The sequence below is a fragment of the Gymnoscopelus microlampas genome (assembly GCF_963454915.1).
Source record: "Gymnoscopelus microlampas genome assembly, chromosome: 9".
Lineage (NCBI taxonomy): Eukaryota > Metazoa > Chordata > Actinopteri > Myctophiformes > Myctophidae > Gymnoscopelus > Gymnoscopelus microlampas.
The window spans coordinates 26,906,992-27,195,349 of NC_139946.1; the positions used below are offsets into that span (position 1 = coordinate 26,906,992).

At 41.2% G+C, this 288,358-nt stretch overlaps 6 protein-coding genes and 1 long non-coding RNA gene across 8 annotated transcripts; 4 read left to right on the forward strand and 3 right to left on the reverse strand.

The window, feature by feature from the left end:
• Positions 1 to 7,862: 7,862 nt before the first annotated feature.
• Positions 7,863 to 63,669, reverse strand: gabra5 (gamma-aminobutyric acid type A receptor subunit alpha5; the record flags this gene model as incomplete). Its single annotated transcript, XM_084067851.1, has 9 exons — positions 7,863 to 8,147; positions 11,362 to 11,573; positions 12,251 to 12,403; positions 19,094 to 19,237; positions 51,734 to 51,816; positions 57,101 to 57,321; positions 58,294 to 58,361; positions 63,096 to 63,220; positions 63,587 to 63,669. The coding sequence occupies 9 exons, from the start codon at positions 63,667 to 63,669 to the stop codon at positions 7,863 to 7,865; spliced, it is 1,374 nt and encodes a 457-aa protein (XP_083923977.1).
• On the forward strand, positions 14,575 to 117,793 carry gabrb3 (gamma-aminobutyric acid type A receptor subunit beta3; the record flags this gene model as incomplete). The annotated part of the gene is made up of 10 exons (XM_084067848.1): positions 14,575 to 14,669; positions 66,932 to 66,979; positions 75,616 to 75,707; positions 76,108 to 76,175; positions 97,552 to 97,772; positions 100,216 to 100,298; positions 101,576 to 101,713; positions 104,960 to 105,112; positions 115,454 to 115,698; positions 117,449 to 117,793. 10 exons carry the CDS (start codon positions 14,575 to 14,577, stop codon positions 117,791 to 117,793), a joined length of 1,488 nt encoding a protein of 495 aa, XP_083923974.1.
• Positions 117,794 to 126,545: 8,752 nt separating this feature from the next.
• LOC311052004 lies at positions 126,546 to 127,657 on the forward strand. Its single transcript, XR_014601453.1, has 3 exons — positions 126,546 to 126,606; positions 126,692 to 126,760; positions 127,406 to 127,657. It is a non-coding gene; the product is annotated as an uncharacterized lncRNA (long non-coding RNA).
• A 16,953-nt stretch (positions 127,658 to 144,610) lies between these two features.
• On the reverse strand, positions 144,611 to 147,775 carry LOC311051490 (anion exchange protein 2-like; the record flags this gene model as incomplete). The annotated part of the gene is made up of 1 exon (XM_084066069.1): positions 144,611 to 147,775. One exon carries the CDS (start codon positions 147,773 to 147,775, stop codon positions 144,611 to 144,613), a length of 3,165 nt encoding a protein of 1,054 aa, XP_083922195.1.
• Positions 147,776 to 177,257: 29,482 nt separating this feature from the next.
• Positions 177,258 to 240,823, forward strand: atp10a (ATPase phospholipid transporting 10A). The gene is made up of 21 exons (XM_084066379.1): positions 177,258 to 177,966; positions 184,959 to 185,163; positions 187,406 to 187,491; positions 193,250 to 193,356; positions 193,903 to 194,034; positions 194,267 to 194,397; positions 195,922 to 196,174; positions 199,336 to 199,553; positions 200,366 to 200,560; positions 205,769 to 206,336; positions 211,639 to 211,742; positions 212,424 to 212,550; positions 212,798 to 212,982; positions 214,260 to 214,626; positions 227,415 to 227,491; positions 230,435 to 230,560; positions 232,172 to 232,372; positions 233,425 to 233,505; positions 233,670 to 233,774; positions 237,984 to 238,171; positions 239,191 to 240,823. The coding sequence occupies exons 1-21, from the start codon at positions 177,536 to 177,538 to the stop codon at positions 239,822 to 239,824; spliced, it is 4,521 nt and encodes a 1,506-aa protein (XP_083922505.1). The 5' UTR covers positions 177,258 to 177,535; the 3' UTR covers positions 239,825 to 240,823.
• Positions 240,824 to 257,036: 16,213 nt separating this feature from the next.
• On the forward strand, positions 257,037 to 268,758 carry ube3a (ubiquitin protein ligase E3A). Of its 2 annotated transcripts, none has more exons than XM_084066836.1 (11): positions 257,037 to 257,295; positions 260,023 to 260,219; positions 260,370 to 260,674; positions 260,762 to 261,915; positions 262,499 to 262,643; positions 262,736 to 262,941; positions 263,409 to 263,573; positions 265,597 to 265,752; positions 265,867 to 265,940; positions 266,074 to 266,217; positions 267,706 to 268,758. In XM_084066836.1, coding segments are annotated over exons 2-11 (2,472 nt in total). In that variant the 5' UTR covers positions 257,037 to 257,295; positions 260,023 to 260,217; the 3' UTR covers positions 267,827 to 268,758. The 2 variants fall into 2 exon arrangements, with proteins under 2 accessions (XP_083922962.1, XP_083922961.1); XM_084066835.1 differs by having other exon boundaries at positions 260,023 to 260,069.
• Positions 268,759 to 269,949: 1,191 nt separating this feature from the next.
• cnga3a (cyclic nucleotide gated channel subunit alpha 3a) lies at positions 269,950 to 273,831 on the reverse strand (the record flags this gene model as incomplete). Its single annotated transcript, XM_084065892.1, has 7 exons — positions 273,764 to 273,831; positions 273,475 to 273,648; positions 273,137 to 273,196; positions 272,317 to 272,505; positions 271,946 to 272,047; positions 271,745 to 271,851; positions 269,950 to 271,346 (listed from the first exon to the last, which is right to left on the reverse strand). The coding sequence occupies exons 1-7, from the start codon at positions 273,769 to 273,771 to the stop codon at positions 269,950 to 269,952; spliced, it is 2,037 nt and encodes a 678-aa protein (XP_083922018.1). The 5' UTR covers positions 273,772 to 273,831.
• Between the last annotated feature and the right edge of the window lie 14,527 nt (positions 273,832 to 288,358).

Genomic DNA, 288,358 nt, shown 5'->3' on the forward strand with positions numbered 1-288,358 from the left:
TATGAAAACAAGTCCAAAAGAAGCGACTGTCTGTAGGCCACTTGAGCACTTTAAATACATTGGCTATTTGATAGCAGATCTACAAAACTCACTATGCGTCACGATGCAACGTGTTGTGAGCTTAGATCTGCTATTTAAAAAATCTGGAAGAAAATGTGGGGGAAATTTGGAATATTTTTGACATATTTTCCACATTTTCAGATGGGGTTCCGCAGATAAATGCATATTAATTTGGGTGTCCTTGACATGTTTGAAATGTTTGAGAACCACTAGTTTAAACACAATTTAGGAAACAAGCCCACATAAGCAACTACACTTAAGAAACAAGCCCCCCCCCCCCCCCAAAAAAAAAACACAACCCACAACTACCAATATTTACAAGCAACTTTACAGAAAAAGCAGCCCAAAGTAGCTTATAATAAGCAGACATGGCAACCTGGTTATCTCGCAAGCTAATGCACGTTGTCAGACCTCGAGTCCTCGACACAACACCAGTATAAAAGGTAGATAGGCCTACTCATATTCTTTACTTAAGTAAAAGTATCAATACTGCAATATAGAAATACTCCATTACATGTGAAAGTCTGAAATTCTAAATTTACTTGAATAAAAGTACAAAAGTATTGGTATAGAAATGTACCAAAAGTAGAAATTACTCATTATGCAGAATGTCCCATTTTACAACTTTTCAAATGAATAAAAATCTTTTGGAAATAGTGGACGCATTGTGAGCTTTATCTATTTTCAAATGGCCGAAATGTAGGCTATAGGGCTGAAGTGGGTAATGAATGTTTTGTAATAATCATTCAAATCTACAAAGTAACTAGTAACTAAAGTTTTCAAATAATTGTAGTGGAGTAAAAGTACAATATTTGCCTCTGAGATGTAGTGGAGAAGAAGTAAAAGTAGCATACTGAGAATTGGAAATACTCTAAAGTAAAAAAATACCTCAAAATTGTACTTATAAGTGCAGTAGCCTACAGTAAATGTACTTGGTTACTTTACACCACTGCTTGACACATTCATCACAAACCCTCTCTAGAGGTTTAAGGCTGCGTCAAACCATGGGCTTGGTCCCCTATGCAATACTTTGCAGTTTCCGAAATTGGATGGAAAATATGAAGATTTTTTTTTTTAAGCAAAAGGTGTAAAAGGGCTCTATTTTTATTCCCCAACCATCATTCAAATTCTGATGCATTATTCTGTAAGGAAAGGACAAGTTTGCACTGCCCCATAGTATCTGAAGTGGCTGAATTGAGCCGGTTTCGGCCCTTGATAATTCAATTGCCCCTTGGGCCTCTCCCCTTTTGGCTTTCACTTTAAATCATTGCACAGTGGAAATGTTTGCTGAATCTCAAATGGTGCACTTTGGCACCCAAAGCGGCAAATCTGCATAATGCCACTGACACAAAGACTCTTGAAATGGTAAGGATTCCTGAAGTAGGAGCCTACTCTTATTTCACTCCCCAACTCTCACACCACTCTGTCCATCAACATAAAGCTTCATTTTCTTCCAATGGTAACATACTGTACAATTACAGGTGCTGTAAGTGATTTGTTGTTTTGTTAAACGTTTATAACTCTACTCTATTCTTATAGTAATCATTGTCATAGTGTTCGTTCAGAATGGGTCTCCCCGTCTCTCTTTAATATACAAGAATGTTTCAAGTGGGACATCAATTCCATCCAATAAGGAGACAGAATCCATTTATCAGTTTCACTTATTGTTCGAGTTCCCATTTTGTCTGCTCCTTTTTTTTCCATCACTTCCAATTTCACTTGTTTATCCTGAGATATCCTGAGATGCGTTCTATCAGAAAATGTGTTTTCTGTTTACCAAAGAGCCAGAGAGACAGTGAGACCCCTGTTACTGATCAAACACTCTATAGCAATGATTACTATTGGAATAGACTAGAGCTATTTAACACATTATGTTTAACCACAAAATATCACTCCCATGCAGCACCTTTAAATTACATTAAAGGTAGGGTAAGTGATATTTTTTGGTTAAAACAAAAAGTATTTTGTTAAAAGGTTAAAATACTATATTCTGATAGTAATCATTGCTATAGAGTGTTTTTTCAGTAACAGATGTCTCTCTGTCTCTCCAGCTCTTTAATAAACAGAAAATACATTTTTCGGTAGGTGTCAATATCTCAGCCAATCAGGTGAAAGTACCCATTTTAAGGTTAATTTGTATAGTGTTCCAGTTCCAATTTTGTCTGCTCATTTCTTAGTGTCATCACTTCCAATTTCACTTGTTTAATCTGTATCCTGATTGAATTCTCAGTCCTGATTGGATAAAATTGGAAATGAAACTGAAACTGAAACGAAAATGCATTTTCTGTTTAATAAAGAGGTGGAGAGACAAGGAGACTCCTAATACTGAACAAACACTCTATAGCAATGAGTACTATCAGAATATAGAGCTATTTAACAATTATTTTAACCAACGCAAATCACTTACCCTACCTTTAAACTTGTATGTTCTGCATGAAAAACCCATGTTCAACCGTCACACCGTGTCAGTCATTCCACAGATCAATCAATCAATCAATCAATCTGTGTATAACAAAGTCCTCAATCAATCAATCAGTCAATCAATCAAAAGAAATGGTGGAGCAGGTGTTTTAAAAATTGCGTTCATATAAAATTCAACCCACAATAAGAACACACACGCACGCACGCACGCACGCACGCACGCACGCACGCACACACACACACACACACACACACACACACACACACACACACACACACACACACACACACACACACACACACACACACACACACACACACACACACACACACACACACACACAATGCAAGTTAGCACATCCAACAGAGCACTTGAACTCACAGCTAACTTTGAAGGACTTCTACATTTCATGGCTATCCCAGCATGCAAGATCAGCCACAGCACAATGGTTTGTTGGTACTGTAGTCCACAGTAGTGTTGGTGTCATAGCCCTTACAGTCTATGGTCATTGGTCATGGCTGAATGTTATCATCCTCTAGTGGCTAAAATGCGAAATGCACACAGCAAAAACCTGACTCAACTGATCCCTGATAACACATATTCTATGTGAAGACAGATAATTATCACTATACAATATGTTCTTTATTCAATTAGTAGTTTAATTATATACCAACAGTTACATAGGGATTTTCCTCAGTCAAAATATAAAACTAGCACAATAAATATAGTAAATTTATTTTAACTTTATTATTTTTTAAACATTTTATCCCTCGATTTTGTAACCCTTTTTTCACCCGGTGCCAATTTGCTAAGTGATCCTGGGCACTACACTCCCCCCACCAGCCTAGGATGCCCAGGGCCGAGCTCATGCCTCCTTCAATGCATGAGAGCCAACTGACCTTATTGTCACCTGACAGGGGGGAGTTTCCCTAGTTGGACGTAGCGCGTGGAAGGAACACGTTATTCCAACCAGTTCCCTTCCCCTCCTTCAGGCGCCCCGGCTGACCAGGAGGAGGCAGTATAGTGACCAGGATTACTACATGTTTTTGTGAGGGTATTAACTACCCTAGGGGAGAACATGCAAACTCCACACAGAGTAGGCCCTTTTGCCAACCCCACCTTGGGTATGGGCGCTGATGACGCGGAGGAGAAGACACGCCCCCAGCGCCCAGAGCATCCCCGGCGGGAATCGAACCCAGGACCTTCTAGCTGTGAGGCAACAGCGCTACCGCGCCACCGTGCCCCCCTTATTTAAACTTTAGAGTAGCCAATAATATTTTACACCTTTTTCTCCCCAAATCTAGTCGTTATGCCAATTAATTCCTCCCCATTTCTGTGTTGTCACTGCTGTTGTATCCTACTGACTCACCTGCCAGTGAGGAGCCCCCACCGGACCCCAATGGAAACAAGACCACAAGGACTTTTTTGGACGGACCTTTTAGACAAAGTATTATAAATGTAATTGTGCTGTTTACATTTTTTGCCTAATAAAATATTCAATCAATCAATCAAAACCGGGAGGACGTACTCCTCCCACCCAACACTCCCTGCCGACAGGCGCCGGCCAGCCCGTAGGAGTACATGCAATGACCAATATCACCCTCCCCGCCCAGCTTTCCACCCCTGAACACGGGCCAATTGTGTTCGCATAGACGCCCGACAAACCCGGATGCACCACGGTGGATTCGAACCCTCAACCTCCATGGTGGTGGGCAGGGACTTTAGCACTTCCCCACCCGAGCGCCGATTTTTATTATCATTATTACTATTGTTGTTGTTATTTATATTATTATTATAATACAATTTCTTATCGGTTCTCATTGCTTCTGTTTTGCATTTATTTCACACAGCCTCAGTTTATGAAGTGAACATTATTATTTAAAATACTAAAAATGTCTATTAATTATTAATATTTGAAACATTAAGCAATTAAAAAAAAACTTTTGGTGGAGGTTGCAGAAAGATTATGGATGAAAATAAGAAGCCAGCAGGAGGGTTCCATCTTTAGGTGGATGAAGAGTGATACTACGGGTTATGGAGTGATACGCCATGGGGGGGGGGCTCTTTATACACAGTGTGACCTACATTGTACATTTAAAACAACTGCAGCTGTGAGTTCAGGACCAGATGAGTTGTGTATCATGCCGTAACCTAGGCTTTGACACTGGTTTCCGGTCAGTTAAATGAGTGTCATTCCTCAAGATACTGTGGCAGAGGGAAATGCTTCACAGCCACAGTAACAAGGCACAAGTGGTGATGCAACTTGTCATTCAGCTTTTTCAGTTTCTCTGGGCTATGTCGTGCTCAGTCTGCTCATCTGTACCACAAAGTATACTCTGTTATTTTTAATCACTTAAACCCGATATACTTTGTTGTGTGTTTGCCTATTATGACATGCCCAGAATAGGGTATTTAATTGGGCTGCATCTGGAGGTAAAGACCGACGGGCAAATATGTGTACAAAGGTCATGGGAGAGTAGCCTACACTGGAAGTGGTGTGATGATCATTCTGATGGTGGGATGTTAAGAGTACTGTCCATGTGTGGAGAGAACACGAGTTGCTCTGAGCTTCTCAGGGTGTATGGAAATACATGTACAATGTGATTGCAGTCAGCCCCTGCCATCAGTGACAGCTTAAATTGGAGCGGAGTATCGTCATGCCGAATGGAAAAAGCAACTTAAGTGGAGCTAAATCCTCCACAAACAGATGTGAGCCAGATGTCACAGCTACAGACCCCCACCGAATGTGTGTTTATAATCAAAGGAATAACTGCACATGGTGCCTGTTTTACAAATAGCAAGAGGTATTTATAGAAACACTATCTATCTATCTATCTATCTATCTATCTTTCCATCTATCCATCTATCTAAATCAAAAATGTAATTAACTATTAATAAAATTACAGTATGTCCCTTTTATTTGTCAATTAATAAAAGCCTTGATCATTGCCAATTTGTTTGTGACCCTCATAATGTGGAGAAACAAAGCTTGGTGCCCTCAGAAACCCCAGGAATGTTTTTAGACGACAGGTATGTGATGCTTTACCGTTACTCAGCAGTAGTCATTTGTAAAGACTGTGTATACACGCAATTTGAAAAATTCTTAAGCTCAGCTTTTTATATACAATGTCCCAGAATTGGTCTTCTGCAAAGGCCATTTCCAACAAGATCTATATACTGTATAATGAAAGATGAATATAAAAAATACAATAAGAAAGTGCTGTATTCCCAAGAGGAAGGGGCGGTGCATTTATTATATTCCAACCAATTACAAGTGAAATGTGTCACAGAATATAGGGCTAGATACAGAAAAAAATACTGGCAAAATATCAACTTATGGTAATAAACCCAGCTAAAAAAAAGACAAGAACTTGAGGGTGAAATTATAGGCTATCACAGATAGAAGTCATTATCTAGACCAGCATGTATTTATTGCTTCAGACATTTGCATTAAAGAACAGCTGTACTGTACATAAATTCCCTTGAATGTAATAATACAATTGAGGTGATCCATGACCTTATTAAGAGTCAACACTCACACACTAAAACAGACTGTAGACCATGTTTCAGTTTCATTCCAGCCCTGTTCTAAACGTCTAACCGATGTCCTCGCTGGGACAATACAATAGGATCTCACTGTTAAATTGTGTGAAACTTGTGCAAACTAACCCTTCTGTACGGTGTATTCTGCAAACCGTAACGAGGTCTTTGTGAAATGTATCATATAAAAAGCTGCACTTGTGTCCACACAGTAAAATCTTAAGGTCCTTACACATCACTAGCATTTTTCTTTTGTGCGATTAATTTGCAGAAATGTTCGCCAATGCTTTTCCGATCGTTTATTTGTCTCGCTCACAGTGTGTAAAGACCTTACATCTAACTCTGAGAGTGTACAAATGGCACTCTCTGAGTTACAAAGGGATACATAAACACTGAGGATCATTGAAGTTTTTATTCTAATTTCTAATGACTTTTGGATCTTGTTTTCGCCTGGAACATTTGAAAAATTAAAAATAACAAAAAGATGATGAGATTTCAATATAATGAAAACAATAATTTCCAAAATTCCCCAAAACAGCCTGGTCATTGTAGTTAAAAAAGAAAAAAGAAAAGAAAAAAACTCGATACCTCTTCATTTAGGTAGAGCTTCTTTTCAGTATGTTCACAGATACAACAGCAACTAACCTACTTCATAACAAAAAAGTTGTCTTGTTCAAAAGCATCAAAATGTTCATCAAGAATAATGTATCATCAAAGCTTATAAAAAACATAAACCGAGTTACTTAAAAAGCCAAAAATGTAGAGGAAAAAGCATATTCTGTGAAAACCGCTGAAGCTCAAGCTATTCTGCGTTATCTCTCTGTAACATCCAGTCACTTAAGCACTAGACTACAGTAACATGTTGCTTTTTCTGCATAACATAGAAGCTAATCTTACTTGCTTTATGGTGCTTATTTAAAAGCAGGGCATTATGTATACGAGAGTCCTAAACTGCAACCATACATACAGTACATACATACAGGATTCTCACAACCTGAAAACAAAAGCTGCCACTATCACAAAATGAAATTCTCTGCACATCACATTAAATGATATTCAATGACAATTCTAAACACTCGCTTTTGAAAAAGGTAATTGCGGGAGGTTTCAGTGCGTTCATAATGAGTTGTCACTCTGAAGGCAACACATTTCGCATGGCTATTCTTCTGCTTTTGACAAACAACAAGGTTCCGTGTGCCTGGGCTTGAGCCTCGCACATCAGAACGCATGACCCGTTTGTACAAAGCAAGAGTTTCCAAAGAAAAAAGCACACATATGCCTGATTTATACTTGGTTGTGTGCCACGTCGCACACTGAAAACAGCTAATCTACAAGCTCACAACATGTTGCATCGTGGCACGTTGTGAGTGTGTAGCTATTTTTGGCCAGAGACACTGACAACTATGGATAAATCAGGCTTTAGAGTAATAACACAGTAGAAATGTTTTGCATAGCATTTGGCCTTGCTGCACTTCTCAATGCCACCTGGACTACGGAAAAATATATAGATGCCAAATGCTAAATGTTTCTTTAGAATTAGTGGCAGAAACTAATCAGTGATTGGAATTCTACCATGAGACTGAAATAATTTAACTGGCTGTAAAGAAAGTAGTAGATTATCGTACAAGTAGAAAGGCAAGGCAAACATGGCAATATTTCTTTTTTTTCTAAAGCTATGAACATGCGATGTAATGCAATGAAATAGAAACTAAAAGAAAAAAACAAAATAAATCCACTAACCGATGGTAAGAATAAGGATTAGGTGCTTGGTATTGGTTTTGGATTTTGTTCCAGTTATTAAACACCTGAAGTAGGGCGTCAGAGGGATGGCTATGGAGGTTTACATGGCTCCTTTGATAACTGGCTCCCTGTTGAGATAAGTGGCCCAGTAGACCAGGTTGAACGTTCCAAAGAGAACCGGGAACACTATTCTGGACATCTTATCGATCTTGCTCACACTGTTGTAAGTCTTTTTGGGTTCTGGGGGCTTGGTTTCTGAGGGTTTGAGTTGAACGGATGTACTGTTTGAAATGGTGGAGATGGAAGAATCCTTGGAAAGGTTGGGTGCGTAATTCACTCCAGCTGAACAGGCGTTGTTTGGCTTCTTAGCCAGACGGTCCTTTTTCTGTGGTATAAGAGAAAGGCATTGATCAATTATGCAATTCAGATAAAAGCCCTGCTACCAGCTCCTACTGTAGAGGTAATTTTGGCCAAAGGGCTGCGCCAGAGGAAAGGCCATGGGGTCATAAACATCAGTAAGATTCATCCTGCATTCTGTCAATGTGATTATGAGTTATATTGTGTGCATGCAAAGTTGAAATTATGGCCTGAGGGAGGCGTTACAGGAAATGTTGTGGAGTAATTAACTCTTAGGGTTCATACTCCAGCCAGCATGAAGGTGCACAACACATTCCATGGCATTCCAGATGATAGCAAATGGTTGGATGAACCGACAGACAGACAGACAGACTGCATCTTGCAATAAACCAGGAGACAATTCTACGATGGCATTAGTTCACAATAAATTGTAGCTAGCTATCATTCAAATTGGTTCTTTATTCCACATGTGCATGAAAACATGCCTAGTTCAGTTGTGTGGGATTATCTGTCAAGTGAAACCTATGCCTTCCTTCTTATTTTGATGTAATCTCTATTCTGTTCTGGTGGTATGACTGGTAAAGTGGAAGTCGAGCCATTCTTCTGAAAATGAATCAAATACTGTGTCTCGGTGTGGATGCATTTGTCTTGCTATGAAATAACAAAGGCTCAACTTCACTTCTCCATCAGTGCTGGTACATAGACAGCTGAATTTATGCTTGTTCTAAAACGCAGAGCAAGTACGGAGTGTGAGTGAAGCTCTTACATAAATATTTTTGATTTATGAAGGCACCCTAGTAGGCAAAGGCCACTGATTAAACATTTTAATGACACCATTGGGAAAACATATAGCAAAATTGGACCAAATGAGCACATTCCAGAGCTGCAAGATAAGCAACTAGACCAAGGAACAAAAAATATGCAAAAGCCAGCTATTTCCTAGATAAACTATTTGCTTGCTACAGATAGCTTAGCCGATGTCACCCCATCACTTAATTGCCCAAAGGTGTATTAATGTATTTAAAGATGTGCTCATCTTTGCATACAACTTTAACACAAAAATGAAAATTTGGTAGTAGTGTTATCAAAGTAATAATGACTTTCTGTTATTGCTAGATAATAAAAAAGTATTTCAACATGGACAACACACGCACGCACGCACACACACGCACGCACACACACACACAAGCAAGCAAGATACACCCTGGCTACTGAATAACTAAGGTGAGCATTGATGCACATGGCCGATAATTAACTGGCAGAGTGTCGTGATGACGCTGGCAGGATGAATAGCTCCTCTATTGATCCAGCTCCATTTCGGTGCTTCAGCATACCTGATGTCTATCTCCATTTAGATCACGTATGGCCGTGAGTCTCACCAACTCCACCAGTTCAACAAAAACTTCAGGGACTTTTTTCTTCACTAAATTTAATAACTCTCTCCAACTTCAGAATTCATATTCTGGGGAGAACATTAGCTGTTAGCTATTTTTGTAAAATGTACACCAAAAGTACAGAGCCAACTCATGTCCAAGTCTAGAGGGTTTAAGTGGTTAAAAGTCCCAATCATCCTGTAATCAAATTACTGTTACTGTACATGCAAATGTATTTATCTGACAATAAAAGTGTTGCTGATTCAGTTCAACATGGAAGGTGACATTACTGAGTGAGGTTAAAATAATAGTAAAAAAAATAATAACCTAAGCTGGATTATCCATACAGTATATTGCATATATTATATACATTATATTGCATCAGTCCCCGGGGACAGCAGCCAATTTGCCGTGCTGGGAGGCACCAACGTAAATAGTTTTTGTCGTCAGAAAAAGCAGATAGATAATTTACAATATTTAGCTTTTATTTATCATTATTCTTATTAACTAGGTAACTAGGCTTAGTAACTAGGCTGATACCCATTGGGAACAATGCCCGTTGGGAACGATGTCCGTTAACGCGTGCCCCTCCAGTTATGCAATGCCCCCATGTTGTGCCCGTTGTCAGAGTACTTGCAGTTCCCATTATCATAGTACTTGGAGACCAGTCTACCATATGTCATATTGTCCATGGAGAGAGGTTTTCTGTTTTTCTTTTTCTGTGCAACATATAGCAGTAATCAATATCCATTTTGGGGCTCTGACTCAGCTGGAGCATGCTTGGCACAACTGATTACAGTTTATTGTTCATCAGATGCTCACATCATCATCATCATTATAGTTTTAATTATAGTTATCGTTCTTGGTATGGACAGCCCATAACACTATAGACAACAGATGTTTTTTTTGATGATATCTCGAAAAAAAGATGTATGTACTTTCATGTTCCCTGGAGGATGACCACTATTGATTCTGGTGAGCCCATGACCTTTCCTCTAGCGCCACTCTTAGGCCAACATTTCCAACCAAAACTTGAGTGACCCAATGACCCTTTTGCACACAACTAAATCTGGTAACAGATTGCAGGATGAAACCTACTGGTTTTGGTGACCACATACATGGCCTTTCCTCTAATGGCACGAGTAGGCTAAAACTTCCACTTGGACACAAGATATCCTAAAATCGAATGGATGGACTGCCATGAAACTACTGAGCACCGTTCAGGCTCCCCGGGGGCTGAACCCTAACCATTAGTGAGACACGATTTAGTGATTCTAGTGCCACCCTGTAGCAAAAATCTTAACTTTGCACACAAGATGTCTCATAATCTGATTGTAGATTGCAGGATGAATCCTGTTGGTTTTGGAGACACCATGGCCTTTGATGTTGTGCCAACCTTAGGCCATAATTTTGAGTTGCTGTCCGCTTTAAAGGCATTCTGGCGCTGATAGTCATTTTAAATGTTCCTTATTTTTTTTCCAGCCACAGTTGATTCAGACCACGTTGGTCCAGTTTGGTGTAAGGAGTAGAACGACCTCTAGGGGCCACAAGCTGAGCTTTTAGACGTATTTGCGGAGGAAAGGAGATTTGTCTTTTAAATATTTATTTGCTGCATTTTGTATGTGTTGGGAAATAATGTAAACATTAGAATGTCCATTTACAAATCAAACTCTTTAAGAAGAGAGAATGTAAGACGAAATATGTTCAAAACAATCACACATTGGGCTTTTAATTCTATCCCTACTCCTGGATCCTAAAGTCCTAGATCCTAAAGTAGCCCTTTGTAGTAGTGACAGCTACAACGATTGTCCCCACATGGGAGGGTACTTCTCATCTCTACTTGTGAAGACCATGTACACAGAAACACACCTTGGGTTGTTGGGCCTCCATTGCTTTTTTCCCATCCCAGGCCCAGCTCCGCTTGGTGAAGTAGTTGACCGTCGCAAACTCGATTAGAGCCGAGAAGACAAAGGCATAGCAGACAGCAATGAACCAGTCCATGGCGGTGGCGTAAGCCACTTTAGGCAAGGAGTTGCGAGCGCTGATGCTGAGCGTGGTCATAGTCAGCACTGTAGTCACACCTAGAGGAGGAAAGCGGTTTCAGCAGTTTCAGTACTCAGACTTTAATGAACAGCTGTTCATACTTCAGGAGGGGGGGGGGGTCACACTCTAGATTTAGCCGCTTCCTTGTATCAATATCATGCACTTTATACATGGCAATAAATGTTTTTAAGGCTGCAATCTGGACTCAATAGACTCCAACTTGCTTCCTGTCTCCTAAAAAGGCGTCCACCTACATCACGCAGAAACGGGAAATAAACCGGAGAATGCGACTCTTGCTATTTCCCTCTTGGGCTCCATGCCGTTGTGCTGTGTTAAGTTACACAAGTGACGTTGTTTGGGCGGATTTTCACAATAAAATGTTACCCATCTGCGTTTAGTTCAGTACCGCCTGTCCCCGTACCTGTGAACTTATAAAAGTATATTTTTCACCCGTTTTCACCCATCAAACGCGGGTACCCGTCGGGTATCCGCGGGTACCCCGCCCGTTGCAGGACTCTGCATGGTAGTAGTAGTAGGTACATGGGCACTGGTCCCTTGAGTGTCTTGAAAACCAGGACCATTGCAAATTGCTGTACTCACCCTATTATTAGTAACAGTATTACTGCACAGCAAAATCCTTGAGTGGTAATATAATTCAAGAGTTAAACATTTACGCTCAGGATTTTAATGTATAGCTAGTGTGATTAAAACTCACCAAAGACAGTTCGTGCCGGCACGGACTCCCGGTTGAGCCAAAAAGAAACTTGAGATAGGATCACGGTCATGAAGCAGGGCATGTACGTCTGGATCACAAAATATCCGATCTTCCTCTTCAGGTAGAAGTGACACATCATTACAGTGTACTGACCTGTGGGAACACATCATGCAGAGAGGTGAGGTGAGTGTGATGACATTTGGTGATCTACAAGCTTACAACACGATTACAATCATTACCAGGCAAAAATGCCCAGTAATATGTCAACCCTATCGCCAGAGGAAACGTTGTTTCTACAGAAACGTTCAATGACAACGTTTCTGGACCACAAAAACTTTACATTTTTAGGTACGTTGCATTTCAACGTTTAGGTATATGTTTAGGTTTAGGTGTTAAGATTAGGGTCAGGGTTTAGGGTTAGTATGACGCAGACCCCATGGCCTTACACCTGTGTCATACTCAAAATACCCACCATCTTGAACTGGATTTAAAGTCATAATACTATGGCCTTGAACATTCAACCAACTTACACATGATGCATTTGTTGAAGTCACAGTGTGACTCTCTCAACATGTTTGGGCATCCCTCCCATTACGATAAAACAGCTTCCCTAACAAACCTCCGCTTACACAGTTGACACAGTAGCTATGTTTACACATTCAGATCTGACTGTTATCTGTTGTTTACTATTACAATAAGAACATCTTAGCAGTGCTTCTAACCTCAGCAGTAGCATACATTTAGTTTCAACTAGGCCTGCATTACATATATAACTAGTGACAATACACACAACACAAACAATTAAAGCAAATCACAATAACATACCTTTAGTTTCAATAGCTCAGACTATATTTCATACACATCAGAATAGCTCTCAAACAAGCTGATGTAGAAATTAGCTGTCCGATAGAAGCCGATATAAACTAAAAACTACTTGGGAACAGGAGGGTGCATATATCTCGCTGGCGCTGCTTGCCGTCGACAACAGGGATGTTGTATATTCACCCCATACGAAAATGTCCTAGTACAATACATTACAATACAGCAGTACTCAAAGTTGTTTACTGTTAAGAATGGTATACTCAAAGCTCTTCAATATAACATTAGAGAAGGTTGCCATGTACTGATTTTAAACCAAGCCTCAAACAAACAGGCAGGCATCCATGTATGAGGACACAATTTTATCAAAGTTGCAGCTTGTTTCACATGTTCATACAAGCTAAATGAAAAATGAATTACATGAAAATCCAGAGTATTTAACTATAATTTCAAAAATGTAATTTGTGCCTGTTGATTGTGTGCTGGTGGTTGAGACATTCATTTAAGGGTGATTTATACTTAGTAGCTTGTAGATCCGCTATTTTTCGTGTGTGACACGGCGCACAACCAAGTACAACTCGGCCATTACAGTATCCCCGCTGGCTTAGAGATGAATCCTGACAGGCTCTTCCTCCTGTGCCTCCCTCTCAGCTGTCCTACTGTCCTACTGTCATGTAAATACAGAAAATTACAAATAAGATCTATCTAAATGATTTAACTAAGATCAAGAGATTAAATGTTAAATACTAAACCAATACATGACGAAATCAATTTATATTTCACAAAAGCGAAAAGTACACATAATGACAGTAGCTTATATGTGTCATCTTGAGCTAAATCGTTGAAAAAGAGAGAGGGAGTCTCTTTGTATCTGTATCCCATTGACCAACTGAAGATTGCATTTGATGCTTTGGAGAGAGAAAAAAAATCCTGTCGAGCCGTGGAGTCTGATAAACTATAGAAAATCCACGGATGACTGCTGCTTTCTCCTGGCAAAATCGGATTTTTGTGTCTCACTAATCCCTTGTCACAATCTGCATCGTGCAGCTCTCTCTCTCTCTCTCTCTCTGTCTCTGTCTCTCTCTCTCTCTCTTTCTCTCTCTCTCTCTGTCTCTCTCTCTCTCTCTCTCTCTCTGCAACACACACATACACACACACATACCATTCCATCCCACTCTTCCAGGGCTAGGTCACATTTGATTGGGGACATACATCCTTCCTCGGCTAGAACTACAAAACAAACAGCCTCTGACCCGCGGTGGGATCCCAGACAGGTGCACAGATGCCTGGCGTGGAGGGGGGCTGAGGGGGACCGGAGGGACAACTTTTTGGAAGGTTCTGTGTGATCCAGAGAGCCAGGGCATAATGTCTTCAGTGAAAGGGGCGCTTCAATGACTGGTACCCAGCGGGCCTCCACGGCTCTGGGACGACAGGAGGAGCCCTGCTCACGACGACTGACTGCCATCTATGCTTGGACCTGAATGGAATTCTGAGAAGGCGCGACAATGCGGTTTTGGTGGATTTTATTGCTCTATGTTTGGAGCGTTTACGGGGAGCTGCCGTTCATCGCGGAGAACAACGCAGCTATGTTGGTCAACTGGTGAGTAGAGTGGGAGAACTTCTGGGGTCATGCTTCCTTAGCTATTCAGGTATTACATTGTAGGGTTGCGTGAGCTGGCACTGCATGGCAGTTCTGGAATTACTCGAACAAGCCTCGGTTTATAGATTATATCTATATTGTTAAAGGTTCAGTTGTGGCCCGAGATTCCAAGCAGGCCCTGTGCCCATAAAATGTCACCGTTTGCTCCTCTCTCTCTTTTTTAATTGAGAATGTGTAACATTGTTGTCTATTATGTTCATTCTCATCAGCTTAACCTGTCAGGTTAAAGGCCGCTGTGAGCTCTTGGCTGAGCTATTCTGGACCCTGTAAAGAGGGTTTGCACCTCAGATTAGCAACGCTAATTGAGACCTCCGTGACTTCCCTCATAAGCCATGGGAAGGGGTTACGGTTACAGGTGGGCGTTTAGAATAAGATGGGAGACAGAATCATGGCCAATGTGTGTCTCAGGCTGACGCCAGATGGGAATTTTTATTGAGCGTAATGATGATGACTTCACCGTCATTCCAGAGCCGTGTTCATAGGGGAGGACCCTGCGAACACCTTTAGATCGACCGCAGCTGATTGCGTTTAAAAGGCACTGCGGACGACAGAGTGCTAATACGCCATCCCACGCCAACATCTTTGCTTGGCAGATATGGGTTAAAGTAACATATCAGCATTATACGCAAAAACCCCACCCTATAATAACCTCTCTTCTGACAGGCAGCAAAAGTGTATTATCATACCTCTTTACATAACAGTATTAAGCAGATGCTGCTCCCCCCTCCAAACAAACACACACACACACTCACACACACACACACACACACACACACACACACACACACACACACACACACACACACACACACACACACACACACACACACACACACACACACACACACACACACACATATACGGCTTCCCCCACGTGTCTCTTCCCACGGCAGCCAATCCTGCGGCAGGTGACGTCACTCGGTAAAAGCACAACTGATGGGCCTGCATAAGGATTAACCCTGCAGACCCATTGGCTCAGACCAGGGATAAGTGATTTCCCCCCCTTAACTCCCTCCCCCTCTACCTCCCCCCCCTCTCTCTCTCTCTCTCTTTCTCTCTTCCCTCAGCAGCCCTGGAGACAGCTGGCTGTGTGTGGGAGGCATTCTCAAATCCTTGCGATTCATTTGTTGTCTCCAGCTTGATTTGAAAACATTTTCTCCTCACACCAGCTTTAGGTGACACACAGCACAATAACAATGCAGCCAAGCTAAAGAATGGGGCTGGGGGCACACCGGGCCGCCTCTGAGGTGCTGATAGTCTGGGTTGCTGTATAGCAGGAGTGACCGCCTCTTTTTGATCTATCAGGTGATCAAAGTGGGCTAGTGAGGTGATCAGTTGAGTTGATCAAAAACAGACTTTATTAGCCATTATTGTGTGATGTACATAACACTTTTCACCCCGGATAGTCTGAATTTCATACCTGTATTATTCACTCATTCTTTGTTATTATCATTATTATTAACTCTTTCTGACTACCAGAAATAAAACATTGCTTGCTAAGCCAGGGGTTCCCAAAGTAGGGGTCTCCCGCGACCCACTTGGGGTCGCGGGAGACTGACGTGGGGTCGCGATTCAACAGAATGGATGAATTACAATCTAAAAATTATCACAAATGGTACATTTTACCATTTTAATACATTACAAATGCGCACCGAACGTGCAAGTTTATGTGCATAAATGACCTCCAGGTTTAGGTGGGGTCGCGAGTCAATTTCCGCATTATTTTGGGGTCGCGGGCTGAAAAGTTTGGGAACCCATGTGCTAAGCCACTGCCAGCGATTTTTGGTTTTCCTTACCTTTTCAACTAGTCACAGAATATTTATCTCCAGTATGATCGATCCCCCGATCGTTGCTAAACACGTAGGATTTCTCTGTGCTTCCGCAAAAAAAGAAATGTCATCGCGACCCCCCGTTCACTTGTTATTGGCCGTTGAATATAGTATGTCTCGTAAAAAATTGAGAGTAAATCCAGAGAGGCGAGAAAAAGGCGTTTTTCCAAATTGAATAACAAGGAAGTGAATGGTGGAGGAGGTCTTGCGATCACGTGATCTCCTGGATCTGTGTGACTGAGAATGAAATGGTCACTCATTTGTTAGCGAACAGCGCCATCTAGCGTAAAGCCACTGAAAACAAAATATATCATCATTCTCATTGGTAAAAATCACACCCTGTGTGAAGGTAGCGGCGCCTTTGAATACATTATGTCATCGATATGTGTTTATAATGTGTTTATAGCCATGTGTCATGTGAAGCTTGACCAATCACTTTGTTGACGGGTCTGACCAATCAGAGCGTCGACGACAGATAAAGTTAAATTGAGGATCTAACTTTAAATAACTTACCTAGAAGGAGACTTTAGCCAAATAAAAATATATACAAAAAAAAACATGAGGAAATAAAAAATAAACCTTGACATCATAGTGATGTCATGAATAGTCCCCTTGCCTGACAAATCACAACCTTGACGGGCCTGACCAATCAGAACCTTGACGGGCCTGACCAATCAGAACCTTGACGGGCCTGACCAATCAGAACCTTAACGGACTCTTGGATTCTCGATCGTCTCTATACCTAAAGGTATAGAGCGGCTAGCGCCGCTAAAAGCAAAATATAGCAAAATATGACGAGAAATCTCGTCATTGGCATTCAAAGAGTTAACAAGTAAAGCCCTATATGCTGTAGTTCGTCGTAGGAGGAACAGTGAAAATTGCTGATATACAACCAAACAAGCTTGTAGAGCAGGGGTGGGCAACTTTGATGATGGAGAGGGCCACACTATATATCCACACTCACTCCAGAGGGCCACATTGCATACTGTATGTCTAGCAGACACCTGGTATCTGCGAGGTGTCTTTTTTAACTTCGCCTATTCTATTCTATTTGTGACATTCTATGTCACAAAAGTAGCAAAAATAGCCAATCTATAAGCTCGTAGCTTGTAGATCTCCTATTTTTGATATTTTTTAATTGGAATCCTGAATTATTTTTTGATATTATTGAATTGGAATCCTGAAAAGTAACATTTTTGTTAATTTGTTAAATGTTAACTTTATGAACTTAAATACAAATACATTGGACATAAAAAAGACAATAGAAAATTAATACTAGTCAATAAGCTACTAATATAGACTGAAGTAATTAAGGCGGGTCATGTTTGCATGTTTGGAATTGTAACAGCTGAAATCAATATATCAGTATTCCGATATTAACCTGTGGGCCACATTAAGTGAAGGTGGGACCGCATGTGGCCCCCGGGCCGCCAGTTGCCCATGTATGTTGTAGAGATATTTTTTGAAATACTAGAGGTTTGGGCCACTACCTGAACACCGTTCTGTTGTTGTGGTCCGCCAGCCGGCCGGTGCCATATTTGGTCATGACTATCAACCCAAACACCATATGGTAGTGATTGTTCTAAAGCCAACAAATCAGTCAGCTCCATATATGGAGCTGACTGATTTGTTTGCACCTGATGCCATGAGAACACATTGAGGTTAGACAACACACTTCAATTTGGGCGTAGCTGCATTGGGAACTCCTCATAATGGTTATGGCTGAGTATGGCTAGTGACATGAGCGTGATGACGCGATCCCATTAGCCAATTTTAATACAGGATTTTGACATTTTTGCCAGACCCAGAGGGTCGGCCTACATGAGGCTTTGTCTGTTCCTCTTTCGTCGCTCTTTTGTCCCTCTTTTGTCCATATATGGGCATAAAAGGGACACAGACAGACACATACATAGATCTCTTTTGTCCCTCTTTCGTCCCTCTTTTGTCCCTCTTTTCTGTCCCTCTTTTCCTCTGCACACACGTCATGCGAAGTCCGGCCATTCAGATTTCAACCACTAGGGGTCTGGCAGTACCAGGTCTCCTGGTTCTAGTTTGCCTAATGACATGCCCAAAATAGGGATGTCAGGTTACAATTGGTTACATTATTGACTTAGTCTATGCTTGTATTATTCTAATTAGGAGCCTATGATAAGACTTCACTGTCTGGTACCGGGTGATCACGCCAGCCTTGGAAAAGGCTCCCCACCACTGCTGTATAGTTCTCTTGTAAGAGGTAATAACAGCACTGAGAACCTGACACGAGAGGAATGGACACCCTCTGTGGTTGGGCGTAACCTATGCTGTGCAACAACAGCTACTATAAGTCTCTAGAAAGTACTGCCCAAGGAAGTTACGTTGATGCTCCGCAGATCTGTGCACATTCCAAAGGCATGACAATCGTGTTGTGATTGGTCGAAGAAGACAGCTTCCAGGGGAAGTTCATACAATGGAAGTCCCACCCTATATACTTCTTTACCAGGTTTTTCTCCTCTTGAGATGACAAAAGGCTGGGAACGAGGTTAGGCATAACCGTACCTCGGCTGGTGTAGATGTCCTCCGTGCCGGCGGTCTGGCCAATCAGGTGGTACTGATTGAGTCGCGACCCCTCCTCTGCCACCACCACGGATTTGGCAGCTCCCTGAGTCCACGTGTAGACCACCTCTGACACTGGATAGGCATCTGAGAATACAGAGAGAGAGAGATAACGTGCACATGAGCGCTGAGCAGCACGTTTTTTTTTCTTTTAAACATCAGGAAATTACAGTCAGTGCGATCAGCGCCCTTAATGTGTATAACGCTATTATGATATTACGTCAGGGAATGCGCCCGCAGGCCTGCAATTACTCTGTTCCATTGAACTTGGATGTTAAAGCGCTGAGTGCTTTAGAAAGCGATTAGACAGCACAGACAGACAGACAGGGAGAGAGAGAGAGAGAGAGAGAGAGAGAGAGAGAGAGAGTGTTTATAAGGCAAAAATAGAGGCATCAGTGTGAAAGGGCGAGGGTTAAATAGAAAATAAGTGACATTGATTTGCTCTTTGCTGAAGAAGACACTGGTTTGTTGTGATGAAAACAGTATTTGTGACGTTTTCATTCATATTGGATTAAAGCTGCAATACGGCTTAGTCTATAAAAAGAAAGGTAGATCATCTATCTATCGATCTATCTATCTATCTATCTATCTAGTATATATATATATACATATTATATATATATATATATATATATATATATATATATATACACACACACACACACACACACACACACACACACACACACACACACACACACACACACACACACACACACACACACACACACACACACAGTATATTGTCGCTTTCGGGCAGAAACCAGCTAACTCCACTTTTCTGCTGCTTTTTTTCATAAATCAATGCTATTGAACACCCTTTAGGTCTATGTGTGGAATAAAAAAATATTGAACCAATGAAAAGTATTAAAAAGCGCTTCTGTCAAAACCAGCTAACTCCATTGGTTTGTCAAACTGTCGGCCAAACCAGCGAACTCCACCCACTCTCCCCTGCGTGGCACACAGAGCTGCTGCAGCCTCAGAGCGACCCCTGCCTCGTTAAACAAACTTTAACGATGCAGGGGTTTTCCCCCGTAGTCTGTTAAAAGTAACTATGCAGTGTACCTGTTTATCAATCTTAGCACTGACACTAATGTTATGAAAACAATTGGCAGCACTTGCTATGCATCCCATACCAATTTGGCAGCAATTATGAAGAATTATAACACATGATACTTATAAGTCATTATAAGAGGAAAGCAATGTGACAAGAAATTAGTTTCTCTCGCTAGTTCTACTGAAACTGCAACTCTGTGAACCCCTCTTTGCAGAAGTTATTGTAATATTTAAAGTCCTGCTTATTATTGTAGGCCTATATAAGCAATGTCATGAAGCATCAGGGCATTAATTCACGCGTTGTGATGCATTGTGAGCTTGGAGATCCATAGTCAGCTGTTCCCCTAATGATGGACAAAACCGCCAAACTCCACTTGAGTTGGATTTGGGTAAAGTGATATAATAACTAGAAAAAGCGCTCCTCGGAGCACAGGTATCGCCAGGTCAGGTAGGTTATTGTGGCCTCCTGGTGGCACTATAAATAGCCAATGTCAAAAGGGTGCCATTTCTTCTCAGGCCTTTCAAGGCAATTGGACACTGCCTTCATGATTTGAGGCGTTTTGTTCCAAAACTTTGTTTTTCTAAATTAGCCCTGCTGGTGGCGCTATAACAGGCCAATGTGAAAAAACAGCAGAGATATACAATATAGATGCATATATATATATATATATGCATTTGCATATGTACATATATATCCCTAACCCAATGGATTTTGTCTTTAGAGGCAGTATGGGCATAGTAAAAAAGAAAGTTCATGACATTATAATAATAAAATGACAAACCTAATTACAGAGTAGCCTACTGTAAATAAAATACTGGCACTTTGTATCTTATAACCAGGGTTATTGTGCCCAGAGTCATAAAGGTATAATACATAAGCACATTTATTGTTCACAAGTTTAAGAAGCCTTTGCTATTAAAAAATAGTACATGTGTCATATCTCTGATAATCTTTGATTATCTATGTCAATGGTCATTTTCAGAAGTTGTGAGTTAAAAGCGTGAGAACAATTCCTTTGCAGTCCATGGCACTAACATAAACAGCATACAATCCATACATTAATTACTACATCTCCAGTGTATCTTAAAGGTGCTATGAAATGGCCCGAAAATATCATATTTGATACTGTACGTCACGTGGTCTCTCTGAAAACAGGCTGAAACTAGAAAAAGTGCTCCTCTGAGCACAAGTCTCCGCCAGGTCAGGTACTGTAGGTTATTATGGCCTCCTGGTGGCGCTATAATAGGCCAATGTGAAAAGGGTGCCATTTCTTAATTGGCCTTTCACGGCAATTTGACGCTGCATTCATGATTTGAGGCATTTTGTTCCAAAAATGTGGTTTGCTAAATTAGATCTGCTGGTGGCGCTATAACAGGCCAATGTGAAAAGGGTGTCATTTCGTCCTCTGCCTAGTGGGAATGTGCATGCAAAATTTCATAGAAATCGCACACTGCGTTCATGATTTGAGGAATTTTGTTCAAAACAGACCTATTCTGCAAACTTTGGAAGCCAATGTTCGCCAAGTAGGATGGAATATGAAATATCGGACACATCCATCTTGATCACATGACTATAGAGATACTGTGTACCGATTCGCGTGATTTTTGGACAGAATCTGAAGGAGTAAGAGCAAAAAATTGTTTTACAAAAGTCAGCCTCTTGGTGGCGCTCTAAAAGGCATATGTGAAAAATGCAGGGCAAAGGTTTTTCCTTGGCCTCTAGGCAGTGTGCGAGCAAAGTTTCACGCAGATCGGTGCAGTTTTAGGTAGAAATGTTCTTGTTATAGCACCACCATGAGGCTGATTTGAAAGTTTGGCCAAGTGGCCAAGTTGGAATCTACATGGAAAATTTCACGGAAATCGCATGCTGCGTTCATGTTTTGAGGCATGCAATGACTGATATCACCCTCTCCGCTCCACCCTCTTCCCTCCCCGAACACGGGCCAGTTGTGTTCGTGTAGACGCTCGACAAAGCCGGATGCACCACAGTGAATTGGAACCCACAACCTCCGTGGTGGTGGGCAGTGACTTTACCACTGCACCACCCGAGCACCCGTAACTAAGAGATTTGAGGGGAAATATATATTTTATAGTATATTTACAAATAAAAGTCATTTTCATGTAAATTTACTTCCTGGTTTAGTGCAAGGAAGCTGGTGCGAGCGAGGGGAGACCGACCGACAGACCGAGAATATACAGTACAGGAATAAATATCCAATAAATACATTTCATTGGCTTACACCATTCCCAATGTTAATCACCAAAATATTAGCTAATTAGATTAGCTTGATTACCATTTTTTTGGATGTCATAACACCTTTAAAGACAACTAAAGGACCTCTTAAAGTGTTCCACTGGTGAGACCTTGTCCAGAAACAGCAGTTTGATTTGGCATTTGGATGTTGGTGATGTCTTTGCCCCAACTGGTACACAATATCCCATATCCTACTATAAAACGACGGCATGAAAAAAGCGTCAGGACCGAAGTGGCCTTGCCCCTAAAAATGATGAATTTCCAGATATGCTTTCTGTCCCTATGTCTGTCTTCATTCATTTTGTGGGTTGACCAGTTGATCTTGGCATAGATCATTGGCATTATGCAGGGAGTAAGGAAGATGATTTATCACTTTTCCCAAATTTAAGCTGTTTATTAGCGTTTTTGTCTGGTCTGCAGGTGTTTACAATTGTCTAATACTGCACTCCTCTTCATAAATTAGTAGCATGCTGTACTGCATCTGGGCTCACTGGCGATTTTATAGGAGGGGGCATTTGCGCCGCTCACGGCTGTACTCTCACACAAACGCCAGCAGAGTGAAAGAGAGAGAGCTGGCTCAGTGGTTGGTCCCAAGTCTGTACATAAATTGGATGCATGCATCCCCAGGTATGGACTAGTCTCCATGGATTGAAGGCCCTGACATCAATTTGCATGGGGGTATTACAATACAGCAGCCTTGAATCGTTTCTAACCAGGAATTGCTTTGAGACTGTGATCGTGATAGCCCACTTTAATCCACTGTCTTTGATCAAACACAGAGGTTATCCTGGTAGCGCTGCTTTTAAGGAAAACACTTGAAGTTGGATCTGATTGCATCATAAAAAGTGTGAATTAGTCACACTTTTTTGCGCTGTAGGCAGCAATTTATGAGTGGGGATTTGTAAGCTCAAGTCCCTAGAGTCCTACAGTTGTAGTCCTCAGGGTTCTGAGACACTAGTCTCGGTTGTGTTATTGTCTTCCCTAAAATAACATTTCCCTTTGAGTCATTCCGCTAGCTTTGATTGTATATGAAAGTTGGAGTTACAACATAGCAGTGCAATGTTGTTTACTGCTAATGAGTTAATTATACTGTAATATCCTGAGTGTATGGGTCCATGTTTACACTCAGGATGCTCAGAAAACACAGAGACCTCACATTTACTTTGTTCACTCAATCAGTCCTAACCTTAACCTCAAAATCCAAAAATCTAAATATTTTTCTCTATAATCTCTCAAGATATATATATATATATATATATATATATATATATATATATATATATATATATATATATATATATATATATATTTTTTTTTTAAACTGATAGATTCCCAGATTGTTACCCTATAACCTACCCGAGAACCTCACTCTCCACTATTACAGTAGCTCCAAGATGAGGTTCCACTGCGTCGAGCCCCGGAAGTCTGGACTGGAGGAGGTCCTGATTATTAGCTTTTTCAGCACTTTGTATCCAAAGAGTAAGGTAGTCCAGTAAGCAAACAGATGTCTGCAATATTGCTCGGAAAGTCAAATTTAAGAGACAGGTTGAAACAAATGTTTAAATTGTTTATTTAGTCAGCCTATGCCATGTTCTCATTGCAGGAAGTTGAAGTCGCATCGGCAGCACAACTGACACTTGCGGTCGGTTGTTGAATGAGAAAACATGGCACAGGCTGACTAAATAAGTCATTTAAACTTAGTGGACTATCTTTATTTTTTAATAATCGGACTCATCTTGGATTTAATACCGGAGAGTGTGGTTCCAAGCAGAGCTAGCCTTCACCCGGCCTCACCCTAAACCTGAACATAACCCTAACCCCATAATACCTTTTGACCATAAAAGTAAGCCTTATTCTCACGGGGACGAGAACAAGCAATATTAAGAGACAAACAAGCCTTGTAAAAAACATTGTCTCCCTTCCTTCCTCTCTCTCTCTCTCTGTGTCTTGTCACTTCAGCAAAGTATCCAATCTACCAGCACTGCATTAATCCTACATAACCGTGGTGTTAGATGACTTCACAGCAATTTAGATTGACCTCACTTGGGATTATGAGCCCAAAGACACCCTGCTTTGTCTCAGTCAAGTCCTCACGGAGCCACATGAAGGGCCCTGGGCAGGCTGTTCTTTCAGGGACTCTGTGGGACACAGACACTTTTAGATTAGTATGACCATAGTTACAACTCATGCAATGGCAATTTGTGAGGTGCAATGGTGTTGCCTTATTAGGGCCATGTGAATGTTTCACGAGTTTAACATTTTCAGCAGTAGAATCAGCCATTGAAATCTAACATACTGTACTACTCTTTTCACACATCTCTTTCTCACTATTCCATTTTATTCTACCTTGTATTTCTATGTATATTATTATGTTCCCTGGTCTAGTTTTCTTAGTTCATAGTTTGTTCATGTCTGCCCCAGCTGTATCTTGTTTGTAATCAGCCCCTGTATACTGTATACCAGTCTTGTGTCCCAGTCAGTTCTTGTTGGGTCATTGTCTTATCTTACATGTCTTAGCTTGTGTTCTTGTCTTTGTTCCTGTTTTACCTGAATCTTATATTAAAACTGGGTGGAGTGGGCGTCACAAATGTAACATCCAGATTTGGTTGGCCAACAAATGTCATAAACAGATTTTATTGGCCAAGCTCTACATGACCACTAGCTGATTGTCCTGCATTTGGGTCCTCACCACTCCAACATGCGACAAAGGTTAAAGTAGCTAAATGCAGTTGTTCCAGTTTGGCAGCCCACCATGTTTTTTGGGCTGACAAACTGAAAAACCACAAGACCCAACTATCAAAATTAAGCAAAATATCATAATAAATGATTAAAAGTTCTGTTAAACGATTAAACCGGGTGAAGGCAGGATGTGTGGCAGCTGGTTGGTGTCCGCTGGGTCTAGTTAGGTTGGGTCATTCTGTCAACATTAAAAACATGTCTAACAGACAACCAAAAGGAATTAATCTAAGAATTAACTTAACGCTGTTGATTTTACTGTGAGCAATGAAGCAACTGTTCCCATTTTAAAATGGGAGTGGGGAAACTTGTGCATTTGCTGATCACAAGGAAGGTGTTATTTTTAATGGGCTAATAAGACGTAGTGGGGCACAGGTTTTGGGAAAAAAAAAGTTTTATCTTTGGTATGTTAATGCAACAGCACCCAAGTGGCAGGTTCTGTTTGAAATCAGACAGAATTATGTCAGCAAAGGTTAGCAAAAAGTCCCCTGAACACATTGTGATGTGGCAGCTTCTTAAAGCTAAATATGTATGTCATTTCCAGAGTAATTTATTCCAATTATTCAGTGAATTTATATGCATATTTTTTAACCACTGAAGCAGGAATTTCATGGCGGCCACAACGGCCATGACTCTTGTTGCCCACTTGTTTGGCCGTGTGTGCCTCGAAACATTTGATACCCCACGGCCACAGTGGCCTTGATGCCCTGCCTGCACTGTCCCATGCTGATTTTACAGTTTTCTCCTCAGCGGCTATGTTCTGTCAATACGGGTCTTAGGCACCAGTTGTCTGTGGAAGAGATTCTAAATTCTTATTGGACAACATCAAGTGAAACATCGCTGCGCATATAACCAAGAGTAGGTTTGATTTCAAGGCTGATAGGACTCTTGCGCAACTTAAAATGCTGCGGAAGCCAATTGATGCTTTTGAGAGAGAGAGAGAGAGAGAGAGAGAGAGAGAGAGAGAGAGAGAGAGAGAGAGAGAGAGAGAGAGAGAGAGAGAGAGAGAGAGAGAGAGAGAGAGAGAGAGAGAGAGAGAGAGAGAGAGAGAGAGAGAGAGAGAGAGAGAGAGAGAGAGAGAGAGAGAGAGAGAGAGAGATGCTGTTTGTTTAATGTTACCAGCTTAAATGAAACAATTGTACTGAAAGTAAGCGACACTGGAATTTAGACTGTAGGCTACCTCTACCTGTACATGTGGGTGTCACGAGTCCATGAGAGTGACATTATGAGGGGGACGGAGTTACATAGCTCTGCTTTGCCAAACAACAATGCGATTTGTATCACTAGTAACTATCCACCAAAACGTCTGTCTAACAAGCCAAAAAAAAGGTGCAGCAAGAGTCCAAGACGTCAAATTGACAACTTATACTCCGCTACAAAAGTGTTGTTTACCCGACAACACAGCGTGTGTGTGTGTGTGTGTGTGTGTGTGTGTGTGTGTGTGTGTGTGTGTGTGTGTGTGTGTGTGTGTGTGTGTGTGTGTGTGTGTGTGTGTGTGTGTGTGTGTGTGTGTGTGTGTACACACGCGCGCGCGTGTGTGTGTGTGTGTGTGTGTGTGTGTGAGAGAGAGAGAGAGAGCGTGAGAGAGTAGAGAGAGAGCGTGAGAGAGAGTGGAGAGAGAGAGAGAGATTATGAAAAATGTATAAAAGATTGAATGACAGTTGATGATAACATTAATGTGTATCAGGCTAACCAAATGAATGACAAATAAAGTTCTTATATTATTATTGATTAAGAAATAATATATTTAAAATTGTGCAAAATCAACTCATTACTGCAAGTCCAATCACAATTCATCTTGAATGAAAATAACTTTTGTGGGGAAAATACAATAACATCTTTAAACTGTGAATGTTCATGTTATTCGTGTGACTACTACTTCAGTTAGTTAAAGGGTTAGTTCAGATTTTTTGAGTATTTTCTGTAGGAAATACTTACCATTAATGTAGTGGTTGCAAAGGTATTCATTTATTGCCCGAGTGCCGTGGTCAGAGTTATGGTCCGTTTCTGATAAATATGAATGTAGTTCCGGTAGATTAGTAGATTTGGTGGGGGCCGCTCATTAAAAATAAATACATTTAAAAAACTTGCGTCATTTGTATTTTTGTTTTTCAAAAAACAAGCCACATTCAAACGGATTTCTTTTCCCCGACATGTGGGTATTTATTTTCTGCTATGGTCAACATTTAAGAAGCCTATCGTAATAATAAAAGAATGTAATCCTGCATGCATTGACCAATTTGACAATATTGACAGACCAAATCTAAAGACATTACTCTGGACCACCTCTGGTTCTGTATTTCTTTATCATATTCTTTTGGTGTAGGTGTAGCCTTAGGGTGGAGATTTAAAACACATGCTGCACGACAACGGGCAACTAAATCCTTTTTAATGCATTTGACACAACAATTCATGGTCTAATAAATACTGTCTTAACTGACAAACAGTTAAATTACTGAATTGATCGTTCGCGTCTGTCATGATGCCGTCATCGCACTACAGCCCAAGACTATCAAAGTGCGGGTAGACCTTTTTACTCCCATACGGCTTTGCGCATACCCATAATGCAGTTCGGGATATCCAAAATGGCGGTATTCGCGAAACGGATTATGGATTGCTTAGACCAGGGATTCTAAAACTTTTTTATGGCACAACCCACAACGCACAACCCATTTTATGGTGGATTTTTTTTGGCGACCCCACACTTTATTTATAGCCTAGTGCCATTTCAAAGTGGAAATAAAGAATAAAATAAATAAAAGCAAACATTGTTGGCCTTATACAGTATGTGCATATTTCTTAGAAAATGAAATTAAAGCAGTGATTCCTGCAGATTTGTAAGCCTATCTTATCAATGAAATGACTAAATAATAGCCCCAAAACACCATAGCAAAACACTGCCGTGACTCGCCCCGTGCGAGATAGTTTGTCTGCTAAGAGGAGAACGGGGGTCGACATGGAAGTGTTAATTAATCACCTGAGTTTCTTAATGCAGCTCTCGAATAATTTTTTTAGGCTTAACAGGTTTGCCCACCGTGTTTTTCCTCCATCCCGGCCGGGCAGCGGTAGGCTACAGGTCGAGGTGTCTGTGAGAGCAGCAACTCCCCACACTACAATGCCACGTCGACGTCGCGATCCGTAAATTAAATGCAGTTTGTTGACTAAAATGCCAATTAGCTTATTTTCTTTGCTCGCACATACAACAGATAAAATGTACACAGGACCCCTCCAGTGCCAATTTACCGGTGTTAATTTAACTCCGAGAGGGTACAAATGGACCCTTATGGGTCCATTTGGTTCCATGCATTTTACCCACTTGGAGTAGCAAAAACACCCAAAACAACTTTTAAGAACCACCCGAACATAATTACAGCTAAATATCATTCATCAACAGTAAAATCAGTTCAAGGGCTTGTGTTGTGTGTGTGCGGTCTTTCCCATGTTGCTGGTTCCCTGTGTGGGTTGGAGTTGGATGAATCAAGGAGTCAAGTGGCCCTCTTTGACGTCTTTGCGTTGGTTGCGACACCCCCCCCTCCCCCGTTTCTTTATGTAAAAGAAAAAAGAAACAGTCGCCAATGCGCAACCCGAACGGCACCTTCCCACGACCCCACTTTGGGTCGCGACCTATAGTTTGAGACGGTAAGTTATCATGGTGCCATCAAGCACACTTACAGTAAACTACAGTAGGTTTATCCGCTATCCAAAAATAGCTAAATTAGCTGATCTACAAGCTCACAATGTTTTAGAAAGTCATTCTGAAAATGTATTTCACCAAAATCCTAATTAACAGGCTCCCACAGCAGATAAGAGCCTAATCCATGGCACAAATCAAATAACAAAAGCATAATCCACCAAACAATTTCAGCATTTTAGGCAAATTGTAAAGACAAACACACTACACACAAACACACTACTGAAGATAAGGTGAAGAATGTGCACTTTGGGTCGCGACCCATAGTTTCAGAACCGCTGGCTTAGATGAACCAATCTGGGAACCCATCGCCAAATAAAAAGTAAAAACAGCGCCTAAGCGCACGACCCGGACCCGTGCGCAGGGAAACTGGGGTTTTGGTCTGCCTTCAGCCGTTCACTTCCGGTGGTGCGACTATGTTTTCATTCCCACTAAAAATATTTCTCCACGGAACACTAACACCACTTCTCCCAAAGAACATGGATATTATAAGCCCACATGTTTCTATGATGAAAGAGCAATTTAAAATGTTACTAACTTGCCGTGGTTTTGTCGGCTTCGAGGACGCTATTGTTAAATGAGTTTTGGTTTGTTTCTAGGGGGAAAGAACGGCACACACGTAAATCCCACCCACTACATTTGATTGGGTAAAGCGCGGCCTGCTTCCTGATCTGATGGCACGCCCACTTGTAGCCAATGCGCACGGGTTGTCAACACAGCTACCGACAGATTCAAGCGCAGCGATGGATCTGTTCTTGAGAGATTAAGACAAAACTGACTGTGATTATGAAGGAGATGGTGATGAGTGACATTGACTATGATGAGTTACTGTCTCCATGATGAGAAAGAGTAATCTCCCTTCATTCCACCTGCACAATTGAATTAATGTTAAGGCCCGTTCATAGTCCCTAGATGTGTCTTAACGTGCGTCATGGGGGTGAGGCATTCCGTCCGTTCTTTACGGACACATACATGGTTAGCTCACGTGAGAGATTGCGTGTACCCAATGTTGCCATGTCTGCTTATTATAAGCGACTTTGGGCTTATTCTTCTGTATAGTTGCTTGTAAACAAACAAGCAATTTTTTATTGGTGGTTGCGGTTTTATTTGGTCTTGTTTCTAAAGTGTACTTGCTTATTTGGGCCAATTATTATTTAAACCAGTGATTCTCAAATATATATTGTAGATCTGCTATTTTCATATGCAGTGGTGTAAAGTAACTAAGTACATTTACTTAAGTACTGTACTTAAGTAAAATTTTGAGGTAATTGTACTTTACTTGAGTATTTCCAATTTCCAATACTTTTACTCCACTACATCTCAGAGGCAAATATTGTACTTTTACTCCACTACAATTATTTGAAAACTTTAGTTACTAGTTACTTTTCAGATATAAATGATGATATTATGAAACATACATTAACCACTTTAGCCCAATTTTATACATAGGCTATTTTCAAACATTTTTGTACTTTTACTTTTGGTACTTTAAGTACATTCTGATACCAATACTTTTGTACTTTTACTCAAGTACATTTTTCATTCCAACTCCATTTTTTTTACTTGTAACAGAGTACTTCTGCATTGGAGTAGTGATACTTTTACTTAAGTAAAACATTTGAGTACTTTTTCCACCACTGTTCATGTGTGGCCTAGTCGATTCTTTTGGGCTTGTTTTCATAGACCTGGTTACTTATTTCTCTCACAAAATCTGGCAACCGGTTGTGTCACGCTGCAATGTTATGAAACTAGCATTGTAGCCCAGTGGTACAACAGGCAAAACGTAGAGAACGTCCGTCGGGCTGACGGTGAACGTCAGCCCGACGGACGGAACAACTGGAGCCTTAAGTGACGGAGGGGGAGTAAAAAACGACAACGCAAGGAGCGCTGGCGCTCGTTACGTATCCTTACGTCCGACTATGAATGATACTTTAATCCTCAAATTCTTTGTCTAATTTGCATACTTACTATGTGTCATAGTTAATCCTTGAATTCCTTAGGCCTATGTCTAATTAGTTTGGGGTCTCTTTATGACATCTGGATTAAAAATTGTGAAATCAACCATAGGACTCTCATACAGGACAGGGTCTAACATGGCTGCCAAAGGAATGTTTTTGCACTGTTGACATGAAGAGTCTAAAGATGTGTCTCTTGTTAGTTAGTATACAAAGGAAGCTGATCATTTAAGACAACAGACCAGATACAGTAGCCTACTAGGCTAGTCTGCCTCCAAACCATATCTGTGATTGTCAACAAAACAGAAAGGAGGTAATGAGACATGCCTTGCTTTTTTGTTTTGTTTATTTGACAGAGACAGTGCACATTATTTAATAAACACTACTAATATGTTATGTAGTAGAGACTACAGTCTGGTGTGTGTGTGCAGACGGTGTGACGCCTGATGACACCACTTGGAGACTACACACCCTGAACATAAACAAGCCCCAGGATTTCCTCACAAAGAAATGAGCCTGACATAAAAAAGAGTGTAAAGGGGTTCCACCGTGCCTCAAGCAAAATTCAGGCTGGTCCGGTGCATCTCAGGAGCGGGACTGGTATGTGTGGAAGGAAGGCACTGGAGCAAACTCGGACAATTATAGCCTTTTTATTCACAGGGTGCAGGCAAACAGACAACGTTTCGATGTCAATACATCTTCGTCAGGTCATCAAGATGACCTGTCCGAGTTTGCTCCAGGCACAAGAGCAAACTCGAACAGGTCATCTTGATGAAAAAAAGTGTCTTGGAATTAGAAAAGTCCTTGAATTTACAATCACTAGACAGGTAGGTGCCCGTTGGGCACCGGCCTACTCGGGAACAATGCAAGTTGGGAACAATGCAAAAAGGGAATGCATGCCCCACCCTGTTATGTAATATACCGTTGTCAGAGCACCCGTTGTAACAGTCTGTCTGTGTCCCTTTTTTGCCCATATGGAGATCTCTGTATCTGTCTGTCTGCCTGTGTCCCTTTTATGCCCTTATATGGAGATTCCTGATGTTATCAGTAAATGGCCATATATGGGTATAACCATATATGGGTATATCGGGGGGCTCGGCGGTTCTGGAAAGTCCTTGCGCAGTGGTAAAAGTATGTCGAGAATGTGTGGAGAATGTCTGAAGAGTGCAAACTGACTGTGGAAAGTGGACTGACTAATTAATCAAATGACAGGTGTGGGTAATTTGCCAAATTAGGCTAAGGCTGGGGTTGCCATGACAAACAATTGGCTGATCATCAAAGGCCAGAGCCTTTTCTGATGGTTCTGGAAACCGCCTATCCGACTCGACGCCGGCACTGCACTCCCTCTATAAATATGATGCACAGTCTGAGGAAGCTAAGGCTTAATAAAACAAAGAGAACGATAGATTTAGGGAGAAGTTAACTTATATTAATGACATTAGTATACACAATAGTTGGAAGGTCTCTTTTGTAGAGATTCACAGAGTTCTAAAGACAAAGGTCTCTGAATTATGTGTTGGATCTCAAAAGGAGAGAAAGGCACATCTTCTAAATTTCTGATAACATTAACACATTTGTGTCTTTTTGTTTAGCATGCATATTCTTTATGAAACGCTATGGCGTTTCAGCTAAAACAGCCTTCTTCAGAAGAAGGGGTTTAATTTGCATTAATTTGTAGGATGTTCTGTCCTTTTGAGATATTGTACAATATACTGTATATACAGTAGACTACTTGCTTTTGGGCACTCCTCTGCCCAAACTGGTTCATTCTGTGGTGGATTATGCTTTTGTTATCTGATTTGTGCCATGGATTAGGCTCTTTTCTGCTGTGGGAGCCTGTTAATTAGGATTTTGGTGAAATACATTTTCAGAATGGCTTTCTAAAACATTGTGAGCTTGTATATCACCATGATACCTACTTAAAAACCTTTATGCGAATTTTGATGCATGACAAGGTTGTTATTATTATGCTGTTGGAATGTGGAACTGTGGGTTTTTGCACCCCCGTAGCTTCAGATTGGACCCCCCCCCCCAAGTCATTTAGAATAATACAATTATTTTTGATAATAAATCAGTAAAATCAGGCAAAAATAAGAATTAAATAACATTACCCTCACCTAACCCTAACCATAAATAAGTGATAGTTCATGGCAGCAATCTTGAATTTTGAAGTGCAGAGAATGGAAATGTGTATTTTTTAAATCTCTCATATCTCTACACTTAATATTCTGATTCCATTAGCCAAATTCACATTTATAGGGCCAGTGCAAACTTGATCAATAACACCATAATCATGTAAAGTAAGACTTCCTCTTTCTTTCTGTTTTCTTTCTGTTCATTTGAGAGTGTTCACGCCAGGCCTGGAATTTCGTCATTTTAGGGGCAAGGCCACTTGGCCTTTGGTGTTGTAAATTCTTTAAGGGCACAAAGGCCAAATGCTAGGGCAGGAATTGTAATACAGTACAAGAATAGTACAGTAACTATCTGTGAAATATAATTATTTATTTATAATATTTATTATATTTATTTCACAAAATAATGCATTGGTAAATTACCAATATTTGTACAAAGTCACATAGGTCTCAATATTTGTCACATTCAGCCCTGGACTTCACTGACTGTATAGGTAGGGGGCACATTAATCACATTAGATTCACAGATTAGAGATTTTATGTATTTTCCCCACAAGTTATTTTCATTCAAATGAAATGTGATTGAACTTGCACTAATTATGACTTTAGTTGATTTTCCACTATTTATTTTATAGTATTTTTTTATATTAATTATAGCTTGTAGATTGACTATTTTCACCATTTTAAATTGCTTTTAAAGAATGATTTAAAAAAATAAACAGTTGGACACAAAGTTTCCACCCGACAGCGACAATATGTAGCCTATATATGGTTCTTTATCAGTATATGAGTCAGTTTTTGCAGATTTTTCATTATAATTGGCTACTATGACTACCTATGAATTTCATGGGCCTGGGTAGGTCAACCTGTCCTGGCGGGGATCTGCCCTGCTGCACACAGCACACCAGGTGAAGGCAATTAACTTAACCCATTTTGGGCGGGAACCCCTATTTGTAACTATACCTTTCAGGACGGGAACCCCTTTTGGGGTTCCCGTCAAAAAGTGTCCTGCTATGTACAATATATAGCAACATACATATTTTGTAATTTTTTAATACATATTTGTTTTTTCAGAAAACTTACGTCAGGATTTAGAAGCCGTTTTTAGAATCGGCCTCGGCCTAAATAGGTTAAAGAGGAGCTGTGCACCAAAGACGGGCTCAAACAATGTCAAACTGTCACATTCTAGCTGCTGAAATAAACTTCCCATTTGGATCATTGTTGACAAATGAACAGAATATGGATGTTGTTTGCAAAAGGATTATTTATTTCTTGTCCATCAGAGCTGTGAGGTGCACGTCACAGCTTCTCTCTACTTTTGTTTGATATTGATACCTTAAACTTTGTATTTGTTTGCAGTTATTACTTTCTATTGCTTGCTGAATATCAAGACACACGTGGCTCTTTAGCCCTTCCCTTGTGGCTCCCTGTAGCTATAGAAAACATTATATGGAAATTAAAAAATGTTTTTTTTTTTTCACATTTAAAATTGTATTTATCGTTGCTGTAATATGAGACATAGATTCTTACGGGCTCCAATACTGTAAAGATGTGTAGTATAAATAATACGTTTCAACATTTCTGTCAAATTTGCGTCAAAGCCTGCAACACATTTATTGGCGCGGCACCGGCATTAGTGGGCTAAAATAGGTTTTGCAGCTTCAGGCAGATTTTGTTTTTATTTTTTGGTCCAAAATGGCTCTTTTGACTTTAAAGGTTGCAGACCCCTGTCCTAGTTCTTGTAAAATGATAGGTCCAACATTCTAAAAGACTAGTGTAGGGTACATTAATGATGATAAGAAAAACATCGGGGCACATCAGTCCATAATACGGAATTCTCTCTCTCTCTCTCTCTCTCTCTCTCTCTCTCTCTCTCTCTCTCTCTCTCTCTCTCGCAATTTTAAACCTGGAATATAGGCTCAAAATCTGCTGGTTGTGTGCAGGGAAATGGTGATCAGCGTGGGCAGTGCAGTCAGAGGGCATCAAGGCCACTGTGGCCGTAGGGCATGTCATTTTTCGAGGGGCACACAGCCAAAGAGAGGGGCAACGACAGCCATGGCTGTCGTGGCCGCCGTGAAATTCCTGCCCTGGTTCACACATTCAATTTTAGACGAGGAGGTGATGGAACTGTGCATTTAATGCTGGCCTGTGCACATGTGCAGCACACAAAGATAACAGTATCTAGATATGGATTATCTATATCAGTGCAAATTTGACAATGTCGACAAAACATTCAAATGCTCAACAAAACATGCGTAGTGCGTGCGTACATGCCATTGTGGAAAAGGCTGAGGAAGTATGTGTCTATGTATGTGTATGCTGTGATTTGCGGTACAGTAACTGTATGGGACTGCATGAGGAATTCTGTATACCGTGGTATGAGGTGCACAATTGGGATGCATCTGTATCTCATCACTTGAGGAATGGTTGGTTATCCTAAGTGGATTTGAGCAATATTACTGATTTGAACTTAGAGGAATATTTGGATTCTGAATTGAGTAGCATTCCCAAATTAAAAATCTAATGGGTTCAACACCTTTTTACTTTAAAAAGGGTGGGCTCTTTGCATTCAGTTTGAAGACCACCTATTTAGCCAACTAACTGCAGTACAGAACGTTGAAAGTTGAACGATGGAAGTTTTCAATTGTGTTTTTTTTTTATCTACAATGCTGGCAAAAAATGCCTCATCATGAAGTAACCAAAATGATTTACCTTGTAATTTCACACTCAGGAAGTGGGATAGGTTACAGATATCGCTTACAAAACATTTTAAAGCACAGCACAGAGATTAGCTGGCGTTAGAGCTGCTTTGGTGGTAAATCAGGCTGTTCTGTTGAGACTCGGCCTAATAGGATTATGCGTAGGTGTCAGATGGCCTTTACACATGCACTGTCAGTTCAAAGGTTAACCATAATAGACGCTTCTCTTAACTCAACCATTTATCATGACAAGTCTTGGGGCAGCGCAATAGAAAATTCAGGAGAGTTGTCCTAGAATACTCTCACATTGTTTAACCGCTTAACCCTAAATACTTTGTTGACTGGTGTGGTGTCCCCCAAGGGTCTGTCCATGGCCCCCTTCTCTTTTCCTCTACACCAAATCTTTCTGTGGAATATAGTGTACAACGTTGTGAAATTGCAGATTTTCACTCAATATTTGCCTATTATGACATGCCCAGAAAATTTCCACTAGAGTGCTTAATGCAATTTAAAATTTAGACAGGTCTAGGCTTGGGCATTATCAAGTGTTATACCTGGGTATTTAGAAATCCTGAAGGTACGATTTTCAATACTGTCAAGAATATTGCCACATATAACTTTACCTTGAGATAACTTCTTCCAACTACAAAAGCAGTGTATTAGACACATGAGTTTATTCAACTGCCCGTCCGTCACAATGCATTGTGTTACAATGCGTTGTGAGCTTGTAGATCGTCTATTCTCAGCAAAGAGATTTGGTGTGATAGGGAAAAAGGAGGGGGCCTAGTAAAGATCCCTGGGGGACTCCGGTCAGTTAAGTATATTGGGTTCCAGTATGCTGGGCAAAATCTTCAACTGAAAATGTCTAAGTGGTAATACAAGTAGTACCGTCCAAGGTTTATTATGATTATTTGAAAAAGACAGCTTCCGGGGCTAATTACATACAACAGAAGTCCCGCCCTATAGACATATCATGCTGTAGTTCTTTACCAGGCTTTTCTCCACGTGAGATGAGAAAACGCTGGGAATGAGGTTAGGGTTCAAGTGGTTAAACCCACACTAGGCTAGCTGCATAGTAGACAGGATGGACAATCCTATTACTGTATACATGAGACAAAAGTCCCAGCTTCCGTTAGAATTCAGTTCCCCTCCCATTGTTTTGGACTAAACACAACAACAACATGTCACTACAAGACAAGCCACAACGTGCGCGATTCATTCCTCACTGTATTGCCTATTTTAATGTTGTTTTATGCTTTTGCTTTTCTTTTTTTTCTTACTTTTTTGTTAAATTGGTTGTAACTGTAATTGTATTCTTGCTCTGTAAAGCACTTTGAGCTGCATTTCATGTCATGAAAGGTGCTATACAAATAAAGTTTATTATTATTATTATTACTATTTAGCGTGGGCACCGCCGAGCGAAACCGAAGCACCCCGAGCCAACACGACGCGGCCGCCATTAAATCTCTCCAGCTCCACAACAACAGACGCGAGCCCTTCGCTTCAACCCCCACTCTTGCTTACCTTTTTGTTTGCTCATGTCTCTATCCCACCACATTCACGCTAATATGTCCTTCATTTTCGTGCCATGCAAATCCTAATACTAATAATACATTATTAGTTACCCGCGCCAGTGGCTACGCGCCTCTAACAGTCACCCGAACCGACTCGCCAGTCAGTCAGGATGCCAGGTTGGAGAAAAACAAGCGCCAGAAACAAGCAAGCAGGTTCATGAAAAAACAAAAGCCACAGGAAGCAAGACGGTGGATCTATATGGGGTCTGAAGGGGTCCGCGATGTTTCGCGCGGCTCCCAAGACTCCCAGGGGATCCGAGAGGGGGTCCGCAGACCCCCAGGGGGCCCCCATGTATTTTTTTTCTCTTTTAAAAAAAAATCAGTTAATACATACAGAGAGAGAGACACGGAGGGACCAACAAGCACAAAGCCCCGCGCAGCGGATAGGGGGAAGGGGCACGCAGCGCCCCGACCCTCTAGTGTCATACATGCTACAATGACTTCTATCTGCGTATCTGCATGTGTGGCATTGCCAGATACTAGAGTATGAGTTAGCTGTTTGTGTGCTTGTGTGGGGGTTGTCATTAATGCTGTACCGTTTGACTCGGGAGCTGGGTTTTTACATGCTTTCTGTACGAGTCGGGGGGTCGGGTGGCCACTGTATATTTTTGGTACTTTGGTGTATTTCACTACTATTGTTGTATTTTCCACCTGAATCCTAGCGTCCTCATTCTATTCTGGGTATGTCATAATACGTGAACATGCATGTTTCTTTGTTTGTTTTACATAAATACTGTCATATAACCTATATACTCCGGTTGGTAACATGTCTGGAAGGCATGAAGGTATGAAACAAATGTACTGTACATTGCCAAAGCCTAGATTTTTACACCTTCAGATTTGAATGAACTCTCTGGGTTTTACAATGTAAGAAACATGTAGCTCTGAAATATTGTATAATGCAGTAAGTACCCCAAAAAGTTGACTTACTGACAACTTATTGCGCCAGTAACATCAAAAGCAAAAGCAAAGGCATGGTGTGACATGTTGTACAATGGACTATAATGGGTCACTGGTTAGAGAATTTCAGTTACAAAGACTGTTTGTAACTCAAAGGTCATACTGTACATTTCAATTAGGGCTGGGCAATTTATCGATACTATATCGATATTGTGAATCTCGCAACACATCACATCATGGTGCGTTGTGAGCTTGTAGATCTGTTATTTTTTTAATTGTTTTGAAAAGTAAAAAAACAAGGCCATTAAGACCTGAGGCCAATTCTACAGAGGCCTTCTAAATCAGTAGTTCTCACACTTACAAGATTTTTCAAAAATGTTAAAAAATAGCAGATGTACAGTACAAGCTTGCAGTGCGGCACGAAGTGACACGCTGTGAGCTTGTAGATCTGCTATTTTTTAATAGCCAACACAAAAATCTAAAATGACACAGTTTTAATGGGTTAAGGCCACAACAATGATGTTATCGTCATAATATCAATATCAATATAAAAAATACATTCATGTTTGTCCATATTTGTCCATTTCACCCAGCCTGAGGTGTCTTGTTGATGAGTCTGGATTGTCTGAAGGAAGCCGAACAAAAATAGGTTTTACGCTTATGTACCTGTACACAAGATATAACAATAGGCCCGGGTGGCTGACGTTGCCGTCTGGGCACCTAGGCTGGTAATCCAGCCTAACAGCGTGTCGCGGGTTCGATTCCAGATCCCGGCTACCTTTGCTGCGTGTCAACCCCCCATCTCTCGCCCCATTTCCTGTCAGACTACAGTAATCTATCAATAAAGGTAAAAAGCCACAAAAAATATATCTTCAAAAAACAAGATGTAACAATAAAGCTCAACCGTGAGCAAGGCACTGTTGGAGCATGTTGCAGCAGCATTGCATGCAGAGTGGAGTGTAATGAGTATAATATAATCGATTCCTGAGGCCAAAATATTGATATAAGGTGTGCACAGTTACAGGATTATGCAGACACAGTAAGTAACGCTACACGGTGACAATATTGCTTGTGGTGAAAATGAAAGGCATTTTAATAAACAAACAGTAGGAAGGAACACAGATAGTTCTATTGGATTTTGAGTAGGAGACCACTGTAGGTGTCTCAGTTTTTAATTAACCAGTCCCCCCCAGGCGAATGTTGTTTTGGAACAGATAGTTGCCTTTGTCAGCAGTTTCGCTCGCAATGTTAGCCATTCTGTCACTCGGCGGAGGGCAGCTGACAGCCCCGTGACCTGCTCAGCAGTGGGGGATGCCAGGTCACACATCACATTCACAAACTACACAAGATTGTGAACTCAACTTCACAACTTTACAACTTTTGAATGGTGTCGGTTATTGATGTATACAAATCAAATCAGTATTAGTTGTGAGATGCTGAGCCTCATTAAACAGGGGGAGTTCTGGCGCTGTTTTAGATGGCTGGTGTTTGGTGGCCACTGGATACAGTACATCAGCTGGTTCATATTTCAGAGTAAGGCGTTCGTGTGTGTGTGTGTGTGTGTGTGTGTGTGTGTGTGTGTGTGTGTGTGTGTGTGTGTGTGTGTGTGTGTGTGTGTGTGTGTGTGTGTGTGTGTGTGTGTGTGTGTGTGTGTGTGTGTGTGTGTGTGTGGGTGGGTGGGCGGGCGGGCGGGCGGGCGTGCGTGTGAATCCTTGCGTGTGTGTGCATGCTTGCTTCATTCTCCCAGTGAAATGATATAAATTCAGCTTATAATAGAGGCCAGCTTACTGTACAGTGTGGCTGTGGTAATATGTCCCTAAATCCATTGCTTCAACAGTGACTAACTGTGGCCAAGCCATTCTTGGAAAAGAGATTTTAATCTCAATGAGTTAAATAAAATATAATCCATGCAGAACATTTTAATTTCATCAACGTACAGTATGTAACTATTTAGATTTTCAAGACTTGGTGTATTTTCATTGTGCAATGCTATAGTGTGATCACCAAGTCGTCACATACAGTAAACCATTTCAACTCTACAGTACATACTTCGTTGACTGGCGTCCCCAGGGGACTATACTTGGCCCCCAACCTAAATCTCATTGGCAAAAATAGCCGATCCACAGTGAGCTTGTAGATCAGCTTACCGAATGTTCAACCTCTTCAACATCCGAATAGGTACATTAGGTCTGATGTGGTTAAATTCACGGGATAACTTCATCATCACATCATAGGTTATGAATATCTAAGATAGGGCCTCTACCTGCAAGTATGATACGGTACAGCACCGGTTTGACCCCCTGCTCATCCAGTCTATGTGTCGAATTGTCCCTGAGCAAGACAATTAACCCCTAACAGCCCCCTGTCGTCATTCCCCAACTCTCTCTACATATTTTCTCCCACCACTGTCACTTTCAAATAAAAGCTTAAAAATCAGTCAGAGTGCCCGTTCACAAATCTCGAAAACCGCCCGACTTCATACTCGGCGTGCGCGTTGTCCAGAACCACCAATCCGACCGATACACCTATATATGGATATTCGGTTGTCCCAAAGCGCTGATCTGACCGCTATGCCCATATATGGGCTTGCATGCCCATGTAGGGGACCGATCGACTTCACACTCGGCATGCCTATTGCCGGGGACCCGATGGAATGATACACCAAAAAGTGGGAAGTCGACAAAACCGCAAATAATCCCCATGGAGTACCCTGATGTCATCAATATGATGTCATAGTACTACCAATGTCATAGACTAGCCTGGACTCCACATTTGGGCATGCCTGATACGGAACTCCATATATGGGCATAAACGTGACACAGACAGACAGATACAGAAATTCCCATATATGGGCATAAGAGGGACACAGACACACGGGTACAACGGGTACTCTGATAACAGGTACAATGGTTTTGCGTAACCGGGTGGCCACTGGGCATGCATTTCCAACTTGCACCGTTCCCGACTTATATCATTCCCGAGTAGGCCGGTGCCTAGCTACAGCAGATCTCCTGAAATTATTGATAAACCTGTAAATCTCTGTAATACATACCCTGATGTCATCAATATGATGTCATAGTGCTACTGACGTCATAGACTTGCCTGGAAATCTCCATATATGGACATAAAAGGGACACAGACAGACCGACGGGTACAATGGGTATTGCATAATTGCATCCAACTTGCATCAACCCAATGGGCACCGGTTTATCAATCTAAAACATATTGATCTCCTAGATGGAATCATCTAGGAGATCAATATGTTTTAGATTGATAAACCGGTTCATGATTGGTCAGTAATAATTTGACACTACAATGTGAATGTGTTATTTTTAAACTGCCTCTCAATATACTGTACAGCAGTGGTTCTGAAAGTGGGGTCCGTGAACCCCCGGGTCTAGGGAGTCCCCAGCTAAATGAGTTAATACAGGTATAGCATCATCAAATCACTTAATCAGTGTACATAGGCTATTTGAAAATACAGTAGCCAATCTACAAGCTGAGCAATTTGGGATAAGTTTGAACCATTTTAACGACACAAATCAAGAATATTTTTCAGATGGGGGTCTGCAGCCAAATACATATTAATTTGGCATGAAAAAGTTTTGAGAACCTCTGCAGTACTGTACTTGACCTATTTCATTCAAATACTCCCACCAAGGCAGTAGTGTAATTGATGTTCCCTTTAGCTTTTTCTTAAAAATAACCTTGATGAGATCTGTGCTTGCTGGCTGGCTCCCACCCACGCCTTCTGATTCCAACCTGCCCTTAAAACCCATTGCTCTTATCAGTAGGATTAGGACATCCATTCTTCCCTGAGCCAGTCTAATACTCTAGCCTGCGTACCTTACAGTAAGCTCTTTTTAAATCAAATAAGGGTAAAATCAGTTACTGACACACAGCAGGGTTTCACATATGACTGTAATCTGCCTGATAATTCAATGCATGTAATGAATTACATTTGATGATGGTGGAACAATTTTGTTTCATTAAATCTTTCACCATTGCTATCTATTTTCTATTATATACCTCTTGCATGTTGGTCATGGTTGCATATACTCTTGCCTACAGTATGTATAGTCACTTCTACTGTATGCACTGCCACAAGCACATTACTGTAGGCCTGTATATCAGGGCAGACATAGAGTTCCTGATGACAAAAACAGAGATATACTTCTTTGTAACCATGGTTAAATCTATTGATGATAATAATATGATAATATAAGACGTAATGCTTCGTGCCATATGTGAACATTTGACAGGCAAGCTTGTGATGTCAAAGACTTAACCACATGAACCCTAGCATCCCTATTCTAGGCATGTCATAATAGTGTCATAATAGGTGAACATTCAGCAAAAACAGGCGAACATTCGCCAAATGTGACCTGCAATGTGATGCGTTTTGAGTTTATAGATTGTAGCCAGAAATACATTGATATTGAAAAGAAAATGTACTTTGTAATTTGTACTTTTGAATACTCCACTACTTTAACTCAAGTGCAAATTTGTCTGAGCAACTGGTAGAGGAGTAATATTTGACCAGGAGTATCTATACTTTGACTCAAGTACTGGAGTTGAGTACTTTGTCCACCAATGAAAATTACCCATAGAAATGCAGCTTCAATCATGCCTGTACCTGGGGTTAAGCAGCATGGGCGTGTCAGAAGGATCAGAAAACCTCTGATCCATTGTGTAGAAATCAGCTCAGTACAGGTTGGTTTACGAGACAAACACTCACATAATATTCCATGGGTCTCTTGACCTTATTTCAATTCATTCTCCTGTTGTGCTGTCTGCCTTTCAATTTCTCCCGTTAATCTCCCACAGGTTATTTCAGAGCAGATTTCAACAAATAGTCGAAGCCGTCTTTGTAACACTTTGTTTGGAACGGTGGGTTTGGTACAAAATTGTATTTCTACAACAGTTTTAGGTTAGTAACACACTTTTAAAAAAGCACAACAGGCACCAAAATGTGAGCTAAAAACCAAATGTGTCAGCTGGTTATATTGGCCAAATGAACTGTTTTTGTAACTATATCTTTCAGGACGGGAACCCCTTTTAGGGTTCCTGTTGCTATGCATAGTATATAACACCATACATTTTTGGTAATTTTTTAATAAATATTTGAAGTTTTTAGGAAGGTTTAGGTTTTTTTATTTGAAACTTAGGTCAGGATTTAGAAGCCGTTTTTAGAATCCGCCTCAGGTTTAGATGGGTTAAATGTTGCTTTCGATTTGTGTCTGTTGTGAGTGGATTAGATAGGGGCTCTTTGTGTTCATTTGTCATAAGCGACTACTGTAGACTGAACGAGAGCAGGTCATTGACAACGGAATGGGGCTGTGTTCAAATTCTAGATTTTCAGGATCAGTAGTGTCAAAATTGTATCGTACTAGAGGTGCGCCCGGCCCGCTAGGCACGCACGGGGGCGCAGGCAACTGGACAGTAATATATGGCGACGCATTGTGGGCTTGTAGATCTGCTCATTTCAAATGGCTGAAAAGTATATAGGCTGAAGTGGTTAATAATGTATATGTGTTGAAATAATAATCAAAATCTACAAAGTAGATATTGTAGCCCTACTATACATTAGTATAATGTACACGTTCATTGCAACAGGTATCTCTGTCTCTCTCTCTCTCTCTCTGTGTGGAGGGAGGGAGCATGGTCGAGTGAGCATGAGTTTGTATTGAGAGAGAGAGTGGACAATGTTGCCATGTCCATTAATTGTAAGCGACTTGTAAGCGACTTTGAGCGAGGAGGAATGGAGGCAAATGGAGGAAAATTCACAGAGCGGATTGCTTATTTCTCACGCGCAACCTGGCAACGTTGTTTCTCCGTGAATACTGTGGCGTTGTTGATAATGTTGTCTTTGGGATGTACATGGCACGTGAATGACGGACATATTACCGTGAGTGTGGTGTGATAGAGACATGACTAAAGTGAAAGCAACGGCGCGGGTTGAAGCGAAGTGGTCGCGTGTGTTGTTGTTGTGGGGAGATTTCAATGGCGGCTGCGTCGGTGGGCGGTGCTCACGCTAAAAGGAACAAAATGGTGTACCCGTGATGTTGTCCGGCTCGCGGTGTTTTGGTGTCGCTCGGCGGTGGTCGGCGGTGACGCTAGGGAACAACATGGTCGACCGTAATGTTGTGAGTTTGTGCTGGCCGCAATTAATTATGCTCCGAGGAGGCAAATATGTGGTGAGCCATGAAAAGTAGCCTACTGCACCCGTAAATGAATTGCGCGCCTTGTGGCTTGTGTTGTTAGTGACATGTGATATGGTTGTTGTTGTTGTGTTTACTGCGAAACAATGACATGGGGAAATTATGGCTTTTCATCTTTCCAATGTATTATAGGATTGTATTGCCATATATATTGTTTTACCACTTAAAACCCTTAGTTCAATGGTTCCCAAACTCCAAACTGGGGGTCAGGACCCACTACATATCTAGGGCGAAAATAACCAATCTACAAGCTCACCATGCGGCCTAGTGACACGTTGTGAGCTTCTCCCATTTTACTTTTTCCCTTTCCTTTTTCCCACTCCTTTTTCCCTTTCCACTACATATCTAGGGCGAAAATAACCAATCTACAAGCTCACCATGCGGCCTAGTGACACGTTGTGAGCTTCTCCCATTTTAGCCGAATGTTCACCCCAGAATAGGAACCCTAGGATTCATGTATTTAATAAAATGTCTTAGTTTGTATTGCACTAATTCCTACCCTACATACTGATAAATCCCTCTTCAGGGAGAAAAGTGAGAGTGGAGAGGTCATGAAAAATGGCAGTGAAACTAAAGCCAGCCCCTGCCATTCTCAAAGCCCATATGGAAGATTCCTTTGGCTTTATCTGGTGGCATTTTGGTCATGTGAGTCAGTACGTATCACATCATGACTCCTGTATCTGGATGCGTATCATAGTGAGATAACTGCCAATACCCAGCCCTAGTCTGAACTGAGGTTTGTTCATTCTATGAATTGGCATTCCGTTCTGATACTGTACGTCCCAAACATGAATATAACACAGATGTCCAGTTGACTGCTACAGTACTGTAGGTAAAGTAGGCTTATCACACTGTAAATCTGCCAGAGGTAGCCTAAATGATGTTGTTGCAGTCTTTAGCCTAATTTATACTTCATTGCGTCGCTTGACAGGAAAAAACTGTATTAGTGCTTATCTAATTTTAGATGTTAACCACATTAACCCTGGCATCCTAAATAAGGGCAGATTTTCCTTTTTTGAACATTTTCAAAAATAGCCGACCTACAAGCTCACAATGCAGCATTGTGAGCTTGTAGGTCGGCTATTTTAGCTATTTGTTGTACGGCAAAGTATATAGGGCTTAAGTGGCTAAAAGATAGTACCCTCCCTAAATCACAAACAAAATACCAGTCAGCTGTTTTTAAAATGCCATGGCGGATGAGAACAGATAATAACATAATGAGGAACAAGAAATCAAAGACATCAAACAACCAATCTGGTGCTGTCCTTCATTTCCCACACAAGTGAGAAACGAGCTGCCAAGGGCCAGAGAATGTGACAGCAGGAGGGCCCAGAAATGGAGCGACAGCAGAAACACAGAGGAAAGGAGAAAGAAAGAAAGGGACCGAGGCAGGGAGACAGAGAGAGAAAACAGAGGATATCAACAGAGGAGAGATTTAGAGAGATTAAATCGGGAGAGCCGAGGACAAAAGTAAAGCAACACAGCAGAGATGGACAAATTAGAAAGATAAAGATAGAAAGTCAGACAGAGAGCGAGATAAAAAGAAGTAGAATGGTTTGGGGGGGGGAATGGGGCCTCATATCTTCAGCACAACGGTTCAAAACATCAACACTATTATTATTTTTTGTTATTTCAACACATTGTTATAGAGTCTATCCAAAGAACACACTCAAGAACAACAACTATGAATTAAATGTAAACCTAAACATAAACTACAAGTGCAAAGGGAATATTTACAGTATCCAAACCTTGTTATCGCACTGACTTGAAAGTCTGGACAAATTATAACCATGTACAATATACAGTAGTAAAACAATTAAAACAGCACCATCCAGACAGTCATCAAACACTTATTCTCAATTACATTCTATCCTCATTGCTCCTAATCGAGTATGTGCAAATACAATGAGACCAAATTATCATTCTGTTGTGTTGTGCTGTGTTGTGTCGTGTGGCGTGGCGTGGCGTGGCGTGGCGTGGCGTGGCGCTGCATTGCGTTGCGCTGCGCTGCGCTGCGCTGCGCTGCGCTGCGTTGTGTTGCGTTGGCTTGTGTTGTGTTGTGTTGTGTTATGTTGTGTTCTATTGTGTTCTGTCCTACAGTATCGTATCATATCCTAATCTATCATGTCCTATACTATCCTATCCCAGTGGCTCAGGGGTAGAGTGGTTGGTAGAGAGGCCGGATGGAAACCGCGAGGTTCCCAGTTCTATCCCGGGCTCCCCCAGACTTAGTGTCAAAGTGTCCTTGAGCAAGACGCTGAACCCCTAATTGCTCCCGATGAGCATGTTGGTGCCTTGCATGGTTTCCTCCGCCATCGGCGTATGAATGTGTGTGTGAATGGGTGCATGTAATGCACAATCTATGTAAAGCGCTTTGAATAATAGCGCTATATAAATGCACCATTTACCATTTTACCATTTGCATAAGCCTGCAAGGTCGTCAAGGCAAGGGCAAGTCCTACGGGCTAATGTGGAGTCTGAAGAGGTGAGTCTTCAGATTACGGCAGAAGATTGGGAGTGAGTCTGCAGTTCTAACTGCAATGGGGAGTTCGTTCCACAGTTGGAGCCAGAAGGGGGAAGAGTCTGGGATGTGTGGAGCGTTGTCCCGGATGTTTTAGGGAAGGTTCGGACAGCTTCCCTGTGTTAACTGATCTGAGAGAGCGGGAGGGGTTGTAGGGTTGGATCAGGCTTTGTAGATATGGGGGTGCCATACCTTTGGTTGCTTTGAAGGCCAACATCAGTGTGTTGTACTCTGTGCGGTCAGTAACTGGGAGCCAATGGAGGGAGCGGAGAAGTGGGGAGACATGTGAAAATTGTGGCCGGTTGAAGACCGAGCGTGCTGCGGCATTCTGGATAATTTGGAGGGGCTTAAGTGCACATGCCGGGAGGCCAGATAAGAATAGACGAGACGAGACAAGATGAGATGAGAAAAGATAGACCTTTATACTTTGGGCAAAGTCTGGTACTGTAGCAGCAACAGCAGTAAGTATGTAACACAGAATAGATAGTAAGAATAGAGAGGTAAGGATAAGAGTTCAAATAGTGTACCTATCAATATAGTGTAAACTAGTCCATACCCGGTGAAGTGTGCAGGCGAAAATAGTTGGGGTTATCCCACGTCCCGTCGCACCACCTCACCACCTCACCACCCTCACAGAGATTTGTAGAATTATAGGAAGATGTGCATTCTATCACCAGTGAATATATTCATGAATATACATCTATCACCAAAGAATGAATACCGGTATACTGTACATTATGTACAGACTATCAATTAAATGATTGAATTTGAATTTAAAGGTAAGGTAAGTGATTTCCTTTGGTTAAAATACATGTTAAATATCTCTATATTCTGATACTCATTGCTATAGAGTGTTTGTTCAGTAACAGGAGTCTCCTCATCTTTCAAGCTCTTTACTAAACAGAAAATGCATTTTCAGGTCCGGATACCAATTTTATCCAATCAGGATAGAGAACTCAGTCAGGATACAGATTAAACAAGTGAAATTGGAAGTGATGACACAAAGAAATGAGCAGACAAAATTGGAACTGGAACACTATAAAAATGCAGCTGATAAATGGGTACTACTCTCTCCTGTTTATTGAAGAGCTGAAGAGATGGGGAGACTCCTGTTACTGAACAAGCACTCTATAGCAATGATTACTATTAGAAAATATTTTTTTTTAACAAAAAACATACCCTACCTTTAAAGGAGAATTCCAGACTAGCCCTTTTCCTAGCTTTATATGATGTTATTATATCCTAGGACGAGTGGTACAGTAGAACAGTTTTTTTTGTGATATCTGACGTTCATAATGAACAAAATGAATAACCTTGCCACAGTTTTTGTCCCAAATGAGCCGCCGTGGTGTTTACAAGCGGACTTGGATGAAATCACGGGTGAAATCTCGTCTTGCGAGACTTCCGGAGGGGCGCATCTAACACAAACACTGTGGAGAGTTTTCTGTCAATATGAACGTCAGATATCACCCAATTAATGTTTTGGAGCAATAAAAATACATCCGCTCACGGTTTTTAGCTGATGGAGTTATGAAAATGTTCTATTGTACCACTCGTCCTAGGATATAATAACATCATATAAAGGTAAGAAAAAGGCTAGTCCGGAATTCTCCTTTAAGGAATATCTTGCACTTCAGCCCCTACCCAAACAGAGGTTGTGCTCTCAGAAACAACTCATGGACATCATGAGTAAATACATGATATGAACAGTGAAACAGGCATCTGTCATGGTTCTGTAGTGAACATCCCAGTAATCCCAGTGCAAAAGTGCCAGAGTCAGGCAGGAGTAAATATAGCAACCTATTTAACCAATTCAATCCTATATACTGTGTTGACTGGGGTCCCCCAGGGGTCTACACCAAATCTCTATCTCTTGCCAAAAACAGCCGATCTACAATGCTGAATGTTTGCCTCTTTTCGCCGAATGTTTGCCTCTTTTCGCTATCATGACCTGCCCAGACTAGGGACACTAGGGTTCATGTGGTTATTCATATATTGGCGCTATGGTTCCAGAAATGCTACAGAGACACAGATGGCGATGAAAGCACAGCAGAGTTGGAAAACGACACTTGCCTCACAGTGCAGAGCAGTGATTAACACGCAGCAGCAGCATGGGCCAGCCCAGGTCTAGCTTTGAAAGCCATGAGCTCAGGGGTGAGTGCTGTCCATTAGGTCAAAGGATTAGCTAGGGTTAATGGAGTTGGAGAGGCCAGGATATACAGTACTGTACCAGAGCAACTTCTACAGCTTACCCACGCATGACTACACATACACACACACACACACACACACACACACACACACACACACACACACACACACGCGTGGAAACACGCAGTGTTTCCACGTAAGTGTGTCACATTCACAACTGACTTTCAAGTGATTTCACATTCAGGGAGGAACTTTATATTGTCACTGTCGGGCAGAAAACCTTGTATCTCCGTAGTTCAAGGTCTTCCCCTGGCAGTAGTGTTGATTTTGACAGCAAACTTTGATTTAGTTCTAGTCATAGTCTTTTGGATAAAATTCCATTCAGTTTTGTCATATTTTAGTCACCTGAAAAGTTTTAGTTTTTGACTAGTTTTAGTCGACTAAATATCGTAAAAATTATAGTCCACTAAATCTACAGTTGATTTAGAAGACTATAATGTATTTTGGCTGTGCCTTGATGACGTCGTAATGGCTGATTTTACACTTGGTTGCATGCTGAAAATAGCCGATCTACAAGCTTACAACGCGTCGCAGCGCGACGCGTTGCAAGCTTGTAGATCTTTCAGTGCCCGAGCGCAAACAAACATAAAATGACTTGTCTTTTAGTTCTACTGGATTTCTTCTCCACTCGTCCCTCCCTAACATTTTAGTCTAGTTTTAATTTGTTGACGAAATTGTCAATATATCTAGTCTTAGTTTTAGTCATCGTAGCTTAGTTTTTATTTCGTTTTATAAAAAATGTAGTCAACGAGCATTTTTCGTCATAGTTTTAGTCGACGAAATCAACACTGCCTGGCAGTATACTGTATGTATAGTATACTGTACATACAGATGGAATCTCACAGTATTTCAAGTATTTCAAGTTGTGCAGCAGTAATTTACTGCTGCTACCTCTGGTGCTAAAGACATCTAATAATAGAACTTCTCCCACAGTCGATGGGGTGAACATAAGGACACAGATCCCAAAACAGATGAGCTGCAGTATAGCTACAGTAAATCAATGTACACGAGGGGAACTGAAACACAGCAAGCAGTTATTTTATGATGTAGAGCTCAACATCTTCATGGTGTCGGTTAAACTCACTCAACTCAGAGGTCTACACCAAGAAATACTACCTGCATAACCATAGTGAAACACCACCTTCATACAATGAGACTTTCTACTATAACCATAGTCAGTGCTGTAAAGTAACTAAGTACATGTACTCAAGTACAGTACAATTTTGAGGTATTTTTACTTTCTTCAGTATTTACAATTTTCAACACTTTTACTTCTACTCCACTCCACTCCACAAACGCATGCACGCACGCACGCACGTGTGCACGCGCGCGCGCACACACACACACACACACACACACACACACACACACACACACACACACACACACACACACACACACACACACACACACACACACACACACACACACACACACTATATTGATGCATCCCTATCTACAGTATATGGTACTGTATGAGTGATCACATTATGGTTTAATGTGCATCCAAAAACATCCATTCCAAACGTAAACTATATTCCACCAATCCACCACCAGTAGACACCACCAGTAGATTCAGGTGCTTAACATGGTGGTGGAACACAAATCATGAAAGATGATTGTACATGAAAAAGGTCAAATCTTTGCAATATGCTGCATACTGGTGCTGATTTACCACACATTCTGATGTTATTGAGCTGTTTAGGCTAGGGCATAACATGCAGACACTGGATGAATGCTGTGTTGTAGTTCTGGTACAATTATGTAAAAGACTTCCGAGCTTCATAGTTGATGCCTTAGCTGCTGACTGCCAGTAACGTGCACTCAAACCACATGAGCTAATGTGGTCTCAGCTAGTAGCCTTAGCTCTCTGCTGCTTATTCCTGGCTGGGGTTGAAATCAATCTAAAAGCTGGCCTGGGAGTGGCTGCCTCTGAGCGAAGCAGGCCTGAGATAACCCTCCCGATGGCGGTGGCAGGGAAGACCTCAAGTGCTAATCCTCTGCTTCCTGATATAGTCTTGTATGAGAGAGGCATCCTAACCAACTCACCAAGCATGCAGTGATCTGGCCAGTGGTCCCCAGCCACTAGCATCGGGTTGGCCTATGCGTGAGGTGTACCTGTCACAGTGTCGGATTATTGTCACGTTGCCTTGGTGTTTAGATCTAGAAGCGTGCGTGAGGGTTGGCGACTATGTCTGGCTTTCCATGCTTAAGTAAAATCCCTATATTTATGTCTGAGGAGGAAGTGAAGGATGCGGTTGTAGCTTTGACATTTTGATTAATGACTTCATCACGCTCATGCGCATCAACGTCTGTACACAGTCATCTGTGGTCCTGCCTCACCAATAGGTTCCCACCTGAGGGACAGGGGCTGTCAGATTTACAAGTACATCTGTCCTTGCCACCAGCGAACGGACACAGATACAGAAGCTGATAGCACATTGACGACGGGCACCAATTTCCTGAGTAATGACCTCATGAGTCATGAGATAAGTTTGCTGTGGCGGTAAAGCTTTTAGTGCTTAAGATAAATCACTGATGTCTAGGTTATGGACATAACCGCACATGTTCCTGTGCTATTGAAGGTTATTCTATGCTCTCTGTGCATTCGTTTAGAATAGGCGTTTACTCACAGCTTCCAAACTTGAGCGGACAAGCATGGGCGTCCATTGGGAAATCTTCCAGTTGCATGGGGCATTCTGCTGCTATAGTTAGTCTAGGAGGAGGAGGAAAAAGAAAAATCAAGCATTTTATTGCTATATCCAAAATCAGGTGCATCATTATCATCATTATCGTCATCATCAATTCCACTAATTACAATTGACAGTTATTAATCAATTGTGTGTTATTGTGGTCATATTCAATCTCAAACCTATGAAAGTCATAACAATGTTTAAAACGGGAAGGTCATTAAATCTAATTAAGTTTTACATTTTTTCAGATAGTTAACGGTGGAGTCGAAAGTGATTTTCATAGCAAGGTCCAGTAAGCATCCAACCCAAGCCATAATGATACCTATTAACAAAATAGAATGCATTCATGTGTGTACAAATGGGATTCAGAATTATTTTAGAGTAGAGCAAGGCTGCCCTCCAGTGGGGCGATCACAACGGAGCACAATTCCCAGAACAGAGAGAAGATAAACCAAAACTGTTTACATACGTTTAACCTGCTTTTTCTATATACGGTACAATCACATATCTGTCTGTCTGTCTGTCTGTCTGTCTGTCTTTCTCTCACTCTCTGTATTCACTCTCTTCTTCCCTCTCGCTCTCTTCCTTCATCTGTCTGTACGGATGAATTCTTAATAGAATTATTATTGTAATGAGAATTTGGAGGTGGAAAAAATAACACTCTTGAAGACCCAATGTAACAGCATACTCTTGTGCACAGCTATGGCTTTATATAGTCTTCTCTAGACTAGACAGACAGACAACCACACAACTCGGTGACATGCTGCCCTCTAGTGGGTATATCATTTATAGCCATTGTTGTCATCACCCACTTATTTCATAAACATTGTCTGACAGATCATAGGCTTTCCATGTATGAATGCCACACTGGCCAAATGGATTTGGAGTGTGTGGCAACATGAAATAAATATGTATTTTAGATTGTTTCAACTATTTAGATGAAGATGCAGCTATACATTGATGTATAGTCTACAAGATAAAGAGAAATTAGCCAAACATGAAAAAATATACAGTAAAGTGAACTTGAATAGGATATAGCACTTGTTCTCAACATGGGGTGCAGGGACCGCCAGGGGTCCTTGAGGGGGTTCTAGAGGGTCACTTGCTAAATTATTGATATTTAAGAACCAAATGGACAATTGAGGGTCTGTAACTCAGAGAGTGTACATTCTCAGAGTTAAATAAACACAGAGGATTTTACAGTGTAGATTGGGGTCCCAAAAATAGTAATTGTATCAAATGGGGGGGTCTGTGGTCTAATGCATATGAAACTGGGGGTCCGTGAAATCAACAAGGTTGAGAATCACATGGATATAGGATTATGGAGAATGTGGAATGTGTTGCATTATATTGTTTAAAACTGGCCACTGCTTTGTATGATGTCCAACATCACCCCCTAGTGGACTACTTACCAAGGTTAAATTGTGGATTTGATTGTACTGTATGTGTGTGTACTGTAGTAGCAGCGGCGGTAGTAGTAGTAGTAGTAATAGAACTGGTACAATAAGTAGTAGTAGTAGTAGCCACTATATGAAAAGCCTCTAATGTCATCATAAACTAAGGTTAAGATTGCTTGCTCTGCACAGTTATTCCGTGTCAAAACAAAAGCGAAACCAAATAAATCAGCACATCCCCTCAATTTCTATCTCATAAATTAATGTCTCGTATGCCTTGATTACGTGTTCCCGCTTGGTCAGAACACCAGCCGTTACAATCTGCCACTGCTAATTACACTGTTGATGCCGTCAGTACCAGAGTTGAGAGTGTCCTTTTAACATTTATCTGAGATCAATTACTGGCCAAGATATATGTGTTCATTAGCAAGGTGCTGAACGACATCATCTATACGTAGATGATCAATGTGGGGGTCTGGACTCACATGGATACGCAAATAACATGTATGCAAAACGGGACTCTGTGGTAAATAAATTCCGCTGAACAGGTACAGTATCCTTGCTCCTGTCACCTGGATACATTGAAATCTGGCAGATGAAACATCATGTCAGCCTTGACTAGTATTGACTTGTATATCACATACTGCTAAACTGTAGCTCTCAACTGGTTTCACTCAAGACTCAAGTATTACCTTCCCCAAGAAGTCACATCTCAATATACTAGATAATACAAGAATGTTCTCCTATCAAAGTTGTTCTTGTCTACGAGAGCCCTGTGAGAATGTCTCACCAACCACTGCTCTGATTCTTGTTTGAGAATAACCATCTAGTCATAGATTGGAATAGATGATATCTGTTAATCATAGAGTAGTGCCTTTTGTGCAAATAATTTGGTTCCAACATGCATTATTGCAAGAGCGATTAACCAATAAACCCTATATTCTTTGTTGACCGGGGTCCCACTGGGGTCTATTCTTGACCCCTTATATTTTTGCCTCTAGTCTACACCATATCTCTTCACCAAAATGATCCAATCTACACACGACACATTGTGAGCTTGTAGATCAGCTGTTTTCGCAGAATGTTTGCCTATTATCTCTGACATACCCAGAATAGGGATGCTAGGGTTCATGTGGTTAAAGTACAAGTACAGTATAAGACTTGTGGATACTCAAATCAAAACCCTGTCCTTGCTATGAGAGACATTTCATGGTCCAGTAGCTAGGGCACTACACTTGTTATCGGAACAGCCACTGGAGAAGAGCAAGGCATGCATAAAATGTCTCTCTAATAACCCTGTTCCCAGAACAGAAATGCATCGAGTCCACTGTGAAACCATTCTAATGGCTTGCAGCATTACCAAATGTAGATTAGTAGCAGTTTTAAAGTCAGTGGATCAATAGTAATTTTTGACTTTCTCCCACATCCATTTCCTTCCACTTCCTTTTTAATATTTGATTTGGGGTTTATAGTCCAATTAAACCAATGACGCACCATTACAATGAAAGCCATGACAGCATGTAAATGAGATGTTTCTATTCACGGTGGCATTATGGACTTTGATTTATGATCCATCTAATACAAGCATTGTACTATGTACTGTAGCATGAAAGCTCAAAAGGCATTCTGCAGACATTAGGAATCTAATAACTAATAATAAAGCATGGCTCTGGGTGCTTTAGGTTGCCACTCACTAATCTATCTGTCAATGCTATTACATAACACATTGTCACAAACGTCAACATCAGCTTACTGTACAACAGTGCACGTGGTTCCCAAACGGTGTGCCGAGAGACAAGTCAATTTTGTGACAATTAACCACACATTATTATTGTATTGCAATACAGTATACAACTATTTAATTTTTTAATTTAATGAAATTTACAACTATTATATCAGCACTTTGTGTGCACTTATTTCCCAATACAAAGGACATTTCTATACCCTGAAAATATATATTTTAACCACTTTCAACCTGGCGTCCCTATTTTGGGCAAACTTTTAGGCAAAAATGTCATAACATTTTTATATTATTTCTTTTTATGTTTTCACAAATTTCCGGGGAAAAAAATAAAAATACCAGATTTACAAGCTCTCAACACTTCATGATGTGAGCCGTTGTGAGCTTATTCTCTATTTTTAAATATAAATGTAGCAACATTGTGTTTGTTACTTTCCTAGTCCCAGTATGTTGTATACCTACTGACCCCTTTGTTGTACCTTTTTGCATCTTTTATCATTACTATTCGTTTCTAACTGGTGTACTGCCTTTGGCAACTGAAATTTACCCAATCAATAAAGGTCTATCTATAAAATAGGTTGACCAATAGATCTCAAATTTCACACAGGCATTGACCATTGGCATAATGCAGGAAGTGAGAAAGCCAATTCTTAACTTTTCTGAAATTTAACCTGTTTATTAGCTCACATTATCTCACTCAATTGCTGTGGGTGGAGAGTGACTCAGAGAGAAGTGCCAGCTAGGGGTAATTGGATCGGCAGGTGTTTCCAATTGTCTAATTGCGATCCACTCTTTATAGTACCTGCTGTACCTGGGCTCAGTGGACCAGTGGTTCCCATTCCCAAACTGGGGCAGTGCGAGGCGTTGTGAGCTTATAGTTCGGGTATTTTCACAATATTTATCTGTGGAACTGAGTCAAACTCAATGTAATGCCTACAATTTAAAGTGCTTGTCAGGGTGGGGGGTCCCCAGTTCAAATATGATTATTTTGGGGGGTCGCTGCCTGAAAAGTTTGGGAACCCTTGCAGTAGACACACAACATCAGAGAGAATGCCAGCAGAGAGAGCTGGCTCAATGGTGCAAAGTTATAAAGGACTTTGATTTTAATGCATAGCAAGCAGCAGACGCAGCAAGGCTGTGCTACACATAGACTATATAGACTTGGTGCACCGATATTTACTGTGTGTGGTCAATAAAGAGCAGCTTTAATAGACAAAACGGTCTCATCAATTGTGTCGGCAACTACCCACAGCAGCACTCAGTGTGCCACAGTGACAGTTATGTGACCGTTCTCATGCATTTTTCTCCTCAGTGGTATAGAATGAAGGTTTTTTTTTTTTTTTTTTTTTTTTCCCCGAATTAAATTGTTGATTAGCATTTCTGCTACAGGATCTGTAGTCCCAGTTGCAGTCCCAGTTTGAAATCTGCACATAGTCAATTGGGTGCATGCGTCCCTGGGTATGGACTTACCCTGGGTATGGACTTACCGAGTGATAAGATTGAGAACGCATGTTATAGAGGCTATTTTGGATATGAATACACAGGCATGCCTTGAGATATTTACTTGCCCTTTGGTGTGCCCTGGACAGAAAAGGTTGATGTAGGTCTATTACCTAGCACCTACCACAACTATTTGTATGTTCATACACCAGGATCTCAGTACTTGAAATACGTGTGGTTGACAGCAGTAGCAACAACAAAAAAACAGCATCATCACAATTCCATGTTCACTTTTTACCCTGCCTGCAATAATGAGTAGCAGGGTATTGTAGGGGTATTGTAATCGATCCTGCGTGCGTGCGTGCGTGCGTGCGTGCGTGCGTGTGTGTGTGAGAATAAGAGAATGATCAGTAGCATGCCCCCAAGCGATTATTAACCTTTGGCTTGAAAAGGTCAAAGGTCAAGGTTAAAATCAAGGTCAAAATAAATAATGGATAGGTGTCTTTTCATGAAATTTGGCGGGAACCGTCAGTAAAACTAACATTTTGGGTCGCAATTGGTCAAAGGTCCAGGTGTGTTGTTTTTTTATTAATTACTGCATGGAAATAACGATACGATGGGAACTATGCACGAAAACGAATTTCACCCACTTTTTTACTTCTGTAAACCTGTGATATGACAATAAAGCTGACAAGAGGCGATAGTTAAAAGGCCTACTGTTAGAAAGCTCACCTCATGGTGTAAAGAAGTGTCCCGTCATCTTTAAGCCGCAGCAGCTTGTTAGGTGTCGTCATATTGTGAGCGATGGATTTCTTCCCGTTGAGAAAGAAGGTGTCAGGAGTCCAGATGTTACTGGCCAGAAGATTGTTCAGGGGCAGCATCTCCATCGGCCCCTTAAAGCAAAGCCTCTCATCTTTCCAACTCTGACGAAAGAACACGTCAATGGTGTATTCCTAAGAGAGAGAGAAAAGAAATGAATCATAGATCTCAGGATAGACGTGGGAATGACGTGGCACAGATGTAGATCTCTGACTGATGTGACCAGTCTGACATCATTCGTCTATGACACCAGTTGTCTATGACATATCTACAGTATGATGTTTGACTCCAAAAAGGTTTTTGCCCGAACAGAGACCCATTGACTTCTATTATAAAATTATAGTTAAATATTTCAAAAAGTGTAAAACATGTGGACAATGAAAATTTGTGGAGGTACTTCGCTCCGCTGGCAGTGTGCACAAGCAATTTGCCACTGAGACACACAGACAGACACACACACACAGACAGGAAAAACACACCATCTTATAGATGGCTAGGGTCCTGCAGAGCCACGCTGTGACAAAACAAATCTAACCAATATTTATGTTTAACGTAAATTCAAAAAATAACGCAGATGACCTAACCCTATAACAAAAACAGTTCACTCCATAGTCTTGGGACTATTATGAAAATAGACGATGTACAAGTTCACAACACATCACTTTGTAGATCAACTATTTTCAGCATGTGACGTCTTACGATGAAATATAAATCAAGCTCCATACCGTAATTTCAGTGTGTCTATGGATTCGTACTCATTAGGTGAAATGACAAGAGTCTAGTGTTCAGACTGTCCATTTTAATTTTCAAGCATATTGAACAGGCACTTAAAGAAAAACCATTACAGTGCAGCGTGGGGTATTTCTAATGGAATAGAAAGAAAACGGCATTATGCCTCAAAAGAAATGCTCTGTCTGTCTCAAAGCAATTAGTGGTTTAATGAAAATGTTGTAAAAACCAGCCTCAACCGCTTTCAGCTATTAGTGAACCCATTGACACACTGGCATCATAAGAAGCTTTTTCTTCTTTTTGTGTGAGCTATGAAATAATATGCTTTTAATTAGTACGTATTGAAAAAGGTAAGATGAACACAAAGAAAGTCTTACCATTTCAGTGTCAGAGACTGGGCCAAAACTTGTGACGAAGATGTTAGTCTTGATCTCTGTTACCTTTTCTGCAAGGATGAAGAGTGGAGTGTGAGTCTTAATCATTTATACCTACTGTATCAACTACTGTAAATCCGGGATTCTAATGCTGACGATATACTCTCATGCTGACCATACTATATACTCTATCCAGGAACATTAGCATTCATGCTGACTATGGTCAGCATGAATACTAATGTTCCTGGATAGAGTATATTACACTCAGGAACATTAGCATTCCAAGGGTCCAAGTATTACATCATCTGGTCAGAGGTTTAATGGAGCCCGTGGGCAGGACTATTTGCTAGCAACGCATTTGCTGATTACACGGTTGATGCTAGCTAACTAAATTGATTTTGACATGAATTCTGTATCCTGGTCCACTGCGGATGAGCAAATGTGGGCTGCCTTGAAAACCACACAGACCCAAAAACCCATGGGAATAGATTCCTGACCGGAGGCAGAGCCACCGTGCAGGAGAACATTTGAAGAGCAGGACATCCATATGTCACCACCATGTCAACATACCCTTGTCGTTCATGACATGGAGTGTTAAGCACATGAGCAGGGCCGCATTAAGACCCCTCAGGGCCGTGGAACACCACAAAATCAAAGGCCCCCCCAGTGGCGTAATTTCACGCACATGCGCACAAACATTTTCGGGTCTAATTCGGTTCTATTTGACCAATATAAATCAACTTTTTTTCTTTAAATACACAAAAATTAAATGCACAATTCTCACAGGGCCCTGCAGGCTGCGGGCCGTGGAACACAAGTTCCACTAAGTTCCACGGTTAATGCGGCCCTGCACATGAGTGGTGTCACATCATCATGACGTCTAAAAATATACTAGAAAGATATACATACTGTACAGTACGTCACAAGGATGTGTGTGTGCGTGTGTGTGTGTGTGTGTGTGTGTGTGTGTGTGTGTGTGTGTGTGTGTGTGTGTGTGTGCGTGCGTGCGTTTGTGGAGTGGAGTAGAAGTAAAAGTGCTGAAAATTGTAAATACTGAAGAAAGTAAAAATACCTCACAATTGTACTGTACTTGAGTACATGTACTTAGTTACTTTACGTGTGTGTAATAGAAATTGTGTCTGTTCACAGGAACACTGCAATACTGTACAAGCCATCTAGTTGGATTGAAAGACAGCTATACAGTAGTCTCTCATACATTATTGCATCATATAGCCATCAAGCTAATCATTAATAATTAATACTTTTATAATATACAGTATAATGTATGTGGACTATGCTGTTGTTTAGGTAAAAGAGGCTATTATTAGCAATCTCTCTTTCTGCCGCCACCCCATTGGCACAGCGGTGATAAACATTTAGCCTTTAATGATATTCATGTACTGTACCCAGCACACTGTGTGTTTCACAAAGCAAATGCTGTAGATGGAAAAAAAATACTGGTGGTGCTCATCTAAAGGCTCACAAAATATGAACTTTTGAACAGAATGATATAAATCAATGTCCTCACAGTACTGTACATCTTGGCTTCCTGGCTAGTTTTCAATAGAGACAGCAATGGAGCAAGTTCCCCCCTACTTTGTTGTAAGGCAAGGCAAACTTATTTGTTAAGCACATTTCCTACACAAAAGCAATTCAAGGTGTTACATAAACCGTGAAAAGCAATGTAAAATAACCTAAAAGCATAAAAGGCATTTAAGGACAGTGTAACTGCTGTCATCGTTTATAAGTGAATAATTTGTTTTATTTCTCTAAGTCCAAGTTCATAATTAAGAAGTTATTCAAGTCACATTTGTGTACATTATTTCATGGTTATTTGAGTCAAGTTATTGCAATGCTTTTATTTTGAAGTGTCAAAGTCCTATTCTGTGTCTCGTTTGGTCTGCTCTCACGTGAAATGGGGTTCACACAGGACTTTTGCATTAACTAATTAAGCAGCAGCAAGCAGCAAGGTGCAGAAGCTCTGTGTCATGCTGGGCACGAGAGACTGTCTAAAGTCATAAGAAAGGGTTATAAGCAAGGACCTGAAGACTGAAGAGTACTCCCTTTTTGTGTAGCATGCAGCCAACGAGGTATTTTTTTGTTTGTACTGTCTGTATTTTACTCTGGTAAATGTCTATTTTACATGCTGTGCATGACGCCATCTTATGTTAATGTAACATGCTTATTTTATGTTTATTGTTTATAGTTTTCACGGTGGATTGGAGGGATTTGAAGTCACCTTCAATAAATCAGTAGCAAGGAAACCACTTGTGTCTGTCTGTGCTTGGAGGGAGTTACAGAGTAAATGATAATAAATACAATTTGAGAAATAAAATAAAATAGCATCAAAAGTATAAAAGTCATATTAGAGCATTTACTGTATCCTTCTTCTGTTCAGCCACCACATGTACAAATCACCATTAGTGGTTTTGTGTTTACGTGACAGTGATAATATTTATTTGCATCTACTGTACCAAAATGTTATAGCGTTCCCCTGGACACTTTATATGAAACCCGAACATAATGATGGTTCCCAACCGCCTTTTCTCTTAACTCTTTCTGTGTGCAATTTTGACTTTTATTTATTTTATCCCATCAGTAATAAACAATTCCCAAATTCACAGTTTTGCATTAAAAGGGTTGATTAACTCTTAATAATCAGTATTTAAATAGGCTGAAAAATATATAATCATGAACATTGCCTGGTTTTAATAGTATTCAGAGTTGACACAAGTCTCAGATCCTCTGGAAACTATTTTTCGAAAGTATGTGTGGCACGACAACCAACCACTGCTTCACCATGTTTCATTTTAATTCTGGGAACAGTTAGTAGAGTGGCCCTGGATTACCTGAGATGTCTGGAAGATACATGTTGTAGACAGAGAGATGTATTTTGGCCCTAAACCAGCAAAGGATTTCAAGACGAGAAGCAATATTTAAAAATCTATTCTATGACTCACTGGAATCCAATGCCGATATGTGTGATTTGGAGTGATGTCTTCAGGTTCCTTAGTCCTTGTTTTAACTCCAGCAGCTTCTGAATGAACTGCAGCTATCTAATAGTTCTTTGAGACCTGAAAGACCATTACAGTAGTCTAATTTGAACTCGAAAGTCAGAGGTTGAATTTGAGGTTGGTGAGATTTCCTTAGTAAAGAGTGCACTAGTATTCTCCTTTTAACAGTATTTGATCTAATTTGGATGTCAGGAGTAAAAGATGTGTCAAAGAGAAAACTGACATGATCAGATTAGGCAAGGTCAATCATAACAACCTCTGAAATATTGAGACCCCTGGTGATAATCACATCCAATGACTATGGGTTGGCCCTTAATCCGTCTCACATGCTGAGACAGTCTAAAAGTGTCAGGAATGACTAAAGGTTCTTTGGCATTAGTGTATACATGTATATTAATATTAACCACTTGTGACGCGTTACTACGCATTGTGAGCTTGTAGATCGGCAATTTTTGAAAATATATTTAGTGTAGAGTGAAAACAGGAGGGGGCCTAGTATAGAGCCCCTGTGGGACTCAGGTCAACTAAGTACTAGGGTTTAAGTGGTTGAAGTCATCAGTTAATCAAAGTCATTGGGAATAATGGAGAGTAGTTCTGCAAAGTAGTCAATAAAGAGTATTTAGGCGGCTTGTAAATAGTTAAGAGTAAAACTCGTGAACATTTCTATATAGTATGTTGGTATTCAAAAGATGTAACATGAGTAATGATAGAGCTTTCACTGGAATACATCATTACCTATGTTTTATACTTTACATGTTACATTTCTACTTTTATTTTATTAAGCTTACTCTTACATGTATCTATCCTGTGTTTCATGCCTACTGTGGTGCTGTGATGACCCCTGAATTTCACAAGAGGGATCAATAAACACATCTATTTAAAGAAATCTATCTAAATTAAACAGATACTCTACCTCTTATCAGCGTCAATGATGAAGTTGAGGGCGCTGACTCAATGCTAATTTTAGGAAGGGTCCGCTACTATTTCCCTCTACACCAATCTCTTCGCAGAAAATAACCGATCTACAAGCTCACACAACGAGGCATTGTGAGCTTGTAGATCTGCTATTTTCACCAAATGTTCACGCTCAGAATAGGGACACTAGGTTTCATGTGGCTAATTAAAAAGGATTTGTTTGCTAGAGATGTAACAGCAAAGTTTTACAGTACTACTGACAGAGCCTGAGACAGATTGCGGCTGACACGGAACAGATATCACATTTTGATAAAGGCTAAATTTGCAGTGCACACCTTGTTTAGTCTATTTCTAGTCAGAACAGGAATGGTTCTATCCAATGAGAACAATAGATGCTTTTTTTATTAAAGGAACAACTGCCTTGCCAAGGTCACAGCAGCACTGTGATGTCTAATTTATGCTCCGTCGTACGATGGTGTGTAAATCGGGCTTCAAGAGGCTGAGATTCAACGTGTGTTCACACAGCCATTGATTTATGCTTAAGGAAGAGCCGGGCCATTACAGCGATCACATCTCTTTGTCAGATACTTCATGCAAGCTTTATGAACACAGGCTGGCACGCTTTTTTTCCCTGCTAGGAATGAATAGACGCCTGACATTGCAGTGCGGGGCATTGTTCTCTGCACGAGAGGGGGAGCTGGCTATGTAATCATTCACTTATAGGGTCTACTGACACAAAGGTTGGACAGGGGTGAAAACATAAATTTAGTCTCGCGCCTGCACCCAAGCAACCTCTGAACTGTATTATATCTGCAGCGTGAAAGTGAATTTCAACAAAAATGTGTACAGTTTTGGGCAGTCGGTACAGTACTATACCTCCCAGTCCAGGGCGGAGTCTGTTGTCGTAGCCATCAAGCAGTCCGTCCAGGATACGCGTGAATATGGTGATGTTGTCATTTAGTTCTGCCTCTTTGGGTTTGCTGGTAGCAATCTGGGAGAGGCTGTGCATGGGAATAAGTCAAAGTCATTCTCAGTCAGTTTACATGCAAATGCTTTGAACACCAACAAACAATAGAATACAAATGTACAACAGAAAAAATAAATAAACAAGGATTTAAGTTGTTTTTTTCCTCCTTCTCTCCCTTGATCTACTGCAGCCAATGTTCTATCCTGAAGAACATTGGCTGCACACAGTACAATCTAACTCTGAGAGAGTACAAATGGAACCAAATGGACCTGTAAAGGTCCATTTGGTTCCATAAAAGGGTTCATGTGGTTCCATTTGTACTCTCTCAGAGTTAAATTAACCCTCGGCATTGTACAGTGTGCCAAATTGCTGTCGTGACAAAGTTAGGCTAGTGTCTTACCTCAGACGGCAGGTGATGCTCAATAGCAAGGCACAGACCCACAGACTTCTCATTGCAATGATGTAGTACATTCCATCGCCCATTCCTAAAACATGACATCCAAGTCTTATTCCACTTATTCTTAAATATATAGGCTATATAATAATTACATTGTGTTGCAATATTTTTGTACAAAGTGGTTGCAAATGTATAAAGAGAACAGTAGGCTATTAAATTGCATTGTGTGTTTTGAGAATAATTTCCTTTAATATACAATAAGCTTCCATTTTCAGCATTTACTTATGAAAAAAAGTAACACATCATTAAAATAAAAAAAGTTCATAATAGAAACATGACAATTGAACAGTGTATGCTATACATTTTATTACAGGTTATATTATTTGCTAATGGGAGGCTTGAATTGTATGCGTTTAGGCATTCAGCAAACTAATAAGGCTCAAAGTGGATGCTGTCATTCAATAAGCGCCGGTTACATGCGCTGACATTAACTGAATGTTGCCTGTGCATTCCTGCATTAATTAAATTAAATATCACAAAAAGATGAGTAAAATGATCATCTTCTCTTTGAAATCGATTTTACTTGTCTATTGAGGATGTATAGTCCAAGAAGAATGCTGATAAGTATGCTATCAAATGATCATAATCATCAGATCTCCAATATAGACCCAAATAGTGCGCCCTTTCTTTGTTGAAGCCCCACTCAGTTACAACAAAACAAAATGCATTACAATAGCTTTTGTTCTGATACTGTAGCTCCCTGAGTTGATGACTTAGAAGAACATAACATAAGTTACGCATTTACCACCAACAACCAATAGCCTCCAGACATCCATTAACTACAGTATGGCTATAAAGTATGTGTCTTTAAAACGGTAACAGGATAGGTGGGCACTATAGGGACATCTGGGTACCTCGATGTAAAATGGGCTATTTTGTCCAAAATGCTAAAATATATATATATATATTTGGAAAATGTTTATAAGTAAAAACAGTATACATGATTAGAACATGCTTAAACATTCGACATATTAAGGTCTAATATTTCTGCAATTGCTACAAACCCTGTATATCAAGTCATTTTGGGGCATAAACAAGAAGTTGAAGGATACAATTAAGTCTGATAATGATGTAGGCTACCGTGCATGTTCACATCATGTATACTTTACATTACTTAAGACCTTTAAAAGAGTCACCAAACACCAAACATATTCATTTGTTCTGCGAATCCCGCAATATTGTCTGCACCACCACCACAGCTGGACAGTTAGGCTACAGCTCTTCTTCACAGATAGCTGCTCTTCCTCTGGCACTACATAGGCTGGCTACGCACCTGCATTGTGTTCTGTTCGCACACTGACCAAAGCACAAAGATAAGCCCACCCTAAACATTGCATATGAATCTATAGTCCTATAATACCTCTCCCCGGCGATCATCACCACCACCCGCCGAACTGAAGCCTTTCCCAGTCGGTCCTTATAGAAAGCAGTCCTCGAGTCGACAAACTACCGTTTCATTCTCGTCCACTGCTCACGTCCCACTACATCTGATCTGATCTGATCTTACTGTAAAGTCAGCCACTGTAAAGCCTGGCTGCAACGCAACGGTTTAACCCTATCTATACATTGGCTATTTGAAAATAGCCGATCTACAAGCTCACAATGCCACCCATTGTGAGCTTGTAGATCTGCTATTTTCAAAATAAACTCGGGGGGGAAATGCTGGAATATTTTAACAATAATTGCTGCACAGACAGTTAGATCCGTGCAAAGCAAGCAGCAGAGCGCAGTTTGCCGAGCTTCTTACCACACAAGATGATGCGCAGTCAAACTTCACTCCGCCGTCCGTCCCTCCGTAATTTAAATCTGACACTTTGATTTGCAAATATGGAAATACCTACAGGAGCAAAGTTGAAGGACGTCACCTCCGTTCGTACACCATAATTGCCCCTCAGAAGATTTTTTTTTTCTTTTCTTTTTTAAGGCAGGAGAGCGAGGAAAAAGCGTGGCTTGAGTATCAGTGTCAGCGAGGTTTATTTGCCCCAGAGCGATTAAAGCGGTGGCAGCGAATAGAAGAGGGTTTCCCAACAATTGTGCTGACCGAGCATCCTTTACTTTGCCATTAGTGTGAGCGCCAGTGCACACAGAGTACTGACACACACATACACAGCGCACAGCGGTGATTGGAAATTGCTTGAAAATGTGATAGTAGATCCAAAAAAAAGGAGGAAAAAAAGCAAAAGTAAGGTGCCCGATACTTTGGTTAGAATTTGATGAGAGATGTACAATAACGCCCCTAGAGTTGGATGCAGTGCGTCGGCATGCAGGCTCTCCCAATGATAGGATTATTGCTACCTACAAGCATATAGGATGTGGCTCATTGGATTGTGTGCTGCTGTGTTAAGTATTAAGGAGGCGGGGGGGGGGCTGGAGGGTCAGCCTACAGTAGTTACAAAAACAGCCATAAGAGGGATCTCTAATTCTATTTTCCAAATGCTATAGGTCTAATTCATCCATTTTACAGTTTACATGACCAATAATGGGGTGAGTGGGATTAATTGATATGATGTTGAGAACATATTTTCTTTTACTTGGGAGTTAGTGTGCTAATTCACAGTTTGTTACATTTCATCTTGTGAATATATTTGCAACTTTGGTCTTTTGATTGTCAAATTTCAGTTTTGTGCATGCAAGGACAACTGCATGCATACATAGCTTAAAACATCAAAGATGCCTTCAATTAATTTACTTTAACTACATGGTAGACGTCTGTCTGTCGTTTTATGAAGTCTGTCTTTTTGTGAAATAGTAGTGCTGTGTGGTTTCATATATTTTGCCTATATGAAGAGTTAATAAAGATATAAATGTTTAGTGTGCCACTCTGTGCCCTGTGGAGTACATTAAATAAAAGGTTGTGCATAGTGCCTGTCTATAAGGGCTCCCCAGTAGGGACAAGCAGAGGGAAAGTAGCAATATAGGTGCTGATTAGCCCTTTTTAAATTTAGCACAGAGGAACCCCATGGCTACGAGGGCACTGAAGCCAAAGGGGAGAGACATAAGAAAAAACAAAAATGTATACTTTGTCACACAACCGTGTTGCTCAATGAAAACGTAACTGGTCTTCAACAGAAAAAAATATTGCTTCAACTAAGATTCTTTTCCATCACTTATCAGCATTAATTACATTTTCAGAGTGTAAAAATAGCCTGTGACAGGTCCTCTGAGGGTCTTTTCACCCTCAGAGTTAAACTTACGTGCATAATTGTATTGCACCCATTCTGTTTTCATAGATGAGGCACTGCTCATTATCCACTGGAAAATGAAGTTTTTTCCTGTCTGTCTTTACAGGAACGCTGTGGACGGGAACAAGAAACTCTACGCCATCTATGACACAAGGTAAGATTGGCTCCCTAAATCATATCTTATGTTTTAAGCAGTCTGAATTGGGCTGCCTTGTTGAAATCGGCTGTACAAATAAACTTACCTTACCTTGCCTTGCCTTTGTTTGAGAGGTAAATGTTTAAAATCGGTTAATCTGGGAACCATCATACACGTTTGTAGAGTATTTCATATTAATACAACCTGCCAGTTGGCTTGCTGCATCATTTGTTTGACTTTGACTGAATACGTTTTGAATATTAAAGCCAAACAAAAGGAAATCTACAACATAGATAAGTGATTGAAACGTACAATTGAAGACAGTTACAAAAGGAGAATCTGTGTAATGAAAACAAAAAGTCTAAGAGAAACACGAAAAATAAATCAATATCAGGACGTTTTTTTGTTTGTTTTTGTTTTGCTGTGGAGGTGGCCGTGGAACTCAGCTGAAACATATTGTAGCGGGGTACACTAGTAAGTTTGAGAATCACTGCAGAACAAAAGATTCCATCCATTTTGAATAAAAGGAAGTGAAATATGGCTGGGTGAGGAGTCAGGTTGCACCATGATCACATTCAGTGCACTGATACGGAGCTATACTGTATACGTCCCCTGGAGCAGATTAGAAAGGCATTTTGCAGCAGGCCAGGTGCAGCACTTATGTACATTGTAGCGAAGAGATCCAAGCATCCTATGACTACATGCAAATCTTTACCACTGACGAAACACAAATATGTCTTCAAACACACAGTAAAATACAGAGTTATAATTGAACACAAAATTGACCCGTACAGGCCCCAAGAGTTAAGCTAAAACTCAGGGTTTGGCTGTGTGCAATGGAATGAAACTTAACAGCAAAAAGTCCTGTATATTGCTGTAGCGCACACTGCTGAGTTTGCAAATACATACATACAAGGATGATGCTCCTCTGTGTAAGGACTTATTATTCATATTCTTACAGTATATCTGAGGACATTTCAAATCCATCTTTGGGAACATGAGCAACCTTTACTGAAAACCAGAAAGCAATAGCTCAGTAATTCAAACTTGATGTGTTCAGGTGCAGACTTTTTTGGGGGGAACCATAGCGTGTTAGGATTTGTACCCTCGCTATCAGCCGGGCTCTAAGGACGGCAAATGGTTTATTTGTATAGTGCCTTTCTCCAAAGCATTTTACAAAGTGCATTACATTCACACACAGACAGCAGAGGCAACCATGCAAGGTACCAACTAAGGCAGTGGGAATATATAGATATTATATCGATTAGATATCGTCTGGGATTTTGGATATCGTAATATACCATAAGTGATATGGTATACGTATGTGTTGTTTGTTGCTTAAGCCATATTTTATACTTTGCTATGCTAAAATAGACAATCTACAAGGTCACAACGCATCGTATCTTGATATACAGTTCACAGGCGGCAGTGGCCCGTATATATCGGTCAGCCGGTCCATCCATCCGCCCATCCAACACTTTGGTCCCAAACAACATACAGTATAACAGACTACTGGCTGGATTGAATTCGCATTGCATCCTCATGCTCTGAAGATGAACCCTACTGATGTTGGCGACCGACATGGCTTTTCCTCTAGATCTGGGTCCATTTGGCAGTTATATAATAAATAATATTTCTTTCCCGAGTCCTTGGGTTTTTTGGTCACTTATTTGCACATGCGTGATTACCCATTCTAGGAGCAGTGAGCAGCTGTTGGTTGTAGCGCTCAGGGAGCTGTTAGGGGTTAAGAGTCTTGCTCAGGAACACTTCGACACAATACTGAGGCCTGGAATCGAACCTGGGACCTCTGGCTTCTCAGACGGGCTCTCTAACCATTCAGCTTTGGCCTCCAGAAGTCCATAATGACTTTGATAAAATGAGCAAAGGGCCACACATTGAACAATTGAGTCTTGAAACACATACTCAACTCACATAGTGCTGAATTATGTTGGAACTCCATGAATTTGGTAGACATGACAGATTGCTTTACAATAAGCTATTTGCCAGACCAGAAGGCCTGTATCCTTGCTTCACAACATAACATTTCATGATTTTTTTTCTACAGCTGTACACTGAACGCAGACACTGTATGTACTCAAATGGTAAATATTAATTACCATGAATTGGATTTGAGTTAAATCAATTTGCCTCAACACCATTAACATAATGACTGCCTTTTATTGTTCAGATTTTTTGAGGGGTCGTTTCTTTGTTCTTGGAGGACATCGTGGGCTGGATTGAGATGGTCAACAGTCCGGTTCTGGCCCTCGTTGCCCATGTGTGCTATAGCGCCACTATTCGGCCAATTCACTAACAACATGTTGAGCACATTCATGCTATCTGACACCCCAGTCATTCCTCTAGAGCCACCTGTGGAATAATGTTTTATCATATTAACTATATTTCTATAAAAGTTAACAAATAAAGATTTGAGCGGTGCAACTGTATACTGATAGAACTGTGAGTGTAATCAGATTTTACAGTTGTAGATAGAAATGCTTGTGCAATCATTTTTGTGCAGGCCACATCCTGTGGCATGTGGCATTCAGAGGACATTTAGTTAATAAAATAAGTGAAAAAAGGACTTTACTGTCTGTCTTTTAGAACAGAAAAGAACACCTCTCTTTCATAGAATACGAGCTTACCATACCTTTTTCCTTTCATCATTATTGAAATTCTTTAAAATGTGAAAAGAAGAAAGAAAATAGCAAAAATAGCAGATCTACAAGCTCACATTTGGTGCAGTTTGACACGTGTAGTATTAACAAGACAAGAGTCTAAAAGCCCCATTGGCAGCTCCTAAATAAACTTTTCCATATCTAAAATAGTACAAGACTCTTGTCTTGTTAATACTACACCATTTTAACAGAATTGTTGGAACCAATACAATTCCGATATTAGATATTAGTTAGCAAAAATGACTTTGTCTGCTTTGTCTGCAGATTATTTTCTGTTCATAATGTTGAAATGGATAATACATCTTTTCCTGTATGGGCTGTGCCGACATATCTCATTTATATATTTTTAATTCAACCAAGAATCACGGCTGATCTTGTTACTGTATATATATATGGAGTACGGACTGTACGCAACACAGTTACACAAAGAGCAGATAAAGAAGATAGTCCAATAAATAATAAATCAATGTGGCCCGGATAGCTGGCGTAGCGGTCCGGGCACCTAGGCTGCTAATGCAGCCTGACAGCGTGTCGCGGGTTCGAATCCCGATCCCGACGACCTTTGCTGCGTGTCACTCCCCATCTCTCTCCCCCCATTTTCTGTCAGTCTACTGTATACTATCAATAAAGGCAGAAAAAGACAAAATAAAAATCTTTAAAAAATAATCAATCAATATGATATAATGTATACCTGCCAAATCAGTAAATAGATTGAAAGGTTAGTAAGATTCCAAGGACCCTGGGGTTACTAAAGCCCTAAACTATATGTCATGGTTTATAGATTTTTCTTTCTTAATAAATACTGGGTGGTCAGTGTGATGTGTTGTCATCATAACGGCCATCCTTTCCCACTCACTTTGTTTTCCAAAGCTGAGCTTGCAGATCTACTATTTTCAGTGGACGACACCTCCATAACAGAGCATAAATGATAGAGATTACTCTAGTTGTCAGACTTTGAGGCAGTCCATTTTCAACTTCAAGTTCAACTTTGTTGTCTTCGCCAGGCCAGGAGGCGAAGACTATGTTTTCGCCCCTGTGAGCCTGTCTCTGTGACTTTGTCTGTCTGTGAGCAGCTAATCTTGGGCACTGCTGCGCCGATCGATGTGAAACTTTGCACACACACTCCCAATAGACCAAAGAAGAATCTCCATTCAAAATGTGTCACATCTGCCTCATGGTGGCGCAGTAACAGGCCGCTTCATGTTTTGGCCTATAACTTGAACCGTAGGTCGTACAATCAATTTATTTCCCCCTGGATTACGTGGATCATGGTGCAATTTACCATAACTGCCCATTTCCGTCTGACAAGATTTTACACCATTTCGCATTGTACTGCCCCTACAGATTTTGTGCCAAACTCACACAAATCTGTACACATGCTCTCTGGAATCATGTGATCAATATGTATTTGTCAGATTAGTCATATTCCATTACGATTGACTATGATTAGCATCAAAATGTTGCAGGAGTGACCTGCTTGGCAAACAACGCCACAAATCATGAACACAGCATCCGTTCTGCCCCAATGTTTTATCACATAATTGAGGGGCCTCTAAACAATGGAGCACCAAAAGCGATTTCACTTAACATAGGGGCGCCACAAAGGCTACAAATGTCAGTGTGTTGCATCCTCCTACAGTATAATTTGACAAACCTCTGTAAACCTCTGTAACTCTGTAACTCTGTCTGTCATGGTGAAGCTGCCCGGTTCTCCTCAGCGGCTGGAGCAATTGCTCTGATTTTGCACACAGCCATTGACCATTACCATCTGAACTTAACTGCGAAGCCCGTTTTTCAATTTGATCAAATCTCAGCTTCTTATTAGCGTTTATGTGTCAAACAATGGGAGATAACGTTGCCAGGTTTCGCACGAGAAACAAGCAGCAAGGTCTATGAAAACAAGGCCAAACGAAACAAGCCCTACAAGCAACAAGGTCTATGAAACGGTTGCCCGTGGGGAGGGGTGACCGCGGGGGGGTGCCGCGGCGGGACCCGCGGGGGGGAGGAGGGGGGGGCGGCACGCCGGGACGCGCGGGGGGAGAAACCGCGCGACAGGACGTGCAATAACCCCAAGTTTGCAACTACTTTTGCCTGCGCCCTTCACCGGGTATGGTCTAGTTAAGGATAAATGGCCTAGTGAGTCATAATACAATGACAGTGAAACAGTATTTTCTATCAACCCTATGAAGCTTTGAATTCATGGAGATTTTTTTTTGTTTTTGTCGTATTCCTGAGCCAATAATTTTAATGACGGTCATCGGTCAGAGACTCAGTAGGAGACTCTTTGAGTCCCTACCGAAGACTCCGCTGGTCATCAAATTATTGGCTTATTGGCTTAGGAATGCTGAATTAAAGGCTTCATGGGGAGTCATTTTTTGGGTGAACTAAACCTTCCAATTTATTTTTTGCGCAAGCTGACCACGAAATGTCATTACATTTCAAACTAGAAAAAGTGCTCCTCGGAGCACAGGTCTCCGCCAGGTCAGGTAGGTTAGTGGGCCAGCAATATTCGGAATTCGCAGGCACGCAGGAATGTGAAAAATCGGACGGATCGGACAGATCCGTATTGACAAATCGCAGCAGATATAAAATATGGAATGGGAGTGTATTTACAGTCATATATATTAAATTGGTTGGTTGAGGGTGTATGAGTGTGAATGCATAGGGATATCCTATACTTTTTCTTGCGTGGAAGCTCAAAAATAAGACAGGCTACCTCTATGAAACTTAAAACGGTTGTTTTAAGTCCATAGACATTTCAGGTATCCGTAACACAACCCGCCTGAGTAAATAATAACTCACTTTATGGTGATAATATAACAATCTTAAAGACAGCTGCTTTGGATATTTCCGAGCTGCCATTGTTTCCTTACAGCATTACACTCAGATCCGTACTGCTGCTGTGCAGTTCTGGGAATCCAACTCTACCCTCTTCAGAATCAGCATGCGAGCACATTAGATTAAAGCAGTGCTACGCATCCCATCCCACCACATCCCATGCAACTATAAAAGTGTAGCCTAGGCCATAGTGATGTTTAACTGCACTGTCCCTCCCTTCCTTGACATGCAATTCTGCAGAGTGACAAATGATCAAGTACTACATGCTGCAAGAAGGATACATTGTTAAAGATTTGCAGTGATGGAAAAAGTACTCACATTTTTTACTTAAGTAAAAGTATCAATACTGCAAAGTAGAAATACTCTGTTACAAGTCCGGAATTCAAAATGTACTTAAAGTACCAAAAGTAGAAAGTATGCAAAATGCAGAATGTCCAATTTCACAAGTTTTGAAACTAAAGTTTTCATATAATCAAATCAAATCAAATCAAATCAAACTTTATTTATATAGCACATTTACAACAGCCCAAAGCCGACCAAAGTGCTGAACATGGTTAAAATAAACAAATTATATATACACAGGACCAAAAACAAGAGAAAAACAAAAGAGAAACAAAACAATGCAGGGTTAGGACAGAACAGGATGGCTAAATGCGACTAAAAGTAAGAGAGAATAAGTGAGTTTTAAGTACTGTACGTTTTTTAAAATCAATCAATCAACTGGGCAGATCTAATGGGGAGGGGCAACAAATTCCAGAGCCTGGGGCCCGCAGCCGCAAAAGCACGGTCACCCCTACTCCTCAAATTGGTTGTATGATTGGTTGTATGTATATAATGGTTGTATGCTTGTATGTATATAATAGTGTAGTGGAGTAAAAGTATAATATTTGTCTCTGAGATGTAAAAGTACTGAAAATTGGAAATACTCCAGTAAAGTAAAAACACCTCAACAGTTTACTTACGGTAGGGTAAGTGATATGTTTTGGTTAAAACAAAAAGCTTATGTTAAAAGGTTAAAGCACTATATTCTGATAATCTTTGCTATAGAGTGTTTGTTCAGTAACAGGGGTCTCCCTGTCTCTCCAGAGTCCAGCTCTTTAATAAACAGAAAATACATTTTCAGGTAGGTGACAACATTTCAGCCAATCAGGAGAGAGCACCCATTTATCAGATTAATTTTGATAGTGATCCAGTTCCAATTTTGTCTGCTCATTTATCTGTGTCATCACTTCCAATTTCACTCTGTATGCTGACTGAGTTCTCTATCCTGATTGGATAAAATTGGTATCCCGACCTGAATATGCATTTTCTGTTTAATAAAGAGCTGGAGAGACATGGAGACTCCTGTCTCAACACTCTATAGCAATGAGCAGTACTATCAGAATATAGAGCTATTTAACACTTATTTAAGCCAAATAAAATCACTTTACCTACCTTTAAATACAGTACTTGAGTAAATGTAGTTGTACTTAGTTACTTTACACCACTGAAGATGTTGGATCGAACATAAATGTAACATATGGACAAGGTATGTTTAATACAGTGAGGCCACGGTGCTGATCAAATTGATCATTTCATCTGCTAGCCTATAGGGCCCAGCGCCCAATTGAGAAGGCAGTTCCCTCTACAAACGAAGGTGTTACCAATTAGTAAGCAGCACTTCACTTACCTCCCTCAGTGAATCGGAGAACACGGATTTTATGCGAATGAATAAATGTAAACATAATTGCAAGTCAAAGTGCAATCATCCTCTTTAGCCAAATCCCTGAGCGCATTGTATTGCAGAGAAGGGCATTATAAAGTGTTGTCCATTATAAATAATTGTTGCAGAGCTCTTTGGGTCAACTCTCTCTCCAATCAGGTAAATCACTTCAAAAAACAGCTTGTATACAGACTATGATGTCACGTGGTGCTTGATTACTGGCAGTATACCCGTCATGTAGAGCAGTGGTTCTCAACCTTTTCAGCCCATGACCCCCCAAAATAATCATTTGAACAGGGAACCCCCCCCCAAACTAATCATATTTGAACTGTGGGACCCCCCCACCCTGACAAGCATGAATGTAGGAATTGGGGCATTCAATTTAGTTTTGACTCGGTTCCACAGATAAATATTGTGAAAATAGATTAATAAATAAAATCTATAAGCTCAGCACCAGGCGTTGTGAGCTTGTAGATTGGCTATTTTCACAAATGTAGCCTCTTTCTTATATTATTTGACGATTTGGCCAATGTATGACCAGTTTTTGTCGTAGCCTATAGTTTGTTGACTACTTTTGATGTAGTCATTTCTTTTTTTATGTATTAAAAAGGACTTAAAAGTCCTTACATTTTCACTTTGCTGTCATCTGGGGACCCCCCCAAAATCATGTGGGGATCCCCCTGGGGGTCCCGACCCACAGGTTGAGAACCACTGATATAGAGGGTTGAGGTGCTTTTTCAAACTCAGCACCAACTAGCCTACTATATGAATTGGATATGCAATGCAAGAGCGTATGACCAGGACATGATAAAGAATGGCAGGCAAACCTCAATAACAATCTGGCGACAGTAGGCTATTATATATTTTTTTTGCATGAGCAAAATAACCTGTGGTGGACCTGCTGCTGTCACCTAGAATCGTGGATAAATTGTTGCGCGTTTATGCAAAAACGCCTTTTACGCACAAACATCATAATGATGGAGAGGCGGCAGTTTGGACGACTTCTCTGCCAAAGAAGAAGCTATGGTAAAATATCTGAGACCCAGTAAAAGGTCTGCAGACTGCAGCTGATTAATCACTGGTAATATGGTCTACGCCATAGGTAGACAGGATCGCGAATGAACCCTCACCTGATCAGAGGACCTCAGTGAGGACGGTAGGCAGTGGCTCGCTCCTCATGGAGAAACCCATCAGTTGTCATCCTGTCATTTGTTGAACGCCGGTGAAACCAACACCCATTCAGAGATCACAAGGAATGTGGGGATTGCGGAAAACAGGGCCATTTGACGTCCTTTCATTGCCGCTCATTGTGGCAGTAATGTGCTGCTGTGCCCAGAGGTAAGTGCTTTACAAGGAGACAGACGGTAGACGAAGAGATGCGCGTTGCTTCTGATCTGAGGTCTCAACCGTGATCCTCTTTCTCTTGTGCTTCTCAGCGTCAACGAGCCGGGGAACATGTCTTTCGTGAAAGAGACTGTGGATAAACTGCTGAAAGGATATGATATTCGCCTTCGTCCAGACTTTGGAGGTATGTATGCATCGGGTTTAATATGCCACATGTAGCCCTATAGTTTGTGCTGTAGCCCAGTGGTTCTTTCTCAACCTTTTCAGGCTGGGACCCAGCATTTTGTTTGACTCAGTTCCACAGATGAATATTGTGAAAATAGCAGATCTACAAACTCACAACAACTCCTCGCAACACGAGGTTTGTAGGTTTGTAGATCGGCTATTTTCACAATTGTTGCCTCTTTCTTATATTATTTGACAATTTGGCCAATGTTTGACCAGTTTTTATAGTATCATTTGTTGATTATTTTTTATGCATATATTAAAAAGTCCTTACATTGTCACTGCACAGGTTGAGAACCACTGCTGTAGCCTATGTGTTGTTTTCTAATATCATGTCATGATTAACTTATATCTTTAAGGTGCACCGGTTGCTGTTGGCATGAGTATAGACGTGGCAAGTATAGACATGGTGTCAGAAGTTAACATGGTAAGTTGTACACATACATGATTTATTTATGATATAATAATGAATTAGCAATAATAATAGAAATAATGAATGAATGAACTAATGAATTACTTGAATTAATTTGACCATTAAGCATTATTGCTCAATAGTGGGATGTTAATCCAACTGACTTGAGGAGGGGGAATGCATGTTAAAGAATGAATGCTTATTGTACATTGAAGCTTATTGCTCTGGCCAGTTGGGAACAATATGCAAATGAAAGAGTATTTCATTGTATTATGTGCTGAGGTCTGGTTGCCTGTACAGCCTTACAGGTTCCAACAGTATTGCTGGCCCATTGGGTCAAAGCACAAAATGTTTTGTTTCCTTTCTTTTTATATCTGTCTTGAATGTATTTCTTTTTAAACAATTCAAAATGATTTTTGGCATATGATTATGCAGGTGTATGTGTGTGTGTGTGTGTGTGTGTGTGTGTGTGTGTGTGTGTGTGTGTGTGTGTGTGGCTGCGTGCGTGCGTGCGTGCGTGCGTGTGTGTGTGCGTGCGTGCGTGCATGTGTGCGTGCGTGAGTGGCTGTGTGCACACACACACACACACACGCTCATGGGCAGGTGTATTTACTGTGAAGACACAGCATGGGCCTGGAGCTTTCTTATCTATTTGTCATCTATCTTTAGTCAAAATTGCTGACAGCGCTTGGCGCTTGCGTCACATGTTACCAGGAGGACACTGATGTGTGTATTAAATAATACCCATGACACATAAAGGAGTAATAACTGCAATAACCGCACAAGACATGAACATGGCCCGCCAGGAGTCATAGAGTCTGATATACTGCAAAATCCAGAGTGTTCTTTTAACTCTTGACATCGTACGGTCCATTTGTAGACTCTCAGTGTTACATTAACTCTCAGGATTTTGTATTGTACTCTCTTAAAGGTTAGACCTAATAAATAAAACAGATTGTCTCTGTTGGGTGGAAACCTCATATGTCCAAAACTGTTACTTTTCAGGATTCAAATTCAAAAATAGCAGATCTACAAGCTCAAAACGGGTTGCTTGGCGCCACGTTTCGAGCATGCAGCTCTGCTATTTTTGTGTGACACTGTAGTATGATCAAGTACGGCGTATTTACGAAAAAACACAAAAAGTTAAAATATGGAGATAAGAGGTTTCTGCCCGACAGCAACGAGATAGGAGAGGCAGCAATAGTGTGGATGCATTGCTAAACATCACAGTTTGGTTTTATGAACAAAAGTACAGGTCTGATTTATCATACTATTGGAGAATATATTCTGTGCCCTCAAAAAAGAAGAAAAAGATTCACAGTGCATGGATAAGTGTTTCTTTGAAAACTACCTTTAAGTAATCACATACCAATGCATTGCTCTAGCCAATTTATCAGGGCCAATAAGAGATTTTATGATGTGTAAAATTAGCAATTGCTTCGACTAAGTTTTGATTATGTTCCATAAATTGCAGCCTGGGCAAAATGTTAAAGTTAGATAAGCAAAGCTATAGACAGAGGATTTTAAATGAAGTTATGTTTTTTGGGAGAAAGAGCGAGATACTCTGTGGTTGTTCATCTTTGTGAATTACATGCTTCCTTCGTCGTCTAAATCACAGTTTTCAAAACACAGTATCACAGTGTTGAATTATCCATTTGGAACTCATGGAATATACAAATGTCACCAAATGGACCCTTAATGAACCCTTACAGGTCCATCTTACATTAATTTTGTACACACTCAGAATTAACTGAACAACAGGAGTTTACTGTGAACACCCAAGTAAAGCCAAACAACTGCAATTATCTGTCTTTCTTTTCCTTTCTTTCTTTCTTTTTTTTTCTGAATCATAGGTTTTTACTAGAGCAGACCACACATGCTCACTTCTTGAGGTTTCCTGTTGTGAAACGATCAGAATCTGAACCAGAATCAGTTCTATTTGTCACATCACAGTTTTGTAGGTGTAAAGCAGTGGGTGAAATTATTTTTGTTGTGCGCGCTCCATCATTTTATATTAATTCCGTTAGAAGAGAGAGAATAGAGATAGAGTGAGAGCAAAGGGAAAGAGATAGAAAACAGGTTAAAATAGAACAAATGGAGATATGTACATATACAGATAGCATATGTGGAAGCAGATATATACATGATGCTTCAGGCCTGCAGATAAGGTGGAGGAAATGCACCTCATCTGGTCTGAACAATCGGATAAATCTAAAAACTAGACCATTCCAGTCGGTGGCCATTGAGCCCATGTGTGTGCACGAGTTGACACTGGCAAATGATTAGCTTATTAAGTGATTGGACACCTTTATTCTGTAACTGAGGTATTATACAGTTATAAAACCCAACAGCCCAACTATTACTCTAAAAATGAGGTGGGCATTTTGACTTTATAGTTACTTTTTTACTGTATGAATTTCTGCTCCACTCAGATTGAGTCAAAGTATAGATACTCCTGCTCAAATATTACTCCTCTACAAGTGAGTTGCTCAGTCAAATTTGTACTTGAGTTAAATTACACGAGTACTTGCTTTTAAGTACATGCTTTTAAAAATACTTAAAGGTAGGGTAAGTGATTTGCTTTGGTTAAAACAAGTGTTAAATAGCTCTATATTCTGATTACTCATTGCTATAGAGTGTTTGTTCAGTAACAGGAGTCTCCTTGTCTCTCCACCTCTTTATTAAACAGATAATGCATTTTCGTTTCAGTTTCAGTTTCATTTCCGATTGTATCCAATCAGGACGGAGAACTCAATCAGGATACAGATTAAACAAGTGAAATTGGAAGTGATGACACTAAGAAATGAGCAGACACAATTGGAACTGGAACACTATACAAATTAAGCTTAAAAATGGGTACTTTCTCCTGATTGGCTGAGATTTTGACACCTACCGGAAAATGTATTTTCTGTTTATTAAAGAGCTGGAGAGACAGGGAGACATCTGTTACTGAAAAAACACTCTATAGCAATGATTACTATCAGAATATAGTGTTTTAACCTTTTAACAAAATACTTTTTGTTTTAACCAAAATATATCACTTACCCTACCTTTAAGTATTTAAGAGTACAAATTAAAAGGCAATAGTTTTTTATACCAATGCATCACAGTTCAAAGATCTTCCAGACATTTTCAACAAATATTCTATCTGATATTTTCAATATATTTGAAATACGGCTTAAGGCTACGGCCACACCTGCACACTGGTTGAAGGCTGATAAATGCAGGTTGTGCGCAGCCGCCTGTTTTAACGGAGTAGCTTGCAGCACCTTCTGTCTTGTCTGTCGGGAGACGGTCCGCCCTCGACTCATTCGATTGGACAGAGGGGGAAAAGCACTAAGCAGCAACGGTCTCAAGCATTTATCTGCTTCAAATAGACTATTTCTCTACTTGAGGCGCCCTGGTGCATAGAGCGCATAGAGCTCATAAACACAAGGTGTGCACAACACACGGAAAGCTGCGCAATGCCAACAAAACGTTTCCCATTGAAACCCATTGCAAAAAGACGGCCACATAGACAGACACAAAGTAGCCTAGTTACTTTTTCCCTTCCTAGTAATGTAGTGGAGTCAAAAGAACAATACTTGTCTTAGAAATGTAGTGGAGTGAAAGTCATACGTATCCAAAAATACAAATACTTATAAAATGGACTTAAGTACTCGAGTAAATGTACTTGGTTACTGTCCGCCACAGAAATTAGATATGTATATTTGATTAGATGGAATGACTGTATGCCTGGGTGGGCATAGTGCTGTAGGTTTCTTGGTGTTCTTGCTCAGCTCAAAAAATGGTTCGCATTCCAAGGTTCTTATGGAAATATAATGCCACTAATATGAACACTGTTCACTGATCAGGTTGCATGAACTATGCAACCTGAACTATGCGATCAGTTTATGCCAGCGGAAGTGCGTGCCCTTGAACCAGATCGTTTATCCTCATTGTATTCTAAGCAACCAAGTACACACTGTAAGCTATCCATGGTCCTGAAATTACAGTACACTCTTCCTTTTTCAGTCAGAGGAGCAAAAACAAAGTTACCACTTAAGCCCTATTTCAGAAACAGTGAAAATAGCTGATCTACAAGCTCACAACGCGTCACGATGTGTCACGTTGTGTCACGTTGTGAGCTTGTAGATCTGCTATTTTCACTATTTTTAAAAAAAGTTTTAAAATGTTCGCCCAAAACGTGCCCAAAATAGGGGTGCTAGGTTGAAAGCGGTTAATGAATGTATGGTTATAGACAAGAAAACGTGTCTATAATGTGTGTCACATGTACAGTATGGACTGGCGTGGAATGAGATGCACTCAGCGAGTCAGCGCCAATCTAAAATCAGATTAATCAACAAAGATGTCTGAGAAATTATGCATAAAATAACTGAGTTTGAGGTTAAATGCGAACGCTAGGGGGTGGCAATTGTCATCCCCTAAATGATGCCCCTGTTTTCAGTTCAGATACAATAAATATCTGTATGCCTTTAGCACAGCTATGAGATCAGAGCTGTCAAGCTAACGTTATGAAAAAAATACCCATTTGTTGTTTCTGTCATGGTCAGGGGGCATGAAAATCTCCAAATGTCTCTATCCTGCACAATGAGAACCGCTGGGCAGATAGAGACAGTGCAGGGATGGTACAGCATTCAAACAGAATGACATAAAGAGACACAAACCATGGGGAAATCTTAACAAGACAGGTTTATGCCTGTGGACTGGGTCCAACACGTTTTGTAGAGTGCTGAAGATAGGCATTCAATGGATAGCAAGGTTTTGGGGGAATTGTGGTATTTCTTCTACTTACCAAGACAGACAAACTCACGGAAACAGTTTTTTGTGTCTGCTTGCAGTTTGAAGGTATGTTGAGCTTAGCCGAGTTAAGCTCATTTCCTAGATCTTTATGGCATCAATTAGCAGCTTCTCAAAAGAATAGGGAATAAGTTCTCCAAAGCTGTGGGTTTAATGCTTTCTACTCATTAGCGTAGCCTTGTGTTTTTTTTAATAAATGTTTTCACACAGTATTTACAAAATCCCAACAATTACATTATAGCTTGGAACCTCTCCAAAATGCACATAAAAAGACACATTATTTTGTTACATTTGACTACTGTTCTTGTTGTAAACCAAAAGTGAGAGCAGCTGTTGAGAGCAGATGTTTTAATGTTTCAGATTGATTCATGAAATCATTACTGGGATGAATTTATCTAAAATCAAAGGTTAAAGGTACTGTAAGTTATATTAGTTTTTTTTGCTTGTTTTTTTGTTTGTTACAATAAGTGTTAAATAGTTGATGTATCTATTCCCATAGTAATCATTGCTATGGATTAGGTGTTTGTTCAGTACCTGAGGTCTCCAAGTCTCTCCAGCTCTGAAAATACATTTTCAGGTCAGGATACCAATTTCATCCAATCAAGCGAGAGAACTCATACAGGATACAGGACAAACAAATAGATCTGGAAATGAAGAAACAAAAAATGAACAAACAAAATTGGAACTGGAACACAACAAATTTTAAGCTGAAATTGGTGTCCAACCTGAAAATGTATTTTATGATTATTAAAGAGCTAGAGAGACGCAGAGATCCCTGTTACTGAATAAACACTCCATAGCAATGATTAATGTCAGAATATATAGCTTGACAAAAAACAAAAAAAGTTTTGTTTTAACCAAAAAATGTCACTAACAGCACCTTTAACATTGACCCCAGATCAGAGCTCACACTAAGGAATTATGTCATAATATTTTGTGATAATTATACGATTCAAATTAAATGTAGATGGAGTAAATTCTCCATTATTCATTTGTTGGGTCAAGTATTAACTAAATATGACTTCAAATCATAGATCAAATATTTCATTTGAGCTTATAAAGTGTGAAAATCATTGTCAAAACTTTGAGCCCTTTTCTCAGAATTAGAGTTGTACTTTGAAAACTGTCGGGTCAGTCAAAGCAAGTGATTCATCATTCTGTAGCTCTGAGCCCCCCAAAAAACTGCAAAGATTTGAGATAGTTGGTGCATTTGGTCTGTTTGATGTAATCTAATGTCTTTGTTAATTTGTGAAATTAGCGACATTATAACTATGTACTGTACATTTCATTTTGCTAGACTACCCATCCATTATAAGGTGTAATTCCCTACTTTTGAGAGGAGCAGGGAAATTACAAATGAATATACGTGTGTGTGTGTGTGTGTGTGTGTGTGTGTGTGTGTGTGTGTGTGTGTGTGTGTGTGTGTGTGTGTGTGTGTGTGTGTGTGTGTGTGTGTGTGTGTGGGCGCCAAGATCAAGCCAACAATAACATGTACTATGTTATCACACTAGTTTATTTTGATAGGCCCTGCCCTATCAAAATATTAATTTAATTTCATAGTCATTCATTTGTAAAAGACAGACATAATTAATGGCATGAGCACATTACTACAAGTACTACACCTTTTTGTACCTTTTTGGTTAATAATAAAATACTGCTGTATTATAGGATTCATATCCATTCACTGCAATAACAACAGACAAAAAGTTGTTTTATTTTATAAGTTAGGCTACATTATGTTTACAATCTACTTAAGCATTTTGGTATGAAAGCAAGGATTCTTCATGTATCATACAATCCAAACCGTGTGTAAATCGGTTGAGAACTCAGCCACTTTTCATGCCTCAATAAGCTTTGTTTATACTTCGACAAACGACGGTATCGTGCGTCGAAAATCCTCGATCTACAAACGCACATCAAATCACCTCTGCAACGTGTTGTGGGCTTGTACATCGATGATACCGTCGTGCGTCGAAGCATAACTCAGCATAGAGCACCGAAGTCTGACGTCACTGCCACTAGAGGGCGCTGTTTCACGGGTTTGTGGCTTTATTTTTTGTGTTGAAATCCCCATTTGGGAATCTTAGATCACGTCATATAAGAACTGTGTTCCAAACATAAACACACCACCCTGGCGTTTTTGTCAGGGGGGTGGCTCTGCATCGTTTATGATATTCATTAATATTTGATACAGCCTGTTTCTGGCGAAAATTGAATTAATTCTGCCTTAAAAGTCTTAAGAACTACTACTTTCGGGTCTGAAATCACTGTCCCTACAGCAGCCGCGTTCATGGGAAATGTAGTCTTTGGGTTGTTTGACTCGTTTCTAGTGTTTATATTGTGTTACTCTTTGGGTAAATGTGTACATTTACACCTTCAGTCGATACTTCATATCCATATGAGTAAAATCGCCAGGGTGGTTTGTTTATTTTTGGAACACAGTTCTTATATGAAGCGATCTAAGATTCCCCAATGAGGATATCAACACAAAAAGTAAAGCCACGAACCCGCTCTAGGCATAGAATAGAAAGTGAAGCTCACCAGTTGGAATGAGCAGCAGTCAGTACAGTTCTATGTGTATAGATATCTATGTGTTGTGCGCTGCAAGCCAGCGCACACGGAAGCCCTGTTCACTTGCATTGAAGAACTGCATTGAACTATACGCATGCGTGAACTAACATTGCGAGTCAATGGTAAAGATGTTTGCGCACACAGCATTAAGTTTGGCACAGTAAAAGGTTTTTTATCTACATTTTATGGTAGATTATACATTTCACTCACTAGTCATTAACTACATAATATTTACCTTGTTGGTTTGATCATTTAAGATATATATAGAATATATTTTAAAGTCATATTTATTCAAGGAAGATCTAGGTGGTGCGGCGCACTAGTGCCCTCTATTGACGGGCCGCCACTGGTCAAATAAATGATAGGGCCAGAGAGCTACGCCCAAATGCTTAGAGTCCGGTTGGAGGACTTACTTCCTCTATTTAGTTACACACCTTTAAGGAAACAATCAATCATTTAGCTGGGGACCCCGTGAAACCCCCTCAAGGACCCCACTTTCAGAACCACTGTTCTATACAATAGACCATTTATTGGTTTGTATTGTTTTGGTAGAAAAAGAACTAAACCACTTAAACCCTATCTATATTTTTAGTCCAAACTCAGTTTGGATATTCTTTGATATGTTGATCCTAGCCAAACAGTTCCAGAGTTGTGTAATTGTGTGAAACATCATACTAAGATTATTGTAAAGTCTCTCTTCTTAATTATTGTTTAGCAGATAATGAGGGTTTGTTCAACCGTGTTGATGAATTACTGTGTGGTGAGTTCTATTACATATCATTAGTGTCAGACATTGGCTTAGGAACTTTGTAGATTTGAGTCTTGACAAGATTTAGTGCAGTATTTTGGTCAAAGTATTTTGTCTAGTACCGTTTATTAGAGTACTTAGTGCAGTATCCGTTGTCAAAGTACTTGGGAGCCAGTCTAGGTCATCTATGATGCACCAACTTGGTAGAGTTCGGGGATCTCATTATTTGGGCATGAAGGGACACAGACAGACACACAGTAACACAGTAACACAGGCACAAAGACAGACACACACATGCACACACGCACGCACGCACTCACGCACGCACGCACGCACGCACCACAGTAACACAGACAGAGATTCTTGGATTTATAGATAGAAGAATAGATACGTAAATAGAAAATGATGAGGGAATTCAGGAAGGAATTTCATCTGTTGCACAAAGTGGGGATAGTGCGGCCATTCATATTGACATTAGAATAGCCACTAATAAGGCCAGTGAATCATGATTTAAGTGGCTTTTGTGATTGTTTGCTTTTAGTGAACTCCCTCTCTCTCTATCTCTCTCTCCCTCTGGTTCTTTCTTTGTCTCTCGCTCTCTTGCTCTTCAAGTATAGTGAAAAGGCATAATAATTATGTGTTGGCTGCAATCTTTGAAACAGCCGGAGTCACACAAGGTATCGGCCCATACCCTGTGTGGGCGAGTTGCAGAGAGCCCGTTGTCAAGGAGATGAGATTATTAATATATTTCTTCTTTTCCTTGCTTCGCTCTTGTATTTTGAGCTTAAAAAAATTACGATGACTCCCTCCCGGTAAAATCTTCCAATATGTTGTTGTTATTCTTAAACGATGCTACTTATAAACAGGTACATATGTTTCACAAGTGCACTCCAAAAATAGGCTAAATGCACAGTAAAATCCACAGTGTTCATTTCCTGTAACACTGAATTAACTACTTAGGTTACAGTCACACCTGCACACTGGTTGCAGGATGATAAATGCAGGTTGTGCACGGCCGCCTGTTTTGTGCAGCCAGCACAGCCTAAAAAACGGAGTAGCTCGCAACGCCTTCTGTCTTGACGTTGCCTTGCGGTCCATCTTCGACTTATCCGATTGGACGGAGGGGTAAAAGCAGCAACGGTTCTCAAGCAATTCTCTGCTTCAAATAGACTTTTTCTCTAATGAAGGCGCCCTGGCGCATAGAGCGCATAAACGCAAGGTGTCCGCTCTGAACCCTATTGAAAACCATTGCAAAAAGACGGCCACATAGGCAGAATCAAAGTTAGGTGTGACCGTACCCTCCCTTAAGCCCTATTTAATAGTGAAAATAGCCAAATGTTTAATTCTTTTATTTAGGGATTTTTGGGGAAGAGTTTTGACAATCTTTTGTAATAATTGTATTACGACCCAAAATGGGTCCTGACCGACCCAGTGTTTGGGAAGTGAGTGTACACAGTAAAATCAGTGTGAATTTATCCCTTTTTAACTCTGGGAGTTTTTTCTTCTACTATGTTGTCCAGATCCAGCCAGTGTTATAGCTGTGTGTATGTTGTTATTGTGCTCAGTAGCTATGAGTCAGAGAGAAGGAAACAAATAAATCTAACCCTTTCATTTTACTATCCACCTCTGTGTCTGGAGGAAGTGTTGCTGTTTAGAGATTCAGGGTGCAGACAGTCTTGTAGGTTTTTATAGAAAAGGCTTAGTTGATAAGTCAGCCACATAACACCAGTGGTGGAAAAAGTACTCAGATTTTTTTGAAGTAAAAGTAGCAATACCACAATATAAAAATACTCTCTCTGACAAGTAAAAGTCCTGTATTAAAACTTTTACTTGAGTGAAAGTCAAAAAGTATTGGTGGCATGAAAATGTACTTAAAGTACCACAATAAAAGTACTCAAATTATGTTTGTAAACTTTTTTGAAGCTTTTGAGTTAATAAACATAACATCAACTGATGGTGGACACATCATCAGTGTTGTTACCTGGAGTCACTGGGTGTTTCGGGTCTTGCAACAGACACTCTCCTCCAGGCGACCCGACCGAGGCTGATCAGACCCCGGACTGTCCAAGTGGCATACTTCTGCCCCCACTGTCTCTTGGGGTAGTTAGAGACTAATTGGGGGTTAGGGTTAGCCTGGCACTAGCCAGACCGACAACGTGGATCCACTCACACATGGCATATGTGATCAGTCCAGCCGATGCCAGGCCAGGTTAGTTGAGATGTTGCAGCTGGTGTTGGCGACACTAGGAGGCTGTAGGCACTGTGGGCCTGGCTCCTCCTTCATCTAACCAGAAGTAGGGGCTTTTCTGTGCGTTGCGTCGACATCATTGCTGCCGGGCACAAACATCTCACTCTGCCTTGATGGATTAAACCCTCCCTGAAGGTTTCACCGCAGCATATACTGTATGTCACCACAAATTTTCGAATAGCCAAAGTATAAAGTAGCGTTGAGTGGTTAATGTATAATGTTTTTTAATAATATTTGCAAAGTAACTAACTATTAGTTGTGCGATAATTGTAGTGGAGTAAAAAGTACAATATTTGCATCTGAGATGTAATGGAGTAAAAATATAAAGTGTAGAACAATTTAAATACTCAAGTAAAGTAAAATGACTTCAAAATTGTACTTAAGTACTGTAACTTGAGTAATTGTACTTAGTTACTTTCCACTACTGCATAACACAGCCAGAAACCCGCCAAGGTCCAGCCTCGGCAGGTAGGCAAAGCAGCACAGATTTATACTTACATCGAACATAGCAGATCTACAAGCCCACAATGCATCACCATGACACGCTGTGGAATTGTACATCTGTTCAGCGATCAACACCGTCGCAGGATGAAGCATAAAGTAGGCATTAGACTGAATCCTCAGTGTTAATTTAGCTCTGAGAGTGTAAAAACGGAGCCCTTGCGTGCGTGAGGTTTTTCCTTCTGTAGATGTGTAGCAGAGTAATGTTGCCGTCAGCGTGATACAGTAGCGTGATATTACACCAGATAAGGTAATTGCACTCTTGACTCCAACTGTGCACTCTAAATAAAAAATGGTGCTCTAAGACCTGCTTACTGTGGGGATTCACCTGAGAGTTTCCAAGGAAAAGAGGCGAGGTTGAATAACCATTGATTTAACTGTTCTTTGGAAGGCAGCGACCATTGTTTTCCATAAGTTGAGGCATTGTAAGGTTGGGTAAAATGTGAAAATGCCTTATTGTCTTACTGTATATAAGCTCCTTGAGTTGAGGTTATTTATTTTGCAGTGCTGCATTTGACTATTTAGCAGGTGTTAAAAGCATAATACCAGTGGTTTGGACATATGGGTCTATGGTCATGTAGGTGTACTGTTGGTCTTATTTAATAGGAAACTCATGTTTTGTATTATTGATATGATTAGCTGCTATTTTGTACTGATCCTTGTTGTAGGCTTCTGGTGTGTCTCGAAATGAAGCATTGAGATTCCTTACCTGCTATGTACAATTATGCTAAAGAAAGAGTGTGGGTGTATTTACAGTATGGTGATTAGAAAGGTTTGGAAGTTTGCCATTGTTGCACGCCATTTGCTGTAGTTCGAAATAAGATGCAAGCTTCTTTATGTTCATGCCTTTGTGCATACAGTATAACTACGGTATATGCCATCTGACAATCTGATCACGTGATTTGACATTCTCCTAAGTTCTTCAAATGGTTTGCATTTCTATCGCACCTTTATGCAAAGCGCTTTACAATGTGTGTTACGTTCACACATTCACACACCATGCAATCCACCAACCTGCTCATCTGGAGCAGTTATCGGTTCAGTCTAGGTCAAGGACACTTCGCCATGAAGACAGGAGGAGCCAGGAATTGAACCATCCGATTCCCTGATGGCTACAGGTGGTGCCAATGCTGCCAGTTTCTATCCAGAGTCACTACTTTTTAAATGATTCTTACCCCATATTTCCTTGCTTCTTATCTTTACTACTAAGTCATTCTAGATGGAATGGGTTTTTGAATACTCAGATACTTTCAAGTGCTATAATATTTTCAAGAATAAATGTAACTATTTTTTCTTTAAACAGAAGTTCCACTGCAAAGCATTCGAATTATTGACCAGATCGAAGCATAATTGATTGCTGTAAATCATAAACCTTCATATTGGCACTTGCATACATCTTAATGCCACGTACCCTCACTTAATTTTGTATTATTTTACCAGCCGATAAACCAAAACAAAATGATTTATGTGGATTATTGTCTTTTGATCAGACACATGTCCCTTATTACCTTGGTTGTAGTCATTTTGTACAGCAACAAGCTTGGGGATGCTCACTAGGTTAGGACTGATGATATTCATAGAGCTCATTTAACTGTGTAGGCAAGCCACCTTTCTACACAAGAGAAACCCAGAGCTGCAACTTCCTTTATCCACAAATCGGATCATTAAAATGTTTATGTTCACTTCTATAGAGAAACATAAGATTTATACTTAGTTGTATGCCATTTTCATGCACCGAAAACTGGCCTATCTATGTAATTCTTACAGTGAATCATGAAACCATAAACTGATCCTCAGTTCATTCCATTTGAAACCCTGTTCTGGCTGCATCTTGAATTTCATCAACAAAAATAGGTCCTACCTAGATCCCCACCGCCCACAATATCCGTTCCTTTTTCATGAGAATACTCCAAAAACATCACATCGGTTTCAAGTATAGCACCTTTTCTTTCCAAGCCTGGCAGAGGATCATGGCTGTCAAGAATGCAAGATTCAGTGAATGTGATACAACACGTATTGTGAGCCCTGTTGGGAGCACTTAGGAACCTTAAGTAGTGCTGGCAAGCCCCCCCCCCACTGCTCACATGGAGACAAGTGTCTTTGACTGCTATTCCTGTACTCCCAGCAGACTCGCTAGTGTTACTGTTAAGCTGACATAAACGATGTTTGACTGGCACACAGTAAGCATGTCTACATATGAGAGCATGAGCTGAAGATGGCACAACTGGGACTCATTTAGTCACCAGTGCTGAAAACTGTCTGTCTAAAAAAAAACTATTTTTCAGTTCAGTTATTGCTAAAAAAAAATGTCCTACTAAAAAGCAGCATCACCTAAAGTGATGGTATGTATCTATGCTGAATATTCTATGATTGGACCAGTGGTTGATTGTGAGGTTGATTGTGACTAACAGTGGTGGACAGTAACAAAGTACATTACTTTAGTACTGTACTTGAGTATTTGTATTTTTGAGTAGAAAATTATTGTAGTTTTGATGCCACTTCATTTCTAGGAAGGGAAAAAGTACATTATGAGTGTACTCAAGTACTGGGGTTGAGTACTTTGTCACCATTGCTGACTAACACCGGTTATCACATTGCCATCTGGATATAATTTGAAAGTATTGGTGTTTTCAGACATCTACGAGGGTAATGTGATGTCCATATGCCGGAGACACATTTATTTATACCTGTCAGCGGCTGGTTATGTTATGGTATGCCTAGGCCTGTCACAATTATAAACTTTTCTTGTCATTGCTCAGTCCAAATTGGCCTTCATTTGGGTAGAGAGAATGAAACTTCATACAGGGTTTCAGGATCAGCATTCTGCGCCCAAGGACAAGCTCATTGTAGGTCCTGATGCTTTTCTGAAAATAGAAAAAAGATTGTCAGCTGTTCTGCCTCCATGTGCGGTTCAGTTTGAACGAAACGGCATACCCCTGTATGACATCAACTACATTTGACGTCATTCATCTCTACCTGAGATTTTCCTTTGTACTGTATTTCGATTTGTGGAATGTGGTGATTTCATAGCTTCATGGTTGATGAAGGATGAGAGATAATCTTGGTATAACACTATTTTGTTATGTTTTTGTGGTGTCTATCGTGTGACAATTTATTAAGTAATTAATCTGATATTTAGACTTATGTTAAACACATTCCCCACCATTGACGGAGATCTCCGTCATTTCACACAGAACCAGGAGATAACGTGATCCAAAGATTTACTGCTCCATTCACTTCCTGGTTAAAGTATTTGGGAAATATTCTGTATCTCGGCTCCTGTGTTTTACTATGTATTTTTGGCGAAACATGCTATTTTCAATGCCGTATAACAAGCGAAGAGGAGGTCTCTGTGACATTTATTTTCACAGAAGCATATAGTGAAACCCTCCGTGATTAGCAACCATCATGGGATCGATCATACTGGAGATAAATATTCTGTGGTTCTTGAAAGATTAGTCAGAATGCTTAAAAATGCTGGGAGAAGCTACAGCCTGTTTTAGAAAACCCCTGGCAGTGAATGTGTTAAGGAACTGGTTAACTATCAACGCTGTAGATCCATACATGCAAAATCACATGTCACATGCCCAGGTGGGTTCTATCTCTGTAATGTGAGGGCAAACTGGTAGAACCGCTACAGCCAACCCCCAGCCTTACTGCTCATGGCATGTGACCCAATGAGAAGCATAATGCATCACGTCTTGGCGGGGGAACACAGGGAGTTTTTTGCCAGAGAGAAGGTGAAAAAGAACGCTGGCAAAAGTTGTCACAGAGCCAGAGCCTTAAACCAGACACATCTCTTCTCATTATCTGATGCTCAGCCTCCAATCCCTGCGGAACCAACTTTCACCTTCACAACATTTCTTAGAATTATTTTTAGAATTTCAGTCAGATCTAAAAGATTTTGATCTGTTAGGAAACTGGACATACAGTACAGGTGCTTTCTGTATTTAGCAAAGGGTCAGTATTGCCACACGTAGAGGCAGTCCCTAAACTAAACTATGTATAACTAGAGTTTCGGGGGGCTACGCCCCCCTCAACCCCAGCCGCGCACGGGGCCCAGCGTGGCCGCGTGTATATTGGGGATGGAGGCGAGTGTTAGGCGTGCAACAGGCGGGGGGGGAGGTAGCAGTGTGTGCTGTGGAGGCTGTTGCTAACTTGCTATGAGGCAGAGAGGGAGGTAAAGAGTAGACAGCGTGGCGACGTGCACAGGGGAGCGGATAGTGTGGCTGTAAGTACAGGAAGAAGTAGAGGCAGCGTGTGTAGACATTGTAGTGACCTGAATGGAGCGTGGTGGTGGAGAAGAGACGCAGCAATGCAGAACTGTTGTTGCGCGTTGGCGACGTGTTGGTGAGCGTTGGCGGCGTAGAAGCATGTGTGTGTGTGAGTGTGTGTGCTGTGTGTGTGTGGAGAAGGGACCTTGTGCCGACTGTATGCAGTGGCGTGGTGGTGAGGAAGAGGGGGTGGAGGGAGGGGTGTTGGTGTTGCCAGGTGAGCGTGTTGTAAGCGCGGCGGGCGCGAGTTTCAGCGAGGTGTAAGTGAGGCATGTAGGGAGAGAATGTAATAGTTATGCAGGGGGTCCGCGGTCAGCCCGCTGGTGGCCGGACCCCCTGTAAGTGTAGGGGCGCGTGGGGACCCCCGTAGAAGAGGGCGGGGCCCTTGGGATGGGTGTTGTTTGTTTGATGTAGGTGGTTGCTTCTTTCTGGCGCTGGCTGTGCAAACCTGGCAACCCAGCGCATGCTGGCGGTGGCGTTACACCAGAAATGGTTCCTGGAGAAAATGGTGACCAAAAAAACATTTTGGAAAAAAAGGAAAAAACCCCGCACCGGCTGCCTGCTGTTGTGGTGATTAGGTCGTGCGCACGGTAAACGGTACGAAGCTGCCTCCCCTTCCGTTTTGTCCGACATTTGGTGAGTAGAATTAATTATGTTGCGCGGTGGAAAAGGTGTAGTGAGCAATGAGATGTCCCCTACGCGACGCGTAAATTCAGCGCGGCCGCCGTGGCGAGTCAGTTGGCGACATGTGGTCTGGCGGTGCGTTGTTTATTCGATAACAGAGCTGTGGGGTGTCCGCACCGAGGGTGCGGAAGTCGGTCGCCATTTATATAGTTAGATGTACAATATATTTCATACGTACGTGTTCTTTATACCATTCCTTCCTTCATCTTTCCAACATTAACTGCACACCAGTCCACTAGATCTGACTGTCACCTCCTGCCGGTACAACGACTCATCATTGTGGGATATATCCGCCCCACTACTACTGTGTCGTCTGCACATTTCTGAAAACTTTAAACCCTATACATCGGCTATTTGAAATTAGCTGATCTACAAGCTCACAGCGCGATGTGCTGTGTTGTGAGCTTGTAGATGTGCTAATAATGTAAAAAAAAATCTTGAGCAAATATTTTCAGATGATGGTTTGCGGTCAAATACTTATTAATTGAGAGGTCCTTGAAAAAGTTTGAGAACCACTGCTATAGGAAACAACTTGTTTGAGCAGAGGCTAAATAATGTTTCTATTTAGTTGCAATACCACTTGTCAACATGTAGTGGTCCTACAGAGGATATACATTTCTCAGTTTTTCTTCTGTATAAATGACAGTATAGTATACAGTAAATGTATGGATTGCAGCTTTAAGTTACACTTTATTATCCCCTTGGGGAAATGTGTCCTCTGCATTTTACCCATTCCTAACTACTTGAGCGCAATGAGCAGCCACAGTGAGTGTATCCCCAAGGACCAACTCCAGTTGTAATGCCAGTACCTTGGTTAAGGGCAATGGCTGAAGTGTGCGCCTAGCATGCATGTCTTTTGGTATGGAAGGAAATCGAAGTACCCAGAGGAAATACAGGAAGAACATGCAAACTCCACAAAGAAAGACCCCTCTTTTGCCTCATTTCATATGCATTCTGCACCAAGGAAACATACATCAAATGCACAAGTGCACTGGCCTGGAAATACAGTGTGCTTGTCATTCTGAAGCACACCTTGCTTATAATTCAATCGCAATATGCGCATTTAAGGGAAGATTGCACACATAATGGGAGTAGGTACAGTATGCATATGCATTTAAGGGAGGATCACACAAATAATGGGAGGAGATAATGTAGGCCTAGCCTATATATTCTATAGTATAGTATCTATAGGCTAGATTAAGGAGTAACGCAAGAAGTCAAAGATGACCTTGAACCTCCCTGGCACAACACCAGCAAATAGTCAAACCCCTTGCAACTCAAGCCTACACTACCTGTCATCTGAATCATTTTAATTTGTAATCGGCACTGCAGCAGGAATATCACATCACTTGTTTTGACATTCAATGCGCTGAACCTTTTTTTCACTGTATGAACACATTACAGAAACAGAAAACACAATGTTCAAGTCATCTGTAATACAAGTCATTGTCTTGCTATCTGTTCAATAGCTCATTTTATGACTCCTAAAGCCGTTATTTTATGAACAATAGTCACCCAAATTCAATTTCTCTCAGTTGCAATGCGCCCTCCACAATGTTTGTGTAATTAATCAATTCATTAATCAGTATTGAATTTAGCTTTTACTTTCATTAATGAGCTGGTTGAGGGCTCTGTCTTGCATGCATTCAATTTACCAAGGGGGCGGCCATAGCTGAGTGGTTAGTGAGCCCACCTAGGGAGCCAGAGGCCCTGGTTACCCCAGGTTCGATTCCAGGCCAGGCCAGCATATGTGTCGATGAAATGAAATTTGTCCCTGAGCAAGACTCTTAACCCCTATTTGCTCACAGGTTCTCATTGGAAACAAGACCGTAAGGACTTTCATGAACGACCTGTTAAAAGGAATTATCCTTATCCTTTTACCTTTTAAAAGGTACACCTTTATTAATCCTGCAGAGGACATTCAATTTCAGCTTCAGCCAGCTGATGACTGCTCGGTCATGAAGATCACTCAGGGGGGAGCTGTTAGGGAATAAATGTCTTGCTCAGGTACTGTGGCATGGTTGAACTGGTGACCTCCTGATTACCAGTTGGCCTCTCTACCGACTAAGCCAGGGGTTCCCAAAGTTTGGGTCACTCACGACCCCACCCCACTTGGGGTCGCGGGACACTGACGGTGGGGTTGTAAACGACAGGGTACTGTAAATGTGATTGATTGAATTCTATATTAACAACATTATTAACAGTAGCTACAAGTAGTAGGCCTACAGTCAAAAGTCATACTAAAATGCATTACAATTGCGCACCGAACGTGCAATTTTATGTGCATAAATTACCTCCAGGTTAGGTGAGGTCGCGAGTCAATGGCCGCATTATTTTGGGGTCGCGGGCTGAAAAGTTTGGGAACCCATGGATTAAGCTATGGCTGCCTGTAACCGCTGTTTCACATACAAATATGGAACAAGGAGGCGGTCCCATTCACAGATAGCGTAATTAGCTGCTAGCCTAGTAAATCAGACGTTCTGTTCATGCAGATTGCCAGCACAATTTGCCCTGAACCTTACGTGTACATAAATCTGGTCCTCAATGATTGAGTGGAGGTAGAGGCTATGAGATTATCTGAGGCGATATGTGTTGTTTGACTTTGACCAGTCAAATCAGCCTGCCCTATAGCCAACTTGCTGTCCCCATGCATGACGCATTGGCCCCTGGGGGCCAGTCTCCGACAACACAAACTTCTGTATGTGATTTAATGATGGCTTGAAATTAACACCTGCCAAATGCAGGTCAAAATGAACTGGTGGGTAACACTGTCAAGTTACTAGCGAACTTGGCAGGTGATGACTCAACTTCCAAATAAGCAGAATGGATGGAGTCATAATTCTCCTAGCACTAATCTTATCTTTCCCATGAATGCAGTGTTGTGACATGTAATACAACCAATGTTGTAAATTTGACTGAACAAGTTGACAAACTATGACCGATATGCTTGTCTCACACAAACAAATGAGGCTGGTGATACAGTGGGCTTGCTTTTGACCAATATTGTTGGTCTACACATGTGGTTGGGTTATACTATTATAAACTAGAAAAAACATTTCTTAGACATTTTAAGTGTGACTGCAGCTCGCCAAGTCTGGACCCAAAATATTGTCACTACAAAGTACCACCAATCTACTCCAAATGGCCTGCAACGTGCTCATAATTGACCATTTTTGGGTGGTCAATTTTGTCAGGGTAAAAAAAAGAACCAGAAAAAAATGAATGAAAAAAATTAATAAAAAATTCACCGAACCCTAAAACAAAAAAAGAAAGTACCCCAAAAATGTAAGCAAAAAAGGAGCATCTAAAAAATAATAATAATAATTCAAAACAATTCATCTTAATGGTTTGAAATGCTTGTTTCACCTACTTCCGGTGGTCTGAGCCAAAAACAGAGGCCAATGTTTTCATTGGCAGACTCCCACTTAGGGGGATTAGGTGAAGTTTCGGAGCGTTTTGGGCACTTTTTTTTTAACATGGGTTTCAATGGGGGACTAAAAGGGGGCGTGGTTACGTAGTTATGCGTATTACGTCGCCGTGGTAACGTGTAACGGCAAGAAAAGTAATAGCCAGCTTGTCCCGGTCATTCTGCACGTTTTGATGTATACATTGCCGAGGCCGTGTCAACCATGTGCACTTAGGCCACCTCGTGCGGCCAAAATTCTTATTTTTTTGCGAATTACGTCAGAATGGTAAGGCGTAACGGAAAGAAACTTTCAAGCACACTGTTCCCGGCCAAGCCGCACGTTTTGTAAACCGAGTGGTCAATCAATAAATATCAATATATATATAAATAAATATTATTATTAAGTATGGCGGAATACAATAAGTGTTTTGCCATTACATGGCAGGCACACTTAACTACTGTATAATACTATATTTTGTGATTTTTCTTTCAATAAAAACAAAAATATGTTCTGAGTGGCTAGTAACTAACATCCAATAGCCAGATTGGCTGATTCAAATAAAAAGTACATTTCAAGCCCTGCTAACCCTTCAAGGAAGTTTCTTCAAAATCAGGCCAGTGGGTTCAGAGCTACCATGAGATATCCCGAGACCCACAGCACCCAATTATGGCCTATTAACCACTTTAAGCTCTATTTTATACTTAATCTTACGGTGGTGTCACACCGCGTCACCCTGCAACACGTTGTGAGCTTATAGATCTGCTATTTAGACTATTTATGAAAATGTGGCGTGCCAGGTTGAAAGATGTAGTTAAACCAGTGTTGAGGACAAATAGAGATATGGGAGTTGTATTCAAAGGAAAAGTGAGGCACTTAAACACTTGTCATGAGTGTGCTACTGTGCCAGTGGATTCAAATGCAGGCATTCTCAGCATCGCCAACTTTGTGTTTATTTCCTGAGTCCTGCTTATTTATTTAAGAGAGCATTAGTCAGCAGAACAAAGCCAAGTGGGCTAGTAAAGAGCTCCATTAAAGCCCCAGGAAAAAGCTTTTCTGTTTGATGGCTCCACCTGTGGAACCGGTTGGAAATCAGAATGTCCTCTGAATTATTGACAGGCTTATTTCACAGCATGCATGGTGTGTAACTGTACCATGTCAAAGCTACTGTATCTGCTTTGTCTCTCTGTCTGTCCGTTCCTCTGTCCAATTTTAGGTTATTTTCCTGATATATCCAAATCCAAACCTAATTGTAAAACAATAAAGCACAGGCATGCACACATGTCACACAAACAGTAATATTATTATCTATATAACTCTCTCAAACTCACACACAGACACATACAAACACAAACACACACACACACACACGTTGATCAAGGTCCCCCAGGGTTCTGTACTTGACTCCCCCTCCGAAAATAGCCGATCTACAAGCTCACCACTGACCACGTTGCAACGCTGTGTGAGCTTGTAGATCTGCTATTTTTGCCAAATGTTTTCCATTTTTGTCTGTTCATCGATTATGATTTTCCCTGAATAATAATGCCTGGAACGCTAGGATTCATGTTGTTGAATTATTTAGATTGGGTATTCTGGTATAATTATCATGCCACTGTGCTGTGTGCTCCAGTTTTGGGTTGTTGTTGGGTTAATCAGGCAGATCCAGTTGGCAGCAGTGTTTGGGCATGGCGAGAGTAGTGGTCAGCCTTCAGAGCTGAGCCATGGTATCGATGCTGTGGCTGCAGAAATGGAAATCTATAATCTGAGGGCTAGTGCCACAATTCTGAGCAGAAGGGCTGAGGAGGGTTTCTTCTCTAGACAGCTCTTGAAAAATGGCCGCCCGGGGCCGGTTGTTGAGAATCAGAGTTGTTTGACAATTCTATAAATATCACCTTGACTACAGAAAATCCATCCTGAGCTCTGGGGCTGCAGACACGTAGCAATGACCTAGGTGGTAGCCTTAACTCACTGTGAGTAAGTGAACCCTGAACTCACAGTTATGACGGCGTACGCTAACATTACCCCAGAGAGAGTCCCACAGATCTGGGACACAATACTGCATTATTTATACTGTACAGTATCTGCCATGTAATAGCATCAATTTGATGTGTCTGTGTCTGTGATGTGCACTAAATGACCTGTGTTCTCCTTTGGTCCATAGGATTACACGCTGACTATGTACTTCCAGCAGTACTGGAGAGATAAGAGGTTAGCCTACGCTGGGATCCCTCTCAACCTGACGCTAGACAACAGGGTGGCAGACCAGCTCTGGGTCCCTGACACCTACTTCCTCAACGACAAGAAGTCCTTTGTGCATGGTGTTACAGTTAAGAACCGCATGATTCGACTCCACCCGGACGGTACCGTTCTCTACGGACTAAGGTGAGTACAAACGCTGCAGCTAGACTCCCACGGATGCTCTCCCGTTGAAACCACCATATTTTGATTGTTGTGATTTTCCTTCTGGGCATTTTCTGAGACAAAACCTGTCCCTTGTATGGCTATGAGTAATCTGAGTTCCCAGAAGTTTTCGCCAGCTCTCGCATACAAACGGGAGTGGCGAGGAACTTCTGGGCCAGAGCCCTGGTATTTGTGGGCGGAATGTAACTTACGCTCAGAATCTGAGCGGACACGCCTCTTACCGGTCTGAGAGCTGTGCAACTCGTCTAAAAAGTCCGACGAGAGGCAAACAGCAGTACACAACAATGGCGGCCGCAATTTCTCAAGGGGAAATTGCTTCCCGTCGCTCCTATTTACATGCAACACCCACTGCATGTGGATCCCGCCCCCTTTTCTTCATTGGCTGTTGATTTGAATCAGAACGCAGTGGCCGCGCCCCTGTTGTTCAGGCTTTGAGCCGAAGCCTCCCAGACTAGGGCGGCTATGAGTAACCTCACTGGACAGGAAATGGAACGGTATGTAATCCAATACAGTGAATGTACCAGTATGTTTTGGGCAAGTTACATTATAGCTGCATTTTAATGCAATTCAAAGCACAGATTTATTTAAAAAGTTTAAAATGGTCCCGGGTGAACTGACCCAGACCGCTGGCCTAGAGGTCCGGGCACCTAGGCTGCAATGCAGATTGACGACCTGCTGTGTTCACTCCCCGTCTCTCTCTCCCCATGTCCTGTCAATATACTGTATACTATCAATAAAAGCAGAAAAAGCCCCAAAAAATCTAAAAAGGAAGCTATTGAAAGTACAGTGGTCTATATTTATATGCAATATGGCCAATGCTGTGAATGGAAGATGACATGCATTGATGCCGGTATAATTTGTTCACGTTCTGAACATGCATGTTCCCTGTTCTAGGGTTGAGTGTCTCTCCAATGTTGTCTGCCAGTTACTTTTACCACTGTCTGCCTTAAAACAAAAACATGATTGCACTGGACCGCCCATGCTCCTTTCAAAATGAATAGTCAGGGTCAGAAACAATCCTTATGATGCAGGAATGATATTTCTGCTGCCGCAGTACCTCTGAAAGAACAGCAACACTTGTATCAAATTATATTGTGTGTATATCATATTAACCACAAGTACCGCAGTGCAATAACGTATAGAAGAAACAACAGAGATATCGAGGCAGATTTTATCAATCGATTGAAAAAATATAGTGTTTTATTTGCTTCTTTTTTAGAGGCATTAAGGACGTAATTCTCATGATTTTATGGTAATGTACTGCGGCTCAGCCATGTGTGTGTAGAAACTACCGCTTGGCTTCTCAGTACAACAAGCCCTCAAACCCAATTAAGTTTAATTTGCAGACAATCTGCTTTTCAATCTTAAATGCCACTGCATTGCCAAAATGTGCATTTAAAAGTACAATGCGTAGCAGAGAATACAATGAAGTAATAGTAATGTGTTAATACAATTATGTGCATTTAGTAATTATGTTAGTTCACTATAATCTGTGGATGGCTGTGCTCTAAGATGATGATCAAGCAGTCTTGAGAACTGTTAAGCTATAACAGAATCACTTAAAATCTACTATGCAGATAAAAGGATAGACATTGGGTCAATAACGCTTTCATCTCCTACTGTAGATAGCATTTCTCACTCTCAGACTATAGTACTGTAAACCAAGAGTTAGCTTAGTTTATTTTTTATTATTTATTTATTTTTCAACAATAGAACATAGAAGCCCAGTGATAAAAATACATTAACCATAGAAACATTACAATGCGTTGGAGAGATTAGTGTAGGCCTTATAAAAACAAGGATAGCTTTAATTATGCTAAGGACACAATTGCTGTGAGATCATTGGTTTACTATAGGCTGTTAATGCAGCCCTAATCACAGTGACGCCTACTCTAGGTAAGCCTGAAGTGAAGGGGCAGGTGGATGTGTTGGACATTCAATATGGGTGTTAGGGCTGGGCAATTAAAGGTAGGGTAAGCAATATGTTTTGGTTAAAAAGGTTAAATCTCTAAATTATGATAGTAAACACTGCTATAGAGTGTTTGTTCAGTAGCAGGGGTTTCTGCGTCTCTCCACAAGAAAATACATTTCCAAGTAGGTGGCCAATCGTGTGTGTATATATATATATATATATATATATATATATATATATATATATATATATATATATATATATGTAAATAATCAACAAATCGACACAAAAAAAACTTCTTATAGATTTTTATTTAATTTATTTCTGTCTTTCTCAATGTTGTGTAGGTTAAAAGAAGCACATTTCTGTGCTGATATATTCCCTTTTCATTTTACAGGGGGTTGTTCCCGCAGTATGATGTAAATCAAATCGTAAAGCAATAATTTCCTCCAGATGATGTGTACTTCTCTCTTGGGTTTGTCTATAATTCAGAATCACAACCACAGCAGCCTGCATGATGGATCTGAGGAGATACCCACTGGATGAGCAGAACTGCACTTTGGAAATCGAGAGCTGTAAGTTAAAAGCCCAGTTTATGACTCAAACTAAAATAAAATAAATAAATAAATAAAAATTATGATATACTTTGCCATGGGTGAAGGGAGTGATAAAAGGATATTGGACATTGAGGTTGATTAATGTTATCAGCCCTTGGGGTGATACGGCAGTAGTTGACCAGTCAGTGCCAGCCAAAGTGCCACCGTCTGCTGAACTGTCACCTTGAGTGACCTCACTGCAGAAGGAACTCAGCATGTCAAACATCGCCGCCACAGTATACTGCATTGCTCAAATGCTATTTTCTCATTGTACTGTATGTGTGACTAAATACGTTTGTGATGAACAAAATATCACCTGGCCATTCATTGTCACCCTCTGTGACGATGAAAGTACAGGTCATCATAGCAATGACAAATGCCTAGGGGCAACGGCAAATGCCTGGGTGATAATCTACAGTATAAACTGTGGCTGTTTTGTACAGAGGACAATGCAGACATTACAGCTATTGTGCCAATGAAGAGTGATTTTAGTTAGACAGTAAGCACCAACACACAAGGACGGAGTCACTGGTCTGGGTTTTATGATTTTTAATAACTTCTTTGGCCATCCTTGTTCTCAACACACTTGCCCTCATAAAGCTGTCGATGGTCATGGAATCCTCGAAAGTGGTGTTTGTCAGATTGTGTGCCAACAAGGTCAGACACACCCTCAATTTGTCGCTGTCGGGTGGAAACCTTGTATGTCCAACACTATTTTCAGGAAATGGAAAAAATAACTTGTGTTCCAATGAAGTTATTTAGTCACAAGCTCTTGTTAGTACTTTTCATTGGTTAAATATTTGACTTAACCATATTCAACTTACAAAATGTTACAATAAAAAAATATATATTAAAAAACTAAAATAGCCAAGCAAAACATTGTCCCGCAGTATGTGTCACATCAAAACGTATAGTGGGCTTGTAGATCCGATATTTTTTGCTACTTCCACACGACACTGTCATAAAACAAAGTATAAAAGATGCCATTCATTTATGATAAAACATGAAAATAATGTGGAGATACAAGGTTTCTGCATGACAGTGACGATTTACATGTCACATGTACCCAGCCTTTGTGATTCATGGGACTTAATCACATGTGACACATTAGGACATGAAATGTCACTCCAGCATTGGTGTGAATGACAACACATTAGTCATGTTATCTTCTTGCTAACAAAGTGACAGGGCAGTGCTTACCCTCTAAACGTGAGTCATGTCTTTGACTGGGATGTGTGCATCACCCTCACCCACAGACGGCTACACGACGGATGACATTGAGTTCTACTGGAAAGGAGGGGACAACGCGGTGACGGGGGTGACCCGCATCGAGCTCCCACAGTTCTCCATTGTGGACTACAAGCTGGTCTCCAAGAACGTGGTCTTCTCAACTGGTATGTTCAATGAAGAGAGACGCTAATTAATTAGCTGTATGAATTCAATTGTTTAAAGCTGAAATCCTTTTTCAGTGAATACAAGTTTACGGCCGAGTAGCCAATGTTACTACAATAATAACAATAATAATAACACAACTTTTACAGTTTTAGTTGGTCTACATGCTCTTATATTGACACATTTAGATAGATAGTTATAGATACATAGAAAGATAGATAGATAGATAGATACCGGTAGATAGATAGATACCAGTAGATAGATACCGGTAGATAGATAGATAGATTTTTTTTACAATATTCATTGTCGATTGAGAGGGGGGTGGGTCGAATTATCCCTGAACTGCATGTTGAGTCTAATGACATTCAACTCTGCTGTGGAACCTCCACACTCCCAACAGTTGCACGCGAGGGAGGTGCTCGAATGTAATGAGTTTTGCCAAAGTTCGCTGTGAAGGCCATGATCATATAGCTGTCCTCAGCTTTGCCTGTGTTCCCATGAGGGCCTTCTTATAATTTATTTCAAAAGGCTCATCTCATTACAAAATTTGCATCCTCCACCAGCCTCTCACTGCAACACTAGAACTGGGAATATGAATGGAGAGGCAATTACCCGTCTGTTTATTCAAGCTGTTGGAAGAAAAGGAGGTAGTGGTAGCAGGGGGATTGGGTGTACTTGATAAAGGATATATTATATTCATATGGGAGAAGAGCAGAAGCATAAATGATTCCCTTGTGATGCTTGTGATGCGCGACTCAGAGGCATCACAATAATGATTATTCCCACTGCTGGACTAATGATGTATGGAAAATGGATTTTGGGCTTGAACGCGATGTCGTGCTCAAGTGACCTGAGAGAGCAGTGTTGGTTCGTTTTACCACCAGAGGTTCAAAGGAGGAGACTTTCAAATGCCTTGACTTTGTGTTTCTGAGGTGTCAATAGACACAGAGGTGGGTGTGTGTGTACTCAGTCACATTATAGAAGCTTGCCAGGATTGGACCTCTAAAGCCAAGACATCAACTTGTTTTTAAGATTCATGAAAAGGACAGCTTTAACCAATTTTAGCTTTAAAGGGGGGAGCTTTAAGATTTTGCACTGTAATAAAGTTGGGGCATTAGACTTTTTGAAAAAAAAATCTTAAAACTAGAATGCACTGGCAAAGTATGATGACTGTAAGTCTGAATGGACTATATCATATTTTAGCAAAAGATCTCACAGATTGACACCATTCATTTTTTTAGTCTAATTAAAAAGGGGACATTATATTCTTTGCATTGAAAAAAGCCAGGGGGGGTTGCTTTACCTTTTTCAGCATGAAAAACATGGTTTTCTCTATCCCTGCTTGCCTCATCTACCTCAACATAATAAGTCAACATAATGCCACCCCGGGCATAGAACCCCCGGTGCAACGTTGGTGTTTATATTACAGTCAACAACAACAACCCTTACTTCTTGGTGTTGTAGTTCTACAACTGCAGTTATATAATAATACACTTTATTTATATAGCACAGTTCTTAACAAGGTTATACAGAGTGCTTCACAGAAGAAAAGAAAATAACAGCACAAATAAAAGCAAAACAGATGAAATAAAGCACACAAATGAAACAAATAAAAACCAACACAGGGAATAGCAGATTAAAATTAAACAAATAGAAACATTAAACAATAAAAGCTGGGATATAGAAATAACTAGCTGAGCTGGTTAGCCGATCACAGTCAATAAATACTTTATGTAATTTCGAGTGAGGCCATTTAAAGCTTTAAAGGCGATCAGTATAATTTTGAAATCAATACGAAATAATGCTGGCAGGCAGCCAGTGTAAGTTGGCTAAAGCAGGATTAATGTGTTTGTATTTCTTTGTGCCTGTTCAAATTCGGGCTGCAGCATTCTGCACTAGTTGGAGTTGGTGAAGGAAGCTCTGACTGTGCATTAAGTGCATTACAGCTAGTCCAGGTGGGAAAAAATAAAAGCATGATTGACTTTATGCAAATCAGTAGGACGCAAGAATGATCTAATTTTATAAATGTCCTTTAGCTGAAGGAAGCACTGGACAACGTTCTTAATGTATCAGCATCAAAAATGTAGAGTAGTCACCTCACTTCTATATATCAGTAGGTCATTAGAGAGCTTCATGTCTCTGTGCTGTGGCGAGCTAAAAAAAAATCTTGTGCATGTTAAATTTCATACAGTATGGTTTGTGTCTCTTGATGCAATGTGCTTTTAGTGCCAACTCTTACCTCACGTCGCATGGGCAATACCAATGACCAGTGAGTGAGTGAGTGAGTGATGCATGGTCATTAGTCCAGGGGCCAAGACATATTTTGGTACCACCTAAGGTGACCGTAAAGTTTTTGTATTTTTGTCTTCCTACATGTCTCTAGTTTATATTTTGGTATGATAACCCTTCCAATCTTGTAGCTTAATGGCAGTTATCACTACCTACCGGCTAATGTATCCGGTAGGAGACACAAAGTAGAATCTTTGTGTCTCCTACCCCCGGCATCAAATTATTGCGACAAAAAATATATATATCCATGTATTCAAGGCTTCATGGGGTGTGCAATTGATAACTTCTCAGATTTTTGGTGTTTGCAAAAAGACTGCTTTCCATAAGCTTGTAAAAGTTGACCCTCCTTCGGTCTGGGGTGGTCATAGCTGAATGGGTAGAGAGTCCCCCTGAAAAACTTAAAGGAGGAGTTCACCCAAAAAAATATTTATTTTCTATCAATTGCACACCCCATGAAGCCTTGAATACATGGATATATTTGTTTTTTGTCGCAATAATTTGATGCCCGGGGTAGGAGACACAAAGATTCTACTTTGTGTCTCCTACCGGATACATTAGCCGGTAGGTAGTGATAACTGCCATTAAGCTACAAGATTGGAAGGGTTATCATACCAAAATATAAACTAGAGACATGTAGGAAGACAAAAATACAAAAACTTTACGGTCACCTTAGGTGGTACCAATTTGTGTTGAATATCAGTGCTGGCCCCTGGACTACATGTGGGGCTGCTCTTGTCAGCTTCACATTGTGTACTCTGAGACATTTTCTATACTTGTTGTCATCGCTCCCTCAAGGCTAAGTTATTGCAATTTGGACCCCACTTACTTGTTTCCATGGCAATGAAGCCAGTTCACGTGGCCATTGCCCTAGGAGCTGAAGAAAAATGCAAGATATAGCTGTGTTTCTCTCAAAGTAAAAAGGGATGTTTCCTCTTGTCTCTCTCCTTGCTTCTCCACAGGTTCCTATCCACGATTGTCTCTGAGCTTCAAGCTGAAGAGAAACATAGGATACTTCATCCTCCAGACCTACATGCCATCTATCCTGATCACCATCCTCTCCTGGGTATCCTTCTGGATCAACTATGATGCCTCTGCTGCCAGGGTGGCATTAGGTATGATATGGACCAGTGCTTTGCATAGGGTGACCATATTTTCAAACACCCAAACCCCTTAAATGAACGCAAATAGTCATGCATGTCATGCATGATCGTGCACACAAATTAATTTACCTGCACGTTCATGCATGTGTGTACACCATAGGTTTTTTCATCAGGATGGGGGACAATTAATTGCTTTAACCACTTAAACCCTACAGCATATACTTAGTTGACCGGAGTAGAATATATAGAATATATATCTAACTGTTCCTCATTTTTATCGGGACCTCCTGGACCTCTTTGGTCCCCGGACCCCACTTTAAGAACCACTGACTTAAAGGATAAGCTTGTTTTGATCGTCTCGATTGATTATAATCAAAACGTTGTCACTTATTGTATAGATTTAAATACAGTAATCAAATTACTTTTCAGCCATGCAGCTGTCCACTACGAGGTTATATTTAATGATAATTTAATTATGTATTAACACATTGCCTGCCAGAGTTTTTTCAGATTTTTAGCTGTTGCCTGCCAGGGTTTTGCCATGTTTTTGGTACCTGTTCGCGTAGCCACAGATTTTTTTCCTCCAGTATGATTGATCCCCAGATGGTTTCTAATCACAGATGAGATTCAGGTGTGGTTTCACAAATGTCAACGAGGTCATTTTGACCTCGTTGACATGTTTGGTTGATGTTTCAATATAGCTCAAAAGCAGTAGTTTTAAACCAAAAAACAAAGTGAATTGTTTGTCCGTTTGAATTTTAACATTGAAGTGAATGGAGCAGCAAATCTTCGAACATTTTTAGCTCCTAATCTGTTCATAATTCGACAAGGGTTGAAATTATAAAAAAATAAAAAAAAATAAAAAAAAATTTTTTTTGAAAAAAATTTTTTTTTTTTTCCTTTTTTCCAAAGACGTATATATACGTCTTTGGCAGACAACAGCTGATAATTAAAAGACGTATATATACGTCTTTGGCAGCTAATGTGTTAAAAACAAATTAAAAAATTAAAATAAAAAACAGTGATTTTCTTTTACAATATATCAAGCTGTCAAACTATTGTTACATCGAAAAATTGCTTTACATGATGTGTATCTTTTTTTATTTTTTTTTATTTTTACTTTTATTTTTAGCGTGTTGTCAAGGCTCTGTGTGGGTCCTTGGCACTAGGGGCTCCTTCTTCAACTGCACAGATAGAGGCAGCGTTCTGACTGAGACAGAGCTACTGTACTACTGTGACACACTAGCACACTGGTTTTCAACCCTTTTCATATCAAGGTCCATTATTTATTCGGCATTTGAGCCACGGATTCACCATTTGATGAGATTTTGCCTCTCAGACCCAAAACGTAAAATACTTTGTTGTCCACAATTCCACAATTATGTCCACAATTCCATGTTGTATTGATGTTGGTACCATTTGGTTTCATTTTACGCTCTCAAAATCTGAATGTTTTGCCAATTATTTGGGGGCCCACTTGAGGATCCTCACGGCCCACCGGTGGCCACAGGTTGAGAATCGCTGCCCCAAGCCAACTCCATTGATCTCGGCTGGAACGGTGACCTTAATGAAAACCCCCATGCAATGTCTTTGCACTATCATGAGCGCCGTCGCTTTCAATTGCAGTGTTCCTTAACCCATTCAATTCAGGAACGCATCTGTGTCATTTCAGATGTCTTTGACTATTCAAAAATAGCAGATCTTCAAGCTCATAGCGAGCGAGCTTGTAGATCGGCTATTTCTTTGAAAAATCGTGAAAAGTTGTGCAAATCTTTGAATGTTTTTTAAAGCGAACATTTTCAACTCAAATCATGGCTTCTGGGAAATGTTCTACAAATGTCTTCTAAATCCTACATTTTCTAAACTTATGCTGCTATATATCAGTGGTTCTCAAACCTTTTTCATGTCAAGGACCACCCAAAATTATATGTATTTGTCCGTGGACAATTTATATATAATATATTAAAAGATTTGCACACATTTTCACGATTTCTTAGCAGATCTATAAACTCACAGCACGGTGCCGCGCTATGAGCTTGTAGATCTGCTATTTTTCTATAGCCAAAGAAATCTAGTGACACAGATGCGTTCCCGGATAGGATGGGTTAAAAGCTCAGGTGCGTGTCCCTGGTGCATCAACGATGGATGTAGTACATTTAGAGAGATCTAGTTAGAAGATAGGGAGGCCCCTCCACAAGTCCACACAAGTCCTCTCTGGGGGGGACAGGCATGCGGTGGACTCTGATTTACAAGCTCTAATGTATCACCACTCGCTGAGACACACAGAGAGATCAATGCAGTTAGAATGCAATTCCACTTACTGTACTCTCCAAATTTAATCACAGGGGAGGCTATTCCTCAATTGCTCTACTGCCCCCTCTGCATTTGGTTACCTACTATTCCCTAGGTCTATGCTCTACCGCAGGGGTTCCCAAACCTTTTAGAGTCCCAAAAAGATCAATTTGGTGTCTCTCCACGACCCAAACTTACAAAAATACATGAATTTTACTTAGATTTATTTAGTAATTTTAATTTAATTTCTTTGAATAAAATATATCAGGAAATGTAAAAAGGGGATATTTACTTATGACCCATAAAAATGGGTCCACGACCCAAAAAATCTGGGGTAAACTGCTCTACTGTCTGCTGTCTCTATGATGGTATGAGAGTCACAGCCAGGTAAAGCTGAAATTACAGGAATCCCCATAAAGTTGCATGTCCAAGCAATGTGTGATTATACTTCAGGTGGGGTATTCAATCAGTTAGAATTCAGGAAAATTGTGCTTCATTTGATTCACTACAGAATCAACCTCAAATACACTTGATAGCCTTTAGACAGATCAAATCTTTCAGAAACATGTCCTATATACTGTATCTTGTAATGTATTACCGTATCAATGTTTTATGTGAGAGTTGTCCCTATATGTGTAGATCTCTTTACAGAAATTGCTTATCACTGACAACATTTGTTTTTCCTTCTTTCTTTTTTTTGACATAGTCCAGTGAGTCTGTTTTGGGGTTTGATGAGTAACCCATTTATCCTCTTAACGCCGAAAGAGCTCTTGGTTTTGTTTTGGAGAAATCAATGCCACGTAGAGTACAGTACTCCTGTGCTCTTCACACCCACACACATGCAGTGCAACACTTTAGGTTTATGTAAGTGAGAATGGACAGAAATAAACAGGCTGTGAGCCATGATGGAGCCAGGTAAATACAGTTTGTGTTGATGCTACATGTTATTAGGGGCCAAGCACGGAAGATGCATGCTGTAGGCACCACCTATTGTAATTGTAGTTCTTCATACTAAGTATGGTTCTACGCATGACAATGTCCATCTGTCCCAATGTCCTCCACTTTGCGCCCAAATATCATCCTAACTCTTGTATGGATTGTCATGGAATTTGCTGTGCACCTTCATGCTCCCGGCAGACTACTGGTTTTAGTGACCCCACAGCTTTTCTTTTAGCGCCACCCTTAGGCCAAAAAAAATATTTTTGTATCTCAAAATTGAATGGTGGATGGTCATTTTAATAGCTGACCACCTTCATTCTCCCAGGGGGATGAATCCTACTGATTCTGGGAACTCCATGTCCAGTTAAGTGCCCTAGTGGTGAGAGTGTCCACCCTGGGCCTGGCATTCATTCCCCGGCTGAATCATACAAAGACTATAGAGATCGTTCCCAATGCCTCCCTGTGACATAATGTTACTAGAGTCATGTCCAGGAGCCCATAGACAGAGAGGGCCCGCCAACAATATGCTGGGTTAAGAACGGCCCGTTTCGAGTGATTCAGAAAAAGTAGAACTTGTGTTAAATTATACATTAAATTGGTGTCATTTGTTATACTATGCCCTCCAAAAGACAAACCCATATCCGTCATGTTTTTTTTTCTGTAATACAAAATGATATACTTATACAGTACTTACATTTGTGTAATATATGCAATGACGATTGCTGGGTAATATGTACTGTATGTTGTGAGAAGATGAAACGATATAGCTAGTTTAGGCGCAAAATGTGAACATCAAGACTGACATGCTGCCTTTCAAACATAAAAGCAGCAGTAAGACCAGACAAGAAAGAATAGAACAGGAGGAGAAAGTAGCAAAGCTCCCTAAATTGGATTCCTTTTTTTTATAGCAGCAATGCAGTAGTTCAGCTGGCATCAGCATTACTGCCCTCAGTTATGTGGCACCAACCATACAGCAGGTAACTTTAGGATAGCAAGCTAGACAGAACATCATGATGGATGCATTTTGTCACTGTCGGGCAGAAGCCTTGTATCTCCATTTTTCAACTTTGCATGTTTTGTTTTTGGAAATTACTACCCTGCTTTGCTGTAAGACAGTGGAACGCAAAAACTAGCGAAAATAGACGATCTGCGCTTGTAGATAGGCAATTTCTGCTAGTTTTGGAAAATGTTGAAAGTAAGAGTGAAAGTGGTTACTGAAAGGGTGTCTGTGGGTTTTTATAAATATTGAACCAATGAAAAGTATTTACAAGAGCTTGTGAGTAAATTATAACTACATTAGATCCATTGGAACACAGGTTATTACCAGCTTGCGAGCTGGTCTAAGAAGAGACTGATCAACTACTCAACACTTTCTAGCGACCTTTTCCTCATTGGCTGTCCTTTACTCCTTTAAGCCAATGGGGATACTTTCCCATACTCTGAACGGGCGGTCTCGTCCTCCCAAGCTATGGCGGTCTAGCAGTATTGCCAGATTGTGCAAGAGAAATAAGTGTGTGTGCATGCATGTGTGTGTTTGAGTGCGTGTGCGTGTGCGCATGCATGTGTCGTGTGCAATTAACTAGTGTGCACTAGGGCCCATCATAATAGCATGCATTGGGGCCTGTTGTAACTAGTTTACGCCACTGAATCTGTTTGGCTTATGACAAGGTGGAGGAATGCAAGTTTTGCATCACTTAACAAAAAAAAACGAAAGATTAAAACAATGTTACCAATAAGAAGTCCCTGCGTAAAATACAATGGCCACCATTTATTTTGTTTTTATGATTTTCACAAAAATTGTTGTGTGGCAGCTAAGGGGGGCCCTCTTTATACGTTACCCACATACAGTATTTTGGTCATACCCCACGGCTGAATATGGGAAATATGTGGTAAACAGTTAGTGATACACCAATCATTAATGTTTCTCTGATTTGTGTTATTTTATACACGTGATTGTCTTATAATCCATTTTTTAATGCTGTTGGCTACTGAACGGATGCACTGGAGCAGCTGGGGTTGAGGGGCCCTGCCTTGCTCACGGGCATCACTCAATTTTAATAGATTTATTTGAAATCAACAAAACAGCAATGTGTATCAGAAACAACCTTATTGTCACATCGATAACAGGTGTAAAAGAGTGGGTGCAATTATATTTTGTCTAAGCTCTCAATATTGCAGTTATAGGAAGAGTTATAATATGGAAGAATAGAGTCAGAATAGGGGCATAGCATTGCGACGCATTGTGAGCTATGACAAAGTATACAATACATAGGCCAATAATTTATGAAAACACAAAAAGATCAAATATGGAGATACAAGGTTTCTGCCCGCCAGCGGCGATATATCCTTGCAGTTGATGAAAGCAGCCCATGGTTTGGCCTTGGATATTGAAGTGCGGTGTTCTCTACTAATGAGGCGAGGGAATTCAAAAGGAGATGACTCCATATTAGAGACAGGGTCTTTGCCAAACCGTTCTATGCCTGCAATGTTATACCAATTGCTTTTTAATTAAAGTTGCAATTAAAGAGACACGTTTTGTTTAGCCCAGCAAGATAGATCTCCGCTACACATTCTAGCATGGAGGAATGTGACCTCTCATTTCACCCAATCATATTCACTCCACGCTTGAGTGGTGTGACTCATTGGCTGGTAAATAATTTGAATTCAAACCTCGGGACGTGACACACAGCAAAATCCTCAGTGTTCATTTAACTCTGAGACTCTGAGAGTTAAATTAAGATTTAGATTTGATTGTGCAGCCAACCTTATGCATGGAGTTACATATCAACAGAGAGACCCATGATTTACTCAAGGTTCAACATGGTCTGATCCTCTGCCCCTTCTGGCCATGTTCTTTAGCCCTGGACATGTACTGTGTGGGAGCCAAGTTCGAATATTGTGTTTATTATATTAATAACTGCTTATTTTGTGATTTGTATTTTTGCCTAAGCGGTTCATGTTTATCAAAGTTTATGATTGTTAAATAAGCTAAGTTAAAAAGGGTTAAATAAGTTTAATTTGTTTAATTCATGATGCTTCTGTAGGTTAAAAACAATGCTGTTACTGTAGTTTTAAGAAGAGAGCTCATGTTGTGTAACTGAGAAGTTAATTGACAATTGCTAACACCTGAGTGTGCCCAGGGCAGTGCTGATTGACATTTGCTAACACCTGAGTGTGCCCAGGGCAGTGCTGATTAGGATTTATATCACCTGTGTGTGTTTTGTAGTGCTGTGCAGATTCAGTTGAGGAGGAGTTCACCCAAAAAAATACTAATTTTCTATCAATTACACACCCCATGAAGCCTTGATTTCATGGATTTATTTTTGTTTTTGTGGCATTCTTAAAGGGTTAGTTCAGATTTTTTTAGTATTTTATGTAGGAAATACTTACCATTAATGTAGTGGTTGCAAAGGTATTAATTGATTGCCCGAGTCCCGTGGTCAGAGTTATGGTCCGTTTCTGATAAATATGAAGTAGTTCCGGTAGATTAGTAGATTTGGTGGGGGCCGCTCATTAAAAATAAATAAATAAGAAAAAATAGCGTAATTTGTATTGTTGACCCATTTCTACCATATAGAGCAGGTTTCGTTCAATTTCGACCCCTCTGTCACATGGTACTAATGTTTGTGTCAAGAATCACTGCGCCGCGGCAGCCTACTCACGCACAAAATATATGACACAAAAAATAGTACCATGTGACAGAGGGGTCGAAATTGAACGAAACTTGCTCTATATGGTAGAAATAGGTCAACAATACAAATGACGCTAGTTTTTTAAATTTATTTATTTTTAATGAGCGGCCCCCACCAAATCTACTAATCTACCGGAACTACATTCATATTTATCAGAAACGGACCATAACTCTGACCACGGGACTCGGGCAATCGATTAATACCTTTGCAACCACTACATTAATGGTAAGTATTTCCTACAGAAAATACTCAAAAAATCTGAACTAACCCTTTAAGACACTAATTTGATGGCCGTGTGTATTTCCGGTAGGAGACACAAATAATCTACTTTGTGTCTCCTACCGGATACATTAGCCGGTAGGAGACGGGAATCAAATTATTAGCTTAGGAATGCGACAAAAACAAAAAAGAATCCATGGATTCAAGGCTTCATAGGGTGTGCAATTGATAGAAAATAAGTCATTTTTTGGGTGAACTCCTCCTTTAAAGGAGGTCAGAGCGACTAACACCTGAGTGTGCCCAGGGCAGTGCTGATTGACATTTGCTAACACCTGAGTGTGCCCAGGGCAGTGCTGATTAGGATTTATATCACCTGTGTGTGTTTTGTAGCGCTGTGCAGATTCAGTTGATGCTTAAAGGAGGTCAGAGCGACACAGTTTTTTGACCGTAGTATATCTTTTTGTTTGAGAACTTGCTTTTAGATGACTTTGTAACCAGGGAACACTTTTTGGTTTTGGAATAAATCTTTTGGTGATTATTTTTACTACGGAGTCGTGTGACGTTTTTCTCTCAAGGAATATACACGAGTATAGAAACGTGCCTCTGAATTTCAACCACTCACATATTGCTTTCTCTAAGTTTCGGCTATGGTCTTTGGACATTTAGTTGCGTCCTCTGTTCTTGTTCCTTGTTTGGTTTGTCTTTAGTCTTGTTTCCTTGGGTGTTTTTGTATTGTACAGTATTTTATGCCTTCGGTATTTCTATGTTCAGTCTAGGTCTCTGTTAGTTTCTGTTAGAGTTTCTTCTCCAGGTGTCTTATTTTTAAATGTCTTTCCTGTCTTCCCAAGTAGCTGTTGCCTGTCTTGTCTCACCTGTCCTTTGTTAATTACCCTTTGTGTTTAGCCTGGAATCCAGACTAATTTGCTATGTTTGTTTTTTTCTCACTTCGCTACTCAGTCTTAGCCTGGTAAACCCTCCCTCCGGAAATCTCATTTCAATTCGATTTCAGAAAGGAGTCTGGTCTGAAACGCCTTTCTCCAATAATCGCTCTGCTCGCCGAGCCGACGAGCCTATCAGCGTCGTCGCTCATTGTTCTGTGATTGACAGCGACAGTTGGCCAATCAGGTGGCGAGTTCGAGTGAGCCCGAATGAACCCGAGTGCAGCCTGAGAGCCGCCGAAAAAAGACGAACGGCAGCCATTGTTGTTTGTGCGAGTGCCTTATGAGTGCCTTCACTTCTTACTTTCAGTTTTATAACGCTTTCAAACTTCTTTTTTGAGGCACGGAATTTACTTATAAGATATCGTTTGGATAGAATTTAGTTGTTTAACTTCATATATGTGGTCAATTAATCATGACAGAGCCTATTTAAAAATATAAATTTAGAGAACCGGCAGGGGCGGGGAGTGACACGCATGTATCCCAATAAGGCAACCTATTTTCGGCATGGCCGTCCCAAAAGTCCCGTTGCGTCACATAGTCTGGAGCTCGTCAAATTGAACTGCTCATTGGCTGAAGGGGAAAAACGATCATTGGTTGAAGGGGTTGTCAGTCAACGGTATTACTCCCGCCCAACTCCAGCCCACAGCGATTATTGCAGAAAGGCGTTTCAGACCAGACTCCTTTCTGAAATCGAATTGAAATGAGATTTCCGGAGGGAGGGTTTACCAGGCTAACTCAGTCTGGCCAGGGTCCTATTTGACTCGTATTTACAAACGTCACCAATTACGTAGGCAAGTCAAGAAATGACTTGAGTTTTGGAAAACACTAAATGCCATCTTTTGTTACGTTTTTATTACACAATACTTACCTTTTCAATCCTACACCTGACAAATTATTATGTTATTATATGAAAAAAGTATGAAAAAACTAAAACTAACCCTAAAACTAATAAAAACAAACTAAAACTATTAGCATTTTCAAAAATAAAAACGAATAAAAACTAGCTAATCCGCTCTAAAAACGAATTAAAACTAACTGAATTCGATTTTTTTTCCCAAAGCTAACTAAAAGTAAAACTAAAATGAAAAATCCCAAACTATTATAACCGTGGTCTCCTAGCCCATCCCTGTTTCTAGTTATGTCAATTATACTCCCCTGTGTGTTCAAGTTCTTTGACAGTTCGTAAATGTTGTTACTGTGTTCAGTTTGCTCTTAGTGTATTTCCAGAACTTTATTCTCCTCGTATATTCCTAGAACGTTAAACTCTTAGTATTCCTTGTAACATTCCTTGTCATGTTTTGTCATTTTGGCTCCTAGTTTTTTCTGTTTTTTGGTAATAAAACCCCTTGCATTTAACCTGCTCTGCCTCTTGTCCTGCGATTGGGTCCTATACACCTCCTGTCTTGCACGTTCCGTGACACAACGTTGCATAATTTGTCTCTTAGGGCACAGGTTTTCAAAGTGGGGACAACCAGGGGGTGTCAGGAGGGTCAAGTGGAAAGGAGAGGAAAATAACAAATAAAATAACGTACATTCTTTTCAATTCAAATTCAATAGATTGTTGTGCCACTTTAACCACTTTCAACCTGGAAAGAAATTATAATAATGACATGGCCAAAACTGGCATGCTATTATTGTTAAAATGTTTCCAGAAATGTCAAAAACATTTTCAAACATTTTTGAAAATAGCAAAAATAGCTGATCTACAAGCTCACAACCCATCGCAACGCGTCGTGAGCTGCTAGATTGGCTATTTTCGCAGCCAGACACTATGGCTATTTGGGGGTCCTTGGCATGGATACGTTTGTGAACCCCTGCCTTAGGGAAACATGTCTTGGACATACTGGCTGCCACATAAAACCACAAGGAGAGGATGTGACATCTAGAGCCAGAGATCTATAGTATGTACCAGGTGGTATCACTTCTAGTTTACTTCTGTGGCCAGTTTCATGCATGGGAGAGTTTTAATTGTGTCCTTCTACAACAATCAAAGTAAATATTGTCTCGGGTGGCGTATAGGGTTTAATGAGAACAGACCGTCACTTCAAACCCTATAAAAGGGGATGTTAACTTCAAGCTGTGACATTTATTCTTCATGAGAAATGTGTTAATTAGAGAGGTGTCGGTGAACAGATGAATATTTGGCTTGCACTGAAAGCAATGCAACTTACCACCATGCATCAAATGAACACACTTTTTAAGAAGGTTACACGTTCCGCGCTGTAAAATCCTTCTAGTGACACTTTACGTTGTGCTGTTGTTTCTTTCAGGGATCACCACCGTGCTCACGATGACCACCATTAACACTCATCTGAGAGAGACCCTTCCAAAGATCCCCTACGTCAAAGCTATAGACATGTACCTGATGGGCTGCTTTGTCTTTGTCTTCTTGGCACTGCTGGAGTATGCGTTCGTCAACTATATCTTCTTTGGAAGAGGCCCGCAGATGCAGAAGAAACTCGCTGAGAAGGCTCTCAAAGTAAACAGTGAACGGGACAAATTTGACGGGCCCAGGGTAAGAATTATAGTCACGGTCAAACAAGTTATTTTTGCAGCTGCTAGCAGTGACCATGTTTTGCTGTAAATGGAGTTTAGCTATACTTTTGTCTAAAGAACAATTGAATCTCAGCTAGCGTCTATTAGCAGATCACATGTAATAATGTCTTATTCATTATAGCTTCATTATAAAAGTCTAACCAGATTTGCAGGCCTCAGCTTCAGCACAGAACTAGTATGTGGTTGAAGTCATTCTTCACAATCAGCTATGATGATTGTCTGCCTCCTGATGCTGTTGGCCTTGTTGCGACTGAAGTTCAGATGAAGGGCTTTGTGTTTGTGTCTCTCCTGGCTAGTCTGTTCTGGATGGAGGCAATTGCAAGGCTTCGTCTGTTAGACATTCCAATCAGGTACACAGGCGTCATCACTCACCTGCCGCATCTGTGAACTTCCTGAAACTCTTGAAACTTTGCTGCCACACAAAGTTTCGCCTCCCTGTTGAGCAAAGAAACCTGTTAGGTTGCTGTGTATCAACATGTCATACATTCTATACATTTTTGTCACAACACCCCATCACATACATTAAGCATGTGTCTTCCATTATATTGACTCTCCATTGATTGTTTCTCACTGTTCACTGTTTCAATACTTTAGTGGCTTTCCAATAGTGTCCCTTGAGTCATGACCTCTAAGTTCTTTTCCAATAATAGCAAGTTCAAAGTAAACAATTCTCAAACAGGGACTCATTTCTTGGATGTTGGAATATCTGTATGGATATTGCTGCAGCAGCACAAGATACCTTGAATTATTTATCAAGGCTGCACAATACGAAAAATTATGTTAGGATTTTTATTGCTGAATAGGCTATATCTGAGGCAATATGAATTGTGATTCACTGGGACATGATTTTTCTACCTATTTTCTTATAGCTGTCAAAAATGTCAACATCAATTGTTGGTAGGAAATGAGATGTTAAACTGTTTGAAAATAATGAAATACCTTTCTCCAATGTGCCGTTTGATGTGCCATTGAGAATCCTGCATCGAATCAAAACATCATGTTTCAGACACTCTCAGAACGCTTGTCTCTCTGATAAGAAACTGAGGCTTCTCCATATCTGGACATTGCAGTAGGTCAGGATATTGCGATTTTTAGATTTTTCCAATGTTGTGCAGACTCACAGGATCTTAGATAAGATTAAGAGAGGTACTGTAAGTACAGTATGTCCCATGGAACATGTCAGTGCATTTTTTTCTGATTTAGATTTACTTAAGTTACGGGGGTTTAGTGATGATATCTTCAACAATTTCAGCAAGAGCAATACTCACACTGATCACAGAATACTGATATTAACTCATATATTATCAAATAAGAGCAGCTGTTATCAGATGCTTTCCTCATACATGCCCCTTCAGCTTGACATCGCTATCATGTCTTGTAAGTTATCTTTAGTTTTTTCCCATACACCACCTTGACAAAATGATTTATATGCATTTTGTCTGAGACATTGGAGCTGCCATGAATAATGGAACCATTCAATCCAACCAGGGCTGATTTGTTAGAACTGGTTTCGTTTTGGGCCAGGAGGCCTGTTCTTGAAGGCCACTCTCTATTTGCCCAAGATTTAATCTGTCAGATCTGTGGAAGATGCTTGGCCAGTCCTGATGTATGTTGTATGTGTCCCTGTCATTACTCACTGAACGCCCCACCGCCAGCTATATGCCGGGTCGTCTTTAACACCACTATCTGTCTCTTCCGCTCAGGTCCAGGTCGACTCCCAGGGGAACATTCTGCTGACGACCTTGGAGATCCATAACGAGGTGGCAGGAAATGAAATCACGACCAGTCTGAGCGAGTCGCGCAACTCCTCCATGCAGTTCGATCACTCGGGGGTCCAGTACAGGAAACCGAGCGTGCCGGTTGGGGCGAGCCGGCAAAGCCTGGACAGGGCCCCGCCTCTTAAGAAGACACGTCTGCGTAGACGATCCTCACAGCTCAAAATCAAAATCCCGGACCTGACCGACGTAAACGCCATCGACAGATGGTCACGGATAATATTTCCTTTTGCTTTCTCCCTCTTCAACTTAATCTACTGGCTTTATTACGTGAATTAACGTTGACTCATGGCTAACATTCGGTTTTTCTACCCCTTCACAACCCCCATCGTTTCTCATTCGTTTGTGAATGAGAACGTACAACTTCTTTATCAGAAGGGCATGGCACGGTGAAATCCTTACTGACATTTCTTTTGTTTGTTTTTTAAAGTAAAAAGAGCACAGACTTTGGCACAAGGACAACACACACCCAGTAGTGTGCAGATGTGCATGTACGCTAATAAGGATGACGCCTACCTTACAGAGACAGTCATGTAAATGACTGTCCTCTGCTCTGTTCTAATGAAGGTCCATGGACATTTTCACTCATGGATTTAAAAACCCAGCGTATTCAGAAGATCCTTTGTTTAACAATGGTATACAGTGTTGTATATCAAAAAGATTATTTACAGTGCTTTATACCATATATTACATTTATATCCATAATTCCAATAAAAACTGGGATCATAGTGATACAAGTTATCGCTATAGGTTTTCACAAAGGAACAAAAAAAATGCAGATTCATGTCTTTTTAAGTTATAATGTTTATTTAGGTCCAGTATCCATGTTTTTAGATCCTCTGTGTTCATTTAAGTATCACTCATGAGCTAAATTAACACTGAGGATTTTACTGAGCATATTCAAGCAAATGAATCATACCCATTGATTATGTCCTTGAAAAGATTTCAGGGACAGGAAAAATCATTTAATTTGCCTTGGGGTTGATGCCACAAGCGATACACTGGTTCTTTCAAAGTGCTTAATTACTGTGATGTCTTTCTTACAGTTCACAGGTTCAGTTTAATGCTGTGTTAACGCCTCAAGAAATAACGTTGGTCTGACATAATCCGTACTGGTTTTGACTCCTAGACAGACACTGAATCCATACCAGCATTTTATACAACCCTTTGTATTGTAGTAATACATTTCTCACTTTCAATTTGCATGAATTTGGACAGGACAATTCAAATGTTCCTGTCAAATTGACTTTGTTCACTACAAATGCTGAGTTGATTTAATTTTCGTACAGTACGTCAATTGACATGTATGTACAGTAGGGATGCATGATGTTGAAATTTTGGTCGATAATTCCATGGTCATATGGGCCAATATTGATTGCGATCTTGCAACACTAGTTTCCACCAGTAGGGTTTGGCGTACACCTGTTATACTGTAACTGTGATGCTGGATACAGATTTCTAAAAACGACTTTGTTATGACCTGATGTATTAGGCCTACTGATCTGTCCAATACCGATAATTAGCAGCCGATAAGGATATGATGGCCTCAAATACACAAATTATTTGATGACCGATATATTGTGCATTCCTAACGTAGGGCCTACAGTGCGTTCGAACTATCTCTTAATATCGTTGTACTTTCAGGACTGCTATCACATTGGAGCCTGAATATTTGTATTGAATCTTTCACACTCGTACAGCACATGTACACGATGTGTCCTCATTTAACTTGGATTGGATTGTCCCTGCATGGTGTAAGTGGTGAGTGGGTGAGCCATTTCTGCACACCTCCTGTGTCAGGTCTGCATTGAAGCCCTCAAATGGAGATTTCTGTGATTGTTTTGAAATGTTATGTACATACTGTTAACACTGCACACTGTCAGCTCTGCCATACTTATACACTTTACATAAGTATGCTGTGAACAATGTTTTTGCTTGATTGAATGCTTGGTTGGTGTTTTTGTTTTTGTTTTAGCCTCTTACATGACATTATGTTTGGTCATCTTACTTCCCATATGTGTTGTAAATATAATACACAATATCAGAACGTGACCATTTTCATTCTTCTTTCTTTAATGGGTTGACAATACGAGCGCATGAAATACCACGAGAGAGCAAGGATTAGAGAGTATAGGACGTGCGAAAGCGACAACTGGGGCCTCAGCTCACACCGCACCATCTGCACTGCTCGCTTGAGGGACTTGTATCGCGTAGGAGTGACACCACCTGTCAGACGACCACGCAGCATGGCAGACATTTTTTCCCAGATTGACGTTGCTCGGTATACCATAACAAATGCACTGGCCCCTAGAGAATGGATTGCATTGCATAAAACTAAAGTCTTTGTTCAAAGAGCTGAGGTTTTCAATGAGGGTTGTGAATGGAACCCTCTTGTCAGCACTCTCTCCCTGATGCTTTCAAGAGGGAAATGTTTACATGTAATAGGTGCATAGAATTGTGATATCAGCACGTTTTTAAAAGATTTGGCTCCGAATTAGTAGTTACAATATGCATATGAGTTAGATTAGATACAATGAAAACATGCCTTTGTAATTTTTGCATTCATACAGACTTTTTTTTGGTTGCTGCTGCAATTCCCCTATGTTTGTATGGTCCCTGCCACTGACAACCCCTAAGGGTGGTCTGGGGAGAGTGTAGACAACCATGTGTCTCCTCCGATAAACATGAAGTCGCCAGTTGCTTCTTTTCACCTGACAGTGAGCAGTTTCACAGGGAGGACATAACGCGTGCGGAGAAACATGCTATCCCTCCTTTCCTCTCCCCGCTGAACACGCGCTCGGACGAGAAATCTCCAGTGCAGCAACAGAAAACACCCTTCCCTGCCAGCTTACCCCCCGCAAACATTTTGTTCGTTGGCACAGCGGAAGAATCAATTTTTTGAATGTCTATTTTTTTTGTTGCAGGTTTGCTTAATTAGGACAGGACAGTGTAGTAGAGAGATGGAGCCAAGGACAGAGAGAGGACAAGAACAACAGCCAGAATCAAACCAGGGACGTTGTGATCACATCAATCATATTAATGAGCCTACAGGTAAACGCACTCACATCAGGGAGCTGCCCAAGGCAACCACTGTCATCACAGTTAAGCCTGATTTATACTTAGTTGTGCGCTGCGATGCGTTGTGAGCTTGTAGATCTGCTATTTCTGGTGTGCGACACAATGCGCGTCCAAGTATGAATCAGGCCTTAGCATTGAGTATTGTCGCTCCAGTGGTACAGTTGGGTTAAGTGCCTTGCTCAAGGCCACCTTGACCGATGTTTGATGTTTGGGCTAGTGACCTTGATTACAGCATCATTCTCTTACTTTTAGGACACCATTACCATTTTCCTATCCTTTAGGTAATATTGCTCGTATACCATTTCAACACGTTCAGTTTTTGTTACATTTGCACATGAAGTGCTTGCAGTCCTGAGATCATCTTTCTTAATTCATTAATCATCATCTGCAAATTTTACGAGAAAAGTTAGCCCCCCTGCCCCATGTTGTTTGTTTTTATGCTGTTTTGATATTAAAAGCGTGAAATCATAAATGCTTTGCTTGCATCAACATGCAAACAGTTATTATAATAACCCACACCTCGCAAGGTCGACACCATCCAATGTGTTCTTAATCATCTGTGAGTCATCGTCTGCAATCTTCCTTTATTTCTACAATTCCTTTTCCTGTTGTATCACATTGCAACAAAGGTTAGTCATCGTAATGTAATATATGTGTCATCATGCCGGGCTATTGTTGTTTTTCTTCTCATTACCTTGCTTCAGTTAATGTGTTGGCTTTTTGTGTAGCGTGGGTTGACGAGACTCCGTTGTGGGGTCTGCTCCGACAGAGCTCTGGTTCTGCCACCATCATTCACTTCAGAAATTACAGCTTATTTATAATCATTATACACTTCAGATAAATGAACAGCAGGTGTGTTCTGCTCGGTATGCCGTATATCATCATGATGTGAGCGCTAGCTACCTTCTACCTTTTTGTTCCTCTGTCTTTGTCTCTTTTGTCATTTTGTTTAAACTTTGACACTTTGGCACAAGCAAATGGTGGCTTGGATCAGCCATTCTCTAACACCAGAGGATCAGCTCTAGCTCGATCCTCGAGAGGACAACATGCACTCCAGTGATAGGTAACCACTGAACCACCCCTAATAGGAATATTGCAGACAGAGCAATCCCCTTCTTTCACTTCCAGAGATCCAGGTGCTAATACTACTGTACTAGATATCTGCTCTTTGATTCTTTTAAAAGATTATAGGAAAACAGCAGCTTCTCAACCAGATAAAGATGACATTATGTGTGGCACAGTCAGCTAGTGCCCATGCCACTGTAAAATCTCACATCCTGTCTTATGCTATTATTTTATATATTATGCACTTACAGTTCACCAAAGAAATTACTTATTTTCTATCAATTACACACCCCAGATTTTTTAGTCTTTGTCGCATTCCTAAGCCAATAATTTGATGACCGGTGGAAAGATGCTAATGTCTCCGGTAGGAGACTCAAAGTTGACGCTTTGTGCCTCTTACCGGAGCCGCCGCCGGTCATCAAATTATTGGCTTAGGAATGCGACAAAAATCTCCATGAATTCAAGTCTCCATGGGGTGTGTAATCGATAGAAAAAAAGTCATTTTGGGGGTGAACGATCCTTTTAAGCCTGATTTATACTTCATCGCAGTATAAATGCACGAAAATAACGCCGAAAATAACCGGTCTACAAGCTCACAACGCATTGTGACACGTTGCGCTTTGAGCTTGAAGATATGTATCTTTGCCGTGTGCCACTGCCTGCCACCATTGTACAACAATATAATTAAGCAATACATATCCCTCTTTCCTGTGACACAGCCCAGGGAGTATGATATTCATGACACTTTGGCAATATACTGTATGTTCAAATACAAAATGGCACATGGGTGACAAAAATAGTAACCAGCCCACTATTATGAACATTTATTTTATTTTTCCCAGTGTAAAGTAATGTAATCGGTCCCGTGTGTTTGTTCCTCAGATCAACTTCACACTTTACTGGTGTTTGCAAAGCACCCAAGGAACCGGCCCGCTCCGTATGGCCATGCGTTCCTAATGGTGACCACTCCCTGAATACTAGCTAAGCACAACAAACACTCTATACGACTCACATACATTATCACCTGGTTGACTGGCTGAGAGGGCAGAGGGGCGAAAATGAAGTGCCATTCCAGCCCTTGCTCAATTTATGAATGTGTGGTGTATTACTATTTTACAAATGTTTAATGAGGTAAGAAGTCCTTTGCGAAATATTATCGGGTGTAAGCGAAATTCTGCATGTAAACATAACCATGTTTGTTTATGTTGAATATTTCAAGTCAGGTAGACTTCAATCTAAATCCAACATGCAAACATAATCCATAACAAAAGAAACTGCTGGATGCACAAGATGTGTGTCAGCAAGCACTGTAGTGTCATTTGTGTGTATTGGTGTGTGGGGAGGGAGGGGGGGCTTGATAAAAGGCAAACCAATTAAATGAACAAGTCCACTGCAACCACTGGCACTCCATCTAAATACTCTCTGCTACTCAATGTGCAAGTGTTTCTGACTGAGCATATAATGTACAGTGTATCAGCTGGTGCATGAAGGGACAGGATGATAAGACTTTGATGAATAAAAGGAGAAGCCAGCTTTTATAAAAGCTACATCTTCCCTTCTCACTGAATCCTCTTGAGGGGAAATAACTTTCTGTCACAAAACCAAATAAACCCTTGGGGAATGGCAGACTGCACACCTTCCTCAGGAAAAGTGCTTTTGTGTTTTGACTGTATAATGAGGTTATTTAGAGACAAATTATCACATGAGTGGGTGAGGAAAATATCACTTATGAAACAAGGCGATTGAAAATGCAGACACAGGAAGACTTAAAAAGAATACCAGTGTCACAAAACATCTCTCTCTCTCTCTCTCTTTATATATCCCAGGATGCGAGCCAATAAAACATATGAAGAAACAAAATCAGCCATTTGATTGGGCCTCTTCCAGAAAATAAGCTTGCGAGGGAGATAATTAGAGAAAAGCAATAAGGCGTTCTTCAACCTAATGAGACAAGCTGTTTGAGTTTCACGCAGTATAATTAATCTGAACGGGTCATATTACGTAAATGTGGGGGCGGGGGTGGCATTGTGTCTAACGCAGCAGAGAAGGAGACGGACCAATAAGCAAGACTTGTGCCTAATTTATGCTCGTCGTACAATGTTGCCACGCATTGGAAATAGCATACTGTAGTCTACAAGCTCACAATGCGTCACATCTGCAATGCCTTGTACAACAAAGTATAACGCCTTGAGTCGTTTCCACTCCACTCTGTGTGATGTCCATAATCTTCATTAATATACGCAATAATCCCCCTAGTGTTCAGGTAGGGTGGCCATAGAGTTAAAAATAATAGAGAGGGCACCGCATATCCCCTCCCATCCACTTGCATTGAATTGCTCACCCAGCGCATGGGCCGAAATCGCGAGCAGCGTATTACTCTACTGTTGAAGCAAGGGGGCGAGGGGTGCGGGTGTACCCGGAAGTTGAGACGCACTGTGATTGGCCAGTAGTCACTTTGAGTGGCAGTTGGGGCAAACGCAGTCAGTGGGGCAAACGCAGTCCCCACCAAAAATATTTACGATTCTGTCCCTATCGGTACATAACTCGGACGGCGCTTAGTCGACTAGCAGACCATCGGCTGGTCGTTGCGGGCACTCGCGCCTGGAGGCGCTCGGGCGCAACTCCTCAGCCTCAAGGTCTGCTGAGTCGGCGCGCCTCCGTCATGGTCCAAAACTATACTTTATCGGCGAAAAAAAGAAGTCCGCGGATGACTGAAAAAGTTTCACCCCAAGCGGGAGTCAACACAGCCTACCAGTGGTAGTGGGCTGGGAGTCTAGTGATTAGCGAGGTGCGCCACTGAGGCCGGTGCCGAAATTGGGTATTTTGGTTGTATTAGAATGTGACGTCCTAACTCTTCTATTGTAGAGGAAAGAGGGCGGGGGCGCCTCGCCCCTTTGGGGCGAGGCTCCCGCCCCCTTGCTTGGACAGTAGAGTAATACGCTGTTCGCGCCGAAATCACCCCTTCTTCCGGGTTGGAAATGTGATGGGCGAGGCCTATTTGGGGCTTCTGCGCGTCACTTCTGTGACGCGTTTTGCGTCACAGAGGTGCGCAGCCCCGTGCGCAAGCTCTTGCGCAAGCTTGTGAGTCGAGCCCATTGGTCGAAACCGTTTTCGCTCGTTCATGTACAGTGGCCCCAGCTGCAGTACCTATGAATGGCCAGCATGTCCAATGCGCTTCAATGCAACCACTGGGTTCTGGGGGCTTGAGGTTGGCACGTTACAATCTGGCATAGAAAATGTCACGTTCGTGGACGTCTCATGCATACGGCCGCCTGCCTCAAGAGTTGAATTGTGTTCAACCTTTTTCTACGTGACGCATAAACGCATCTAATCACACAAGGACTGAGTGTGACCCCTGGGCGTAGTGTTTGTGGAGAGTGTGAAAAGGCCTTAAATCGGGAATGACTCTTTAGGTTCAAGCAGCTGCTGATCACAATTAGAAAACATGAGAATTAAACAAATTGGGCTCATTGTGTTTAAAAAGGAATAAAGAAAAATGGATCATTTAGTTCAAATTGATTATTTTTTTATAATTGATTCAATCGATTAGTCTATGAATTGTTGCACCCCTGTGCGTGTGTGCATGCGTTCTAGCATGCATGTGCATCTCTGCTTAATCTCTGCTTATAATAATACAAGATCAGCAGACCTCTGACTGCCATTGTAAATGGAAGCCACAGAGCCTAAAGCCACATATTACTACTTTTAAATCATCAAGCATAAAGCCAAGTGGTGCTGTTGTATGTTTTTTTTTTCTTCAGCTGAATTGAGTAGGAATTATGAAAAATGCTTTGGTTGCTCAAAATCCAAACATCAAAATGTAATTTATAAATATCAATATTTTTCACTCACTTACATATTGGCTACAAGGCGTTGTGAGTGACTGCATTTTCCTCTAAACAAATTGGTTTAACACTTGACTACAGTCAGCAGTTAATTTTTTTTTTTTAAGTTTCCGGACTTTGCCAGTTTACTAAGAGGAAAGGAATTAAGCTGGCTCACCTATGGAAGTGAAATGGTTCTAGGTAACCTTTCCAAAAATGACTTATGATTGAACGTTTATTGACTGCTTACTATATGATTTATTACAGGGTTTGATTAGTATAAACAGGAGGGGGGGTGGGCATTTTCTTAACCATTATACTCTACTGTACCTCTTCATATGACAAGCTGAGTGACAACATGTCAGGATGCAACATGCTGTGAGCTTGTAGATCAGCAATGTTTTACTATTTTTGAAATAACCAGTGCCAATTGCCTATGCTGTAATCTGTCATTGCAAAAGGAAATGCATGTATTTAATTCAGTCTGACCAGAAGCAAGGATAATCAAAGGCATTATATGGGAGAGCAAAAGCAAAGGAAACAAATCACCCCTCAGTCCCAGCAAATCGAACCCTGATTGTTTGTCCAAGAGTGCAGTCTGCACGATGTCAATAATTGGCTATTGTGTTGGCATCTAAATGCAGCCTTGTAGATACAACATTCAGTCCGTTTTAATAAATGTACTGTGGGAACCCAGGTGAATGGTGCACCCACTGCACCTGACTTAGTCACATGACCAGGAAGTATAAAAGCCTAGCTCCTCCCAGTAGAGAGCCATTTGTCTCTGCTGTAGGCTGCATGGTTCATGCAGGGAGAAGGAGAACATGGTAAGCCAAAAACTGAACCTTGTAGATAGGCTTCTTTGTGCGACCCTTTTGTTTGTTGCAGCTAGTGCTAATGTTAGCTTATTGTTTGAGCACATGTGACTGCTGGCTTTTGTTTGTTTGGTTGCCTATTTTCTGTTGAGCACATGGAGGCTTCCCATGCTTTTTAACACTTTAATTTAGCCAACATCATTGTGTTTTATTAGCTATCTTATTTTAATGCATTTATTTATTATTTCAGTTTTACAAATGAAGTGACCTCCTGTGGTGTCTGTTCTGTCTGCCCTACCTGGAGACACGGGTAAAGCAGTATACATTTTATGCATTGCCTCTTTGTGTATTTTAATGTATTTTAGTTTGTAACATCACTGTCTTCTTTTATACAGCAGCTCTGGTGTTGAGGTTGCCCCCCTCGCCTTGGCCTTGCATTGTGTGCACAGTTACTGCAACACAAAGTAGGTTTTAAGCTGTTCTTTTAATGATTTGAATATAGTGTTTTATTTAGTGTGATGATACTAGGGCTGGCAACTAATGCGTTTTGTTTGTTTCCTTAAAGGGACCACACCGGCCACTGTTTCCCACTGTTAATTTACTCTTTTTGTTTATTTGAGCCATCCAAGGTACACTGTAGGCATAGGGCATCGCAGTTGCGGCCACTTCCGGGTTCCACTGCAAAATACTCAATGCATTTTTCCCATTGACTTTTCCAAAAATATTTATATCAATTAATTTAAGCCTAGAATCAAGCAATCCAGGATCCTGGTGAATCATGACCATAAAACGTTTGATTCTGTGATTTATTTTATTTTATATTTAATCATATGATATACTATATTTAATAAATACCCTTTGTTTTGCTGTTTAAAAAAAATAATCACAGAATCAAACGTTTTATGGTCATGATTCACCAGGATCCTGGATGGCTTGATTCTAGGCTTAAATTAATTGATATAAATATTTTTGGAAAAGTCAATGGGAAAAATGCGTTGAGTATTTTGCAGTGGCACCAGGAAGTGGGCGGGAACTGCGATGCCCTATAGTTTTTAACATTTATCCATATTGGCATATTTTAACTGTTTCTCTCCTCTGTTCTGTTACAGTTTAATTCGTGTAACCCTGTTCAAGGCCGGGTCCGCCCTGCTGCACACGGCTTTCCTCTCAGCTTGGGACTGCACTGGGGACCCCTTTGGTTTTTATTGGTGTGTATTGATATAACCTGGCACTGCATGTTTTGTATTCGAATTTTGTATTTATATTGCATGATTTCTTTGAGGCCAGGCCTGTCCCCTTTTCTTTTCCCCTAGTTATTTTGGTCTTCACTGTGTGCACGGGCCGACCCGCCCTTCCTTAGACTGCGAGAGGTAACTGTTAGATTGCCATTGTAATACTAAATACCTTGCCTTAAGGACCTTAATTATCGTGCTAGTTTGTAATAGACAACAGTGATGTGTTTTGTAATTTCATGGTAATAAAGTTGTTATATTTTTCCACAAACTGCCTCTAGTAAAGTAATTGTTCCTGTTTAAGGGAAGTTGAACAGTGTAAGGTTTAGGGGTTCCTCCTGCCCCCTCCACAAGCGGGAGGTGGCGTAGTCAGGCATATTACAGTATTACTACTCAGTTGCTACAGTACTTAATCAATTTTTTTGAAGTGAGGAAACATTTCAGTGTCTCATAGATCAAAGTGATGATAGCATTGGACCGATGACATTGTCTTCTTGAACTTCACTTCACTGCTACTTAGTAGCGACATGCAAACAAACGTCCCTGCATTGTCTTCCCTGAGAAGAATTTCCCCCCGGCTATGTTTGTGAAAGAAATAGACTCAAAGGAGGCTTTGAGTGTCTAATGGTCAGTCAATGAAAATAATGCAAGGGAGCTTTTTGTTTAAACCGCATTAACCCTGGCGTCCCTATTTTTGGTCAAATTTTCAGAAATTGTTAAATTACTTTTTTGAAAAATAGTGAAAATAGCACATCTACATGCTCACAGTGGGTCACAATGCAACACATGAGCTTGTAGATTGGCTATTTTCACCATTTGTTATGTAGGGATAACACATCACACATCTACTGAATACTAATACTGTGCCAGTAGAATACAACAGCAGTGACAACACACATGTTACTGAATAGAGCAACAATACAGATGTTAACTTTGGAACTCATGTGGCTATATCAATTTGGTACGTCACACTATTATTTGCACATTGTGCAAATGCAAATAAAAAGTTTCATCGATTCCCAATAAACATTTTATTTGCATTTGAAGACAGTGTGCAGGAGTCTTGCTTCTAAAGTGGATGGTCCTTGCTCTGTGCTGATGCGCCTGTTGTTCTGTAAGAGCTTGTTTAAGTGAATAGAATTTCAAGCAAAGGCAGAGTAATCTAAAAAGTAGCTCTTGCTCATAATTTAAAGAGTTGCTGTTATGGAAATACAAAGTTTTCACCCAAAAGCTGTGCCAAGATATGATTGTCACTCAACTGATATTGAGATAGTATACTATTGCTCTTGAATTAGACGTCCCACTTCTGAAGCATTCACAATAATGTCAAAAATAAAGGCCACTGCTATGTTTGTGTTTTGTAGATATCACCCAAGTAGGGCATTGTGGACAGATGTTTAATATCGATCCTCTACACTTGTCTATCTTACACTTATCCACACTTTTTCTAATGGGTAAGCATTTTCCTGACAGGGAACCAAGTGAAACCCTCAACTCTTCACACCGTTGCCCTTTCATGCGTTGATCTATTGACAAGGGTGCTGCAATGAGGATATGGTGTACTGTACAGAGTTGCTCACAGACATGAGCGCTGCACTAATATTTTATTTTTATAGCACTGGGACTCTAAGGATGGCATTCAATGATTCAGTTGCTCAGTCCGCCCGTCAAACATTTCGGTCCCAAACACGATATCTTGAAAATGCCTTTCATATTGCGTTCATGTTCCCTGGAAGATGCAACCTACTGATTTTGGTGACCTCATGACTTTTCCTCTTGTGCCACCCTTAGGCAGTTCCCACGCATACAAGTCACTTCATGATCTACTGGTCATTCTAGGATGAACCGTATACCATACACATTGAGGTAAACCAAATGTTTTTCCTATATCATCTACCTTTGGACAATTTCCATTTGGGTGTGAGAAGCAGCGCGGCTTTTAGGGGCTGCTGCAGGGCTTTTCGTCTTGTTTTAATTCACACTTTATCATATTTTAGGCTCTACAATGAGCTCTTTGCTCGTAGTGCTATATTCATACCTGTGTGAATAGTGTTGTTATAATCCAATGAACCTTTTGAATTACTGGTTTGTACACTTCATTTTCTAACTTTGTAGTTTGAAATAGGAAATCAAATGAGCACAAACTAGTATAATTTCATGAATGTATAATGCATTGTACAAATTATTTCCTTGGATTATCTGTACTGTATAACCACCTCAAATCCAAAACATCTACCACTCATCCAAAGTGTAACCCCTACTGGCCAGAGGAGATAATTTAGGGTGAAGAAAGACTAGCATGCAATTCTAAATGAAAGCAGTAATATCGCAAAAACGTAACGCGCTAAATAATTTAGACTCCTTGTAAACACAGAAAGCTGTTATGGTGGTCTTGCAAGAGCAAATCCCATTCTTTCTGTCTTTGGCACACAACTGTTCAGTAGGTATCTTGGTCTCCTGCCAAAGATATCTTCCAACTGTGATGTTGACTCAGCTGTTCAGGTCCTGCTTAAAAAGAAGGAAAAAAGCAATGGAAATGTAGTGATGGGCTGGTGAATAACAAGGATTGCACTGCATTGCATCAAACACAAGAGAAAACAAATCACACCCAATCATGTAATTCTTTCAATAATACTGCGAGTCAATCTATGAATTTGTTATATATTCCCGTCCAAATGATTCAGCCCAAAGAGCGGTACAGAACTACTCATAACATCAGAAGATTCCACAGATGTATAACAAGATGACAAACGATATCCTGCTCAATAGGAGCAGGGTTTGTGATACGACGTGTTGTGAGTTTATACTGTAGATCTGCTATTTTCGGCTTGGGACACTGGTGTCTTTTTCGTTGTCTTTTCCCTCTCATTGGTATGGGTGATTGATGTGGTGCTGATTGAGTACCAGCTGGTGTGTGAGTGGTGACTGATTGTGGTGGTTGACTACTAGGTGGAGCTAGCTGGTGATTGGCTCCTGTGATGCAGGGACGTGCACAGATAGACTCTAGGTGGTGCTAGAGCTCCTGCCCTTTGCCCTCTTGACCAGAAGTGCCCTTTTGAAAAAAAGAAAAGAAAAAGTTATTTTTTTTCCAGTTTACAGCAGGGGTCTTCAACAGAGGGTCCGGGACCCCTAGGGGGTCCTCAGAGTTACTACAGGGGGTCCGCCAAATCTTTATGTGATATGATTTTTCTTTTTACCATAACCACTCGAAACCTAGCATCCCTTTTCTGAGGAGAACTTTTGCCAAAAATAGCCGATCTACAAGCCCACAACGCCTCGCGCTGCGAGGCGTTGTGGGCTTGTAGATCTGCTATTTTTGGCAAAGAGGTATAGGTGTAGAGGGAAAAAAGAGCAGACCAAGTAAAGAAAAAAAAGTATAATTTACTTGAGCACCTGCTCCTCAAAATGTCTGTGCACGCCACTGCTGTGACGATGGGCTCAACTATAAAGCTGGCTGTCACCTAATGTTTAGGCTGCCTTAGCGCGTCTGATATCTGGTCTAGAGGGGCGGGTTCAAAATCTCCGGAGAGAGAATCCGCCAGATTCCATTGATTCACCGATCTGTACTCCCGCCCCCGTGCCCCTCCTCCTCCCCAATGTGCAGCATTGAGAGCCCTGACGTCACAACATTTGGAGCGATGCCCACTGCACTCTGGTTGGTTGGGGAAATCACCCACTTCCTATGCTAGGAACGTCAGCAGGCTCGTCCAGGCTCTTATTTTTGAGCAAAACGCGAAGGAAAACAAAGGCCTGGAGATCGAGGCTACATAACATTTGACGTCATCCTCCTGACCAGCCTCCAACTAAACCAGTGTTTCTTGACATATAATCAATTAACCATTTCATGCTTTGTCGCACAACGTGTAGTGCAGAAATAGTGAAAATAGCTGATCTACAAGCTCACTTGAATTTGAAATGTTTGAAACATTTCTCCTCTAACATAATAAAAGTAGGTATAGATTTTTTATTGATTATACTATATTAAAATTGGCTAATGGGAGGGCCGTGCAATTGGCCGGCGGGCGGGCAAACCTCTGATGCCACTCTGACTCAGCCATAACCATATAAGGAGTTTCCAATGCAGGGACAAAGACTGACAGATACAGAGATCCGGTTGTCCAGTGCCACAGATCCGACCACTATGCCCATATATGGTCATGTGCATGTATGGGGCCGACCATCGAGTAGTTCGGATATCCAGTTGTCTGGAACCGCCGATCCAACCAATATGCCCATATATGGACATCCCAATATATGGCCATATAGTGATGACATCGGTGATCATAAAAGGGGTACGACTGACAGATACATATATCTCCATATATGGGCATAAAAGGGACACAGGTAAACAGACATCTCTATATATAGGCACAAAAGGGACACAGACAGACGGGTGCAACTCTGACAAAGCCCCCAACACTCGGATATATTGGTCGGATTGGCAGTGCGACATAGGTGTGAGGGCCGTGTAGCAGCCCGAACTCTAGATGTGAGGGCCGCGTAGCAGCAGTTATATTAAATTATCGATTGTTGCAATTTCTTTTAGAATTCTAAAAAAAAATATAGCTGCAAGCAGCAATTAGCGGTTTCGAGAATAATGGCAGACTGGCAGACTGTGACAAGAGTGGCAGACTGGCAGACTGGCAGACTTTGACAGAGTGGCAGACTGGCAGACTGGCAGACTGGCAGACTTTGACAGAGTGGCAGACTGGCAGACTGTGACAGAGTGGCAGACTGGCAGACTGTGACAGACTGTGGCAGACTGGCAGACAGACAGACTGTGGCAGACTGGCAGACTGGCAGACAGACAGACAGACAGTGACAGAGTGGCAGACTGTGACAGAGTGAGAGAGAGAGAGAGAGAGAGAGAGAGAGAGAGAGAGAGAGAGAGAGAGAGAGAGAGAGAGAGAGAGAGAGAGAGAGAGAGAGAGAGAGAGAGAGAGAGAGAGAGAGAGAGAGAGAGAGAGCAAAGTGCACATGTCTGAATTAACAGGGTCATGTTTTGCATAATGCAATTTAAATATAAACTGTGACAAGTGGGGTTTGAGCCGTGGACCTTTGGCACATGAGACTAACACTGTATTGATCAAGCTATTCAATCCACAGCCTTGGTCAGTGAGAAGGGAGAATCCAACAAAACAAAACAAAACAAAAGAGGGAATGAAGTACATCATACATTGAAAACAAGTACTCTCAATAAGCGTTTCATTTAACAATTGCATGTTTATTCATTGATACAGTCATGTTGTGTGTAATGCAATTGAGTTGAGGTCTGCATGAGGGGAGATTTGAACCGGCGACGCTCTGGTATCAAGGCAGATGATTAAGCCATTGGGCCAACAGACCCGAACTGATGAAAAGGGAGTTCACACACATGACACACTTTCACGCAAATTGCTCAGAAATACTGGATTTAAATGTTTTTCAAACTGCTCAAAATTGCAGACAATCTAAGGGCGGAGTTTACTGGTTAACAATTGCACATGCATTCATTGATACAGTCATGTTGTGTGCAATGCAATTATAATGAATTCTACATGACGTGGGATTCGAACCAGGAACCCTGTGGTTTCAAGGCAGATGATTAAGCCATTGGGCCAACAGACCTGTACTAGTGAAAAGGGAGTTCACACACATGACACACTTTCACGCAAATTGCTCAGAAATCCTTGGTTTAAATGTTTTTCAAACTGCTCAATATATTTCGGAATGGAAACTAGTGGAAAATAGTCGATCTACAAGCTCACAACGCGTTGCTATCTAAAAAGGTGTGAGATTGTAGATCGGCTATTTTCACAAGAAAGTATGTCATACATAAAAAAAAACTACTCTCAAAAGCATTTTGTGTTATTGTCTAAACATTGCACTTGTCTGAATTAACAGGGTCATGTTTTGTACAATGCAATTTAAATGTGAACCGTAATAAGTGGGATTCGAACCAGGGACCTCCGGCACATGAGACTCACACTCTACTGGTGGAGCTATCCAATACACAGCCTTAGACAGTGAAAAGGGAGAATCCAACAAAACAAAACAAAAGCGCGAATGAAGTACGTCATACATTGAAAAGAACTACTTTCAAGTATGCATTTCTCGTCATCTTTAACAATTGCACATGTATTCATTGGTATAGTCATGTTGTGTGCAATGCAATTATAATTAAGTCTACCTGAGGTGGGATTCGAACCGGCTACCCTATGGTTTCAAGGCAGATGATTAAGCGATCAAGCTATTGAACCAACACACCTGAACCTGTGAAAAAGGGCCTCAAACATGTATTTGACACAGTTTCATGCAAATTGCTCAGAAATCCTGGATTTAAATGTTTTTCAAACTGCTCAAAATTGCAGACAATCTAAGGGCAGAGCTTACTGGTCAAAGTGATACATGTGTTCCTCATGAGTCAAGGCACATGTGTAAGCAGGTTTAACGGCTGTCGGCCAAACGAGGCATGACTTTTGCCTGTTTAAAGTTTGCATTTTCAAAAAATTGCTATAGCGCCCCCCTTTGACCAATTGGAGTAAGATTGGTTTCAGTGATACTTGGAAGGACCCTCTACAATATTGCAAAGTGTCAAACAAATGTGAGTCTGCGTGTATGTGTTAGGGGCAGATGAATAATTAAAAAAAAGCTGCAATTTTCATTGGCTTATAAAAGCTTAACGTTTTCACTTATGGAAAATCCGCTAAGTTACGTTTGTCGGCATTGGTCCAAAGTTCATGTGTATACAGTTTCGTACAGATTGCTCATGAATCCCAGGAGAAGTGATTTTTTTACTGCTTTTTACTGCTTTTCATAGAATTCGAAATGGTGGGAGATCTAAAGGTCAGAGGTCAAAAGTCAAACAGTGAAAGTTGTTAGGCATGAGGAGACGCATGTGTGCATCGAAGTTTCATGGCTGTGGGTCAAACAGGGCATGAGTTGTACCTGTTCAAAGTTGGCATATTTCAATTGAGTGCTACAGCGCCACCCTTTGGCCAATGGTTGTGAGTTTCGGGTTTTCGCCGTTTGGCATAGCCCTCTACCATATTGCCGAATTTCATAAAAAGTGACCACGCGGTTAGGCCAGAACTGGCAAAACCGGCGGAAGAATAATAATGAAAGTGTAGAGATGTAATAGGGTTCGAAGCCTGATAGGCTCTCGAAACCTAATGATTTGTTTGTTGCACCCCTAATATACACGCACAGATTATGTGATTGTTTATTCATGTGGTCATTGTCAGAATCACTCATATTCTCTCTGATTTACTGTGTATTTATTTATAGGTTTTCCACTCAAGCAAACGTTCACCTCCTGCAATGTGTACATCAGCATGCTGTGCAAAACATGCTTATCATCCTGGAAAACTAAAGTGAGTGAAATGGTGTGGAATGAAAAGCTAATGTGCAATGCAGCAAAGATTTTTTTGCGGAGTTGGTGTTTGTGAGCACTCAGAGCACAAAAATGTGTTGTGTGTTTTGTTTTTTTGTCTTTTTTTTCAAGTTCCAGTCAACTTCGAACATTGTCGAGTTGGGAAAGGCTGGCTAAGCAGTAAAGCACGCTCCAGGAAGCTTGCCATTAGTTCAAGGTCAATAACTAGCATAGGATTTGCACTGTATTGGTAGATTTTGTTTTACTATTTTCGCTCTGAATTTCACACACAATTAAACAGCAGTGATAGTGCTGGTGTTTCGAGATGTATAGACTTGAGGTTGTGCTCCATGCTGGGCTAACTGGGGGGGTCCTCATTCGGCCTGAACCAGTGGTTCTCAAACATATTCATGTCAAGGACCGCTAAATTTATATTTATTTGACCACAGACCCACATTTGAAAAGATATTGTGCCAGGGATCTCCATAAGAGAAGATTTGTCAACATTCTATATAAATAGCAGGGTTATTTTTGAATAGCCACGTTTTGTTTTAGGGCTTAAGTGTTTAAACTGTTGGCCTAAAGCACCGCCATGCACCACATGGAGATTTTAGAACCACCCAGGGTCATGATTTCCTGCATGGGGGGATCCATGTCTCTGTTTTTGATGTCTTTTATTTACAAATCAAACCCTGGAACCACCACAAACAGACACCGGCTAACCCTAAAGGGTTCTGTGCCTTTGATCTAGCTGCACTTCTCATATTCGCCTGTGAGCTCTCAACACTGGCAGCCTGCGGATCCAACTCTGATAGAAATGCCCCACAGCATTGTACAGTACGTATAATCAGTTCCACGTGGATGACTTCAGATATTGGCATTCATGGTGATTGGTCCTAATGTAATGTCATTTGTTTTAGCGAGGTGAGCACATCGCTCATGTGGAACTTGAAGTAATGCCAGCAAGGCGTCATATGATTTGCAATACTTAAAGTAGCCTATACTTGACACCAGCACCCCCCCACCCCCCCCCCCCCCCCCCCCCGCACGCACGCACACACACACACACACACACACACACACACACACACACACACACACACACACACACACACACACACACACACACACACACACACACACACACACACACACACACACACACACACACACACACACATATACACACACACACACACACACACATATACACACACACGCTCACACACTCACTCACTACCAACACCCTCGTGATTTATTTGTTCCCCTGCTTTTCTTTGTAATTGATTGGATGTCCCTCTGTGGAACTTTCTGAGACCGTATTATGCATTCTGAGCAGAACACGATGCATCAGCTTCTCACTGCATCCATTACAGTCCCAGACACCACTAATGATGCAATCATTATTAACAATAGCCAATAATAATGCGCAGGTCTCCCAGATTGAGGGCCTTTTTTGGCAAGACACTCTGGGTGCTACCTGCAGTATGTGTGTTTGTGTGTCTGTGTTTGCACTTATTTTACTATACTTTTTAGGGCCAAATGTCCCCACAAGTATGGTAGAATTTGACACATAGACATTGCGGACAATGTTCCTGTTCTCACAAGAGAAATGGTTATTCAATGGTTAAAAGTTCAAAACGAGTAAACTAAATTAATATCGTTATAGCCGGTGCAGCAAAAAATAACCACAAAATATTCAATTTAAATTTACTATCTATTTACTATCTCATCTAAGCAGTAGCAGTGATGTTAGGTTTTTAATGTAGTTAGTTGGGTGGTAAAAACGTTTCCCCATTCAGACAGTATGCCATACTGTCTGAATGAAAGGCATACAATGTTTCCATACTGAGTATGGCAACATTGTATGCCTTTCATTGTTTTCAAGGCGAAAAACAAACCATGTCACTCTCTGCCTCTCAAGAATATTCAAGGCAAAAAAGTACCATATGTCACTGCTATGTGCTAAATGTTAGCCAAAACTCTGGTGGAATTGATAGTTTTAAACTCTCTAAAGGGATCTAAATGTTATGCTTGCATTGACAACAAGTGTTGTCCCTATCTACTTCAATGGACTACTTCTACTAGGCTTCTGCTTCCAACCCTAAAAAATTCTTTGAAACTTTCTCCTCTCTCCTGCAACCACCACCCCCTCCTCCCTCCTCGTCCCTCCTCCCTGATGACTTCGCCAACTTCTTTGACAAGAAGGTGAACAATATCCGATACTCCTTCCCTCCTCCCCCGGCTGGTGTCTTGCGCACTACCCACACCCATCTGCCTTCCACCCTAACCTCGGTCCCAGCCTCACTCATCTGCGAAAAGAAGAGCCTGGTCACGACCTAAAGCAGCGAGTGTCTAGGAAGTCCTGAGTGGACAGATTTCCGTTTCCCCCGGAAACGATATTCTTTGACCAATCACAACACTCGTTTCATTCACGGAGAATGTTAACAGATTTGTAAAGCATCAACGTCATTTCCTTGGGCGGTACTTCCGCCAAATTCAACCATTTCCGGTTGTCAACTTCCTAGACAACCAACATCGCAGGTCTTGCCCAGGGTGCTTCCACCCCCATCTGCCTTCCACCCCTCCCTCTCTACCTTCATCTACTCCTCTTCCCTCCCCCTCCCCCTCCCCCTCTCTATCTCACTTTTCTCCCCTCTCCCCTAACAAGGTCCTTCTCCTTGTTACCTCTAGTCGCCCCACCTCATGCTCCCTGGACCCGGTCCCATCCACTCTGCTGCAGTCCACTGCACCTGAACATCTTCCCTTCTTAACCCACCTTATTAACACCTCTCTGACGTCTGGCTACTTTCCCTCTGCTTTCAAGACTGCCAGAGTCACCCCCCTCCTGAAGAAACCGACACTTGACCCCTCTGAGATCAAGAACTACAGACCGGTTTCACTTCTATCCTTCCTATCTAAAACTCTCGAACGTGCTGTCTTCAAACAACTGTCCTCGTACCGCTACCAGAACAACCTCCTGGACTCCCACCAGTCTGGGTTCAAAGTGGGTCACTCGACCGAGACTGCCCTCCTGGCAGTGACGGAGTCGCTCCATGCCGCTAGAGCGAACTCTCTCTCCTCCGTCCTGATTCTCCTGGACCTGTCTGCAGCGTTCGACACAGTGAACCATCAGATCTTCCTCTCCACCCTTGAGGGGATGGGTGTCTCAGGCTCTGCACTCTCCCTGTTTGCATCCTACCTGACGGGTCACTCCTACCAGGTGATGCTGAGAGGGTCTGTGTCAGAACCACACAGGCTCGCTACTGGGGTTCCCCAAGGCTCGGTTCTGGGTCCTCTTCTTTTCTCTCTCTACACTACATCTCTTGGTGCTGTCATCCACTCCCATCGCTTTTCCTACCACTGCTATGCCGATGACACCCAGCTGATCCTCTCATTCCCCCCTCTGACACACAAGTGGAGGCACGCATTGCTGCTTGTCTGGCTGACATCTCGGAGTGGATGTCGACGCACCACCTGAAGCTCAACCTGGACAAGACCGAGCTGATGTTCCTCCCGGGAAAGGGCTGTCCTCACCGAGACATGGCCATCACCATTGATAATGCTGTGGTGACGTCAACTCGGACTGCGAAGAATCTGGGTGTGACCCTGGACGATCAACTGTCGTTCTCGGGAAACATCGCATCGGTGACACGGTACTGCAGATTCCGCCTCTACAACATCAGGAGGATTCGCCCCTTCCTCACGGAGAAGGCAGCCCAGGTGCTCATCCAGGCTCTTGTCATCTCTCGCCTGGACTACTCCCTCCTTGCTGGTGCTCCGGCATCTGCCATCAGACCTCTGGAGCTTGTTCAAAAAGCTGCGGCTCGTCTGGTGTTCAACCGCCCCAAGTTCTCCCACACAACTATCCTTCTCCGTTCTCTACACTGACTCCCCGTAGCGGCTCGCATCCAGTTTAAAACCCTGGTGCTAGCCTATAGGGCAGTGAAAGGAACAGCTCCTTCTTACCTCCGGGCTATGGTCTATGCCTACACCCCTGCCCGACCACTTCGGTCTGCCACCTCGGGGCGACTGATTGCCTCGTCACTCAAGGGTCCTTCTGGCCGATCCACACGGTCACAACTTGTTTCTGTTCTGGCCCCACAGTGGTGGAATGAACTTCCCACTGATGTCAGGACAGCAGAGTCACTGCCCATCTTTTGCCGTAGGCTGAAAACCCACCTCTTCAGGAAACACTACCCTTCCTCTTTGCCTGGCCTACTTGTTGTTAACTAGTTGTACGAACGCTTGTTTTATTGTTGTATTGTTTTATTGGATCTTGTTTAGTCGATACACTTATTTGTTTTAGCTCTTGCTCATTTGATTTTGCTATTTTGTCTCATCTGTTTAAGGAGCTGATATATTGCACTTTTACCTTAGCGCTAGGTATACTCTTACGTCTTGGGCATGACGCTAAACTGCATCCGACGGTGGGGGCCTGGACCTAGGGGACAGAATGAGGGTACCCCTAACCACTGTTACCTCCGGGCGGCCTTTGGCAAAGGCTCAGTACTTGACAGCCCCCAAACCAGGGTTACGGTGAAGTTCTGGGCAGGTGGGGCTCAGAAACCTGGGAGGGCAACCCGCCTAGGAGAAGGGAAACTCCAAAATGAAACCTCCACTGCCTTGTGGCAATACCCTACATACAGGATGGGCTTCGGGAGTCAACCCCAAGGACAAATCAGGAGCTGGAGTCCCTATAGGTGGTCCGCTGCTATCTTAAGCAACGTTCCGGCAACTCCTGCGATGACGTTGGTGCCAAGCTGTATTGGCTTCTGCTTCTCCTTTGGATCCCACCAGCAGAGTGGAGAGGGGGGACCTGCTTAGTGGGTTATAGCTGGTCTCCCATACCTTGAAACCCAGGCTTGCGCACTGGAGAGGACACTCCAGCGTCGCTTCACCGCAGCGGCACAACACGGGGAGCAGCAGTCTACCGGTGATAAGCCTCGCTTGATTGGCGTAAATGCGAGGCGCCATGCAGGGGTTGTCTCTCGAGACTGACGGCTGCTACTAGGTATACTCTTGGTTGCTTGTTTTTGCAGAAAATGCACTTAAGACTTCTGGTGATTAGTACATTTACTCCGTTACTGGCAACCTCTGGTGATTTATACTAAGGGTTAGGGTTCAGTTGCGCGCTAGTGTCACGCACCGAAAAGAGACTATCTACAAGCTTACTGCGTGTTGCAGCTCGATGGGCGACACTGACACGCAACTGAATATAACTCAGGCTTTAGGATTAGGGTTAAAAATTGCAAAACAAAAAGCTAAACTAGAAAAAGTGCTCCTCGGGTGCCATTTTTTCTTAGGCCGTTCAATCGGACACTGTATTCATGATGTGAGGTATTTTGTTCCAAAAATGTGTTTTGCTAAATTAGACCTGCTGGTGGCACTATAACAGGCCAATGTAAAAAAGGTAGCATTACTATCTCGGCCTAGTGGGAATGTGTGTGCAAAATTTCACGGAAATTGCACGCTGCGTTCATGTTTTGAGGCATTTTGTTCAAAACGGACCTCTCTGCAAACTTTGAAGCCAATGTTAGCCAATTAAGTTAGAATATGAACAACCGGACAGATCTGTGTTGATCATATGACTATAGAGATACTGTGTACCGATTTGCGTGATTTTTGGACAGAATCTGTATATTCCACATATATATTCCACAAATGTATTTTGCATAAATCGGCCTACTGGGGGCGCTATAACAGGCCAACCTGAAAAATTCGGGGCAGAGGTTTGGCTTTGGCATCCAGCGAGTGTGTTTGCACAGTTTCGCAGCAGCCGGGCCAACGGTGCCGCAGATTAGGAGGGACGGAGGGACACACACACACACACACACACACACACACACACACATGGAGACACACACACACACACACACACACACACACACACACACACACACACACACACACACACACACACACACACACACGGACGGAGGGACAGACGGACAGACATTTGCAAAACATACTCTTGCCATGCCTTTTGGCCTGGCGGAGACAAGAATCATAAAATTGCCCTTCTAAAATTTTGATCTGACAAGTATTCTGTGTGTGTGCGTGTGTGTGTGCGTGCGTGTTTGTGGTCGAGCATGTGTGTGCGTGCATGTGTGAGCGAGTGCATGCAGCATGATGTAGCAGGAGGTAAGATGGATGCGATTAGTGAAGCACTTCAGAATGACCAATATTGTGCAGATGGGAATTCAGAGTTTTTCCACACCCACACCTGTCCTGCCCACTCGCCTACACTGTTACATGGATTCCAATTACTCACAGTGTGCTCACCAACCGTCCACTGCAGTTAGATTGGGCTTCACTCACATTACACAATAAATAATGTATGAAGCGGTGAAGAACTTAAAACTAGCCTCTTGCAACAGATGTGCCAAATATCTACTGTATAACGAGTGACCCTGTTGACTTGATGGCAGATGGATTTCAAAGAGAAAAACACTTGTGCACAAGATGCAACCTCTGATTTTATAGATTTCCTTTTTTTAACAACTCATTCGAACCCTTTTAACCAACTCATGAACCCTAGCATCTCTTTTCTGGGCATGTCATAATAGGTGAAGTGAAAAAAGTAGGGGGCCCGGGCCAAGGATAGAGATTCATGGATAGATAGATAGATAGCTTTATTGAGCCCGCTGGAGAAACTCAGGAGCCAGAGATAATAGACCCAAGGGGTCTGTAGCCTTGTAAACCCCTCCCTCTGGATTTTTTTGTATCTGTATTTGATTTCAGCAGTGAGTCTGGCCCACGCGAGCTATGTGAGTGCACGGTGGTTGGGGGCCGGAAGTTGAGAGTTGGGGAAGTCCCGGCAAAGACGCGCTGTGATTGGCCAGTAGTCACTTTGAGTGGCAGTTGGGGCAAACGCAGTCCCCACAACATCATTTACGATTCTGTGCCTATCGGTACATAACTCGGACGGGGCTGAGTAGGCTCAAAGCGAACTTCACAACGTTCGGCACGGCAACTTGCGCGCTTTAGCGCGCTCGGTGGTGCCTCTTATGGCTCAAGTTCACTTGAGACTGCGCCCCTCCGTCGCGGTCCGCAGCCAGACAGTAGTCCACGGTTGTTTGAAAAAGTAATGGCCCAAGTGGGAGTCAAACCCAGACTCCCAGTGAGTTGAGAGTGTAATGATTAGCGAGGTGCGATACTGAGGCTGGTGCTTAGATTGGGTAATCGAGCTGTGTTAGAATGTGCCGTTCCCAACTCTTCTAATGTAGAGGAAAGAAGCCCCGCCCAGGCGCCCGCCCAATAAGCCCTATTGGGCTTCCCCTATTGGACAAGCAGCGGCCCAAGCAACCACCGTGCACTAACATAGTACCCGTTAGGTACTCAATGTTGATCGATTTGCAGAACAAGAAGGCCTCCTCAAACACAAGCAGCGGCCCAAGCAACCACCGTGCACTAACATAGTTAGCCTGGCCTACAGGCCTGTCTGGGCATTTCTCCGGAGTTCATAACATGAACTCTCCTATCAGCGTCCTCGCTCATTGTTCTGTGATTGACAGCAAAGGTTGGCCAATCAGGTGGCGAGTTCGAGTGAAACCAAATGGAACCAAGTGCAGCCGACGAAAATGTAACGGGCGGACATTTTTTCTGTCTGCTGTTTTTGGTTTCGGTTTTAAAACTTGAAAACGCTCTCAAACTTCTTTTTTGAGGCACGGAATTTACTTTTAAGATATTGTTTGGATAGAATTTAGATATATGTGGTCAATTAACCATGACAGAGCCTATTTAAAAATAAAAATTCAGAGAACCGTCAGGGGCGGGCAGTAACACGTATGTATCCGAATAAAGCAACCTATTTTCGGCATAGCCCCTTCAAAAGTCCCCTTGTGTCATATAGGCCAGGGCATAGCAGTGGCGGCCATTTTCTGTTTCCACTTCAAAATAGTCAATGCATTTTTCCCTTTGACATTTCCAAAAATACTTATATCAATTCATTTAAGCCTAGAATCAAGCCATCCAGGGTCCTGGTGAATCATGACCATAAAACGTTTGATTCTGTGAAAAAACTTTTTTGAAAACGGCAAAACAAAGGGTATTTATTAAACATAGTATATCATATAATTAAATATAAAATAAAATAAAATCACAGAAATAAATGTTTAATGGTCATGATTCGCCAGGACCCTGGATGGCTTGATTCTAGGCTTAAATGAATTGATATGAATATTTTTGGAAATGTCAATGGGAAAAATGCATTGACTATTTTGAAGTGGAACCAGAAAATGGCCACCACTGCTATGCCCTATTGGCTGGTGGTGGGGAAAACCAGCTGCTGATTGGCTGAAGGGGAACAAACTGCTGATTGGCTGAAGGGGTTGTCAGTCAACGGTACTAATCCAGCCCATCTCCCAAATTGCCCATACAGGCCTGTAGGCCAGACTGACTGCTGAAATCAAATGCAAATGAGTTTTCCGGAGGGAGGGGGTTTACCAGGCTATAACCCCTGGGCAACCTCTGTCAACAAAGTATATAGGGTTTAAGTGGTTAATTTTCTCCCCAATTTAGTCATTGCCAATTCAGTCGCTGTCTCTGCCAACCCTCACAGTTGGCCTAGGGAGGGTGTAGTCACCAGCCACTTCTCTCTCACCTAACAGTGAAGAGCTTCACTGGGACAGCATAGGCGTGCAGTGGTTCATGCTATCTCCCCAAGAACTGGAGTTGCTAATGCAGCAATAAAGACACAATGCCACCCGCAAAGAAATTATTACTGTTCTTGTCCATGGAGATGGTGAACAGACGACTAGGGTTGGGCCGGTGTAAAAAATTCAAAACCAGTTTGAATTTCAGGTGTAAACGAGATTGAACTGGTAATAACTTATTTCCTGAAGTTTAACATAATAATAATAAACACCCACCTGAGGATGCCACCCCCCCAACATCTCAAAGGCTGTGCGCAGAGCCTTAAAAAAAAACAGATTCATTGATTATTCGATTATGAGGGGACAGCCCTAGCCTGGTAAACCCCTCCCTCCGGAAATCTCATTTCCATTTGATTTCAGGAAGGTGTCTGGCCTGAGCGCCTGTCTGGGCGTTTCTGTGGAGTTCATAAGATGAACTCTCCTATCAGCGTCCTCGCTCATTGTTCTATGATTGACAGCGCATGTGGCCAATTAGGTGGAACCCGAGTGAACCCGAATGGAGCCGAGTGCAGCCAAGCTAAATGAAACATTAAATAAAGGAAAATATCAATACAATGAGGCCGTTAAAAGCAGCAGATATAATAACAATGTGACAGTGCCAGTGCAGCAGCAACAGTGCACATCTGCAGTCTATATATACACAGAAAAACTATCCTGTGTGGCGGCCTGTGTCGTCAGGGAGGCCTGGCAACAGGCAGACTCAGTGCTTGTTCAACGGCCTGATGGTAACCAGGTGGTAACTAGGTGGAAATCTTGTGGCATGCTCTTTGATACATCAGTTGTGTTTTACCTAGCCGTGGCTGCAGGTCCTGTTTGATTCATATTGTAATATAATCTAAGATCTAAGATTATCATCATACTAATTCTCCCACTTAAAAATGGCAGATCACTGTGGACCGTGCCTATGTTCATGTGCAGAGATGGATGAGCAGGGCTGAGAGGACACAGTGATAAGAATACAAATTACACTGAGAACGCCTACAGTTCCGAGGCATCCCGCCCTGCATTGGTTAATTAGTGACTGACAGGTTTGTGTGTCTACTAAGAGTATAGTGAACGAGGGCTTATTGTACTTTACTCAGGCAAGTGCAGATCTGTGTGCTCTTCATGCCCCTCCATCTCGTCATAGTTTGGCGCTGTGTCTTCTGCATCCAAAGATGCCAACTCTCCCGCAGTGAAAATGCGAGGGAGGAGGAACATCCTAACAGGAACTGTGAGGATGAGGAAGAAGGGGAAGGCCAGTGATGCCTGGGTAGACATAACAGCCCACAGCACTGCCAAACACACCACCTGGATGATTGTGAACATGTGCATCCGCTGCGTACGCACCTTGCGGACGTAGGTGTGGTCAGGGTGATACTTGGGAGGCATGAGCATCAACGCCATACGCTCCGCCATCTGGTTGCCGTTGAGGGACATCACACCCATGTAGAGGAAGATGCCAAACAGCACCGCAACAGGGATCAGACTCAACAGGTCACCTATCACAACAGACAGGCCAACCAAAATGGTAACCAGCAGCCCTGTGACCCTCTGCTCTTTCACTTCCTGGATACGCGGCTTGTCGCCGGGGGCAACGGCCCTACTCATGATGGTGAGGGAATTGACGTGGGTCACGGAGCGGACCGTGGTGGCAGCCATCCAAGGCAGACCAAACAGGGCAGAGGTTCCCCCCAACACCACAATGAGCAGAAGATCTAGATGAAAACCTGAACCCTTCACCAGCATTCTCTCCTTCTTACTCACTATTAGCGTGGTGATCTGGGTCTCCATGAAGATGAGAATGAACACCAGTAAAGCAGGCAGCACAGAACCAAACATCATCCAGATGGGGAACTCTTCATCAGACCCCACTGGACTGATCAGCCAGCCACGTTTATCCGGGCTGGTCAGAGAGAGGCCACTAGGAACGTTCAGTTTTGTTGTGAAGGTGTCTTTTATGTTATAGTCTACCGTCACCATGATGAGTATGGCAATAGGTGCACCAAAATCACCTATCATCCTACGGAACCTTCCGGGGAAGAAGGCGCTGTCCTTGAACTTGCGTAGGTAGAAGGCGATGAAGAATGTCCCAGCCATGAGCAGCAAGGAGAGCAGAGCGGTGTTGGGCTGCCCGCTGCCCTGAGTGATGGGCACATTGCTGTTGCTTAGTAATGCTATGTTCTTCATCATGGAATTCCCATCAGTGCTGTTGACAAGAGGAGGGCGCACCAGCGGGTGCTCATTGAAGATACTGACCAGCTTGATGAAGGTCTCCCAGATGAAGATAAGGGAGATGAGGAAGGAGAAGATCTCCTGGGTGAAGGACGAGATGAAGCACACAAGAAAACTGCCCTCAAAGGCCACCGTGATGACCACAATGATGATGAGCCAGAAGCCGATCCACACGCGACCCGTTAGGTACTCAATGTTGTTCGATTTGCAGAACAAGAAGAAGGCCTCCTCAAACACAAGCAGCGGCCCAGAGATTCCCACAACGAGCAGCGGCTGGGCTCCCAGTAGGCAGAAGACCATGCCCTGCATGGCAGTCGACATGATCATCTCAGACACACCAATGAGCCCCCCCGTCTTCTCATCCAGCAGGCCTCCGAATGTGATGGATGGGGAAAGTGAGGCAAAGTAGATAAAGATGAAAGCAGCCATGCACTGGCCATTAAGGGCGTCCTTGAAGTCACTGACATACTTAGGGTATCGGCGGCGAATATCTCTGATGAGTCCTCCGAAGGGGCGTCCAGTCCTCTTCAGGGGGTCATCTGTTTTTTTCGAAGGCTCAATAACAGCCTCCTCTGCCAGTAGTTTTGCGTGCTCCTCTTCCCTCTTGAGGCGCATTTCCCTCTGGAAGCGAGTCACCGACCGGAGGAGCTCGTCCCCTCCCATCTCAGAGGGTGGGAGTACGACGCTGCAGTCCAAGAAGCCGTTGATGGCATTGAGTAGATCCTGTCTTTTGTCTGCCATGTAGGCTGCCTCGTGGAAGTGCTTGTCAGACATGAGCGTGGAGATGGTGCGTCCGATCTGGTGGTAGTCCATGCTAGTGTCGGGGGGTCCCAGTAGGACAAAAAGGAACCTGACGGGCACGGGGACCTCCAGGACATAGTCCAGCTGCACTGGTTCTTGTAGTCGGACGAATGCCATGGTGGGCTTCTCCAGGAAGTCAACAGAGCCCACAAGGACAAGTGTGGACTCGGCATTTTCCGGGATCTTCTCCAGTAGTTTCAGCTTATGTTTAGATATGCCCGCACCCAGTGATGGAATAAACTTATGGGGTTTATGATTCTCGATATCGACGTGTACATCGGTGTCAATCGTTATGATGTCGGAGTCTTTCGTATCGCTTGGGTGACTGTGTTTAAGCAGCAGCGCCTTCACAAAGTTGTCACGGTCCTCAGCCTTGATCTGGTCGGAGATGATCATCTGCTCCACAACTTGGTTGGCGATACCAGGCAGGCTCTGCTGGTCCAAGTCCAACAGCACCGCCCCATGTGAGATGGTCTTGCGGAGTTCCAGCAGGCTGCGGAAGGACAGTGAGGCCACGTGGGGCTTACCCCAACGGTCTGTCTCCTCTTCCACATCCTCCTCAAACTTGATCCAGCGAGCTGTCTCCTTCCACTGCAACTCCTTGTTCTTGTCCATGATCAACTCATTCAGCTCCACGAACACCTCATTTGGGATGAGGTCCTGCTTGCGACTGCTGGGCTCTTTGTGGTGTCTTCCGGAGTGGACCACTTGGCCCTTGCTACTCCTCCTGACCAGGTGTCTCCGCACACCAGGAACATCTTCAAAACGATGGCTCTTGATTCCGTCCAGGTCGGCTGAGGCCAGGGTCTGCGCCTCACTCTCGTCAGTTGGGATGCGTTGATACTTGGCCTGCTCTGTCTCTTCCTCTTCCTCCTCTCCCTCCTCTATGGGGTCCCCGCTGTGAACTAGGTTGTCTTTTTTTCTCTTCTTGCCATTCTTCTTTCTTCGTCCCTCAGAGGGCAGTTTGGACAGGGGCTGGTGGGTGTGATGAGAGGAGTGACGATTGTACTCAATGTCCTCCTCATGGTAGTTGTGGTCGTCAGGGATGACAGCGGCAGGGGTGAGGATCTGTTGGAAGCGCTGGACCCCCAAGGTTTTGTTCAGGTCCTCATTGTCCTCCTCGTCTGACCGTGGCATCCCCCGCAAGGATGAGGCAGCAGGAACCTCTGGACTGTGGATAACTGATGCATCGGTGGCCAGGTTGGGAGAGCTAGGCTCGCTCATGGCTCGCACTGCTGGAGTTCAGAAACTGATTGTTTGGAAGAGGTGTGTATTAAGCCTTCTCTTCCAACTGAAACTCTTTTGGGGAACAGCATAGCTTTTGCGTGCTTGCTGCTGAAGAAGCACCGATGATATGGCAGGAACTCTAAATGCTGATGAGGAGCGAAGGGCTTTCTCTCAGGACAGGCTATATAAACACTGGCGTACTGTACATCAAGCGGTAGGTGATGTCGACACAACAATAAATGGTTTCACCTGGGTGACGTCATGCCTGTAATGTGACGTCTGCGACGTGACATGACAACGCCTCAAGTTTCATTAGAAGTTTTCTGTTAAATGTTTTGCTGCAATAGCAGCAGTAACATAAACTAGCATAGTATTTGTATAAAGGAATGCATTTTGAGATTGTATTATGGGAATTCATGTGTGATTCACGATTCAGCTGTAAATAAAAATCACACCCTGTGTGAAGAGAGTGGTGCCTTTGATGAGCCCCGTATTGATCCCCGTATTGATGTTGTCATCAATGTTTGTTTATTGGACAGACATACATATATACATACGGACACACGGACAAAGTCATGTATAGGAGTGGTTGGCACCACTCAAAAATCACACCCTGTGTGAAGAGAGTGGTGCCTTTGATGAGCCCCGTATTGATGTTGTCATCAATGTTTGTTTATTGGACAGACATACATACATACGGACACACGGACAAAGCCAGATATAGGAGTGGTTGGCACCACTCAAAAAGAGTTGTTTGTTAAAGCCATTGTCATGGATACTTCAAGTAAGCAAACCGGTCATTACATTGGTGTCAGAAGTCAGATGGCCGGCCAGGCTGGAAGTCACAGAAGAATCCCCTGTGCTGCTTGAGGAAAAGACCAGGACAGGATGGAAAGGACACCGCTGTGGGGGAACCCGTTGACGGGCAAAGGCTCCCTCTACGATGGAGTGGGAGCTGTACCAAAAATGCTACGTAGTCAGCACCATAGTCAGCTATGTAGCTATGTAGCTGACTAAGGTGATGACTATGGTGCTGACTATGTAGCTGACTATGGTGCCTAAATAGTCAGCACCATGGTCAGCACCCTAGTCGGCTATGTAGCTATGTGCAGAAACAATGTATGTCCAAAACCGTTACTTTTTACTCACAAGCTCTTGTTAAAACTTTTCAACCTGCCATCCCTATTTGTTGAAAATAGCAAGTGGCTATGCAAGTAGTCTCGCATAGCCAGTAGCGTCGCATAGCCAGACAATCGGATATCTCCTCCGTAGGCGGAGATCTCTGAAAGTCTGGCTACACAAGACTACAGTACATCACGAGATTCAAAGGTTCCTGCCCAACAGCGACGATGTTGAGCTTTTGTCATCTAACAAGAAAACACTTGGTCTGCTTGTTTGTATGTCTGCTAAATGAACCTTGTATTTGGGTTGTGAAGGGCTGCTATACAAGAGGACGTACATAGGGATCAGACTGTGTGTATACTTCATTATTTTAAAGTGTTTGTGGGCATTTTTCCAGATCCAATAGTGCATGCTGAAACTCTGAAGCGTCATGGAACTAATGCTATTTAGACATATTGCTATGGTTCACTGTGTATTACATGCAGGGTTCAGGGACATTCCTTTGTGGGTGGTCATTTGTCATTAAAATGCACCTTCAAACTCACTGTAAAACCAAAGCCTTTGTGTGATTAAACTGGGGGACAAACAGACTAACAACATTGTTCTTTTTCAGTGGTGGAAAGTAACTAAGTACATACTCAAGCTCTGTACTTAAGTACAATTCTGAGGTATTTTTACTCTACTATTTCCAATTTTCAATACTTTTACTTCTTCTCCACTACATCTCAGAGGTAAATATTGTACATTTTACTCCACTACAATTATTTGAAATCTTGAGTTACTAGTTAATCTGTTGATTTGGATTATTAGAAAACAAACCTTACCACTTCAGCCTTATGCTTTGGCTATATGAAAATAGACGATCTACAAGCTCACAACGTCTCGCGATGCGGTGCGTTGTGAGCTTGTAGATCGGCCATTTTCTAAACATTTTTATACATTTGGAAATGGGATATTCTGCGTAATGAGTACTTTTACTTTTTGCACTTGAAGTATGTTTTGATGCCATTACTTTTGTACTTTTACTCAAGTACATTCTGAATACCAGACTTTTACTTGTGACAAGGTATTTCTACATGGTGGAATAGATACTTTTTTAAAACACTGTAGGTGCTTTACTCGTGAAGGTTAGCAGAACAATATCAACATTACGGCACAGCCAGGACACCTAGGGAGATCACATAACTCTTAAAGAAACACTTTTCAACCTTATCTTAAAATAATTGGTCCGACTCCTCACAAATGCTCATTATAAGATGGTACCATTTCTGTCTACTTGCTCTGTGTCTCAGAGGTGGGCTCACTGGGCTGTGGACCATTTGTTTTTGTTTTCTTTTTTTCTTCAAGAACAATATCTTCTATTTCAGCATGCTAACTTTCCAGGAAGAGAAAGGCTTTCATTTCTATTGTGGAATCCCCATGGATGATGTCATTAGTAGGCAATCATCCGTTCAGGATGATTGCCTACTAATCTCGCTGCCTCGACACTATCCTGTTTTCAAACTCAATTTCAAAGTCTTTTCTTAAAATAAAACGCCAAACTACACATGGTAATAGAATCAAAAGCAACTTGCTTCCTTCTAAAGGCCAGCCACACCAATGATTCGCAACGCAACTCCTTGCAACTACTTGCAACCATTATCTCAAATGTCAGTTGCAAGGAGTTGCATTGGTGTGGACTGGCCGTAAAATGGTTTTGTTGCAAGGAGTTGCAAGGAGTTGCATTGGTGTGGACTGGCCTTAAGATTACTGCACTTAAGCGCTGTACAAATGAATTCATTATCATTATCATGAAAGGACTGTGGCACGTAGCCTGTCACCAGAGACAGGGCGTCTTTAAGTAGTCTAGTTGGGACTGGATCTAAGAGACATTGGTTGGTTTGGAAGATGTAATCATCAAAGTGAATTCAGAGAGCTCGATTGGAGAGAAGCAGTCCAAGTATACATTAGGTCGCAAAGCCATGTATGAGGATACAACATCTGAGGACAGTCCAGTAGAAGCTGAGAGTAGTAGGTTATCAATATTGATTTTACCATTAAAAACTCAAACTCATGAAATCATTGCTACTGAGAGCTATAGGAATACGCGGATCAGTAGAGTCATGACTTTTTGTCAGCTTGGCTAAAGTGTCAAAAAGGAACCTAGGGTTGTTTTTGTTTTCCTCTATTAAGGATGAATAATTAGTGGCTCTGGCATTTCAGAGGGCCTTCCTATATATTCTAACCCTGCCAGACTTTACAGGATTCTTTCTGGTTGGTGGAACACCATATCTTTTCAAGTTTACGTGACGTTCGCTTGAGGTTTCTAGTTTCAGTTATACCATGGGGCTAGCCTCTGTTGCTTTATTACCTTCTTTCTTAAAGGAGCAACAGAGTCAAGTGTCGTTTGAAGCGAGCCTGTGACACTATCAATAAGGTGATTAAAAAAAGGGACTATAAGTATACATATCTTCTATATTGTTGAAATATACTGAGTTGATGGCTGATGATATTGTTTCCTTGAATGTATTTATAGCAATCTGATAGACTTCTACCAAGGACATTTTTTGTCCAATGGCGAGTAATCAACTACTGTAAAAAGTCATCTGAATAGATGAGATCTCAGCTGATTCAAAAATTCTTGGGATTACACCAGCAGTAATCTTGCCAAACACTGTTTGTGCCACTCTACATAGTGAACCATCATGTACAAAGGATAAACTCTGTATCATCAAATCATTAAGCACCATAGTTTCAAATTCCTCCCAAGAGTGAACCATGCTCATGTTGCATGGTATCCTCGGGCTAAAGCAGACTATAGAGCGCCAAAGTCCTGACGTACCTGCCAGTAGAGGGCGCTTTTCCGCAGGTTTGTGGCTTTACTTTTTGTGTTGATATCCTCATTGGGGAATCTTAGATCACTTCATATAAGAACTGTTTTCCAAAAATAAACGCACCACCCTGGCGATTTTACTCATACTGTAGATATGAAGCATCGACTGAAGGTGTAAATGTACACATTTACCCAAAGAGTAACACAATATAAACACTAGAAACAAGTCAAACAACCCAAAGACTACATTTCCCATGAACGCGGCTGCTGTAGGGACAGTGATTTCAGACCCGGAAGTAGTAGTTCTTAAGACTTTTAAGGCATAAACGATGCAGAGCCACCCACCTGATAAAAACGCCAGGGTGGTGTGTTTATGTTTGGAACACAGTTCTTATATGATGTGATCTAAGATTCCAGACTTCGGTGTCAGACCGAAGTCAGACTTTGGTGCTCTATTAGGCAGACATTTTATTTTTTATTTATAATTACCTTTCCCAAAAGTGAACAACTACAACATCTTCTATATGAATCAAATACGGACATTGTATTCTTAACAGAGATTTGGCTACACGAAAACTACCCTTTAGATATATTAAATGTAGGCGGCTACAATTTGCACAGATGGTCAGGGCGGGCGGGTGCTGTTTTATGGCAAGGACATAACCCTAACCCTATGAATTGGAAGCAAATGCAATGGTTGTGTTACTTGTGTGACACAACCACTTGTGTGACTTGGAATGCATTGGTTTTAAATGAACCCTTTAACCACAAATGTAAATTCACTATGATTGGTATTTAATGATCATCACTAATCCTGTATCTGTCTATCCACATTTGAAGCCCTCTAGCCAGGGGTGTAGTGCTATTCAAGAATTGGAGCGCACCTATGATGCTGGCATATGAGTGCTCGTGCACAGTTAAATTGTGACTCATTTCGAAGGGTATGTAACCTCCGTTCCTACGGTGGCAAATTTACATACAAGTCAACTATAACTGACCACACAATGAAACGTTAGACTACCCTAATGAATAGTTTCATCATGTTGAGTCTCAACATGATATGAATATGAAAACATATTCAGAGACAGCTCACCTTGTCAAATATGAAAACATTATTGATGACAGCAAACCTTGACAAGACAACATTAATTGGTCACGGCTGTTATGACCCTAGGGTCTCATGTGTATTTTCCTGTGTGGTGTTCCCTCATAGGTATGTGTTATTGAGTGGCTGATTGACTACTGATGGTTGAGTGGTGACTGATTGGTGTCTGAATGTAAGTGGCTAACTACTAGGTGGAGCCTGCTGGTGATTGGCTCCTGTGTTGGTGGACTGCACTATAAAGCTGCCTGTCTCCAATACAGCAGAGGTTACCAGAATATCGAATATATGAGTTATCGTGTCAGGCCTTATGAGAGAGCACCACGAAGATGCTATTGCTTTCAACAATACGGGCACGTAGCGGCTGTATGTAGGGGTAACAAAAGATGTGGTTGGTGTGGTAAAGATAACTGCAAAGAAGACTGTAAAGTACAAGCAAAGTGTATGCATTGTGGAGGAGAGCATTATGCAGGCCCTAGGAAAATCAAGGAGGTAAAGGTACACAGGATGAGAACAGAAAGGCGAATGTCGTATGCAGAAGCTGTAAGGAGAGCGGAGGGGCACAAAGATAATATGGTGGTAGAACGAAGAGAACAGGAGGAAAAGGGGAATGTACATAATAATATCTGTATGAACAAGACACGATTCCTAGCTTTCATAGCGATGGTAATCAATTATGCGGTGGAAATAACAAGGAAGTCTGAGAGAATAAAGATGGTACTGGAAGCAGCAAGAGATTCTTAAATGTTGTGGACGTCACTGGGGAAGATCTGTATAGTGTGCGGAAGGAAGAATTCACTCCAACTCAGGGTCTGGGTCTGGGTGATTGAATGGACAATGTATAGGGGATGGGATCACTATGGATGGACACTGTATATAGTTTGCACAGAGAAGCATCAAATCGGGACAATGGACTAGGGGCCCTATCCTGGGCGAAGCCTTACACGTTAGCCTTACCCGCTACCCGTGAATTACGCACAAGGCAGCTGGCACTGCCCCAAGATACCCACGGTATCGTACGGCCACACTACCCACTATTCATTATGCCGACTCCGTTATTTGCGCCTGGAGGTGTGCCCGTGGTTGTGTTGTTGCACTTTCCTTAAAATTGCTATCATGTAGGCAGTAGACCTATAGGAAAATACTGCCCATTTCGGATGCTGTCAATGCACTGAATGGGACATCACGTTTAATCAGACTATTTATTGGTAGGTGAGATACTGACCTACCCACGTTTAATCAGACTAACACCTACCGAGTAGGTGTTTTGTATAAAGTACAGTTTTGGACCGTGTCGGAGGCGCGCCGTCTCAAGCGAACTGGAGCCGCGAGAGGCACCACCGAGTAAGCTAAAGCGAGTTGCCATGCCGAACGTTGCAACTGTAGAAACGTTCCAAAGAGATGCACAGCTAGCCTCTGGACATTGAATTGATTATGCACACGTCTAACTAAAGTCAACCCAGTTACCCCTCACAGTAGTAGCTATACAGGTAAAGTCACTACACACATTAAACAACACAGTGTAAACAAAAACCTTTCACTGGTAATGACTGGAGGTCAGTCTTAAATGGTTTGTAGTTCTAATGACCACAGGGCCCCTCCTGCTGGTTCGTATGAGATGTGTCCAAACCAAACCCCTCTATGTTTCAACAGAGCGTTTCTCCTATGAGGCTGGCTGTGTGATGCCTGGGAGGCGGAGCCCAAACAGAACTCCCTTATGGGGTGCTGTGTGGACACAGGGGACTGCTGCTGGTTTTGTTTTGTTTATCCAAAGCTGGTTCACTTCTACCACTGACTCACACCTCTCACATAAAGGACTTCCAGAACTCTGCATCAACCTGAGGCGAAGACCCGGCCTCCGACGAGTTGTGATTGTGAGCAAGTAGATTTTTGGCACGCGACACCGCCATTCTACGAAGTATAAATCAGGCTATACTAATTTGGCTCTGAGGGTTCAGGTCTCTCCTCACTTCACTACTGATATCCTCATCAATCCATCCATGCTTTGATCTGTACAAACAGACTACGGTTGGTACACTGCAAACTATACACAAGGAACTGGATTTCTCTGCTATAAATGCACCAAAACAAATTCATTTCTCTTTCCTCTCCTCTCCTCCATCACCATCTGCTTCTTGGAAAGTAGCTTGATATAAATAGGGGAAGAGAAAGAGAAGAATTAGGACATGGTACGCACTTCAGCTCATAGACAACACATACGTTTATGACTTCAGTTCATGTCATACATGTCCTACACATGGCCTTTTGTCTCTACATAAAGTTCCAATTCTGAGGATATTCCACAGAGGCATGTGATCATATGGTGAGTGGGAGGGAGGGGGGGAGGGGGGGAGAAAACAAAATGTTCATTTTGTCTTTCATTTTGGACACTTGGCGCAGATTCATAAGCATCACAGAATTCATCCAAAAACACAGTGGAAAATCCCACCAGCTTGCAAAGTCCACTTACATTATAATTACACCACACACAGTGAGACTGACTGGGCGTAATTCAAAATGATCTGTAACAGATCAATTGTTGATTGATGACCACCTCCTCAGTTATGTCTGGATGTATCTTTGCTGTTCAGTGTGTTAGTGATGAAGAGTGGCTGTGTTCCCGTTTTCTATACCCTTTGGGTCAGATGATGAGCTAGTGCTGGACTTGTATGGATGAAATGCCTCTCGATGTCTCTTAGAATTAGCCTGGAATAAGAATGTCGGTACACAATTGCATGCTTGCAATTTACCCTCACTCTCACACCCAGTCATAGAAAAGCTTTGGTCAACATACAGTAGCAGCAAAAATCATTTTTAATGATTTATGTGCAATAACTCTTCCTCTGAGTCTATAGGATCAATACCTATGTGGGCACATAGGTGAGGTTGATTTGGAATTAAATATTAATTTGGGTCATTTATAACAATGTGGGGAAATCAATTCCCCTCCCAAACAGTTCTTACATTAATTTTAAAACAGAAAAACTGTTTTTTGCAGCCTACTGTTCCTGGAAAGCCAGGGCATTCATTCAAGTGCATTTAGCTGGAAACTCAGTGACTGTTATTACCTGTGGGCAATATGCATTTTTACATCAGTTGTTATTTAGGATGCTATGTATGGCACTCAATGTTGTCTGTTGTCACAGTCAAACATGCATGGGTCAGGTCACACAGGTCATGTGCAGTGCCGGATTATCCATGGAATTTAGGGGTGCTTGCTTAAGCCCCACGGCCCGCAGCCTGCAGGGCCCTGTGTGAATAAAAAATAAAGCAAATGTATACATTCAGTTATACACTTTTAAACAACAGTTTATACATTCGTTGCTCATATGTACCATATGCTATAGGTAAATAAAGGGACAATGAGATGATTAGTCATATTGTCTGGTTGTTTATTTACAGTCCAAAAGACCTTAGTCTTTTCTTAATTCAGTGACGTCATGACGCATAGAGGGTTGTTAACTTGTTGCACCTCAACAGCGCGCATTCATTCGCTGGGCGAGCGAACCCACCCGATATTGTCCGATTAATGTTAAGGGAGGCCTTTTAATTTGATGTAGCCCCACGGCCCTGAGGGGCATTGATCCGTGCCTGGTCATGTGAGTGAGGTGAGTTTGACGAGACTACATTTAAGGTAAACAGTCAACATCCTCAGTGTTAATTTACTCATTGGTAACTCAAAGTGTGAATGAATGTAACCAAAAGGACACTGATGGGTCCATTTGGTTACATTTGTAAGGATTTTACTCTGTACACAGCTAAATCTGTCACACTCATGGTTGTGATCAGTCTCTCTCCATCTTCGGTTCTCTCCCTTCCTTTTGCTGCATGTCTTTCATTCCAACACTCCATCTGTTGCTCTCAGAATGGTAAAGATGAAGACAAATGCCTTTTGCGGATGATTATTATTATTACCGTTAGTATTTTTTTACTCTTAAAATAGAAGTGTGGAGTGGATGTTCTTTCTATTCGTTCTTTCTGTTCGTTTTTTTCCTTTTAATCATTATTTGCTTGAAAGGAGGTGTCTTCATTTAGCTCATGCTCATCTGACCAGCGTGTAGCTGGCATGTATCCACCACTGAATCATTGATTAAAGGGTCATATAATGGCTCTAGATTCCTGTGTGGTGTAATTAAAAGTGACTTACCCTCTGGCAGAACGTGTCAATTGTTTTTGCGAGATATTTCTCCAAATGATTCCCCTGAGTAACCCACGGCTGCAAACTTCTGCAGATTTAGCAAAAACGTCTCCATTTGAGGAGAAACTGTATCAAATCAATTATTGAGTTAATTACATTGATTTATTTGGGCTTCTGCCCAGAGAACTTCTAAATGCATCATACTTTCAGGATGCAGTCAGCTGAATCCTTTGATAAGCAGATCATGCACAGCTGAGAGAATGACTGTTGTTTATCAAGTGCTACGGATCAACAGTAATAACAAAACACAAGCATTGTGAATAAATAAACAGAAAGGGGTTTATTCACAAAACAAACTAGACTGGGTCCAGTAACTGCATGGCTTAATGCCATGGTCACCTCGGACTTCATGTGGCCAGTCGTCTGTCGCCAGACGTCTGACATATGTTTTGATTGATTGATTGATTAATTGATTGAATACATTGAGTGTGTATGTGTGTGTATGTTTGAATTCCTTCACTGTGTGTGTGTGTGTGTGTGTGTGTGTGTGTGTGTGTGTGTGTGTGTGTGTGTGTGTGTGTGTGTGTGTGTGTGTGTGTGTGTGTGTGTGTGTCTTTTTTGGTATCATGGACTACCCCTATTGGATTACCCCCATTGCCATTCAGATTGAGGTTGAATACTTTTACAAACAACATATTCCATTCCATTCCTATTCCAAAAAAAAAACAAAAAAAAACATGTTGTGGTGTAAACTAATTACTAGTATTTCGCTAAAAGTTGTGAATTGAAAATAGAAAAATATGAATAATAATTGTTATCCAGCGGCTTAGGGGCTGAGCCTCCCTAAGGGTCTGATCCTAGAATCCCCCCTGCACAAGTCCTAGCTAAGAGAGATGCTAATTTTAAACACATCTTATCTAAATGGCTAGATGGTTCTTTAATTAAGCAGAGCAGTATCCACTTCATAAACTCTCGGGAGAAATGCTCACTTGGTGGGCTTTCTCATTAATATGTACCAGTCACAGTGCAAGTATACTTGCTTCTCTGCACTGGTGGAAAGTAACTAAGTATATTTACTCAAGTACGGTACTTAAAAGTACAATTTTGAGGTACTTTTACTTTACTTTGTCTTCTGTAAATTTTCCACTACATCTCGGAGGCTAAATTTAAGTTTTTACCCCAACCCAATTTATTTGAAAACTTTATTTACAAGTCTGTAGGTTTAGATTCACCACTGCTGGCTTCTGTGTAGGGAAGAACATAACAGCAATCCGCAATAAAGGCTGTTGCACTTTATAAATGATCTGACCTCTCAGCAGTACCCTTCAGTTTCCATCGGGTTCATGCCAGGCTATTCATCAAGAACCTCTGTGCTGCCATTTCCAATAAATCAGTGCATGTTCTTGGCGTGTGTTCCCATGACATGCCGTCTGTGGCTCCTTCTGAATCGGCCTGTGGCTTTGGAATAACCTGTTTTAGGAGGTAGCACAATGAACATTTAATTTGAAATCAATCTTAAGGGGGGGAGGGGGGGGTTATGATTTAGCTCATGTTCATGTTTTGTAATACTGAAACTATATCCCTGATTTTAATTGTGTTGTTTAACCCATTAAAGGGGAATTTTGGACCACGGTTTTCTTACCTTTTCTATGATGTTATGATATCCTAGGATGAATGGTACAGTAGAAAAATGTCATAACTCCATGCCGGGTCCGCCACAGCTAAAAACGCGTGCCAATATAGATCGCATATTTTGATAGTTTTTCTGTTGTTGTTCTTTTGGTGAGATCTGACGTTCATAGTGACAGAACACTATGCAATGTGATTGTCTTGAATGCGCCCCACCGGAAGTCTCGCTAGACAAGATTGAAATCCCGGGACCGCCATCTGAAAATGTTTTGTGCCAGGGACCCCCAGGAGAGACTATTTGTGTTAAAAAAATCCAAGTTACAAAAAATCTTTCAAGACTTTCAAGATTGTTTAAAGTGACGCGCTGTGAGCTTGTAGATCTGCTATTTTTGAATAGCCAATGCTAAAATCTGAATAGCCAACGCTAAAATCTAAAATGACACAGATGCTTTCTCGATTTTAATGGGTTAATGAACAGTTTTTCCCATAACAATTTACATCAAATCTACATTTTGCCCTGTAGTGCCAAATTCCACAAGTCTTTGATGAAGATGCTAGTGTCAGACGGTGGCATTTTCATAGCTTGATGGATGGTTTCATTCAAATGTGTTTATTATTTGTGGACCAACATGGTACCCATAGGCCTAGAGGAGGCTGGCCCCATCTCTATGGTGTGTCCAACAGGCATCTGTGTCCTAATTTGATTGTCACTATTTCCCTTGGGACTGGCATCTCTAATATGGATTTTATAACTATAACGCAGAGGCTAGAATTCAATCAACCCAAGAAAATTATTTTATAGGTTGTGAATAATTCCACTTCTCACCCATGGCTTACAATAAAGCTAATATAGTATCTGACCTGTATTACTCACCTTGCCTTTATACAACAGCTTACCATCTACACAGTTGAATTAAATTAAATTAAATGTGTAAATGTGTTCATTTACAGTACACTATAAGATCAAGAGTCAGTGGACACCCTTTCTAATTAGAATGGGCCGATCCCTGGTTTGCATATCGCCTCCATGCATGCAGGGTGGCCTACACAGGGCTGTGTAAGTTAGGGTTAAAGTTAGAGTTTATATGACATATGGTTCAACTTGTTGTCTCCGCCAGGCGCACAATTACAGTATTGTCTAGATAGAATGTCATTGTTGTAGCATTAAGCTTCCATTTCCTGGAGCAAAGGATACAATCAGAAACACTATTTAGACAGGGTGTCCACTGATTTTTGTGACATGACTTTAGTTTATCTGTGTGACGTGAGTATAAAAATGTAGGGTACTTACCGTGATATGTACTGTTTGCTGGGTTTGCTCCCTGGTTTTATTCCAAGCTGGCTGGACCATTTGCACGTGTTTTCATACTGATATCAATATGGGGTCTAATAACAGTGTGGCTTCCCTATGAATCTCTGATATCTTATTTATTTGTTTATTTGTTTATTTGTTTATTTGTTTGTTTATTTGTTTATTTATTTATTTTGTTGTTGCATTGGGCCATTACACTCAACCTTACGAAATATTACTTCTGTCTGTATTTCTTTCTGGGTAAAAAAAACAAGGTTGCATACAGTAGCCTACTCATGGATATTTAATATTTCAATATATTTTTTCACGGTATGTAATCGAACTGCATTATTTCCCCTGGTTGGGAAAACCCATCCTTGTGCTTGGCAGGAGGGATCATCTTTGCATCAGCGAAGCTCACCCACTGCAGCACCTGAGCTGCAGCCTGCTTGGGGAGTGGCCCCGCACAGAAGCAATGCTGTTATTCTCAAACAGTGGTGAAAGTAGTCCGATATTTTACTCAAAGTAGCAATATCACAGTAATAAAAGAACTGTATTCAAAATTGTACTTGAGTAAAAGTACGAAAGTTTTGGCATCAAAATATGCGTGAAGTACCTAAAGTAAAAGTACTGTACTCATCATGCAGAATGTCCCATTTGACAATTTTCCCAGAAGCTCACAACGTGTCACGATGCGACGCGTTGTGAGCTTGTAGTATAAGAGATATATAGTGAAGTAGAAGTATAAAGTATTGAAAATTGAAATAGGTCCTACTCAAGTAAAGTAAAAGTACCTCCAAGTTGTTCTTAAGTGCAGTACTTGAGTAAATGTACAGTTACTTTCCACCACTGCTCTCAAACAGACAGAAGCTGTCATCTCCCTGGTAAGCAGGGACCTTGCCCAGGGGGAAGTTGTTCAGGAAGGCAGGGGTATGGTTCATCTGCCCAAAGGGGAAGGCAGGGGGGTTGCTGGCGACCTTGAGGCAAGCACCGCTATACTGGACTGCGATCTAAGCTTTGAAGTCCTGCCAGTTGTCTACTGTGAGTGTGCGTACGTGCTTGCCCCTTAGGTACTATGCCATGAAAACTTCATGCCCGGGGCGCCCCGGTGGCAGAGAACATAAATAAGGATTATAGTCACTGCAGCTGGCCCAGGTTTCAATCTGACCTGAGACTCTGCATCCCCTTTCTCTCTCCTTTGATGTCTTTCAGAAATAAAACAGGAATGCAGTATAATACAGTATTTTTTTTCTCTAAATGTAATATCTTTAATGGCCCAACTTTCTTAGAGAAACAAATCTTACTCCCTTTTCCTTTTTGTTGAGAAAACCCTGTTAAAGCTCACCTTTTCTGATAAGAAAAGAAAGAAAGAAAAGGTGAAAGTCCCCCTTTTCACAAAGGGATATGCATCTATATTGAGAACGAGTAGTGAATAGTGAATAGCACAAACTGTGTGTGCTAGTAGCTGTATGGACAGGCTAACATAGAACAAGAATGACACCTCAATCTAAAGGGTGTTTCCGGCGGAATGTGACCATAGATTTCCTCTCAGGGTCAGTGTGTGACAAACACTGGCCATAAATCAGAATGCAATCCATCTAGATTACTGTGACACCTAGTGGAACGCACTCAATACCACTGATAACACAGATAACCCGTCATGCTTATTTCTGTATTAAGAAAGGTCAGGAAATTGTGAATCTCGAAGGCTTTTACGTCTAGCTGAGAGGCGTGTTAAGGGAGAGCGAGGTAATGTGGTCTCCAGAACGTTCTATCAGATAATCAGAGAGTGAGAAAGCAGACACGTTTCACTGTCTACTATACAATGAATTCTGAGGTATTGATTTCCTCCTTTTGACCATATAGCTTTGCAACGTGGCCTTGATTTAATATTGCCTTTAGTAGATGTGGCTGATAATGCTTCTGCCTTTTAGGCTTTGATCAGCTGATGTCTGGACCATGCTGCAGTCAGGTTTTGCCCTCTATGTTCTAAAATGTACAGGTATTTGTACACCAGCCTTGCTGAAAATACTGAGGACATGTAACTCCCCAATGAGGTGGGGTTGTTATTTATTTCTATTTTTCATTCAACTAATGGACATGGGCATTAATATCAATGGTGTTTTTACCCACTTTGTCCAAAGCATGGAATGGCTTGTATGGCATTAAATAGACTGGTGGTGTTTGCATTATGTCTCAGGGGTGTGTAGACGTCAGGGCAGAAGTATGAGCCTGCAAGCTGTCACGCACACACATCTGTCCTGATATAGATCATTAAAGTCAAAGTGATTTTTAAAAAAAAGGACAAGACCACCAGTGGTCCCTAATGGCAGTCCTTACATCAACCTAAATTAAGTTGTTGTTGACAGTGTAAAAAGTAGTATAGTATATTCACTACGGTCAGTACGGTTTATCCGCCTATTCTTGACATATTGTGTGTGCAACCAACTGACATATGCCACCCTTAGATCATCTGATTCAAGCAGTATGATGTATTTCCCCAATCAACCTGCAGTCCGATACTGAAACAATCAAGCAATCAACTGTTTAGGGCAGATAGGAACAATAAGAGGAATCTAATTTGGGAGTGCTCTGAGGAGGTATCTGTGCTACTGGAGTGAGTCAATGACCCAGATCTGCCGCTTGTCTAAAACCCTCTGGTATTGCCCCCTCCTTTGTTCCATCACTATACCTTCTGGTGAATTTCTCTTCCTTGCTAGAAATCAGTGTTTGTTTCAGGTGCCCTGATTAACTTAAAGGGATAGTTCACCCCCAAAATGACTTTTTTTCCTATAGATTACACACCCCATAGAGACTTTAATTCATGATTTTGTTTTTGTTTTTGTCGCATTCCTAAGCCAATAATTTGATGACCAGCAGCGGCTTCGGTAGGAGACTCAAATCGTCAACTTTGAGTCTCCTACCGGAGACATTAGCATCTTTCCACCGGTCATCAAATGATTAGCTTAGGAATACGACAAAAACTTAAAAATCTCCATGAATTCAAGGTTTCATGGGGTGTGTAATTGATAGAAAATAAGTAATTTTTTGGGTGAACTATCCCTTTAAGCCCCAAATTAATCAGGTTGGGTTGTCCACCTCTTTCTCTCTCTCTCTCTCTCTCTCTCTCTCTCTCTCTCTCTCTCTCTCTCTGACTCTCCCTAAAACATCTTGTCATGTTCCATTTGCTGCCATTTTCTCTTGTGTCTTGTCTCTGTGACTCATATTTTCAACTGGGAGAAAGAAAGAACAAACAAATTGTTTTTTCAGTTGAGAATACGTTCTTTTGCACACCTACTGTATCTGTACCCAGTTGGAGATTCTGATTGTTCTATTTTTTGCCTTATTTGTTGTGAGCTGGGCGCTTGTCTGCTATTGCTCCATGTTTCTGCTGTATTGATTGTTCCTTCTATTGTTGGGTTATCTATGTCCTACAGTATCACTGGCTGCTGAAACAACCCAATTTCCCACCTCCATAAATCTCATTTCTAGGCCATGGGTTTTCAAACATTTTCATGTGAAGGACCCCTAGATTGATGTGGTATTTGGCCACGGACCCCCATCTGAAAATATTTTGTGCCAGGGACCCCCATAAGAGAAGATTTGTTTTGTTAAACAATTTCATAGTTATTCGATTTTTTTCTAGATTGTTCAAAATAGCAGATCTACAAGACGCGTTGTGAGCTTGTGGATCGGCTATTTTAGAATACCGACAAATAAAACATGGCTTAAGTGATTAACTGTTTCTCATTTTAGTGGGGGACCCCCTGGAACCCCCTCAAAGACCTGTGGTGGTCCCCAGACCCCACTTTGAGAACCACTGGTCTAGGGAATGTTTTATTCCCATCAGTTGGCCTGAATAAGCAGACTAAACATGAACAAATGTGATTATATGTATGGATTATACAGTTAAGGCTTTTGAAAGTCTTAAACCAGCATGTGTTTGGCCTCTACGGAGAAATAAACTCATCTTTCACTTGGGTTTTCTTACTTACATACAGTAATTATAAACACAGCATTGTTCAAAGTCACAATCCACTTATTCCCCAGCCTGTTTTTGAGAATGCACTACCTCTGTATCTGTTCCATACCTCTACAGCTATTCTCACCAACCTAATAATATTTCTCAATTTGCTTTCACCTGTGGGAGCATCACACCTATAGAGTTCCATCTGTGCGGTAAAGTGAGATTAACTATTAGGCTAGAAGTCAACCATGGTATATTGCAACCATCTGCCTCCACCATAAGGTACCAACATGATATGGTCGCTAATTTCTGGGGGACTAAAGTTCTTGACATTATTTCTCTCATTTATGGGTCTTGTTTCCATAAAGTACATGTGCAGATCATTATTAACACTAATTACTAACACTTATTAATTATTGCAGTGGAGCTTTTCAGGTTAAGACTTTCAAATACCGTATGTAGGCCTACCTGGTGCATCTAAGTGACAAATAAACTGAATCTGAATCTGAATCACTACAGTGCCTCCCTCTAATTATAAAAAGGTGCATGGGAAGTATATTCAAAACCGTATATCACTGGTTCTCAATGTCAGGTCGGGGGACCACCAACGGGTCTGAGTTAAATTAACACTAACAATTTTACAGTGTAGATTTGCGTCCTAGAGATAGCAAATTGTATCAAATGGGAGTTTGTGGCCTAATGAAAATCACTGCCTTAAAACAAAAGCATTGCTGTCATCGTGCATTTGCACGTACAACACCTTGAAACAGACTTGAGCGTGGTAATGGAGGACTCGTCGCATCACACACTGTCTGAAGGCGTTTAACAGCCGAGAGCTCTTTATTACAACACTGCAGTGCTTTGCCGGGGTCCTGAATGCCATCTGCAGTAACTGATTAGATGTCTGTCGCTTTGTTACGATGGTCTTGAGATGCCGTTCATCATTCCAGCAGATTGATCTGCGACTTCAACAGAATCAGCAGGTTTACTCCCGGCCCGCCACAGAGATCCGTGGAGTCGGCAGTCATCCCTTATCTGTCTGACAAAGATAATATCCATCCCTCGGATTCATTATGAGCAGGGTGGGAATAAGGTGCAGAGCAGTCATTGAGAGGGATGCTAATTCACCCTCTTTTACCCTTGTGCCTGTTTTTTAACAATCCTTACTGTGATTTGGTTTAGCCGGTAAAAGTTGGGCTTTCCTGAGTTTTTAGAATTGGCAGCACACTAAAATGGCAAAGCAGCACCGGACACTGCCGACTATCTTTGAGAAATTAAAGGGATGTGTGCTACACGCTTGCTACTGTCCCTGCCTGACCTGGTCTACATAGTTACAGGTCAAGGTCCAGCAAGGATGTTGTTCTGAGGCTATTGATAAAACAGGGGTCTATTTATTCTAGACCTACTTTGTGGTACAGCCTCTAGCCTATTCCTTTGAAAGGACAGTGAGAAGCTCACTCCCCTTTGTATGTTCTGTATGTATTTATATTCAAGTTTTAGACAGCAGAGAAGGAGACAATTAGGGGAAGCAGAACTTTAGAAGAGGAAGACACTGGTAGATCCTGGATAGACCAACAGTCAAAACTGTCAAAAATGTCTCTCAACATACACGCACTGATTCAGTAAAAGGAAGCGGAGAGAATTGTGGAAATTAATTTTACAAAAAGAACAGGGCCAAAGCTGAAGGTACACCCTTATATGTCGACACATTTTGACATCCCAAACTAAGTGAAGTGTCGACTGCACATGCACGAGTTCTGTCTTTCGCTTTCAGATTTATGGATTTCCTTTTCCAGCGTTTCTTAGCACCTGCCTGGATCACTTCAGAGGTGCCAAACGCATCTTACACAGTCTCCAGGCAACGGGAACATTCTCAGTTTAATAGACTGATTTCCAGTCTCGGCAGTTGGATAACTCAGTTCTGAATCTCTTAATTTGTCAAAGCCAAACGTTCCGTGAATGAAAAACTGTGAATGACCTCTGAGGTAAGACGGCGGTGGTGGGTGGGTGGGAGGAAATGCCGCCGTGTGAAAGCCTGTTGTGGCCTGAATACTCCGATGCAACATCTTCACATTCACTCCTCAACTCAGACTGACAGAAAAGTCAGTAGGTCCTCTGATTCAATTCTATTGAGGTTTAACATAATATGCTCCGGGGGTGAAGAAATCTCACAGTAACACAGAGCATAGAAGAGGTTGTCAGTGATGGAGGAGGTTATGCCTGCAATACAAACATTAGTGCTCACACACCTAAAGCCTGGGTTATATTTAGTTGAGCGCGGGTGTCGCACACTAACATATCAGATTTACAAGCTGCAAAGCATTGTGAACTTGTAGATCTGATACTTTCAGTGTGCGACACCGGCACACATCTAAGTATAAATAAGTGTTAACAGGCATTCTTGCGATACCACTCTGCACCCAGACACACACACACACACACACACACACACACACACACACACACACACACACACACACACACACACACACACACACACACACACACACACACACACACACACACACACACACACACACACACACACACACACACACACACACACACACACACACAAATTGGGTGGATTCAGCTTTACAGATAGTTTAGACATTGCAAGTGGATTGGATATGTCAGGAGTAGCTACATACTGGTTTGAGTCTCATGCCCTCTTCTGGCAGTTTGCATGCTGTCTATGAAAAGAACCAAAGTGGATCTGTCTTCATGTCAACACTTCAAATGTGCAAAAAAGTTAAATACAATTTTAACTCCTGGAGAGAGAAATTCTAACTTCTGTGACCAACAATTATGCAAATAATGCATGCATAAAAATAAAAACAAAACCTGTCATTGTTAGGGCAGTCGACCACTGCCTGATTAGAAATCTGTTGAAATTCACTCAGATCCATTGGACACAACAAGATCGTCTTATTATTTATAAAATGAAGCCTATTTTATGACAACCTGTAGCAAAGCCACTATGGGACTTGTTGAAATATATTGTTGGATTGTTGGTTATAGGGTGTGCCGTTTCTGTATACCAGCAGATTGCAGAATCTTACAAACCCGAAGAACCACTTTAGAAATGATCATACATTTGTTAAGACAAAAAAGTAAAACTTATCTGGAATGTTTGCCTGAAAACACAGTTAGAAGATGTGCCTTCCACATGAGACATTTTGGTTTTGCTACCCTGTACCCACTTCTGTATTGGAGCACAACACAGGTCACCTGTATGGTGCAACCTTGTCCTGCAAACCAGGGACACACATGGCTCTGAGGCTTAGAAGCTGAGGGACAAGCAGCAACAACAGCTGCTGCTGCATCACACGTGTTGTTGATAATGGCCATTCTACTGGACCCAGTGGTGTAGGGATGGGAGGATTTAAGAATTGATCTTTTTTTCCCAAGAAAAACACTCAAGATAATTTTATCATAGTTAATTTCCATCATAGGGATAATTGTCACATGATTGTGAATATTCTCAAAAGAGACTTGAAAAGGCTGTCTATCTCACTACCTCACCAGTCACCACTGTTCATTCCGTGAAAGTGGTCACATTCTCACACCTCTACGAGCACAACTTAACTAGGCAGAAAAAGTGAGTATGCTGACATTTCTGCACGTCCATCTGTTTGTCTGTCTGTCTGTCTGTCTGTCTGTCTGTCTGTCTGTCTGTCTGTCTGCCTGCCTGCCTGCCTGCCTGCCTGCCTGCCTGCCTGCCTATCCTTAAGATGGTTTTGTTTTATTTTATTTATTTATTTTCATGTTGTTTTCGCCCCTGTCCGTCCGTCTGGACCGATCAGCGTAAAACTGTGGCCTGTTATCCACAAGTTTCCTAGGCTGTGTGGGCATCACTTCCTGCATTGCATTGGATTTCATTGGATTTCATTGGATCAAATCGACAGGAAGTGATGCCCACACAGCCTAGGAAACTTGTCGATAGTGTCACCAGGAGGCCGATTTTTGTTAAACCCATTTTTTGACATTACTCCTACAGATTTTGTCCAAACCTCACGCAGCATTATCTCTGTAGTCATGTGATCTTCATGTTTTGGCCTACAGTATAGCTCTAGGTAAGGTAACCGTAGGTTGTACAATCAACGTCTTTTTTACCTGGATTCCTTGGATCATGACGCAACTTTTAGGCCCTGTTTGAGACAGATAAAAAATCTGCCATAGGGTGTTTTCTAAAAAAAAAAAACGTTTTTCTAAATCAGTACAGGGGTACAAGGGTACATTTTTCAGATTCCATTCCAAGTGGCTATGACCAAAGTTTGCGGGCCATGGGTAGGCAACCTGGCGGGGGCCTCTGCTCCGCTGTACCTCACAATTATTTTGGCCAGGATAATCGTGACGTGAAGTGTTCATTCCATGCCTATGTGGCTGAGAATGGTAGACAGCAGGGTTAGATTGTTTATAAGACCAGTGGGCCCTGATCTTTGTCCCCCTCATCTTGTCTTGGTGTTGAATTACTCATTTTTTTAGCTGTTAAAGAAAAACACCGCAGGAGGGGATGTATTGATAAAAAGTGGTGTCAATAAAAACAAATAAAGAAATTGCCTTTATTGACATACACATATCGGTGTTCTATTATGATCACATTATTTGGCCATCTCTTTTTAAGTGAGACCAATGTCTTTCTAACTCCAATATTGGTACACATTAAGTCTTGTCTTGGTCTTAAAGGACCATCCATACCAGTGGTCTGGCATGTTTAGTCCACTGTCTGACTATGATTCACAGTATGCTAGACTAGACGCTGCTAAAATTTTCCAGGGCATAATGTGGTTCGATTTTCGAGGAAACCACTGATTTCCATTCATTTCAGTATAGTATGAACTTGCTTGAGATGGGTACTCCAACACACTGGAGAAAAGATACATTTCACAAACAAAATTCGAATGGCCATGACTCAGTTATTCCGAAGTTCTGTAATGTTTTAACAACTTTGAAGAAAACGTGTGACAAATGTGAAATCTAAAAATCAGAAAAAGATTTTTTTTATGTATGATATGGCATATTAATAGACAATCACATCTTGTCTACAACACTGGTAGAATATACTGTCAGAAGGGACAGAGCAGGCTGTTCTCCCTGAGGAGGCCCAGGTTGATGTATGCACTGAGCAGCAGGCTATTGAAGATGTTCTACCAGTCTGTTCTTTGCTATGGTGTGCAGCAAGGCTGGTGAGCTGCACAAGCTCAACAAGTGAGGCAGGCCAGTGCTGCTGTTGGTCCAGAGCCGGACAGTCTGGAGGTTGTGGAAGAGAGGAGGACGAAGGACAAAATCAAGACCATTAATTCTAGGACACCCCCTTCCTCCAGCCCTTTCTATGATGTGCTGTAGCAGATAGAGGCGGAGCACCTCCAGCCTGAGGCTCATTCTCCCCAGGTGAAAAACAGCGGCTGAGGCGTTCCTTTGTGCCCAGTAACAGCCATTTGAATTTACAATGGTCCCTGAGGCCTTTTTTAACCCCCCTCCTCCAAAATCATGGACTGTTGTTTCCCCCCTCAAATGGACTGTTTTGCAAACAAACCTGTGTGTGTGTGTGTGTGTGTGTGTGTGTGTGTGTGTGTGTGTGTGTGTGTGTGTGTGTGTGTGTGTGTGTGTGTGTGTGTGTGTGTGTGTGTGTGTGTGTGTGTGTGTGTGTGTGTGTGTGTGTGTGTGTGTGTGTGTGTGTGTGTGTGTAGTTAGTACACATGTGTTGGTGGTTGTGTTGGTAGTTCAGTGATACAGGAAACAGGGCGTGAGAGATTAAGGTGAGTGATATGCAGCAAACGGTCCGGCCGGCCTGGGAATCAATCCAGGGACCCGCCGTCAGGCATCAGAGCCCATGTGGTATGCACCCCAACCAATCAGCTATCGGGCACCCCGTGAGTGTAGTTTATTGTTGTACTCTTATTGTGGCTGTGTTTGCAAGTGAGTAGTAGCTATTCGTGTGTCTTTGTGAATGAGTATAGTTTATTGCTCTATTCTATCTCTATTGCTTTTGATCCTTGCTGCTGTTACACCCTGAATTCGCCCCCTGGGGGATTAATAAAGTGTTATCGTATGTTCCACACATTCCACAACATTTCTTTGCCTCCCGACCATTCTGTGTTATACCAGGTCAGTGACATTGTGGTTAGGGTTAGGGTTAGGGTTTGTCCTGAGACTAGGAGGTTGGGGGTTCAATCACCAGTCAAGTTATACTAAAGAAGACTATAAAAGTGGTACTCAATGCCTCCCTGCTTGGCACTAAGCATCAAGTGCTGGACTGGGGGTAAGCCCTTGCAACATTCTAGGGTCATGTCCAGGGGGGGCACTTGTACATCAAGCTGCCTCACGCTACAGAAACAGGAGATAGGCTCGTGACCTATGGGCCACATGGCTCAGGAACCATTGGTTCCCAATGCTACTTAATTATCCTGTGCTGCCACTCAGCTCTCCATCAGAAGAGGAACGCATCTGTTTCCTACAGTGCGACAACCAGGGGACCATCTCCTGTGTACAGCATTTGGGATGGTAAGAACCTTGAGGATACTCAAAAGTCACTAGAAAGCAAACTGAACCGAACTCGCTACGTGATGTCAACTGATTTATGTGCCCAATAGCCACCCTCGGCGTTGCAGGCTCTCAGAAGGTGGGGGGATGGACTTTCGGTGGACGTATGCACGCACTGCCACATTTTTCGGTTCAGGGCGGATTTTGATACTTTTTTTTCTGTTTTTGGCTACTTTATTTCGGTTTTAGGGTTAGGGTTTGGTTAGGGTTATGTTATTTAATTCTTATTTTTGCCCTTTTTCCCCTGACTGCAACTTGCAGTGCCACCCATCTTTGCAGGTGCCATTGCACACGTTGTACTCCTGGTAATAGCTTGTGAAAATAAGTGTGGCAACAACATTCCCCCGACCAAATTGTGGATTGTAAGATAACTGCAGAAAATGCCATCCCTAGTAAGGGCTGGCCTGCTTGTAACTGCACTGACAGGAGAGCAGCTCTAGCCGAGACACTGACAGGTGACGGGTGAAAGTGCTTTTCTGACAGCAGAGGAACTGAACAGGTCACTGGAGCTGCCCACAGCTTTTGCAGGATGAAAATTATCCTCCTACCCAATGGTAGTATAATAACTGGTGTACAACAGTGATCAAATATTTCATAGCATAGAACAATGTCTGCTGATTTAATTGACCTGGAACCATTATCAATCTGTCGGAAGATATAAAGAGCTGATTTTTGGATTGCGGGGTTCCATCTTAAAGTACAAGTTGGCTTTAGGGAGGCATTACTGACCTGTGTCATTCTAGATCATAGTTAACGTTTTGTTGATATACGATACGATACGATACGATAATACTTTATTGTCAGTTCACACTGAAATTTGTCTTGCGACCCAGCAGCCATGTATGCAACAATAAACAGTTCACACATTTGACATGACACAAGAAAAACAAAACACAATACAAAATACATACATAAAGACATACAAAGACAAGAGCAATGTCCACCTCTCAGCCTACCCTTGGCCTATAAATCCTGATTAAGCCTCAGTGTCGTCTGATGGACAAAGGACCTCTTCAGTTTGACCTTATTGTATGTAGGAACACCGTATCTCCTTCCTGAAGGCAGCAACCTATATTCTCCATACAAAGCATGGCTAGTGTTTGAAGTGATATTCCTTGCCAACCTTATCATACTATCATTATACAGTACGTAGTTGTATAGAGCCTCTGAAGTGGCTGTCCAACAATCTTTGAACAAATGTTCAGTTGCTGCAGCAGTTGTGACTTTAAGGCTACAGACAGACATCCATACCAGGTGGTACTACAGTACTGAAGAACACTCATTATAACAGAAGTGAAAAACAAAAGAAGAATCTGTCTACTAGCACCAAAAGATCTCAAACGGCGAAGGAAATAGACTCTTTGCTTTGTCTTCTTACCCACTGATTCAATCTGTTCTTTCCATGACAGAAGGTGGTCAATTACTACTCCTAGGTATATATACGAACATACCTGGTTGATATAAATGCTTTACCATACAATATGGATAATATTTATTGTTAACACTGCCTCTAGTGGTCAGGAAAATAAACTACAATCTTCATTATAATGTAGAGATAGGGCTATACAAGCAATTACATTGGTTAGAATAGATTTACACAGGCTCTGGTTACTTGTTAGGAACACGCAGATTACTATATGTTAGCATTACAAAGCCGTTCATTTTGTACCATTCAGACTGTTGGAACATCAACTTCAAAATTGTAAATGCAAATTTGCCCGAAATGCCCCCTATACCCGCATATCTGTCTAAATACCTCCAAAAAGTTAGTAACACCCACAGTCACGAAACTAGAGGGAGTGTTAACAACAATCTGGTACCACCCACCCATAAAACAAACATGGGCAAATTCTCCTTCTACAGCACTGCCACCAAGGTTTGGAATAGTCTAACCCCAGCCCTCAAAAAATGCCGTTCGCTGCATGGGTTCATTTAAAACGGCCTTAAAAACTCACCTTTCTGGAGGCAAAAAGAGGAGGTAGTACCATTTTTCCGTTAGACAGACGACCCCCCCCCCCCACATTTTTTTGTACATATGTTTTTATTTTTTTATTTTTTATGCATCTTTGTTTTGTTTGTACATATAGTGTTATTTTCTCTGTATTTTGTGTTGATATTTGAACTGTTTGGTTAGTTAGAAGAGGACATTTAGCTCAGTTTGACTTGTTGTTCAACCAGTGCCAAAGTGTTATGTCTTCCCAAAGATGATGATTAATAGGCAAATTCTATCTCTGATCATGCCTGAGCAGGGACCTACCAGTTATTAACAACATATATATTTGTAGAAATAAATAAATCATGTGGCCAGTCTATGACACCATTCGAAATGAAGAATCTCTGACCTATGACTCCATTTGGGAAAGGTTTCAGTCAGATTTGACCCCCATTTACTTCCTTTTAGACGGCTTGGCTCTCAAAGAGTCTAGACAATTATGTTGTTATCCGTTCCCAGATTTGGACAATCCGAGCCCCACTGACTTCCATTATAAAAATGGTGATGGCTAAATATTTCAAAATGTATGGAACACATCATTGCTGTCAGTCAGAAACCTTGTATCTCCATATAGTTTCTTTTTGCAAATGAATGCCTTAACTTCGTGGTATAAGAGTGTCGCTCGCACTAAAGTGGCAAAAATAGTTGAAGTGTTGCATAGGTCTGTTACCGTTCTTATATTTTTACACAGCAGAGGAAATAGATCAAATCAAATCAAATCAAACTTTATTTATAAAGCACACTTTATTTACAAAAAACGACCGTAATGGACCGAAGTGCTGCACAGGTCAAAAAACAATACAACAAAATAATACAATCAAATGCAGTCGAACAAACAATCAAACAGGATGTGATCAAATTAAAATTAAGCTTGGCTGTGATTAAAGGCCAAGTCGAAAAAGTGAGTCTTAAGCGAGGACTTAAAAACCTTGATGGACTGGACGGATCTAATGTGAAGGGGATGGTCATTCCAGAGCCACGTCAAGGTCACATTCAGGGTCAATGTCAGAAATACATTTCTGACATTATTATTATATTTCTGACATTATTTCTTAATACATATCCTTTGTCGTCAATAACATCATACTAACATCATAAATTACAATTTCTGTCTGTGAGAAAAATAGGACAAGAATGGATGGGCTAATTTTCATGAAGGATAATGGGACTTATAAGTCCCATGCCTTGAGGGGATTATTCACTTTTGAGCTGACAAGGTCAAAGGTCAAGGTTACAATCAAGGTCAAGGTCTAGATTACATGACCGGCCATATCTCAGGAAAGTGGAGACATGGAACAAGACACACTGGCGTGGACAGGGTTTGTATCTCCAGGTGCATTTCTTTTTTTTTAAAAGATATTACCTATAATTTTGGTACAAAGACACAATATTACAAATTATCCAGAATTAATCATTTGGTCATCATGGGAGATAATGAGGTATGAACAACATCATTAACAAGGAGGACCACAGAGTGATGGGTGGTCAGGAGAGGAACATGATCATGATCTGTCTGAAGGACACTTCTTTCTATTTTCAACTAAAGGTCATGAAGGGGCACTTTGAAACCAGCTCAGATCAGATCTTTGTATACTGTGTGCAGCCCTGTGCTGAAATAATCAGAGTAATGTGACTGGGGCGTATTCAACAGTGTTATTTCTTCTTAGGGATTTTATGTATGCTGGGCATGCCATAATAGCATTCGACAAAAATAGCAGGTCTTAGTGCTGACAACACATCACAATACAAAGTTGTGAGCTTGCAGATTAGCTATTTTCTGTCACTGCCACAGATGACAGTGATGTGACAATTTAAGGACTTTTAAAAAAATGGAATTAAAAAAGACCATTGCTGTATTTAACATTGGCCAAATTGTCAAATTATAAAATAAAGTGGCAAAATTTGTGAAAATAGCCAATCTACAAGCTCATATGACCTTGTAGATTATCTATTTTCACAATATTTATCTGTGGAACACAGTCAAACTAAATGTAATGCCTCAACTCCTACAATTCCAAGTGCTTGTCAGGGTGGGGGGCCCCTGTTCAAATATGATTATTTTGGGGGGGTTGCGGCCTGAAAAGGTTGAGAACCATTGGCTTACAGTGTTCAATAAGGACAGTCGTATGCAGCCTACAGTGCTGTAATTTTTAACCTGAACTGGAAAACAAACTTCAAAATCATCCCAGAGTTTCATCTCCCTTTATAGTGGTAAAACTTTAAGCTTTGAGCAGTAGAAAAGCGCATCACTTCCTCACTGACTTTCATGAGCTCAGTAGTATCGTCACAGACATGAACACAGGACTTGCAATTCTGACATTTCAGTAAGTGCTTGTCAGGGTGGGGGGTCACCTGTTCAAATATGATTATTTTGGGGGGGGTTGCGGCCTGAAAAGGTTGAGAACCATTGGCTTACAGTGTTCAATAAGCACAGTCGTATGCAACCTACAGTGCTGTAATTTTTAACCTGAACTGCAAAACAAACTTCAAAATCATCCCAGAGTTTCATCTCCCTTTATAGTGGTAAAACTTTAAGCCTTGAGCAGTAGAAAAGCGCATCACTTCCTCACTGACTTTCATGAGCTCAGTAGTATCGTCACAGACATGAACACAGGACTTGCAATTCTGACATTTCAGCACTTCCAGAGAAAGACTGGCCACTTAGCCAACAGCGGCCCTCAAGAAGATAAATCAAAGACCTATCCCGCGGACATCCACAGCAATTTGCTACAGGACCATCCAGCTGTTGGGCTAAAAACTAATGGTTGATTGTACTCTGTGGCATCTTGGCGTAGGGAACAATTCAATTTTCCCGTGATGAATTGCCCAAGTGAGCTGGATGTGAGACAAGAGGCTGAATATGCCCTCAAAAAGCCAGCAACAGCACTGAGTAGACTAAAAACAATAAGGCAAAACACAAAGCACAGCCATTAATTCTTAATAGCTAATAAGATTCTGCCTCTGCAGACAAATACAGTAATTGATCACACTTTTAACATTTTTGGTGTTCTCCTGCAAAGCAAAGTTGTTTTGTGATTTAGCTCATGTCTTTTCAAATGGCCAACATTTCATATTAATATTTTATATAAGTATTACAGTCTTCTCCACCGGGGTTAACACTGTTTGTTATCGCCTAAACAGGCTAAACTGTAAACTAGACTTAGTATACACCATACAGTGCAATACTGTGCTGTGCTGTCCTGCCCAGGCCTGTTAGCAGCAAACAATATCCATGACATTTAGGAAAGATACATGGGAGAATACAGAAGATAAGACAAAGTTCATGTTTGTATTAGATAAACAAAAAGTATCAATATTTAAGTGTTGTGGCACAATGTAGGCCTATCTTCTTCCAAGTCGACATGTTTATATAAATACATCAGCTGTGTCATAATCAGTGGTGGTAAAAGTACTTAAATAAAAGTATCAATACTGCAATGTAGAAATAGCCTGTTACAAGTAAATGTCCAGAATTCTAAATGTACTTGAGTAAAAGCAAAAGTATTGGCATCAAAATATACTTAAAGTACTAAAAGTAAAAGTACCCATTATGCACAGTGTCCCATTTCACAGGTTGTGAAATGTATAAAACTCTTTTGAAAATAGCCGATCTACAGGCTCACAACGCAGCAGCGTTGTGGGCTTGTAGATCTGCTATAAAGTTTAAATATGGCTGAAGTTAATGTATGTTTTGTAATAATAATCTACAAAGTAACTAGTAACTAAAGTTACAAAAAGCAAAAGTTGCATAAAAAGTACAATATTTGACTGTCAGATGTAGTGGAGTAAGAGCAAAATTATAAAAAATGGGAAATAAATACAATAAAATTGTACTCAAATACAGCGCTTGAGTTGAGAACATGTACCGATCTACAAGCTCACAACGCATAGCAGTGTGACGCATTGTGAGCTTGTAGATCGGCTATTGTCAAATAGCCAAAGTTTAAATAGGGTGTTTTGTAATAATAATCTACAACTCAACAAGTGACTAAAGTTTTCAAATAATTGTAGTGGAGTAAAAAGTGACTATTTGACTTTTAGTAAAAATAAAAATACTGCAGAAAAGTAAAAGCACCTGAAAATTGCACTTAAAGTACAGTAGCCTACTTGAGTACATGATGTACTTAGTTACTTTCCACCACTGGGTCATAATGCTGAACTTTTGACATAAGGGACATGGTGAACTCCACTGATAGTACCGCGTGGCACTTGGAGACACAAAAAACACACAGGTTGGGATAGAGGAGGGAGGGGGCGGGGCCCCAGTGCCTTAGATTCCTCCCCCACGTTCACGAACGTCCTCATTGTGCTGGAAACTGCGCAGAATCGCAGCTCTACACGGGAAAAAGTTTACACGACACCAGTAGACAAGCAGCGTTGCCAAGTCTGCTTATTATAAGCGACTTTGGGCTTGTTTTTGTGTAAAGTAAAGTTGCTTGTAAATTTGGTTGGTTGCGTTTTTTGGGGCTTGTTTCTTAAGTGTAGTTGGTTATTTGGGCTTGTTTCTTAATGTTGTTTAAAACAGTGGTTCTTATACATTTTCATGTCAAGGACCCCCAAATCAATATGTATTTGTCCACACGAAGGCCCATCTGAAAAAGAAAATTGTGCCAGGGACCCCATACCAGATTTGAGTTCAAATGTTGTCTTTTATTATTCAAACATTTTCGCCCTTTCCCCAAGATATTTTTGAAAATAATAGATCGGCTACTTTCAAAGAGCTGATGAATATAGATAAAGTAAAGTGCTCATGTGGCCTCATTTTGGGCTTGTTTTCCTAGACCCGGTTGCTTGTTTCTCTCGCAAGACCTGGCAACACTGAAGTCAATCCACATGTTGTACAAGTCGTCGATCGAGCTGCTGTTGAAAGTGGAGAAGTTATGCTGCCGGCCCTTAATATTTCAGCATCTTCCCCAACAGAGCAGCAGTAGGAAAAAAGGCGAAAGTTTTCCTCTTGATTGGAAGAAGAAAAGAGGAGTCGATATCATGGACGAAAACGAAAAACTCGACTGAAAAGAAAAGAATGATCTGATCATTCTTTACACACACGTTAAAACGATGATTACATAGCACTTTTTTGAGCTTTGGGTTTTTTTTTTTTTTTTGCGAAACGGGGACGAAACGAGCAAAAAAAAACTTTTGGAAAAGTTTTGAGGCATGGCGCGACAACAGACCGAAGAAGAAGCCGGGATGGCCAAGGGTTCAAAAGTGAAAAAACAAAGAAAGAAGAGAAACAAGGAGAACAAAACGAGGATCATCCACGCAAACATACTGTACGATCACGCCAAAGGAGAGGATAACCCCAACCGACACTACTCAGACAACAAGATAAAAACCACCAAATACACATTCCTGTCTTTTCTACCAAAGAACCTCTTCGAGCAGTTCCACAGATTTGCCAACGTCTACTTTGTTTTCATCGCTTTGCTGAACTTCGTGCCGGTGGTCAACGCGTTTCAGCCTGAGCTGGCCCTGGCTCCTGTGGTCTTCATCTTGTCTGTCACTGCCATCAAAGATCTGTGGGAGGATTATAGGAGACACAGGTCTGATAAAGAGATCAATCATATGGACTGTCTGGTCTACAGCAGGTATGTTCCTTAAACTGTTACTTTGTGTCAACCAACCAGTGGTGGACATTAAATAACTTAAAACTGTTACTTTGTGTCAACCAGCAACAGGCAGTGGTGTAAAGTAACTAAGTACATCTACTCAAGTACTGTACTTAAGTACAATTTTGAGTTTTTATTTGCTGTACTGGAGTATTTCCAGATTTCAGTACTCTTCATCTCAGCGGCAAATATTGTACTTTTTCTCCACTATTCTATGAAACTTAAGTTACTAGTTACTGTGCAGATATAAATGATCATATTATAAAACATAGATTAACCACTTAAGCCCTATTTTATACAGAGGCTATTTGAAAATAGCCGATCTACAAGCTCACAACGTGTTGGGAGCTTGTAGATCTGCTATTATCAACAAACATTTGAGTACTTTGACTTTTGGTACCTTAAGTATATTTTGATGCCAATACTTTTGTACTTTTACTCAAGTAACATTTTTGAACACAGGCCTTTTACTTGTAACAGAGTATTTCTATGTTGTGTTTTTGCTACTTTTACGTGAGTACTTCTTCCACCACTGCCTTTGATGGTATCTCCAGTGTTCATCGTAGCATGGACACAAAAAAGATGAATGATCTTTGTTTTGTACAGTAGTTTATGTTTATGCACCGCCACCCATAGATATCTAAGATCTCTTCAGCCTGCCAGCTCACCACAGTCAGATTGCTTTGATCAAAACACTTTAATACAGGACTATTTAGATTCCTCCAAAAGCTCTACAGTACAAGCAGATCATCAATATTGCAAGTCCCATGTAGGCTACTGTTCCAAGAGGGGCCCGCTGGTTTGAGCCAGGGATAGCTATGGGATACCATAATCTCTAGGTGTAGGAGGTGATAAAGTTGGCGAGGCCAGTGGTTCCCAACCTGTGGTCCCCACATGATTTTGGAAGGGTCCCCAGATGACAGTGAAGTGACACTTTAAGGACATTTAAGACCCTTTTAAAAATACTAAAAAAGACCATTACTGCATTAAAAGTAATCAACAAACTACTATAAAAACTGGTCAAACATTGGCCAAATTGTCTAATAATATAAGAAAGAGGCACACATTTTGAAAATAGCCGGCTTAAATGGATGCATTGTTAGCTTGTAGATCTGCTATATTCACAATATGTATATGTGGAACGGGGTCAAACAAAATGTAATGCCTCAATTCCTACAATTCCAAGTAATCATCAGTGAGGGGGGTCCCCAGTTCAAATATGTTTATTTTGTGGGGGGCCTGAAAACGTTGAGAACCACTGTGGTAGATGACAACCTGATCTAAGGGTATTCCCTATATTTTACTGTACTTTTCTTCTATCAGATATGCTATCTCTTAGCCCCTGCAATACTGAGTTGACTAAAAAGGTAAGGCCTACCTATTTTCTAGGCTAGGAAGAGTGTATGACCCTAATGAAAAGCAGCACTGTCAGCCCTGGCCTGTACAGAGCATAATTCATGGTAATCAAAAGACTCACTGTTTAGTGACTTCACTATTTTAGCTTAGGTCTTGGCCGAAGCTGTTCTCAAAGTTGGACATAATTGAATTTTCTCGTGCTGTGGTCAATATTGTGCAAAACAATCTTCTTTCGCAACTAAGCAACACTTCACTGTTTACTACAAACTATAAACAGACTAAATTGAAAATTACATGATCCCTGTACCCTTTTCCTCGTAGTGTAAGTAAATCAGGATCTCAGCATTGACATACAGATGAACCAACTTTTCCTTGGCTGTTTTTTTTTTCTTTTTTTGTGGCAAAGTGTAGGGAGTTCTTGTTTATAATAGATGGAATTCCACTTTTATCAAAAATGCGAATATTTATCTATTCATGAAGAATAGTCTGTGTAGTACTAACTGTTTTGTTTGTTATGACTGATTTACTGTACCTCCTTTCTGCAGGGGCATAACTTGTCAAATTGAACTCCCCTTAGATTTGCCTTGCAGGCATAGAATTATTTATTTCCTCACGTGCTTTATGTAAACATGTGTTAGCCCTGTCCATCTGCACATTCTGCAGTCCCAAGCACAGGTACAACTACATTAAGACTACAAGCTCTTATGTAACTGGCTAACTAAACTTAATAGCATCTTCACAATTCAACAGTTAATTAGTCAACATGCTCCTTAAGGTTATAACAATTTATAAAGTAGAAACATTTCAAGAAAGATTATTAAGTTCTCTCAGTTAACGCAGCACTATGTACGGTAACTTTCCTCTTTTACCCCAGATTTGAACCTGGTTTCCTGCTTAAGTGCTGGCATTTGTACCATTGAGCTAATAGAGCAGGCCTGCCTGCTCGGGGGATAAATTGAATCTTGACCATCAGCTAAAAATTTGTGTCTAGGTGAGACATGACCTTGGACTAGATATAAATGTCTTAATAGAAGAGCAGGGAGACATGATACAATACAACCTCCCCAATTGTATAAGTTATATTGTATTAACATACTCTACCATACAGATTGGATCAACTTACATTTATTCATTAAAAAAGTTACATAGCGGGCTCTAATGGCTTTAATGTTTCCAAGCTAAATTTGACAGATAAACCACATAGTGAGAGCATATATGTATGAGTGGTGCAGCAACAAAAGTTTCTGCAAATTAAATAATGTAGGCCAAGTTGTCCTGTGTTTTTCTTTCATTAGATAACTATGTTTGTAGTTTTTAAAATGTTGTCTTTGCGAAAATAAACAAACCACCTATGATATCCACTGTCTGAAATCATCCAGTCCTTGGCAAGAGTTTAGGCATTTCTAATGCCAAAAGAACAAGAATGACAGTTGTATTTCCAATTTAGAACCATCGCACTGTTCACAGTACAGGGCTTATAGTTGTCAAAATCGAAGGCATCAATTTTTCATAGTATTGTCAACACAGGATGAATAATGATGGCACAGACAGCAGACAACAATCCTATTTGATGTCATTGTTGAATTAAATAGGCTACAGGCAAAGATATCAGCTAACTAAGAGACCTGAGGCCTGTTCCTCAAAAGAGAATTAAAGCTTAAGCCTGGCTTTAACACCTATCCTGGCTTAATTTAGCCAGGATTAGGGCTGAATCGGTTCCTCAAAAGCTGAATTAGCTTGAAGATTAGTTTAGCCAGTTCACCCGGGCTAAGTTTAGCCATGAGCCGATTCCTCAAAAGAGAATTGAAGCAATCCTACCTTAGTTACCATGGCAATTTAGCTGTGAAGTTAGCCTGGTCAGGAGCAGGCTAACAGCCAAGCTTACTTAATCCAGTGCCTTGTTCTTCAAGTTTTTCCACAGTTAATTCAACACATGTGTTTGAATATGGACTCATTTTAATGACCTTGCATTCAAATAAAATGAAATAAATACAATCAGATATAATCAAATTAATTATATTACTGAAATAGTGTGTGACCATGAATCATAATTGTTTCACAATGACTCATGGGATGTCATTGTCACTCTGTTAACACTATAGTTCATATTGTTGTTAGATGTTTGATAATATATTACAGATTTTTTTTAATATTATTAAAAAAATATCTATATATTTATATATATATATATATATATATATATTACAAAGAGCCTCTTCACTGAATGTAAGTCAATGAGGAGCATATTTTAAATGATCAATTTCTAGTCAATGGAGAAATTATTTTTTATTTCTTGTCCACCTTTGGAGTTACATCATGAACTACACAACCCAAACCTCTACCAAAGTGGTCTTGCAAATGTGGGGTTATTGCGTGTCCCGCCCCCATCCCCCCCCCGTACCCCCGTCCCCCGCTCATCCCGTCGCGGCCCCCAGTCGCGGTCAACCCCCCCGTCCCGTCCCGTTGCCGTCCCGTACCGTCGCGCGCACACGCACACACACGCACGCACACGCGCACACGCACACACACACACACACACACACACACACACACACACACACACACACACACACACACACACACACACACACTCTGTGTGTGCTTGCAATACTTTGCCACGATGTCTCCCTGGATCTATTTATTGCAGTCGCGTTTCTCGCTTATAATACATTTCACTTCCTTGTATGATTCCATGAGCTGCTGCAATGCTGCTGTTCAGCCACAGAGAGGAACGCCGCTCTGGTTTTGGACTCCATGATTGGTCAAGTTCAAGGATTCTGCTATCGACTTTCATGGTCTTTTATAGAAATACGTGAAGCTTGGCTTCATTATCCTGGCTCGACACAGCCTGGCTTGACAAGGCCTAGCTCGACAAAGTCGCTCCTTTTCAGCCTGGCTTTGCTTTGAGGAACGGAATAAACGAGGCTTATATGGACCCGACTTTGTCAAGTCTGGATTTGGCTTAAGTCCAGGCTTAGTTTATTCACCTTTTGAGGAACAGGCCCCTGCTTATCTGCAGTCTTCTTGCTACTGTATTATAATTCTTAACAAGAATTTTTGGAAGTCACATGCTTCCAAGAACGCACATGGATTCACATATCAGGAAAACGGCATGTTGGCTCACTCACGTGGCTTTGTTTATGTTAGTTGTGCATATTTGTTTTAAACATTTATTTTACTCTTTCCAAGGATTGTTCTGTTGGTCCTGTTAGTAAGTCTGTTTTCCATGTGGTAATAGAATTAATGAGCTTCAGATGTCCCTCCTATCCAAACTACTCCAAGACCATGCTTGTCAGGGTTAGAAATTAGAATGTTCTGTGCTGTAGTTGCAGAAAATGAACCTACTGTACATCCTATTCAGAATGAATGTCAAATTGAAGGAAAGGTGCAGGTAAAGCTAACCCTCCTTTTTTAACGAAGTGAAAGAAAGTATTCAGAGTGAAAGGCAAATTGTAGGAAAAGTACAGGTAAATGTGACTCTCCTTTTGTTTAAGGAAGTGAAAGTGTATTCATAATGAAAGTCAAATTAAAGGAAAAATACAGATAAAAGTGACCCTTTGTTTAACCACATGAACACAGTCCATTCCTTTTCTGGGCATGTTTATAACATATAGGTGAACATTTGGCCAAAATAGCAGATCTACCAGCTCACGTGTTGCTTTATGTTGTTGTGATCTTGTAGATCAGCTATTTTCCCTATCTGACACATATCAAAGTATATAGGGTTTTAGTGGCTAATGAAATAAAAGTATAACGCTGCGAGTAAGGCCTTCAGGCATTTATGTTCTCCTGAACATCAATACTCCAGGGTCTTTGATGACAGACCGGTTAGTGTCTCTGCCTGGAGATGTTCATCTTGTCATAATATTTGGCCTCGCTCACTTTGTTTACAGATAGACCCCCGGGGCATTGAAGCTTAGGTCTGTGTAATAAAGAAAATTGCTATCCATTTTTATATATATAATAAATATAGAAGTATACTGTAAGCTTTACAATAGAAAATATTTTGCTATTGGCCTATACCTTGATAATGTGTGTGTGTCTGTCTTGGGTACAAACACACTTGGGGTCATCATGCCACACCGATGAAATGGAGACAGGAGATTTTACCAGCAATTATGAAAAAAAACAAAAACAATTATATCTTCGGACACATTACCTGAAATGATTTGCTCCGATAACCACATTCCCTCTGAAGACATTACTGCCCCTGTCTGAATGTTGACCAACCGTCCTTTTAGCCTATGCTATGGCAGAGAAACGTTTCTATATTGTATATATCAAAAGTTTGTATTCAAATGAATGGACTTTAGTGAGCTGCAATTGTCATTATAATTGCAGTGTATGATGAAATATTCACTACTGTACTATATAATTATTATTATATAATACATACATATATTTCACAGGGACAGTGTGATTCAGACAGAACCCAAGAAAGACATTGTGGTTTTCTACATTGGGATATGAGTCATTAGTGTGTGGAGGGGTTTGGTTATTAATAAATAATGGAGTGGGTTCTATAAGCCTTGCAAAGCTCATGGGTCGGTTCTGAACAGTTGCTTTCGCAGCAGATCGACCCAGGCATTATTTAGAAAACCTGGAAAATGGAATTGTAGAGAAACCCAAATGAAACACCTAAAGGAAACGTGTGTGCTCTTGTTGTGACGCACAGTATCCTGTCAGCAGTGGTGTTGTTTGCTCTGAGGAGAAAACTCCACTGTCTTGGCACTGTGTAAAAATAGACACCGTCTGCCTCAGTGAGACTTTCCTCAAACCATGTCCTTCGTGTCATAAAGACATTGTCATGTTAGTGGCATTCTTTTGTGTCTGTGAGGGAATCCTGTCTGTTGAACCGCACAAAATGGAAGGGCAGAGCCCATCCTCAGGAACCACTTTCACCTGGCGTCCATATTTATTTCATGTCATGTTATGCTGTACTGAAGACGAAAAATTCCAAAATGTTTTGAAAATTATTATTTTAATTGCTAAATTAGCAGATCTTGTATAGACTTGATAGGCTATATGCATCATTGATGTCTTGTTCAGAGAGTATTTTGCATTTTTTCTGTTATATATTGTTAGAAAATCTGTTAGTATAATATGAGAGAGAATCTCCATGCATGCACAGTTGCACACATGCATGTTATCGCACCCTGATCAGGTAATGGAACAGAGCTTTTTTTCCACACCCAGGCCACACTACTTTGCCCTCAGAGCTTTTTCCAACAGGGAATGTTTCCTATTTCGTTTTTCTCCGATGAGGAATGGCCGTGTTCTTGCTCATCGACTGAGCGACTTTGCATTAGACATGCAACCCTACTGTATTTACTGCTGGTGCTTAGCAGCAGGTTGAAGTTGTTTAGGGAGCAGTGGGGCACAAAGCACCACTTTAGAATTGCACCAAAGCCACCAACAGGCCGGTTCCTTTTTACACAGAAGAGTTTGTTTTTGTATTTTTTTTGCCTTCCAAAAATAATTGGCAGAAGCGGAGCTGTGGTTTCCGTTTACGCCACATCTCAATTATGAGAACAATAGAGCTGTGGCTCATTCTTTGCCAACCGCAATTTAAGACCAGCCTGCTTTTTTGTCCCTGTCGTTCTTCCTCTGGACAGACTGGAACGACGCTATGTGGAGAAATACTGGAAGGAGATCCGGGTGGGAGACTTCATCAGGTTGCGCTGCAACGAGATCCTCCCTGCGGACGTCCTGCTGCTGAGCACCAGCGACCCGGACCGTCTGTGCCACATCGAGACGGCCACCCTGGATGGGGAGACCAACCTGAAGCAGAGGCAGGTGGTCCGCAGCTTCTACGACCTGGTGAGACCCGCGACCCACATTACGTGATTCCCATCACCCCGTCACCTTGAATTGGTCCGTGTTGTTCTAACTCTGTGGTTTTCATTTGCAGGTGTGTATTAAAGGTTGGTGGTTTGGTTATGACTTCATTGCGGTTTTCAACTCTTGTCATTACCCTGCACAGTAGCAAGACCTGATGTAATCTGCTGTAGAAAATAAAAACAAACGGCATGTTAAAGTCTGATTTAAACTAGATGCACAGACCTAATTCTGCTTGAGTGAGCGAGGCCAATGCATAGTTTGCACAGTTGATTAGAGACTGCGACTCAAGCCAGAAATATTCAAAAAAGGAAACCAGTTTGAACAGAATATTGACAAATTGAATGTGTGGCTTGTTCAATTTGAAAGCTTAAGTAGAAAAGTTGTTTGTTTTTACAATTTAAACAATTGAAACTAGGATACAGTAGTAGACTAACTGAGTGGTTGATTCCCCATGCAAAGCACTGTTTCTTCTTGGTGCGTGTGATGGCAGGAGGCAAGTGATTAAGCAAAGAATTCAGTGCACACAAGAAGGCTGAATTGCTTCCTCTTTGAATTTCAGATAACTTCAGATAAAAAGAGAAAGGATGTAATTCAAAGAAATAAAAAGGAAGCAGTGCAGCCCTCTTTGTGTGTGGTGCATTCTGTGTTTAATAGGATGCAGTGGTGTTTGTCCGTGTGCTGGTTTGTTCAGCTGTGTGCTCTTTGCCCAGCTTAAGTGGCCAACCGAATGACTAACAAAACACCCACGTGTGAACAAGCCCAACTTCTCATCATGCACACTCTTCTAATGACTGGGCTTCTCTCAGCTAAATGCTTTAGACTGTGTTTTTGATCATTATGCCTGAAGTGATGTGTGCTACCTTTTTTACTTGCACCAATAGGCCCTTAACCTAAAACATCCTTTAAAGTTAGATTTCCTAGGGTAACAATAGTTCACATTTGCTTAATTAATGCTAAGTGAAGTACTTGATTAACACTATCGTGTAGACATTACTCTTTAATATTGATATTGTAACGCTAGCATACCATTTGTGACTTCACCAATAACACTTAACAGTCATCTGTTTTGTGAAATGCATACCTGCCAATATGAGGCTGTGAAAAAGAGGGCGGTTTTCTGCAATTGACCTACCTTCATTGCATCCTCCCATATTGGATACCACAGATCATGTGGTAGTAAAATCACTCACAATAAAATCAAAACAAAATCTAAAATTGACATTGCAAAAGATATCGTGTGTGTGTGTGTGTGTGTGTGTGTGTGTGTGTGTGTGTGTGTGTGTGTGTGTGTGTGTGTGTGTGTGTGTGTGTGTGTGTGTGTGTGTGTGTGTGTGTGTGTGTGTGTGTGTGTGTGTGTGGGGGGGGGGGGGGGGGGAGGATCGTGGGAAGACCTAAGAAGCTGGAAGGATAATGTGATGCAGCACCACAGTCTGCATCATCATGCTAGATTGCTTCATTTACCCTAAGTGAGATGGGAGATAGTGCAGGGCGACCAGTTAATTAGCTACACAATTATATGCTTGTTGTGACTATAGAAGTGTATGGTTATTAATAAAGGCAAACACTGAATAAGAACTAATCTGGACTGGTAGTGATTGAGTAACAAATAATTGTATTCAAACGTAGGCAGCAGCAGTTGCCATTGATGAAGTGCACTACTTCAATTACCAGAATTCAGCACATTTAGTCCAAACATACCTTAAAACACATGGTGTTTTCTGATGTGGATAGCAGTTAGAAAAGGAGAATTTCTTGTTCAGATCAATTTCATCCATTATCACAGCAACCTGTGTGAAGCAGGCTTGAGTGAGAGTAGGGAACTCCCGCCAGGCATGGTGTTTGCTCATGTGCACCTGTGCCTCTGGGTTGGGTTGCCAGGTACAGAAACTGAAAAATACCCAATCGATTTGTATCATTCTGATATCCGGAGATTAACGGGAGAAATTACCAGCCGGGAGTACAGCGGGAGAAAGGGTTAAGAATAGGGACACTGCCATAAAAACGCTAATGTTGGCAGGTATGGAAATGTGCAAACAGAAGGCATCATGTACAAATTTGGGCTGATTTAACACTATTCCAATACATTGGTATAGTGACATATTCATGGAAAATATTACCTTTTTATTGAGAACATTTTCTAGTCTCCTTAATTTAGCTGTCCAATTTGGTGGCCATAATATTTTCAATGACTGAATAACCAATTTTACCTTTATGTTTGCAGGATTGTGACTTTGACCCCTCCAAGTACAACAGTATAATTGAATGTGAAAAGCCCAACAATGACCTGAACCGATTCCGAGGCTACATGTGAGTATTCCTGTAATTGGTGCTGTATTGGCTTGCTTCAGCAAGAAGCGTGTTGTTTGATGGATGGAGCTACTGAAACGTCAAGCAGTCTCTCTGTGTTTAACTTAAGTGATACAGCGCTTCATGATGTGCTGTCACCCGCACAAATTCAGCAGTTTTTACCTGTTTCTGTTAAATGGCATTGTCATGCTTTTTGCATTCTTTAATGTTTGTGTGTTTTCATTCTGGACACACCACCAAATAATGGAATAAATTGCTTGGAAAATGCCCTACTTTGATATTAGGAAATGACACACAAAGCAGTGGAAATTTGGGGTAGAATGCCTGAATGAGAAACCGACCATTTATCCTCTATTTTACATGCCATTATGAGTACATTAGCATAATGTCCTTGCCCACACCGTCTCCGTATGCATAACTGATCATCTCCACAATCTACCCAAGTAGACGCAAACATGAATAATGGAGAAGTGAATCTTGGTAATTGAATGACTTAATTCGCCTTGTCCTCCTTCTCACCCACCACCAACACAAAAATAATGTATGACAGAAACCCGAGGCGGCTTTGCCTGTCTTTGTTGTCAATGACATTCAGGTGTGAGTCACCCAAAGGCCTGTATGCACATCAGCTTAGTTTTTCCTTTAAGACTGTAAGTATTACTGGATGAATGAGAGAGTCTGACACACGCGCTGTAACAAAGTCGTTTACATTTCATGTACGCTAGCATTATTCAAGTGACCTGCCAGCCATAATTATCTTGCTAAGACTTATTCAGCACGGTAGCGGAGCCTCCCATCGTCTCACGTTTCCCCCCTGACTTAACAATAGACATCACATGCTGGAGTTGCAGGAAATGGTAGTCTCTCAAGAAGATATACCTATGTGATTGTTTTCTGGTTAATGCAGTCAAATCCTCAGTGTTAATTTAAGTTAGCCTGGAAACCAGACGAATCTGCCAGAGCTAAAAAAGAAATAGCCCTGCAGTGATATTAGTCTGGCCATGCCAGTCTAGGTGTAAGTGATACATTTCTGTTTACATTGCTTTTTTTGTTAAAAGGTTAAAAGCTTTATTTTTTTTATTGTTGTTGAGTGTTTGTTCAGTAACACTGGTCTACCCGTCTCTCCCACTCTCTAGTTAACAAAAAATAAATCTTCAGGTTTTATCCAATCAGGTGATTTATCAGGTTCAATTGTATTCCAATACAATGTTGTCTGCTCGTATTTATTTGTTTAATCACTTCCAATTGTATCCAATCGTATTTTCTGTTTGCGGGACAGTGATCACTCTATATAGCAATGATCAGTATCAGAATATAGAGCTATTTAACACTTATTCTAACAAAATATCACTTACACCCCTTTTAAGCCCCATTTTATACGTTGTCATATGACGGTGTCGCATTGCGACACATTGTGAGCTTGTAGATCAGCAGTTTCTGCAATCTTTCCAAAATAGGGACACCGGGCAGAAAGTTGTTAGCTCTCTCAGAGTTGGATGAACTCTGAGGATTTAGCTGTGTAGGAGGTGTTGCAAGCAGTGGTGAGTCGGAGATGAGTGTGTGTACATCCGCCGGCTAGAGGAGCAGAGGTCAGCTCTCGGCCCAGTGAGAAAATGACCCAGGGGCGGTTCAGTTTGCACTGTCTGGCTGCTCAGAGAACATAACCTACCATTCGCGGCCGTGTTATCTCGAAACAGTGGGCCGGTCATGACCGGAAATCGGATCACACTGACACAGCCACAGGTTAGCGGACCGAGAGCAACTTGGGACAAGGGGAACGTTGTGTTCCTGCACGGTGATCACACAAAGGAGTTCAAATTCATCTCCCGAGTTGAACCGAGGCAACAAAGGCTGGTTGACGTGAACGATGATGTATATGTGACCTTTTTTCACCCTCACTGCCCAGCCATGCGATTCTCAACTGTGTGTGTGTGTGTGTGTGTACACAAGCTTGCTTGCTTGCTGTCCAGTTGTTCCTCTGCCGTGGGCAGGCCGTCGGATGAGCTCTTAACTAGAGCCCAAACTATGACAGATTTTTGGTCCAATTCTCATTCCGATTTTGGCACACGCAGCAAAGGTCGTCGGGATCGGGAGTCGAACCCGCGACACGCTGTCAGGCTGGCATTGCAGCCTAGGGTGCCTGGACCGCCACGCTGCGGCCCATGCCTACGACGATGTCTTTGCAAAGAAATTAGAAAGGCACAGTAACAGACACACACAGGCACACATGACGTACACGCACGTGCACAACGTTGAAAGAACGAAATAGCAGAAATACCTTTTTCTGCGTGAGCGAAAGGGCAGTGATGTCAGGTTCAGGTGGAGATCTAAAAGATCGGCGGTACATGTTTTTGTGAGGCAAAATATGGGCCAAATAACGAAACAAATGTATACTGAACAATTGAAAGTACACTATCCACTAACATAGCTAGAACGTAGCAGAGACGATGAATAACACAATGAATAAGACGGAAACGATAATACAGTGGCGTCGTTAGGGGTGGGCTTCGGTGGCTATAGCCACCAATGTTTTATCCAAAGCCACCAATAAAAGAAAATAAAAAATGAAAAAATTAAAAGTTTTTTTTTTTTTCTTAATTATATATCTATCACCCTAACCTAACCCTACCCCTAACCCTAAAACCGAAATAAAGTAACAAAAAACGTGGAAAAAAGCACCCAAATCCGCGAACAAAAACGCAGCGCGCGTGCATGTGCCCGTTGCCTGCGGGGCTAAGCCCCCGACCTAGTAGAGACCTAGCGACGCGTCTGCGATAATACAAAAAAAAATGAACCAAAAAGTTAATAAAAATAAATGAAAGCTTTTGATAGATAAAAAATGCACCGAACTAGAAGCTGACAACGTGTTGTGAGCTTGTAGATCGTCTATTTTTGCCGAAAATAACCTATAATATTTCATTAATTGGTAAACAATCGGCACACATCGGCTGCATAATTGCTGATACCAATATCAAATAATGCCTGATATATCGGCCAGACCGATGTATCGGTCGGGCTCCACTCTTAACCCATTAAGACCTGAGGCCATTTTCACAAATGCTTTATAAATCAGTAGTTCTCACACTTAAAAATTAGCAGATGTACAAGCTTTCAGTAAAAAAGCTGTGAGCTTGTAGATCTGCTATTTTTGAATAGCCAATCCTAACGTCTAAAATGACACAGATGCTTTCCCAGCTTTAGTGGGTTAACTGCCGAACATACATTAATGGACGTGTTTTGAGCTTGACACACAGAGAGAGAGAGAGAGGGAGTGGGGGCGGGGGTGGGGGTACAGTCAGCTGATACTGTGGCCCACATGATTCTGACATTTATTCTGGGCGCTGATAGAGACCAGATGCAGCCAGCATTCCGTTGCCAGGCTACAGTGGAGTGCAGGGGATGGGAGGGGAGGCAGGCGGGTCGAGGTGAGGGGACGACGCTCGTCTCAACCATGTTTTATTACATTACGGGGGCAATGGCACCGAGTCTAATCTCACTCACTGCGTGTGTGTGTGTGTGTGTGTGTGTGTGTGTGTGTGTGTGTGTGTGTGTGTGTGTGTGTGTGTGTGTGTGTGTGTGTGTGTGTGTGTGTGTGTGTGTGTGTGTGTGTGTGTGTGTGTGTGTGTGTGTGTGTGTGCGCGTGTGTGCATGTGACTGAGAGAGTGTCTCAGACTGATCAATTCAGTGACTGACCAAGGGTGCTGCGTTGACAAGGGCCGAGCCGTGAACCGTGGCAAACCGCTTAAAAAAAAAGGGGGGGGGGGGAAGCCCAGGGACACGGTTATTAATCTGTAATGGTTGTGACTTATCAGTCTGCCTGCTGCCAAGAGGCCAAAGGCTGAAGGCTTCCTGTTAGTAAACATGCTGACACTGTGACATGTTGGAGAGAGAGAGGTGCTTCAATAGAGCTTCAGATGATTGAGCATCGCTCCCCGGGCTAAACGCTCGCCGACTATTTAAGTTAACACACTTGTAATCCACGATTTAGTAATGGGATTAAGGCTCACGTTAAAAGCTTAGCGCTCTCCCATTTATAGGCACATAACACCCCCCCCTCCACATTTTATACTTGCTCAATATACGTCTTGCTTTCTTTCTTTCTTTCTTTCTGTCCACAAGCTTAGACTAAGAGGGGTTTGAACTTCTCCGGTGGGCCACCCAGGAGAGCCGCTTATGAATTCAAGCCTTCCATGGGATTGGTCTCGATGATCCTGATAAGCTGTAAAATGTTAGATTTTTTTTTTAAGCGAGATCTGAGGGTCAGCGATAAAGCTGTGCATCGCCTGATTGACTCGGTGCCCCTGCGGTGCTCGCCAATAGAGTTGCTGGTGAGGTCAGTGTTTGTATATCAGAGGGATTTTGTGCTGAGATAAGGCGAGGACTGAGAGGTGCTTTAGAGCGTGATCGATGGAGGCGCTCAGCAGAATGGACTGAAGTCGTCTTGGGGAGCTGTATTTTTCCTCGTACACACTGGGTCAGCCGGTATATTTAATCGTGCACTAGGCATTTTTTTTTTACATGCCGTACCTTCCTGGTGTTTTACCAGGGTATATGACGGTATTTGTGTAATTTTTAAAAAATAAACTCCCAGCAAAAACGTAAAAGCTGAGATGCTGGTGAGTCATTGTAGCATCATGTATGACAGCGGTTCTCAAACTATGGGTCGCGACCCAAAGTGGGGTCGCAAGAGGGTGTCGCTGGGGTCGCACATTGACAACCAAAAAAAATAAATATCCCCCCCCCCCCCAAAAAAAAAAGCCACCGGCTGAGTGAGGCACACAAACTGATTTTAGTTGTTCATAAACGATTTACTCAGGACTTACAGTATGTTCAATATGAGCAGGTGGATCACGGGTCCATTTGGTGACATATGCACCTTCGCGGAGTGAAATTTAAATCGAGGGGGGGGGGGGGGATTTGTAGAGGAATCGTGGGGCGGAATCGCGAGGGGAGGGGGGGTGTAATGGGGTCGTCCAAAAAAAATCCCTCATAATATGGGGTCAGGGTTTAAAAAAGTTTGAGAACCCCTGATGTACAAAACAGGGTATGTAAGTAAAACTAAAAAATATACAAAAGATGGCAGTGCAAAAGACATCACTGCTGAACTAAAATATCAGTCTCATGTGTCATAAATGTCTAATACACGTACATGATTAAAAGAGACAACAGTTGTTACTACAGAGAATGAAATCTGTTAAATTGCAGAATATCAATACATTGAAATACTTTAAATATATTACATTTTATTGTTTTCCTTGCCCATGGAATAATCTGGCCCATGGAATAATAATAATACGTACATATGAAATGAAGACCCTTCTTCCATATATTCATCATAGCTTCCTGGAGGACCCAATGACACTTGTTGGTGCTTTTTGTCTGCCTGACGTTTGTTGAGCCACTGCTCCTCCCAGAAAAATATCGTTGCTGTCGGGCAGAAACCTTGTATCTTCATATTTAAACTTGTCATGTTTTTTTCGCCAATTAATGCCCTTGCTCGTTATATTACAGTGTCAGAGGGAAGTAGCAAAAATAGCCGATCTACAAGTTGTAGATTGGCAATTTTTGATTAGTATTTGCTTAAGTGGGTCTATGGGTTTTATAAATACGCAAAAATATTAACAAGAGTTTGTGATTAAAATAACTACATTAGATCCTTTCAAACACAGGCTCTTTTTTTGTTTATTTTTTACATTTTCTGAAAGGTTTTCCACCATTCCATATTTTTTAACATCTTGGAAACTCTTAACTTTGTCAGAATCCACCGGAGTGGCAGAAGAGACGGCCTGTACAAAGACAACCTGCTGCTGAGGGGCTGCACCATCCGCAACACGGAGGAGGCGGTGGGGATCGTCATCTATGCAGGTGGGCCAAGCCTTAACCTCTTAAACCCACTGGACCAGTGGTTTTCAACATTTTCCATATCAAGGTCCATTATTTATTCAGCATTTGAGCCACGGATTCACCATTTGATGAGATTTAGCATCTCAGACCCCAAAACTTGTATTGATGTGGTGCCATTAGGAGAGATAACACAGGCAAGTGTTGATCAAAATCGCAATTCTTTAATAAAGTAATGCAGATGTTTAACAGTAATTTAACTATTGAGAGCGTAAAATGAAACCAAATGGACCCATAAGGGTCCATTTGGTTTCATCTGAAAAGGTTTCGTGCCAGGGACCCTCAGAAGAGAAGATTTGTGTTAAAACAAAAAATGTAATAGCCAACGTATAAAATATGGATAAAGTGGTTAAAATGAGTGTGATGCTGTTCAAATTTAGCGGGGAACCTCCTGGAACCCCCCCCCAAGGTTTCACATTTCATTCTGTATTGGACCCCGTGTTTGTGTCATTCCTGTATTGGACCTTGTGTTTGTGTCATTAGCCATTAGTAACACCCAGCGTCTTGCAGGTCATGAGACCAAGGCCATGCTGAACAACAACGGGCCACGCTACAAGCGCAGCAAGCTGGAGCGTCAGATGAACATAGACGTGTTCTGGTGTGTCATCATCCTGCTGGTCATGTGCCTGTTTGCCGCCATCGGTGCGTATAAGCGAGCGCGCTCTCGGGTCGCCATGCAAAACAAGTGGTGTTGGGACTTTCTTAACAGAGAATTACACCCTTAACCCCTCCCACTTTGGCCTCATTATCTTGGACATTACTGAGAACGACAAAGAACCAGTTGATGATTGGAAGTCAGCACTATACCAAGCTGGTATTATTTATATCTTGTTGTTTCCAAGCATGAGATGACCTTGTGCTTGTGCTCTTCCAGGTCATGGGCTGTGGATGTTCCAGTACGGCGATAAGAGGCCCGTGTTTGACGTTCTCAGTCCTGAAGGGACAGACTTATCGCCTGCCCTGTCAGCCGTTTATCTGTTTCTCACCCTGATCATCGTCTTTCAGGTAGCCACCAGAGAACTTCCCATTACAGAAACAACTTTGCAGTGACTTTTAAATACAAGATATGCCCCGTCCCTCTATATAGATATATAAATGTATCAGTATGCAAAGTTAGTAGTGTATGTGCGACGTTGTAATCTAATCAAACATTGCCACAATGGCGTGAAGATGCATTATATGAAAGGAATTGATTTATACCCTCTCCCGGTATATAAAGAGGCAAGTAAGGAAAACGATTGGCTGTATGTATGACATGGAAATGTCCATTAGGGGTGCAACAATTAATCAAACTACTGGTAAATTGATTTAACCCATTGAGGCCTGAGGCGATCAGTTTTTCAAAAAGAAAAACAATTTTCAAGATTTTTCAAAAATAGCAGATCTACAAGCTCGGTGCTGCGCTATGAGCTTGTATATCTGCTATTTTTGAATAGCCAAAGAAAAGTGACACAGATGCGTTCCAGGTCTTAATGGGTTAATCGATTAAAAAATAATAATAATCTATTTAGCCGGGAAAATGTGAAATGTTAAAAATGTCCAGCATCCCTATTTTGCAAGCTTGTAGATCGGTTATTTTAGCTATTTTTATGTAACACCATTGTGCAACGAAGTATGCAAATAAGGCTTAAGTGTTTAATCAGACTAATCGATTTAGTCGATTTATAAACAATCTTTTAGAATATTTTTGTGTCAATTTGTTGATATAAAAAATACAAAAACATTATTTCAAAAAGCTTGTTTATTATTCGATTAATCATAAACGTAATCACTAATTTCCTAATGTCCATGACATCCTCTGTTTATGTGTGACATAAGTATCTTTACAATGAGTTAGGGCTATCTAGATTTGGCCAGATGAGGGACGTTGTCTCTTTGTAAAGTTATAAACCATATACTGTTCCAAATCAAAAGGAGAACAAAATTACAAACTCTCAGTTATTGATTGTGGGTAGTGTTTTGCTTGCATGTTAAAATATCGCGTTGAAATGTTTCGACAAAATGTCAGCTGTTGCAGTACGGTCCCTTGGTATCAAGTGACACTTCAGATTAATTAAATTTTCATCAAAGATTGATTTATGGTCATGCGTACCTTCCGAACAATAATTGAGAAAAGTTTGAGGCCCATCAATGTTATGAAACTTGATCTGAATTAAAAACACAAGGCTCTTGTGTTCCAGGCAAAATCATTATCCTCACCAACACTGCCTCAATTGTACCCACTTTAGCAGTGGGTTAAGAGCTGTCTAATTTCCCTGTGGAGTTGTGTGAGAAAGCTAACTTCATCACGCCAGGGGCATAAAAGAACACAACTTTGAATTGAAAAAGTTTTTTTCAGGAAATAAATGCATGTTTGTAATAAAAAATGATAGGACATGGACTGAAGGTTAAAGAGACAATCAGGCCCCGACTTGAGACAGGAGTTCTTTCTAGCACGAGAGAGCAATACATCGTCTCCTCCGCTGCAGTCAGTGTTTGCTTCCACTTGTAAATGACCTCTGGTAACAAATGCCCTGTCTGCTCTCCTAGGTGCTGATTCCCATCTCGCTCTTCGTGTCGATTGAGATCGTCAAGATCTGCCAGGTGTACTTCATCCATCAGGACATGGAGCTGTACGACGAGGAGACAGACTCTCACCTGCAGTGCAGGGCTCTCAACATCACTGAGGACCTGGGACAGATGCAATACATCTTCTCTGACAAGACAGGCACCCTGACAGAGAACAAAATGGTGTTCAGACGCTGCACTGTGGCCGGCGTGGAGTACTCCCACGATGCCAATGGTGAGGGAAGCCAATGCTCACACTCTGCAAGCACTATACTATATAACACATATTGAATATAACTTTTATATGTGTTTGTCCGAGGGTTGTCTGGCCCCTCGGACAAACATATATATGGGAATGTCCCTGACTGACTGACTAACTGACTGGCTAAGTCCCACCGACTAAGTCCCACCGACTGAGCTAGACAATCACAGAGCATTCGTCCCTCCTGGCTATGGGATTTAGTCTGTCCTAAGAATGAACTAACCTGTGACAGACCAATCTAGAGCTCTTCACGGGCCCCCCGATTCCGAAAATACCCGAGAGGACCCGAGACCCGTAGGGGTCTGATCCGTGTTTTATCATAATCACTCGGGGCCGGGTCGGAATCGGTCAGTATTACCTCGGAAGGGAACTGGATCCAAGAAGACCCGTAGTATGCCTACTGCGTGTGCACACGGCTGCAGCCGCTGCACTAAACAGGAGAGAAACGCAATGAAGTGCTGTTTAAGTTGTGTGTGATGTTTTAGACTGACCTGGGATCAGGTTTAGTGCAGCAGTGACGTGAAAATGGCTGTGCATCTTGCGCGATCAGCGGTGTTTCCTTAAGTAAAAGTATCAATACTGAAATGTAGAAATACAAGTAAAAGTCCGGAATGACACGATGCAGTGTGAGCTTGTGGATCGGCTATTAGTAGCCTACAGTACTTGAGTAAATGTGCTTAGTTACTTTACACCAGTGATGTGCACCGCACCATACTGCAAGGCAAGCCAGCTGCCAGGCTGATTTGAAAACACCGGCGTGCATGCATTCATGGATTCCTCTGACAGCGTTGTCCCCAATGAACGAGGTGAAAGCAAAGCTTTAATCATAAAATGTTCAGTGGTCATTAGGTCTGCTATTATTTCATAAAGTCCACATTTATTTACATTACATTAATACCTCTGCGCATATTTATTTATTTTTGAAGGGGTGTCTGCAGGGTCGGGGTCTGTAAAATCTCTGAAATTTTTCGGAACGGGTCGGAATTGGATCAGATTTCACATTTCCATTTCGGTTCCGGACCGTTTTTTTTTTGACCCGTGAAGAGCTCTAGACCAATCATCCATCCATGCTATGGGTTGTAATCTTTCGTCCTCGGTTGGCCTAACAACGAACTAGCCAGTCGTTGGGGGAAGAAAAAAAAAAGCTTGTGCTCAAACAACAATGTTGTATTTCTCTTTAGCAAATACAGCAAAATCCAAGGTCTATAATGCATAAGCAAGTAACCTTGAAACGAACGGTTCCCGAGCCATGTGGCCCATAGGCCAGGAGCCTGTCTTCCCTTTCTGTAGCATGAGGCAACTTGATATACAAGTACACCCCCTGGACATGACTCTACTATGTCTGAGCTGGTGTAATATACTTAACATAACACCTGTTGACTTTGTTCAGGAGGAGCTGTGCCTGTTGTCATGCATGCATATTGCGGTAACTGACCCTTGGGCCAAACAATCTTTGATTCCACCCAATCAAAAATGAAGATGTAAATATTGGCCCAATTGAAAACATGGCACAGAAAATATCTGTACCATTTCTAACTTCTGATTGGGTGGGTAGCCTACCGCAACCCTCCAAAGTCGGTTCACCGCTTTCAGAAGTAATTTTGAAACACAGTAGTGCAGTGTCTCTTTACTGTCTCTCTGAGCTCATGCAAATTAAGCCATATTTTCACTACAAGTTATTACCAGCGAAAACATTAACACAACTGCCTACCGCACACGACCATGGCTAGAAAGAGGCATGCTTTCTGTTTTTCTTGTCAGAAATATGTCACTGCCGATGGGAGGGATGTTGTTTTTACCAAGTGTGGTTTTAACTACTGGAAAGCAGCACTCAAGCGTAACAGAAGCATGCATCCCATAGATATGGACCCAGCCACAGTCACTCATACCGGCTGCAGCCACCTAGTCTGAGCATAAATCCAGAGAGGCAACCAGGGAAAGTATGGTATTGACTCTATGCTGGTAGGTAAAACAGCATGACAAGAACCGATATTATGTCAAGAGCATCGATGATGTAGTTAAGTTTCTGTGGGAACGAGTTAGGGCACTGTGGAAAAACTGAAACTGTAAAGCAAGATGACACAGAAGACACTGTTGAGATGGATAGATAGATACCGTAGAATATATGTATATTATACATACAGACTGATACATTGTCTGTATGTACTGTACATGTACATTTCGATTGCTGCTTGGATGTACCTAACAAAGTGAAAGGTTAAAAAAATATGCTCTGTTGGCATATACAGTATACTGTGTATATATATATATACTGCATATACCCTAATAAAGCAGGCTAGAACCGGCCCTGCTGGCAAAAGGTAGCAAATCGCGTCTCCCCTCATTGGCTGGTATAAATCATACAATGTCTCTGTTATCAATCATGGTTTTATTCCTGTGCATAATTTCCGTAACGATGCCCCACCACACAGTGGACATCAATTTAGATGAATGTTTTTCTAAGTGCATTGCATATCTGGGTTAAGAAAGTGTTTTTCCACTAGTATGTCAATTTATGTTCTGACTAGGTCATGGGAATTTTTTTTTTTTTTGATAGATAATGTGTTATGGAATATATTGAGTCCCAGTTGTAAGGTCACTGCAAAATTCAGGTCCCTGTTCAGTGCAGTTCAGGCACTGCCAGTAGTTTCCTAAATCTTGTTATTAATTATTTTTAAAGTTTCTAAAACTTTCCACAAAAAATCACACATTTTCATGTGTTGAAAACTGATTCAAATAATTTTAAACATTTCCTAAATAAATAAATAAATAATCAAAAAAAATCGCTAAATTAGAAAACAAATGTTTAAGTAGTGAAAATGGCAGATCTGCAAGCTCACAACGCGGCGTGAAGCGATGCGTTGTGAGCTTGTAGATCTGCTATTTTCACTAGTTTGTGTCCCGGGCAAACGTCTAATTTCTCTTTTTTTGGTCTTGAGCTAAAACGTTTGGGAACCACTGGTTGTGTGTGTGTGTGTGTGTGTGTGTGTGTGTGTGTGTGTGTGTGTGTGTGTGTGTGTGTGTGTGTGTGTGTGTGTGTGTGTGTGTGTGTGTGTGTGTGTGTGTGTGTGTGTGTGTGTGTGTGTGTGTGTGTGTGTGTGTGTGTGTGTGTGTGTGTCCTCCTCCTCCTCCAGCTAGACGACTGGCAATGTACCAAGAGTTGGACTCTGAAGAGGAGGAGTGTATGTCCCATGGCGGCACCCTGCCCAGACGGGACAGCGTCACCAGCCACCAGAGTGCCAAGGTGGTGCTCCGCACGCAGAGCACCAAGTCTCATCGCAGGACGGGCAGCAGGGCGGAGGCTAAAAGAGCCAGCATCCTGTCCAAGCACACAGCCTTCAGCAGCCCCATGGTCAGTCACAGTCTCACACACACACACACACCAGGGTCGTTATAGTTAACGGTCACACCAAAGTTTAATTCTATCTATGAGGGCGGATTCTGCCAATGCTTTTCAATGGCAACAGAGCGTTTTTTTTTTTGCAGAACTCCGCACATGGCAACAAACCGCTCCGTTCCCATTGAATAGCATTGGCAGAATCCGCATTGTCAGAATCCAAAAATAGCTAAAACTAACTACAAAGTTAGTTTAAACTTAATTCCATAAAGTCATTTTTGTTCAAACTTTTCAACCATTATATCTAATGCCATGTATTATTTCATCCTACCCTTTTCAGCTTTTATAAATCAAGGCTTTCCTCTTAATATCTATAAAACAGACACAATCTGAATGAATATACTAAATGAAAACTAAAACTACTTATGCACTAAAAAAACGAATGAAAATGTAGAACACCAAAATGAAAAAGGAATAAAAACAAACTAATGATTATTTCTGGGCGCCAATGGCCTAGTGGTGAATGCGCATACCACATAGACTCTAATGCTAGCTCTAATGGGCTGATTCCCGAGCCCGATGACCTTTGCTGCGTGTCACTCCCTGTCTCTCTCTCCCTACTTCTTGTCTATCTCAACTGTACTATCCAAATAAAGAAATCCCCAATACTATCTTAAAAATATATATATATATTTCAAAACTATAATAACTCACACACACACACACACACACACACACACACACACACACACACACACACACACACACACACACACACACACACACACACACACACACAAAAACCACCCCCGGTTTCTGTCTTCCAGGAGAAAGACATCACCCCTGACCCTCAGCTCTTGGACAAAGTCAACGAGTGTGGGAGCCAGATGGACTTCATGCGTTTCCACAGCCAGCCCATGTCCCAGCTGCCCTCTGACCTCTCCGATATCATCGATTTCTTCATCGCCCTCACCATCTGCAACACCGTGGTGGTGTCTTCCCCCAACCAGCCCAGACAGAAGGTAAAACCTTCACCTCAGAGATTGTTTTAACCACTTAAAGGAGCACTTCACTGCCTTGATAATGTTCCCCTTTAAGCCCTGTATGCTTTCTTTATGAGTCGAATGGCGAAAATAGCCGATCTACAAGCTCACAACGCACCACGATGTCATATGTTTGAAAAAATATATATGTCTTTTTTTTATTGCCCAAAATGGGGATACAAGGGTTAATGTGGCTAATGTTCTACTTTGTTTTTGGCACTAAAGGAGCACAACGCTCACACTGGCGCTTAGAGTCTTGGCAAATGGCAGCATTTTTATTGGTTGTTTTCACGGCTATGCATGTGCTTTGGATATTGAATTATTGGGTACACCAGAAATCCTTAATGTTGTGTTAACTTTGCCACAGGTGTAAATAGCCACGAAAAGCAAGCCTGCAATTCACATCGTTGTCAACTGTTAGCTATTATAGCCTTTATATGTGCACTTAGTACATAAACAGATGCCTCTAGGTCTGTTTTCTCGTGTGTGTGTGTGTGTGTGTGTGTGTGTGTGTGTGTGTGTGTGTGTGTGTGTGTGTGTGTGTGTGTGTGTGTGTGTGTGTGTGTGTGTGTGTGTGTGTGTGTGTGTGTGTGTGTGTGTGCCTGCACGTGCGTGTATGAGAAAAGTAAACCAAATGTGACTGACTGTCTCAGTTACTGTCCCACAGATAAGCAGACCAGTGTTGTTTATAGTAGATGTGTTTCCACTGGTTGTAGATAGTTGTTTAAATCTGATCATAGTTGGTGAAGAGCCCACTTGTCCCAAGGTAGTAAACAATGTAGTAAGTCACAAGTTAGCAATGAATAGGGGCAGTCAAAGAATTAATGCGGGCAGAAAGTTGTAATTTCTGACTAGGGACCATTCATGGATTTCCTACAGAGTTTCTCAAATGCAAACAACTCTTCCAAGCGCTGTTTGTAGGTAGTTCGTAATTTTTTCATTTGAGTTTTTTTTGCTCTTCATCTTTTAATTCTTGCCTTAGCTTTGTGTTTCATTGTGGACTTACACACTTTGAACCACTTCCAACAAATCCGCTTACATTGTGGTCATAGACTTAATGCCAAGTGTGGCCATGAAACTGATACAATGTCGGGGAAAACTAATGTTACTTAAAGGACCATCAAAGCAGAATCATAGTAAAGGTTATAATTGTGTCCAAATAGTAAAGGAAGTGACCACTGCAACTATGCTTGTGGTATAAGAGAGATATACACCCAAAAAGAGTGACAGGAGAGTGCCTCTGCTTTTCTTTGGAAAATTCTACCAAATTGCTGGTTATTTCCATACCCATGACAAACAAGGTCTTAAAAGCACTTGCCCATCGGAAAAGATTTGTAGAAACAATTATCATATTGGCAGGCTAACTTAACGTGATAGTGTTCTAAAAAATGACAAATTGTCAACTACTTTCTTCTGGCCTATACTGTATAGGCCAGTAGTGAGTGCAAGCAGAGAGCGGTCAGCCACTGTTCACGTGAACATTATTACTTTATTGGCTATTTTGCATTTATTCACATGCAATTGGATTAGCCACACATTTCATATACTCTGCCTAGTGTAATCTACAAAAACTTTGAAGCAACACTTTTTTATGTTCAATACCATGGGGGAGAAAAACAACAAGCTGAGGGCATAACCGCCCTGTGTTTTAAAAAATATATATCATCATTATACTCCTGGTTCGATGTAGTGCATCAAATGTGCTACATGTGTTATGTTAGCAGCCTTTCCTTGTTAATTCACCAGAAGGTCAATCATTTGTCACTCAACCATTTGCAGAGGCTCTGCACACTTGTCATCTTTCGCAAGTTATCATCCTCAAACTATAACACTGACCACTATCAAGTGTGACATGAGTTGATTGAGGAGAGCTTAGTGCAACACTGCGAGTGAGGTACATGTAAGTGAGGAAGTATCAATTGCAAAGTGTGTGTGTGTGTGTGTGTGTGTGTGTGTGTGTGTGTGTGTGTGTGTGTGTGTGTGTGTGTGTGTGTGTGTGTGTGTGTGTGTGTGTGTGTGTGTGTGTGTGTGTGTGTGTGTGTGTGTGTGTGTGTGTGTGTGTTTAGGAGCCTGGGAATAAGGAAGGATAGAATGATGCCTCATATAGAGTCTACATCATCATGTTGGATTGTGTCATTTACCCTAAATTGGATGGGAGATACTGTAGGCTTTAGAAGATATTAATAAAGGCTATCACAGAATAATAATGGATCTGTACTGTTAGTGATTGAGGTTTGTTTATTGTTACGTCTTGTGTACAGGTACATAAGAGTAAAAGTATTTTGTTCTGGTTCCTCAAATAACAAATAACAGAGTGGTATTTCTTTTGTATTCAAATAGGCAGCAGCAAATGTCATTGTTGAAGTGCACTAGTTCAAGTTACAATTGTATTATTGTTGGGGAAGGCATAGTTGCACGGCAGTGTCTTTTCCTTTTTGAAATAAGAGATGAGAATAAGAAGCATCATAAACACTGCTGAAGTGGCAAATGCACCTTTTCCACTGAAAGGCAAAGTACATCTTTCTTGCCTCCTGGATCAGTTTTTCAGCCATATAACCTTATAACATAATGCAGGATATAGCCAAATACAGTAGATAATGACAGATTGTGTTTAAGTAGTTTGCGTGCATGCACGATTCCCATGTCATGAACATAGTGTGTAGTGTGTGATTATGGAAGGCAGTGGTGTGAGTGACAGCATGTGAATAGATGTGTGTGTGTCGGAGGGGTGAGTCTCTTTTTTTGTTGGCTTGAACCCCTGCCCCCCAAAATGTCTTTGCACAGAACTGTTTGTGATACTATAAAATAGGGAGATTAATGGGAAATTACAGCGGGTTACAGAAAGGGTTAAAACTGACAAAAGTTGAGGTTGTTGGCAGATATGGACGCTGTTGAGCAATACAAATGCAGGTTGTTTTCTTGACCTTTCCACTAGGCTTATAATAGTCATTGGAGAATACATGGCTAGTATGGATAAATACAAATGAGTGAGTATTGAAACAGTTTCAAATATTCAGAATCAATATGTGCCAAAAGATGTACATTTGTGACAGCCGAGAGCTCTGAGCAGATCGCGAGGACGCTCAATGTTTACAGACATAAATAATACATAGATATATCTTGTGTGAATAGCAATAAAAAGAAGGCTGCTTCCCAGTTTATAAAAGCAAACTCTAAAAGGAAGGAAACAACGCAAAAACCCAATTGTCTGTTAAGTCAACCATAAAGCAAACGCCATTTGCCCAAATATGGGGCAAATGACAAGGGAAGTCGGGCAACTGTTAAGTGTCAATGGCTGTGTTGTCTTATATTAGCGTGTTCCCAGTGTATTTGACTATTTTTCCTGTAGTTTTAATTATTCAAGGAACCCTCCAACTTATTCCACCAATTGCTTGAACATTTGGTGTGCTTTAGTCACAGGGGGCTCAATTGTGTACCCATGTTTTGTTTTTATTTTGTTTTATTTAAACCCTGGGTGTGGTTCTCCGGTTTTAGGAGGTGACATCCTCTCTCCCAACGGGCTCACCAGCTCACCGCTCTGGTTTTCGGCAGCCCAAACCCCTGGCTGTGACCTTTTTTTAAAACCAGACTAAAAGCCTAAAAGACCCACTAGTGGCCCCTAGAGGCTGTGCTGCCCCCTGAACCGGACCAAAATGGTTTGAACCAACTGGCTGACAAAGCCATTCCTTAGAGTCCTGAAATCTACTACACTTGCGTGGCTATAAAAAAATACGTTTATATGTGAAGGTTATCTGATAATGTGGGAGAGAAACGTAAATCTAAAAAAACAAAAAAAAAACATGGCTTTGATACAGCATGATTTTTCTCCTTTTGCTGCCTATTGTTTGCATTTTGTGTTGTTGTGTGTGTGTGTCCTCTGTGCCATTGTAATTGTTCACTTTTTTATTGCGATGCCCTTGTGGCTAAGCCGGCACCTGAATGATTTATATGTGAGAACCGTGGCTCTGGGCACCAGGAGACCACTAAGTGAGTCAGACTCTGCTGCTGTGCTGTACCACCTTGGAATAAAGCATTGGCTATGGGATGACAGCCACTGTTTCTGCATCTATATAGCCAACGCCACTGTATTTAACTCTGAGAGGGTACAAATGGACCCGTAAGTGTCCTTTTGGTTACATTCGTAGAATTTTGTACCCTCTCAGAGTTACACATGGATACATTAACTCTTCCACTGCCAGACTTATTTCTGGCTGCGTGCACCCACTGCCAGCGATTTTCTTACCTTTTGAAGTAGTCACAGAATATTTATCTCCAGTATGATCGATCCCCTGATGGTTGCTAATCACTGAGGGTTGCACTGTGTTTCTGTGTGGATTAATGTCAACGAGGTCATCGCGACCTCGTTGACATTAATTGTCTGCCTTTGAAAATAACATGTCTGGGCCAAAAATACATAGTAAAAAAAAAAGTACACAGGAGCCGAGATACAGCCTTTTTAAAGTAGTACAATGCAGGTACACAAATAACTATTTTCAGCAGCCTCTGCTGGTCATTACCGTCACTGCAGGCCGTTTGTTTATTCCTGCGGTACTCAGAATTCCATTTGTTTTCACCGGAAGACGGAAGCGTTTCAAAAAGCGTTCTTTTAATTGTTTTAAACTATCTGTGGATCGTTTCTCTTAGCCAGTGGAGCTTCAGTTACCGTGAGCTGTGTTTTCTTTTTCTGTTGTTTTTCGATCTTCAAATCCTACAATCTCTTAAAAACAGCTTGAGATTCCTTTTTGTTATTAGCGCGGTAGTTCCTGGCCAAAAAGGAAACCGGTGCGGTAGTTCCTGGCCAAACAGGAAACCGGTGCCACGAGCCACCTTTTCAATAGAAATAGAAAAGGCTTTCGGGGGTGAAATTCATGGAGTGGGTGTTGTGAAACATTTGCCACTCACAAAATATATACAATTTAACTTTAGTTTTGTTGAAAAAGTTACCTAGTATTACTTTAAGTAATAAGTTAACCAAGAATTGAATGGAACAGCAAATCTTCGGATGATGATATCTTGGGTTCTGAACGTTTTTTCAAAAAAAAATCGGGCCAAGGTTTAAGAAAGACTGTTAAAAATTCTTCTTTAACATTTACGGTTGTCCATTACAACATTGTGCATGCTGTGGCTGTGGTATAAATGTGAATACTCTCACCCGTTGTCCCCTCTCTCCCGGCGTGCCACCTGCAGGTCCGCACGCGCTACGAGGTGAAGTCTCCCGTGAAGACCATCGAGGACTTCATCAAGCGATTCACGCCCAGCCGGCTGACCTCGGGTTCCAACAGCAGCAGCTCGTCCAGCCTCGTCACCAGCCGATCGTCCACCCGCGGCTGCTCCAGCGCACTGTCTTCTCCGTCGGCCGAGAGCACGCTCACCAAGCTGGCGGAGGAGCGGCCCGCTGGCGGACTGGAGCACGGCTTCAGCCCCGTCCCGCCGTCGTACGCCGGCAAGGCTTGGGGAGCTGCACCGGCGGCGGAAGGCGAGCTGCGCTACGAGGCGGAGTCCCCCGACGAGGCCGCGCTGGTCTACGCGGCCCGGGCCTACAAGTGCTCCCTGGTGGGGCGGCTGCCCGACCAGGTCACTGTGGACCTCCCCCACCTGGGAAAGCTGACCTTCGAGCTGCTGCACACGCTGGGGTTCGACGCCACCAGGAAGCGCATGTCGGTGGTGGTCCGCCACCCGCTGACAGACCAGATCACTGTGTACACCAAGGGAGCCGACTCGGCCATCATGGACCTCATCAAACCGCCCTCCTCCGGTGAGTAACTTAAACCAGCCATAACCATAAGGAGTTCCCAATGCAGCTACGCCCATATATGGAGTGTGAATCTAACCTCAATGTGTCGACATGGCATCAGGCGCAAACAAATCAGTCAGCTCCATATATGGAGCTCTAGAACAATCACTACCTTTATAAGGAGTTTGGGTCGATATTCGTGACCAAATATGGTGCCGGCCGGTGGGCCACGACAACGGAAGGGCAACATGTGTGTGAGGGCCGTCTGAACCTCTTTTTGCAAAGTTAGAAAAATAGCCTATAGCTTTGTTCATTTTCACTTATAATTACACAACGATCAAAGTTCGAGTGTTTTTAAAAGCAAGGTTGAACTTTAGTGGAAGCTTGGGTTGTGTAGCTAACTGGTCATTATATAAGACCACATATTATCAATCCTCTTTATCTGTTGCTTCTGTGCTCTGTGAGCAAGAAACCAGAAACCAGTCTCCATTCACTCTCATTGCAAGGCGAAAAAGGTCTCAAAGTCACACTTCTAGCTACTTCTAGTCCTAGTACATATTTTGTGGAAATTGAAATGGCTGTATTCATGTTATATTACCCTTGACGGAAGTCCTCTTGTGAAAACAAAATCGATACATCATCCAATATCAGTGTAACGCAAGCACTGCCGCCAGTAAGAGAAATAGGCGGAAGGAAATTCCATACCAGGTCTCGTTTTTTATACTGTATGCAGTATATAGGCAGAATCCACTTTGTGCACAACATTGCACATGCAATAAGAGTGAATGGAATTGCTTTTCCCGGTTCCTCGCTCACAGAGTACAGAAGCAAGCAACCGATAAAGATGATCGACAATACTTGGACTTATATCAAGCCCGGGTAGCTATAGAACCCAAGGTTCCCAAAGTCCATTTTCTATTTCGTACATAATAAAAATGGAGGTAGGCAGGGAAAATTGCAGTGACCACAGAGGGCTGCAATGACAGTCGTTGAGATGGATGTGAATGCAGTTCAGAAGTGCCATAGCTCTGTGCCCATGCAGTACACATACTAACCGGCTGAGCTCCCGCCGGGGTGCTGCCATGTTTTGTGGCGTTGACGTGGTCGTGACTCTTATTGCTGTCATAACTCGGCGGTAAAGGTGTCAGTGGCGTGCTATTTAAGGAAGGTGATGACACCGCAGGGTGTGTCAACACCGTCTTATGATGCGGTTTTGAAGCCTGTGTGTGTGTGTGCGTTTGTCTGTTTCCCTCTCGGCGCGTCGGCCCATCTGCTGTCTGCAGACTTAATTCTCCACTGGGGATTGATCTTGGCTGGGAACCAGCGTGGCTACAAATCACTGGATGTAATCTTCGCATGGCACGGCGGCCTACACCTTAACAAATGGAAGAGTTTTTTCGGTGGCACTGGCCATCCGCCAGTGATTAATTGTGTGTGTGTGTGTGTGTGTGTGTGCGTGTGTGTGTGTGTGTGTGTGTGTGTGTGTGTGTGTGTGTGTGTGTGTGTGTGTGCAAAAACAGCGTTGCCATGTCATGATAACCTTGGTTTAAATTATTCCAGGTGCTTTGGTCGGAGGGCAGCTTGCCCGGGCAATAAAGCCTGATTCATACTTTGTAGTACGACAGTGTCGCCTGCTGAAAATGTGTCGCAGGTGGAGCATAAATTAACCATAACTCTGGCCACGGGGCAGCACACTGCATAGCGAGAGACACATTGTTTCTCTCCTATACCTGCCTGAAGTGCTCACCTCTCCCACTCACCTTTTCCGATGATGTAAAAAACTAGAAATTGACAAGGAACTGCTCGTTATATAAGAGGTCGTATTTTTAGAGTGGTTCCCCCCACCAAGGGATTTAAGACCTTTGTCCACATTGCTCTCTCTCTCTCTCTCTCAAAAAAAGACCTCCCTCTTCCAATGTTGCTGCTGTTGTTGTTCAAGCCTTATTCATTATTCTTGAAGTTGTTGTTACGTGTGTACTAATGGCAGAGGTGTAGTGGGTCGTTAGGATTCAAGGCACGCAAAGGACCATAGAGGCACTTTTCGCTAATGCTCTGTACACAGTCACCAAACGCCTGTCCAGGAGTGCTTAGCAAGGACTGTCCTGGCTGTGGGGAGGGGGGAACGGGGGCATTGAAGGATTGCCACAACAACAAGAAAAGCACACTGATGGAAATACATTTTAGTGTTTTTCTTTTTTCTTCTTCTTCCAGGAACACACTGCAATAGAGTTGGTAATAAATGGCTCTGGTAGCCACATGTTAAAACATCTAGGCCCTTTACTGCACAACCGGAAGGACATGGGACCGGAATATCTTTCAAGGGTTTTTTGTTTAGGCTTCTTTTGAATCACTTTTCAGCCAGTCTCGTTGTTCGGTGCCTGATGTTCGGTGCCTTCCTAATTCTTCTTAACACAAGAAATGGCTGTGTGGTTGCAACAGCCTATCATGTGTGGATAGGAGACTTGTTTCCGAGGCCTGGTTAGTTTGATTGAATATGTGCCTCCGTTTTGTTCATTATAAACTGGGAGTTCATCTTTAGCATGGCAGGCGTGCCAGAAATATGACTCAGTTAAATCCTATCCTCCTGCCTTGAATGAGCGCTTGTTAACAGCCATACATCACCAGAGAAAAGGCAATCCCTGCTTTTCTTTATTTCTTCTTGGTGTGTTTTCCAGTTTAAGCGCAGTCCTGTTCTTTTGAGGAATCGTATTAGTTATTGTATTGGTTGCTTTGTGTTTGGTGCCCTTTGCATTTTGGGTATTGTGGTAGTGCCGAATGCTCGTCATGTTAAATATCCAATATGGAGTAGCTACACCTGACCTGGGCTGGTGCCGTGTTCGCCATATTTTTAAAAAGTCTCTTTAAATTCACGACATGGTGGAAGAGAGATGATGGCTCCTTTGGGACCGTTCTCACCCCCATACCCCCCAACCACCCCCTCCCAAGCCCCACCCGGTGCTCTGCCATGTGCCTCGCCCTGTGTCTGCTCGCGTGGCCGGCTGGCTGGGTGTGTCCTTCCACAGACAACTCTGCACTTTGTGTTGCCATTGGGTGAGAGCAGGCCAGTTAGAGCTCAGTGCAAGCAGGAGCCTCTTCATAACACGGCACCTCCACAATGGCTCCATTGAGTGCAGAGCAAGGAAGTACAGCCCCTCCATGTCACTCTAATAACAGCCCACATTAAGGTGCTGCAGGCGAACAGACGGACGTGAGGCGTCCGGGGGATTGGGCGTGTCTTTGAAGTGTGTCTGTGTATTATGTCAGTGTGTTTATGTCCCTGTGTGGGTGACTGAAGCTATTTGTCATGATGGAACTCCAGGTCTGCTCTGCTCTCGCTCAGCCACCAGGAACACATATTGAATCAGCTTTTGTTTTATAAAGCCAAATGTGCATGCCGCCGCAGAACTCACAGTTGTTTTATGATTCCAAATGGTTGAATTTAGATTTGGTGACATGATGGACAGTGGAGTTGTGGGATACTTGTCTCAGACATGGCGGGTGGGGTTAACCAGGGGTTCGAGTGATCGTCCCCCAACAGGAAGGTCCTGGATTTGATCCCCGCTGAAGTCTGCTGTTTAATATTGGCTAAATGCCTCAAATATAAAATGATATGTTAAATTCACATCTTTCTGCTTTCAGATTTCTCTGGCTAAGTTATTTCGATACTCTTTCAACTGTCCAAAGTATTTGCACTAACGTAGGGCAAGTGCGGTATGTGAATGATGTTTCAGGGTGGACATTCCCTTTTTAAAGGGAGTAAAATAACAAACACGGAGCAACTCTGTTCCACCAGCATCTGTTACTTTTGGGCCTACCAGTCCTGGCAGCCATTTGTCAAAACAGAGAGCTCACGATGTCCACCAAAGTACTTTTTATGAGCCGAGAGGGTAAAGGCTTTCCGACACAAGCTACTGAACATCATCTATTATTCAGGGCAAAATTATCAGCGCTGATGTGAAAAGGTTGAGAGATAATTTATAATGATGAATAACAAAGTAGGTTAAGTGTTCCCTTGTTATGAATGCAAATATATCTTGATTCAAAATTGACCAAATTGTTCTTTTCACCTTTTGTCTTGTGTTAACGTTTTTGGGGTTGATTTGTGCTTTTGAGTTGAAGTAAGCAGTAAGCAGTGCACAGGGGGAGTTTTATTTTTATTATCAACGGGCTGAGCTGGTGTGTTATTAAGTGAGTTTTTTAAAGATGGAGTGCCATGATATTTTTCAACCCTAAAACCTGATCATAAGGTATTATTATTATGTAAGGATTTTTTACAAAAAAAAAAAGTGTACAGAAATTGTTAAAAAAAATGTTTTTATGTGGACACGCCTCCAGTTCATTAAGTATGCCTGGTTCTCACCTTAGCACCTCCTCCACCACCTTAGCACCACCCACCTGTCCTAGTCCCTCCTCCTCCTCATGCCCACACCTGTTGTGTTATGATAATGAGGGGGAGGGTATGTTTTTTGGGGGCTCTGTGATGTCACTATGCCCCTGTTTTTGGATTGGTACGTTTGACTCAAGGTTTCAGCCTCCAGGAAAAAACTCCAAATAGTCAGAGAAGACATGAAACACCATAAAACCACCAGCGGGGGCCTTAATGAAGTTCTATCAACCTCATAGACACATGAAAAACAGAAAAAGTGCAAAACCATGGCACCACCTCTTTAAGCTTGGCACATTGTAGCTGTATCAGAAGACTGATCATATGCACTCAGTCTGCCTGTTACTCTACCCGGCTATAACGGTGTGGGTACCATACGAGTCCCATGGGTCAGCTTATGCTTTATACTCCTTTGTACGGCTCACCAAAAATAGCCAATCTACAAGCTCACAACACGTCGCAAGTCACAACATGTGAGCTTGTAGATTGGCTATTTTCGGTAATAAGAATCTGGCTTTAGTGGACCCTGTGTGTTTCCTTTCACCCAGGCACTTCAAAAGTAGCCAAAAACAAACAACATTCTATATTCGGTTACATCAAAACAGTATTTGAATTGTGTTCAAGGTGACTTTTTATTTCCTGTGATGTGGAAATCTGCTCCTGACAGCAAATTTAAAATGAACCAGGAACTCGTTGAAGCGTTCCTTCTTTTTGCTCGATTTGGTCCAGACACAGCAGCAAAGGGAGTAAACGTGAAAAGGGTGGAGGCAGCAGCATGTGGCTTAGTTTAGGTGTGAAAGACAGATGGCCATGCTAAGCCTCTTGGAAGAATCTTCTGGTACAAAATCTGGTGAACCGTTGTTTGTCTGTTCCCTGAAAAGATGGAGAGTTTTAGTCTTGATCCTTATTTGTGGGTTTCTTTCTCTTATTTCTAACAAGATAACTCCAAAGGAAAACGACAACGGAAGATCCTCTACAAGACCCAGAATTACCTGAACCTGTATGCCGCTGATGGTCTGCGCACGCTGTGCATTGCCAAAAAGGTAACACAGAATGGTACCACCCCTCAAGGACAGCTTGACAAATTCCATATCCACAGCAAAAAATCCTCAGTGTTAATTTAACTCTCAAAGAGTTAGTCTAAATCCAATCTGGGTACCCATCAGCAAATAAAAGGGGAGGGGGAATCCTTTGAGATGTGGAGCTCTGAATCTGTCTTGAGAGATTAGTCTAAATCTAACTGAGGATGTTTACCATCTACTTTTGGATTTTGGATGCAAAAGTACAAGGCGGTGATGATTATTTGCATCTTTGCAGTGGTTAGTTGGCTAGGGTGTTTTCACAAAGCCTGGCTTCGGATGATGACATGGAGCATGCCTTCCAAAGTGACATTCTTTGTGACTCAGCCACAATCTGTGCCACTTTCCCAGGCTGCTAATTTATGCTCTCAACACAACAGCCAGGCTCATTATATCCCTGCTTTTTTGCATCCCCTAGTGTAAAAGCTCATCGCCATGCCGAAGTGATAAAACGCCATCTCAAGGTCTCACATGCTCCTATAGATTGGTGCGTTATTATGAGTCCCCTACCACCACGGAGGAGAAGTTTGAAAAGTTTCTCCACTAGGGTTTTCCCAGTTTAATATAAGTGTGTGTGTGTGTGTGTGTGTGTGTGTGTGTGTGTGTGTGTGTGTGTGTGTGTGTGTGTGTGTGCGTGTGCGCAAGGTTCTGAGTAAGGAGGAATATGCATGCTGGCTGCAGCACCATCTGCAGGCTGAGACAGCCATCCAGGGGAGAGAAGAGCTGCTCTTTGAATCGGCCCAGCGACTGGAGACAAACCTTCAACTTTTGGGTAAGTCTGTTTGACCTCTGATGGCAGTGGCAGATGACAACAGGTTTTAAATGAAGTATTTCTGTATCCATCTATCACAATGCAGTCAATATTTACAGTCCAATTCAAGAAATGTTGTCAAAGACAGAAACCGTTCTCATTTTGATTTCCATAGAATATGGACATTTGACAACATTGTCGGATGATACAAGCAACGAGTATGCAAGCGTCAGACATTGTGTCACGTTGTGCGTGTGTTTGTGTGCAGGAGCTACGGGCATCGAGGACAGGCTGCAGGACGGCGTCCCCGAGACCATCGCCTCACTGCGGAAGGCTGGACTACAGATCTGGGTGCTGACGGGTGACAAGCAGGAGACCGCCGTCAACATCGCCTACGCCTGCAAACTGCTGGACCCCGAGGAAGAAATGATCACCCTCAACGCAGACTCTCAGGTGTGAGCTTCATTATTACACCTGTCTTTCCCTGGATTTCTTCACAGAAGTTCCCACTTTTCCTGAATTATTCACTAGAGTAAAAACAAAGAGGAGTATTATGTGTTTTAGTTATTTTCCAAGGAGTGACTCTAGCTACATTTCCATCCAACCATCAAATTAATTGCAAGCGAATAATTACAGCAAAAAAAATCATGCGAATCACGGTGCAGTTCCAGAACGTTTTAAACAAATTAAAGCCCTTAACATAATTTCCATAGTAACATTTGACCCTTGCGAGTTTATCGAGAACTGCTTAATGTTGGGTGAGTTTGTATTGCAGTTTTGGCTGAGCTAATGCCCACATTTTGTGCTAATAATAACTCACCTGAAATCTGAGGTCTGTCTGGTTCTGTGTTGCCAGTTCTTCTGGCAGCCAGACGCTGTGTGGGTTGGACAGTTTTTTTTGTCCAAATCCTAAACTCTGACCTTAGGCTGGGCAATATACCAAATTCTACAATATGATGAATGATAGGAAGAACTCAGAGTGAAGACATTGAAAATATTACTGCTTTTCAACAGTGTAAGGGAAAATAATTCAGCAACATCATCGTTCTTATCTCTGTTAACTCTGTTATGTACCCTTTTATCTTATTCAGAAGTGTGAGTCATATTGAATATTCTTTTTTTTTTTTTAATACATCAAGGAATCGGCATGAAGAAGTTTGAATAGATTTTTATAACTGACTAAATTGATTTATATGATTAACCACTTAACTCATTCACTGCCAGAATTATTTCTGGCCGCGTTTGAACACTGCCATATTTTTCAATGAAAAAAAAAAAGTACTCAGGAGCCGAGATACAGAATTTTTAAGTTTTAAGTTAACAAGGAAGTGGATGGGAGTCTATATCTTCGAAAAATCATATCTCCTTGGTCTTTGGGTCAAAAAAAAAAAAAAAAATCTAAAAAAAAAAAAAAAAAAAAAAAAATATTTTTAATTTTTTAATTTTTTTAAAAAGTCGTTTTAGTCGTTCTTGGCAGGCATGGCTTATGGACAGAAGTCGTTTTAGTCGTTCTAGGCAGTATATGAGTTAAGCCCTATTTACTATTATACTTAATCGTACAACAGTGTTGCAGTTTGCATCGTGACGTATTGTGAGCTTGTAGATCTGATATTTTTTGTTACCAAAATCAATTATTTGATCAAAATAGGTTATTTTCGATTTAATCGATTAGTTTGATCAACTGTACTAATTTGCTGACGGTGCTCTACTCTGTGCTCTTTCTGAACTAGGAGGCGTGTGCATTGCTGCTGGAGGAGAGCTTACACTACATCCAGGCCAAGTTTGTTGGGACCTGCGGCTCCATGGACCAGGCCGCGGCCACCAAGGCCTTCCCCGGGGACATACCCGCCTTCGCCATCTACCCCCCCTCGTCTCCCCCCTCCTCCTCCCACACCGCTCCGTTCCTGGTGCACCGGCTGGGCCTGGTGATCGACGGGCGGACCCTGGCCTACGCCCTGGACAAGAGCCTGGAGGACAAGTTCCTGGCCGTGGCCCGGAGCTGCCGCTCGGTGCTCTGCTGTCGCTCCACGCCGCTGCAGAAGAGCATGGTCGTGCAACTGGTGCGAAACAAGCTGAAGGTCATGACCCTTGCCATAGGTGCGTAGCAAGTCGACCCCCGATTAACGTGTGAAGAGCAATGAAGTTATTTCACTATTCTTAACAGTTGGCAGTGGCTCTTTTGTACAGGAGTCCAATGCTCCACTCAACATGCTGAACTCCCTAAATTCAAAAGATTCACCTGGCTGGTATTGAATCTCTGGCATCATTGATCATTTAAGGATTTATGCAACGTTTCGACCTTCTAGGTCTTCATCAGGCAAATATCTCTATTGACTCCTACCTCATCATTGATCATTTAACCACTTTCCATCTAGTGAAAATATCAACCAGCTCACAGAGTTTGTAGTCTATTTCTGCCACACGACACCATCGCACGGCGATTAATACTGGTTTAAAGTAATAATTGATCAGTCTGTTTATTATTGCACCACTGACAATATTACAACTACTACTACATAATTAAGTGTGCCTGCCATGTAATGGCAAAACACTTATTGTATTCCGCCATACTTAATGATATTTATTTATTTAATGTCGCCACAAAACTTTGATTGACCACTCAATACATCCAAACGTGCGGCTTGGCCGGGAATAGTGTGCTGGGAAGTTTCTTGCCGTTATGCGTTACCATTGTGACGTTATTTGCAAAAAACTACGAAAAAATGCCCTTTTTGGCCGCACAAGGTGGCGTAGTTGCTACTCCTCCCACACATGTTGACACGGCCCCTGCAATGTATACATCAGAACGTGCGGAATGACCGGGACAAGCTGCCTATTACTTTTCTTGCCGTTAAGCGTTACCACGGCGACGTAATACGCAAAACTACGTAACCACGCCCCCTTTTAGTCCCCCATTGAAACCACCCATGTTTAAAAAAAAAAGCCAAAATGCTCCGAAACTTCGCTTAAGTGGGGGTCTGCGAACATATACATCGGGCTCTGTTTTTGCCTCAGACCACCGGAAGTGGGTGAAACAAGCACTTGAAACCATTTGAGTATTTTTTTTTATTTAAAAAAATATATATTTTTAGAAGCTATTTTTTTGCTTCAGATTCTGTTTTTTTTTTCGGTAAATTTTGTATTAATTTTTCAATTAATTGTTTTTTGCTTTTATTTTTACCCCGCCAAAATCGACCACTCAAAAGCCAATTAGGAGCACGTTTCAGGCCATTTGGAGTTGATTGGTAGTACTTTGTAGTGACACTATTTTGGGTCTAGGGAGCTAGGTCTCGACTTTGTACGATTTTAGCTAAGTGGTTAAAACAAAACATTAATTCATTTGACCCTACTTCTCCAACACAATGTTGCACAGACTTAGCGAGCTGCAGGCACACTTAAAATTTCTAAGAAATGTTGTTTCTAGTAATACTATTAACACATTCCATGCCAGAGTTTAATATCATAATGTACTCACCCACTGCCAGCGATTTATTTAAATATTTTTCACCTCGCCACAGACCTTGCTAAATACCTTATGATCGCGTGTTCAACTGTTTGTAGACACACAGGGTAGTTGTGTGAGTGGCCCAGAGAAGAAATGTTCAATCGGCGACATTCCATTTTGCAGTAGTAGCAGTTTCTAAAACCCGTTTCAAACAGCGTTCAGCGCGGAGAAAAACAACACCGAGATAATGGCGATTTAGCGGAAGCTTTAGAGCGCCGGCAGATTTCCGTATCCGGGTGTGCTACAATGAAATATGTCACTGCGAGAGAGTGCTACAATGAAATGTGTCACTGCGAGAGAGAAAAGAAAAAAAGACCACTTCGCGTAGGCTACACGATTGACACGCTGTGGCTTTATTTAGGTTCGCGTAGATCTACACGATTGGCATGCAATGTGTTAACATACTGTGAAGTGTAAAAAAAAGTCCAAATGAATATTTGGATGGGATCAGCTGTTTGCCATTGGTGAATGGTGACAGTGCAGGTGCTAGCTTCATAAAGGATCACATAAGGTTACATTGCTAGAATTTCTTGAGGCCAGCGCAGTTTGAACTATTAAGCGATTCCAGGAAAACAGATGATGGGACCAAACAGGTGGTTTGCATCAGGAAAGCTCCAAACATTTAACCTTACAATCCTCCTCCCATAAATCACTGTGCCTTGCAAGAATGTAGCTATTGCTATGAAACATTATGGCTGTGCAATTTTAGGTGGTGAATGCTTAGAACATTACTTCTTGTAGACCACCAATAAAAAAAGAACCATGAATAACCTAAACCATAAGTAATGCAATGCCTTATGTCTCGAACTATAATGAAAGCAGTGGATGGAAGGATTTTTATCAGTCCCCTATTTTATGAGTAGATCTGGGGTAAATTGGTTCCCCCTGTGTCCTTCACCCTGGGTCCTCAGGGACCTCTGGTACTACTGGTTTTCTAACAAGAAGATAATCGCCTTGATGTGGCGTCATCTGGGATGCCCGAGTTCACATCTTTGGTGTTACAGTTGCAATTACCTCTCTGTTGGGAAAGGACATTACGGATTACTGCTTTAAATAATACAGATAAAACCACAGAATCACATTGCAGAATGTATTAGCCTACATAAGGGCTATAAATCTGAGTAGTGGGCTGTGAGTAAAGTAACGTGGACTAGTTTGATTGTCAATATACCGGGCTACTTAAGAGGCCGATAAGTCGTCTTATCTACGAATGCGAATCGGGTCATGCAAGTCCTTTATACCCAAATTACATTGTTGTTCTCTAATTCAGAGCTACAAGATACCAGAAGGCGAAATATTGAAGTAACCTGTATACCCATGTAGATAGTAGTGAAAATACATTAGCTAAATGAGATAGCTTGCAGTGTTAGAGAAGACGTGAGCATATTGTCAAAAGACGCGAGGAAGCCACCTTGTGAATGTCACAGGTTGACACGCACAGCGTGTCATCGTCAACTTCTTGTTTTCCTGCAGGGCATAATTTAAATGTGTCTGGGCAGATGTCAGCTACATGGGACTGAAAGTGGCGCAGCTGGTTACACGTTATCTTTAGAAATCTTTTGTCACTTGACACACCCAACATATTCCTGCACACATTTTCACCACTTCCTACCTGATGTCCCAATTTAATGTCATTATAGGCAAAACTTCTTGAATTGAGCTAAAACAGCGGAAGTCGCATTTTGATATGTTGTGAGCTTGTAGATCAGCTATTTTGTCGCCCAACAAAGTATATAGGGTTTAAGTGGTCAGGAAATATGAACGTTTTTTCTTTGTTGAGAAAACAGTGGAAGTATGAACGATTAGTGTACACACAAGTAGAGGGAAAAGCCCTCTGGATGCAACCCTGGGACCCGCTGTTCACCATACAGGTGACGGGCGAGCAAGGTGGCGCTCGACATGCCGATGGTCTGACGCCAGGAAAGCGTTCAAGCCAACTGACGATTGGTGGTGAACCATGGAAGCAGCACCGTTTCTGGAACCTCTTGTGGCTCCATATGGTGTTAAAAGGCAAAGTTGGTGAAAAGGAGCCTGTGTTCGTTGCCAAGCTTCTCTCGTCAGATTTCAAAGAGAAAGTGGAACACCTCTCACTCACAAATCTAACACACATGTGCAGCAACCACAGCCTGTCTGTACATGATCTCAATCTATGAATGTTTTGCACAAGACGTACTTGTGTTTCACATGATTAACTCAGACTAGTAGCCTATCTATAAATGTAACTTTGCAATTAAGTTTTATATTGAATCCTTAATCGCCTTGGGACAAAATGACAGAGTGAAAAAAGTGTAAATATGTAAGTTTCCATATTATTCATTCATTTTAGAATACTGTACCATACTGTACTGACTTTGTACCAGGCTGTCCATACAGTACTTTCTTTGTAGGCCTTAGAGCTGCACATATTCTTTGCAGAGTCTATTTGTTGGTGTGTCTGTGTGTACTGGGCATACATGTTTAAACCAGAGACCCAAGTCATGTATGCATGTGTCCTAAATGGACCCTTTGGGTTAATTTCTATACTATCAAGAGTTCAAGTAACACAGAGGTTCTTACTGTGTACATGTGAATAACATGGTGAATAATAGCGCTTCTGAAAACGCCTGCCGCGCACGCATGCGTGCGTGTGTGTGCGTGTGTGTGTGTGTGTGGGGGGGGGGGGGGGGGGTCTGAGGGGTGGGAGAGTGTGTGTTGAGAGCAAACAAGAGCCACCAGGGAGCAAGAGAGAGAAGCTACACAGTAAAATCGTGAGTGTTCATTTAACTCTAATAGTGTACAATTGGAACCAAATGGACCCGTACAGGTCCATTTGGTTCCATTAATACGCTTTCAGAGCTGAATGAACACAGGATTTTACTGTGTGGGCGTGCTAGCTCTCCCGTGTCTCCACTAAGCCACTCCAAGTTAATGCTAACACAGCAATGACAGGAAAAGCGCTTGGCAGACAAAAAAACAACAACACAGGACTGTCCCCCAGTGCAACGCTAACAAACACACAGCAAACACAGGAAAGACAGCCATAAGTCACTTGATGACACCTCTATTATGCTACTGTGTCATTAAGCCAAAGTGAACAGCAGCGAAGGTTGTTCTGAATTATGAATCGCTGCTCTGTTGGTGGCGGGGGAGCAACGCACAAATAAGCACAATATCCCGGGCCAGGAGATGAGTGCGAATGTATGTACTCTACACTACACAACGTAAAAATCCAATAATTTTTTACAAAGAAATAAAATGGGTAAAAACACACAAAAATAGAACAGTGCAAACAAAAGGAGGAAATGAAAACGGAAAATAACAGTCAAGCAATAAAAGCAGATTAAAATAAATAACTCAAACATTATAAAACAGTATGCAGAAAAGACCCAAGACACGTTAAGAGCTTAAACCTGTTTAAAGAAAAGCATTATATACAGAAATACGTTTTTAAGGTGCAGCCACACCGAACTTTGATTCTACCAATGCGGCGGATTCTGCCAATGCTTCTATTTTTGGAACTTTTAATTTATTCCAGGAAATTCATCATACAATTTATTTCTGTATTTGATGATTAACAACAACAGTCCTCAATTTCATGGTTAAAAGGATCCCTGGCTAATAAGCCTTATATGCCTTAATACATTATAATTACCCTCTATAACTAAAATTAACACCTTCAATATTTGATTCATTTTAGAAATAGTTCATCTTTCACTCAATAGGGAACAAATCCTGTCGCAAGTTGATGATGTGTGGTCCAGCCCTATGGAATGTATGGAATGCATGTGCTAATAAAAAGTTTAAAATATTGCTTTGATGCTCACATTAACCTTAGGAAGTATTAAGTTGTTTTTTATTAGCATATGCATTCCATACATTCCATAGGGCTGGACCACACATGGACAAATGACATCATCAACTTGCGACGGGAGAGGTCCCTATTGAGTGAAAGACACATGTGAAAGACTACTATTTCTAAAATGAAAGAAATATTTAAGGTGTTTTTAATTTCTAATTTTAGTTACATAAGACAATTATAATGTTTTAAGGCATATAAGGTTTATTAGCAAGCGATCCTTTTAATAGACACCCCCACCACCAAAACAAAATCAGAAGATTAAAAGAAACATAACAAAACATCAGAGACATTGGTCATGTAATTCATATTTTGGCTCAGTTGATAGGCCTGTCTACACTCTCTTATCTAACTTTACATTAAAATATCATGACAGACCAATCTGTTATAATACAAGAAAACTAAAAAATACACAACGATACCATTCAAATTAATTAACTTAATTAAAAATGTTTTGGACATAGCTAGTATCCATGGTGACCATGTGTCCATATGTTTTTTGTGGAAATCGTAAATGGCAAAAAAAAACACTCCGTTCCCATTGAAAAGCATTGGCAGAATCCGCCACATATGGGCAGAATCAAAGTTTGGTGTCACTGCACCCTTAAAGGGAGACTAGGTAACTTTGAGCTTAAAATAAAAAATATGAATATTTATTTTGCATTTTTTCCAGCTATCAGCCACTATATAATTATGCAGGTGTGTTTTCCTGCAGAATGACACATCCCTCTGGCTGTATTTTGGTTTTGTTCCACTATTTATGTTGACATTCATCCCTTGCAGGGACTGAAAAGTCTGTGGGGGGAGAGGGGGGGCTTGGCCGGAGCACTTAATTGATCCCTTTGAACTTCAAAGGGGTTGTGCACTGAGTTGATTGATAGGGCCATAAAAGTGTCAAACTCGTTAGTGCTCTCTCTAATCAATGAATGCATCAAAGACAGCAATCACTTTGATACTTGTCAGAGAGGGGAGGGGGGAGTGTGTGTGTACAAACACAGATCTGCAAAGTTACCTAGTATCCCTTTAATAGAGATTTAAAAGAGGCTACTGAGCTGGTTAACCAGAGAGTAGTCGCAAAACATTAGATCAGGGGGAAAGGGCATACTTTTAATGCCAAGAGTACTGTACGAACTAACATTACATCATAGCTCATCTGTATTACAATGGCTCTGTCACTTTTGCCTTCAGGGCGATTTTTGGTCAAATAAGGTTTGTTGGAGATTCAAGGTACACAGGAGGATAACTATCCAAGTATTAGAGGAGTCTCCGCCTTCAGGAATATGGTTTCAATGTCTTTATGTATAAGTAATAACTGCAGCTGCTAATATTCTGGAAGAGAGTCATCGTAGTTATGTATTTAGGTAGCCAAATAATTCATCTAGATTTAAAATGAAGGGAAAAAACTTCTGCAGAATTATTAAATTAACAGCAAGTGTGGACTTTTTCACATGCCAAAAAAAGCCAACTGTCTAATGTGAGTCCCTGCAGAGTAGAATCCTCAGTGTTCATTTTACTCGGAGAGTGTACAAATACGTTTGGCATTAAACTAACACTGAGGATTTTACTGTGTGCTAGCGACAGCATCACCTGCCTCCAGTATTCCGAGAAGGCTGGGCCAGACATACTGTAGTGTAGTGTAGTGGAGCTCAGCTAAAGGCTCCCATCTCGGGCAGAAACCACATGTGCCAGGGCTGGATGAGGACCAAATCCCACCAGAGCCTTCTTTCCTGTTCCTCCCATGCCATGTCTTCCTTGCAGCTTTCTAACTGTCTGTCTCAATAAAATAACATAAAATAAAATAAATAATAATAAGGGCAGTGAGTGGCACTCACCCACTCTCCTTTTCAATAAGAAATAAAAATGCGTGACCGGCACGCCTCTGGCAATACTTACTGTGGCAACAATAACACCCTCCCTCACTACACACACTTCATCTCCCACATCACCACCTGCTGTTTCAGTAAACCATCTCCAGCTCAAAATGGAGTGAAAACCAGCCCCATCACAGGAGAGACGAGCAAGCTGATAGATACCCCGGAATAACCTGGGATAGTGATCTTTCGACAACCACAGAGCGCTACCATTTATAGAGACTGTCAGTAGAGGCTCCAAGTTGTTCAAAACACAACCAAAATAACTCTTAAGCCTATATAGACGTAAGCCTAATGTATACTACATGGTATGATGGCGTTTCTGCAAGCGACACCTTTGCGCGTTGGAATATAAATGAATGCTGCAGTCTGTAAGTGTCATGTCCTCCTACGCGGGATTTGAACTCGGGTCTCCCACGTGGGAGACTACATTTCTTCCAATTACTTCCAAAGGCAGAATCCCCTCTTGGCCGGGGGAGATATTACGCTTATGAGCTTCAGGCACAACCAGTAGATGACCTACCCGACACCAGGGTCTAAATGTCTCAAGGGAAGAGCAGGGAGACCGCCTCCAACCACTGCAGATGTACGAGTATTATTGTATTAACATATTCTACTACTACAGATTGGTTGAAATAAAATTGTAGTCATTAAATTAAGGTATGTACTGCAGCTTTAAGCTTCAGAAAATCTTCCAAGACTCCTCTCTTCTGCCAGACTTTCAGATGACATTGCTACTTTAATGTTGCTCATATTATCCAGTTTACTGTAAATGGGATGTTGTGTTTACATGCAGCAGCTTATGGACTGAGAAATTGAGTATCCTGAGTATTACTGACATGCCGGTGGTGGTAAATATGGTCGTTGAGCACCAGCTGTACCCTGAGTAAAATCGTGAGTGTTCATTTAACTCTAATAGTGTACAATTGGAACCAAATGGACCCGTACAGGTCCATTTGGTTCCATTAGTACGCTTTCAGAGCTGAATGAACACAGGATTTTACTGTGTGGGCGTGCTAGCTCTCCCGTGTCTCCACTAAGCCACTCCAAGTTAATGCTAACACAGCAATGACAGGAAAAGCGCTTGGCAGACAAAAAAACAACAACACAGGACTGTCCCCCAGTGCAACGCTAACAAACACACAGCAAACACAGGAAAGACAGCCATAAGTCACTTGATGACACCTCTATTATGCTACTGTGTCATTAAGCCAAAGTGAACAGCAGCGAAGGTTGTTCTGAATTATGAATCGCTGCTCTGTTGGTGGCGGGGGAGCAACGCACAAATAAGCACAATATCCCGGGCCAGGAGATGAGTGCGAATGTATGCACTCTACACTACACAACGTAAAAATCCAATCGTTTTTTACAAAGAAATAAAATGGGTAAAAACACACAAAAATAGAACAGTGCAAACAAAAGGAGGAAATGAAAACGGAAAATAACAGTCAAGCAATAAAAGCAGATTAAAATAAATAACTCAAACATTATAAAACAGTATGCAGAAAAGACCCAAGACACGTTAAGAGCTTAAACCTGTTTAAAGAAAAGCATTATATACAGAAATACGTTTTTAAGGTGCAGCCACACCGAACTTTGATTCTACCAATGAGGCGGATTCTGCCAATGCTTCTATTTTTGGAACTTTTGATTTATTCCAGGAAATTCATCATACAATTTATTTCCGTATTTGATGATTAACAACAACAGTCCTCAATTTCATGGTTAAAAGGATCCCTGGCTAATAAGCCTTATATGCCTTAATACATTATAATTACCCTCTATAACTAAAATTAACACCTTCAATATTTGATTCATTTTAGAAATAGTTCATCTTTCACTCAATAGGGAACAAATCCTGTCGCAAGTTGATGATGTGTGGTCCAGCCCTATGCAATGTATGGAATGCATGTGCTAATAAAAAGTTTAAAATATTGCTTTGATGCTCACATTAACCTTAGGAAGTATTAAGTTGTTTTTTATTAGCATATGCATTCCATACATTCCATAGGGCTGGACCACACATGGACAAATGACATCATCAACTTGCGACGGGAGAGGTCCCTATTGAGTGAAAGACACACGTGAAAGACTACTATTTCTAAAATGAAAGAAATATTTAAGGTGTTTTTAATTTCTAATTTTAGTTACATAAGACAATTATAATCAGAAGATTAAAAGAAACATAACAAAACATCAGAGACATTGGTCATGTAATTCATATTTTGGCTCAGTTGATAGGCCTGTCTACACTCTCTTATCTAACTTTACATTAAAATATCATGGCAGACCAATCTGTTATAATACAAGAAAACTAAAAAATACACAACGATACCATTCAAATTAATTAACTTAATTAAAAATGTTTTGGACATAGCTAGTATCCATGGTGACCATGTGTCCATATGTTTTTTGTGGAAATCGTAAATGGCAAAAAAAAACACTCCGTTCCCATTGAAAAGCATTGGCAGAATCCGCCACATATGGGCAGAATCAAAGTTTGGTGTCACTGCACCCTTAAAGGGAGACTAGGTAACTTTGAGCTTAAAATAAAAAAATATGAATATTTATTTTGCATTTTTTCCAGCTATCAGCCACTATATAATTATGCAGGTGTGTTTTCCTGCAGAAAGACACATCCCTCTGGCTGTATTTTGGTTTTGTTCCACTGTTTATGTTGACATTCCACTGTTTATGTTGACATTCATCCCTTGCAGGGACTGAAAAGTCTGTGGGGGGAGAGGGGGGCTTGGCCGGAGCACTTAATTGATCCCTTTGAACTTCAAAGGGGTTGTGCACTGAGTTGATTGATAGGGCCATAAAAGTGTCAAACTCGTTAGTGCTCTCTCTAATCAATGAATGCATCAAAGACAGCAATCACTTTGATACCTGTCAGAGAGGGGAGGGGGGAGTGGGGAGTGTGTGTGTACAAACACAGATCTGCAAAGTTACCTAGTATCCCTTTAATAGAGATTTAAAAGAGGCTACTGAGCTGGTTAACCAGAGAGTAGTCGCAAAACATTAGATCAGGGGGAAAGGGCATACTTTTAATGCCAAGAGTACTGTACGAACTAACATTACATCATAGCTCATCTGTATTACAATGGCTCTGTCACTTTTGCCTTCAGGGCGATTTTTGGTCAAATAAGGTTTGTTGGAGATTCAAGGTACACAGGAGGATAACTATCCAAGTATTAGAGGAGTCTCCGCCTTCAGGAATATGGTTTCAATGTCTTTATGTATAAGTAATAACTGCAGCTGCTAATATTCTGGAAGAGAGTCATCGTAGTTATGTATTTAGGTAGCCAAATCATTCATCTAGATTTAAAATGAAGGGAAAAAACTTCTGCAGAATTATTAAATTAACAGCAAGTTTGGACTTTTTCACATGCCAAAAAAAGCCAACTGTCTAATGTGAGTCCCTGCTGAGTAGAATCCTCAGTGTTCATTTTACTCGGAGAGTGTACAAATACGTTTGGCATTAAACTAACACTGAGGATTTTACTGTGTGCTAGCGACAGCATCACCTGCCTCCAGTATTCCGAGAAGGCTGGGCCAGACATACTGTAGTGTAGTGTAGTGGAGCTCAGCTAAAGGCTCCCATCTCGGGCAGAAACCACATGTGCCAGGGCTGGATGAGGACCAAATCCCACCAGAGCCTTCTTTCCTGTTCCTCCCATGCCATGTCTTCCTTGCAGCTTTCTAACTGTCTGTCTCAATAAAATAACATAAAATAAAATAAATAATAATAAGGGCAGTGAGTGGCACTCACCCACTCTCCTTTTCAATAAGAAATAAAAATGCGTGACCGGCACGCCTCTGGCAATACTTACTGTGGCAACAATAACACCCTCCCTCACTACACACACTTCATCTCCCACATCACCACCTGCTGTTTCAGTAAACCATCTCCAGCTCAAAATGGAGTGAAAACCAGCCCCATCACAGGAGAGACGAGCAAGCTGATAGATACCCCGGAATAACCTGGGATAGTGATCTTTCGACAACCACAGAGCGCTACCATTTATAGAGACTGTCAGTAGAGGCTCCAAGTTGTTCAAAACACAACCAAAATAACTCTTAAGCCTATATAGACGTAAGCCTAATGTATACTACATGGTATGATGGCGTTTCTGCAAGCGACACCTTTGCGCGTTGGAATATAAATGAATGCTGCAGTCTGTAAGTGTCATGTCCTCCTACGCGGGATTTGAACTCGGGTCTCCCACGTGGGAGACTACATTTCTTCCAATTACTTCCAAAGGCAGAATCCCCTCTTGGCCGGGGGAGATATTACGCTTATGAGCTTCAGGCACAACCAGTAGATGACCTACCCGACACCAGGGTCTAAATGTCTCAAGGGAAGAGCAGGGAGACCGCCTCCAACCACTGCAGATGTACGAGTATTATTGTATTAACATATTCTACTACTACAGATTGGTTGAAATAAAATTGTAGTCATTAAATTAAGGTATGTACTGCAGCTTTAAGCTTCAGAAAATCTTCCAAGACTCCTCTCTTCTGCCAGACTTTCAGATGACATTGCTACTTTAATGTTGCTCATATTATCCAGTTTACTGTAAATGGGATGTTGTGTTTACATGCAGCAGCTTATGGACTGAGAAATTGAGTATCCTGAGTATTACTGACATGCCGGTGGTGGTAAATATGGTCGTTGAGCACCAGCTGTACCCTGAGAGCCTGTTTGGCATCTCAGCAGGCTGGATGCCACTAACCGAAGCAGAATCTTTCCACAACACATGCGCATCCTTAAAGATCCTTGGATTTACCACTCCCCAATATAGGTGAACATATTGCACACAGCACCGGTATCGTGGTGGTTCAGCCACATGGTGCCGGCGTCCTGGGTTTAGAATCCGACCGAGGACCATGTTGTACCCCTCTCTTTCTTGTGTCTCTGCTGTATGGCCTGCCCGCAAATAAATTAGAAATGTCATAATACTAAAAATAGATGCAAATAAAAATTGCATCTAATGACCTCATCATTGGTATCATTTCATGATAAATGTGGGCATCAGTCTATGAATAGGCTATTTGACCATTGCTAACATCCCATTGATGATACATTATAGTATTGTTCCCCTGTGCTCAATATTTATTGATCATTTATATCTTTTTCTGTGCTCTGTGGTTACTGATTCCCTGATTAATTTTCTGAACTTCGAGCTTAGGTTTTGGTACATTGTGAGGTTTTGCAGTTGCTGTCTTTCCTGTGATGTTGAAATTTTAAATGTTATTTTGCAGGAACAGCGGTATGCAAGGCAAGCAGAGCGTAGAACAGATACGGAAGCAAAAGAAACATTTACATTCAAATGTTTGACTTGAGCATCCAGATGTTCAGGGACATAAAAGGGGGGATGTAAAAACACTGCAGATGTGTAGAGTGTGCTTAGCCTTACAATGTTAATTAAATGTCATAGATTTGAAATATTGGTTGAGAATGACTCTAGAGATCATACCCCAGCTGCAATAAATAACGTGTAAACAATAACTTATCAGCAAACATGTAGGTGATACTGTAGGTGTGGTTTATTGTTCTGTGTGACATATGGTTTGCAATGCGCTGTGAAAGCAGTTTTCCCCGCTTGAGGACATTCTCTTTCTCTCTCTCTCTCTCTTCCCCCCTCACCCCCTCTTCGCGCATTAATCTCAGGTGACGGGGCTAATGATGTCAGCATGATCCAGGTGGCTGACGTGGGCGTGGGCATCTCGGGACAGGAGGGGATGCAGGTAAGGAGAAACCCAGCAGTGGTGGACAAAGTGCTCAACCCCAGTAATTGAGTCAAAGTATAGATACTCCTGGTCAAATATTACTCAACTACAAGTGAAAGTTGGCTCTGTCAAATGTGTACTTGAGTTAAAGTACTGGAGTACTTGCTTATACTTTAAATACTTAAGTATTCAAAAGTACATGCTTTTATAAATACTTGAGTATTCAAATTACAGATGATTTTCCAAAAAATATTTCATAATGTGCATTTTCCCTTCCTAGAAATGTAGTAGTCAGATCCTGTGTCTAGGTGAGACATGACCTTTGACATGATCCAAGTGTCTCATTAGAAGAGGAGGGAAACACACCAGTTGTATAACTTATAATGTATTAACACACTCTGCCATACATATTGGACAAAATTACATTTTATTAATTAAAAAAGAAATGACATAGTGCCGCTTTAATGACAGTACTCAAGAAAATATACTTAGTTACTGTCCACCACTGAAATCCAGGCAGGGTGGTCCTGGAGTGGCAGACATGAGAAATGGAAAAAGAGACAGTGGAGACTGGAGAGTGTCATTTTATAAAACGGTTGTAAATGAAACTGTGGCCTGTGCCAGTGTCCTTGAAATTGAATGCATAAAGAGAATGCATGTACAGTTAAAAGGAAGCGCAGGCTGCATCCTCTTGGAAAAAGGTGGATTCAGCCGTTCTCTTGAATTGCAAACGGCTTTCATTTCCCCGAGCTGTGTGTTTTTCCATCCCTAATGTACCTGCCTCTATAGGCGTTAACACACAGCTCCAAATTGGATCCCCTTTTATGTCCGCGGTATCAAGGAGGGTCAGGGCTCCCTCGTTGTGCCCATGTCCTGCTGAGAGCGCTGCACTCCACCGCCGCTCCGCCCAGCTTTGTAAGGCCACTTCCAATGCCACTGCTGAGGTATCCGCTTCTGCGGCGGGGAAGGGCAGCGCTGTTGACCCTTCCTCCACTGAACATTTCGCTAACACAATGTTCTGGGAAGGGTGATCGTGCATAGCAATGATGGAGCCGTCCAATTAACTTCCCAGGCAGGGCTTTCCAGGGCGAGCCGCAGCGTGGCACATCTGTTTAAGGCTCAATATCCCTTCCTTAACTGGGTCGCTAGATTAATCATTGTTAATAAAATTTGGTCTTAATGAGGCGGCAGTCACTCCCTCCTCGGGAGTCCGGAGTGTGCTGAGATGCACTTTTTCTCCCCCCCCCCCCCCCCCCCCTGCACTCAAACCCCCAGCAAATGTCGCATTATGATTAACAGGCCCCGCTTTCTATTAGGAGCTCCATCCCCATGTAGTCGTTTAAGCTCCGTTATTAGAGCGCAGCAGAAACTAAATTGCTGTACAATGAGGCATCTGCTGTTATCTTTCTTGTCGACAGTTAAGGTTGACAGTTTGAGCCGTTTTATCAAAGGTTACAGGGATCATTTTGAAATGCAGGTTATTAAACAAGTAGACTTCTGGGAGACTTTTGTTTTGTATCCTGATTGATGGAGACTGACAACCACAAACACGCTGCTATTGCAACGATGAATCCTCAAAAGCTGGACAGCTCCATTTATGGGAGATTATTCTTGTGAAAAGATTTATTAAATAGAGGTGTAGAAATGCAGCAGGAGCAGCCATTTTGAAGTTGATGAGTGTGTGAGAGAGACAGAGAAATGGGGAAAGAGAAAAGATTTATTATTGTAATAATAATGATAATAAATACAGATTATCACCCAGGAATTCGCCGGCATATCAAAAGCAGTCCGAGGTTGGATACCGAGGGCAATGACAAATGCTGGCCAATAATTTGTTTATCACATACTACCCACAGCCTTATTTATTCACAAAGACAAGGAGAAAATAGCATTTGATCACCACTTTAATTGAATGAATAAATTAACGTTACGGTCAATGAGGAACTGCCCCAGCAAAATAAATGGTAGTCCCGCTGGGATTCCCTGTGTGTGTGTGTGTGTGTGTGTGTGTGTGTGTGTGTGTGTGTGTGTGTGTGTGTGTGTGTGTGTGTGTGTGTGTGTGTGTGTGTGTGTGTGTGTGTGTGTGTGTGTGTGTGTGTGTGTGTGTGTGTGTGTGTGTGTGTGTGTGGTGTGTGTGTGGTGTGTGTGTGTGTGTGTGTGTGTGTGTGTGTGTGTGTGGAGGCCCGTTGTCCGTGTGAAAAACACAGACAACGCCATTATACCGTCATTCTGTGAACAGTCGATGGTCACCGTTTTCTGCTCTGTAATTTGGTTCCTTTGTTCCCGAATAAACTCCAGTGTCTCCTCAGCTGTGAATTAACCATTTCAACCCTATATTCTGGTCTATACTTGGTCCCCTCCTTTTTTCCCTCTACACCAAATCTCTTCACCAAAAATAGCTGATCTACAAGCTCACAACGTGTTGCGAGCTTGTTGATCGGCTATTGTCGCTGAATGTTAACCAATTATCGCCGAATGTTCACCCACTATGACATCTCCAGAATAGGAATGCTAGGCTTCCAAACCATCCATAGCAACCGTGTATGGCAACTGAGTGGTGAGCTCCTTCAGAGGTGGTACTTTAGCTTGCACTGATCAGCGGCCGCATCAGCTCTTGGCTTTAGCTTGTGCTGATTGATCAGCTGCTGTATTATCCCTACAGCAGATACAGCAGCTGACCAAGTACACTGTTTTCTCTGAACTTTAATCACTCCCCTGACCCAGGTGAAATAAAAGCTACTGTATGTATGTGATAATACATTTAAAAAAGTGTATTGTGCTTTTCATAATAATCAAAGACACCTCAAATCATATCTGATAAAAGCACCAATGCATACAATCAGAATTACAATAAGTTAAGGCAGAAAAGCAACAAACAATTGTGGTCAAAAGAAGGAAAAACTAGGAAATAGAATGAAGAACATGGTGTGAGAATAATTGCTTCCTTCTGTTCCTCTGCAGGCAGTGATGGCGAGTGACTTTGCTCTCCCTCGCTTCCAGTACCTTCAGAAGCTGCTGTTGGTCCACGGCCACTGGTGCTACTCCAGACTGGCCAACATGATCCTCTATTTCTTCTACAAGAATGCTGTAAGGTCCCTTTTAGCCATATCATGTCTCTAAAGTGAATGATCAAAAAGAAATTCTAGAAAGGTTTTCTTTTTCATGCCTTTTTTTGCTGAAGAGAATTAAATGTTGTTTTTATGGGGACAGTATGGGACACAGGTCATAACTCAGATTGGATGTTGTGAGTTGTTGGCTGTAGCTCTGTATGCCAGCGGTTCTCAATTTTATACTTACAGTATGCTATTCAAAAATAGCCAATCTACAGAATCACAACATGTTGCATCGCTGAACCTTTTTTCGCACAAATATTCTCTATTGGGGTACTGGCACAAAATCCTTTCAGATAGGGGTCCATGGCCAAATACATATAACTGTTGCGGTCCTTGACCTGAAACGATTGAGAACCGCTGCTCTGCATACCAAGTGAAGTCGTATCATGTGTTCATGTCACATGTGTTCATGTTGACTGAACATTTCGTACAAGACCAGAATGTCTGAGCTCTGTTTGACTTTGAATCTGCATGTATGTTATACATACTCCCTGTGTGCAGTGTCATGAAATAATCTAACAATTCTAAACATTTACGTTGTCATGAGAATACACTGCATACTGTACTTCCATAGATAATACAGGAGCCAATCCTAGTAGGGTACTACTAGCCGCTAGCAATGCTGCGAGTCCGTAAAAAAAATTTACGGACTCGCATTTCACTGTGAACATGGCTAACATCATGACAGGCTAACAATAGAACAACAAAGGATGTTCAAATTTGGGTCTGCTAATAGTTGCATTATGTTTAATAATGGAGAGGTTCCAAGTTATGTCCCAGCTGCAGACATGTGTACAGTTTCATGTGAAACTTTAGCACAACCTTGAGTTGAGTGTGAGTCGACTGAGTGTAATGTGACGTTTCGTTGCTGTCGGGCAGATACCTTGTATCTCCATATTTCAACTTTTTATGTTTTTTTGTAATTAACACCCTACTTCGTCGTACAAGAGTGTCACACAAAAGGTTGAGAAAATAGCCGATCTACGAGTTCACAATTTGTAGTTGTGTCATGAAGCGATGCGTTGTGAGTTTGTAGATCAGCTATTTCTGTTATTTTGAAAACATTTTGAAAGTGTTAGGATAAGGATAATTCCTTTTAACAGGTCGTTCATGAAAGTCCTTGCGGTCTTGTTTCCAATGAGAACCTGTGAGCAATTAGGGGTTAAGAGTCTTGCTCAGGGACAAATTTAATTTCATCGACGCATATGCTGGCCTGGCCTGGAATCGAACCTGGGGCAACCAGGGCCTCTGGCTCCCTAGGCGGGCTCACTAACCCCTCAGCTATGGCCGCCCCCGTTAAAGTGGCTAAGTGTGTCTGTGGGTTTTATAAATGTTGAACTAATAAAAAGTATTAACAAGAGGCTAACTTTGGAGCAGGTTATTTACCTTGGACATACAAGGTTTCCAGTCCACATGACCGTAACGATTTCCATTTGGTTAATTGTTATCTTAAAATATGGAGTGGAAGCTACTGGACGAGAGCATGGGAATGAATGTGTACCGTAAGTGTTTTGTTTTTGGTCAGTCTTGTCGTGCTGTACTATGTATTCATTCCCTGCTTTGTTTTGGCCTTCGTTTCCCACAGATGTTTGTGGCCCTCATCTTCTGGTATCAGTTCTACTGTGGATTCTCAGGTTCAGCCATGGTAGATCAGTGGTATCTTATCTTCTTCAACCTGATGTTCTCTGCCTTCCCACAACTCATCACCGGCACTCTGGACAAGGACGTGACTGCCGAGACCCTTCAGCAACTACCTCAGCTCTACATGAACGGGCAGAACTCAGAGGTCCGTCCACCCCTATTCGGCATCGTTAAATAAAAGCAATAAGCTAAAAGAGGCCTTGGTGTACCGGGGATTTTTAAATTATATTAAGTATTGCTTTATATCTTGAAAGAATTTTGGTGGATTTAGGTTTGGGTTTTGAAGTTGTAATGAAAAACTAAGTAGTTTTTAAAATATACATTGTTAGCCCTACCTAGCTTAGCATGCCTGGATTTATGCACCTGCTTGACACAAGTATCCCTTAACTTTGACTGGAGAGCTTTAATCCTTTACTAGCAGATGCAACATCTGCAGTACGGCTGCGTACATATTTATTTTATAATATATTAACCGCTTTAAGCCTGGCATCCCTATTTTGGGCATGTCATTGGCACATTTTTGTCAAATTTGTTTAATTTATCAAATCCTGTTATTACTCCATCATCTCAACCTTAATTATTCCACTATTTTAAGCACATGATTGGCACAATGGGATACAAAAATCCCACTCACTTTCACTAATAGTTGGGCTGAGCAACAGGTTCTGAATGTACTCTGAACGCCTCGATTTCACAGCACCATTGTAAACCTGTCCTGCCATGTTTTTCAGCCCCCTGTAATTGTTGGTGTTCAACTGTACAAAAGTGTGTGTGGGTGTTGTGCCTGGTATATATCCTACAGTGAGTGTATAAAACAGCACTGAAAGGAGTGTAGGTACTAGGAAATGGAATCATTTGAGGACAGGCTGCTTATGAAATCCAGTTATCACATTCATGTCACTGCACTGTCCCAGAACTGTGTGCCTCAAAGACATAAAGTTATTATTGATCACAGTTCATCAATAATCAATAACCTAATAATCGTTAAACGTGTATAAATAGATTTTTCATATCGTCGTTGTCAGGCAGAAGCATTGTATCTCCATAATTCAACTTTTTATGTGTTTTTTTTTGTAAATCAATACCCTACTGTCATACACAAGCTCTTATTTTTTTCCATTTCCTGACAAGTCACGTTAACCACATAGCTGTGGATGTGTTTGTATGAAAATGCTCATATTTGTTGTATCTTTGCAGGAATACAAGCCATATATGTTCTGGATGAACATGATTGATGCCTTTTACCAAAGCCTGGTCTGCTTCTTCATTCCTTACTTTGTGAGTTCAGTCCATTGGAACATTTTAGATTATGGTGAAATAATGCCTTGTGTTGCCTGCTTTACTTGAGCCATGCTGATTGATTCTACATTTTTTCTCCATCGCTGTCCCCCTCCAAATCCTGTCTTTGTCCCCGTCTGTGTCTTTGTCTCTCGTTCTTCCAGGCCTATGCTGACTCTGATGTGGATCTGTTTACATGGGGAACTCCCATCACCACACTAGCCTTATTCACCATCCTGGTTCACTTGGGCATTGAGACCAAAACCTGGGTAAGACACACTCATTCACATTAGGACATGATAAAGTGGAGTTATTGTTGTTTAAAGCTACGATCAAAAAGTTTTACAGTATGTCCTTTCCCGACGTGGTAGACCAAACATTTACCACTCAAACAAGAGAAATGTCCCACTTGCTCAGGAGAGATATTGGGCTTATGAGCCTCAAGCAGTACTACTTGTGAACCTAGTAGGATTCCTAGCCGATACCAGGATCTAAGTGTCTCAGTAGAAGAGTAGGAGGCTCCAACCACTGCAGATGTGCAAGTTATATGGTATTGACCTACTCTACCATACACATTGGTTAAAATAATGTTTTATCCTTTAAAATAAATTCAACTTTTAGATTGCAACTTTAATGAAATCGACTGATTGGGCATAAAACAAACAAACAAAAAAAATAAAGGGGTCCAAAACTGTTCAGGAGTGAATCTTGATATAAGGTAATTAGCTGAGATATGTTGCCGCTATGTCATGAAAACTCAAATTCACAATTTTTTATAGGCATAGATCAATCTGTATACCTCTAAGAATGGAACCAATCTTTGTACTCACTTAAGCCTGAATCCTATGCTTAATTTATACACCGAAAATAGCCGATCTACAAGCTTTTCCGCGTGCGACACCGGCGACAGCAACGCAGCATAAATCAAGCTTTACATTTACATCTATATTCTTGTCTCATGCCCTCTCCAATCAGCATGTTGGCTATGCGAGTGTAGCCGTGCGGAGGCTGACAGGGCTGTACTTCTGCATTAGCTCTGGCTGATTACATTGAGCCAGAAGGCTGTGCAGAATCAGGGCCTATATATCACCCTGACAGTTAAGTCTGCCTCTGTCCAGGGCCTTCTGCAAACTGTCGACACCACACAGCAACTCCGCCGTTTGACACAAGCACAGTAGTGACCAAAAATACCTGTCTTTGTCTTTTTTCTGTCGTCTTTGTTTTTTTTACGTCCCACAGAATTGTATCTGTGTGTGTCTTTTCGCATATCTCACAAGGCAGTCCTGGTCATGAGCCATTTTAAATTTATGGCCCTGCATTGGATTAGGGTCGGTTCCATTATGCCGCGGCTGTAAATTTTTAGCCTGACAAGTTCTGTACATGAAAAATGTCCTTTTCGCTGACTGCCTTTCCTGGACACGATGGCCTCTTGTGGCAGAGAGGGCCCCCATATTCACGGTGAACGGCATCGACTAAAAGTAAACATTGCCAAATGCCCGGCTGGCAGGTACTTCATCGCCCCGGGCGCTCTGGAAAATAATGCGTGTGCTGGTAAATGGCTGTGAAAGTCAGTTAAGGGGATTTAAGGTGAGAACACGGACCACACTCTCGCTCTCTCTCTCTCATCCTTGCACTGAAGGCACACAGCCCACTGTGTGCCTGTAATTAATTATGTGTCTCATGTTCAAATGTGTGTGTACTCTTGTACTTCTACACAGACAAAATCTCAGTGTTAGTTTAACTCTGAGAGTGACCAAATGTAATCAAATGGACCCACTCAGTTACAAATTGATTAATTAGCACTGAGGATTTTATTTTTACTTTGTAACCTTACATCTGTGAGGACCAGTGGTGGACAGTAATGAAGTACATTTACTTTAATACTGTACTTAAGTACATTTTTTGAGTATCTTTACTTAACTTGAGTATTTGTATTTTTAGATACTTTCACTCTACATTTCAAAGACCAAAAAAAGTACATTATGAATTAATCACTTAATCCTTATTTCAAATATAGTGCAAATAGCAGATCTACAAGCTCACAACCCATCACAGTGCGTTGTTAGCTTGTAGATCTGCTATCTTCCCATTATTGCCTTTCATTTTAGATTTCACGTTTGTTTACATTTTCTCCATAGTCATTGAATTAAAACATATAGTTCTTCTCCACAGACTATTTCTAATCGCCTTTCCAAATCAATCCACACTTTCAATGGCAACGACAATGTAGCTTTGACATACAATTACGGGGTCATAAGGTTCCCAGTATTGGATTACCTACCTCAAGCAAGTTTTAAGTCTGTGCATGTTGATTTTCATACTGTACTGAAATGAACATAATCCAATAGCTTCCTCGAAAATCTAACGAACGACGGTATGCTCTGGAAAATGGACAGCAGTAATGTATTCAGTGAGTCATAGCCAATGGGCTAAACATAACATTTTTATTTATTTAACAAGGATAGTCACCATTGAGATAAAAATCTCTTTTTGGAGGGAGACCTGGCTAATAAGACAGACAGCAGCATGACACAGACAGAAAACACAGAAGGACTAAATTTAAACAAGTCCTATTACAAACTAGATCTATATCTATTCATAGTAAAAGTCAATTTGGTAACAGATACATTCAAAACATTAACATATTTATGAATCTCAAGTTTCATCTTGTTTTGAGATATAGATATTGGATATGGCCTTTAAGAAAGTTAGGATACTAACTATCCTAAAAAAAGGATAGTTTGACCACAATGTGGTCATTATTAGTGAGTCTTGTGTTTAAAGAGCTGGATGTTTGTTCTAATGAGTCGGCAGCTTGCTAAGAGAACAATGAACAGCGGAAAAGGGTGAGCTAACAAAAACATTTTATGCACCAACACAACATGGAACAGAAGAAAGTCAGATCTCTATCACAGGCCAGAGCTAATGTCCATGCATCAATGTCACTAATAGAAAGGGTGGAAATTACAAGTACTGTCGTTACTGTAATTGTATATCTTTTTCCATGTAAATTCTAAAAATATGTTATTCTACTTTAACCACTTAAACCCAATATACTTCCCCCAGGGGTCTATACTTTGTCTGGTCCTTTCTTCCCTTATCACCAAATATCCTCACGGAAAATTGTCGGTCTACAAGCTCACAACGCATCAAAACACCCCAGAGTTGGGACACTAGAGTTCATGTGGTTAAGTACATTTTTGATGAAGTAAACTCTACTTTTGGCAAGGCAAGAATTGAGTATGTAAAGGGAGATCAATATGCACACTCAGAAATATTTGTGGTGCTGGGAGTAAATCCCCTTATGTAAGAACTTTTACACAAAATAAAATCTGCATACTCCTACACACATATTTATCTGTATTATTTGTCAATGTTTCTGTCCTTCATGTCCTGATGAAGGTGAATGTCCTTGTCTGGCCGAAATATTGACAAATAAAACAGAAAGCTGTGTGGGAGTATGCAGTCTTTTTTTTCTTTTTCTTCTTCTTGCAGAGTAGCGTACAGTTATATTGTTCTGGTCCAGTCAGGAGGGTAGCCCATTTACATTTGCTTTGAACCTCTTTTCCTTTGTCAGGCAATCTTTGAGAACGCTTTGTTATAGAAAAGATACTCTTTAGAGAGCATCAGTGATTCGGTTGGTACTGTAGGTTGGATTCATATTTAAATATTATGCTCAGGATGTAACTATGTGTACAGTAACTTAAAGCTGTATTATGTCTGTATGATAGAGTATATTATATAACTTGGGGTGGTTGTGTTTGGTCTCACTGCTCGTAGAATAGGAAAGTTACATAGTAGTGTAGCTTTAAGTTACTAGAAGTCTTCAAATGGCTACTTTTGTACTTTTACTTCAGTAGTTTCACAAGTATGGAACTTCTACTTGAGTAATATTTAAGTCAATTAACAGTACTTCTACAAGAGTAGAATACTATAGTACTCTATCCACCCCTGACTAGGAAGTAACTCATACCGCCTTGTGTCAAAAAATCTGAACTATCCCTTTAACCCATTAAGACCGGGAACGCACTTTACTTCTGGGGTTCCCTGGAACAAAATATATATTTTTATTTTTTTCATTTTTTATACAAAATATCTTTTTCAAAAAACTGTTTGGATTTAGAAAACATTTATAGAATCGACCTCAGGTCTTAAAGTGGTGAAGATTACGGTTTGGCTTGGACAGACAGTTCTAGTAAATGCTATGTATGTTTATCACTCAATAAATGTAAATGGTGCATTTATATAGGGCCTTTATCCAAAGCGCTTTACACTGTGCATTACATTCACCCATTCACACACCGACGGCAGAGGAAACCATGCAAGACACCAACCTTCTCGTCGGGGGAACACTTAGGGGTTCAGTGTCTTGCTCAAGGACACTTCTACTCTAACCCAAACGGAGCCGGGGATTGAACTTCTCTACCTCCTGAGCCACTGCCACCCCTGTTCTCAATGCCCTGTTTTTCCCCCTGCAGACCTGGATGAACTGGTTGTCCATCTGCTTTAGCATAGCCCTGTTCTTCACGGTGGCTCTGTGTTACAACGCCTCCTGTCCTACCTGCTACTCCCCCTCCAACCCCTACTGGACCATGCAGAGGCTGCTGCAGGACCCCATTTTCTACCTGCTCTGTGTCATCACGCCAGTCGTGGCCCTGCTGCCCAGGTAAACGCCAAAGGGTGCTCATTGTGTGCGGATGAAGACTGAGTTATACTTCTATAACTCACTTATATCAGTGGTTTTAATAACGTTTTGTTTTCAAGGACCCCCAGTTTGGTATGCATTAGGCCAGTGGTTCTCAAACTTTTTCAAGTCAAGGACCCCTAAATGTATATGTATTTGGCAGCAGACCCCCATCTGAAAATGTTTTGTGGAGGGACCCCCAGAAGAGAAGATTTGTGTAAAAAAAATCTAAATGATTCAAAATGTCATTTTTGAGATTTTTCCAAATGTTTTCAAAAATAGCAGATGTACAAGCCAGCGTATAAATGGATAAAATGGTTAAAATGATTGTGATGCTATGTTAACTCCTTTTGCTGGGGATCCCCTGGAACCCTCCCAAGGACCCCTGGGGGTCCCCGGACTCCACTTTGAGAACCAATGCATTAGGCCACGGAACCCTGTAACTCAGAGAGTGTACAAATCGAACCAAGTTGGACCCATAATGGTCCGTATGGTTCCATTTGTACACTCAGAGTTACAGACCTATAAGGGTATATTTGGTACCTAACTATCAATGATTTAGCTTGGGACCATGTGGAAACCCCTCAAGGACCCCAGGGGGTCCCCGGGCCCCACTTTGATAAGCACTGACTTATAACTTTTCAGTGTGTGACAATGGCGTGCAACCAAATGTAAATCAGCCATAAGGCGTGCGAGAAACTCACGTGCTATATCCCCCCCAGCGAGGGTTGTGTTGTTTAATCGAGTGCGTTATCTGTTAATGGCTATTTACAGTACACCATCAAGAGGTTGTGCAGATGCATGAATACACAAACACAAGCCTCCTCGTCTCGGCACAGTTCAAGTTGTCTTTTTTTTTTACTGCCGAGGTTTGTCTGTTATAGATACCAGATGCCTTTCATGTTCATCCCCGGGCCTGGGTTTAGGTTGTTTTTTTCTTCTGTTCAGGATAGTGCTGAGCTGAAGCAGGGCTTCATGTCTGCTCCTTCTTTATCTTGCAGATATTTCTACAGGGCGTGCCAAGGCACGCTGTTCCCCAGCCCCGTCCAGGTCGGGAGGCAGCTGGATAAACTCCCCGGCGAAATTCGCAGGAATATCCTCAGCCTGAGCAGGGTCAAGGTCGGGTCACAGTTCGGCCCAATGCCTCCTTTCCTGTCCTTCTCCAAGCCTTTCCCTAAATACTGCAGTCAGAAAGACTCCAAAGCTGCACCAACCAGCTGCCGGGGGCCGCTCTTAAGGGCCAGCAACGTCGGGGAGGCCCATTCCAAGGGACAGAGGAACCCGCCGGGTTTCACGGACAGTAAGAAGGGCCTCTCGGATCCCTTCACGTTAGCCGCTACAGAAGGGGACACACTTCCTTTTACCAAAGAGGCTCCTCGGCCGCAGGCGCCTCCGGCCGAGGACCCTGACAGGACTCTGGACCTCTCGGATCTGAGCCTGTCCAACTGGATCACCTCGACCCCACTGCCCGTACAGAAAGACAGTGTTCAGCTGACGCTGCCCCCTACGGGGGGGCCCCAGTGGGTCACCTACAAGAGGAACTTGGAGGCCGACGGCGCTGTTTGTCCTGCACCCAGGACAGAGGGACGTGTGCCAAACTGTTCCGAAGAGCACTCGCGCCAAACCACCTTATGATGTATTATAGTCTTAAACATGTTACTCTGCCTCCAATTTGCACGATAGTTTTTATAATATTTTATTATATATATTTTCTTTTATTTTTCTCTTATTTTTTGCTTTGAGAGGATTGTTTTATAAAAAAAATCAAAATAGGTACTTATGTTTTTGCTAAAGTAAAAAAGAAACTATTTCTGAGAGATGGAAGAACTGGATTATCTCCTCTTATTTTTCAGAACTCTGGAAGACCTTTATTTTGAAAAAATGCATCTCAGTACTTGAGCAATGTTTTGTTTTGTTTTTCCAGAACGCAGACATTCCATTATCTGGGTTATTTGGGGAGTGCATACATTCTCTCTGATATGATAAGGTACTGCGCGCATTCATTCAGCTACTATGCCTGTAAATCCACTCTTGACTTGTGTCAAACGGCCTATTTGGCCTTGAACAGGTATGACTTGGCCTGAGGAGAGTTTTATGGGGTTTCTCATATTCCTCCAGAATCGTCCTTCACTCTGAACGTCAGGATTGCCATGCAAACACGTTCTACCTACAGTACCTACTTGAATCTATGGCTTGATTTATACTTGGTTGCACGCCGGTGTCTCGCAACCCAAAAATTGCCAATCTACAGTACGTCGCAGTGCAAAGCGCTGTGAGCTCACAGATCGTCTATTTTTGTGTGGCACTGGTGCGCAAACCAAGTATAACAGGGCTTTATCTCGACATGGATTATCACAGAGTCTCAGAGTATTATTTCTCAGCCTCATTGCTGGATTTAAAAAATAAATATTGCAAATATACCTTTGATAGGTTTATTATAGCTGTTCTGTATTTCAGTTCATTCCAGTGGCTACATAAGCTATAGACTATATAAATACAAATATATAGTTATATCATGAGTACAGTATACTAAAGGAAGTTACATTTCACAGCAATTAACCAAGAAGGTTTAAGGTGTAATATCATGAGAAAACGGGATCACACGCCTGAAAACATTGATACTGCCTTATTTGTGTGTGTGTGTGTGTGTGTGTGTGTGTGTGTGTGTGTGTGTGTGTGTGTGTGTGTGTGTGTGTGTGTGTGTGTGTGTGTGTGTGTGTGTGTGTGTGTGTGTGTGTGTGTGTGTGTGTGTGTGTGTGTGTGTGTGTGTGTGTGTGTGTGTGTGTGTGTGTGTGTGTGTGTGTGTGTGCGTGCGTGCGTGCGTGTTTACATCCTTGGTGTAAACTATTTTTTTAAAACTCTAATTAAGCTGTTCATGTTCTATGCTGTCATTATGCTGATAATGAGTAGCCATGTGAACCACCAAACTAATTCAACAAACAAAAAAGAAACTTTGCTGTCAGACAAAACTGACTCTGTTCACTCTCCAGTTCCAGCATGTTGTGAGTCAGTCGGTTGTTTACTGTTGTCCAGTGCTGTTGAGCTGAAATGCAGAGCACATTGGTCTAGGTCAATGTCAAGCTCTTGTAAAAATGCTCAGATGCTTTAAGATGCATGTTTTGCACTATGAAGCATTGATTCAGAGCTGCCAGTGAGTGTTGAAGTTGCTGTTGACATGTTTCCTAGGGAGATATTGTGTGCTCACTGATGCAGTATTTAAGACAATGAAAAAAGTGCATCACAGGTAGGGCTGGGCAATGTGGACAAAATATCACAATATTTTTTAACCAAATACTGATCGATATTGTGATGTGAATAATGTATTGTGACGATAATATAGATTTTTCTTTTAAATTGTCACTTTTCTTGGTGGGCAAAAATTGCCCATCTACAGGCTCACATTGTGAGCTTGTCTCTGTCAAAGGTGTTCTGGGGGTTAAGTTCTAGTTGTCTGGTTAGTGAGCTTGGTTGGACTGTCAAAGACAAACGTGTTGTGGGGGATAGCACTCATACTGCTTTCAACAAAAGTATTTGGCTAAACCAGGAAAAAAGAAACGCATATGCCATATCACAATATTCCGATATCCAAGATCCCAGACGGTATCTAGTCTAATATCACAATATCGATATGTTTCCCAGCCCTAATCGTTGGCACTTTTTCAGACCTCATCGTAATGTTCAGTGCTTGTGATGCACAAGATAACAAGTCAAACACTACATGGAGAATTGGCATCACATGCTACCCTTCTTTCTATTTTCCAAAGAATTTGCAACAGCACCTTGAATATGTGATTGTCAATTTTGTAAAGCATACCTTTTACCAAAGATCATTTATATATATAGTTGTATTTCAGTTTTCTTTTATACAAATGTATTTTCTAAGCAACAGCATGTGCCTTAACACTGGATAAGAGACTACAAATGGAAGAGTTTGCCTTCGAGAGATAAAGATATTGTTCGTTTAAAAGATAATGGGGCACCATTGCTCACCGAGGAGCAAATTTTGTGTTTGTAGAAGATATTTATGAGACAGTATGTACGGTTAAGCCTGAATTATGCTTTGGCAACAATGTGTTGGAGCGTGTTTTTATGCATCAATGCGTTTCTTTGTTGCACAACATTGTCACCAAAGCATAAATCAGGCTTGACTTTTCTTTTCAGTCAATTTCCGGTCCATGTACTTGCTTTGATCTATTCAGATCATGTGATCATGTGGTCCACTCTGTTGTTGTGTTTTGCCTGTGCCTTGCCTTGGCATGGCATCCCGTTTGCCAGAAGAACCGAGTTCAGCCTTCTTCACTGATGCATTCCATTTTAGCCACTTTCACATGCCGAGACATTCCTCAATGAAACATTCAGTTACAACATAGGCCTACGGTACCGTACCGTTTGTTCTGTGTTTTAACGATTGTGTCTTTTCATATTATCGATACTTCACATGGTTCACTTCTCAAGCTGCTTGCCTCCTTTTGCCTTTGGATGATGCGTTGTCATTGTCTCATTTAAGGCTCTTGTACATGTCTTCAATAAATTCCAGCTTAACAGCACAAAAGAGGATTTCATTGTGTGTTATGTAAACAGGAAAGACCCATCACAGCCAAAGACATAATTGAAAAATCTGATTTGATAAATAAATTGTTTGGCATGATGTCTTTATATAGATATATTACTGAGTTTACAGAGTGCGCTGATGGCTCAACTAGACAGTGCATGATCTTAACGTCCTGGAGTTGAATTGGGATTAAATCCTGTGTTGTCACAGGGCATGTCGCAGGATATCATGCCCTATTTAATACTCAGCTATCTGTACACTAGTATTTGATACCGGAGAAATGCTATAAAAGTTTTGAAAAAAATATTATCAAGCTTAACATTTGAGAACACTCATTTTCTTTTATTGCATTCTTGCATTCTGAATGATATATCCAGACAGGGCCTGTCTAGAAACCAGCTGATTTAACAGGAAATTTCAGATCCCCAGGCTGACTTAAGAGGGAACAGCTGGGAGCATGTCCTCTAGAGATAAATGTTTCTACCCAGCTGAGGTCAGGGCAGGGCATCTCCTGTCCCTGTGGAGCCCTGAGCACTGAGAGGAAGTCCATTATTAACAATTCTACAGCCAGGACTGGACACATCACTCATATTATGTAAGGCAGTTATTGCCAAAGTGTTGAGTCGTTAACATTGAAAAATATCGACTGTTCATCATAATTGATCAGGGTGTAGAATTTTCCTCTGCATTTGGAAATGTGTGCACAAAATATGTTGTTTTTGTATAGTTATGTGTACTAGACCATACCCGGTCGACGCATCCGTGGGGGGATATGCGCACATGATCTGGCAACCCGGGAGGCAGTTCGTCCCATAGCTGGGCAGGCCCGTAACCATGGCGACAGTTTTTGACACATAAACGCTAATAAGAAGCTGAGATTTGATGAAATCGAAAAACGGGCTTGACAGTTAAGTTCAGATGGTAATGGTCAATGGCTGTGTGCAAAATCAGAGCAATTGGTCCAGCCACTGAGGAGAATCGGGTAGCTTCACCTACCACTACAGACCCACTACAAACGGACAGAGGTTACTAGAATTATAGTATGATATCGCCATAATTTGTGGCCATCACACAATCCCAAGGCACATCTGGACTTTTGCCAGTGTGCCCCTGCCCACTGTTTGGGAACCACTATAGAGTTTAAGGCAATACTTTCCATGCCTCTGCAAACAGACGTTTCTCAGTATTAATGATTTTATTTATATAAGGGATTAAACTGTTGCAACAGGAGTGGCCTTTGACCCTACTGGACCTTGAGTGTCTGAGATGGCATAGTGTTATTAAACTGATGGATCTTTTGAGGAACCGAGTGGTCTTGAAGGTCGTCTCATTCAGACATTTCATAATATTCCCTTCAATAACCATGGCATTCAAACTTTGGGTATGTCATTATAGCAAATAAAACAATCTTTTTGCACACCTACTTAGATGGGTGCGTAGGAATGAACAGCCAACGTTCATCAGGTCAATGCGACCGAAATGTTGTATTTCTGCATCAAAGAGTTGCTGTACGTGAAAACATTTTCTCAGTCTAAATGTCACTTTTGCTAGTTGCATTTGTCCATGCTGCCACAGCTTCGTTTCAAAATGTTAATGAACACAAAGTCTCTGCTTATTTCTTTTACAAAAGTAGAGCTCGATGCCTTTCTTGAATCCATGAAGATGAATATTTGATGGCCCGCTTCTCTGTGCACTGCCACTGAGCCTCACTCTATCTCTGCTGTTCTGTGGATGCGTGTACAAAGTAAGTAGCCTACTAGTGGGAAAGGGTTACTTTCCTTACACTGTTGGGAGTTTTTCAAACACATACACACTCTTAAAACCCCTTTAAGAATCTGTGTGTTGAATTCTGTTTGAAAACTCCTTAAATAATCCTTAAAATAACTTCTCCTAAAGTTTAACTGCTGAGCAAGATTTCGCCTATACTGTAAAGTCTGTTTTCTGTGTATGTGCAGTGAAAGCTTCGAGTTTCCACAACATATTTGAATATTGAACCAGGATTGGCTCCAAACTAACTGATGTCACAGATCGTTCTAGTGGGCCCACACCTTAACCACTTAAATCCTACAGTTGACCAGGGTCCACCTTGACTCTATACTTGGCCCCCACTTTCTTCCCACTCTACACAAATCACAGAAAATAGCTGATCTTCAAGCTCACAATATGTACTCTACTGACACCTGAGCATGTAGATTTGCTATTTTCAATGAATGTTAATTTATATTTTCGCAGAATGTTTGCATATATGACAGAATAGGGATGCTAGAGTTTGGACGTAATATTACGTCATCTCAAATCCAATGCTTGACCGCCATTGACGTAATATTACGTCATCATGGTGTGTTCAGTGATTACGCTATTCAACCTATGAATGCTGCTTTGACTTCCAGAGAAGGATAGACCCGGAAATTACATCATTAAGAAAAATATCACACGGTCCACAGCAATGTTATCAGATTTATAAAAATATATTTATCTTGGATTTATTTTCCCAGATTGCGTTTTTGAAATCTTATTTTCAATGGGTACAGAGAAACTTTCCACTGTCAGCAGATGAATGTGAAAAATTAACCTTCTAAAGTCAAACTCTGCACATACAGTATAGTACATCATACTGCACAGTGAAGTTCAAACATAAGGAAGGCACATTTTTGAGGGGAGGGTATAGGCAAGTATTCTGGTTTGTCCAACAGAAATGTCACTGTGCACATTCTCTCTTAATCCCTTTTCCTGGAAAAGGAAACCAATGTTCTTGTTTACATGATGTTTATGAAATCAGCAAACTGCAATAAGTGGGGAGTAACCAGGATACTCAAACACATGTTAAAGGACAACTTTGTTTTTTTTACAACCAATGTTTGTGTTTTAGATTGTAATTAAAGTAAATAAAAGATGAGTGTTAAAAATTTTAAATTTACTGCTTTCTATAGTTTTAGCAATTTTCACAATCTTTTTTACAGTGTTTTCACAGTGGGCGGGGGCATTCTGTCCGGTGGCTGAATATGTATTTTTTTAACACATTAACCCGGCGTTTTCTTTATTATTATTTACAGTAGCTCTTCTAGCCCTCAATAACTCACATCTGGCCATCTCAGACAGCCGGACCTTTTTTATTGTGTAAAAAAGGCATATTTAGCCACTGGACAGAATGCCCCCGCCCACTGTAAAAAATATCGCAAAAAATGCTAAAACTATAGAAAGCAGTAAATGAAAAAAAAATTACACTCATCATTTATTTACTTTAATTACAAGCTAAAATATAAACCTTGGTTGTAAAAAAACAAAGTTGTCCTTTAACGCTGTGACTGACTGACTGGTACACTTGACATAGCTGCTGAGTGCTGACCAGAGTTTGCTTGATTTTCGAAGAAGCGCTTGGACTAAATGTATTTCAGTGTAACATGGAAATCACTTGGAGAGACTTGAACGGCCTTGCGTTAAAGTAACCTAAGGGACCAAAGGGTGCGGTTACTCCGAACTTTAATTCTGCCTATGAGGGTGGATTCTGCCAATGCTTTTCAATGGGAACAGAACGTTTCTTTTTTTTGCAGAAATCCGCAAATGGCAACAAACCGCTCTGTTCCCATTGCTTCGGCAGAATCAGCCCTCATAGGTAAAATTCCAGCTCGGTGTGACAGCACCCCAACACACTAAATATCATTGGGCCGTTATTTTTTGTCAAAGTTTGTCTTTGATTGATTTGAAAAGTCTAGCCAAGAATAATCCCTGGAGAAAAGATTGATGTATGAACAAAATTCAAATGCCTGTGACTTAACAGCAGCCAATGACTTTGGAGAAAATGTAAACAAACTTTAAATCTAAAACCATTAAAGCTGCAATCTCTAAGTTTTATATCCGTTTTCTCCTTCTCCAGACGGAGTGAGCTAATTGCAAAGATGTCCGAACTACAATTAAGATGGTGGCTTGTGTCCAATCTAGTGCGCCATCTGCTTCAAATAACTTTATTGACATTGTCTACCAGTAGGTGTCCTACCCGACAGATAGATTTGAAATGATGACACCTCCAACCACTGCAGATGTACTAGTTATATTGTATTAACATGCTTTACCATACATTGGTTAAAATCATGTTTTATTTTAAATGAGTCCAGGATTGTAGCTATAATATAACAGGAAAATGTCTATGTTTATGTATGATATTAAGCTGAAGCTGTATTAATGCTGGTATTTTCCTTTATGGAATTACCATTTAAAATGTTTTCATTTACAATGGGAACTAAGACGTTTTCTCTCCAAAGCATTAATTTAAACAAATGTACCGTATGTAGATACAGGTCACTAACTGTTAGGGCTGCAGGCTGCTCCTATCAGACTGATATCTAGAAATAAGTGTGACCAAAAAAATTTAAGTCAATGTCTGGATACATTAATTAGCATAAAATAACCTTGAACTGAGCCAAAATAGAAGGTGGGGTGGCTTACATGCAGGACACAGCCAGCTCTTTCTCCAGATTTCTCCTGGAAATCAAATTAGTCTAAACCGATCTAACTTGCTACTTAGAAATATGAAAATATATTTTAAAAGACATTTTTGTGAACGGAAATGACAAGCAGATGCAGAATGTTCCTGTGCGAAGCTACATTTCATGAGGTAGCACTACTCTCTGTATCATTTCAATATCGTGGAAGACTTGAGAGACTACAAGCAAAGCAAATGTGTGTTATCCAAGAAACAGAAAAAAGAGATGCAAGGTCAGAGAGTATGGTATATTGGACAGCATATGCGTTAACATTGAATCACCCATAGAATGGCTGATAACAGCCTACCGGAGCCTCCTGGTAGGCAAGTAGGGACCTACTGGCCCATAGCTATGGCATGAGAACGGTGATAATGGCCCCATTCAATGGGATGAGAAATAGGTATCGGGTGCCAGGCTTCAGTCCATTTTAACTCTCTCACAGCCAGACCTTTCCCCTGGCTTCCATGAGTTCATTATTGATTTTCTGGGAAAATTGGTCCTCTGTCTCCAAAATATTATATCTGCAACCTCCAACTGCCAATATTCTCATATGCACAGGCCTAGTGGGTGTGAGTGACCCTTTTTAAGCCCGATTTATACTTTGTCGTGCAATGGTGTTCCTAAAATAGCCGATCTACAAGCTCACAATGCATCGTGGACACAAAGCCTTGGGAGCTTGTAGATCAGCTATATTTGGCACGTCGACGCCGTCGTGCGACGCAGCATAAATTAAGCATTAGAAGATAGATGATCTTTGGCCTGTTGTTGCAGCAGTTTGTCTTTGCCTGGTGTGCCTAGCATCTGTGGTCCCTCGCCAGGAGGAGAAGTTATTAATGTTTCTTTTCAGGCACGATGAGGGGAAAGGGACAGAGACGCGGCTCTGCTGATGCTGCCTTTACGCAGCCACTGGCATGGGCTGGCCAAATTACTGACCATCGCTGCACTTTTTAAAAACCAGTTCCTCATCTTTAACAGATAATGATGACTCCTCTACCCTCACAGTGCTGCTCCCTCCATCTCTTTCAAAGCCCAGGTGTAAAGCAGCCAGATTGATCAGCTGCTTTTCCATTTCATTTTTTTCTGCAGACTGTGTGTGGAACCTTTGTGCCATTGCAGCGCGGCTTCTTTTTTCAGCCCAGTTGGCAGAGAAAACATGTGTGAAAATTGCAAAAAAACTGGAACTGGCTTTTTTTATTTAGATAAATCAAACTAGCTTTTTTTTTTTATCCTAAAAATGTAAATCTGTAAAGTCAATTTTAACTGAGAACATATTGTTTACTATTCTGTCAGTATGCAACTCGAATGTTGCCGCAGCAGGCTTCGCATCGCTCCGTGAGGACACTTGCTCGACTAACACCTCGCTCAGGGCCACCTCGCTCTGGGCCACCTCGCGGGGTTTAAGCCTGGTGTTGAGGGAACGCATGCCTTGCAACGTTGAGATGTGGTTTGCAGAAATGAACAACAATTGGGTTGTCTTTTGTTGTTTGTTTCTCTCAAACGGCAGCCTTTGTGGATCCAATGTGCGCACTCCTCGGTGAGCGTACGCAAAAGAGCTGAAATGAGCAAAATTAATTTCTTGTCATAAACCCGTCAAATCTCCTCTCATGAGATGTAAGACATGAGTAATATGATTGAAAGGCTTCCTTCCCGGGGATGAATGGCGCACACTCCTTTTCAATCTGCCCCCATCTTCCTTCATTGATCTGATTGCTTTTGTGAAGACCTGCAGCCTCCAGACACAGATGAGACTGATCGTGGCATAGTTAATGGAAGTAATTTGCATGTTGTCATATAAGGGACTCATTGGCCTCAGTGGCTCGGTCATTAATATTGTCATGACCCGCTTTCATAGCCCATCCTTTTATAACAGGCTGAAATCAGGACATTTTCAATTTCCTAAGCTGCCTCATAAATAGTGGGCCTCAATGCTGCTGGCTGACAGGCTAGGTTATAGGAATAGTTTATGTGTTTTTAACCCCTTGCTGCCTCCCGGCCATCTTATCTTTCAACCTGGTTTCCCTATTTTGAGCATTATAGGTGTATTTTCTTTTTAAGGAATTTAAAAGTATTCACAAATACTGTAGTGAAAACAGCCAATCTACAAGTTATAAAGTTGTCACGATGTGACTATATTTGCACGACACTGTTATATGACAAAGTATAAAATAGGGCTCAAAGCTGCAATGTCCTACCGGGATTCTAAACCGATTCTCACCCGTACGAGTTATAAAATTGCTACAGTTGATGAGCAAGCTATAACAGAAATCCTGTTTGGCAAGAGGATATATTGCATTTTGACCTTCATGCAATACCTCTGGTCAACCAGTAGTAGTTCTAACTGACCATAAATCTAAATGTCTCAGTAGAAGAGCAAGGAGACCAGCCAATACGCCACAGTTGTGTTAGTTATAATGTATTAACATACTCTATCATACAGATGTTTTATTCACTTAAAGAGAGTTGTGGATTTCAGCATTAAGTGGTGCCAGTCTGAACTTTAGGAGCGAGCCTGTTGAGGGCCGCGTGGGACTTGAAGCCTCTCGCGGGCCAAGGCCATCTGTCACCCAGTTGGTAGATGCACCATGTGACTGTGTTCACTTGTATCCGCTCGTATCCTGCGGGAGCTAAACGTGGCTAAACTGTATGGCTCATGTTGAGTCTTTCCATCGCCGTGAGGCAGGAATTCAGTTGCAGCCAACTTTGAAACGTTTTAGTTTGACATGTTTTGCCCTCTTGTTGTTGTTCAGACGATGTGCGTACTCAGAGAACTGCTGAGGTGTTGTGAAATGAGCTGAGCTAATGAGCTGGGCTTCCGAGACAGACACATCTGAGAGCACATGATAATTAGACTGATCACAGATACTGGCCAACACACTTCTGGTACACTGTAAAATCCTGAGTGTTCATTTAACTCGGAGAGTGTGCAAATGCACACACCTGAGCGTTCTTCTTTAAAGGGGGTGTATCCGTGTATGTGATATTTGTTTTTGTTAAAATAAGTGTTAAATAGCTATATATTCTGATAAGCAATAGCTATGGAGTGTGTGTTCTGTAACAGGGGTCTCCCTGTCTCTCCAGCTCTTCAGTAAAATCCATTTTCCGATTTGGATAACAATCTCATCCAATCAGGAGAGAGAACTCCTAGAGAATACATACAGGATAAACAAGTGAAATTGGAAGTGAATAGATTAAAAAAATAAACAGACACAATTGTAAACGGAACACTATAAAATTGAAGTTGATAAATTATCTTTGTGGGGTTCTCTCTCCTGACTAGATAGAATTGTTATCCTAAACGGTTAAGGTATTTTCTGTTTAGTAGAGCTGGAGAGATGGGGAGACTGAACAAATATAGCAGGGGTCTTCAACAGGGGGTCCGGGACCCCTATGTGGTCCTCAGAGTTACTACGGGGGACAGACACATTTTCGAGTGGTAAGACCCCTCCTCTATAGCAATGATCGGAATATAGAGAAACAAAAATGTTTGAAGAAAAACCAGAGTGCACATTGCACAAATGTAACCAAAGGGACTCGTAAGGGTCCATTTGTTTACATTTGTATAATCTCTGAGTTACAAGTGGAGATATGAACACTGAGATTTTTACTAATTTGCTGGAAGTACACTCATCTTGATCACAGAAGATTTCAATTCCCTTTTAATTGCCACGGTGACCCCCTGTCCACTCCCACGAGGATGGCACGCTTCCAGGAATCACTTAACACAGATGAGGTAACAACCCTGTATTCTGTGTCCTACAAGCAACCTTCAAGAGCCCTCACAGAGCTGGATGGGTGTTCTATAGATCCTTGCAGTATTTTATGTATAGTAATGATAGTGCATCTGAGGTTAATGGAGATGTTCCAGGAAGGACACAGCATGACCATGTACATTTCATGTAAAGTCAGTCCACGTCAGACAATAGTGTGTCCATCTAATGTCACAAGGTAATATGATGGGCGCTTGTATTAGCATACTTACCGGTAATGTTCAAAGGACCAGGGCTTATAACATGGGGTCCATTTACCTGAATCAGAGGCTGTAAAATCCCTACTTTCTGTCCATTTGAATAATTCAAACATTACACTGCCTGAGCAAAGAGGTTCACAGGGAGCAGCCTTTGTGCTGTAAAAAGGAAATGATGAGACTTGTTCCTGTGAATGTAATCTAAAGCCGAGGCTGACTAGATACTGGCTCTCTGCAGATGGGATGGAAACTGCTTTATGTATCCATGCATGGTATTTTGTGATCATTTTGCCCTGGTTAATACATATAACTGCAGCAAAAAGTGCTGATATATTATATTAATGGCTCTGCTACCAATGCATGGAAGTATTAAAACATTCTGCATTGTAACATGGGTGTCACTTATTCATTAAATAATGAATAAACTGTTAACCTGATGCCTCTTAATTTATACACCGATATATGACGAATGAGTGGCACACCGAAAATAGCAGATCTTCAACTTGAAGATCGGTTATTTGGGGTTATTTTAAGTACAAATTAGGTTAGTAATAAACATGTCTGTCAAATATTGAGTATAGTGAGCAGCAGTAGCCTATATTTGACAAAAGTTGGATAGACACCATTGCACTTGGTGTTGATTGAGCAAAGTGTGCCAAGAACAGAGAGAGATAGTTTCACAAGTTTCAGTGACCTCTGTGTCCCAGATTATTTTTAAGTATTCCTTAAATAATCAAGCTATTTTGGGGGGCATCTCAAGTTTGTACATGGCTATTGACACTTCTCCACCCACTGAGAACCCTCCCCCTGCACTGCACATGCGCACGCACGCACGCACACACGCACACAACACACACACACACACACACTTCCACCAGTATATATATTTCATAACTTAGACTAGCAGTAAATGTTTTAACTCAGAGAACATTTCTACACCATGAAGATCTGTCAAGCTGCTGTTATCGAGTCCAGTTGGTGTCAGATGGTTAGTTGACATCATGTCAACTTATGATGCAGTATTTACAGTATACTGTAAACAAAACTGCATGCAGTTTTTTTCCGAACATCAGAATTCTCCTAATGAGGTTATATACAATTCTTTTTACCTTTTGAATGGAGATAGTTCCAGGCAAATATTTTCCCCCCCTTCTTCTTTTTTTGTGACACAGTCCATTTACCACAATAAATACTAATATTTTCCAAGTGGTCAAACAAATAGGATAGGACCGTAAATGAGATGGGGAACACTATCCACAATCCACATCCAATGTAAACGTCCTTGGGGGGAAGAAACCGTACCTGATCATTAATTTTACCCGTGGACTTGATGCTCTGCGTGATTGTAGAGACTCCCAGTGTTCAAATGGATAACTGCATGCAGTTCAAATGAATCATGTTCAGAGCAGTCAGTGATTCAGTATAAATAATAAAAATGCTTCACATTTCCATTCATCATGCACAGAATAAATTCATAATAAATTCCTGATTGGTAACTAAATAAGCATGAAGCTGGGAACCTGTCCAGAATGTTATTACAATGAATGTTGTTACATTATACATTTTTTGTTTGAAAATGTAGGAAAAGGAAGGAACATTAATGTGGTTAACACACACAAACACACATTGCATTCATCATAACCCCTGGCATAACAGGCAGTGTAAGATTAAGTGGCTGTGCATCCTTAGTGTGACAGATTGGACTGGTCGCTACAGAAACAAAATGTCACACTAGAGGTAAGACTCTATCTCCAGCTTGCACGCTTACAGAATTACAAACATTCTCCAGCGCCATGGGAGAAATGCACATGGATTAGATAATGCATAATTTACAAGGCCCTATTGCACAGCGAGTTGCCAAGGTTTTGACTTCCTGCTATATATGCCAGTGTTGATTTATGGTTTATGAATCTGATTTAAAGGTTATGAATCTGACTGGCCTGTCTGTTTGGCCTACAGCAATTGCAGACAGAAATGGTATTACCTAGTATCTGAAATAATAGGCTACAGTACAATATTCTGCTTGCTGTTCTGCAGAGGGCTTACATATATTTTCACAGCAGGGGTGCAACAGTTAATTGAACTTATCGATTTAATTGATTATAAAAAATATTCGATAATTTAATAAAATAATCAATTCATAATAGGCGAAAAGCTTAAAAAAAATTGAAGAATAAAATTGTTCAAATACTGATCTGCAAGCTCACAATGTGTTGCATCTGCTATTTTAACTATTTTTGCATGACACCATTGTGTGACAAAGTATAAAATAAAACTTAAGTGGCTAATCGATTCATGGATAAATGGAGAAAAATAATGCGTTTCTCGATTATTTGATTACTCGAAAACCCACGAACGGCAAAATAATCACTAACAATATAATCGATAGTTTCAGCCCTATTTCAGAGACTGAAACACAACCTAAGTAAACAATAGCACATAGACAGCCTCATTTTGAATGCAGCTATAACTTTCTCTCTCGTGAATCTCATTAACACCTACAGTATATAGCAAAGAGATTTTGTTGATTCAAAGACTAGTTTTGAGGTATTTAAATGTATGTTTATTTCAGGAAAGAGGGTGATAGAGGGGATAAAATGCATAGTTCAGGAAACCGTGCCTGTATGTTATGTACTAACTATAGCAGAGGCACTAGGACTTTAGAAATGTATCAAACCAATAAACCTCTGTAGTTATTCTACTGAATGTTATGCGTTGCCTCAATGAAACCATGACTAAATTAGTAAAAAAAAAAAAACAATTAAATGGTTATAATTAACAGTTTTATATACTAGCCTACCTCTGGTGTCAAACATGAATGTCAACATACAGAAATAAAATGTAAAAAATAATTTTCCTTTTCTATAGGCTATTGCTGCTGTTATTCAGAATCAACGCAGATGTAAGATATGGATTTTAAGGAAGAAAAGCATAGGCTATACAGCATATCAATAACCTGACTAGCCCTGCTTAATTTTTTTATTTAGCAGAAGAGCACGTATGAATGACTTCTTATCAAATGTATGCCAGACAGGAACATAAACATTATTATTATTTATTAATTTATTTTGACTTTGACCACTATAATCACTGCACTGATGGCTCCCATTCAAGATGTAAATGAACTGTAAATGAATTGAACCTTGGGATGTGTGTTAGTCTACAGTACATGACTGATGGAAGCTTGTTAGTCAGCATAGTTTAGACCAGTGACCGGGAGTCGAATGGCTGCTGACTGCCGTGTTAAATGGTCATTGGTAAGGGTTCAGGCAATGCGACGCCTTGTGAGCTTGTAGATCTGGATAAGAATCCATGAGGGGGGAGCTGTCAGGTGGATGCATGCCCCAACACCCACCTGTGACACTCAACAACAGGGGGTCTGAACTCCTGAACACATCCATCAAAACCACAGTGGTAATTTAACTCTGACTGAGAGTGTACAAATGTAACCAAATGGACCCATAATGGTCCATTTGTACACTCTCAAAGTTACACATTCTTAAATGAACGCAATGATTTTACTGTGCAGCTAAAGAGCGGATGACTGCAGAAGATGTGATGGGAGCTTTTGAAGATTTTTTTTATATCACAGTTATATCTATTGTCAGTATATTAGGTCACTTTTCATTCTGTTTATAACTCATTAATTGATGTACAAATCTATCATAATGTAGCCTAACATATTTTTTTTTAAACAGACCCACCGCACAGACCCTATGCTCCTTGTGATTGTGAGGTCTCGAGTTTGAATGTCTCTCCTCTCTGTCCTTGCTTTTACACTCTCTAAAATGAAATAAAAATAAAACGACGATGATTTTCATTTTAAGCATTCAACATTGTATACAAATCTGGAGTCTCCAGCTCGACAGGCCTACAGTCTGAATGCTGTTATTGTCAGTGGTTAACTAAATAGACAGGGGTCTTCAATGTTTTTCAGGCCAAGGACCCCTTATAGTATAATATGCTATGTCCAAAATACAGCTCCTGTAAGATTTTTGTGCTAAAATAGATTTTTTGCAGATCTCAAACTCCAAGCTATCAGAAATTGATAGGGTTCAAATTTTTCAGACCCCCACAAAATAGATGACCCCCCACCTCTGTGGGGGGGTCGTGGGTTCAAATCCCACGACCCCCGTGGGTTCAAATCCACGTGGTGCGTCCGGCTTTGTCGAGTGTGTATGTCAGGAGAGGGAAGCCGGGCAGGGAGGCTGATAATAGTCACTGCACGGTGCCACCTGTCAGCAGGGAATGTTGGGTGGGAAGAGTAGGATGAAGGCTTTATGTTCTCCCGGTGGGGGCTCCTCACTGGTAGGTGAGTCCGTTGGATACAACAGCAGTGACACAGAAGTGTGTGGTGAGGAAACAATTGGCATAACGACTAAATTGGGGAGAACATTTGGTAAAAAGCAAGACAAAAATATGAAGTTTGGCCTACTGGAAGAGTGTGAGCAAGGTTTCACACCGATCGGTCCAACGGTGCATGCCAGAGACACAGACGGATAGATAGACGGAAGGACGGACAGGGGCGAAAACATAATCTCCAGCCTTCGGCCGTCTGGTCTGGTGGAGCCAATAAACCCAGTATACTTAGTTTCTAATTTTTTATAAAAATTGGTTAGCAAATGGCAGAAATAGAAGCAAGGATATAGTTTTGAGAGGGTCAAAACTGAAGTGACCCCCCAGAAAGTGAGGGAAAGGTCTGAAAATGTGAAGCCGTCATCCTCGATGACGGCTTCACATTTGCTTAAAAAGCGAAACAATCCTACAAGTACATATACCACACTATTAGCTGAGAGAGAGATGAAGCAGGGACTACATATTGTATAAAATTGTGTTGCAGATTAAACTTTTTCATAGATAGCTTCATAGACTTGTTTGACAGCACTATGATCAGTGTTGTGTACAGTAAATTCATGTTTTTTGTTGATTTGTTTACTCATTATCTTTTAAATTAATATGTTGGATTCACGTTAATGCGTATTTTCAGACACTTAAACCCTCAATACTTTGTAAACTTGACCATTGGCTCTTGACCATATACTTAGTTTGTTTGCTTGTTTTTCCTTCTACACCAAACCTCTTTGACCACCGACGACAATAGCTGATATCAACGATGCAATGTGAGCTTGTAGATCTGCTAATGTTCACCTCAGAACAGGGATGCCAGGGTTCATGTGGTGAATGTTTAAAAAAGTTCCTATCAGACAAAGATTTGTCAGCCCCCTGTAGTACCTCTGAGGACCCCCTAGGGGTCCCGGACCCACTGTTGAAGACCCATGGCATATGCATATGGGTCATAACATGACATGGGGGTACATGTTCCCCCATGTCATGTTATGACTGGTTAATTCCACCAGTCTGACTCTGAAAACGCACCTCTTCAGACTCCACCTCACCTCCTGGCACTGCTTAGCGCTTATTATTTGTTGCTTCTTTATTTATATTTTGTGTTGTTAACTGCATGACTAACTAACTTTTCACTACAATATGTGTAAATTAACTCATAACCGCCCTCTCCCCTGGCCCCCACACACAAGCAACTTTGAGTACTTAGAAAAGGACTATATAAATACCAGGTGTTATTATTATTATTATTATTATTATTATTATTGTAACTATAACATTATTAGCTAAGCAGATTGATATAGCTGTCTGGGATCTCCTTAGAGAGACACTAGTTTCTTTGACAACCAACTAGCCAATCGCAGCGTGTCTGTCTCCTCTGGGCTATGGGATCTAACACCTAGCCAATCACGGTGTGGCAGTTATCTCCGGGCTATGGGATCTAGGCTCTTCCTTGAACTTGTGATTTTTTTTCTCTTTTTTTTACAACCTCGCACGGCATGCTGGGATACATGGTCCGTAGTGTTGTTGACAAAATGGTCGAGGAAATTATTTGACTCACTAAACCAAACCTATAGATCACTATTATTTTCATACCGTCTGTTGAGTGTAGGAACAGATACTTTTAACTCCGGCATAGAACATAATCCAAACGACTGTATATATATATATATATATATCCATAACGGCAACAGCTGTACGAAGAAGTGATTTTATTTTTTGCACAGTCACATAAGGACAGCAACAAGCTCAGTTGAAATCACAGGTCAGTATTAAACTGATTGAATATACATTAAGTCCAAATGTACGTGCAGTTTGCTATATTATTGTGTTATTGCTTTAGCGTGTTTTGAATGTTGAAAGATGGAATCTAAAGATTAAAGATTGTTTCTGGTCGCTCACGTTGGTTGGCCCCGGGGGGTCAGCTGTCAATCTGGTTGCAACACCATGTTGTTCTACAGCATGGATTCATTGTAATATTCAGTGGTGGAAGAAGTACTCGCATGTTTTACTTAAGTAAAAGTATCAATACTGCAATGTAGAAATTCTCTGTTCCAAGTAGAAGTCCCGTATTCAAAATGTACTTCAGTGAAAGTACAAAAGTATCGGCATCAAAATATGCTTAAAGTATCAAAAGTAAAAGTAGTCATTGTGCAGAATGTCCCATTTCACAAGTTAAAATGTATTAATAATAAATAATATATAGTATACAAATATTTTGAAAATAGCCAATCTACAAGCTCACAATGCATCATATGGCCGAAAAATATATAGGGCTGAAGTGGTAACTAACTAGTAACTCAAGTTTTCATATAATTGTAGTGGAGTAAAAGTACAATATTTTCCTCTGACATGTAGTGGGGTAGAAGTAATATTATAGAAAATTGTAAATACTGAAGAAAGTAAAAAACGCCTACAAATTGTACTTAAGTACAGTACTTGAGTACTTAGTTACTTTACACCACTGGTAATATTTAAACATACATATTGTTCTATTGAGTCATTGTAACAACATTTCAACATAGATGTTGTTCTATTGGTTCATATCATAGCAACAACATTTTAACACATTACATGTTCTATTGAATTGTAACAACATTTAAACATATTGCATGTTCTATTGATTCATAGTAACAACATTTAAACATAGTACATAACATGTTGTTCTATTGGTTGATAGTAACAACATTTAAACATAGTACATAACATGTTGTTCTATTGGTTGATAGTAACAACATTTAAACATAGTACATATTTGTTGTTCTATTGGTTCATAGTAACAACATTTAAACATAGTACATAACATGTTGTTCTATTGGTTGATAGTAACAACATTTAAACATAGTACATAACATGTTGTTCTATTGGTTCATAGTAACAACATTTAAACATAGTACATAACATGTTATATTGATTCATAGTAACAACATTTAAACATAGTACATAACATGTTGTTCTATTGATTCATAGTAACAACATTTAAACATAGTACATAACATGTTGTTCTATTGGTTCATAGTAACAACATTTAAACATAGTACATAACATGTTGTTCTATTGGTTCATAGTAACAACATTTAAGCATTGCATGTTCTATTGAATTGTAACAACATTTAAGCATTGCATGTTCTATTGAATTGTAACAACATTTAAACATATTAAATGTTGTTCTATTGATTAATTGTAACAATATTTTTTGTAACAACAAGTTTTGAGTGATAAATAAACTACCTGCACTAATTTCACTATGCATAATCATTGTTATTATATTAATGATTATTATGTATTAATATTAGGAATGGCAATCAGAAACATACAGTACTTCGAGTTTGAATTTGACCTCTTAATTGATAATAAAGAAGTAAAATCCATACATTGTCACACCATTATCAAAAGGACAAAACGCAAAAAAGCCAGCGGCTAATTTCCATTGCGGTCTTTTTGCGACGGCGCGCCTCCGCCCAAGTGGAGCCTACTATGGAACTCTGCTCGGCTTGTGTGTGTGTGTGTGTGTGTGTCTGTGTGCAGTGCACTGCCTGGGTGTGGCCAACAGAGTGGGCCAGAGTGCAGCTACAGTCAAAACACACACTCACACACTCACACACACACACAATATTTTCGAGCTGCGTTCGCTTCCAGCGTTCGCGCGTCTTACTTGTCATATGTACTGTATGTGCAAATTATGTTGTGTTGCACGATGCGATGCGTATGTGTGTATTTGCACTTAAAGGGATATTTCACAATGTTTTGGTCGTTTTATCGTCTACTCAGGCTTTTGTGAGCCCCAGACAGTTTTTAAGATGCTTGATTCAGTATTTAGATATTTGATATTCATCTTATCAGACACGCTCCCTTCCTATACAAACCCATTATAACTTCAAACTCCATTTTTAACATGTTAGATTCATCAAAAACACCCGTCCTTGGTTCTGGTGACTCATCCTGCCCTCCTAATACGTGAGGGGGCCGTGTTTTTTTGATTACCTTTTCTTTTCTTTTTTTTTATTGTATTAACATTTTCCTCCAAAAATATAAAAAATAAATGGAAAAAGTAATTGAAAAAACACAGTCTCCTTGTGTATTAGAAGGACAATATCAGTCACCAGAACCAAGGATGGGTGTTCCCGATGAATCTAACACGGTTGAAATGGAGTTTGAAGTTACAATGGGTTTGTATAGGAAGGGGGCGTGTCTGATAAAATGAATATCAAATAACTAAATACTGAATCAAGCAACTTAAAAACTGTCGGGGGTGCTCAAAAACAAACATGTGACAAAAAACAGTGTGATGGGATTTGAAGTTTGAACGCTGACGTTTCTAAGTAGGCTGGATGATAAGAAGACTGAAGCACCTTGTATGGCACCAATGTGAAATTAACATTTTTATTTTCCTTTATGTTTTATCCTAATTTGCATCATATATAAAGTTGGATACGCCATTTAGATTCATTTTACCGGTATACTGTAAGTGACATTTTACTTCTGCTTTCAGAGGACTGTAAAGTGGCATACGACACGGAAATCTGAACCAAGCCGAATGTAAGTCATACCATTTGGACTTGTGCACAAGCATGCAACCAGTTATCCTTGTCTTCACCATTGCACCCCCTGAGGCACATGTTCTGTCTAGGAACATTCATTCACACTTTTGCTAGAGTGAAGGCCTACAGAACATCCTAGCTTTAAAATGTAAGACCATACAATTGCATTTGTTTATTATTGTATTTTGTAATGTAATAACATGCATTTGGTGTGCTCTCATGTTTGCATTGCAAAATATATAATTTTGTGCTTCTGTCTTAGTAATCAGAGAATCGTGTTCTTAAAATCCATGCGCAGGAAGAGAGCGGCTGCAAAGCATCTAATCGAGCGCTACTTTCGGCAGTTAACAGACGGCTGTGGAAATGGCGAGTGCACGAATGATTTGTGCGCATCATGCAGCAGTTTTCAACCCGTGGATAACAATGCGGCAGCTGTCAGAGCGCTTGCGCTTTATAAGATTAACGCAAAACTCTGTGATCCCAACCCTTCCAAGAATGAACCTGATGATGCCCACCCTGACAGCAGCGCCAACGGAGTCCCTCCTAACTTAAGCAGTGAGATGAATGACAAGGATCTCTTTCCCAACAGAGAGGACTTTGCAGGTAAACAAGGATTTCATTCTAAATGGTTTGGACACAAATATGTAAACAATGTCTTTGGTTCATCATTTCAATTCTCTTCTTGTGCAGATGTTCATTATCTCACAGAGAACAACTTAAGCCACATCCTGAGTTTCTGTGAAGGGGAAGGAAACCACTCCACTCTTGTACGTGTTATTGGCAGGGTATTCTCCAACGCGGACGCCCTCACAAAGAGCTTTAGGAAGGCTGAGCACCCCCCTACAGAAGGCCTCGAGGAGGAGAGCGCCGGCGCCTCCTCTGCCGTGGATGTGGACAGCGCTGCTCGAAGGCTCGGCCCAAATGAAGTGTCGCTAGACATCGAGGCGGTGAGGAGGATGTACGACAAGCTTCTGGCCGATGATCAGCTAGAGGCAGCTCTGGTCAATGCGCTGGTTTACCTCTCCCGAAACCTGGAGCTGGACCTGGACTACCTCGACGCGTACGAGGCAAACCCCCACTACATCAACATCTTTGTCATCATGATGGAGAACGGCAACCTCCACAGCCCCGAGTACCTGGAGATGGCGATGCCGCTCTTCTGCAAGGCCATGTGCAAACTGCCGGTGGCAGCACTCGCCAAGCTGACACGCTTGTGGTCTCGGTACGGCGTGGAGCGGATCCGTCACATGATGGAGACCTTCCAACAGCTCATCACATTCACGGTCGTCAGCAACGACTACGACAGTGACAATCTGGTCAACGACGACGAGACAGTGGTGGCCGCCACAAAATGCTTGAAGCTGATCTACTATGCCAGCATAATAGGAGGAGAGCTGGACATTGAGCACAACGAAGAGGAGGACGAGGACCTGGAGAACGATGAGCTGACGCTGCAGGAGCTGCTGGGGGAGGAGCGAATCTACAGGAGGGGCCCCCTGGTTGACTACCTGGAGAAAGAGCTTGGCGTCCGGAGCATCGACAGCAGGAGGCCCCTCATCCCCTTCGAGGACTTTGTCAATGAGCCAGTTAACGAGGTGGTGGAGATGGATAAGGACTTCACCTTCTTCAAGGTGGACTCCGAGGCCAAGTTCTCCTTCCAGAGCTGCCCCTTCATCCTCAATGCCATCACTAAGAATCAGGGTTTGTACTACGACAATAGGATCAGGATGTACAGCGAGCGCCGCATCACAGCACTCTACAGCATGGTTCAGGGCCAGCAGCCCAACCCCTACCTGAAGCTAAAAGTGCGCAGGGATCACATCATCGACGATGCCCTTGTCAGAGTAAGTAATGGTATTAGAAATACATGCATTGCGTGTTTTAGTAGGATATATTCGCTCAATCCCATATTTCTCACTCAATGGTTACTTATTTTCTTTTAAAGGGATTCTAGGTAACTTTAAGCCTAAATTAAAAATATATATGTATATATATATTTTGCATTTTCCCCCCCTATCAGCCACTATATAATGATGCTGGTGTTTGACAACAGTTTTTTTCTTTTTTTGAAGTTGCCTAGAATCCCTTTAAACAATAATTTATTAATGGAAAATATATAAATTCACTTTCACAGTCAACTGTGCGTGTGACAACTCGCCATAGTTGTCACACGCACACACACACACACACACACACACACACACACACACACACACACACACACACACACACACACACACACACACACATTACCCGCCTCCTGAAGTGAAAATTAAATGTATACAGTGTCCATACAGTAATAAATATGAAACAAAATCTTCAGTGATTGCTTCTTAAGGCTAATTCAAACTATGTTGAATGACCGTTTGGTGTTGTGTGACATGGTCCTTTGATGAGGTATAAACGATCATTTACTTTGTGTTTCAGTTGGAGATGATCTCCATGGAGAACCCCTCTGACTTGAAGAAACAGCTGTTTGTTGAATTTGAGGGAGAGCAAGGCGTCGACGAGGGAGGAGTTTCAAAGGAGTTCTTCCAGTTGGTTTTACAGGAAATCTTCAATCCAGACATTGGTAAGTATTTCTGCCGATTCAGCTGCTTAATGTTGACTCCTCTCTGTGTCATTGTTTTGTTTTTGTTTTCATGCATTCCATTTCCTCAACAGGAATGTTCACTTATGACGATGCCACAAAGCTTTTTTGGTTTAATTCAACCTCGCTGGAAATTGAAGCCCAGTACACCCTCATTGGCATAGTCCTGGGACTTGCCATTTACAATAACTGCATCCTGGACGTACATTTCCCCATGGTTGTCTACCGGAAGCTCATGGGCAAGAAAGGAACCTTCGTGGATCTCGCAGATTCTCATCCAGTATAGTAACATAATTATTCACAGTGAAAGTCAAATTGTCATTCCTATGTTTCTGAATGCATTCTAAATATAACAACTATGATACGGTATCATCTTGTCAAGGCAGCAAAATCATATTCCTCATAAATATACAAATGTGCCAGAGAAGACATGACTTCTATCTGTCACTATATCACACCAATAACCAGATTAACCTCCTACATACGAAGATAAAAAAGTTGGTGATGGATTTTAATAGTTTGTGAAAAATGTGTCACCTTTTTGCAAAGTTTTGTTGGTTCTACTTAACCACTTAAGCCTTATTTCACAAATAGCGAAAAATGGCTGCATACTGTATCCTCTCAGATTTGATGACTAGTGATCACAGTAACATTTGGCCAAATCTATCACTTTTATCACAGTTTGTTTAATGAAAGTACTTGGGAAGCGGCCAGGAGACATTCAAGACGCTTCGTTTCCTATTGCAGGCTATCTACCAGAGTCTGAAGGGGTTGCTGGAGTATAATGGCAACGTTGAGGAGGACATGATGCTCACCTTCCAAATATCACAGACAGACCTGTATGGAGATCCAGTCACATATGACTTGAAAGAAGAGGGAGATGAGCAGCCAGTTACCAAGGAGAATAGACAGGTGAAGGCATTTCTAAACACCATTGTTATGTTTCCAGTAGGACAACTCTGTCAGTACAAGCGGGCGGGTGGGTAGATGACCTGACATAAGCCATGGGCCATATTTAGAAATGGTGTCACATACCTTTACCCAAGGTTTCATGACCACCAACACTACATATTAGATGATTGTCTGTAATTTAATGATAAATGCACAATGCAGTTCCGTGTGTATCAATAGTTTACAGTAGGATTTCAGCTGTAGGATAGATTCTGCTCTAGAGCAGTGGTTCTCAAACCAGGGGCGAAAGTTTATCATCACTATTATTACATATTTTGATCAAAGTTCCATTTTTATCTCTATACCTACATCACAGACAGTAAAGGTCTTCTGGATCAAATGAAAGAACATATCAGACGGAATTATGTCTAACAATAAAACAATTCTTGGATTGGGGTCCCAGAGATAACAGTCATATCAAATGGGGGTCCTTTATATTAAAGAGTTTGAGAATCACTGCTCTAGAGTACTGGGGTACTGCATTGTAGGAAAGGACACACTGAGATAAGCGTAATAGCCTGAAATGTTTTTTTCCTCTCACCACCATTCCTTGTGTTATCTAGAGTCACTTCAGTACAGCGTCACAAATTCTACAGTAGCTGGGGAGAAGCACGCTGCACAAATGACCCTATATAACCTTAGACATGGGGGTGATAGGGCTATGTAGTGGCCAGACATTTTATCAGCGATACATTCTGCACTGAAATGCTTCTAGTGATGTTGATGGGTCACAACCTTCCAAAACCGCACACATGCAATGGCTGTGACAGAATATACGACAGTTGGGCCATTTTAACTTGCTTAAAGGAACATTTTTTATATTTTTTATGCCATCATGCCTATCGCTTATGATGGCTTCATTGTAGGGATTCAACACAGCTAGACACGGCTTTAAACTGCATCTATTGGGGCCACGGAACACAAGCCTCAGAAAGGTTTTAAACAAGTCCAGTTTGCACTAATTATATAAACCACACAATTTGAAGTAAAAGCAAATATGAAAGTTATTCGCCAAAATGTCCATTGCACTGCATATCTACCTCCTGCTTGGTAAACCTTGCAGGAATTACAGTATCGTACTTATGAATATATGCGTGCACATTTGGTTTTGGTTATAGTGGTATGTAGCTCACCATTCAAGATAGAAAAAGAAACGGGAATTTTCCTTCAAGACAACGTTGTCCCAATTCTTATGCCCATGTTTAAACATGTTGTTAGAACTGGTCAGAATCTATATCTAACAGTCTGCAGTCTGTCTCTTTGATCATATATATGATTTTCTTTTTTGTTCTGTTTTATTAAGTAAAAAGAAGTTGCATGTCTGCCAAACTACACAACAGATACCACTGCTGTTCACCTAACGGTTAATGTAGTGCCTCACTTCTGATGAGAGGAGTTACATAACAGTGCATGTAATGGAAAACGTTGACCCAGTGACTGTTCAGTACTTCAGAATGATTATGCAGCACCTGTAGGGATGAACGAACATTGATCTGCTGCAGGCGTTCTCAGCTGGTTTCACACTGGCCCCACATTTTTGTTGTTGTTATTCATGAAGTCCATGAGATATATAGCACAGTATTCCTCAGACAAGGTTGTCCTTTGTCACTGACCTCGCCAGGAGGTCCCGCTGTGACCTGCTTGTTGTGAAAACACTGCGTCACTGTGTGTCTAAAGCAGTGGTTCTCAAAGTGGGGTCCAGGGACCCCCAAGGGTCCTTGAGGGGGGTTCCAGGGTCTCCCCAGCTAGTTAGTTAATATAGCTAGGATAAGAAATTTGTTTAACCACTTTAACCCTATATATACATTGGCTATTTTGAAAGAAACGTGACAATTTTTAAATATGTTTGCATTTTAAATGCAAATCTTGTATGGGCCAAATACATCTACAGCATGGTTTAGGGCCATCAGCCTGGGGGGTCCTTGACATGAGAATGTTTGAGAACCACTGGTCTAAAGTGGTGTTTTTGCATCTGTCACTCTAGGAATTTGTGGACCTGTATGCAGAGTACGTACTGAACAAGAGCGTGGAAAGGCAATTCAGGGCCTTCAAAAAGGGTTTCCTTATGGTCACAAATGAGTCCCCACTGAAGTACTTGTTTAGACCTGAGGAAGTTGAGCTGCTTATCTGCGGAAGCAGGGTAAGAAAACACTTTTAGGGATGAATGTATTGTGTCATGTTTTTCTGCCGCTGCTATTTGTCTCACTGTGTAATCGAAAATGTATTTTCTTTTTTCCCCCTTTTTTTCTTCCAGAATCTGGACTTTCACGCACTTCAAAAAACAACGGAGTATGACGGCGGTTATAACAAAGACTGTCAAGTTATCAAGTAAATTAGTTTCATCTTCCTTTGTGTCTTTACTCATGCAAAGGGCACCAATCCATCTAAATATTTGTATTGTCACAGTGCTACAGAATACTGACATTGATTCTCATTGTTGTCCTTTATTGTTTGCACGCAGGGATTTCTGGGAAACGATTCATACTTTTGGAGAGGAGCAGAAGAGATTGTTCCTTCAGTTTACCACTGGCACAGACAGAGCACCCGTGGGTGGCCTGGGCAAATTAAAAATGATCATTGCCAAGAATGGCTCAGACACAGACAGGTATGATAACATAAACGAAAAAAAGCAATTAGTTTAAAGGTAGGGTAAGTGATTTACTTTGGTTAAAATAAGTGTTAACTAGCTCTATATTCTGATAGTACTCATTGCTATAGAGTGTTCAGTAAAAGGAGTCTCCCATGTCTCTCCAGCTCTTTATTAAACAGAAAATGCATTTTCAGTGCTCTCTCCTGATTGGCTTAAATGTTGTCACTTAGCTGAAAATGTACTATATTCTGTTTACTAAAGAGCTTTAGAGACCCCTGTGACGAACAAACGCTCTGTAGCAATGATTACTATCAGAATATAGTACTTTAACCTTTTTAACAAAAAACTAAAGAAACACCCAAAAATATCACTTACCCTACCTTTAATAATCGGTTAATCTGGTGATTATTTTTTCAGTGTATTGATTAATCTGTGATGAATCTTTTTCGCCCCGGTGCCCCTACTTCAGGCATGTCGTTGTAGGTGAAAATGCTCAAATATCGTACAAACTCACAATGCTTTGGGATGCGACACGTTGTGAGCTTGTAGATCTCTCAATATTTTTAATAGGGCTTTAAGGAGTATTTCACTCAAATTGTCTATCAATTTCACACCCCATGAAGCCTTGAATTCATAGTAATTATTTTTGTTTTTGTCGCATTCCTGAGCCAATAATTTGATGACTGGATCATCGGTCAATAGGAGACTCAGTAGGAAACTCACTCTGCCGGTCATCAAATTATTGGCTTTGGAATTCGTCAAAACTAAAATATATCCATGAATTCAAGGCTTTATGGGATGTGTAATTGATAGAAAATAAAGTTTTTTTGGGGTGAACTACTCCTTTAAGTATTAAACTTGTTTAGGCCACATTTTTTTACATTTAGCTCATTGAGTACAACATTATGGTGATGTCATTTGGTTATAAACTTAACTTTATGTTTTAGTTTAACATGGAACAGAGACACATATTGGCGAAGTTGTAAATAGCTCAAACGCTATTAGACATTTTTACATAATACCACTTTAAACTGATTTTCTGTAGATCGGTTAAGCCATTAAGACTGGGAACTCATCTGTGTCATTTTGGATTTCTTTGGCTTGGTGCCGTGCTATGAGCTTGTATATCTACTATTTTTGAAAAATCATTAAAATGTGTGCAAATCTTTGAATATATACCGGTATATATTTTTAAGCAAACATTTGTAAATCAAATCTTTGCTTCTAGGGGGGTCCCTGGAACAAAACATTTTGAGATAGGGGGCCGCGACCAAATACATATAATTTTGGGTGATGAAAAAGTTTGAGAACCACTGATGTAGAAGGTTTTCAGAAACCTGTTAAGATTAAGAAGACATTAGAAGATGAGTTCCCGGATTGAATGGGTTAAGCGCTTCACCACTGTGTGGCTGAAAATACCCTCAATGCTAAAAGAAAGCGATTCAGGTGCCATTTCACTTGTCTAATGTTTAAACTAACTTAATTTACCTTCTCTTTCTTCAGGTTGCCAACGTCTCACACCTGCTTCAATGCACTGCTGCTCCCAGAATACTCCTCTAAAGAAAAGTTGAGGGAAAGACTTCTCAAAGCTATGACTTACTCCAAAGGATTTGGGATGCTGTGAAGGCAGTTTTGTTCAGAATTATGCTCTGATTGTGGTTGTGTTACAACCTCAACTAAAAGAAAAGGGAATTTTACTGTATTACAACAATGCTGCAATTATCATGTGCCTGAAACCCTCTCACCTCACCTGGAATGTAATTCATCCCCAATAAGTTTTCCAAAGAGCTTGACACTGCAAGTCATATAGCTGTTTTTGTTGTTTCTTTTAAAGTTTGTTGTGGCTTTTTGTGCAGATAGAAGGAAGGTTATTAAATCTGATTTGTGAATTAAAAACTGTGAAAGTGCACTTACACATAAACGCTTAGTAAATGCTAACTTTTTTTTTTAAATGAAGTTTAGAGTTTTTGCTGTTTTACCAGTTGCCATTGGTGCTCAAATGTTCTAATGACTACTCTTACTAGTCTGGTACATTTTGGCTACAGCAGCTCATGGGGTGGAATCCTGCATATTACTGCCGAGCCAAGTCCCCCCATTGACTACCTTTTTATTAAAACCATTTGTATTTCAGGGTGAAAACACACCCAGCCAATGCTATCCCTATCTATAAGTAAGTCTTGAAAGTAGTTTTGTATTTTTCTCCTTACTTAGCATTTTACTTGAATGATTTTTGCTGTTATTTAGTAAAATGTACTAGTGTGATTTTTTGTAGTGAGGTGGGTTTTGAAATGTGCTTTATGACCGCTTCATGCGCCATTGAAAAGGGTATATTTATTTCTTTTTTTATGTTTGAAGTGTAATTGCTGCCGCTGGCCACCTGAAAGTGCAATCCCTTCACAAATGTGCAATACCTACATAATTTAAAGAATGACAAGTGTTCTTTATTCTTTTATTTGGTCAAATATTATCTCAGGTGAAAAAAATGAATGTGCTAAAAGATGGTTAAACTCTTGTGTCAACGAACTTATGAATATAAATAAAAAATAATTTACTACACTTTGATGTACGGTAAATAACCATGTGTTGACTGAAACCTATGTTTCAGTTATACAGATAAAAGGTTTTGCTCTCCAAATGCATTTTTCTAATTTCCTACTCTAGAATTAGCCTGCTCATCACTAACATTAGCCTTTAACGATGTAATTGGCTTTTTCTACATTAGCACTCTATATTTAGAAACAAATTATCCACCGTGCCCTGCATGTGAGTGCCCGTGTTTTATCATTTGTAGTGATGCGCTAATGTTTATAATTCTGCAATACAGGATATTTCTCTTCATCTACAAAATGGCTAAATAAGAAGCACACCAAAAGTTGTATATTTTAATATATTTTTCCTTTTTTAGTTATAAACATTTCTAAGTCATACCATTTCCGAATGCAAAGTAAGTGATACTGTGTACTGGTAATTTACAGATACAATTTTAATGATGGAACACTGGAGTTTTGATAAACATGGTGCATACAATGAGAATCGATACCAAAGATTTGATTTGAATAAATGTATGAAATCCATTGCTTTCTACTGTGAGTGCACTGTAGTTCATGATTAACATCCATAGACAAAGACGGACAGTATATATCATTTTCAGGAGAAAAGAACTGCTCATTCATTAGTCAAGACAGATTAGGCATAAAAAGAAATACATCCCCCATAACACTAATGCTATGAAAAGCCATTTTAATGGTCTCGCATAATATGCATTTTCTTTTCCTACAGTATTTCACTGATGAAATGATAGTGACATGCACCATGTCAAGAACATTGAAATGCACATTGGATGTCAATCACAGCTTACACTGCACACATTTTGACACATTTTAATAAGAGGTACATAATACAATGCCAGTGCTGATAACAAACAGCAATATATAAATAAATAGAAACAAGAAACAATGAAAAAGTGTCATTCTAACATTAGCTTATCAAATGAAAAATAAGTCCCTGGGTAAATCTATGGAAGCCCATTTAGACCACAAAGTAAAAACAAAAAAGCCTGAAATGTGAGGTATTTTTGTGACTTTATTTCACAATTCCAATTGTCTATCTCAAGTACTTGCAAGACAAATCTCACAATTTTCCCAATTGCAACAAAGAAAAAAACACAATTTGGGCCTTTTTTAATATTTATTCTGTAGCAAGAATGGGCTTCTCTATAAATCTGACATGTTTTCTTCATTTTACAAATTACTGAACTTTTTTGTCCTTGTCAGCGACCACCTCAGACAGGTCCTCGGGCCGCATAGACTTCACCTTGTCCTCCATTTCAGACACCCTCTTTTTCATTTTTACCTGGGTCGCTGTGAACTCTGCCATCAGTTTGGCAAACTGGTTCTGCATGGTGTCCAGGTTGCCCTCCAGTTTGATGATCTTCTCCTCGATGTCTTTGGGATCGGCGCCGGCATTCGCCACCGCCTCGTCGATGAGATTGTCTTTCATCAGGATGGCTTTCCCCTTCTCCTCCAGAGCCTTCTTAGCATCCGGATACTCAGTGAGTGCTTCCACCAAGTCATCTTTGGACAGCGCAAAGAGGTCTGAGTAGCCCACACTCCTGATGTTGGCTGTCCTCCGATTGCCGGCCTTACTTCCCTTGATGCCCAAGATGCTGATCTCTCCAAAGTACGCGCCGTCGCTGAGCACCACGAACTGGGTGACACCGTCGTCGGCCACCACCGCCAGCTTCCCCTCCTTGATGATGTACATCTCTCGGCCGATGTCGCCCTTCTTACAGATGTAGTCTCCGGGACTGAACACTTGCGGCTGCAACTTGAGCACCAGCTCGATCAACAGACCAGCTTCGCAGTCCTGGAAAATGCGCACTTTCTTCAGTGTGTCCAAATGGACGTTGATGGCGATCTCGGCTTTAAGCTTGTCGGGCAGGTTCTTCAGCACCTCTTTCTCGTCACATGTCTTCTTCTCCGTCCACAGGTAGTCAAACCACTTGATGACTCGTGCCTCCAGGTCTTTGGTGACCTTGCGGAACTGCATGTACTGCTTTATGGAGTCGATCTTGGCCTGGAAATCGGCACGAGATTTGTTCATGTTGGAGATCATGGCACCTACGTTACCGACAATACTAGCAAAAATCAGCACTCCCGTGAGGAAGTCAGCAATGACAAAGACAAATTCAATGTCCCTGACCGGAGGAGGCGTCTCTCCAATTGTAGTCAGGGTGAGGGTGGACCAGTACAGGGAGTAGATGTACATCCTGGCCAGGCGGCCATGCTCTGGGTGACTGATGTTCGGATACACCCACGTGTCCGATCCAAACCCAATGGTTTTGGAGAGGGCAAAGAACATACAGGCGTTCCAGTGGATGATAATGAGAATGTAAAGTACGAGGTTGCTGATACGGAACACATTTGGGAAGCTGGTTCTGGTTTCTGTGCGGTCAAAGAACTCGAACAGCCTCGTTATCTTTGCCAGACGGTTCATTCTGAACTCTGGGTTGTTGTAGCCAAATTTCAGAAACAGTAGATCCGTAGGTATCATTGAAAGCATGTCCCACTTGAACTGAGGCGTTGTTTTGTATTTACCTCTCAGCTTCTTGGTGTCTTTCACAATCAGGCCTTGTTCCAGGTAACCTGTTGGAATGTGAACAGAATTAATAATAGTCTAATTCAGTGGTTCTCTTTTTCATGTCAAGGACCCCTAAATTAATATGCATTTGGCTGATGGACCCCATCTAAAAATATTTTGTGCAAGGGGAACACAAGATTTGTGTTTTTAAAATGTTTAAAAAATATTCCAAAATGTTCCACATTTGTTTCTATTTTTTTTTTTTTAAACAGCCAATCTACAAGCTAGCTCACAACGCCTCATACATACATTAGCTAATTTTGCTGGGGACCCCCTGGAACCCATCGAAGGACCCCTGGGGGTCCCCAGACCCCATTTTGAGAACCACTTGCCTAATTCAAGAATGGCATTACAGAGGCAATGATAACATACACCTGCTTCGGGTGAAATTCTGGATCCTGACCTGTTCGTGATCTGACGAATGTGTCGGTGTAGTAGATGACATCTGCAGTGTAGTCCATAAATAGCCAGAGTTTTGTGTAATTGGCCTGGAGATCATTAAAACAGGCCCTATGAAATCAAGAGAGGAGAATCATTAGATTGTTTTGAGCTAATCATACAGAGCAATGAATAAAGCCAAATATCTGTATGAAACAGTGAATACCTTGTCACAATAATCATTAAGTTATAGAACACTGGTGCAGCAATGACAGTGAGCCATCTGTAGTAGAGTTCACTTGCTGGATCCATGATCCAAGCATCTTTCCTAAAGCAACAACACATGGTTAGGGACGTTCATCTCAAGGTTTTATTTGCAAAAGTGCAACATGTACAAGACAATTCTGTGTGTAAAGCCTCATTTATACATCATTGTACAGCGTTGTTGCAGCCCGCCAAAAATGTGATGCAATGCCTTGGGTTTTTCGCTTGAAAATCTGTTATGTTCCATAAGTGACGTATAACTGAAGCTTAATTTGTCCTTCCATGTGTATTACGTACTGGAACCACCAAAACCATTCGCAGTGACATACTTACGGAGGCTCCTCTTTCTTTTTATCATCTTTCTTATCATCCTTCTTGTCATCTTTCTTCTCATCCTTTTTCTCATCCTTCTTCTCGTCCTTCTTCTCGTCCTCCTTCTTGTCCCCGTCTTTCTTCTCCTCTTTTTTCTCCTCCTCCTTTTTCTCATCTTTTTTAGTTTCCTCTTTCTTGTCGTCTTTTTTGCTACAGATCACACATTGAGCTGTTATGTGGTTGGGACGGGTGGAGGAGGAGGTCTACTGAGGAGCTACTACGTGACTATCCTATCCACACCACTATAAACCGGGATGCTGTTTAGGGTTCCTCAGGAGCCGGGACTTTGTTGGAAGATGTGGTACACATTTAGTCCAGCAGATGGCAACGTTACACTGCTGTGTTTGTAGTGAGCCCATGCTATCTTTATTCTGTTATTGTCACTTAGAGTAGTTGCCACATTTATTTACTCCACATAAAAAAGAAACACCAATGAATAGTTTATTAAAAGGCCAAATTAAATTTAAATCAGTCTGCAACATTAATGCTGATGGCTAAATCCGTACAACCACAATCACAATTGACTACCACAAACAATCATATACTCGTGTAGACTGGGAGGTTTAAAGTATCTAATACATGGACACTGGAGGATTTTGGGCACAACATTCTACGCTAATAAAACTAGGCCAGTTACTGCAGAACATTTAAATACTACAGTACCCTTTATCTATTAGCACATTTGTGTAGGCTACTACTGTAAAAGCTATTATGCTATAATTCCTCTTTCTAAAATGCTACTGTTATGTCTATTTTCAGATCCACATACATACACACTTACTCATCTGTGTTGTTGCAGTTATTCATGTTGTAAGTGGCGAGTGGCCACTTACAAAGAAGACTAAAAAAAAAAGAAGACATTTTGTGTTCAATGCTTACATCATAGTACATTTGAAGCCTCAACAAACCATCCCACTCGGCTATCTGCGCTGTACTGTTTGCCCTTGACTGGAATCCACTCTTAGCTCCACTCAGCATGGCTATTATTTTACTTGTTGGTGAGGTCATCAGAGGGTATGACAGTAGTTTGCAACCTCTTGATGTCATTGGAAAGCAAAGTGATTCAGGTAACCAACCACTGACTTTTAATAAGGACCACCTACGTACACTAATACTTACTTTCTCTTGCGGATGGTGTCATTCTGACCCATAGACTGGACGTTGCTCTCTCGACTCGAGACATCTTTGAGGTCAGGGCCTCTAAAGCGTTCCAGGAAGGAATCGGGCCTCTCTGCCTCACGATGCACTCTGTGAGATGCCCAGTTCCGCAGCATAAACAGGAAGTGAGAGAGCCTAGAGGATCAGTGGTAGGAAAGGCAGTACACAGTAACACCTGTCTAGGCAGCCATACCTACGACACAAACCAAAAACCCTGTACAGTTACATGTGCTACACTTGTATACAGTACCTGGCCATGCCTCCGGCACCTGCAAATGAGTCTCTGTGGGAATCTGCCAGTCTGCTGGCAGTGGTGGCTAAAGACATAGCTCTCTCTCCTTGCATATCAGAGCCAGCTTCTTCACAGAGAGAGTGAGCCCTGGAAGATAGCGGGTGGGAAATGAATGGCAGTACCTGGAATATTAGAATGGCTTAAATAACAGTTATTAATGAGGGGTGCACATTTCAGAGTGTCATGCATGACAATCAATCATTATTTTTGATTTAATTTGACTAAGGACAGATTTGTGCTTTATTATGGATGTGCACTTTTCACCTGAATCAATTACACAAATATAGAACTTCTAACATGTCATGGGCCAGTTGATGGCTTATTCTATTCCAAATATTTTACAGTTAATGTTTTGTTCTTTTTGTCAATTTAGAACCTACATATGTAATAAATTACCTGCCAATATTAGTGGGTAAAACCATGCACACACCAATGCAATGTTTAACATCATCACCACCACCACCACCACCACCACCACCACCCCCTCAACCTATTTGAAGTGCCATAATTCTGATGTATGTTAATTATGTTGAATTCTAATGTATGTTAGTAAGTATGTTGAGAGAAATTGCTATTGGTATTTGGATTTTATTCAAAATCCTGAACTTTCATGCCTTTAGAAACTGTGAACAAAAACGTTTGGAACACATTTGGAACAGTAATACAAGTCTTCTTGAAAGTGTAATGGCCAAACCTGCTCTCCCCATTTTCAATGACGGCCACATCATCATCTGGTGTGCAGATGGATAGCCTCTGTCGCGATGACAGGGCTTGCTCTGTGTGGATTTTCGCCATGTTCTTTTGTCTGGCTGGCTCTGCTGGCCTGGAAATTGAACATCAAGACAACATTTATTACTAACAAAGTCAGTTGGATTTGTTTGTGAGAGAATTATTTTTTCTCTAATGTGTTGCTAATGTGTGTTGACTTTGAAAATAGCTCTAATTACTTCTTAAAAGCTCAGGATGTCCCTGAGGATAACTGATTTTATATTCTCGTCCTACAAAGATAAAGGGAAAGCCCGGAGACGTGGGATACAGTAGGCTATGCACTGTTGTCAATGTGTTTACTGAAACCAATTTTCACTCAGTGTAGAAACTAAAAATACATCCTGATTAGCCTATGTCTTAACTCCAAACAGGATCAGTGAACTGTGAAAGATCACCTCGGTTTAAAGGGCCAACTCTCTTGTATGAAGTATGTTAAGTCTATTAGGCCCACTGCTCACTTAAAGACAAAATGCTGAGGACAGAATTACTTCAGTTCTATGTGCAATTTGAGAAAACAAGACTGGAAATACCAGGAATACCATTGAACAAAAAGTCCACTTCTTCATTGTGATAAAGCACAGTTGCATTTGTGTCTACTGTATGATGTAACTCTGAGTGTGTTGAGGTTTAGGCTTGGGAAAGAGAAGAATATTAATAATGATAATAATAATAATAATAATAATGATAATAATAATAATATGCTATGTTTACATTTTAGAACATAAAATAAATCTTCTTTTATTAGTCTGGGTTGGTGGATGTATCAGGCAACACAGAGCTTGATTGTGAAACCCTTTGTGAACAGGCCTAGACATACAGTAGTCCGTCTATGTGAAATAATGATAAGGTGCGACTCAATAAAATACGGCATAACATTTTTTGTGCCTTTGTTTAACCACTTAAACCTACACTGCCTTGACCTGGCTCCCCTGGTCAAGGTCTGTACTTGGACCCCTTCTTTTTCCCCTTTACACCAAATCTCTTCGTAGGAAATAGCCAATCTACAAGCCCACGTTGTGATGTGTTGTGAGCTTGTAGATCTGCTATATTTTAGGAATGTTATTATATTTCACAGAATGTTCATATAATATGACATGCCCAGAATCTGGACGCTATTCACGTTGTTTTGCCTCAACTGACAGTTGAGAGTGGATCACTGATCTCTATAGGGTATGCGGCGGGTTATAGCACGTGTACACATGTAGATTAGTGCTAATACCGGGGAGTTAACCAACCCCCACTAAGTTGAATAACACTGTTAGAGAAAGGTTGGAAACGAGGTGTTTGCAGTGTGACTGAACTTCAGTGTGTTTAGACACTAAATGTGTGTTTTATTTTTTTATTATCACATTTAGTGATTTGTGTGTGGGTGTTCCGAGTGATTTGTTTTTCTTATTGTAATAATATTGTAATAAGTTATTAACAATTGGCTTGTGAATATATAGTATAGGGCTTGTGATATGATTTGTTATGATCTTAAGTGCAACTGGGTACAGGTAGGGATGGGCAAATATTATCTCATATATACTGTATTGTGAGACTGGAATTCTGGATATTAAAATATCATGACATAAATGTTAAATTTCCTGGTGTTTAAGCCTGCATTACAGTAAAGTGGTGCAGTTTTCTGAATTTACCTGACTGTTCTAGCTGTTTGCCTTTACCTATATTATCATATAGGCATTACTGATGATAATTCATCAGAAATCTCACAGTGTAATTTTTTTGTGAAAGCACAAATTGTCATTCCACAATATCGCCACAATATCAATAGGCTATTGAGGTATTTGGTCGAGAATATTGTGATATTTGATTTTGTCCATATCACCCAGCTCTATAGGTACAGGTATCTGGACTGGTTTATAAAGATTGTGGTATGGTTCCACTTCAATGTATCTGTTACAAATTCACTGTAAATGTAATGCTTAGCTTCTGCACTGCAGAATGATACTAAATGCACATTGTATCAACTGAAAGGGAGCTATTTTAAGAAGAATTGTGTCAGAGGGATTCTCCCTAAATAATTTAGCCTATATAGGCTACCTCATAATAGGCTTGCCTACTATAGCCTATTGATTGAGGTGACATCTAGACACTAGACAGGCCTATTGAATGAACATGTGTCCTACCTCGTAATAATATGGCCTTTGAGCTTTATTTTAATGTCTGCTCCATCCTACGGTGTCTCAGAAGACAGCTATACCTCTAGGTCCTGTTCGCAGACTAAACAACACAAATTAACAGCAACATGTTCAGTTGCCATCTTGATGGTTTCAGGAGGACCCATTCCTGTATTTTATATTTTTATTGAATTTTAAGAGTTTTCCACATACAACATCTTACAAACATACTCATAACAAAACAGAACAAACATGGTCACACAGATGGGGGGGGGGGGGTCCTCCAGTTCCATTATTCATCAATGTCGTTAATATAAAAACGAATAGAAAGTACAGAAGATATCCAAGAATAGAAAATAGTCAGGCACTTAAGACATTTCATCTCACACATATAGCTCATGGTGCAACGGCATCTCACTCATATAGTTCATCTCACACATATAGCTCATCTCACATAGCTCATCTCAAACATATAGCTCATGAAACAGCGGCATATTTCTCAAGGTCCTATCTGAGGGGTGGGTTCACCAAGCATTGACCTTTTTGTAGGATCCGAGAGATTTCGGCGGGGAAATAGGTTATTAGTGGGGCCCACAGTGTCAGAAACATGGCTTCGTTGCCTCTGTGTACTGCACACAGTCTTTCGTGGGGTAATACTCCAAAAATCTCTTTATACCAAAGTTGTATGGTGGGGGGCTTATCCTTAATCCAATTAATTAAAATGCATTTACGGGCCAGTAATAACCCATTCCTAATGAGCCTTTCTAGACCAGTGGTTCTCAAACTTTTTAGCTTGAGACCCAAAAGAGCCAAAAATAGCAGATAGGCCTAAGCTCAGGACTCATTGAGCTTGTAGAATGTAGATCTGCCATTTTCACTACTTCTTAAACTTATTCTTGATTTTATTTTTGGAAATTATTAGATTCTTTCATTTTATTTATGAAATATTTTTGAAAATGTTGGATTTTTTTTTAATTGATGATTTGTTTATTTATTTCCATTTTGGAAACGGAAAAACGGGGACATTTACTCGCGACCTATACAAATTGGTCCGTGACCCAAAGATGGGTCCCGACCCACTGTTTGGGAAACAGTGTTCTAGACCATTATGTTGAAATTGCAAAAATATTAATTAAAAGCGTTAAGGTTTAATTGGTTTGTTTATGTTCTACTTCTACAGTAGGTTTCTGTTGTTCTGTGACATGCAACCCAACTGATCCTCAACATTAACAGCCTATAAAATGTTAAACTAGCTGTGAAGCTGCTGCTAAATGAATTAGTCCTATAGATATTATCCCTTAAACATGTGCATTTCAAACAACATAAAGTTCCCCAGCAGTCAGTCAGTCAATCAATCAATCAGTCAATCAGTCAGTCAGACTATCCTCACCTTGACGATCCTCCTCACGCAGAATGCTGCGAGCCGACCGTCACCGAACCAATTATTCCTCTCAGGCTGATCATGGTGTATAATCCCATTGTTTTTGTATCGAACGGTAAACTTTTATCCTATGAAATATTTCCAAAAAAAGATTCATCAAATTATTATTTCCACCTGTTGTCCATTATTAGTGGAGCGGCAGCGCTGCTTTCCAAGATCACATCACCAGCTGTCAGTCAGCAGACCAGCAGGCCAATGGGTGGAGCCCAGTTGACCCATCATCTCTGAGCATCATTATAGGGACTCCTCTGTTCATATCTCCCACGTTCAAGACCCCCAGAAGCAAAGGTTTGAGTTAGAAATGTTCGCTTTAAAAATATATGTATATTAAAAAAATTGACCAAAAAAAAATCATGTTTTTTTTTAAATGGTGAAAAATAAATTGCTTTAAAAATATATATACATATTCAAAGATTTGCAAAAATAGCAGATCTACAAGCTTGCAGCTCTGCACGAAGTGACACGCTGTGAGCTTGTATATCTGCTATTTTTGAATAGCCAACCATAAAATCTAAAATGACACGGTTTTAATGGGTTAAAAGTGTTGTAGGCCTACATGTTTTTGTTTCTGTAAAAAAAGTGTTTGTTTGTTTTTTGATTTATTAGTGTTTTGTTTTTATCATTAGACTATGTGTTTGTTAAAGGCCTTACAGGAGTCTCCCCATATAGCTTTTGGTAGGCCTAAACAAAAAATACAATTTCTGGTCAGGATACCAATTTTATTCAATCAGATCATTTAGCAGCTTCAGTTTTATAGTGTTAATTTCCCAAATGTTATGGTCTTTTCTTTCATCACTTCCAATTTCCGTTGTTTATCCTGTATGAGTGCTCTCTCCTGATAATTTTGATAAAAATCTCTGGGTGAAATTGCAATCCTAGCCTGAATATGTATTTTCTGTTTACCGAATAGCTGTAGTGAAGAGGAGACCCCCATTACTGAACAAACAGTGCTAATAAACAGTATAGCTATGATAACACTTAATAGCAAAAAACATATTACTTACACCGCTTTAATGCAGTTGAGAACAGTAAACAGTAACAGACCAGACACAGGGTCAATTTCACCACACACCTACCTGTTAGTCATGGGTTGTATCAATTAATCTTTATTTGTTTGTTTGTTTATTTGTCAGAGACAATACAAATACACATTGTTAAAAGCATGAATAATGATATGAGCATGATAATTGTTATGGCTTGCCGGGGTGTCTGGAACATCCAGTGACGGTTACATCACTGATGATGTTTGTCTGGGTTGCAAGAAAGGGTGTGTGTTAAAAACGGTGTGAATTCTATTCAGCCAAACTTGCATCCTAACTTGATGAGCAAGCATTTTGTGAGATTAGGTCGGACTGAGAATGCACCATTACGTGGGTGCTAGATCACAACATTTCACCTGTCTCCACACTGAGCCCGGCCATGATCATCCCGAGGCATAAAGTTAAATCCCTTGACAATCTGCAGCGCCACTAATCCCAGCTTAGATTTGAGTACCTATTTGAGCCACCTAATGCCCCTTCATGGACATGGTCACTTGAGGTGATGTTTCATTTGAAAGAAAATGTTATTTTTTGCCCAGCTAATTTCATATAACTTTATGAACTGCCTACATTCATGATAATGCTGATGCAGAACCCTGATAATAGTGCTCATCTGTTTCTGTGGTCATATGTTTCATGCTAAATGACGTACGGTACAAAGCTATATTGTGCTATATCTGTATGCTGTGAAATGGTGCCTGAATATCAGTGGTTAGTACTATGGAGTGTGAATGACTGAACACTTGAATTTCCCCATGGGGATCAATTAAGCTCTATATTATTTTATTGTATCTTATCAACCAATTGGAGATTTCATTTTAACCAGCTAAACCCTTTGTACCTTGATTACCGGGGTCCGGCCCCCAGGGGTTGATCCTGGGCCCGTCCTTTTCCCCTCTACACCAAATCTCTTCGCAGGAAATAGCTGATCTACAAACTCACAATACGTTGTGTCTACTTGATTCTTGATTCTGTTTGGATGTTATTACATGCCCAGAATAGGGATGTTAGGGTTCAAGTTCTAAAGGGAGCAGGCACAATACCTTTTCAGAGAACACATCCGATCAAAGTATCAGAACCTCTGACTGTGTGTATATAGTTCATTGGTGCAATGTCTATGACCTGCAAAGAAGATTGAACAAAAAGGGAAGCACACACATCTCTATGAAAATTTGCAGGTGCTGGACTCAAAAATACACACCATAGAAAGAAGAGGAAGTCCGCACACTATTAAGCTCCAGCGACCAGTTTTATTTCAAGGCTCACAGCTTACAGCTTTACAACGTTTCGACCCCTTCGGGTCATACCTGACGAAGACCCGAAGGGGTCGAAACGTTGTAAAGCTGTAAGCTGTGAGCCTTGAAATAAAACTGGTCGCTGGAGCTTCAATAGTGTGCGGACTGCAAAGAAGATTGTCATTGGGAGCCATAAGAATAGGACTGGAATAGACATAGGGATTGCCTTTAGAGGGTTTGGGTGGGAGTGGGTTTAAGCAGGTCAAACGTGCCCGTGTTCTGAGAATAGCAGGATCCACACTAGTGTTTTCACACATTTGTAGATGATCTAAACAACAGCATAAGCCACTTAACTCGTAGCCATTTGTTGTAATAAATCATTTATGAGAATTTAATCTGTGTAACTGTCATAAAAAAACAAATCAAAATACATAAATAAAATCAATCAGCTGGTAATATTTTGCCCAATTAAATACTCTTTAGTCCTCCATCTCTGAGAGAAATTACTATTTAAGACCAAAATACAACAAGTAGCCCTTAACTTGGCTGACCAGTTGATTAGATGGCAATTAGAGCAGACACTAATTCACCATACAATTGATTTCCAGTGGTGGCTGGACAAGGCTGAGGACTTGGACCGTGATGGAAAGGATACTGGAACCTTTCAGGGAACAGATTTGGATTTTCAGAGTGCAACCGCTTCTCCAAGGGGTTGCTATATAACACTGGAGTGTTGTATAGTCTTGAGCAGTGGTTCTCAAACTTTTTCATGTCAAGGACCCCCAAATTCATATGTATTTGGCCACGGACCCCCATCTGAAAATAGTTTAGGAAATAAATCCAAATGGTTCAAACTTTTTTCAAGATCTTTTGAAAATAGCAGATCTACAAGCTCACAATGCGAGCTTGTAAGGTCTGGAGGTCCTCAGACCCCAGTCCTCGGACCCCACTATGAGAAACAATGGCCTGCAAGCAACGCTCTGGGACTGGCTCCAGGTCTATAATTATTACTGTTTTGAGTACTTCCTACAAATTGGCATATTCCCAATACAAATGCCCTTCTATTTGTTAACTAGCATTGTGCAATTTCCTATTTAGAGTTCCTAAATATCTCATTGTTATCCTTGCTGCAGTATAGGTTAACATTGAATGTTGCCATGGCAAAACAAATTAGTGAGCCACTGTGCAATCACAACCCCTCTTTCCCAAACCCCATTAAGTCTATTGTGTCCAGGTGCATTGAGATCTATTGAAAGCCTCTTTACATGGCAGCCAGAAGGCACACGGTAATTATTGCAATCTAAAGCGCCTGTTTCATCATGACACATAAAGTCTCCCCTTCGTCACAGCTCCACTCTATTTGTAAGTCAATCAATTTCTCCGCCCTCTTTCGGCCTATTAATCTATCCTTTGGTGTGTGGGGGGGGCTTTGAGAGAGATTGCGGGACCTACTCTGCCAATGTCCGTTTCCTCACCCATCGCAGGTTCCATCAGGTAGGTATGCAGAACACATTATAATCCCTCCTGGGGAAATTAGATTGCAGTGTCATCATACAAATGAAAAACATTACAGTACATAATGTTCCCACTGCAGTAGCTATGGCACATTCACAGCCTAGATGCCCTCATATCAACCCTTTGAGGCATCGAACTGCAGACACTACTAAGGTTCCAGGGTCACAGGGGAGGCCCCCAGCAACCAGGGCTGGAACTTCAAGGCCCAAGTCTTTGAGCCAATAAGGACTGGGCGTGAAGAAGACGAGGACCACTCCATAGAGTGACAGGTTATTAGTGGAGAGGTTCAACCAGACCTTAGCAACCCAGCCATCCTGCCCTTCAGGCATTACAGGGACTTGGGCAAACACCTGCCTTTAGTCCTGTGTCCATCTCATTATGACCTTCCCTAGTATTCCCCAATGAAGTATTCTAGTTTGGTACTGCCTACTGCCTGTGTTGGTGCTTATTTCCAAGTTTTCACTCTGAGTGCTATATCTTTGGCCAGTTGTTTAAAAATAATCTTGAAAGTCTTGAAAATCTTGAAAGTCCTCATCACAGTCCTCCACGGCCATTGCATTATTGAGAACACAATTTGCTATACAGTGAACCCACTAAATTGTATTTTCTGGGGGCACGGTGGCGCCGTCGGTAGCGCTGTCGCCTCACAGCTAGAAGGTCCTGGGTTCGATTCCCGCAGGGGACACTGTGGGGCGCTAGGGGCGTGTTCTCTCCTCCGCGTCATCAGTGCCCACACCCTAGGGCCTTTCTGTGTGGAGTTTGCATGTTCTCCCCGTGTCTCCTAGGGTAGGTACCCTCACAAAAAACATGCAGTAATCCTGGTCACTATACAACCTCCCCCTGGCCAGCCGGGGCGCCTGATGGAGGGGAAGGGAACTGGTTGGAATAACATGTTCCTTCCACGCGCTACGTCCAACCAGGGAAACTCTCCCCTGTCAGGTGACAAGAAGGTCAGTTGGCTCTCATGCATTGAAGGAGGCATGAGCTCGGCCCTGGCCTCCCTAGGTTGGCAGAGGGAAGGTAGTGCCCAGGATTACATGCTTAGGCATTGGCACTGGGTGAAAAGATAGGGGTTACAAAATCGTGGGATAAAATTTTAGAGAAAAAAAAAATTTATTTTTTGCACACAGTGTAAATCTTTTCCTGCTCATTTTAGTGTAATTCGTACACACAATATATACATTTTGTAACTTATTTTGGTTTAACTTGGGCCCACTATATACTTCCCTCATTTCTCGCTATTTTAGCTTGTTTGGTGGCAGGGGCTGAGTGTGGCCCCTGGTCAGGCATCGTCAGACCTCCATGCTCCAAACGATTTCTTGACCACCAGGACATCCCCCCAAAGAGCACACAGCATTACCCAACCACATCACTGCATGGTTCATTAGAGGTTCTCTACTGGTTCTTCAGCTTATTTTAGGCACCTCTAATGGTTCTATAGTATACAGGGTTAGTACTGTATATAGGAACGATTTGACAAATGTGCAATAAATACCTTTAAGATACCTCTGACAAAAGAGGTTCCCCTATGATTATAAACCACTTTTAATGCTATTTTGCACTCTTTATTTTAGTTTGTTAAGTTTGGATGGTACGCTATGTGCCTATATGGGGACCATGATTACAGGGAACCAGGGTTTGATTCCGGAGAGTGAGCCAGAGAAATGGCTACCAAGGGTGGAGAGAGCAGGGGAGAGTGGAAGAAAATATATATTGTGCACAGAAATTAACAAAACAATGGGACTAATTCATATTGATGAATTAGTCCCATTGTTTTGTTCCATTTTACAAGGGAACAAAATGTAACTTGTGCACACAAATGAAACTAAATCAAGATAACTAAATGTATATTGTCTGCCCAAATAGCATTTTGTAGGATTGATGTTGTAAATCGTGGCCTCAATATAAACAAAATGTTTACTCAGCAGAGAGGAAATAGGAACTTCTGATTTGCTATGACTAAAGACATACAGTCATGTCCATGGTGAGATATTCATGAATCGTTAAGGTACTGTATTGTTTTGCACAAATGTGAAATCAGGCAGATATGGCCTGTATCTATTCTTGAGGCACATGAGCCTATCTAGGCTTCTTCCATTGGCTGTTCTGACAGGACATTCTTGCTATATTTTAGAAACTGTGTGTAAGAAAGGGCAAGCCGTGTTAGAGATCTTGACACTGGCACGGTCAGAGCCTACAACGTCAGCTTGTTCAAATGTTTGAATTGCACATTCACCTACTGAATGGTACATACTGTACTGTACACTTTGGCTGTCTGGTTCACTTCTAGACATACTGTACAAGCAAACTGATAGTAGATTTAACAGAGAATGGGGGGAAAACAATTGCTTTATGATCCCAGTGTTATAATAATAATGAGTTGTTCTTGTCCTCCTCTGGTGCTGTTGACATGCTGTACTTGATTGTCTTTTTCTACAGTACGTCAATCTGAAAATAATGTCCCTTGATGTTCTTTTGCCTTAGAACTTTGCAACTTGAAAAAACATGTAACCTGGGATTCAGAGGTTTTACATTTCAACAAATTGATTTAATTTAAACTATACAAAAGATGAAATAATGGCTTTAGTAAAAAAAAAAACTTTGCAACTTGAAAAAACATGTAACCTGGGATTCAGAGGTTTTACATTTCAACAAATTGATTTAATTTAAACTATACAAAAGATGAAATAATGGCTTTAGTAAAAAAAAAAAAAAAAGAAGGAGAAAAGAAGAGACATGAATAAATCATGCCATACATATGTGCACATGGAATAAGATTGGCAGTCTAGAGTGGTACTGGTCTCATGTGTCTCTGCAGCCAATTTCATATCAAGTGGCTTCTGGCAGAGCCGTGAGTCCACTTGCCCTGATGAGTTGGGTTGTGCTCATCAGAGGCATGGTAGGATTTCTTGTACCCTGTCATCGTTGGGTTTTAGTGTGAGAAGACATCTGTCTGCTGTCTTTATAGGCACAGACAGGGTTTCTATGACAACCTCAAGGACAAGTCATAATGCCTGTCTAGTACGCTACAAGAAGTCTCAACAGCCATAACACAAACAAAATGTCTTTATAACCACAACACAGATTAAATGGGTATTAAGATAAGATAAGATAAAGATAAGATAAGCCTTTATTGATCCCCAGAGTGAAATTGAGGCATCATAGCAACAGCACAGCAGTAAGAATGAAACACAGGAGATGTATACAGTCAATCCAAGAAGACAGATAAATATAAGAGCTGCTGGCCCTAGACATCTGCACTGGGCCTCTGAATGAGTGCAGAGGACGAGAGGAGTATAACGCACCCCAATCCCTTATGAGGAGCAACCGGACTCAGGTGCAAGACTGAGAGGAGGTCAAAGTAGCCACACACTCGGCAGGCATGCTGCCTATCCTCAGGATGAGCGACCCTGAGGAAGGCTGCATGTCTGCCGAAACTTTGGTTTTATTCTCTCCCATCCAATTACAAAACTTGGCACTGAAGCAAGTGTGCGGCTACTTTGATCTCCCCTCTGAATGAATGAACATGTGTCTATCAATGAATATAAATGTACAGTGAATATATTAATCAATATACACCTTTTGCTATACATCTATTGCCAGTGAATATTATACAGCCTATCATCAACAATGAATATAAGAATGGCTATATCATTTATGTACAGTCTACTGTATGTAGTATGCATCTCCAAATAAAAGAGCAAATTATGCAACTGAAAAATAAACTGTAAAGAGGTGAACATTACTTAGTAATGTCTCCAGTAACCTGTCTAATCATCATGATTGTTAGTTGGTTTCAAACACCAGATACAGTGTGTGTGTGTGTGTGTGTGTGTGTGTGTGTGTGTGTGTGTGTGTGTGTGTGTGTGTGTGTGTGTGTGTGTGTGTGTGTGTGTGTGTGTGTGTGTGTGTGTGTGTGTGTGTGTGTGTGTGTGTGTGTGTGTGTGTGTGTGTGTGTGTGTGTGTGACACATACATTTATGCAGTTATGTTATGCAGCATTGTACCTCTAAGAGAAACTCTAGGGGGGTTGAACTTCAGCGAATTTTAATATTATCCTAACACATTCTAGAGCGTTGGACTGTGCAAAATGTTGACTAATTACTTGACTAATTACCCCAAACCACACCGCCCAAAATCTTCTGGATTCTGACAGTCCAATATATTGGCAGCCCTAGACAGATATAAGGACAGTTGCATATTGGAGAAAGAACCTGATTTATAAACATTAGGCCAATCGTTTATCTATTACAAATGTACAATATAGGCTAGGCTACATTAAACATCTGTGAAGAAAACAAATCATACACCCTCAATTTCTTTTTCCATCAGTTGGCCTATGATAAAAGCTTTTATTACATATCTGCCCTCTGCAGGAAAAGAAGTGAATTGCAGTATTAACACTTATAGTAATACTTTTTCACAGAACACAGAACCGATTACAGATGCCTTGTGTCATAGTCTCTTCTGGAAAGGAAATTACTTTTTCTTAGAAGCAGCGTTACTAAATAACAACCAGATATTCAAAAACTGTAAAGATTATTATTACCAGATGAACATTGTAATTATAATATCATTACTCTGTTCATCTGCATATTATGCAAAGAGAAGAAAATCCAAGGCACTTACTCATACAGTGCCACTATCCTGTGGGAATTTAAACATTAATGACATTTCCATGTTTGATACACTATTTACAGATAGGACTAATTATGTGTTAGCTCCTACTTGTATGAGTAAAAGAAGGAGCAGGACAGGGGGACACAAATACTGAGACTAACTGTTTTCGAGACACACAAACAAACATGCAGGTAGACATACAGTCAGACAGACTAGGCAGGCTGACAGACATAAAGATGTATGTATGTGCTGCTACTACTGCTATGCTTCTATATTACTTAGTTAATTAGCTGTAATATTTCTATTACTACAACTACTACTACTAGAAGTATTACTATTAGTGTTATATAATAAAATATATACCAGGATGTTGAGTGATTTTTTTTAAATGTGTAAAATTAGATTACAGACATTGATCATTTGTTTGATTGTTTCATTATTGTGTGTGTGTGTGTGTGTGTGTGTGTGTGTGTGTGTGTGTGTGTGTGTGTGTGTGTGTGTGTGTGTGTGTGTGTGTGTGTGTGTGTGTGTGTGTGTGTGTGTGTGTGTGTGTGTGTGTGTGTGTGTGTGTGTGTGTGTGTGTGTGTGTGTGTGTGTGTGTGTGTGTGTGTGTGTGTGTGTGTGTGAACATGAAAACAGGACATTCTGGAACTTTTCAGGGAACATTCAGGGAACTTATGTATCCAGCATAGAACAGCTGTTAGTTATTCAATCTTATCATTACTTATGAGGATAACATTAAATGTATATATATATATATATTTCATTCGTTATCATTCTCCGGCCCTATTTCTATTCTTAGTTATATCTCGAAAGTTATAGAAAAATTGTTTATGAACATTTGAAAAGTATCATGCTGAAAAAAAAAACGATGTACAAATTCCAATCTGTCTTCAGAACATCTCATTCCACTGACACATGCCTGCTCTAGACAGAATACATTAATGACATTTCCATGTTTGATACACTATTTACAGATAGGACTAATTATGTGTTAGCTCCTACTTGTATGAGTAAAAGAAGGAGCAGGACAGGGGGACACAAATACTGAGACTAACTGTTTTCGAGACACACAAACAAACATGCAGGTAGACATACAGTCAGACAGACTAGGCAGGCTGACAGACATAAAGATGTATGTATGTGCTGCTACTACTGCTATGCTTCTATATTACTTAGTTAATTAGCTGTAATATTTCTATTACTACAACTACTACTACTAGAAGTATTACTATTAGTGTTATATAATAAAATATATACCAGGATGTTGAGTGATTTTTTTTAAATGTGTAAAATTAGATTACAGACATTGATCATTTGTTTGATTGTTTCATTATTGTGTGTGTGTGTGTGTGTGTGTGTGTGTGTGTGTGTGTGTGTGTGTGTGTGTGTGTGTGTGTGTGTGTGTGTGTGTGTGTGTGTGTGTGTGTGTGTGTGTGTGTGTGTGTGTGTGTGTGTGTGTGTGTGTGTGTGTGTGTGTGTGTGTGTGTGTGTGTGTGAACATGAAAACAGGACATTCTGGAACTTTTCAGGGAACATTCAGGGAACTTATGTATCCAGCATAGAACAGCTGTTAGTTATTCAATCTTATCATTACTTATGAGGATAACATTAAATGTATATATATATATATATTTCATTCGTTATCATTCTCCGGCCCTATTTCTATTCTTAGTTATATCTCGAAAGTTATAGAAAAATTGTTTATGAACATTTGAAAAGTATCATGCTGAAAAAAAAAACGATGTACAAATTCCAATCTGTCTTCAGAACATCTCATTCCACTGACACATGCCTGCTCTAGACAGAATACAT

What these genes read in the sequence shown, in the direction of transcription:
- atp10a (XM_084066379.1), top strand. Translation starts at nt 177,536, where the DNA reads ATGGCGCGACAACAGACCGAAGAAGAAGCCGGGATGGCCAAGGGTTCA. An exon ending in TCCGCAGCTTCTACGACCTG is followed by an intron (nt 185,164 to 187,405) that starts GTGAGACCCGCG and finishes TTATGTTTGCAG; the next exon opens with GATTGTGACTTTGACCCCTC. An exon ending in GCATTGAGACCAAAACCTGG is followed by an intron (nt 233,775 to 237,983) that starts GTAAGACACACT and finishes TTCCCCCTGCAG; the next exon opens with ACCTGGATGAACTGGTTGTC.
- ube3a (XM_084066836.1), top strand. An exon ending in CAACAGAGAGGACTTTGCAG is followed by an intron (nt 260,675 to 260,761) that starts GTAAACAAGGAT and finishes CTTCTTGTGCAG; the next exon opens with ATGTTCATTATCTCACAGAG. An exon ending in TGCTTATCTGCGGAAGCAGG is followed by an intron (nt 265,753 to 265,866) that starts GTAAGAAAACAC and finishes TTTTTCTTCCAG; the next exon opens with AATCTGGACTTTCACGCACT.